General features: G+C 43.3%; 3 protein-coding genes across 4 annotated transcripts; all 3 read right to left on the bottom strand.

The window, feature by feature from the left end:
• Positions 1-35,101: 35,101 nt before the first annotated feature.
• On the bottom strand, positions 35,102-47,106 carry LOC131564788 (kazal-type serine protease inhibitor domain-containing protein 1-like). The gene is made up of 4 exons (XM_058815372.1): positions 46,186-47,106; positions 39,696-39,856; positions 38,911-39,055; positions 35,102-37,568 (listed from the first exon to the last, which is right to left on the bottom strand). The coding sequence occupies exons 1-4, from the start codon at positions 46,640-46,642 to the stop codon at positions 37,423-37,425; spliced, it is 909 nt and encodes a 302-aa protein (XP_058671355.1). The 5' UTR covers positions 46,643-47,106; the 3' UTR covers positions 35,102-37,422.
• An 8,506-nt stretch (positions 47,107-55,612) lies between these two features.
• GABRP (gamma-aminobutyric acid type A receptor subunit pi) lies at positions 55,613-67,386 on the bottom strand. Its single transcript, XM_058815394.1, is given in 9 exon segments — positions 55,613-55,927; positions 56,873-57,066; positions 57,594-57,746; positions 58,962-59,099; positions 61,413-61,495; positions 62,355-62,572; positions 64,180-64,247; positions 67,130-67,278; positions 67,280-67,386. Coding segments are annotated over 9 exon segments (1,425 nt in total).
• An 18,715-nt stretch (positions 67,387-86,101) lies between these two features.
• Positions 86,102-263,515, bottom strand: KCNIP1 (potassium voltage-gated channel interacting protein 1). Of its 2 annotated transcripts, XM_058815404.1 has the most exons (9): positions 263,234-263,515; positions 248,747-248,816; positions 103,223-103,347; positions 97,078-97,147; positions 95,574-95,644; positions 93,868-93,975; positions 92,826-92,930; positions 92,183-92,245; positions 86,102-89,984 (listed from the first exon to the last, which is right to left on the bottom strand). In XM_058815404.1, exons 3-9 carry the CDS (start codon positions 103,322-103,324, stop codon positions 89,937-89,939), a joined length of 567 nt encoding a protein of 188 aa, XP_058671387.1. In that variant the 5' UTR covers positions 103,325-103,347; positions 248,747-248,816; positions 263,234-263,515; the 3' UTR covers positions 86,102-89,936. The 2 variants fall into 2 exon arrangements, with proteins under 2 accessions (XP_058671387.1, XP_058671386.1); XM_058815403.1 differs by lacking the exon at positions 248,747-248,816.
• Positions 263,516-288,358: the final 24,843 nt, after the last annotated feature.

Here is a 288,358-nt window from a genome sequence, read left to right as displayed (position 1 = left end):
TTAACACTGCACCTTATACTCTTATTCAAGCAGTCCCTCTGAATCCTTTAGAAAATATACTACAAAGTCATTTATTAATCAGAAGGACAGAAGAAGACAGACAGGAATGGCAGAGAAAGAAATTCAACAGGTAATAAAATATTTTTGAATTGATTTCAAAGACTCAGAATTTAATTTGGGTGCCTTTTGTTGCCCATGTAAAGGGGGAAGGCAATCCTCTGTCAGTGCTTCCATACAGCCCTCCAGAATTCCAGCCAGACACATAAAATGCAAACCAACAAACACCGATTCCCTCAGAGCTCAGCACATCCCTTGGGTTGCACACAGAATCCTGTCCCACCTTTGCAAACCCTGCCCTCCTGAACAGCAGAGCCAGAGTCAGGACAAACCTCTCAGAGCAGGCAGGGAGCCCTGCCCACAGATGGAAACAGACAATATTAAACTCTGATTGAAAACACAATTAAATGATTTTCTGGTTCGGAGGAGTTTTGTGATGCAAAAATTAATGTTACCTGAATGTTATACTTCAGATGTTCTACATGGGAATCAGCAATTTCTTTAAAGAGAATTAAATGCAATTTGTTTTCCCAAATCTAACAAGTAAGGATACAGAAAGAAATGTAACATTTTGAATTCATGTACCATGGATGGACTACCCTTGCAAAAGGTTCATGCTGTTTGTTTTTTTTTTTTTTTTAAATAAGACTGTGTTTAAATTGTGGGCTGGTAAAACAAAAAACAACCCAATTTTATCAGGCTCCTTCCTTGTCAAGACAAATGGTCTCCTAAAGGCCCTTTCCTTGGGTTCTGATGGACAGAATAAAAATATGACTGAAATATCTTGCAAGCAGTTAACAAATCCATGCTTACAGAAAATGAAGTAAGGAAAAGGACTAAGGGAAGTTGGAGAAAAGGTTGCTCATGCATGGACTGCGAGCACTGTTAGCAGATAAAGACAGTAATATGTGAAAGACGAAAAGTATGCTGCAAGTCTTCCTAAGAAAGTAACATTTATTGCCTTTCAAAGATGACATATTCTAGTAATTCTGTGTTTATTTGTTTAAGTAGGCTTGAAAATAAAATTTTCAATACTAACAAGAGAAAAGAATGAATAAGAATTATTGAAGTGCATACTAAAGGCCTTCTATATATTATGGATATGTAATAGGATTTTTCCTCCATCATAAGATATTGCAGGGGTGGACAGATAAATTACTGTCTGTATTTAAAGAGTAATAATGACAAACTATTCTTAAAGGGGAATCCTTCCCTTTGTAAAACACTGGTGACAGTAGCAGTCAAACTAAGAAAATGCAGTCAGTCCTTGACTGATAACCTCATTCATTTTTATGACAAATGAAGTACATTATAGGAAAAACAAATGTAAGAAGTTTGTTTAAAAATATTCTGCATATTCATACAATAAAATGTAAGAATAAAAAAAATTTAAATCTAACTAGATTATCATTTGCTTTGCATATAACATTGAGTACCTAAAAACACTGCTATTAACATTGAGTAACACTGATGTTATAAAGCAGCATCATTGACTGGTATTGAAAAGATATAAATTCAGTTGAGAACAGTTGATACACTCAACAGATCATAATCTCAAATACTGCTTTTAATTCGTGATTATGCTTAAAAGTTACAACAAATATATGGACTCTGAAGTCCCTGAATTATGTAAAACTAGTTTTCCACAGACTGAAGGGCTAAGCATTTACAAGATAGATTAAAATGATAACATTAAAAACTCAAAACACTGATAAAATTCCCTTATTTTAAAGACTAATAATTTCTTTTTATAAAACATTTCCTAATTCAGTTTTATAACACAATTACTTGGGAGCTTTGCTAATGACAGACATGGTACTGGCCCCTGACCTGTGAGTAATGCACCAAAATAAGGTGATGTTAAATCTATGGACTAGCTATTATTTAGATTTATGATTTAATGAATGGCAACATATTTTGCTACTTTATGAAGAAATGAGAAAATCATAATGTCTTTTTCTTCCTAAGAAGCTCTCCTTGGCAACTATCAATGGAGTGTGACTGTAATTGATAACCTGAGCTGATTTTACATTCTGTTTGAAATCCGGGTTCACAAGGTTAATTATGGCCTGGCCACAGCTCATGGGAATACGAGGCTGCTGTGCCTGCCTGGCTGATGAAGATGTACAGCGTGATGCCAGCAGTTCCCTGACACAGGAGGGACCTCCAGCCCCACACGTGGCACTGACACCCACCCTGTCACCTACCTTGTCACCCTGGGTGGCACTGACACCCACCCTGACACCCACCCTGTCACTGCAGGCGGCACTGACACCCACCCTGTCACCTACCTTGTCACCCTGGGTGGCACTGACACCCACCCTGTCACCCTGGGTGGCACTGACACCCACCCTGACACCCACCCTGTCACTGCAGGTGGCAGTGTCAGAGCTATGGCCCTGCTTGCTCAGAGAACACTCTGCTCTGCGTGTTCTTTCTGCTGCCTTTTGCTTCATGTCTTCTATTCTATTAAATCCAGGGATCAATAATTGTGTGTCAATCCAAAATAAGTTACCAATTAATATCCAACAAAATTACCACTGAGGAAGGATCAACACTTGGTTCCATTTTCAGTCCCCTCTTCTGCAGCACTGAATTGAAACATGCAGCAAAGGAGTCTCGTTAATGAAACGCCAAGCACAAGAGATGGGAATTTTAAAGACATCTCAAAATTACTATAACAAACCACTTACAAGGCAAGGGAAGATAAGCATTACATCATAAATGAGCAGTTCAGTGATTCCATCTGGAAAATCAGCACCAATCAATCACCTTGTGAACCACCAGAACAAGCTTCCCACTCAGCCCTACAGCACCAAGCGCACCCTGGCAGCCTGACAGGCACTTTCAGCATCCCAGAGAAGCACGAGCAGGGCAGGGCTGCGAGCACAGAGAGCTCTGTCTGTCTGTCTGTCTGTCTGTCTGCAGCCGAGGCAGCGTGGGGGTGGCACAGGGAGCCTCAGCACCCAGGGTGCTGCAGAGCAGCAGAGCCTGGGCAAACTCAGCTTCACTCACAGTACAGAGCACAGATCAGTAAAATCCTCTTTTGAGCTCTGCCCTGCAGTCACTGCGGGCTCAGAAGTGGAACCGGGCAGTGGAAGGAGCAGCAGCAGCCACCAGCTGCTCTCCTCAGCTGCCTCAGCAAAGGCAGGGACACCACTGCCTCTGCACGAGTTTCCTTTGCTCTCCAGATAGACAATGTGTCATCTACAGGTTATTTTCTAACAGAAAAACGAGGCAGAAATCTCATTAGTTGTCCTCTATGTTCATAGATTCACAAGTATTAATACAAGATTTTAAACGGGAAATGCAAAATTAACTTCTACATGATTCAATCATGTTAAAGAACAGATAAAGTCTCTAAAGAGACCTAAAATACCTAAAAGGAGTCTTGTGGATGCTGAACACTGTTCATACCAGTACAGGCAACCATGTCCCTTAATCCTTTTATAAATCACTCAAATTTCATTTCAAAATCTGTTAATAATTTTCCCTCCATAATTCCCCCTCTGGGAGGCTCCTCTGGATGAGCCTGGATGTTTTGAATTTCTAACCAAAGGTGTTTGATAGCCATATCCATTTGATCTTGGGCCAGCAGCATCCTTAATTTAAAAAGCTCTTCTACCTGCCCAGAACTTTTAGCTGTCCCCTCCCTCCCCACACACGGTGATGGATCCTGTCCCATCCCAGCTCACATTCCCAGGGCTCCCCAGGCAGCCAGGAAAGGCTCCATTAGATGTCTACAGCCCTGATGCACATCCCTCCTGCTTGGAAGGAGTCTCTAGGAGCTGCCAAGGCAAAGCAGAGAAGGCTAACATCCACACAATTGTTACTTCACATTTGCAACGGGACAGGCCAAAGGAGGCGACATTTTTTAAGGCAACACAAGCTTCAAAAATGGGTTTAAAAAGGAAAGCAACAAATGGAAAAAAAAAATCAAGTGTACAGCTTGCTATTGTGGCAGTCACTGGCTAATCAATGCACAGAATGCTTACTCATCTTTAGTAAAGCTACATGAAATCATCAAAAAAAGGCTGTTAAAGAAAATCCATATTCAGCATTAGTATGTGGTAAATATTAAAATGCTAAAAATTATATGATTCTTAAAGGTTGAAAAATGAAGAAAAGTGCCTGCTATCCCAGGAAATCCTCCAAAGATGTCCAAGCTTCTGGACCTGAAAGAAATGTCTCTGACCCAGCATCGAGTGTCTGTGTCTGTCCTCTTAGAACAATGAAAGAGAAATAAAGGCAAAACTTCAGCCTGCCATCACAGAGAAGAATTCTATAAATATATAAAAATCGACTACTAAGTAAGACAAATTATCTGCTTAACAGCGGAAAATTTAGGCCCAGATCAACTAAAAAATAAGAACTAGTGAGAGGGCATTATGGGTTTCTTTGCCTTTTCTGTGCTTCTTTGCTGAGTCTTTTAACTTATTTAAAAGGAGTATTTGTACGTAAGGACATCAAAGTCATCCAAAAATAAGGTTCCACTCCTGAAATATCCCTGCCATCTCTGATAGTTTAGTTTTATGTTAGGTGAAAGCAAGATTACCTACTGCCCTTACAATCCACACAGTGGATGAAAGGTAGGAAAATATCTACAGGGCTGTGCTATTTGGAAGATTTTCCTTCTCTTCCAGGTGCTGCTCCCTAAGCTGGGCACCCTGCAATGCGTTAGCTGGCTAAGGAGAGAGCCAAACGCTGCCTGGATGTACAGAGCCCCTTTTCCTGCAGGTGAACAGCCCCAGAGATCCCAGGAGGGCTCCAGCCCCTGCCCCGGGCATCCCAGCCTGGGGCTCCCTGCCCCATTCTCTGCATCCAGCCCGGCTCTATCCCAGCTCCACCCCAATTCCATCCCAGCTCCATCCCCATTCCACCCTGGCTCCATCCCCATTCCACCCTGGCTCCATTCTCATTCCATCCCAGCTCCATCCCCGTTCCAATCCCCATTGCATCCTGGCTCCATCCCCATTCCACTCCCATTCCATCCCTGTTCCATCCCAATTCCATCCCAGCTCCATCCCCATTCCATCCCAGCTCCATCCCGGCTCCATCCCAGCTCTATCCCCATTCCATTCCATTCCATTCCATTCCATTCCATTCCATTCCATTCCATTCCATTCCATTCCATCCCCATTCCATCCGAGCTCCATCCCGGCTCCATCCCCATTCCATCCCCATTCCATCCCAGCTCCATCCCGGCTCCATCCCGGTTCCATCCCCATTCCATCCCAGCTCCATCCCGGCTCCATCCCAGCTCCATCCCCATTCCATCCCGGTTCCATCCCCATTCCATCCCAGCTCTATCCCCATTCCATTCCATTCCATTCCATTCCATTCCATTCCATTCCATTCCATTCCATTCCATTCCATTCCATCCCCATTCCATCCCAGCTCCATCCCGGCTCCATCCCCATTCCATCCCGGCTCCATCCCCATTCCATCCCGGCTCCATCCCAGCTCCATCCCGGCTCCATCCCCATTCCATCCCGGCTCCATCCCCATTCCATCCCAGCTCCATCCCGGCTCCATCCCCATTCCATCCCATCCCGGCTCTATCCCGGCTCCAGCCCTGCAGTCCCGGGGGAGCTCCAAGCCCAGCCCGGTGCAGGGCCTGGCTGCTGCACCAGGAACACAAGGAACGGCTTTAAATGTTTGCCACTCTGTACTCAATATGGGTAATCAATTGAGATAAACTACAGAAAAAATTCCATCAGCTGCTGTGTAGTAACTCCAGTTTAATAATCATTGAACACAGTTGTAGCCAAAGTACTGCAGCCTTAAATCAAAGATCACTTCATATTACAAGGTCTTAAGGGACAATTTTGCCTAAGAGTATATGTGGCATGCTTAGATATTAGCATAAAACTACAGTCACTACAGTTATTTTCAATACAAAAGGTTGTCTACAAATCAAAATTAAATCCCCTTCACTTTATTCTGAGTAAATGGCTGCATAAGGATGCAAACAAATTAACTGAAAGCTTGAAAGTCAAGTTCTCAATTACTATTTAACTGCAATTTTACTATATTTGAATATAATTTACTATATACTTAGCTGTTTTAAAATGGAATCCAATACTGTATAATAAAACCCCAAATAGCACAACAAATGATTTATGATGATGCAAATATACAAATACTTGGGTCTGAATAGTGCTCTTTCGGCATATATTGCTAACTACTGTATCAGCCTAACGTCTAATAAATCATTCATGAAAAGCCAAAGTACATAATCTGCTATGCTGCTGCTCAAAATCTGCCTGGCTCTGAGAGGCCTGCTGACACAAAGACTTCAGAGGAGCTCTTACTCCCAGTCAGTAAAAGCTGAGAACTCTCACTTAAAGGAAGATATTTCTATAGACCCAGGGAAGGAGATAAAACTGGAAAAGTTCTAAATAGCAGGCTTTAATTATGGAATCAAACCAGTTTAAATACTATCAAAAACACATCATTACTTCATTGACCATCCATTAATTAGCAATATTATGAAGTAGCACCACACCTCTATGTGTAAAAATATAAACATCTGCACTATCAGAGAGAGACAGATCTATAACATCATCTGTGTAACAATGATGAAGTGCTCTATGCAGAGTGTTCTATTTGCAGCAGTGATTCATGGTGCTGGGCAAAAAAACGCTGACACTCTGCGAAGATATTTTCCCGTAAAAGGTTGAAGTCCTTAAGCAGCAAAAAACACCAACGTCCATCATCTTTAAGCTCTATTGATTTCTGGTGAAGATTTAAAAGGCTGTTTACTTATTTCCCATCATTTCTGTCGGAGCTGTAACAATTCTCTTCCCACTGAATAAACCTCTCATGATCCTCTTGGTGATTAAGGTCAGACAAAATGTCAAACTCCTAATGCTAAGTGCTTTCACATTAAAAATTAATACCAAATCACCAAGTAAAATCCAAACAAGAAGTCAGACATGTAAATAGAACACAATAAGGGCAATACTGACCATTACAAAATAGAGCTGTAATGCATACATGAAAAAATACTTGGCAACAGGTAAGAGTGCACTCTTTCACTTTTGCATCTTTAACCCCCTTCCTTATCTCAAGAGTTATTGTACTATGTTTGAGACAATCCTTTTAAAAATCCTTTTTCCATTAAAGCTTGCAGTCACCTCCTCTATTTATCCCCAAATGCCATTTAGTATATGACTGAAGTATTACAAGGATTGTTTTTATTCCATTCTGAACTTCATCCAGGAAGAGAGGATTATTTTACAGCTGCTGCTGAATACAAAGCCAGTATACAGGTAACAAAAAGACATCATAATGACCCTCTAAATCAAACTCAAACTTATTGCTAATCATCTATGCAACATTTTAAACCATTGAATATATACAGACATGAAGAGATGAATGCAGAGCACAGCCCTGACAGAGGCTTCCCAGGGCTTTTATCCAGACTGCTGCTGCTCCAGGCAACCAGACCATGTTAATTCATTCATAAACTTATCAAGTACAATCCTAAAACTAACTACTTTCTTCGGCCTTTTAAACAGTTACTGACATCCTGAGCATGAAAGCATGAAACCATCAAGTGTAGAACCAAACCTGTAGGGTTTGGAAGCCTGCAAGTAACTATAGAATAAACCACAAGGATAGATTTCAAATAAAGTGCCAAGACAGCCAAGTATAAACACCGGTTTGGTGTAACCAAAGGAATTTATTCCAGCAGGTTACCTTTAAAGTTTTGGCCCACCTTGCCAACTGACCTCCAAAAGATTGGTCTCATACAGAATGCATGAACACAAATGAGAGATGCACAGGTGCTATAGTGAGGAAAGGATCCCTTTATAGTGCCTGGGCTCTGAATGGCCAGTTCAAGGCCAGCTTCGGTCAGAGCTGTGCCATGTGCACAGATTCTGTGATAGGCTTTATTATCAAGCCAGAAATATTAACAAAATGCAGACAGCTTCCACCACAGATTATAAAAAAAACACAAAATGCAGTAAAACCAAAGTTGTTACTCTTCTAATTAATAGCTATCTGGTAGGTTTCAAATCAAAATTACTACAAAGAAATTAGGAGCTGTTTGCTATATGCAAACGTCATTTCTTTGGGACTTTTTTGAGTTTTATCTTGCTCCCAGAAGACTTTGATGGGAGTCCTGAGAAGGGTCAAGGAAGGACCTTGACTAAAATACAAGAACAAGTTGTTTTGTTTGTCAAGCAGATCAAGGACATCAAGGACAAACTGTTAGCCAAGGCCACAACCCAGCAGTGCTGTAACAGAGAAAACAGAGGATGCAGAGAACCCTTCTGCATTTGTTCCACTGAAATATTGATTGAGAAATCTACTGTTCCCATAACATATTCCTTGGGAAGCACAATGAGCAACACACAGCTCCTCCTAGGTGTGTGTTGAAACTCTGTAGCTGAAACTATCAGAATTAAAATATTAAATAATCATCCCTACTTTTGCTATACATTGTAGTGGAATGGTAATGCAACACCAACATGAGATTTGGTACGTGGTTATCTAACAATGCTCAGTGTGCTTGGACACCAACAGAGATTACAAAGACTCATCAGGAATCACACCATAGGAACATGTCAGTCAGTGAAGTGAAACATGCCAGTTCAGAATAACACAACCTCAGTGAAGCACATTACACACATCTCTGCAGTGTTACAACTTCAAAACTTGATCTGAAAGTTGTGCTGTGCTTTAAGATTAAACATTATAAATGTTTAATATAATTTCAACATATATTATTTTTATGCTTTATCTTAAGAATTTCAAATATTTCAAGATCACTTCCTATGTTAATTTATATACTGTTTAATATTTCTTAAATACACCAATTCAGATACCAACATGTAAATGCTTTAGGATAAACCTTGCATTTCTGATCCAACTAAATTTTTTTTTTCTGTGCCTTATACTTGTTTTTTTCTATATTAAAAATCACTAGCTACCTTGAATCATACAGGTTTGCAAAAAGTCAAAGCATACTTATTTCCTGCCTGTAAGGTAAGAATTTGTAAACAAAGGTTTTGGTTTTTTTGTTTATTTCAGAATGAGTAAAACTGCCTAATGAAATGATGACTTGTAAAGGAATACATTATAGTTTACCAAAGAAAATAAATCATTGCTAAGAATCTTCAAAATAACACATTTAGTTGGAACTGCCACAAAATGTTGCCACAGCCTTCTCTGTGATGTGCTTGCCACAATTAGCCAGGAGGGTGACTATGACCCCTACCTCTGCATCACTGGATTTTACCTGTAAATCCATGAGTGTTTAAGAATGGCGTTCACCATGCCCTCCCTGCAGCCCAGGCAGGAACACCTGTCTGCACAGAGCTGCCCCCGTGCTCTCAGTGCTGTCAGCAGAATCTGACAGCTGGATTTGGTACGGTGGCCACACTGCCTCTGTGCTGCACTGCTGAGTCACAGTAGGAGCCACCTCACGGTAGCTGTGAGACTCTCAGGGCCTTTAATGAGATTTAACTGATAAAGTTTGATATGTAAATAGCGTCCAGGGACTTGCTCAACTTTACTGTTTAAGTTTATTTTCACCAACCTACTATATCGCAAAGATTACTGTATGTTCTTGCTGTCTTGCTCCCCAAATGCTGGTGAGACTCCCAGAGAGCCATTCCAGGGAGGAGAGCAGAACACCCGTGAGCCTCCCAGAGCCAGGGAGGAGAGCAGGACACCCGTGAGCCTGCCAGAGCCAGGGAGGAGAGCAGGACACCCGTGAGACCCCCAGAGCCAGGGAGGAGAGCAGGACACCCGTGAGACCCCCAGAGCCAGGGAGGAGAGCAGGACAGCCATGAGCCTGCCAGAGCAATCCAGGGAGCAGTGCAGGACACCCATGAGCCTGCCACAGCCAGGGAGGAGAGCAGGACAGCCATGAGCCTCCCAGAGCCATTCCAGGGAGGAGAGCAGGACACCTGTGAGCCTCCCAGAGCCAAGGAGGAGAGCAGGACAGCCGTGAGCCTGCCAGAGCAATCCAGGGAGCAGTGCAGGACAGCCATGAGCCTGCCAGAGCCATTCCAGGGAGGAGAGCAGGACACCCGTGAGACCCCCAGAGCCAGGGAGCAGTGCAGGACAGCCGTGAGACCCCCAGAGCCATTCCAGGGAGGAGAGCAGGACACCCGTGCAGCCCCGGGGCTCTGCCATCGGCCTCAAGGGCAGATAACGAAACCAAGGCCTCACAGAGAGCTCCTCTCAGAGAGAACTCCTGAGAATGCGTTACTGAGCGTACCAGAGGTTCTGCTCGCTGCTGTTCCTGCCCCAGAGGTGTTCCCAGCGTGCCAGGCTGCAGCAGGCTCCTGTCACTGTCACAGATGTGCCAGCTCAGGCTCATGGCACCAATTCGTGCTCAGAAGGCTCCATGTCCCCAAGTCTGAGCACACCCACATTCAGTGACTGTACAGACAAAACTAAAGGATGCTCCTTTTTTCCTCCCTGCATTTTCAGTTATCTGTAGTTTCCTACACTAAGGAAAACTAAAGTAACAAATTGTCAAAATGAAAACTTCATTTGCGAGAAGAAACAATAATCCAGATTAATTTCTGCATTTATAAACCCAAGATTAATCATGAATGAATATAATTAGGAAGAAACAAATTACTCTTCATTAATGTCTTGCTTTCCACACTTAGCTTCAAACAACAGCCCTCTCATGTACATTTTATATTAAAATCTTGTAAATCTTCTACAGATGTTTTGAAAATTTTTTATTTCAAAGAAAAGAAAAAATTATTTACCTTAAATTCACTGGAAGACTTTAAGAGCAACCCTTCATAGTCTGAACATGCAGTCTCACCAACTAACACGATTAAGTATGTGCTTGACCTTTGAAAGGGTGAAATGCAACTGTACTTGTGGTTTGTGTCATCCATGGACAACCAACCAGTCTGGAATCCCACAAAGTTACGTTACTCAATGATTTATGTTTAGTTTGACCCCATCTCTGAGGAAAAGAAAGATTTTTTCCTTCATATATTTTTTTCAAATATTCCAGTCTTGAACCATATGAATTTTTCTGAAACTGTAGTTTTGAGAAAAATATATTCTTCCTCACATATAAAAATCTTTCTATGGCAAAAATTTCTTTATCATTTGAATATTTCTATAATAGAAATGTATTTTTAAGAGAAGAGTGCATTACGAGCATTACAAAACTGTTAAAACTGTTTAAGTTGTATATTCTAATTAGTTTGGCAGAGCTAATACAAATTATGTTTACTGACTAACAATAATAAAATTGAAGTACTAGTTAAATATGTAAAATAATTAAAGGAATCATTTTTAGCCTGGCATAATTAGCTAATCCACTTTACATGCACTTATTAAAATGAATTTACATGTTATATTCCATAGGTAGTTACACAATAGTGTTTATACAGGAAAAATATAATGAACCAAACTCTTTGTATCCAGCTCTCCACAATTAAAACGAAGACTCCCCAAGTAATATCAATCTAGGAGAGACTAATTAAGTTTGGTTTGATAACCATTCATTTCTTCTATTGCCTCTGAGCAAATTGTTTATTAGAGAAAGTTATTTTACACAAATCAAATCAAACTGGGTAAACCATTATATTTGAGAGAAACCTTAGCCATCACTCAATTAATCCATCATTTTCTCCAGACACTTTTGTTTAACAAGCAGATCATATTATCAACAATTTAGATATCCTTTGATTCAATTATGACAGAAAATTTATTGACAGCTTCTCTAATACTTTTGTTATGAATAAATATTAAATGTTCTCCACTTTGATGAGCAAACCAAATGCATGTTAAATCTAACAGTCAAAACCTGAGTGATACTTCCAAATGAAATGTTTTAAAAAATATTTTAAACCAAAATAATTTATATTATTAAAAAGAGTGATCAAACATACCTCACAATTTCTGAGAAATTAGCAAATTATCTGATTTCTACTGATAAAATGAAAACACATCTATTTAAGTCTTACCAAATATGCATGAAGAGATTTAACACGAATAAAAGTGAGTGGGTTCATGCAGCACTCTAAAATATTTATGTAAAAATGGCAAATTATTATGTAAAATGGCATTATTATGTAAAAATGGTATCAACATATCATAGAGACACTTTCCGCAACTACATGCAAGATCTGCCTAAAAGCTAATATAAATATATTCTTTAAACTTAACAGCTGAACATATCTGCTGTGGTAATCGTGTCTATTAAAACCCCAATGGTGAGATGTTTGGAATTACAGCTGCCTGAAACTCAAGAAGAGAACATTGCCTAACAATGATTACTCCAGAGCACTCAGACTCCCTGACAGACACTCTTTGAAGGAATCAGAGCTGACTCATTGAGCGCTGACAAAACCAATTCCTGATGAAAGGACAGAGGGGAAGCTCTCTCCAAACCAACGTCCATTACGGAGATAATGGAACCACACCATCTTCTACCGACACATAACAGCATCACTGCCACTTCAAAGGGTTTTTCCTTGAGCCAGGGAGTTCCTGTGGAACGAGGGAGGTGCAGGAGGTTCCCAGCAGCAGCAGGAGCCCACGGGACAGGAGCTCACTGCAAACTCACACAGAAACTCAGCGAGTTTTCCAGCTCTGACCCATTCTGCTCGTGAGAAGCAGTATTTTGTGTCTAGATTGCATATCAGCAATATGTTTGGACCGTTTCTCAACTTGGGATGCTCTTATTGTATATATCTTAGTTAAAAACATTATAATAGATATGTATTGTCAAACATCTATAAAATACAACCCAACAATCATTTGGACTGGTGCATAATGATGTGTTGTGGTTTACAGACATTGCCTCTACTTTCAGAACTGAAATGAAATGTGAATTCATGCCAAATGGAAGCCAAAGAAAGGTCAAATGTACTTTATTAATAAGCATGCGTTTCCAAAACCCCTGGCAAAAGTGAATGCACATCAAGTTGCTTATTGCCTCTCAGTAGATGAGTACTCTACCCCGATGGTTTCTCTAGCCCCCATTAAGAACTCCAGAAGCTTTCATGCAAAAAAATATGGAATATCATTATTATTAAAACTGAAATTGTCAGGTAAATAGTAGTACATCAACTTACAGAATTTTTTAAACAACTTACAGAAGTCTTAATACGGTCTGTTACCTTTTTCAGCAATCTCTGCCAGTAGGTAGCCAAGCACTGAGGTGTCTGCTCTCCCAACACCTCAGCACCCACAGGTTTGCAACCCTTGCTCATGCAAAAATTCACCTAAACATAATTGGCAGAAACAACATATTCCTACCTTACTAAAATATGGAGCTTACCACATTTTGCTGTAATATTCTAAAAACTCTAGTAGAGAAGAATCAAGTATTGATGAAAAATGGCACATAGAGCACAAATTCAGAAGGGTGTGAAGGTTTGCATCCTTTTGAGGAGGCAAGTAAAAAGGATGAAGGATATTGAAACCTCTTTGTCACCATAACAGACCGTTATGTCTTTTTCTCTTTCAGAGCCCATCTCTGAAATCTCACAAGAGTATGAAGAGATGCTCCGCTCTTTACATGTCTCATGGTCAGAAGTCCTAAGTTCAATTTTCTAAAATACATTTTTTTCTGTAGCTGGAGAAAGTAACACCTTGAATATATCCTGTGCATACTGGTGTTGTACTGCAAAGTCCCTGGCCCTCTCACAAGAGACTGCAAAATTCCCCAAGTCGAAATCCAGTATGTCCTCTCATCTTTTATAACAAAGTTATCATAAATCCTTTCACTGTAGCTCCCAAAATTCCTAATAGACACTTTGCCTCTGTGTGTTTGGAGAACTTATATTACATTTAAGAGCTGATGTCTGTTGATGCAGTTCTCCTTCCCTGTCTCTGTCCCACACAAAACCAACGTGTGCAGAGCTCTGGCTCTGCTCTCCCCCATCCCAGCACCTCGACAACCACCCCACTCCCCCAGAGCTGTAGATCCACCTCTGGAGCTGAAAGGTGCAGTGCAGTTCCTGTGCTTTAAATGCTTAAATATAAAACAAGGCCTAGGTGGAATGCAAAAAGTGCATGATTCATGAAATAAGGAAACACTAACTCGATCATAACAAATATATTTGACCTTTAAAGCAGTAACAACAAACATTAAAAACACTCAAGCTTTCCTTTGCTGCCAAGTTTATTTTCCTCATAAGTTGTGCCCCATTATGCTACAATAATCCTTCATTACTCCAGCCCAATAATGCACAGTCTATCGTCTACCTATAGTTGTCTGGTGTCTATTTAGTTTTATAGCAAGCAAGCAATTTGAGAATATGGTAATAAAGCCTCAATCACAGTAATGATGTATGATGGGCTGTAATTTCTGTGTGCTAATGGTTTACAAACAGTATCCCAATGATGACGGGAATCTCATTGATTCATTATATGAGTGCAATAATACCAAAATAACTTACTATAGATCACTGTTTACTCATGCACATACTGATAACAACCTCTATATATTTCTATATACAGATATATAGAAATAAAATTAGTATTAGTCTTTCCACATAAAAGTTCACACAGCACAAAACATTTTGTGTTGAGTTCCCTAAATCAATGTTTAAAGTTGAAATTACTGCATTCAACGGGTTCTTTGAAAAGCAACCCATTGATTTTAATCTGCTTGAAGCAATCAATTACTCCCTGTCCTCTTTATTCCAAACTGTAATGAAAACTAAACTGCGTTGTCTTGAAAACTAAATGTGAAGATGATCATAAACAGAATTTAAACTCCATGGATTATTCATATCTACCCATTTAGATTTGCCATTTCCATTATGAGTACATTTGCCATGAGCATTTAATGGACATCTAAAAGGGAATTCATTAAAGCAGGAGCTGTTGGCAGCACTTATGGGCTTCAGACTGCTTTATGTTTGCCTTTAATAGCTCACTATTATAAAAGTGATATATTGTGTTCATCCCATTAGTAGTTTGCAGAGAGGTCTCTAAGACATAACAAATCCTTTTGAGTATTGTCAGAATCAAAACTAAATCACAGGGTATTTTTTTTCAAGCGGCATATTATGACCCCAACAAGGTACCATTTTAGGTCATCTAAATTTTGATGATCTTAGCCAAGTAAGAATTTAATGGCCCTATAGACAGTTTGTTCTTTCTCTTAATGAAACATACGTGAATTATTAATGCTGTCTCAAATGCACATATTTTAAAAATTTGTCATAACTATTAAGGTCAAGCATGCTAAAAAATAAAACATGTATTTCTGAAAAATATCTTCTCCCTTGTTTTGCGCCAAAGGAGTGTCAAGGCAAGCAGGAAGCTCAATGCCACCAACGCGTGTGTGGAAACTGCAGTGCAAGCAGCCTGCCCCCACCTGCTTCCCCTCTCCTGGCCCTCCAGGGTGAGCAGGAGGGATATATCTGCACAAGTATTCGCTCATTGGCACAGCAGGAAAGCAAAAGGCAAACTAAAACAAAGTTGAACTGCAAAAAGTAATCCAGGATTGGCGACAGAAACACCTCCCCACATCACAGCTCAGTCTCACTCGACAGGTTTATGCACCTCTAGAATTAACCTCATATCATTCACCACCTAAACATTCATGGTGGCAGCCTGGAAGTGTTCCTGTGATAAATCTTTACACAATAGCAACCAAAGAGGTATTTGATGATTCAGTGCATGCTCAGCAGAAGCACTCCCATGCTGTCCATGGCACACAGCTCAGTCCTGCTCGTTCCCTTGTGCTCCCTCTGCCGACCCTGTGCCTCTCACAGCCCATGCTTCCCACAGGTGCGACTGATGCATTTATTTCCAAAGGAAACAAACAAATTCACAGCACGTACAATTAAAATTAGTTTTTAAAAGATCACCACAATTACTAATAAATACTAATCATTAGATTTACTTTGCGAAGTATGAATTTCCTTAAAATCCCAGTAGTTCAGGAGATCACCTGAGCTTCCAAGGGTGCTGACAGCTTTACAAAGCAGCCTTGGTACTACACTAAATTCAGTGTCCTGACACACTGAAAAAACTTCTGCAGGGGGCTGTACAAACTGAAGGCAGCTGCAAAGCCTGTGCAGTTAGAACCAGTCTCTAACACCATGAAGACCTTCTAGCCTGTGCAGTTTGGTCTTGAAAAACTAAACTAATGTCAACAGCTTGAAAGCTTCTGAAGATTCAGGCTTCCTCAAAATATCTGTACCAGCCCTACTGTAGATTCCTAAAGGGAAGCTGCTCATCTCTCATGGCTCACCTCACCTGGATGGAAAGCTCCCAACAGCACTGACCTCTCACCTGGGCCTTTATGAGCGCTCCTAGAACTGCAGATGACAAGCCAAATATTCCCTGAGGAGAAGAATGACCCAAGGAAGGTTGGTTTGCCACATGATCTCACAGAAAGATGCTAATTTCTCATGCAACACAAAAAAAAGGGAGACAATAGAGAGGCAATGGGTTCATTTTCCTTTTCCTGGAGAAGAAACACCATCGGGTACCCTCTAACACCATACCTGTTTGTACTTTGGCTTTTCAACACCAGAGTCAATCACATAAGCAAAAGTAGCCTTTGTATTTTTTAAAAGTATTTTCCCAGTTAAACTTGGCATTTGAAAACACTTTACAGCTGTTCCTAATGGTACTATAAAAGGGGATGAAAAGTACAAATGGTTCAAATATTTAGTAGAAAAGGAAAAAAAAAAAAATTACCAGAGTGCAGATGTTCGGATGAGCCATGAACTGCCACCCAAAAAGAAACAGAAGTGCTTGCTGGAAGCTCTGTCCTTGACTGAGCAAATGCAGTTTCTGCAGAGATTTCTGTACAGACCTCTCCTGGTACAGTTATTGTCACACAGGTGGAAAAGGAAGGAAGTAGGTGTGACATCTCACCTGCCTTAGAGGAGTCTTTTGTCTTTATTCACCATGAAGCATTTTACAGTGATGTGGATGTTTTCTCCATCTGGCACTCCCAGAACATGTGTAAATAAGTCATGTGAAGCCAAGGGAAGTCCAAAAAAAAAAAAAATTAATTTGATTGAGAAATCTGATGACTTTGTGCATCTAGAAGGTTTCCAGATCAAATGAAACAGAGGAAATAGCTGAGGCCTCATTTCTATCTCAAACCTTAAAAGTTTTCTCATTCTATACATTGGACATGACTGCTGCTCTGAAGAAAAGGCTCCTGAGGAGCTCAGCTCCACCATAATGCATTGCTGGCCAGGTGACAACACCTTCACAAAGACACAAAGGCTTCTGCACATGCAGCTCCATGAACCCTTGATCAGGCCAGCACTGCTCTTTCCACACAGTTACTTGTAAATAACTCTAAAAAGCATGAAAAAAGCAATTAATAGACCATAATAGGAATACAAACTGTCCAATCATTTAATTAAAAAAAACAGGAGTAGTGATATGAGAGTAAAAGCTAAAAGGAAGAACAGCATGTCCTTTGCAATTCTGGATTAGCCCAGTACTTAGAACTATAACAAAAAGCCCCAAGGGATGGACAGTTCCCATGCTGTGTTTAACACTCACTTTTTTGTAAGGTCAAAACCAACTGACCTTGAGGTCACAAAGAGTGGAAGTCTGCACTTTATCTACTCAATTTCACCTTTGTTTCACATGTAGGAATAGAAATCATCAGTGCATGAAGCTACCTGGGAAGATTGCTACTTGAGTAGCAATTATTTTCTCAGGGGAAAAAAAAAAATAATAAATGAACCAAAGTTAGTACCATGGAACAATTCCTGTTTAGGAATGCTGCCAGACAAATACATATTCCCCTTTATAAATCTAAACTGACAACATTGTTCTAAAGGAAAATCCAGAAGATCATCCAGAGGACTGTTTTTGTACTACACTAATTGCTGGTAACTAAATTCAATTCATGAGTAATTCTGCAGGAGAGGTGAACAACTGATCAGGTAAAATCATACAACCCCCCTTTCAGCAGTGCTGGACAGCGCACACCACAAACCCAGAACCCAAACAGAATGGTGAATAACTCACCCAGTATCAACAAGAATTTTCTAACCTCCTGGGATCTTACTGGATTTTTCTTTGCATAATTTTTCTCTTTGAATTACACAAATATGCAATAAGCAATTTAATAATTAACTTGAATCATAAAAATTGCTGTAGTCTAATATTAAAAAATTATTCACTCTGCTCTGAACTCTGATGGTTAATTTACTTACTGCAAGGTCTGTTAAATTAATTCATTAAGCTACTTAAATAATGAAGATACAAGGCCAATGTACAGCAATGAAACCAATATATTTTAGATGAGTAAGTCAAGTTAGCCTGGGCTGCTGGGGTTGTTTTTTTCCCCAAGATGCCCTATTTGCTACTTATTCCTTCTTGCTAAGTTGGTTTTGGGAAATGCAGCCCAAGTGAAAAGGTCCAGCAGTTCGAGGTTACTCAGAGAAGAGAATCTGCTTGAGGTGAAATATGTGAATTTTGAAACAAAGAGCATAATCAACATAAAAATTACCAACAATCTAATAAATACAAAGTCATATTTAGTGATGTGGGCAGCAAACAGTGTCAGAACAACCAAGTCTGGCCATCAAAAACAAAGCAGAGGCTGGAAAGCCACAAAACAGACACACATGAAAGCTGAATCCAAAACAACGGTTAGAAAGCAGAAAGAGGAATTCTATTAGGGACCTATTAGCTATATCTGTATCAGAAAAAAAATCATTTAGCAATGCAAAAGTTCTTCTCTCCTAGAAAAATCTGAAACACACTTGCATTCAGAATAAGATGTAAAATGCTGAAAGACTGATTCTCTTAACATTTACTGCCAAACAGCATTCCCTAACTATCCATTACTGAGACAGGTAACCAAATTAACCAAAGGGGTGGCTATCACTCACATGCCAAGGAAATACAACAGAATATTAATTTACACAAGCACTTAAAAGTCAATTACTACTATGCATATTTTGCATACAAAAACAAAATGTATCAAAAGGTTGCTTCATTACAGATGCAAACATCTCCATGTGTGGAATTACTGACAGGCAACTTAGACCAGTTTTGCAAATGAACTATCCACCTAATTTCACAGGCAGTTTCATGTTCTGTCAGCAGAAACACTAGAATTTTTCCTAAAGCAAATCAATGCACAAACTCAACCTCATTCCTCTTCAAAACACATTTGGGATATTATTAGCAAAGTCTTTTCCTTCTTGTCCTTTAAGCATGCAGCAGGTTTTTATGTTGTTAAATTGCTGTACTAAATTGTCTGAAATGTAACTCTGAGAAAAATTCATCCTGTTTGCAGCATTTTGTGACACACTGTACCACTACTTTATCAGCATTTTGTTGTCACCACAGCTTCTCTCTCCTCCTGCCACCAGCTCACTCATTCTGGGCACTTGCTATTAGAAAAACAGTATTCTCTCTCACATCACAAATTATACTCACATCCGAATAACTCAATTATTTATTTGCCAAACACTTAAATCATCAATGATTTCGAGTGGAAGTAGGATTAGATTTTAAATTGGCAAGTGATGGAATCAATTCTGAGATGTTTAAATATTAGTTTACAAATATTGCTTATAGCTTAATAGCATCATAGATGTAACTTCACACATTGGCTCTAGACAGTAATTATACCCTCAGCCTAATGTTGCAGTTAATGGACATACACATTTCAGTGATAATTGCAATCCCTGAACATGAAAATGTGCCTTTATTAGCAGCTACAAAATAAAGCTCAGCAACAGTCAAGTGAAGAACTGAACTGTGCTTATTATTTATTGTTAGTATTGCCTGATTCGTGTTACAAAATTCTAAAATAAAACAGTGTGGCACTTAAACCAGTGCTTTAATTGCAAATATGAGAGTAAAGGATATCTCTATAATGATTCATGCAGGTTTGGTTGTCATGAGCAAGGAGTCCAAAGGTAATGAGTGAGAGAGACAAAGGTGTAAGTGACAGAACAGCAAATACACGGCAATTCAGGGGGAAAAAAGAAAAGGGGGTTTTAAGGACTTAAGGACTTACAATGACATCATAGCAGAAGGAGGAAGGCAGGACTGTATCATGTAAAATCGGAGAAAAGAGAAAGCAGAATAAAAATTCCCCAAGCAAAGGCAGAAAGGAATGTGCTGTACAGTGCATGAAGAAAAGCATCAACTCGCACATAAACAACCACGTAAAAATGATGGAATTGAGGACATGTAAAGAGAAGAACACTTTACCACTCAACCTAATGAGGAACTCGGTGTTTACGATTCCACAGAGTTTTGAGTTTTTGTCTCTATGCCCTGACAGTGTGTTTGCGGTACAGAATTTCCAGGTAATGGAGAAATTCAATAAAGAAATTTCCAAAAGCAGTTAAAGGGCAGACATTGTGATTTAAAGTTTGCCAAGGTTTTGTTACTGAGAACTACTTATTTTGATTTCTGTACTAACACTTACCTTCTATTTAATTCAGTAAGGGCTGTTAAGTGAATGTGGATTTTACACGGTGGGCACTACTCAGTGCTTCCCTGCCATCCTGTAGCTGGAAAAGCACAAACCTGCCGTGTCTGATGAACCACAGGGAGCTGTGCTGGGCTGTTCCTCCTGCTCACACCCACGGGGAAAGCTCTGGGTGCCTCACGGGGAGGGGAATTGTGCAACAGCTGCTGCAGCTTTCCACCAGCACCAGAGGATCCCAGACCCACCAAAGCCAATCCCGACTTTCTTTTCCTATGTAACCTGCAGAGAGATTGGATGAGAGCAGTGTGGGAGCTACGAAACAGAGCAAAAATGAGATTTGGCCCAGTGAAGGGAAAAATACCAGTGACAATATTTTTCTTCTGAAACAACCGTTTTTTATTCTTCCTAGAAAATGCCACGGAAATAAGTTGTATCCAATTCTCACTGTAATATTTCCTTAACAAACTCTAAATGTTAAACTTAAATGAGAGGCATTTCATGCAATCTGAAATATATTCAGTTCAATTAAAAATAATTGATGCATAGTGAAATAATTCTTCCCAAAGCTGCTGTAAGATCTTCAAAAAATAGAGCTACTTAATAATTTTCATCTCCTACAGGCTAGAGAGAAGCATTATTGCATATTAAAATTGGAGTGTGGTTTTCCCAGAGGTAAAAGAAAGTTATTAAAACAACCTATTTATTGTTGATATAACTATCCATTTGTGCTACACAAAAAGTAACAATTTCAGTACATTAAAAGAAAAGCTAATTAAGGCATAATTAGTATTTTCTATGTTTTGATAATTAAGGGTTAGTTGGCTATTTCTTATCAAATTTTTATTTGAGGTAACCCCAACCATGTCTTTAATGAGCAGCTAACACTATTGAATCCCTGATGGCTGAGGAGTTTAGTGACCACTACTACATTACTTTCATTTATCACTGCCTCTTTACGTATAAATTAAAGTAGCCCTGTAGCTATGTTGATCTACTTTATATCAATTTCTTCATCCATATCAGCTGAATATGTATGGCATTAACCTCATTTACTAGTTTGGAAAAGCTGAATTAAAATGAGATCTAATTTCTAGTGCACAGAACAATTTCAAAACTGCCTGCTAATTCCCAGCACCTGTCAGTGTTGGATCTTCACCTCATGGTAATGAAATAAAACAGTGTATGTATTTTACAGCCAGGAAAGGATAATCATTCATAAGGGTTAAGATATCATTAATCATGGAGATGCCAGGGCCCAGAGCTTTTGCTCAGCCATTCACAGCTCAGCTCCTCCACTCGCAAGGATCCCACTGAAGGCAGTGGGACTGCTGCAGATCTCTGCTCTCGCACTGCACAGGGGTCACACGCTGCACAATAAGTGTATTTCTCTTTTTTGCTACGTCATGCTTTGTGTCTGCAGGCACTGTAATCAAAGAGATATACACATACTGAAGAAATCTCAAAATAACAAGCCAAGAGAATGCCCCTTCCAGGTGAGAGGACAAGCCTGTGTTCAGTGCTCAGGTGACACCTGGCTATACGCGACTGGCTTTCAGCTGCTGCAAACACAATCCAGCAAGAAAGCTATTTTTTTTTTCCCTCCCCCCTAAACGCACTGTAGTCTAAATTCTAAACCCTTGAGATACGATAGTGCAGATCTGCCAAGTGTAAAAGCCCAGGTTCCCAGCCTGTGGGACCGACAGGCGGTGGCTTTATCTCTGCACGGGTACATGAGGCTGCTCCCCAGAATTTTCACTGCAAAGAATTTTCCCTCTGCTCTCCCACCTTGGGTCCCCATCACTGCTATTTAAAGATGGGGCAAAATAAAAACGCGGCTTGCTGGAACACCGCGTTGCCAGGGATCCTCACTTCCAGAAGGTTCCCTCAAGCTGCAGTACCCGGCACGGATTAACCCCGCCAGGACTTGTCTGAGCTCGTCCAGGGCTACCGAGCAGGGAACCGGCAATCGCTCACGGTAAAGAGCTCGCCCAAGTGCACGTTAATAACAAAATGAACGGGCCAAACAAGCACGGCCCGGCACAGCAGCTACCTGAGGAGACCACGGCGACATTTCCCGGCGGCGCCGCTCGTCCCGCTCAACTCCGGTGCAACAGCGCCGCGCGCTGGGCTGGGCCCGCGCCGGGCAAACAGCGGCGGCACCGAGCACCGGAACCGGCACCGGAACAGCGGCGGCACCGGGCACCGGAACCGGCACCGGGCACCGGAACAGCGGCGGCACCGGGCACCGGAACCGGCACCGGAACAGCGGCGGCACCGAGCACTGGCACCGGGCACCGGAACCGGAACCGGGCACCGCAACAGCGGCGGCACCGAGCCCGCCCCGCCTGCGCCGGGCACCGGCACCGAGCCCGCCCCGCCTGCGCTCGGCACACAGCCGCCTGCTATGTGCCCCTTCCTCCTGCACTGTCCCCTAAATGATTCTGGTTTCAATCACAAAATGTTAAACGAGCACAAGCATTCCCCCAGAAAAGTACAATGCAATTGAACTAACGATAAAAAGAACTTCCTGCCTCTATGCCTATAATGTCCAAGAACTAGAACTATTTTTCACTTCCAGAATCACTCCCAATGCAATCTCATGAGAAAAATCTTCAACCAAAACAATCTCTTTTTTACAATCACTGTGACAGTGTCTATGTGGAAACGGAACTGTTACAAAAGTCAGAACTCCCGAGTATGAACGCACCTTAAACTTGTCTCAAGTTCATGATTCTCAGTGAACTGAAGAAATTTCAGTAAGTACTACCTTCGCTCAGTGGCATTTCCTTTGATGCACTAATCGGCAAGACTGACCGGTTTTATTGACCCCTGGCAATATCTTATGGCCATTTAGGGGCAGTCACAGCCAACCCCTGCCCATCCTGCAGGCTGCTGATCCAGCCTGTCCCAGGAGAACCGGGAATAGCTGCACACTGAACTGCTCCAGGCAAGGCTACAAACCCCTCCTTTGGCTTTTTCCCCCTCTGAGGGCAAGTGTCTGCTTAGCAGCTCTGCTTTTCCAGACAACTTTCTTCCTCCTACCCTGCCAGCATCCAAACCAGCAATACACCACAAAACAGTGACACTATGAAAACTAAGTCATGCCAGCATTAAAACAAAATATGTACTGATAGACAATTGATAAACCAGTACCAACAGTCCTGCACAGTTACCAGAGAGTCCAGTCCAGTATTCAGCAGAAATTTATTATGTATATACTCATTCAAAAGTCTGTCTGTTCCACGGCCAGTCAATCTTGATGCATCATTTTTGTACTGGAATGGTTATGGCACTAAAAGTGTATTACAGCATCATGGAAGAAATCTCTGAGGTTTTGCTTTCCTTCCTCAGACAGTAAGCCCCAGTGGGCTGGTTAATAAGAATGCATTCGTTTACCTAGCCACTTCTCTTTTCCTATAATGAGTTTGCTTTTATTACATGCACATGCTTAAAAATATGAGTTAATTATTGAACAAAATTTATATATTTATATAGAAGACTTGTTCTACACTTACATCAGACTCTTCACCGTTGTCTAACCATTTTCTGTTTGTCAGTATGAAAGCATATGAGCAAAAAAAATCATTACAACATGACTAGAAGCATGCAAAATTTCCATTACCCATTCCGTAAATAGAACTATCCAAGCAATCCTGAACATTTATATAAATCTGTATTAACTTAGTCATTTGATGTATGTCTGACTTTTCTGCTTCCAAGTTTCTTGCAGTTTGCAGAGAGCTGCCAGCAGGACCCGTATGTGAGGATTTACAGCGTGGGGGCAGCGTGCCATCTGCTGCTCTCTGAGCTGTTACAGCAGCACCCAGTGCTGCCTTCTGCTGCCTCTGAGCTGCACACACACACAGAGCTCAGCCCACATCATTGAAAATGTGTACAAAAGCACCAAAACGGGGAGCTCAGATGCCTTCACACAGCGTTTGTGAGATGAGCTGGCAAATACTGTGCTCCAGACCATGGGAATCTGCCCATGCACATGAGGGGCTCCTGTACCTGCTCTAGGCCTGCTAGAACACAACAAAAAATGTGACTGCAAACTAAAGGATACTGGTAAATAATGTAATCAAACTATTGAAAAAAAATCACTTTGAAAGTGCATTTGCAATGAACTCTAGGGGTCAAGAGTGGAGCTGGAATTCGGGAACATCCTTTGAGTGGTTACATACCAGGAGAGCCTTGAAGAACTCCTCCTGTCCCAGCCTGGTTCCATAGGAGCACATGCCAGGGGCAAAAGCAGTGTATGAAATAGATTTACCACCAGTTTGACTCATGTCCACTGATGGGGTGGAGGAAAAACAGAGACAATGAATCAACACAAAACCGTTTTCCGAAATTCACCCTACAGTGTTTCACCACATCCTTGTAGTACAGGTTATTTCTTTCTGTTCTAAGTGCTCCCCAATAAATCAGCTGGAAACATAAGGCAGCATTTCCTCAGTAATTAACCATTTCACCCTCCCTATACAGTGCAGTGGCACAGCCAGGCTTGTGGTCACCCACAGCACACTGCTGAGCTGGCAAAGGGTCAGCCTGGACATTTTTCCTACTGATAACAGAGCTCCAGGTGCTTAAACACAAATAATGCACTGCCCATTTCTGTCTGCTGCTCCATACACACACAAATGCTCCCTCCAGCTCTCACTAAGGATGGATATGAAAAGCTTGGGGTACAATCTCCTACCCAACCCCTCAGACACACTTTACAGTGATGGGGCCTCTCCAGGCAGTTACACCCCCATCAGGCGGGATAACAAAAAGTGAAAAGAGTAATTATAATGGTATAATAAAATAATTTTGGAACAAATGAATAAAAATAAAAATAATATTATTATAATAAAGAGAAATTACAGATCAGAACGACAACTACTGTAGAGCCACACTGCCTTTGGAGTCTCATTAGTAGGAATTTTGCTCATGAAAATACCTGGAGCACCAGTACACTTTTACGGGGCACTTCCTGTCCCTTAGCATTAGAGAAGTCCACCAGATTTTAAAAGAACAAGTCAGCTTTGACAACTGAAAGGAACACATTGCTTTAATGGAAAAGTAATTCAGTACAGTGCATAACTTTCCTTTTAATAGTGAGAAAGTTGAAGTACATTTCAAACCTGAAGAGGTAAAAATATTCTGGAGATTGGTACTGTCCTCCAGAAAGCAAGGAAGGCATGCTACACAAGTGAAGCCAAACTTCAGTCACTGTCACAATTCTTGCTAAAGATTTGCTTGAGGCTCCAACAGAATTCTTTCTCAAGATCAATTAATCTCATCTTACTGACATTCTCTTTATAACATCTACATTATGACTGTCCCCTACAGTTAAGGTGAATTAACTGCTGCTTCTTCAAAAATGCATCTTACTTTTCCTTTTCCGTATTTAAAATGCAGAAAAGCCAAATAATGTGAGAAATACAGTGGAAACCACATAAATGAATAACCGTCAAAAGAACAGAACTATTAAAAGAATAAATCTTGTGTACCCAGCTGTGAAATATAACACAATATAGCAGAACCCAGCTAAATGTTTGAAATAAAAAATTGAAATGCAAAGTAACCTAAAATTGTTTAATGAACTTTGCTGTGAAAATATTAACTCCCTGCATGCCAAAACTCCAAAGCATACATGGTAGGAAGCCTGATTAGATGACCATCTCAATAAGTGGTTCCATCTCTCTCCATCCAGTCATTTTCCCTCAGCTGAGCTCTCAAGAGCTTTTATGGGTGAGATATATTGGCAGGTTCATTTCTGCGCAGACTGTTTGAGTTCAAATGTTGTGCTTTACAACAAGTATTTACCTTTGAGCTGTGCTGAAGCTGGGCTCTCACACTGATCCAAGAACCACAGAATTGCCAGTTCTACTTCTTCATTTTAATACTGGGGTAACTGAGCATCCGTCAAAGAAACCATCCGGAAAACTCTTAATGACACAAACAAACATTTTCAGGAATAATTCTGAAATGAAAGCATATTGCCACAGCCAATCTCTTTGGGAACCCATCAGCTGTTTTTGTTTGCCCAGCTTTAAGGTTGTTCTAGGATTTAGTGAGAGCAGCAGCTGGTCTGTGAGCAGCACAGACGGATTGGCCCCAATGGACCGCGAGCGGCCCAGCCCAGCTCAGCCCAGCTCGTGAGGGAACGGGTGAAGGTGCGCCTGGGTAAGGCAATGATTGGCTGGATTCAAACCCAAACAGCAGTTCCCAGCCAATCCGCTTGAACCATCATCAATGCACCCATCCCATTGGCCAGGGAGCTGGGTGGAGCTAAGGCCCCAACCAATCGCGTGCATATGCGCGGGAAATTCAAAGCCCCTCTAAAGGGGGCGCCAAACACCGAAAACGTGGCCGTGCGTGCGCTGTGCGCTCTTGTCGCGTGCCTGGCGCCAACACCCGCGACAAGATTTCTCCTGGTTTAGATGCTAATTATGCTAATTGGCCATGATTAAACATAAACATCAACATAATGTTTTTCTAATTACTTTGTAATTTGAAATTTCCTCAGATGTGTGTGTTATGCTGTGTTGAATTTGTAAAAGAGCTTTGTTTTTGTTTTTTTACTTGGAGCATCCCTTCCAGACTGAAACAAACAGAAGTCTGAGAAACTTCAGGGGTCTCAAACTGCAAGCGCAGAAGAGCAGTTTGGGTTCCCTGGGCACTGAAGCTCTTGTACATAGAAACAAATTTACATATGTACCATATAATGGAGGGTCAGTCCCTCCACTTCTGTCTGTCCTAAAACATCTGAACCAATGATTTTTCTGCCCTAAATCCTTCCCTGGTAAATATTTCCATATTAACAAGATTCATTTCAAAGAATCAATTTCAGTCTGTGTCAGCCAAGAAAATTTAATTAATTTTTAAAAGGAATATTCCTTTATTTAACCTCACTAATTCTTCTGCTATCTATTCTTTGAAATCTGAATTCCCTAGCAATTCTTAAAATTAATTTTCACTTTTTGTCAGGTCTGGTACAGCCACTGGATTAGAAGTCAGTAGCTACTTCATCTGTAAACCTGTATATTAAAACCTTTCACTTTTAATAAAAAAATAGCGGAAAATTGCTAACACCACAGAGCCCCAGGGTAGATTAGAAAGGCAAGAAGCAAAGGAGAAAATGTAAAGCTTTTTCTCCACTTCTAAGTTGCATGTCATTTTTCACGTGTTAGCTACTGGATGGAAAAGAACATGATCAAACATGCACAAGGATTAAGAAAGTTTTTGCTACAAGAAATTGGTCATTCACAATAATCCCCAGCTCACTGCAATAGGAAGACTCTAGTGTGCACAATTTTAAATCTAGAGCCTTCTTTTTTATTCCAAGCTCTAGTCTAAAAATAAGGCTAAATTTCCAGTTGTTGACCAGCAGCTCCTCTGCACTTCTTCACCCACAATAATTAAAGGAAGTACTGCAGAAAACAGCAAGCAGAACTCACAAGCAATAAAATTTACACTTGTGGAACACACAAATGAAAGCCCTTCACCCCCTCCTGCCAAGCCTCTGGAGAGATTACAGACTTAATTACCCCAAAATGTTACAGAGAGGATGAGGGAACTGCTCAAGGAGAAAAACAACTTGGCCTGATTTGACAGTGCTGCCTTACCACAAGAATTTGTCTTTCTTCTTGGTTTCTCCTAGTTCAATAAAATAATTATTTTAGCAAATACTGAGATGGTAGGGCCCAGCAAAACTGAGATACAATTAAATTAAGAAAAAACATAAAAAAAGAAGACAAGCTCAGAATTTATACAGTCCAAACTTTATGGCAAGACAGAGAGATGGCAGAGAGATGGAGAGACAGCAAGAGAGACATAGAAGAAAGAAGGCTGGAATTTTTGTCTTTGAACCTTTTTTGGACACTGGAGCTTAATTGGGTGCCCTGTAATCCATTTAAGCACAGAATTCATCAAGTCAGGAAAAAATAGGGGCAATTATGTGAGCAATTTATGTTCAATAATGAAAAGCCTCACCTCGTTCAAAAGAGCACACAAACACCGCCGTGTTCTTCAGAGAGGTGTCACAAAATGAGGCAGCTCTTTTACAAGGCTTTGCTGAAGGTCGTGAATAATCATCCCAAGAAAAGTAAGGGGTGAACAAACAATGTGTCTTCATTGCTAAAACTAGACGGATATTTGGCAGATTAATTATTGGACACCAGAAATGAAAAATATGGCCCAGCTCTAAATGCAGGCTTCAACAGGTTCCTGGCTTGCCTCATTTTTTCCCTTCAAGGTTGTTCCTCTTTCTGGCTAGATAGGCCTGAGAACTTCTTCAAGTTAAGATGTAGGCAAAAGAAACTCAAGAGCAGAAATACAACTGGTTGTTCATTTTGCTGTACGGGTTCTGGTGCCTGTGATGAGAGAACTGATGCATGCAGTACTGGATGAGTCCCTGCACTAAGAGTTTCCTGTGTCTACATGTATTTTTGTCAGAGAAGAAAGGTGTTTTAATCCCTTCATGTCTAAGAAATATTTCTCATGAAAGGCCTTACCAGCATCCCTTGCAGAAGGAAAAAAGACGCTCACCAGACCCATTTCCTGAGTCAGTTCTGAGAGAACCATTCCTGTTACACAATGGTCCACAATGCCCTATGGGGGAAAAAGACAAGATTGCTCAAACATCAGGCTTTGTAGTTACCATTTTCCAGAATTACTAGAAGCAAATTGCATTTAATATTTTCCAACATTTCTAGAATGAAGAGGAATTGTTAGGCTGAGACTTCCTAAGATGTTTAGAAGGCTTTCATGCCAAATTCTATCAACATTAATGGAACTAGACCTTTACATTTCCTAATTATCTCTGAAAAAACCCTCTCATCATAAATTTTAAGAATTGTCTGATAACAAAAATCCATCTGAAAACAGACTCCAAGGAATTGGAGTCTAGAAATTCACTCCTACACTTTTCTCAGAGATCTCAGAGGTTTAGCACTTGAAAGGCAAGCTGCATGAAATTCAAACCATTAGAAAAAATTAAGCTGTGCACAGAGGAAAAAGATCAGGGGGCATGCTCAAAAATACACACTAGCTATCAAAAAATCCATTCTCTTCCTTCCACAGTAGTTTAAAAAGCATTGGTTTGAACTGGATGATACATTCCATCATTGAGAACTTCTGTCTAAAAGGCAATGCAGGGGGTGTTCAATATTCCATGTGAGCATACAATTTCATCATTGGGGCTTAAGATCCTTGGAATGTTTTAAAATCAGATAGAATGCAGAATTGTGCAATTAATTAACAACATTTAACTGTCTTCATTCAGCTATGCCAAAGCTTTTATAGAACAATTAAATCTGCTCCTTGTTGAAACAACTAAAACCAGCTGCCTCAAAATCAATTAGGCCTTGCCATTTAATCTGGGGAAGATCTCTGTGTACTTTCACAGCTGCAGTTTGCAGCCTCAGCTCCCCTGGTGTCCAAAATACCAAGTCATACATGTCAATATTTTCCTGCTATTTGCTGCAATCACACTCCTTTTTACAACTCTGAAGATCACCCAGAGTTCAGCTAATGAAAAATCTGGCTATTTACCAAGGGGCCTGACTTATCCCTGTCCTCTATTTTGTACTGTCACTTGCACCAAAGCACGTAAGGAGAGATAATTTAGGGGAGCTCTCAGGCAAAAGTTACATTGCTGCCCTATCTGCCTTTACATTTCACATTCTAGGAACACTAGAATGTTCCTTAGATCACACAAACATGCAAAAAAAGAAAATGCACTCTTCCCTTCACTAGGTGTGAAACACTGTGTGCTGAATTATGAAGGGAGCTGGAAAAAGAAACTGCAGACCTGGCTGCTGATTCCTTTCCCAATATTAAATCACACTCAAATTCACACTGGATGAACCTCAATCCAGAATGTTAATGTATATGTATTTGAAACTACCATATGCTAATTATTACATATATTAGTATTGTTTAGGGATTATTTATTCAGTTTTTATATAAAATTTAATTCACTAGATCTATGGTTTAATTTTCTTTTCTGCAGAAATTCTTAATTTAACTAAAGATAAGTCTTATGAAACTATATTTTGTATTTAAATCACTGTTTTTAATGAGCTGCACACTGAAGAGTCACAGTGCAATCATTTTAATAATAAATGCAAACTCCAATTACAGTACATTCATAAAAATAACTGCAAAATCATGGAGAAGTGTATTTGAGTTCATTTTTAATAAACAGATTATTGCAACTTAGCTTTTATTGGACATTCCCAAAGTAATTCAAAAAGTACATTAACTTGAACAGTATTACAAACAAAGTAAGACAGAAAAGCAAATGAGAACCTCACTGGCAAGGAAAAAAAATCTGTTAACTTTGCACTTCCTTGCTGAGTTACCAGGATCACTAACACATGTGCACATCATGGATCATGCTGCAAGTAAATTGCCAAATAGCTTGAATTTTCCCATTTTTCTCTTATCAGAAGGGGAGAAAGGCTTAACCTTCACACAGACATGTATCAGAAATGGATCAGGAGCTGAAGAAAAAGGGAGGCATTGAACACAATGACTTGACAAAGGGGCTGCTATTTTACAGCCACACCATAAGGACCGCTCTGAAAAAGAAAACCAAGCAAAAGCCATGGCAGCACTCTGAACTCTGTGAGGCATCAAACCCCACAACCCCACACAGGCAGCAAAACCACCCTGGTCCTTCCCATGGCACAATCTGTTTCAAGAAATGCACTTCACACTTTTCCCACCCCAGTATGAAACCAAGGAACATAACATGCCAATAACTATAAATGAAGAGGTCCAAAAAAAAAAAAACCTAAAAAGAATAGAAGAAATTAACAATGTTTCGTACCACCAAACCTTTTTTTTTTTAAACGTCAGCAATAATGTCTTTGAAGATGAGCTGATTTTTCAGCACATCAAGCCATCCCAATTTTGTAATTTTAGAAATTATATTAATAGGAGCTTGATGACAAAAAGAACCAGTTTGGGTCGAGAAGCGACATAGTTCAGAATGTAACTTTTTGTAATGAAGTATTTCAAGATTAGCAACAAGTTTTCTATGAAGAATATGAGCTTAACAGTTCTAATGGAAACTTAAGCCATGGATTTTTTAAAAAAGAATTCATATGGTTAGCACAATAATTAACATTAAATCATTAAACAGAGGTAAGTATTTAACAACACAAAGTACATTACATACACAGTCATTATTCTAGGACACGTGACAGCAGTTTTTGAATTCACAGAACACCAGCAGGTGAAACAGCAATAATTCGTTCTGGTCCCATACAGTGGGCACTGATTATTTCACTCTGGAACAGCAGCTCTCACAGCCAGCTGTATTCAAGTTTTTACAACCAAGTCTCTATGAATTTTCTCAATTCAATCATCATCTTCCCACCAGGTAATGGACTTTGCAGTGGTAGAAATTCTGCTCTAACTACCTTCAGACATCTCCTTTGTTCAAACACTTATCAAGAACTGAAAGGTGATTCCTAAGAAAACAATTGTGTCAACAGAGATGGTCTAGCAGTCAAACAGGTGCTGGCTGCTTTAACTCATTTGGGAGTAGAAATAGACTCGAACAAGAAGTGGCATTTTTGATCACAAAGAACAGGAACTTTTTTTCCAAGGAACAGATTTACATCCTAATGGAAAACATTAGATAATATTTCCCTCACACACTTGTGATATTCTCATAACACTCAAGAATAAGCTGAACAAAATTCTGTGGGTATTCCAGTCCCACCTCTCTAGCTCCCTGAAGTCCCAGGCATCTCTCCTAGCAGCCTGTCAAAGTTCCAAGAACCAGAAAGGCTGGAGGCCCAGCTCTGCAGCAGCCCACCAGGCAGGCAGCCATGGAGCCAAGCACACTGGAAACCAGGGAGGTTCCTAACTTTGCTGACACAGAAAAATTCCCACAAACGTTTTGATTTTAAACTGAAAACACTCTATTAATGAAGTTCAACCAGCTGAAAACACTGAAAACACTCTATTAATAAAGTTCAACCAGCTCTGCCCAAGAGCAACTTGACAGGCATAACTCCTGAATTGTCACAGTTGAGGGGAAAAAAATTTAAATTTAGTGGTCCTTTTACTTGCCATGGTTGTACTCAAGTATTCAAATAAATGCCAAAAAATGACCTCTCTCACGCTGCCAGAGCCTTGCTGCCAGCAGTGGAGCAAAGCCACAAGGGACGCCACATGGCTGACACCTCAGCGGGTGTTTCCCGAAGCCCCTTCCCAGCCCCGCTTCCTTTCCCCGTCGTTCGAGGCCGTTTCAGTGGCTGATGCTCATCTCGGACACGTTCTGCAGTGTCTGGTTTTCGGGGAAGAAGAGGCGCAGGAGCCCAGCACGGCCTTCAGGGAGCAGCGGCTCGGACGAGCAGGTGCAGCTGCTTCCCCCGGCAGCCGCCGTGATCCCAGGCGGGAGCGGGGAGAGGGGAGCGGGGAGAGGGGAGAGGGGAGCGGGGAGAGGGGAGAGGGGAGCGGGGAGAGGGGAGAGGGGAGCGGGGAGAAGAGAGCGGGGAGAGGGGAGCGGGGCCAGGGGAGCGGGGAGAGGGGAGCGGGGAGAGGGGAGCGGGGCCAGGGGAGCGGGGAGAGGGGAGCGGGGAGAGGGGAGCGGGGCCAGGGGAGCGGGCCGAGGGGAGCGGGCCGAGGGGAGCGGGCCGAGGGGAGCACGGGAGCGCCGTCGGTCCCGGCCCCGCGCACATCCCGGCCCCAGGCGAGCCCCGCTCCCGCAGCACAGCCGGGGCTGCCGGCTCGGCTCCGCTGGCCCCGCCGCAGCCGCTCGGGCAGGGCGGCTCCCGGGCCCCTCCGGCCCCTCTGCCCGGCCGCCCTGCGCATCCCGCGGCCCCCGTCTGAGCGCAGCACCGCGGACCCAGCACCGCCCTCCCTCCTCCCCCCGAGCTCCGGCCCGGCCCCACGCACGCCCCGCACCGCCCCAGCCCCGGGCCCACCGGGCGCACCCACCTGGACGCGCAGCGCATCCTGCCGGGCCGCGCATCCTGCCGGGCCGCGCATCCTGCCCAGCCGCGCATCCTGCCGGACCGCGCATCCTGCCCAGCCGCGCATCCTGCCCAGCCGCGCATCCTGCCGGACCGCGCATCCTGCCGGGCCGCGCATCCTGCCGGGCCGCGCATCCTGCCGGGCCGCGCATCCTGCCGGGCCGCGCATCCTGCCCAGCCGCGCATCCTGCCGGACCACGCATCCTGCCGGGCCGCGCATCCTGCCGGACCGCGCATCCTGCCGGGCCGCGCATCCTGCCGGGCCGCGCATCCTGCCGGACCGCGCATCCTGCCGGGCCGCGCATCCTGCCGGGCCGCGCATGGTTCCGGGCGGGCCCTGCGGGGGCAGCGGCAGGGCCGGGACCGGCCGGGGGTGCGGGGGGTGCGGGGCGGACCGGAGCGGGGGCGGACACGGGCGGTGCCAGCTCCCCCCCGAGTGGCGCGGCTGGAGCCTCGCGATGATAAAGGGCCTGAGCAGGTGATGTTTCCCTGACGCTTTATTGACCACACTGCAAAGATTCCCATGTGAAGCCCGGTAGCCCCAAAGAAGGAGCTCACACGGGTAGAATGATAATGGAAATTGCTGTAGACCTGGAAGGAAAACATGAACTGGGTGTATTTGCTGGATTCATCTTTAGCAGTGAGGTCGAGAAACAATTATTATGACAATTTAATCAGGATAGGAGGAGTGGTTTCTTTGTACATGAACTATCACAGCTGAATCACTGAACCATTTGCTTTTATACAAAAAGCCTTCATTAACTGTCTGAAGCAAAATTAACGAAATGGGGTTAATAAATAAATAAATAAATAAATAGTTAAGAGCAGAGTCTGTGGATAGCATATGTACCTAAGTGTGAGTGAGAGCTGGGCTTCGTGTAGGATGAGCCAATTTCCAGCTCATCTGGAGGGTGTTTGCTCCTGGCCAAACACAGGTGTGGGTTTGTCCCCCTGGCTGGGTCTCCTGCCTGAGGTGAGGGCTGGGCAAGGACAGAAGGGAGAGCACAAAGCTGTCCCACAGGGCAGGCAGGGAGCCCACGCTGTGTTCAGCTGCACAGGGCAGCCCTGGCACACACTTTATCAATCATTTGAGTCTCTGGAACACAGACAATTGCCTTTCTATATCCGATTTCTGTCAGCTATATCCTGATTATTTTAAGGGGAAAAAAATTGCTCCAGCTAAAGAATTAATGGATTCCTAGACTAATAGTTGACACAACTTAAACACAGCAAGTACTAATATTAGATTGTGCAAGTATACCCCAGCCTGTGTCGGGGTCTTGCCCAAAGGACCTTCTGCATCAAGCAGCAGAATTTCTTTAGCAACTTGTGTACAATTCCTTCACCTTCACAAGGGAGGGGGAAATGACATAGTGAAGATGCTTGTGTGACAGGAGGAAGCTGTGCTATGAACTTCAGATGTGCACGTCACAAAATCTAAGAGTCTTCTGTGGAAGCTCAATTAAAGAAAGCTTCAGGTCTGCCTTGCAAAATACAGGACCAGGACTAATCCATCATTTTCAGCTCAAGCCTGGCTCATTTCCCACTGGGTGGAATAAACCTCCCTTCTTGAACTTGCTGTTCCTTTGGGTTAGTGAACAGATCTGTTGCTACAGGCAATGCATTCACAATGAGATTCCAGTCTACTGCTTAGAGAGCAGTGAACCTTCTCCGTGCTTTTTTCAATTTAATAATAAATTGCTCAATTAAAGCATATACACAAAACCAGCCATTTGTGTCCCCTCCTCTAAAAAAAGAAACTAGAAATTGTTCAAGGTACTGGTGTTCCTTTGGTTTTTTGCATCACACTGATATTTTTCCTAAAATGCAGTTTTCTGAAAGGAATGGCTGACAATTTACAAGGACTTATAAATTATATTTAAAAATACATAGAGAGAGAAATGCAATGTATTTAATTTAGAATTCTTTTTTCTGGGACTCTATTTTCTTAAATAGACATACTCCATCAGGACAAACACTTGCAGGTATTTGCTGGAGTTCTGCTGCACATTTTCTCATTCAAACATTCTTTTCTTTCTGTTTTTCATTTTCCATTAACAACAGCCAAAGGCCCTCAAGAATTCTAATTTCTTTCGATGGCTAATGATTTCAAGATTATTTTCTGTGCCATGTACTATATTATACCAATCTATATTGCCACCATTTAGTGATTACTTTAGTAATCTAATTCATTAATTTGCAATGCAGATCACAACTGATCTTGAGGATATGTTTGCTTATTAAATAGTTCCATAAAAAGTAATCAGTAATTTCTATCAGATAATTTTATGTTAATATATAGTGGATAAGCAAAAAAAGTTATTAACATATCACAAGACCAGGAAGAGTCCATAAAACCAAAATCAATAGTTAAATATTAAGCCAGCCATTTCTATTCCTAATTAAAACTAATTAATCTTTTTCAATAACACAATGACACACTTTCTTCTCATAAGCTGACAATACCCCATGAAGCCTGAAATGAGATAAATTATTCTTTGCTTGTTTGCTGGACAGAGGTCAATAATACCTCAGGGCAAACACTGTCTATAGCCAATTTCTTAAAGAATTTCAAATTGAAAAGAAAAATCTTTCTGATAGCAAAAAAAGGGCACAAATAGCACATTAAAAGAAGAATTTGCGAGGCATTGTATATGCATTAAAAATTCTGCACAGTGTGCGTGTCCAGTGCCCCTAAAGGCTCCCTGTCCTGGTGAGTGCAGAGAGGGCAGCTCTGTGTGCAGGGCACTGCTCGGGCTGCTCATGCCAGAGCTTCTGCTGCCTTAGTCCTGAATGTGGTCAGTCATTTATTGCCGTTCATCTGCCCTCAGCCAGTGGGAACCAGAGGCGTAAGAGCAGGGTTGGTGTTTTGCATTACCCATTAACTCAGAGCCAGCCTTCATTAATTAGTTAACACAAGCAATCGGAGAAATTTTTCAGGGTGCTCACTCAGCCCTTGGAAGTGCTGTGCTTTTGACTCCAACTCCTTTGCTGTCTGGCTCATGGGTCAGTGGGAACAATGTTCGTGTCCATGTGTTCTGCTGGTTTGCTGCTCTTTCCTGGCAATGCTGATGGCTCCGGGATGGGGGTGACTTGTTCACAGCCCCAGACAAAGCACAGATCCCGGCTCCAGAGTGCAATCCCTGTGTGTTTGGAGGGCCTGCATTGAGCTACAGAGCAGCTGCGCCTTTTTACTGCAGGAATTCCCACCAACCAGCATCCTGTTTGGGGGAAGATCATGATCCCAAACCCTGAACTGCCCCAAGGGTGCTGGGAGGGAACCATTGCTGCGGGCAGCAATGCAGGAGCTGCTACAAGAAGGAGCCCAAAAGTGTGCTCAGAAGTTTGAATGCACAAGGAATCTTTTCTGGCTGTGTTTGAGTATTGGCTGTAAGACAGCACCTACTGCCTTTAGACCATGATTGCTCCACGTATCTATTAACAGTAAACAAAAGCATCCCCCAAAAGACACATAATTCACCTTTGATGAGACACAGAAAGTTTCATATGAGAAGGAAATCCTGCTGAAACTTATGAGAAAACATGAACTAAGGAAATTAAAGACTGTTTTGCAACTTCCATATTTAGGCTTGTTGCCATGTGAACAACCTCTTGATATTTCTTAATACTTTACAGAAAAAAAGAAAATTGATAGAAAATAAAAATTTTGTTAAACTATTGGCATTTTTGCTGAACAAATAAAAATGTGTGAAAGAAATTAAAAGATAATTTAAAAATTAATATAAAAGTTTATCCCTTTGGCATATTTCGTAGGAAGGTGCATGCTGAAGCATTTTATTTAATAGTCTAAATATATGGTGTTACAACTGTTCTTACTTCTGGTGAGTAGCATGATACACTTCATCCAAAGCTGCATTTCAGGAAGGTGGATACACAACTAAGTGTGTGTGTTATCACAGGAGCCATTTACAGAACAGAGACTACTGGTAAATATAACAGTGTGAAAGGATTCGGACAAGAGATGTATAAAAATTATTATTCAGAATTGTTTTCATTATCGTAGTTCCCGGATTCATACTCTTCATCATCTTCCTCATCAGAGGTGTCATAATACTCCTCGTATTCAACGCTGTAGCTTGCACTTCTACTGCCAGCAGTGAATGCAAATGCAGGAGATGGGCCTGCAAGATGTAATTGAATCCAGATTAAATCAGCTGAAGATAGGAACACAGAGGAAGGATTTGTACAGCAAACCCAGGTTTTCTGAATCCTTGTTATCTATGAAAAGGACTGGGGTTTTAGCCGATACCTCATACCACTGAAGGTCATGAGCAAATTTCTATATAGAATCATGGAATCCCAGAATAGATTGGTTTGAAATGGATCTTAGGCCTCATCTTGTTCCACCCCCTGCCGTGGGCAGGGACACTTCCTCTGTCCCAGGTTGCTCCAAGTCCCGTCCAACCTGGCCTTGGACACTTCAGGGATGGGGCAGCCACAGCTCCTTTGAAAAACCTGTGTCAGCACTTCACCATGCTCTGAGTAAAGAATTTCTTCCTAACATCTAATCTAAATCTCTCCTATGTTTTAAACTAAAACTATTCTCCCTTGTCCAGCCACTATCTGCCTGTATAAAAAGTCCCTCTCCCTCCTTCTAGTGCTCCCCCTTTAGGGATTGGAAGGACTCTGGGACCTCCCCAGAGCCTTCTCTTCCCCAGGCTTGACACCAGAGGCTTGTCTCGAGAGCAGAGGTGCTCCAGCACTTGGAGCATCTCCGTGGCCTCCTCTGGGCCCACTCTAGCAGGTCCATGTCTTCGCTCTGCTGAGGATATGTTGAAAATGCATTTAATTCCTAATACTAGTAAACTATCGTATCAGTCTTCCGCAGTTCCTGTGCATCTGCAAATATTCCCAGAGAAAATAAAGCTTTGAAAGCCACTTATAGAAACTGGATGAGTGACACACTCCCCTAGCCCAGGAGGTAAATATGACAATACATATTTATCCTGAATTTGCCAGGAAAACCATTTCTCTATGGAGGAGGACTGGGCACAAAGCAAATCAATAGCAAAGCTATTTCTTACATCTTTTGAACCACTCTCATTAAGGAACAACAATTCTTTCTAAGGAACAACAATTGTTTCCTTCCTAATTTTATGAAAAATAAACAGCTAAGAAAACCTGCCATGATTCAAAGACTCCCTCAGTTACCCCAGCTGTTGTTCTGGGTCCTGCTAACATCAAAGGATTTTTCTGGGATAAGGACAGTGGAATAATGTGTCTCAGCTGTATGGCTCCAATCCACAGCTTTCTGTTTTCTGGAAGCCAGGATAATTTGCAGCAAAATATTATTATGTAAACCATTAAGGGATAAAGTAAAAGAAAAGCACACAGAAGAGTGAAAACATGGTCAGTTTTGGGTAATTTCTGCCATGCTTCATCCTCATTCCAACAATCCTGTCCTTTGCATCCTGCTTGTATGCATTTTTATAATTTTACATCCAAATTAAAAAAAAAAATTACCATCAATGACTTTCAATCTTGCAGAGGCATATGTTGCACCGTGCTTATTTTTGGTGTGGCAGATATAAATGCCTTCATCTGATTTTTTGAGGCCTTGAATCTGCAGCCAGCCTGTAACACCATACTTCTGAGGCCCACCTCTTGCCTTTGAGAAAAAAAGAAATGGTTGGAATTAAGTAGCTGGGAGACACCATGATGTTTCTCAAAATAATTGTGGATGGATTAAATATCATTACAACTTTTGGGGTTTTTTTAATGCCATCATGCTTTGATTCTGCTTATTCTTGCTGAATTGTGTTTTACCTTCTTGCTGCTGTGCTTTCCTCTCTCTGCTCTTGCACCTTCACTGCCCTGCACAGTGCTCACATTCCTGCTCCCCTCCAGGCCACTCTTCCCAGTGCTCCCCCTTCCCTTGTCCCAGCCCCACTTGCTGCTTCCCCAGAGCATCCCAAGCTCAGGATGAGATGGGGAATTGTCAGGGCCGAGGGGGCCTGACCAAGCTGGTTTTAAGGGTTGTCATGACATCCCATGGGCACTTTCACACTTCATGACAGTTTCAGCTGGCTTGGAGTAAAGCCTCCTAAAGAGGCGTAAGTGGTACCCTGGCTGTTCCCTCTGCTGGGACTGCCACAGCACTGACAGAAATCATCATTCTTTGCATAGTCACAGGGCCCCTACTGGGAATCTATTTATTGCAACAGTGTTGTGTTTTGTAGGAGGAATTCACAGATTAACTGCCCTGTTCCTGCTCCCAAACTGTATGCAAAGGTAAATTCAAGTTTTACCTGAACGGAGACGTGGGAATCATCTCCTGGCAGAAACATTTTATTCCCCTTTTTTTTCCATTCAAGCTGTGGCATAGGATAGGCTGACACCTCACAGCCAAAAATGACATCATTGCCAGTGTAATTCTGGGCATCCTGAGGTGGCATAGAAATAACAGGAGCTGCAAAGAGCCAACAAGGTGCTTTAGGAGACAGTACACAAAGAACACAAATAAAAGATTTACACTAATCCCTGCTTCACAGGCTACCATCAGATTGTCTTTACCTTTTGGGTCTCACACACTGCAAAGAGCCACATGATTCCAAGTACCTTTTAAAGCTCAGAAAACCTCGTGTCTGTGTTTCTAAAAATGCTTATTCGGGTCTGTTTTCCCCCTTGCAGATGACAGTGGAACCCGAGCTGACACTGAAGGTTTATTTGGCCCCATGAGCTGTCAGTGTGGCCCAGGCTCAGCCCCCTCAGCAGAGCCACCAGAGCCTGACCTGGGCCTCAGAGGGAACTACAGGAAATTCGCAGCACATGAGGCACAGAGTGATTTGATTGTGTGACAGCTCTGAATGTGTCACATTTTGGTTAGCTGAAAGGCAAAACACTGCTATTGCTGGCGTTTTCTGAGTACATCATTGCCTTGAAGCTGCTAAACATTGTCAAGCACTGTTATCCATGGAAGTCACAAGTTACAACAGCATTCATGAATTTTACATTTATCCTCAATTGCTATTGATGTCATCCAATATTGGCGTTACGAATCAAAAGGATTGAAATTCAATTATTTCTGTAAGATTTCATGTTATGCTTATTATACTTGTTACAGTTCCACTTGTTTCCTCATGTTCTCGCACCGTCACCCCCTCCAGTGTTTATTGATTTCCTCGGAATTCTCCTTTTTCCCGTTTCCAGAAGGCAAAGCTGCCGGCAGGCACGAGAGGGAGCCAGCCTGGGCTCGGAGGCACCAGGACCATCCCCGGCGCTTCCACCCCGATGGCTGCGCATCCATCCATCCACCCATCCATCCATCCATCCACCCATCCCTCCATCCATCCATCCCTCCATCCATCCATCCATCCATCCATCCATCCATCCATCATCCATCCCTCCATCCATCCATCCATCCATCCATCCATCCCTCCATCCATCCATCCATCCATCCATCCATCCATCCATCCATCCCTCCATCCATCCATCCATCCATCCCTCCATCCATCCATCCATCCATCCATCCATCCATCCATCCATCCATCCATCCATCCATCTATCCCTCCATCCATCCCTCCATCCATCCATCCCTCCCTCCCTCCGTCCATCTATCCATCCCTCCATCCATCCATCCCTCCATCCATCCATCCATCCATCCATCCATCCATCCATCCATCCATCCATCCATCCATCCCTCCATCCATCCATCCATCCATCCATCCATCCATCCGTCCGTCCGTCCGTCCGTCCCTGCGCAGGTGGAGCGGCTGCTCCTCTCCCGTCCCAGCACGGCACAGACCAAACTGTGGATGCGCTCTTAGCACAGAGTTCCTGAGCTGGAGATCTCTGCTTTTTCCCCCTGACCTATTTGTCCACAACAAGAAATATTTTGCCTTCTAAAACCTATTTTCTATTTCCAGACCAGTGCTCAAAAAGGAATGCATTTTCTGGGTGATTTGACTTGTGCTGGATGTTTTTTTCCACACATCCCAGATGCTTGGAAATAGAAACTTCAAGTAAATAATTAATATATTTTTACTTGCAGTGTTTGAATCAATACCTAGGTGCAGCATTTATTCTTCAGCATTTGAAACTTTAACAGCCTGTTCCATGTTTTCGACAATTTATAGCAACAATTTCAACAATTTATAACACATTTGTCAGTTTTTAAGGATTAGTGCGTGTGCAGAAAAATGTTAAATGCTTCCTGATTAAAATTAATGGCAAAAAAATATACAGAAAATGATCAATTTTCTCATTTATAAATGTCTCATTAAACAATCTTGCTACTCTTTAAAAGTAAGGTTTTTCAAACTGGGAAACTTTAATCCTTAAATGCTTGTTCTTTCATGAGAACTGCATATTCACAATCTATTATTTCAAAAATCTTTATTCAAATGAGTATTAACTGAATATCTTGGATGAGAATGCTTTTGCTTGGTTTTTTTGTTTTTTGTTTTTTGGGTTTTTTTTGCCTGTGAACTGATCACAGAGGGTCTGATATTAAAATATATTTTTAAATCTTAAAATTAATTGAAACCCCATTCCTTTTAAATATACACCCACTGTAGTTAAGCCTAAAATGTACAGAAGAAACCAAAAGTCTACGCTGACTCACAGGAGTTTTTTAAATTGTTCCCACACAGAGACAGTGTAAAAACCTTTCCAAACAGGCAGATGTTGCCCAGTGAATATTTTTGTTGTGCTGCCAACTCAGGTGTGCTGTGGATCCCGGCCAGCACTGAGGTGTGGCCCAGGGCTGGGTCCTGTCCCTGTCACCGTCCCCAGCCGTGGAACACTCCTGGAGTCTGGAGCACACAGAGGCCTGAGGGAGAAATCCTCATTGCAGCTGTCCAGCACTGCCTGCCGTGCACTAGGACAATTCCACACTAGGAATGCTCCTCTTTCCATGAACTGTCAGGAGAACACAGCAGAGGGTGGGAAATGTCCGGGCTGGGTCCCGGTCCTGCAGCTGAGCCCGGGGCTGACCAAGCTCACGGCGAGCAGCAGTTCTGATGGGACCAAACTGCCCTTTCTGAACGCCAGCACACCATCCCTATTTCACTGCCCACCCAAACTTCAGACATAAAATACTACAACCTCGCAATATCATTTTGCTGTGTTTTATGGAAGAAAATTAAAGTAACATTCTACAATTTAAACAGGAGTTTATAAATTTTTTTGAGTGTTTCAGGTTTTTTGTTCAGACAAATTCTCCCATGATATCTGTGTGTATTTTCCTTGCATAACTGACTAGAAACAGAGCTGTACTGTTATGATAACATGTCATTTTGATTCCTGGAGTAGATAATTTTTTTTTTGATAGCTAAGGTAAGTGTTCTGGTGTCCTGGTGTCCAGAGCTGAATGGGCAGGAGCTGCTTCTTTCCTTTTACAGTCCCAGTCAGTCATGAATTATCCCTCTGTGTTATAGGAGATGTAAACCAGGAGCCAGGAAAGGTCAAAATACTGTTTTACCTTTCACAATCAACCTGACATCACTCCAGACCAATTAATTACATATTTAATAGGATATTTTTTCTCATATTGTATATTATTAATTTTTGCTAATCTGTGTCTGATTAGATGGAAATGGCAGAAATTTTTGTGTCTTGTTTATTCGTTTTTACTCCAAAATTTACATTTAAAATAAATCATGTGACACAGCTAAATATAAAGAGAATCAGTGCTATATTGTTCTGTTATTTCATTAAATTATCAATGAGAAATGTTTCAATGTGAAATGGGGATGGCTTAAGTGTGGAGAATCTGTATATAATCTGTGTATATAATCAATGTACTTAGAAACCTTGGTAAATTATTGGATAAACTGATCAAAACTAGTTTTCAGGAAAAGAAATAATTTTTCCATGTTTCTTTAGCGAGCTAGGCCTTTTTCTTTCTCATTTTTTTCTGGCAAGAGAAGAAAGATGAAAGGCTGTACTCCTCTGATGAAAGGAGTTTATTGTTATTTATTTATTCATTGGTTGCTGCGTACAATTAGTCCATTTGGCATCAAGAGGAAACAGCAGATGCTTTGAAGGGGAGAAAAACAAAACAGAGTACTTTGAGCCGAGTGAAGGTTATATTTATAGCTTGGTACCAAAGCCCCACAGCGCTCAGTGTTTGTTCCGCATGCAAATCGCCCTCAGGACAGCCCGTGCTGCGGCGTTTGCCGCTCTCCGAGCCAGGCTCCGGCTGCCCCTTGTCACCAGCTGTCCCCGCAGCGGCGGGGCCGGGGCGCGGTGCCCTCGGGGCCGGGCTGGGCCGGGGCGGGCCGGGCTGGGCCGGGGCGGGCCGGGCTGGGCCCCTCCGAACCCCTCCGAGCTCCCTCCGAACCTCCCCGAGCCCCTCCGAGCCCTTCCGAGCCCCTCCGAGCTCCCTCCGAGCCTCTCCGAGCTCCTCCGAGCCCCTCCGAGCCCTTCCGAGCCCCTCCGAGCCCCCTCCGAGCCCTTCCGAGCCCCTCCGAGCCCCCTCTGAGCCCCCTCCGAGCCCCTCCGAGCCCTTCCGAGCCCCCTCTGAGCCCCTCCGAGCCCCCTCCGAGCCCTTCCGAGCCCCCTCTGAGCCCCCTCCGAGCCCTTCCGAGCCCCCTCTGAGCCCCCTCCGAGTCCTTCCGAGCCCCTCCGAGCCCTTCCGAGCCCCTCCGAGTCCCCTCTGAGCCTCTCCGAGCCCCTCCGAGCCCCTCCGAGTCCCCTCTGAGCCTCTCCGAGCCCCTCCGAGCCCCCTCTGAGCCCCCTCCGAGTCCTTCCGAGCCCCGCCGAGCCCCGGGCTCCGGCCGGCTCTGAAGCTCCCGAGCCAGTGTGGGGAGCGGCGGCTCGGGGACAGGAGAAGGACATTTGTGACCCCAGGCATTTGTGACCCTGAGCATTTGTGACTCCGAGCATTTGTGACCCTGGGCATTTGTGAGCCCGGGCATTTGTGAGCCCGGGCATTTGTGACGCCGGGCGCTGCCAGCCCAGCGCCCTGCCCAGCGCGGGCACGCTCCAGCCGGGCGCTTTCCTCCGCCACAGCCTCTTTTACTAAACCGCGGCTGTGAACTTTGCGCAGCCTTCTGTGCAATTTAAAAAGCTGAGCGGTGAGGATAATTCTCTGCATTGTGGAGAGAGGCTCCAGATTTTCCGGGGAGCCAGGGAGGCAGTGGGAAAGCGCTGGGGGCGATGGCTGCATGCAGAGCAGAGCAGCCAAGGTCCCTCTCCTGCTGGAGGAGCAGCAGCGCGATGCGCCTCGGGGGCGGCTGGGGGCTGCTGGGTGACACCAGCATTAAAAGTGGTAGTACTTCCAAATTAAAAAGTCTCTTGAACCGGGCCAGTTCTGTTAAATTAATTAGAGGGACCACTGCTTTAAGCCTGTGTGCTGAGCAGCTGCCGCTGCTGCAAAGTTACCGGCTCTTGCTAAGGGAGGGACGCTTCGGGCCGGAATCTTGCCGGAGGGGTTATGCCACAAGAACTTCTGCTACTGAGTCCCAAACAAAGACTCCATCCCAACCTAACAGACTTGCAGTTGTACGGCAGGCTGGCATGCATGTCCCTTTCCTGACAAGCCTCATTTCCCACCTTAATACCCTGATAGCAAATAAAGGATTTTCTAACGGACCCTTCCCTCTCAGCTAGAGAAAAAGGAAAGAAGCCTGATATTAATTGTTCAGCACTTTTTCTAAGTAGCCAATATCCCTTGTTCATTCAATATAAAACCACAGCATACAGTCTAAAACTGCTATAGAAGAGCAGGTGAAATACACCCAAGTTACTCCCAGTCCTTTGCCAGAGCTGCAATTTCAGATTCCCGGAGCTGTGACCCACAGACCTCTTCAATTTCATTTGAGAAAATATTTGATTATCTTAAAACCCCACAGTAGTTTCTCTTTTAGAAAAAAAAAAAAAAAAAAAAAACAAAAAAACAAAAACCTCTTCACATTTTCATTTTATAGTCATGTCTTGAGTGATAGATGCCCAGGAGTAATGACTTGTGGTAATGCAAAGAAAGGGAACAGCAAATGAGCAGGGAGCAGGAGTCCCCTGTATGCCCACCTAAGAATCCCTCCACTAACAAGGGACAGAGACAACTGTGCACTTTAAGAGTCCTTTAGGGAAATTGTTTCAGCTTGATTCTGTTCTGCTATTTGGATTTCTCTTTCATGGGTTAGCTAGATTTTATGATGATTCTGAATTGGACTATTTGGAGCTTTTTGGTAAAAAGAACAGAGCTGTTAATTAAACCCTATCTTCTTGTATTGCCCCTGCTTCACTGCTTACCATGTATCCTCACAGGTGGATACACACATGCACACATGTACCTGTGTGTGTATATGTATACACAGGAGATATAAGATATATTTATTTGTTTATTTATTTATTTATTTATTTGAGATCTGCTTTACTATCACCCCTCTTTAAGTCAGTCCTGTTACAATAATAATCATTTGCCAATTCCTCCCAGACTATCCTGTTTACTGATTCTCAACTCTATATGCAACTTCTGTAGAAAAAAAAAATCATACTCTGATTATAGTAATCATACTCTGATTATTCAGAACAGATCCATGTTGTAGATTGATGCCTTTTTAGCTACCATGAGATTTAATCCACTAGTCTAATATAGAGGCTTATAAAAGACAAGATTTAGTACCAGATGCTGAAACACATTTTTAACACAAAGTAGCACTATAACAGAATAATGATAATTGTAACAAAACCACAGTATTAGTTTAATGAAGTTAGGCTAGAGTAGTTAGTAACACGTCTGAAGATAAGAATCAGCTCTTTTTTTCAGTTTGGAAGTGCCTCTGCACACATTACCTGATTCACATGGCCCTTTATGTTTCACGCTGATGTTTCTTTTCGCAGCATAAGCCTTGTTGAACTGACAGATGTTTTCATAGGTTTTCCCATCAGATCCACAGATGCTTTCTTGAGATTTGCAAACACACTGGGGTTCAGGGACTTCCCCAAACCTTGCTTCATCAGCATCCAGCCTGCACTCGAGGTGATCCCCACACTGCCCATAGAAATGATTGCCCTGGTCCAAGTCGCAGATCTGACCTTCCACGTTCCCGCATTCCGGGCAGCAGCCGCAGCGATCCAGCACAGCCCCGGCTGGACAGTCCTTTTGCTCAGAGCAGAGTGCCAAATCACATTTTCCACAACTATCTCCTTCCCTCAGCAGCCTCCACCAGCCTCTGTGGTACAAGGCAGGGAAACTCTGTGAAACCTGTACCAGTGCCACCAGCACTGCTGTAACCATCCGGTGCTTCATCTCGAGAGTGTAGCAAAAAGCAGAAAAGGTCCTTGGAGTAAAGCCAGGGAGAGGAAAAAAAAAAATGCAAACCAAAAAAGAGCAAGCTAGTGAGAGAAAAACATCACAATCCTGGTTTTGTTTTAGAATATAAGCTGTACTCTGAACACTGGCTTTAAGAAAAAATTAGTATCAGATTCCTAATCTGGAACTGATAATAGAAAGGCATAAAAACCCAGCAGCTTTTCCCTAATGCAGTTTGGAATGTGAGTACTGCTTGCACAAAGACCAAACTGCCCCTTCTGACAGCTGAGCTGAAGCTCTCTGAAAAGCTGTTTGCTCCATGTCTCATTGAGCCAAATTTGCAAAGCCTCACTCTACTGAAACATTACATTGCAGCTATTGTGGAAAGGGGAACAGGGACAAGGAGTGTGAAATCAAAAAAGTCTCTGCTATGAGTGGCCCTCCCCTACATCAGGCAAAACAGATGTCCACAAAAAGATAAATATGTGTACAAAGTAGCACCCAAACCCCAGTGCCCTGGGGCTTGGCCAGTACTCTAGAGACTAGAGCTTGGTGCAACATCAAATGTGATGCATTCCTGATCACAGCTAAGGGCTCTGAATTAACACTTTATTTACAGGCTCTACACAATCAAGAGGCAATCCAAGTCAGCTGCAATTGACTTTGAGCTCTCAGGTTTAAGAGGAAAGATGCCTGTAATCATTGAAGGACCCATTGTTTGATTGTTTGTCTCTCCATGTATTTTCTGCTCGGTGTTTATAGGTGTCCGTGCTTTGCAACACAAAATAACGTGGTCCACGTTTGGCTCTAAGAACAATGAGCATAGGCAAACTGAGCAAACTACTGCAGCTTCAGAAGGAGATTCTGCTGAAGTATTAGATGCTGTGCTCATCTTTTCAAAGCACTTCTTTGCCTTAGTTTCTTAAGATGTGCTTACACTGCAGGTTATGAAGGAAGATGAAAGAGGTAGCTTGGATTTCTTTCCATGCTTTTCCTGTGTGTATATGGCTGCCAGTTCAGGAAGATGGCTTTGCAGGGTCATTTCTCACCATTTCTCTCCATCTCAGGATTTAGATGTCCTCCCTATCTCCTGGCAGAAACCTCCCTCCCTTTGCCCTGCTGCTGAGATTTTGTAGCCCACAGAGTGCTGTTACCACTGTTCAAACCACATGCAGCTCACCAGCAATTCATCTTCCTGGTTGTGGGGCTGGAAGTGAAGCATTGTGGACCTGCAGCCCTGCAAGCATGGCTCAATGCCATGGGTCAGAGATCACCACTAGCTACACAGCAAATGTCTCTGGGTGCTAGCTTCAAATAATCCTGTGCATCGCAGTTTGAAGATAAGCACATAAAACTAGGGCACTGTTAACAAGCTGAAATAAAAGAGAAGTCATACTTGTGGCCTACTTAAAATCTTTCACAAGCAGCTTTGCCTCCTCTTTTTTTTCTGTTCACGGTGTGTAAGTCCCTGCATAAGCTCAGTGAAGGATGCATTTTGTTGTACCAGCCTTGCATCCTCTGGCTGCATTCACAAAGGCAAATCTTTTGAGGTACATATTTACTTTTCATCCCATTTCCACAACTTTTCCTAAATTCAGCTCCCGTACCTTCTGCACCATTTGAGATTGCCTCTTCCTTTCAGTTAAGTAGCAAGCTGCTTCAAAATCACTTCCTTCTCCTGAGCAGCACAAAATGCAATTTCCCCCAGCCTACATTGATCACACTTTTCAAAGCCAGCCTGGAGACACCTCCAGGGCACTGAGTTTTTCCTCTGATCACTGGGATAATTCATATTCTGGATGTGCAAGTTTTTGCTTTGAACTCTGAATCAGACTGTAAACAAGTAAATTATGTGTGTAATTGATGCTTTTAACATTGAGAGTCAGAAAAAAAGTAACCTCAATTTAATGGGAAATTGATTATTTTGTCCAGTTTGATGTGCTTTATTTCACATTTCTTTATCAAGTCCTAATTGGATATTTAGTTTTGCATTATAGGGTCTAGTCATCACAGTCTATTTCATTATCTGTCTGTACAGCTTATGTTCCAGCTGTAGGGGAGGAGTACCTATAGGACAAGGATTTGCTAAGACTCATATGAAGTAAAGGAATGTCTATAGGGGTGAAGCCATTTGTGCTAAGTGGAGCTAAAGCAGGAAGGATCTGCAGGCCAGCAACACCCCTGGCAGGGTGAGGTTTGTCTGGCATCTCGCAGGAAACCTGGGATCTTAGTGCTGAAAAACAGTGAGTGTATTGCAAGGAAGCACCTTCTGGGAGCTGGCACAGAGAAAACCCATCACAGATATCCTAGAAAGCATTTTTGGCATTTACCTGACTCATGTAATCGGAATTCTTGGTGGGTTCAGCCTCTAAATGAAGAACTGGAAGTGCCTGCAGTATTGTTTAAACAGCTGCCACCTGGCAGATGATCTGCAGCTGAGGGTTAGTGGGTCACAGATTCCTGAGATCACCTGGAACAAATTGAGGTTAAAGCACTGTGGTATGACATGGAGAAGTGGCCTGGTAAATCTCTGAATGTCTTTCATTATCAAGGCAGCTGTGACAAGCTGAGGAGAGCTCCCCACACTGGATGGGTGTGTGGCAGTCAGAGCAGAGGGGAGCAGGGAGAGAGAGCAAGATGCACAGCTGGGTTTTCAGAGGCACATTAAAGGCATAGTTCCATCTGCTTCAGGAATAAAATATGCATTATTTCAGGACGTCTCTAATCCCTGAAGGTTGCTTTGGTAGGGAAAAGTGCTGCTTTTCAGCACAAACCTTGAATAAACCCTAAGTACATTCCAGAAGCAAACACAAGCAGCCGTGGACGAATGTCAGCACTGGAGCTGCAGGACAAGCAGCACTGTGCCCTGTGCTTCCAGGCAGGGCAAGGCCACTGGAGGCTCACAGCCCCAGCAGGGATGGCAGCTGGCTGCCATCAGCTGGGAAATGACACCTTGGAGCATCGTGTCCTGAGCAGGGACATGGAGCAGCATTCACGTGCCCTGGTCTCAGCAGGAAGGGCTGTGCTGGCTGTGCAGCAGTTTCCCTGGCTTTTCCCCGGTATTTCCATATGGCATGATCAGTGCAAGGAGTTCTGCCACCTTCCTGTGGAAACACAGGCTGGGTGATGGGCAGGGAGGGGACACGGCAAAGCAGCCCAGGGCTGTACTATGCTCAGCTTCTGATTTGTATCACATTGTTCTGCTTTGTATCATAATAAGTAAGGTATGTGGCTGATGCAATTTGAAATTCTGTTGCTGGTGATTTTTGAGATACTGCTCCTCCAGTCAAAATATGGTTTGGCTCTTTATTCTGTTTTTATTTCTGTCAACATGAATTTTAAGTAAGTGATGGTTTCTCAATTCAGCTCCTGCCAGACTTGCAGACCTGGTTCCTACATAGGCACAGGAATCCTGCATGAAATAACAGCAAAATACAGAAATCTTCCATATGTTCCTTCTACCTTCTCTGTCCTGCAATGGCTCCTCTCCTTAAACATTTGGAGTCAAGTTTAGAAGCTAGAGTGCTCTGTCCCTTAGGCTGTACTAATTACCTATAATTGAGCTTCCTTAGAAATAGGAAATCTTGGCTGATTCCATGTGTTTCTATCCAAGGAATTTTATACTTGTATTATGTCCCCAAAAGAAGCATTAAAGAATGTCCAGCCTGTTGTACTGGCTCAGAGCAGGCTTCAGGTGGCTGTGCCCAGTGGGTACATGCATTACCTGCTACTGTACCCATCTCCTGGGAAAACTTTTCCACCCACAGTATCCAGAACTGAGCTTCAGTCAAGGTGCTTAGCTCACCTGAGAGCAGTATTTAATTTTGTTGAGGTAAGTGGCAAATGGGCATGACTGATGCCATGTGCTGGCTCCTCCCAGAAATGCAGACTGGGGCAGCCCTGGGATCTCCAGACAGGGCCTTTTCTGGGGCCAGTCCAATGTGCTGACACTGCTTTCATCTCATCATTAGTACTGTAAGCACATGAACTATAAGTTAATCCTACTGTAACATGATTATTAAATGCATTAATCAAAGGCAGGAGATCCATAATTAACTTATTCTCCAGCATCAAGTAAATGATTCTGCTATGAGCTTTAAGAAAGCAATTGTTCCCTAATATGCAAAATACAGTGGAGCTATTAGACTATAAGAGCTATTAGACTATAATTGTATAATTATAATTTTTGCATATTTTAATAAGATGTTCATTCTTTTCTTTGTAGCTTAAAATGTAGGTTCATTTTTTTAGGGTTTAACATATAATTTTAAAAAAATCAAAATCAGTGTTTGTCCCCTACCTGTAAGCTGACCTTTCCATGAAAGGCTTTGACCAGACTTTTGATGACTCACCTTGCACCTGTCTCCAACAGTGGCTCACTGTAGATTTCTCCTGTTATGTATTTCAGCATATTCATTATTGGTCACTGCAGACAAATTTTAACTTAAAAAGATGAAAGAAGTGCCTGATAGCACTGTGCTGGTACCAGCTGATGGATTTGTTTCAATACAGGCTTACTGACTCCTCTTCCTACAAGTTATTTCTTTCCAAGGGGCCAGATATATCAAGGGTTCTTTTCAAGCCTGTTCAGTGTCTCTTCTGTCCTTCAAGTACACCAAATTTCTGAAAACTCTGCAGCCCTATCCAGAAACACCTGAGCCTCCCATCCCAGAATGAAAGGTGATGCTGGAAACACCAGCAGCTGTTAATCAAGCATTTCCCTGAAGTCATTCTCTTGAGAGATGAGAGTTGCAGCAAGGAGACTTTCACAGAAAATACCAGGAGGACATTTCACCCATATGCCCTGCCCACATTTCTAGCCGGGCAAATTTAGCCTGCTCCTCTTCACCCTTTTTCTGTACCCTTCCACCACATATTGCTGTATAGAAGCAAAAGCCATCACTGTTCCTCTTCCTGTTGAGAGGAAGCCATGAACTTTTGTCCACCTTCTGCCTTTGTTTTGGGAATGTTTTTCTGTTACATGGGGTGTTGGGCTGGAGACAGACACACGGCACAACACACTGATCAAGATCAGCAAACAGCAGTGAGTTTCTTATGGCTGCCCTTTTCATGGGGCTTTGAATCTTGCAGGCCCAGATGGCTGATTGGATGAGACCTCTCTCTGGCCATGGGGTATCTGCACTGAAGTGTGAGCAGGGTTGGGTGAGGTCTCTGTTACCTCTTTTCTGGAATGAGCTAGGTCAGCCAAATTGGATTTGTTATGGCCAGATTTATCTTGTTCAGTTACAGACCAGCTGTACTGAGACACTTTTCCATTAGCCCTCTATTTTGCACAGACCACAGTACTTTCAGGTGGCATGTTTTACTGCAGTTTCATGCAGAGTGAAGCAATTTGTGTGTCAAAGGCAGTTGCTGTGTACATCACCAGTGACATGAGAGTGCTACCAGATACAGCAGGGCTTGGGGAAAACACATGAGACCTTGGCCCACAAACCCAGAGAATCAAAAAGCAACACAAGAAAGAGCCTTGCACACACTGCCAGCTACAAGCAGCAGGAGAGAAATGGCATAGTGGACTGGGGGCCTGCACGCAGTGGGCAGCAAAGGGTGGCAAATACAGGTAGGGCTCTGGGTGGCACCCACTTACCTCTGCCACCAGGGTGTGGCTGGCATGAAAGTGTCCAGCAACACCCATGTGTGCCCCTCGCTATTCTCAGTCCCTTCTGGGTTCAACATGCAGTAGGATGTTGGAAAACTGGCCTGGCTCCTGCGGCAGACCTGCAACAAATGTGCTCTGAGCATTTGGAGAGGGGCTGGAAGAAAACAAAATAGAAAACCCTGACACGGTTCTGACTTCAACAGTGTTCCAAGGTGCTTTTGGCAGCAGTCTGAGCAGCAGCGTCATCTCTGGCTGCTGTGGGTGCCCATCCATCCCTCTCCTGCAGAGGCAGAGATAGGAGGAACACGAGGAGGCTGAAGCTCAAAGTTGACACTGGTGCTGCTACCAGCAAAGTTCATCAGGGTGGCAACCACAGTGTTTCCTGGGAAAGCCTAAATACAGAGTAATTTTTATTGCAAACCTTAATGCTGATGGATAGAACAGTTTGCCTTTTCCAGTTTATATAAGAGCAACTGATATAAAATTACTTCATAGCTGGATATTTGTGAGAAGTTTCATTTCAAATAATGTAGGTTTTGCCTCTAGTGGTGCTATAGTTTAGCCTATTATTACTGGGAACTAAGTATTTAGGATATTCCAGCTATAACTGTAGGGCCTGTCTGTCTATGGAGCAAAGTTAATATTTTCCAAAGCAAAGGAAACTTTATAATGCAAAGTCACATTAGCAAAAACTACCTGTCCCTAAAACCAGCCAGGAAATCAGGCACAGAGAGGAAGTTTTGGGGGATGTTCCTTCAGATGCTCCTGCTTTCTCTCGCAGCAGTACTGAGTCTTCTCCATGACAGTGAATGCAGAGATATTCTATCTTGGTCTTCCTCTGGGAAAGCAACCAGAGTCCAAGCTGTGATATAAGCAACTTTCTCTCACCTTGTCTCTGCTGCACATGGATCTTGCATAAACTACTCCTGTCTCTTGAGGGAAATTCACCCCTGGTGCCAGCAAAGTCATAACAAAAGCTGTGGCAAATGAAAGCAAGCCCTGAGAGCAGCCACCTGCTGAAATCAGGGATTGTGCAGGTTGGAGAAGGCCTTTCTGGGAAAGGGTCTGTGGCATAAGTCATGTGAGGAGCAGCCGAGGGAGCTGGGAAGGGGCTGGAGCCCCAGGAGAGGCTGAGGGAGCTGGGCAGGGGCTCAGCCTGGAGCAAAGGAGGCTCAGGGGGCCCTTGTGGCTCTGCACAGCTCCTGCCAGGAGGGGACAGCCGGGGGGGTCGGGCTGTGCTCCAGGGAACAGGGACAGGAGCAGAGGGAACGGCCTCAGGCTGGGCCAGGGCAGGCTCAGGGTTGATTTTGGGGAAATTTCTTCACGGAAAGGTGGCGGCATTGGAACAGATTGCCCAGGGCAGGGGTGGAGTACCCATCCCTGGAGGGATTTAAAAGCCATGTGGATGTGGCACTTAGGAACAGCAGCTAGTGGTGGCCTTGGCAGGGCTGGGGAAACAGCTGGACTCGATCATCTTGGAGGGCTTTGTACAATGAAATTCCTTTTATTAACATTAATATTTGGTGACTAGTGTAAAACACATAATGGCATTTTAGTTGGGTTTTAAAGAAAGAAACCAATAGAGAGAGAAGAGATGATTTTTTTCTTGGTAGAGAATCTCTCTGAGGGGTTGTGTTCATATCACAAACATTCACTTTATTACATTTTATGGAATGGACTTCAAATGCCAGTATATACAAGCCAACACTTCATTACTGGAGTTTGTGTTTATCCGCTTGCCATTGTCAGCCTGTTCCCCTCTGTCTTCTTGTGCTGCTCTTTGTTAAAGTGATGATTTATGAATATGTGGGTTAGACCTCTCAAAGTACAGTGTGGTGAAGTGGTTCAATAAAAAGTTATTAAGGTAAAAAAATCTATAGTCTCATGTGCTCTGTTCACCTTCTCTAGGAACCCCCAAGAAGAGATCCTTAAGCTAAGCAAACACGGCATGCTGAGACTCTAACACAAGCTACAAACTGAGAGGCCTCAGCCAGCCAGAGCTCTGCTGAATGCAGCCACTGCCGGCAGTCCCAGTTGTGCCCACAGACCTGCAGCATTGCCCCCTCTCAGGGATGAGAGCAGCACAGACCAAAAAAGGGTGCCAGGTGGGGAGTCTGCCATAAAACGTTCATTTTACAAACAGCAAATAAAGACTTTCAGTATTCTTAAGCTATACAGTACCAAATAGAATTTGGTTCTTTAATGTAACTGTGTGGCCACATTTCATTTATCTTTAAAAGAAAACTTTGGCTTCTGCTGATTGCAGGATAAATAAAGCTGACTTCAGGTAGTTTCCAGAGCCCACTTAGAATATGATTTTTCTCAAAAAAGTAACAGTGTTTCAGCCTAAAAGTGAAAGTGAGAGAGTGAAAGGGTGATTTAGACTAGCCTGCCCCAAACCCATGCACGTTTCACACCCAGCAGCACTGCTGGCTTGCCACAGCTGCACAGCCACGTAAAGGAGGGGATGACAAATGGCTGCTTGTGCCTGTGGCTGCCAAGGAGTGAGAGCTGCCTGTAGCAGTGAAGGCCAAAGGAAGCATTCTCCAGGACAGAAAATAATTTGTGAGGAAGACATGGAAAGTGGTAGAATCTGTTCACGTGCAGTGCAGCAGGAAGAGTATAAGAGATGGGTTACAAAATTATTTTGTTGCCTCTATGTCATGTTCCCAAATCTCTGAAAAAATGCAGCTCGACAAACAACAACCCTCCATCTGTCTCAGGGATGGAGAACTTCAGCAAGTGAGGGTTACCTCAGTGAGTTACAGGTTAAAGCAGTGAGGCACCACTGCAGTACTGAATCACCATCCTGGCACTGCACCATCCAGGACAAAGCAGCACCATGCACAGAAGCATCCCACTGTGCTGCACTGCACTGAGCTCCTGCTGCTGCCTCAGGGCTCTCACTGCAACAGAGCAGCTATTGAGGAGGCAATCACAGTCCCTCTGTTCTCTCTGGCAAACAAAGAAAAACAGTCATGATCCTATTCATCCTCTGGGACATCTCATCTTGAAGGTTCCAACCTGTTCCAATCTACCAAAATAATTCTGCCACCTGTAGTGCTCTGCAGCTGCCAGTGCAGTCCTGCACACCCATCTCCAGCCTGGTGAGGTGTGGTATGAAATGCAGCTGTGAGCAGAAGAGCCCAGCACAGCCACTCAGCTGAAGAGCTGCTGTCAGAGTCAGTGCTGCTGATGCATGCACACCTCACACACTTCTGCTGGGTACCTCAGGAAACACAAGGAAGCTTTTTGTCCACATTGAATTCACTGAGGTTAGGTACCTGGATGCCCTCCAGCACAATTCCTCTCCTGCTGAAGTAGGAGAATGAAGCAACTAATTTCTACTAAAAATATAGATAATAAGCCCAGTAAAACACATTGACCACCATGAAAAACAAAGGGAAAAGCAATTTGGAGTAGTGGTCCACATTGCCAGGGTTCTGAATTGTGAAATAACCAATGATCCTGTGCATTTTGTTCCTCAAGACACATTTGATTTTCTCATGATTTTTCATGGTCAAGTCACTGCAGTTAACATTATCACTGGAAATCTCAATGCTTGTGAAGCTGATTTTTTGTTTATAGCTCGTGATGGAATTTTTGAGGATGTTGGTGATGTTAACTTCTTCCATTTCTTCAGTCAGTTCATTTGTAGGCCCCTAGGAAACAAGAGTGGACAGTTTTAAGGTCTGTCTTCTCCTGCAGAGGAGGAAGACCATAAGGATAAAGACATAAGAGTACAGCTTCATATGTGGTCATCCCAATACTCAAACACACCTTTCAGCTGCTGCCTAATCCTAGGAGGGCCTGAGGTCCAAGAGATGCCTGTTTCCACCACTGTATTTCTAGAGATATTTTCAGATCCTTGAGCAAGTTTTACTCTGGGTAATCCAACATCCATCTCCTACAGGATATCCATCACTTCCTGTCTACACAGCAGCTTAATGGCTGGGAACTCAGTATTGCAGTGGGAAACCTCCTTTTTCCCAACAGGATTTGAGCCCTTGATGACAACTGGACTACAGTTTACCTGTACCAGTTTACTGATACCTGATTATTTAATTTCTCACACTAAAGCTGAGCCCTTGAACAACTCACTCTCACAGTCCCCACACAACACTGTGGGACAGATGTTTGGAAGCGTCTTCTGGGAAAGGAGGAAGAAGGGTTCAGTTTTCCTCTGGCAGAGGGAAGCACCTCCCTTATTGGAGTTATTTGATAGAAGAATGAAGAGTTGTGTTATACTGGCTCTTCTCTGAGTGCATTTGAAAGGAGCAGTGGTGCTTCCTGCTCACATGAGCTCAACTCAGGGCTGTGGACCCACTCCAGTGCCTGGCCCAAGGGCCTTTCTGGCTTTCTGGATGTGGTCCTGTGAACCCAACAGGACTGCCAGCTAAGGCTGCTGCTCACAAGTCTGCCAGAGACACAGCATTCCTGTGCTATTCATGTATTTGTTACACACAAAAGTTTAGATTTAGTGCCCATTAGGAGAAGCATTGTTGATGTATCCATAGCAAGAAGACCATGTGTCTTGTTCACTTAATGGAGAACTAATTGTTGCCAGTCCAAGACCACTGGCCTCATTAAGGTACCTTGGGCCTTACCTCTTTTGGTACTTTAGCTGCACATTTCTGTGAGGAGCTGTAGTGAGCCACTGCATATTCCACAAGGGCACCAAAGATGAAGCTGAAGCAGATGCCAAGATAAACATCAATGGCCTTAATGAAACAGTTGGTTTTTGAAAGTGAACTTCGTGAGCCGATCATCAGAGTTGTCATAGAAAGCACTGTTGTAACTCCTTGGAAACAGAGAGACACTTTTCTTGTGGACACTTTGGAGAAGTCTTGGCCTACCCTTCTGTTCATGTCATTGCTCTCCATTGCTGGCCAGTTAAAGCACATCACTTCTTACCAAATCCAAATCATCCATCATAGCAACTGAAATACTTTTGTAGCATCACTAGCTTCACACAGGCTCTCCCTGCCTTTGGGAGCTTGGCTCCAACAGGCAGTTGGCTCTCTTGTTTTTCATGCTTTCAGTAAAGAAATCCCTCCATCCTGCTTTCTCCAGAACACACCACCTGTGCCCTGTCCTCTACTCTGCAATGGATCTCCTGAGAGCTTCAGCCACACGTAGCCCTGCAGGTGGGCACGTGTCCCTGCCACAGCATCTCCTCCACACCAACCCAGCTCTGCCCCAAAGAACAGCAGAGGCCAGCAGACCCTTTATCCCTGAGCAGGTAGCTCAAGAATAGTACCATCTACCCAGCCTTCAAAGGCTCCTCTGTCTGCTTAAATCTTCTCCCTTCTTCAGGCAAGAGCTCACCAATGCAGGTTCTTGCAGGCACTGAGTCCAGTGTGATCCAAAAAGAAACCCAGGACAACATGACAAGCAGAGTGGAGGGCACATAGGTCTCCAATATGAAGTAAAGGACATTTCTCCTCAGTTCAAACTGTAATATCAGTCGTGGGTAACTGCCTGTTTATGAAAGAACAGACTGGTGAATGTGAGGTTCCCAAGGATCCCTGAAGTAAAACTGGGACAGCCCAGCACCAGCACCAGCTGATGGAGCTCAGCAGAGCTTATGCAGGTAACACACCTGACATGGGAGGACACACACAGCACTGACAAAGAGGCATCTGAACAACCCCATCTGAACAGCAGCTGCCTTGCAAAGGGTTCCTGCCCCTGAGCATGACAGGAATGTCACAGCAGGGCCTCAGCTCCGAGCAGAGCAGGGCTGATGATCTCACCCGCCCTTTCACACTCAGCACAGCACCTTTCCCAGCACCTGCTCTGAAGGGCAGTGCCAGGCTCAGCCTTACCTGATGGCTGAAAAACAGACAAAACATTGTCTCTTGATGTCAGCAGGCTCGGGCTCACATCCCAAAGCACCTCTGTGCCTTATCATCGCAGAGAATCAGACTCACATTTTCATTAATGATTTGTGATAATGGTATATTTTTGAGCTCTCCATCTTTTAAAAACCAATTTGTTGTAAATACTGACATAAGGGTTCTGAGGCTGGAACAGTACTGTTTTCAGGATGTATTTCTTTTCTATAAACAACAAGTCCCTTTGAAGTGTAGAAACAAAGTCCATGTTGTTCATGGCTGTGTATGCAACAAAGCAACAAAACACTGTTATTTTTAAAACCTTGTCATTCTAAGGAAGTCTTGCCCCCTTTCATACTATCTGTAATTGGAGAAAAGAGTATTTTACACTGATAATGAAAAAGACATCGAATTCTGATCTACAAAAATATGTTATTCCATTGTGATAGAATTGTAATTTACAAACAAATGTATATTTTAACAATTAATTTTACTCCTAGTTACTGTAAACATTGCTTTCCACAGTACCTATACACTGCATACCTGGATAGAAGGGATAGAGTTTCTTCAGGTATGTGTGGAGGAAAATAGGAAGAAGGAAAAAAAAATTAAAACACATCAAATGAATACAGTATATTTTAAACTTCCATCTTTCTGTGGATTTCCATCTTACAGAATATCCTGACTGCAACTAATAGGATGACACCACCTTTCAGTTCATCTCTTTTTGTGAGATTAAGATCTGCTAAAGGCTTTACTGGTTCAGGACTGAGTCAAACGATCCTGGCCCACAGAAGGAGAGGAGATGGGAGGGGGAATACCCAAGAGCTTTCAGTGCTTTTTGCTCTCCCAGCTTTACCTGTCTCCTGCTGTGACCTGGAGACCAGGGTGTGGTAGCGCTGCACCGTGTACTGGGAGAGCCGCAGCTTCTCCAGGCCGTGCACGGAGCTGTTCCCCCTCAGCCAGGTGAAGGTGACATCGTTCTCATCGTAGCCCCCTGAGGAGAACACAGACACTGTGTGACTGCTGTGGCCAGGGAGAGCCCAGCTGTGCCTGCTTTGCCTCCTGTGGGGAGCAGAGCCCTGATGCTGGCACTGCACACTGGACAGAGGCCCCTGAGCTGTGTCTGACCACGCGGGGACATGGCTGGGCTTCCTTCACTGCCCTTGGTCTGCTGCTCCACATGTGGACAGCAACACACCCCTCTGGGAACGACACACAACCTGCAAGGCTGCTGAGAGCCTGCTGCAGTTGTTTTCATGGGCTATTCATGTTTTCAAAGATAATCCATTGCTGTCATGCACAGCTTGATTACATACAATGGGATATTAGTACTGCCGTGGTTAACCCTCAAACACAGACTCTCTCTCTGGTGTCTGAGAGGAGAGCAGGAGAAACACAGTGGTTAAGAAAGAGAATTCAGACCTCACTAAGCCCCTTACCACAGAGCAGAAGCACATTTCACTGAGTCATCTCTTCAAGTGCTTCAAAACATCAGAAAATGCATTTTCAGTTAGTCAGGAGCTTACAGCTGAGACTTGATATGTGGTTATTAACCAGGCTCCTCTGACTGGGTACACATTGTCCAGGAAACCTGCTCATAAAAACAACCTTTTCTACACATCATTCCTCATATCCTCAAAGGCATTAAGTTACTGAGGACAAATAAATGCGCACAACATTTAGGTAACACCAAATTCCTGCCTCAAAGCAGTGGGACTCCATATGAGTGCCATCTGAGTGTGTACCTCCAGGGATGACATAACCTCACGTTAGACTGAGGGATACCTCAGTCTGAGGGGTAAATCTTGTACTGAGTTGCCAGCCTGCCATTCCCTTCAAAAATTTGACTTAATTTAGGAAACAAGTCCATCAGTTTCACTGATTTAATTCTTTTATTAAGAGCCCTTCTTTGAGACCATGAGTAGGGACGCTGTGATTCTGGTAATAAACCATTTGTCCTGGTAGAAGAAATCAGATGAAGTTGCAGCTCTATTTACATCTAATTGTGTTTTCTTATTAGACACAAATTACCAGAGCTTGGGCGTGATGAACTCCTAAATTAGGTGTCCAGAGCATGAATCCCTGAGTAGAATCCTAAGCATGTGACTTTTCAAAGTTCCTAAGTGGTTTTATAAATCGTGGTTAATCAGGAAAATTTTATAAGTGATAGATTGTTGTTAATTCATCTGGTGTATATTTAAATAGCATTATTTCTGGGCACTTATCCTAATGAAATCTCCAGTGGGCAATATGTATGTAATTTCATTGGAATTATACTGCAACTGAGCATGATGTAGGACCCAATCAGTTTTAAACCAGGACTAAACATGCTCCACTTTAGCAGAAGAGGCCAATCATTATTATTTCAGCAGCTATTCCTTGTAATAAAGTTAACCATGGTGAACTAATATGATTTTAATGTGAAAATAATATGTTCTTCCCTAGATGCTTTATGCTGCAACCCCAGAAGTTAAAAATCTGGTCTTTTCCATGCTGGGATGGTGGAAGTTTGGTTTTGTGTCGTGCAGCAGGAGCTGCATGCTCATCACAGGTCTGGAGCAGCAGCACTGCACTGGCTGAGCTTTGGGACAGCAACCCTGCAGTGGCCCACATTGCCTTGGAGTCTTTCTCAGCCAGCATTGCCTTAGGTGAGCTTTTAATCTAACTGAGAGCAGAACTCACTGATAATTCCTCTTCTTGAGACTTCTCAGTCTGACACTCTTCTGTTGACAAGGGTCCCATCCTCTGTATCCCCTCCCCTAGTGGGGGGGCAGGTATCACACACCGGGGTTTGGCCCTGATTTCAGCTCAGGAGCTTGAGAGCCACATTCAACTCTCATTCTAGTGAGAACGACCCTTCCCCAAGTCCTTTGACAGTGGGGATTTCGGGGCTGCAACAGGTATTAGCTAGCTAAAGATGTGAGAATTTTTCCTTCTTGTACTCTGTCACAGGTACTTACCTTGCAAGTTAGTTTTGAAGAAGCTGTGTGTTCAAAAGAATCTGAATTTTGAAAACCAGCCAACATTACTTCATCCTTTCTGTGCAAGATTTAATTATCTACACTTTAATAAATATTCTTTATTACCACTTTTTTGCATAAATTGCACAGTGACAGGAATTTTCTGGGCTGTGGATTACAACACAAACCTTTAAAGAATGATGACACAGAAGTTGTTTTCTTTTGGACATTATAATTTGCAGGAATAAAAATCTACTCCAGAAAGTTGCCATGCTTAATCCAAATATTCAAGATGTGTAGTTACTTATGAATAAATAATTTAGAGTTTTCTAGAACATTATACTTACAGCTTTCTAGCTGCAGCCGGCATGTTTGGGTGTCCATAGGGTATTTTGACAGGTCCATGTTACAGGCAACAGTAGTAGTGATTCTGTAGGGAGAGAAAGAACTCTGAAAATTGCAATAAAAGCAGATTTTACACAGCAAACTGGATCACAAAGCTCTGCTCTGTCAGTTAGATTATTTGGATTCATAATATGAAGAGAACCCTCAAGAACAATCGCTGAGAACCCTGAACAATTAACTGAGAACCCTCAAGAACAATCGCTCTCTGCAGCCACCCCAATGAAAATGTAGCCCAAGGGGGAATTTTGCTTTGATCTGGTGGGATATAGAGTGCAGAGTCACATATTTTTCCCCATTGCTACAATTTGCTCATAATAAGGAGTCAGTACTTGTGACTTGAGGTGCAGTGACTAACTGCACACGTACTCTGCCTTTCTCTGATGTGGAAGTAGGTGAGTTTTGCTCTGCAGCTGAGGTAACTGGGACTCAGTTAATGCAAGCTAAGGAGAGCACTGTAGGAATTGCTAACTCAAGTGCTGGGTGCCTTTCTGCAGTTCATGGACAAATACACTTCTTGGTAAAAAACCAGAAGTCGTCACTGGATAAGCAAATGGTTTCCCACTATCAGTTGAACTTATACTTTGTGATGTCCTCCTTCCATTCCTCCCGTGCCCCCATCTAGCTGGATTTTTCCTAGGTGACACCTAAACTCATGAGCTTTCTGAGCAGGCCTCAGGATACAGCATATACCATGATGGGAGACCCTGATCCTTGACTGGCATTTCTGGAAGCCAGAACAGGGGGAAATGGATCAGCAGAGAATGCTCACAGCTGACTTGTTGACCCCAAACCCATGCCCTGTGACAGCTGGTACCTGCTCCTGTCCAGGGTAGTTCTGGAAATCTATTCTGAGCCAGCAGCAGCAAAGCTGGAGGTCTCTGTACCTTAAGGCATACAAGACAGTGCCATTAGAGAACAGCCTGACGAGGCGGTTGCCCACAGTGACGTCGTGCAGGAAAGACCTCTTTGACTCCACAATGTAGGTGTCTGGCACCCAGAGCAGCTCCACCAGGCGAGCATCCAGCGTGAAGCTCCTGTTGCCGTGGAAGACCAGCCGCGGGTCTGTCCAGCGCTGCCGCAGGGAGATGGTGGCTGTGAAATCCTGCAGAACAGAGCGGAGCCTGGCAGGTGTGTCCAGGCACCTGCACGGCACAGCTGGGCACACCATGTGTGTGACAGGGCACAGAACACATCCTTATTCAACCTAGCACAGCCAGGCTTCAAGCTTCACTTTTGTCACAGTTTCATTCACTCTGTAATATTTCTAATGCATTTCCACTCTAAGGTGTGGAGTTTGAGGACTAAAGATTATAATTTACAGTACTTTATGTTTTTAATAGGCAGTTTTTATAACTGATGCCTTTGTGCCCATTTTGCAGAGAACAGATAGGAAGCGCATGCTTGAGGCCACCCCACAAGCCATTGACATTACAGATCAGTCATTGCCTAGAGCTAGGAAACTCCACTCATAGTATAAATCTGGTCATCAAGGAGGCATTGGCACTTTGGGGAAAAAAGGTAAGTGAATCCAACCTGTTATGTCAGGGACACCTTAAGAAAAACCCCAAACAAGTCAAAAAAGAAAACTTGTGCCTTCTATTTTAATAGGAATTTTGAATCTAAGAACACTGGGATTAACTTGAGTCTGGCCTGCCCCCGAGCAGCGCCACTTGGCTCTGAAGCTGATGCTTTGCTGAGCCTTCTGGACACCACAGGCACTGCTGGACTATTCAACTTCCTTCTCACAAGGGATGCCGCACAGGATTGATTTTTTTCTATTTCCATGGGGTCTGATTTCCAGAAGGTGCTGAGTTTTTGACCAGTAGGACTTTTGGAACCCCTTCTTTTTTCTTGTAAGCCCACATTACGATGGCATCTACACAGTTGTCTTAGGGTGATGTTAAGATGTTTGTATTCCTAATTGTCTGCTCTGTTTATGCTGGATATTAAGTTCTGCACCTTTAAAACTGCTTCTGAAAGTGAAGCAGGAGAAAAGAAGTGTGCAGTTTGTTTTCAGAAACTGCACTTGCTCCCCCACATTCCTTCTCACAGACTGGGTTGTCTGCAGCACAGACAGACAGTGGGACAGAGCTCTCCTTTGCTTTTAGTTAGTTTTTAGTTAGCAGAGGCAGAGAAGTTCCCTGAACTGTGTTTTTCATTCTTTTTCTTGGAACTGTTTGAACCCCTCTAGACTGAAAACCCAGAAAAACACCAGGAGCTCATGCCTGTGGCCCACCGGGTCCAGGACACGGCATTCCAGCACGGGAGGGACTGATAACAGACTGATGAGCCAAGCTACAGGGCATGAAAAGGACTTTCTGAATTTGCCATCTCTTCAGAACAGCAAGAGGTTTTATTGTTTAATATTATTAATTTTTCATGCTTGTGTATACTTTGCTTGCTAAATAACCAGGTTTTTCCATTTATCTCCAAGGAAATATTTTCAGGAACCAGTTGAGGGAGCGGCCACTTGAATCTGCTTTCTAGAGGAACCCTTTTGGGAGTTTCCTCCCAAATTAGCCCTAAACCAGGACAATAGTCTGCAGTCAAAAATGAGCTCTGTTTTCATCCCACTGCTGAAAGTGGTCAACAGCCCCCAACAGCAAAGCAGTTTCAAAATTACCATTTCTGTGCTGGATACACAGGAATACACGTGAAGTCTCTCAGTCATATCTCAATCTTGTAAAATAAAATTTTTTTTTCACTTACCATGTCACTCTCAGATATACTAGAAATACTTGCAATGTCCAGACTCATTGCAATTTGTACAGGTTCTCCTGCAGAGGGAATGAAATGCTTCAGCAGAGAGAAGGGAAGTGTGGAGGGCACAGTGAAGCCACTCAGGAGGCTGTGCAGGGTGGGCACTGTCCCCAGCCTCACTCACTGTCACTAAAACTGCAGAGGCCCAGAGGGTCACACACAGTTTCAGAGCATTAGGCTCACAAATTCTATGATCTGAAATGCAGTTGCCACTGTTAGGGAGGTGGAGTTCTGTGTTTGGTGGTGGTACCAGAGAGCAAATATCCATTAATACCCATTGACACTGGCTGCAGAGCTCAGAGTTTAGATTAGCAGCATTCCAGGGGCATTTGCCATCGGACAGGCAGCCAGGGCCACTTTGTCCCTTGATCCCGGCCCGCGCCAGGCACGGAGCGGCCAGGCCAGGAACCTCTGCACAGAGCGCTTCCCACAGCTCAGGGGGTGCTGGGCAGCCCTGGCTCCTGGCGAGGAGGCACCGAGAGGAGAGCAGGTCCCGGTTCCCGAGAACCGGCGCTCCTGAAACGCGGAGCAGCCGCGGCCTCAGCCCGGCCCAGCTCCCGCCAGAGACAGGGCCGCGAACCGAGAGCCGCCAGCGCCGCGAGCCACCGCCAGAGGGCAGCACCGGCCGGGACACGGGGACAGGGGACAGGGAGATACAGGGACAGAGGGACACGGGGACAGGGGGACAAGGGGACAGAGGGACACGGGGACAGGGAGATACAGGGACAGAGGGACACGGGGACAGAGTGACACGGGGACAGGGAGATACAGGGACAGAGTGACACGGGGACAGAGGGACACGGGGACAGAGGGACACGGGGACAGGGAGATACAGGGACAGAGGGACATGGGGACAGGGGGACAGGGGGACAAGGGGACAGGGAGATACAGGGACAGAGGGACACGGGGACAGGGGGACACGGGGACAGAGTGACACGGGGACAGAGGGACACGGGAACGGGGGGACACGGGGACAGGGAGATACAGGGACAGAGGGACACGGGGACAGGGGGACAGGGGGACAAAGGGACAGGGGGACACGAGGACACGGGGACACGGAGACAGGGGGACAGAGGGACACAGGGACAGGGGGACACAGGGACAGAGGGACAGGGGGACACAGGGATAGGGGGACACGGGGACAAAGGGACAGGGGGACACGGAGACAGGGGGACACAGGGACAGGGGGACACAGGGATAGGGGGACACGGGGACAGGGGGACAGGGAACAGAGTGACAGGGGGACATGGGGACAGGGGGACAGAGTGACACGGGGACCCGGCGACACGGGGACACAGGGACATGGGGACAGAGGGACACGGTGACGGGGGACACGGGGACAAAGGGGACAGGGGGACAGAGGGACAGGGGGACACAGGGGACACAGGGGGACACAGGGGGAAGGGGGACCTGGGGATACGGGGCACGGGGACAAAGGGACACGGGGACAAAGGGACACGGGGACATGGGCACAAAGGGACACTGGGACAAAGGGAGACACGAGGACGAGGGGACACAGGGACACAGAGACCCGGCGACCCCACGGCAGGCCGGGCTCCGCCGATGCCGGGGGAGCTCCGAGCGCAGCTCGACCCTTTCCAGCACAGCCCCTCTGCCTGCGTGACAACAGAGCGGGGCCTTTCCTGCTGGAACTGCTGAAATTGCTGCTCATCACAGGAGTCACAGCGAGGAACGACCAATGCACACCATTTCTGAAACTCTTTCCAGGTGGTTTTGGCTTTGATTGTTTGTTTTAACGGGTTCATAAATTAATTTCATTTGCAGAAGATGTGTATTTCTGAAAGCAGCTGTTGTTCATGTGTCTGTCTGTTCAGACTCAAACCCACTGCATTTACTGAGCACAGGACACAACTGTGAGGCCTCGGCCTCCAGGGGAGGTCACACCAGAATCCTGGCTGGATTTGTTTAAAATTTGCTGCAGATGCAGTGGATCTCTGCTCTGTTGTAGAGAAGCATCTGCTCACTGGTGTCACAGGATTTAGAGGAGCTTTTCTAATCCTGCATCAGGTCAGCCATTCTAGGCAGAGCACAATGGTAAATTCTGTATTGTCTCAGACTCTTATTACCATGGCCAGAAAAAGGAAGAAGCTCAGGGCTGCCAGTAGCAGCAGGTCAGTCTACAATGGGAAATATCCATGGCATTGTGAAAGCTGATGGGAATTTTTTTCTGCCAAGTGAGGTTTCATTAATGGTTCAGGCACAAAATAAAAATTAATAAAAAATTAAAATGGTCATTGTTGTTTCTAAAACTTTCAATGATACTTTTTAGGTTCTGAATGTCATTCTGAGAAACCTGTTCCTCTGTGTGATGACAGCACTAACCTGGAAGGTGGGAGACCTGATACCCAAATTGCTCAATAGCCTCAGATAAGTTCCTAAATTCCTGCCTGCTCCCAACTCCCCAGAGTCTCACAAGGGTTTGAAACAGATTTGTGTTGCAGTGTGAGGTGAAAGCATGTGTCAAAAGTCAATAATCAAGGCAAGAAGAATGGCTTTGTTCCTCTAGAGCTGCATAAATAGCTATAATAGCTGTACGTGACCAAAAGCAAAGCAGAAAATCACAAGGGTCAGGCTCTAAACAAAAGCTTTTATAGTTAGAGCAGAATTCAGTTATTTAGTCAAGTCTTTCATAGGGATGTTAAAGTTTATAAGTTCCCTGCTGTTCACCTCACAGCTGGACTTGAACCCAAGCCCCACACATACGTGCACCAGCTATTCAAGACAACAGTGGCTGCAGAGAAAGGAGGGCAGCCTGGGACACCAACTAATTTAAAAGAAACACAACCTTTGAAACTGCAGCAAGGTTAAAGCCTGCTCTCCCCTCCACATTAGCGTTACAGACCGATTTTAAATGCTCCCCTGTGTGGAGCCAACATACCACCAAAGTAGGGCCGGAGGTATTTGTTGTACCCCATGGTGAGGTTCTCAAATCCAGGGAGGGACGTGGTGGCCCTGCCATGCAAGCTGGATCCATGACCCCGAGAGCTCCTGGGGACACAAACACCAACTGTTACAGGCTGGGCTGGGTATCTGGTGTGCAGCTGCAGCTGCTTCCGGCTTGTGATCAAACAAACAAACAAACAAACAGTATAAAATAGTTATTAAAACCAAGTAGATAATTGAAATCACAAGCATTTGCTCACATTGCTGTCCTGGCTGAATAATTAGTACCTTCAAGAGGTGGGAAAATGGCAAATTGCCTCAGCTGATAGCTACAGGTTGCACACACAGTATCTTAAGAATGTTCTGTTCAAACAGAAAAATCAAACAAGATCTGTAGATCACAAGCCTGAGAAAAAAAAAAACCCATCTCCCCTTCCCACTCCTTCTTGTACAGTCTATTTAAGGAATATTATTTGCTTTTTTCCTCCCATTTATGACAACCTGAGACAAATCTTGCAGCCCAACAGCTCCTCCTCTCTAATCTCTAGTCCCCTAAATAAGCTTCATCCTCATAACATGTGAGTGTCAGCTTCTACAGCTGCTGTCAGGAAGAATACTGGAGGGGACAGGTGGAGGACTGTGCACTTCACAGACACCCCCTCAGCTCTGTGGGCAGTGCTGCTCCAGCTGCTGGCTATCCTGAGGGTCCAACTCTAGATTACAATGTCAACATTTACATGATGTAGCTGGTCATTGAAGGCAGAAGCTGTGTTATGAGGCTGACAGATCTGCACCCTCACACAGACAGTGAGAGAGATAGGGTTTGGACTGTAAAAGGTGAGTGTTAAGGTGCAGGGTGGCACTGCCTCACCTGAGAAAAGTGTAACTGAGTGAAAGGTTGGGAGTTTGTTCTTGCTTTGGGCAGCAGGAGGTGGGAGGCAGAGCCTTTGCTGCTCCCAGTGCCAGGACCCTGTTCTGGGCAGTAAGCAGCCATGGAGTTACTCACACCTCTCAGCAAGGGTTTTTCTTCTGTTTCCTTCACAGCTGGGTTAGTAGGGCCTTGGAGCTGCAGGATTTAGATTAAGCAGGACCTTACAGCAGAATAAGGTGTTACACAGTATGTATGTAAACACGTCAACGAATTTGGGACTTGTACTACCAAGGATGGTAATAACAGAGCTGGGAACCTTGTGGGAGGCATTTCTGGTAAAGAACTACAGCCTGTGCTGGTTCTGAACAGGAAATCAGGGGTTGCACTGTTAATGGACATGATGTGGTTTAGGGACCTATGAAGATTCCTCTCTCCTATACCACATCCCTGACTGCACCCTGCCACCTTTGGGTGGGCTGGATAACTAGAAGTATAGTTTCCTTTTGACCCACATTATTTATGTGAAACATCATTCAAATGTTCCCTTTAAAACAAAACGAACTCTACACTTACCTTTGAGTTGAAAGGAAAAGACACAGACCAAAGAAGGAAAAATATCTGCAGAACATGTTTGGAGATTGTTTCTGTATTTGCTCTGCTTGTCTGTAAAGAAGAAAAGAAAGACAAAGTCTTGTGGTTAAAGAAAAATTATTTTAATTTTTTTAAGGGAAGGAGACAGGGAGAAGAAATGCTGCACAGTCAGAACCATCACAGATTGATGTTTAACATACCTGATACGCAGTGGCTCCTGCCCTTTTTCCTGACTAGTCTCATTTTTCAGCATGTTCTATCACTTACCACATAAAAAGCCCTGGTGACAACTCAGGTCTTGAAGTCCTTGACAAATTCTAGCTCCTCTCCTCTCCTCTCAGTATGGGATGGCAATAGCTGATGTTGAGAATGGCACCACAGGAACGGATTGAGTAAACAGGAGAATGTGTGGGTAGCTCCCAGAGCAGTCAGACTCTGAAGCCAAGAGAGATCCTGCCCACAGACGGCAGTTTCAGCCTCTTTCAGTCGCAGGCTCCCCTGCCCAGCCTCACAGAAGTGCTGTAACTCTGTGCTCCATTGATTGTACGTGGGATAAGCCCCTGCTATTAACAGCAAAGCTGGCAAGCCACTCAGCATGCAGCAGAGCATGAGGTCATTGCACTTCAAAGGGGTTTCGTTGACTTTTCTGGGAGTGGAACCAATCTTGGCTGCTGGCCCGAGACTCCTGGGCTTGTGCTGGCCTCGGGGCAGGTGCCACAGCTCTGAGCTGTGCTCTGCTCCCCTCTATCTCCAGCTTCCTGCTGGAGGTGCTGCTCCAGTCACACTCCTTTTCTTCAGACCTAGCACCTCTCTCAGCACACATGGCATTTAGAGCCTCAGCTTCCAATGTGGCTGCACCATAATAACCCGAACATCGTGAGTTTTCTGCTTGGAGTTTTTCTGCTTTCTTGCTCTGTAGAGCCCAGAGGACGCTCTGCCTCCTCAGCCAGATGCACAGCTCTGGTGCTGTGCCACGGGACAAGCAGAGCACCAGGAAATGACAACTTTGCCCACACTGAGCCAGTAAAATACCTGAACATTCAAGTACTATGAATGCAAGGCATCCCACTGGAGAAAGGATGGAGTTTTGTCAAAACACAATATGCTCTAATACCAGTCCCACATCTGAATTTCCAACAAGGCTTTGCTCTTCTAGCCCATTCTCTGAGATTGTACTCAGATGTTTCTAGATTCTCTTAAGGGCTCCTCAGTATAATGTGAGGATGCAGGACCAGAGAGAGAATAATTTACCCACTCACAGCAATATTAGACCACAATTTTGATTGAAAAGAAGGAAGATTGGTCCAGGCTGTTGAAAAAACTTGTAGAAATAATTTAATTTACAAATCAGACTTTAGTTAAAGTATGAGACTTCATGAACTTCATCTGAGGAACCTCTCATGAACATCCCTAATGAATATCCCATGTTTTGCACAGTATGACCATAAAGACAATAAATATAAAAGATTGGGAGGCAGTGAAACGGAAATTTATAAGTACTCCTGGGCAAGAGAAGGGTGACACCAGTGCCCAGAACTGAATATAACCACAGTATTTCTTCACTGCTCAGTGTGTCAGTTAATACAGCAGCAATTCTGCTGTTATAGGGCAGGAGCTTTCATCAGAGATTACCAGTAGTGGGAAGAAATTGTAATAAGGTTGTGTATTTATGTTTCTCTGTCCAGCAAAGGGTTTCATTTTCACAGAAAAATGTAGCCTTAAACACTGTTTGGTGACCAAAGGCCTTGTCAATACACCAAGAGGCTGCAGCAAACACATGGCCACAAAATCCTCAGTGAACACGTGGGAATTTTTCTTCCAAGCTTCCAGGTAACAGGTAAATGTCAAATAAACTGTGCAGTTCCCCTGGTAATTTAGGATTACTCTCCTTGGCCCTCTGTGATGTCCATGGCAAAGGGAACCGTGCTGGCAGGCCCAGCTGGGGGAGCTCAGCGCTCCATCCCTGCCCGGGCTGAGCTCTGCCAGCGGGAAAGGAGCCATGGACAGGATGGACAGGATGGACAGGATGGACAGGATCACTGTGCCTGTGCTCTGGCTGAGCACCTGAGGGACAGGATCACTGTGTCTGTGCTCTGGCTGAGCACCTGAGGGACAGGATCACTGTGTCTGTGCTCTGGCTGAGCACCTGAGGGACAGGATCACTGTGCCTGTGCTCTGGCTGAGCACCTGAGGGACAGGATCACTGTGCCTGTGCTCTGGCTGAGCACCTATGGACAGGATCACTGTGCCTGTGCTCTGGCTGAGCACCTGAGGGACAGGATCACTGTGCCTGTGCTCTGGCTGAGCACCTGAGGGACAGGATCACTGTGCCTGTGCTCTGGCTGAGCACCTATGGACAGGATCACTGTGTCTGTGCTCTGGCTGAGCACCTATGGACAGGATCACTGTGCCTGTGCTCTGGCTGAGCACCTATGGACAGGATCACTGTGTCTGTGCTCTGGCTGAGCACCTGAGGGACAGGATCACTGTGTCTGTGCTCTGGCTGAGCACCTATGGACAGGATCACTGTGCCTGTGCTCTGGCTGAGCACCTATGGACAGGATCACTGTGTCTGTGCTCTGGCTGAGCACCTATGGACAGGATCACTGTGCCTGTGCTCTGGCTGAGCACTGCCCCAGCAGCTCCTGCCCAGGATGGGAAAGGAGCCGGCAGGGCTGAAGGGAGGGGGCGAGGTGAAAGGAGCTGCAAGTGACGCATTAACTGAAGGCTTGACAATCCACTGACAGAGAAGCATGCAAAGAAAAAATAGGAGATGGGGCCTCGAGGAGCACAGTTCAGACACAATCATTCATCTTACCTATCTATTTCTGCAGGGCAGTGAAACATTCCTCACTGCAGGAAGGTTTGGGGGAAAACCAGCCACATACCCTCCTGAGCACCTCCACAGCCCACATTTACCCAACACATTTATTTTGCTCTTGTAGGCAGCACAGTAAAAGCTGCACTGCAGCTGCACGTCCTTCCATGCCAACATTCAGTGTTCCTCAATAAATACTCAATATCTACAATAAGCACAAAGGTATTTCATCTGGATTGGTTTCCACATTACCTTGTTTTTAAAGGCCATTCAGCACCATGTTTCTTAGTGCAATATGGAATTTAATACAGTAGTAAAACAACCAAGAATTTTTTAAAATTCAGAACAGTTCCTATTTTAAATCACTCAAGAAATAGCATAAATGTTCCCCACTTCTAAGAACAGATAAATTAAGGTACACAGAGGTCAAGTTATTTGTCTTGAGTGTCATCAGCAAGACTATCTGACAAGATGAACGAGCCTCCTGCAGAACACGCACCAGCAGCTCCTCGCTCAGGTGACTCGAGGCTCACTCTCAGCTCTGCAGGAAATGCTGACAGCAGCAGCACTGCAGCCACACGAAGGCACTGCAGCGTTCCCCCTGCTGCTGTCTGAGCCCGCCCTCCAGATGTGCACTGCCCAATTTCCCTCCTCATTCTGCACATTCCAGTCGGACCCACTGCCCCTCCCTGCCGGGGCTGGGATGTGACCGGGGGCAGGCATTGTTCTGCCAAGTACCAGGGTTTTTTTAGCTAATCCTTCACACAAGTGACCATCAATAACTGCTAACCTACTTCCTAAAAGACACAGATCAATTGACATAATTATATATTATAACTCCTTTAAATATTAATGCCCTAACAGGGAGACAATTGCACTGGGCCTAGGGACTCCTCCACTATTAGAAATTATGCCCCAGCATTAAATAAATTAACTCAATAAGTGTCTTACCATGAATACAAATTCCTGCTTAGGGCTTGCAGATAAAATTATTTAGAGCTGTTCTTTGAGGAAAGATGAGGTGTTTAAACTTGCAAAAGAGCAAGGGCAGCTATATTCATTAGTCTTTTGTTTCAAATGAGCTGCTTTGTTTTTTACTCAAGGCATCCCTTTTGGAATGGAGGAGGAAGAATCTGGAACATTGTTACATTTCTTCCTCTGGGCTGCCCAGTTTCAGTCCTGCGAAGATGCAATGTCTGCTCCGAACCCCAAAGGCAGCTTAGGGCCAGACCAGCTCTGCTCCAGAGGCGCCTGTGGGATCTCAGCACCTCAGGATGGAGGTGCAGAGAGGCCGAGACCACCCTTGGGGGGCTCGGGAGTCCTGGAATGTTGCCAGAAGTGTCTGGTGGCAGGATTTTGATCCTACACAGGAGATGAGACCTGTATGAGGACTGGGAGGAATTCACTGGGTGAATGGTGAAGGGATAAGTTAGTTAAAGTGTAAAACACAGGGTTTAGGATTTTGGTACAGGGGGGTCTAAAGAAGTAAGATGGAGGAATTGGGGCGTGTCCTGTTCTTCTTCTTCTTCTTCTTGGCCTCCATCTTCTGTGGTGGTGGTGGCACTTTGGGATTGGTCATTACTAAAAGTGCACCGGTTAATAAGGGTAGAAGGTATTGGGGAGTGTGCCCATGGCTGACTTGCTGTGCAGACCTCTGTCGGGCTGAAAGAAAATCTTTTAGATAAACAATTAATAAACACCGAGACCGAGACAAGATCAGAAGTCTCTCCTCGTTCTTTGAAGCGTCGGCTCTCCAAGGACATCCTTGAGAATTCCAGCACACCTAAAACAGCAGAAAACCTAAACAGCCTAAACAGCCGAGAAACAGAGCAAAAATGGCATTCCCTGAGCTAACTATCTCCGGTAATAAATCAGCCCAGCAAAGAGAAAAGAAGAACGCCGAAAAATTTACAAGTGGCGTCCCTGGACATAAATCAGCAAGAAGAACGCCGGGAGAAAAATGGAAAACCCAACAAGTGGCGTTCGCTGCGTGGGCACCCCCCACCAACCCTTTCGGGGGGGGATCAGCCCTGAAGAGCTGAAGAGCTGAAGAGCCGAGAGAGCAGCTCCTGAGGAGAGAAGCCTGAGAAAAAAAAAAAAAGGAAAAGAAGAAAGAAGAAAAGAAAAGAAAAAAAAAAAAAAAAAAACAGTCAGAAGAGTCTGCAAAAAAACAGCAGTCACTGAGAATTCCATCTCTCAGCTTCTGCCGAAGGCAGTTCGCAGAGCAGCCCGGATCGGAACCAGAAGGCGCCTCTGGATCCTTCTCCTGTGACCTGCTGGACAGAGACAGGAGCCTTCGGACAGCTCTGACGACAGATTCGGTGAGAAGGTCAAAAAATAAGAACATAATTGCACACTCTCCCAAAAAACAACGGGAAATTTTGTCCGCCTTACAAGGCGTGGCTCAAGCATATACAGAAGGGATCCCAAGAAAAGAATTAAAACAGCTGTTGTTGTGGGCAAGGCTTAATTACCCACTGGCCGAAACATGCCTGCTATTCGAAGTGGGGTTTTGGCAGGAAATTAATAGGCACTTATATTTTTTAGCAACAAAGAAGGACGAGACAGCGTTAAAGCTGCTCTCGTCGGCAAGATTGATGCCAGAAAGGCATCATCTCGGCACAGTCGAAAAGACTGGGAGAGCAACGAAAAGTTGCCGGCACCCTCAGAAGGAGGGTGGGGAGCAAAGCTCCAGGAGAAAAAAAAAAAAAAAAGAAAAAATTTTAATTAGTTCTGGCCTCAAGAAGCCAGGGGAAAGGGCTCTCGAGAAAAGAGAGCAGGAAATAATATTAAAGCCCCGGTCCCAAAACCCAGAAACCCCAAGAAGCTCCTAAAGCGTCCTAAAACTCCGGAGAATACAAGGGAGTCAGGATCGGAGGGGGGGTGCAGGGGGAAGAGAAGGGATCGGGGGGGGAGGCGTTTCCCGCGGGGGGCACGGCGCGGCAGCGGCGGAGCTGGCGGGGAGCGCGGGTGAAGAGACAGAAAAGGGAGACATGAGTGCAGACGCGGCTTTTATCAGCGCGGCGCCGGGGGGTGGCGGCCGCTCCGGCCGGCCGGCAGAGTAGCGGAGACGCGCGCGGCGGGCAAAACTCGCAAAAACCCGGGAGCAAAGTCGGCTCGAATTGCGGGGCGGGCCCGGGTGCCGGCGGGGGGCGGGCTGTACACACCGGCGGGAGGAGCCAGGGACACAACGTCAGAGGGAGAGGAGACAGAGTCGGGACAGACCGAGGGGAGGAGATTCGGAGGTGGAACGAGGGGGTGAGAGTGACGTCTCGGGCGAGGAGGGGCCGTGCTCGGGATCCTATGTCCCAGCGGCTCCACACCCTCCTCAGACTTGATGCCTCTGGTATAACCCTCGGAGTCCCAGTCCCTTCCCTTCAAGGGAGACGTTCTGGTGTTCAAGCTCCATTTCCAGCTGAATTAAAAGCCAAGCAGACACGGTCTCAAATGAGATCACGAACACGGCAATCGACAGGACAGGGGCGGTAGAGCTCAGGCTGTCATCCGAGCTGGGGAGGCCGGTGACAGCGCCACCTAGTGGGGGGCAAGGCTTTCGCTTGTATCTCCACAGATCGAGACGTGGGTGACGGCACGACACGTGAAACCATTTCGAGTGCGAGAACATGAAAATGCGGATCCCAGAACAAAGATCCAAGAGAAAAAAAAAGAGACGAGTACTCAAACAGGGGTCGAGACTCAGATTGCCAAGACGACTCGGAAGAGAAATAAGAAGAAACTAAGGACTTTGGGGGGATTCTCTGTTAAGGTCCTGAATGAAAAGCAAAGCAATGATGTCACACAGAAGTGAAGCCATGAGTTTTATGATGCTTATACGCATCATTCTTTCATTCATTGAAATAAGCAATGGGGGTAATTTACCTATTAGTCAGCCAAAGCAAAATGTATGGTAGAATAGTTTGACATCTCTCCCATTTGGAGAGGAATTTTAAGGGTAGAATTCTTTGACATCTCTCCCATTTGGAGAGGAATTTTAAGAGTAGGATTCTATGTTTTAATAATTCTCCTATTCCTCATACTTGTCATCCCATGCATATTTGCATGTTTAAAACACGCTATGAATCGGATAGTAAAAGAGATCTTCCTGGTGCAAACAGAAGGGGGAGATGTGGGATCTCAGCACCTCAGGATGGAGGTGCAGAGAGGCCGAGACCACCCTTGGGGGGCTCGGGAGTCCTGGAATGTTGCCAGAAGTGTCTGGTGGCAGGATTTTGATCCTACACAGGAGATGAGACCTGTATGAGGACTGGGAGGAATTCACTGGGTGAATGGTGAAGGGATAAGTTAGTTAAAGTGTAAAACACAGGGTTTAGGATTTTGGTACAGGGGGGTCTAAAGAAGTAAGATGGAGGAATTGGGGCGTGTCCTGTTCTTCTTCTTCTTCTTCTTGGCCTCCATCTTCTGTGGTGGTGGTGGCACTTTGGGATTGGTCATTACTAAAAGTGCACCGGTTAATAAGGGTAGAAGGTATTGGGGAGTGTGCCCATGGCTGACTTGCTGTGCAGACCTCTGTCGGGCTGAAAGAAAATCTTTTAGATAAACAATTAATAAACACCGAGACCGAGACAAGATCAGAAGTCTCTCCTCGTTCTTTGAAGCGTCGGCTCTCCAAGGCCATCCCTGGGCCTTTCCAGGCCACCTAAACAGCAACAGCCTGAAAACCCGACAGCGCCCAGTGCCATCAGCATCACATCCCACAGCACAGAGCACTGCAGGACACAAGGAGGAGTCCTGGCTGTGGCACTGGCCAGCAATCTGTGCTGCTGCCTTGCTCCCATGGGGTCTGGCAGGAGGTGGGCACGGCCACCAGCTCTGAGAAATTTCATCCGGATCCCCGAGGCTGGAGGGAGCTATTTGCCGTGCCCCGAGGGAGGTTGAATTTTATCTCAAAAGTGGGTGCATTGTTTCTGGTTTTTACTTTTCAGTTTGTACATACAAACAGTTCAGAACTGCAAGGTACACGTGAAGGACACAATTCAGGATTAAAAAAAGAGCTACACTGATTCCACTTGACTGAAACAGAAAGGTTTGTAGAAGAGACCATAGATTCAGCTTATTTCTTTTGCTATAGATAGAGGAAAATTCCCATGAAAGCAGCACACAGAGACCCTTAAATACAGAGAATTTTACAAGTGGCTCAAGGAGCTTTCCTCAGCAGCAGCCTCCTCCTTTTCCATGCCTTCTCTTTGCTGCACTGGCTTTGCACAGGAACTTGTTGCATGCCCAAGGGATGTATCAGTGAGCTGCTGAGCTGTTGTGACACAAACCCTCCCAGCAGGAATGCTGCTTGTATGCTGCAGCTTTTACCTACAGCATCTGAATTCCCTTCTGAGCTCCCTGAGGGCTGGGAGAAATTTAATACAGGTCTCAAAAGTGAGAAATTGACACAAAAAGAGAGTGTGGACACGGAGAGGGGGTGCAGTCTGCTTGGGAAGGGGGAGAGACACAAGCAGTGGCAAGAGTAGTTCTCTCTCTCCCCCCCTTACTGGCCCCCACATCCCCAGGACTGAGAACCCACTGTGGTGCCTGAGGTACCATGGCAAGGTCAGGCACCCCCCAGCACCTGTGGGGCCATTTCCCAAATCCTGGGTCAGCACTCCCAGCTGCCTCAGTTTCCCCACAGGCCTCACATTTACAGATACCACCAGCCCCAAGCTGGCCCCACTGCCCAGTGGCCAGTGCTCACCCCTGGGCAGCCCACACAGACACCACCAGCCACCAGCACAGGGCCATCACATTCAGGGCCGCCCAGCTCTGCAGCTCGAGCTGTGGGAAGATGTATCTGTGCTAAGATGTGCTAAGAATGAGTGTCAAAGCAATCTGCACAATGGGAGGTGAGAGCAGCGACGTGCCAGTCCTGAGCAGCAGTCACAGCCCCATGGGAAGGCAGCAGCAGCGCTCACCCCTGTGCCAGCCCTGCTGCCACCCCTGTGCCAGCACCTTCGAGTGCTGCAGCTGGGGCTGGTCCTCGCTGGGACCTGGGGGGAGATGATTCCTTGATAGGCTGCTCTGTGTGCTAGCACAGGGCCACCGAGGGAGGAATACCTTATCAGCCCTGATCTGGCTTTACAGCCTGCTTGCTGCTCTGGTTCTGCCTCCCAAGAGCAGGATTAATTGCTGGGCTAGAAAATGCCGATAAGTCAATCACTTCATAGCACATTTATTTTCTGTAGCTCTGCATTGGGCTCCTGGCAGCTTCAAGCAGAAGCAAAACCCACTCAGGCTACAGGGAGAGGTGAGGGTGGGGCTCTTGCCAAAGACTACCTGCAGAAAGGAGCAGGGCAAGGCAGGGGCTCAGCACCAGCAGTGACCTGGAGCCAAATGCCACCCCAGCAGCAGTACTGCCCCACTGCAGCCTTTGCGGTGACTGCCAAGCCAGACCATTGCGCCACTTATCTTTCTAGATTTTCCAAAATAAATGCCTGAAAGACAGACTAGAGAGAGGAGGGAGAAAACTGACATTCTGTGAAAAGAAATGCTGTTTTATACTCTAGACTTATTTACATCAAACTCTGTAACTTGACAACGGTGTCTACAGCAACAGAGAAAATAAACCACTCAGTCATTACCAGTAGGCTTTTTTTTGGGTGAAATGACACAGCAAACACAGACCTCAAAGCAGACTCAGACAGCACAAGAACCGCTTTTAGTCAGTGCTTTCCCACCCGTGGCCCTGGTCCCAGGCTGCAGTACTGCTCAGCCATCCCCATTGGCAGAGGCCTTTGCCAAGGAACACATAAATCCAGGTAGCAACCCTTCCCTTCCCTTCCCTTCCCTTCCCTTCCCTTCCCTTCCCTTCCCTTCCCTTCCCTTCCCTTCCCTTCCCTTCCCTTCCCTTCCCTTCCCTTCCCTTCCCTTCCCGAACACACGGCGCTCAGTGCACGGTGCTCAGTGCCCGCAGCAAATGCTCTTTCACCAAACCTGCTGTGTTCTGAACACGGCCCATGGGCCAGTGATGCTCATACCAGAATTATATTTCAAGTAAGAGCAAAAGTTCTGGACTGATACCAGGCTTGTTTTTTCCCAATCTGTAACCCCATTTAATTATTTCCATAATGACGTTGCCTGTGACAACCTGAAAACATTTTATCTGTGTGCACATCAGCACCCAATGTTCATGATTTTAACTCCACTTTAAAGACAAAGAACAGTTTAAATGTAAAAGAAGGTTGGTGTAACCTCTTGTCAGGTACAGGAATGAGTTTGGGAACTGACAATTAATTGGATACACAGTTTCAAGTGCTCAATGTTCTGTTATTATGTCAGATTAATGCACAATTATGGTTTTATCTTTGGCCAAGCTCTTACCTGATATGACATAATTCCTTTTTGCTCCCTAACTTGTTAAATAAATATTTCATGCATACAAATGACTCTGGCTGTCAAAAGCTGGGCAGATATTATAACTACACAAGATTAGGATTTATTGGAAACAGTTGTGTACCTTTATATTAATAGGATGAAATACACTCAGAGACAACAAAACAGATCAAGATGTACTCATCAAATGAGCTGCAGTAAGTACTAGCTTCTAGTTTTCATGTTCAAGAGAGAGAAAGTTATCTCTACTGATAGTGCCTCATATTTGGAACTGTTCTATACACTATAAACATTTAAAAAATCTTAAGTAAAAGGCTTTCTTTTAGTTTAACTTTCCCCCCAAAGTACCTAGACCTATATTGTTCTGTCAAGAGAGGGGTGAGGAATATTTTTAAGGAAAAAAATCCCCAAACCCTTTAAATGAATCCATGACTGCTTTATGCTGCTATGCAAATGAGATGGCACTGAGCAGTGGGATGCATGCCAGGGGCACAGCAGCATCTCCACTGAGCAGCCACAGTGCCTCGGGAGGTGAGGGTGCAGCAGGGACCCCACAGCTCTCAGCATCTCTCCAAGCACTGCAGCAATACACCCAATTCAAAATCTTTTGGGTCCTCATTGCGTCCTGAACAGTCACAGAGAGCAGACACAGACACATCCCAGTGTTTTGCTGCTGGGGTAACTGGATGTTGATTATAGGACAACACTTCCTATTATTATTTTCACTATTTGAGAATAATAATTCTTGCTGAGGAGCTCTGGCCAGTGGAAGACTGTGGCTTCATGTTATTCATGTGGCATATGTAAGCTCCCAGCAGAGTAGTGAAAGAGCAGATAAATGTCTCACCTGAAGCTCTTGTCCTCTGCTGTTACAGGTGAGCAGGGGTCCCACGGCACTTCCCCAGGAGCTCCAGCATGGCAGGTGTGGGAGCAGCTCCTTTGGCACAGGTCTGTCAGCTGCCAGGTGTGGGTGCTGTCTCCACTGGTAAGGACCTCTTTGAAAAGCTTACCCAAAGAGCACTTCAGAATTTCCAAAATTAATGTCCAAGGAGCAAACCTTGCCTGCTTTTGGGTGAAACAAAATGAGGTGGAAAAATCACCGAGGTTCACATGGGTTTATCTTTCTAAACTTATCAAACAGTGCTGGTAGGGTTGCCAGAAGGAAGACAGCTCTCATTACTTAGAATGCGTTGAGGCTTGGTAGTCTTAAAAATGTCTCAGCAAAAGACAATGCATTACAGAAACATATTTTGTGTTTAAAAATAGTCTCAACGGTTGTTAAAAGGGATTTAGCAATGTTTTTTTCCTGTATCAGCAAACGGAGCTGTATCAGCTGACAAAGTAAAAGGGTAACTCTGGGAATGAGGAAATACTGTTTCATCTAATTTACTACAGCCTGAGGTGAAATATCAACTCAGCGCTGAGCTCTGATGGGGTGTAAATAGCCTAAACAAAAACACTGCTGCACTTGCTTTGGAGGGGATGAACTCAGAGGTCTTCAAAGCTGTGAATGGTGTCACAAAACACACCTTTCATTTTACTGATGCATTCACTGAAACGTTTACCTTTGGAGTAGATTGTTTTGAACACTGTGGAAATAAGGAAAAAGGGGAGAAATTTATGATGGAAGTTTCCCAAAAAACTGTGAAAATATTTTAAAGGGATAAAACCAAATTACTGCAGGCTTACCTTCAGGTTTGCGCCTCAAAGGACAGAAAAAGTCTGTACATCATTTCCCCACAGTTCAGCAGGTGCTACCTGCAGGGATCCCTGCCCCTGTGTGTGAGGGGCTGGAGTCAGCCCCCACAGGCTCTGGGCTGGAGACAGACTTGGGCATCTGGGATAGAGCAGCTTTCAGGCCTCTCCTTCTTGGGGTAACCCTTGATCTTGACCTGTCTGCCTGGGAATGCACACACCAAACCAAAAAGGAATCCATAAAAATGGAGGAAAAGATCTGACATTTTCCCTCATAATTATTTAGTTTATGTTTGTTACAGTATAAAGCACCACCAGACCTGGCACAAATAAAATAACCAAAAATCATGGGAACACCTGTGAGCTGATGGAGAATGTGCCCCTGGGTATGAGGCTGATAATTATCTGACAGGGACAAAATGTCTGGTGTCCTTAAAGGCCCTGTAGCCTAATTATTGCTACATCTGTGGTCAAGCCACATCATCACACACCCCTGTGGAAGCTTTGTGGCACCTGGAAAAGTACTGACCAGTATGTCCCCACCGTGGGGACCAGCAGTGCCCTGGCAGAGCCTTGCTATGATTAGCACAGGGAATTTTTGTATGCCAGGCCATATCTCTGCCTGCCAGTGAACTGGGAGATTGGTACAAGGAGATAAAAGCTGATGTGCAGTTCTGGCCTTGTTATCAGAGGGAAGGAATAGCTCCTGCAGTTATTTATAGTGTGCCTCTGTGCCACATGCAGGCAGTCAGCACTCACCTAACAATGGCTGAGGGAGAAGCTGCAGCCTCCAAAGCCACCCTGCAGGTTTGGTTCCAGCCCAGCACCCTGGTGATCTGTGCTCCGGGGCTGCTCGGCTGTGTCACACGGTGCAATGACAAGTGACAGAGTGTCCTCAGCTGTCCCCGTGGCTCAGATGCCACCCTGGCGGGGACAACAGGGTCTCTGCAAGGCTCATCCACTGAACATGCTCTGGGAAAATTGAGGGCCATTTTGGGAACACTGCGATGTCCTGAAAAGCACAGTCTTGAGACACACACCTGATGCCATGTCATGTTTGCAAGGGAAAATGTAAGTCTAATAAATACTAATGCAATGGGACTTACCACCACATTTTTTCTAGTTGTATTTTATTAAATTTTGAGGAGTTCTGAGCAAATCCACAGCCTTTTGTTTTCCATTTGCCAGGTAGAGACTGTCCAGAGCACGACAAGCATCTGCTCTACAGCAGCAAACTACTTTCACTGGAGACTCCTGTCCTAGTACTCCAAACCCTCTGATCCCCAAATGCCCTGTAACAGCTTGTATAGCCCGTGAGAGCAGACCCTGCAGAATGTGTGACATTATCCTTACACTACAAACATCCACACACATCCACACCCCCATAGACATCTGTGCACATGCACAGGTTCCACACAAGCTGACAACCCTGGCTGTTTTGCCCAGCTCCATGCAGGGAGTAGGGAGCACTGGGAGGTGTCTCGAGCCATGGGGTGGGTACAGCCTGTTCCCCATGGAAGCCTCAGACCATTTGCTTGTTCCCATGTCAGTATCCCAATACCTGAGTGCCAGCTGTGCCCTGGGTTTATTCCCAGCTCTGCCTGTGTGGTGAGTGGGAGCTGAGGGCTTGAGAGCTGCAGTGCTGCCCCTCATTGGGAACAAGGAAGAAACTTGCAGAGCCAGGGACCAGGTGCCCACAGAGCAGAACACAATACCTGGAAAGCACAACCACAGAGGACCAGCCAAACACTACTATTGCCCCTTCTTTGCCAAGTGAAAAAAAATCTCCAAAAGTCCCAGCATAGGGAGCAGGTTTGACCAGCTTTGTCACATTTTTGTGTTCTCTCTACTAACACAGACCCAGGCAGGGTTTTGTTCATCCCTTCCAGACTGTGTCAGTGCCATGAGAACCTCTGGCTCTTCCCCCAGGGCAGCTCCAGCCGCTGCTGTTGATTTCCTCCAAAGAAGGAGATGCCTAGAACAGGGCATCTCCTCACTCCATGGACTTGTCCCTGGAGGAAAGGCACAGCTCATGCACAGGGACTCATCCAGTCTGTGAAACACTGCCTTACTTCCCAGCTGTCAAAATTTCCTCCCCAGTTCCCTGGTTCCATTCAGCTCCACCAAGAACTGGCAGCGACTCCAGGCCTCGCTGGGGCTCTGGGGACACAGGGGTCGGCCAGGTGCTCCCACAGTGTCACACAGAGCTCGCCCAGGGACTGCAAATTCATACCAGACCCAGAGTGAAGCTGCAGTAAAGGAACGGGCTGCCTTTGAATGTGACTTTTATTGTATCTAAAGTTACTTGCAGGTCTTTGCAATGTCACACCCATTTCTGCACTGATGTCTCTGGGCCGTGCTGAGCAGGGCAGCTCAAGCCCTGAAATATCCTCTTCACAGGCTGGAATGTGATTTCTGGTCCAAATGGGGATTAATGTGCCCTCAGAAAATGAAACTTTTAGGTTCTGAAATTCTGCTTCTGGACACTTTGAAGCTGCTGAAATCTACAACATATATTCCCATTTTTTATTTATGACAAGCACTAAATATTCACTGCTAGAATAGGACAGAAACTAAAACCTTCAATATTCTGTTAATTTTATTTCATTGGTTAAATCACTGCAAAGTATTGTTGATAGAAATCTCTTAGATTTCTAGGAGATAGAAATCTCTTACCTTCCATGCCTTTCAAAGCATCTCATTTGTTTGTACATAGCTCCATCATTTGAATACCAAAGGAACCAAAAGCAATTCAGTAACTTGTTTGTAGCAGATGTTCTTCAAGATCTAAGGATTATGATATCACAGCTTAGTGCAAAATAAAATAAGGCAAATAAAGTGAGGTAAATTTTTAAAAGTCTGAAACAAAAATTGAGAAAAATTTAGAAGCGTTTTTGCAACTCAGTTTGTAATACACATAGATGGGTTTTTCCAAAAAGTTTTCCTCATTATCAGTTACAGAACAGACAGTGTGCCTCCCTCCTGCCAATGCTCACCCACCACAATGGGTATTATTCTTCTTACTTATAACTGGTTGGTGACAAATGCTCTTCTGTAACAGCTTAAGCTGTATGAAGAAAACAAGGCTTTGGTAATTCTTTGTGTTCTGAGTTCTCTAGAATTCAGAAGATTTGTTCAGACAGAAAACATTGTGCTGACATTTATCTTTGTGTATATTTACGCTGTTATATATTTTCAATTTATATTGCTTTATAAGTAAATCAATAAGATAATTAGAACACAAAGGTTGGATCAGTTTCTGTGAAAATTTCAACAAGTTCAATTTAACCCTGAGACTGCAAAATCAATCTTGGATTTTTTTTTTTTTTTATTCAACAGTTTTCAATAACTTATTATTCTTCTGGAAAATCCTGGATCAGCACTGAATAACATTTCACAGACATTTTAACAACAAGATGACTGGACATTACTAGCAGCGGGCCCTTCCCCTGCATCCCTCACGACATCAATGTACTCACTGCTTGGCTCTCTGCAATGTAAAGAGCAAACACAGACACTGAAACGCTGGGGCAGTGTATCCCTCGTGTGCTCCATCAGCCGAGGCAGAGGGAGCTGGGGCAGGGTTTGGGGATGTCCCCTTTGCTGCAGGGAAGGGAGCTCACAGCTGCCAGGAGCCTTCAGGCTCATTCCTGTGCTTTGTTACCTGGGTGAGGGCAGTGGCTGTGCAGGCCCATCTCCTGCAGCCAGAGCAGATTCCTGCCAGGGGAACTCTGCTCTGGTGCTGTTCCCCTTCTCCACTTCATGGCTGCTGCTGGCTGTGGGTCCAAATCCCAACAAGAAACTTTGGAAGTGTCCCAGGCTCTAAAGGAAACATCTCCCTCTCCCCAGCACCAGGAGCCCTGTCCACCCCTTGCAGAAGGCCTTGTCCTGAACAAGGAGTGTGGATCACCCCACACCCTGCAAGCTCCTCACAGGCTGCTGTGCTCATGGACAGGACAGCAGGTGAGTGCCCAGGAGAACGTCCCAGGCAATGTGACAACTCACCCTGTGCTCAGGAGGCACCTTCCTGCCATGGGGGCTTCCAGCCAGAGCCCTACAGCAATTCCAGTCTCTACAAGAACAGATGGAGAAAGAGAGACTTTTCCTTGGCAAAACAACAAGGGAAATTTTAACAGAACAATCTGGAAATAACCACATCCGCTGAAGCTCTGGAGACTGTCAGTTCATCATTTCCCACCTCCTGGAGGGTGATGGGGACAGGGGTCCTGTTCATAGAGAACCAGTCTCTCCTGGCCAAGCAGCAGGGGTGGGTCCATCACCAGCTCTCCATCACACAGAATTTCTGCTCCTGCAGCTCCCATGCCTGATCCCACACAGTGCAGGTCTGATGTGATGAAAGGACTTCATGTGCCAACGTTTTCCCAGCAAACTCCTCCCTTTCCAGTTTGCTGGACCTGCATGGTTAAGCAAAGGTTACAGATTTAATGTCTCAGTAAAAAAAAAAGGGCTATTATTGGATTCAAAAGTAATCTTGCACATGCTGAGTTGTGGGGCACACCTGAGGCTCCCCCAGTGTGCTCCAGAGTGCGGGACAGCCCCTGGGCCAGTGCACAGCTGCTCCCTCCCCACCACCCCTCCATCCATCAGGGGCAATGCCCTGGACCCCTGAAGCAGCAGGATGAGATGCTCAGACTGCAATAGAATGGGCTCAGCATAAAACCAGAGCTGCCCAGCATCTCACAGCAGTAAGTCAGGCTTCACCAGCCACTGGAACAAACCTCAGCCAAAAAGCGAACGAAAAGCCTACGCACGTGCTTGGAGCTCGAGCCTGCCTTGCCTGGCAGCAGCTGGGACACATCCCAGGGAGCGAGAGGTGCTGGACAGGCAGTTAGCACACCTTCTTCTTGCACAGGGAGCAAGAATTCCAGTCTGGCATTGTCCAGAGGGCCCTGCTGTCTCTGGGAGCAGGAGGTGCCTGTGGGAGCGAGTGCTGGGCAGGCACTGCAGTGACACCAAACCATGTTTCACACAGACACCTTTATTTCCATATTTCTGCATGGATGAATGTTCTTTTTCCTGGGATGTACTGGTAGACAGATAATACCCTACAAAATGGAGTTTAGCCAATATATATATATATATATATATATATGTACCCACATATATATGTAGTCTGGCAAAATCACTTCTGCATTCCTCAATGTGTCAGAATGGATTCTTACAGTAAGCCAAAACTGAAGGGACACTGACGTTTTGGGTTATTTTCTTATCTATAACATAAAATAGTGTTTGTATTTTCTTTTCCAACATGATTGTCTGTTTTCCTGCTGATACTGAAGCAGAACTGCAGAAGAGAAAAGCCAGGCCTGTAAGCTTGCAGTTTTCGCTACCCTAAGTTACTATCGGCGGAGCAGGTAGAAGAACATTTCTGAACTTTGCACAAGGGCCAAACTATCAGTTCAGCATATGCCACCACATCAGATGTAAGAGCACCCCTGTATCAGTGATGCAAATACATCATTGGCATGTAAGTGTTAGCTCATGGCACAGTTCAGTTTTACAACCCCCACCCACACAGATATGTGTTTGAGTCCCAGTTTTAAAAGCTTCATTGCAAAATTTTAACCTAACAGTGTCCCTTGAGAAAAAATACGTACTGGGTCTAGGAAAGGACACCCGCCTACAGGTATTTATTTTTATTATTAAAACCAACATTTTTAAAACCATTCAACAAAGTTGAATACAAATTGCCATTGGAGAATAGCATTTGTAACAGTGAAGCTATACATGGCTGATCCATTAACATGGCTTTAGATATCATGATTTACATTATTTGCACATTTCCTTAGGTCTTTCATGGCACTTCCATAAAGAAGAAGAAAAGTTTGACGCACTGCTGCTACTATCTCATCAGAGGTGACCCAGGGATACAAGGGTGTTTGTTCTCAACACATATTGCAGTCAGGAAATGGCTCTGCCCATGATGCCAGAACCTCAGGGTATTTGTGTCTCAAGCCTTTAGCTTGGCTCATGGTTACTCACAATATTGCATTGCATTCAGAGGAACAGAAAAACAAACAGCCACAGAACAGGCATGGTACTTTTTTTTCCTTTTTTTTTTTCTTTTTTTTTTGCATTATCATTTATCACATTCCTATTTGTCAACAGATTGTTACCTAAAATGCATGTTAGAAAGGCTTTCTTTATAAAATGCTGGCATGAAGATGCAGACTAATGTTTGTAACTAGTGACACAGTCAAGAGTCCTGATTCAGACATTATTTAAACGTTCATAACTTGCAGGAAACGTGCACAGTTAATAGCGCTGACAGAGAATCTGACTGCCTTCTGTCTACTGGCAGGAGGATTGATGAGGGTTGGAGACTGGAGTAGCATAGTGTGTTTTATTTAGAAATCTGTAGTAGTGTTTGTCATAAATATTGCAAGCCTCGTTTATGAGAGCAGAGGCTTGGCAAGTTTACAGTAGAGTAACATTCACAGAAAACATGAAAAACAAACCCAAAGCCATTTCCATGCAGAGAGCAGCTCTCTCACAGTCACTGATGTCTCACCTGCCAACTGGAGCACACCTGCCATGGACAGATGCTGCTGATGGAAAGCCCAGAGGCCTTCTCTGCACTGGTGCATCTCAGCCTCTGGCTGTAACAGTGGGATCAGGGACAAACACAGGGAAATAATTGGGTTTGCATTGGCAAGGGCCCTGCCACAGATAGATTCTGCAATCTGAGCTTTGGGAAAATGCAGCTGTGGGTGACACTTTGCAAGTCCTCCTGTCTCAGCTACTGTGGGCTTCAGGTGCAGCACAGAGCTCAACCCAGGGTGGAACATCAGGGCTGTGTGGGAGGGCACTGACTCCAGTGGGCTCCAAATCAAAGTTCCTTATCCTCCAAGGGCAGACTCAGTACAGCTGTCAGCATGCCTGATGCACCCTCTGCCTGATGCACCCTCATTGTTGCTGGCAGTGAAAAGCAGGCACAGTGGAGCAGCAAAGAGATGGCAGAAGTGCAGGGTCAGTACTGGCACCCTGATCAGCAATGCAGGCCAGCACACACGGACAGTGACAGCAGCTGTTTGCTGCTGAGCTGGAGCCACACTCCAGAGAAAACAGTGACAGCCCTGGTGACAAAGGCAGCCCCCACACAACTGCTGCCAGCAGGCCAGGACACACAGATGAGGCCAAATTCATCACAGTAACTCCAGAAATTAATTTAGCTTCAGTGACTATGGCATCATGCAACTAATAACATTTTCTTTTGAAAAGGGCACATTCCAAACACTTCTGTCTGTATGTGCCGTCTCATAAGCACCCTTGAAGCAAAACTATTAGAGGAAAAAGGCACGGTGCTAGCCAGATTAAAATCCTTAATTTCCACTGCTCTGACCACTTCTCCCTCTGCTGAAGTGAACTCCTTAGAATAATAGATTCAGCAGTTTTGGTGGGAGGGAAAACCTGTAATTATATTAAATTCTGTCATTTGCTGAAGTGATTGCAAGAAGAATCAAGAAGGAATGGTGTACACTGTGTATTATTTCAGCTACAATTGATGTCTTTACAAAGTGCCTGTTAAATAAAGCCTAAATGACCCAACAACTGGAGGAAAGGTACTCCCACATCAGGGCATCACTCCTGCAAATCCCAGCCCCTCACCAGAGCTGCTGCATCACTGCTGGGAGGAATTCATTACTGGTATTGGTATGAAAGGCAGTATTTGTACGAAACATGATGGACTAAGGTGTCATTCTTGCAGACATGTAACTTTACTTGAACACCACTTTTGGTGGCAAGGGAACAACTTAGAGAAATAAAGTTTAGACTACACAGAAGTGTATGGGGGGGGCACAGTAAAAGGGGAAGATGCCCCGTCTTGGGGAATTGGCATTATCATTATACTAGGATATTGCATTATCATTATACTAGGACTGATCAGATCTACTTCTGTAATCAGGAATGATTGAATAGATGAAATTTTTATAAAATTAGGGCTACAGAACTGAGGCATTCTGTATATTCTGTATTATAAAAACGTTCCACTTACATAATTTTTAAAATATATCTTCAGTGCTAACAGTTTGTCTGTAATACAGGGTGTGATACAATAAAAATAGATGCTTACTGGATGGGAATGATGCAGCACTACTGCAGGGACTGTCCCATCTGCGGGGTTTGAGCAGCTGGAAGAGTTGGCTGTTCCCCTCTTCCCTTTGCTTCTCAGCCACGGTCTGCCTGGAGATGACAATGGCACTCTGGTGGGTCAGCTTTCCTAAAAGGCTTCTTCACAGAAGACTCTGACATTCCCCAGCTGACCAATCATCCAATCTTGGTGTAAATTCGCTACATGAACTTTTCTGTTTTATTAATTAAAAAACCAAACTCCTACACCAATATTCTACTTGGCATTAGCAAAGAAATGGGGCTTATACAAGGCATACTACTGCCTTGTAGGAAAAAAATATGGGCCCTGGGAGCTGATTCTGAGAATAATAACAATTCAGGAATCAAATGTGCTGGGCACTTTGTGGGTACCAAGGTCTGTATGCTGGAACACAGCTGCATCTTAGTTCTTCACTAAGTCAAACAAGAAATCTTAAATAAATCCATAAGGGGGGGTAAGACCTGACTGTAACATCCAGTGATGAACCTAGGAAGTGTGTGCCAAACAGCAAAAGGACCAGAGCACATGGCCGTGCTGCTGCTGAGATGCTCTGTGGAGCATCACCCGGTGTCCCTGGGGCTCAGCAGGCAGCTGGGACCAGAGCACGTGTTCATCTTTCTGCACCAGCCCTTACACACCTGCCTGGTCTCTTGGAAACTTACCACTCCTGAACAGGATTTGTTCTGTACTTTTATATTAATATGTGCAACATGTTCTGCTCCTTTCTGACTCACCCTGGCATGAAGATCACCTGATTAATATGTTCAGGAAGAACTCCACTAACCTCAGCATAGTGGCACCAGTGCATGTGAGAGGATAGCAGGATCTCTGCAGGAATGGGGATACTGGCTACATGGGCTGTCTGTTTAATGTCCCAGGTACATGGACTGTTCATTTTTTCACAGACTGCCCTGGCAGATTGGGGTTTTGTCAAAGCAGATTAACAGCAAAGGCATCCACAGAACATTATGCCAAACAGAGGTATGGACTGAGCTGTCACTTGCAATTGATGGCTGAATAGCTATCAACATGTGCTATTATAGGGAATTAAGCTTGCTAGATTAAAAGCAGGATTTGTGCCTAGCAAACAATGCTCTGTATTACTCATTGAACTTCAAGCAGCAGTTCTCTCTTGTTGGGATTTATTAAAATATTCACATGCTTCCAGAATGAAAGAAAAGTCCACCAGCATCTTCCGGGGAGAAGTGGTGGCATCGGCTGCATTCAGTTGCCATTTGGTTGGACATATCGTACAAAGTCCTCACACACTGGACATGGCTCAATTGTAAAATCTTTCACCCAGAAAGAAGATCTTTGTTACACAGAAGTCTCAGACTCCTCCAGTGCTCTTCTGGTTACATGACATTCTCAAAGAGCTGTAAGGATCGCATGATATTGTCGTCCTGAAAGCAAGGAGAAGATACTGCCATGAAACCAGCATTGACAAGCACAATTCATAGCCCTGCCTGGCACAGGGAGCTCTGCAGCTGCTCCAGCAGGCAGCAGCCTTGCTCTGGGAATGCTTTCCCCTTCTGGGGCTCAGTGCCCAGGCCTGGTTCAGCACAGCACCTCTTGTGCTTTGGCCCCGGGTTGGTGTGAGGCACACCGAGCACAGGGGCTTCTCCTGAGCCCGATGTCGGGCAGGGCACTGCCAGGGTGCCTGTGCTCAACCCTCAGAACCCCTCCCTGACCCTGGGAGTGCAAATGTGCTCTTGGCTAATGTGCCCCACAAGTCCAAATGGAATGGCAGGTTTTGAACCAACAAGCAAACTGCCTTGAGGGAGCCCTTCCTGCCAGAAATTGCAGTTTAAACCCAAAACGCATGCAATCTGTGCAACCTCAGCCTCTCCAAAGTTCCTAGAGCCAAATGAGAAAGTTACAGACAGACACAAGGGAAATCCTGGATTATCTCTCCTGAAGGATTGGAATTTTACTTCGGGATAAGAACCAGATTAGTATTCAAAAACATAATCATGGTTTTTTTCCCCTCAGGAATTCAATTCAGAACAGCTGTTTGCCTGTAACATGAAAACAATTTTCCACATTGAGCAGCTTAAGAGATCTATTGCACTGCATTCCTCAGTTGTTTTGTGAGGCTGCATCATCCCTGTCACTGCTCACTCAGCAGCAGTTGGAAGCCAATCAGCCTCTCCTGGGTTGTGCCAGGACTTCACTGTCCTCAAGCCAGAGCTGCTGCACAGGCACAGGTGAGCACTGCTGTGCACTTTGTTTTTCATAAAGATAAAAAGAATAAATCTTGGTGTGGCAGGGCTTGCTCCTGCCTGCCAGGAAACAGCAGCTGACAGTGCATCAGCCTGCCCAGCTCCAGTGCCAGGATGGCAGAAGGAACCAAACCCAAACAGGGACAGAGAATTAAAACTCTAACAGTTATAGGTGAAGTAAAGCGGCTTCAATAGTGAGACCACCTGATCATACACACACCTACAAGCAAGTTACGAACATGCAGAATAATACACAACACAAATTATTAAGTAAAGATGATGCAAAAAAAAAAGCCAAACAATCATGAGGGACCAAGAATAAAGTAACTGAAAAACATTAGCTATCTGTTTTGCATCTGCTAAACAAGTATTTGGCTGCCTGAAGTCTGCAACTAAGACTTGGATGTGGCCAGAGCCAGGTTTGACACCAAAGCAGCAGAAGCCAGCCCAGCCCTCCACAGTGAGCATCCTCCCCTTGCTCAGGGACAGGAGAGCTGTCTGGCTGCAGAACCTGAAGGAATTTTCCAGGCAACATAAAATGTACAGAAGGGTCAATATGCAATTCAGTGCACCAAAATAAACATTGCAAAAGGCAGAGGTTACCTTTTACACTATTATTGTAGTGGTCAAATATTAGAGATATCTCAGAGGGAATATTCACACAGTCCAGGTCTAAGACAACAGACATTAGGCCAATTGCACATTAACAGAGATGCTTCTTTGTGCCAGTGCTAAAAGTACCAACGAATCTTAACACAGCCAACCTCATATATGGAATTTGTAAGAGGGGGCTTACTTTCAAAACAGAGGAAAAATGAAAATCATTGCTACAATGACAGCATTTGCTTTTAATGTTTGACCATGAAAACATCAACTTGTTTTATAACTCAATGCTGTAATTGCAAGAATTTGAGACACTGTTGACTCTGGGCAGTTCCAGCAATGTGGTACCTGATAATGACATCTGGGGCAGCACACATCAACAGCAGCAGACTCTCAAAAGTGAAGGAAAAAACCTCAAAAACAAACCAACAAAACCCCAAAACAACCTAAGACAGTTAAGATCTTTCTCTACAGTTGTCTGCTTGTCTGTAGAATTGGGGACTGCAGTCCACTCAGGAAAATAAAAGCACTGCACACGAAGACATTATCTCCCATATTCTGCCTCACCCTACCTTGCTATTGAGTCACAGGCTTCACAGGGCATCACAAACTCAGTCTTGAAGCTGTTTTGGTTTGGGTTGTTTTTTTTTTTTCCACAGAGCAAAGAAAACCCAGGATTCTGAGCAGCATCTTGTTTCAAATAGAGTTTATCCAAAGGAAAGCAAATGATGTGACATGAGATAGAGCTTTCCTTGCAGTTATAACTTAGTTCTTACCTCCTGACATGATTCAATAAACTCATCTAGAGTTACAACTCCATCTTTGTTTTTATCCATTTTCTGTAAAATAAGATAATGTAAAAATTAGTTTACATTGGTAACACTATCGTTACAGTACAGTATCTTAGTTGATGCAATCTGAATAAAGCTGGGCACTTAAGCTTAGCCCACAGACTAAGTGGCCAGTGGCCAGAGCTGGACTGGCCAACTGCTAAGGACTTGTTTACTCTGGGATTTGGAGCACTTTTGAGGTCATCTCTAACTGCTTTCTTGACACACACTAGAACCTCTGTCGTTATTCCATCGTTTATTTATTCACTGCCTGACCGACCCACACTCCCATTCCCTAAGGACTGATTCCACAGTCCTTAGGGCAACTCAGAGAAGCAGCACAGAAGGCCTGCAACACATACAGAGGCTTCAGACTTACTGGACGTGGCACATCCCAAGGCAAAGGGTCAGGCTGAGAGACATGGGAGATACCTTTGGAGCCAGGAAATCAGCAGGCATTGCAGTGCTAGGCTGAGTGGCCGCTAGGGTTTATTTTGAAATATATAACAAGGTATAAGACTCAGCTTTACAGGAAAGTCTATCAGCGCCTAGTCTGAGTGTTAAGAAAAACCAGTAAAAAGTCAGGTACCTGGAAAAACACTTCTACATGCTGCCTTGGTGCATCTTCCTTGAGCACTGGATACGTGTATTTTCCCATCATATCATAAATCGCCTTTACGATATCCATCATTTCCTGCCATGGCAGCATGCCAGCACAAACACAAAAAGGAAATTAAAGAGAAATGAGGGCCCATTTCTGTCTTGCACTGCCCCATTCTTCACCCTCCTTCTCCTATGACAAACCAGCACCTGGAATGCCTGTGCATGTGCATGGAGACAGATGGACCAGACACACAAACACCCTACAGAAAGAATTGCTTCCTTCTGCCCCCACAGTGCCACATGCTCCCAGTGCTCCCTCCCTTCCCCTCCCCTGGCCTGGCTCTGACACAGCAGGTGCTGGCAGCAAGGGCAGCCAACTGTGGCACCAACTGTGGCACCAACCCTGTCCCAAGGGCATCCTCCAGGGCCAGGGACCCTCACAGCTGGAAGTGGTAATCTGGTCCCTCCCCACACCTTGCACAAATTGCCCCTCAGCTCCATGACTGGTGGCAGTAACTGCAAACCCTCCAGGGATGGACAATGGGTTTGAGTGGACCAATTTGTATTTGACACATATTCAAGGTCACCATGCTCAAAACTAAGGCTTCCCATAACAGGAACAAGCAATACCAGCTAAGAAGAATAAACCAGATGATAATGCAGGATTTGGTAGTGGTGCTGCTTTGGATGACCCCCACAGTATCTCCTTGTGCAGAAAGCAAGCCCTTGAGCCTCAGTCACAAAGTTCTGCCACCATGACCCTCCCCTTCACAATGCTTATGTGGCTTATAGGTGTAACCAACATTTTGCTCCTGGATAACACAATTCATTAAAGGTACCATAATATAGGAAAATATGTCTAGAAAAATCATTCAATAAGACCACTATGCATTTTGCTTCCACACAGACAAATGCATGAGTCCACTCTGATTTGTGTTTAATTAGCTGCATGTATAACTAATTGTGTTTTGCAACAAAACCAAATCAACTCGCCCAAAATCAACCATATTTGTCAGGAACAGCCTTACCTCCTTGTTTATATAGCCATCCTTATTTATGTCATACAGATTAAATGTCCATCTCAGCTTTTCATGAACAGTTCCCCGTAGCAGAATGGACAGTGCCATCACAAAATCCTGGTTTGGAGTAGTGAGAGAAGTGAGAATTCTCATAACATCATTTTCTAAGTCACCCTCTTTATACAATGCCAGTCAAAAGATTTATCTTTTTAGGATGGAACACATGCTTATCAAACTCTTCTGGCTCCCTTTTCCAGAAATGTGTCCTCTCTGACTGAACTCAATGGTTGAAGCATTCACAGAGATGTCTGGTCTTTAGGAGCACTGCCAGATGCCTTTCTCCTCCCTGCTGCAGGGACCTGTCACTCAGATTGCCACCACCTGATTAAACACAGCTGGACTGTGCCTGTGGAAGTAGAAGCTGATGCTTTCTTACCTCCTGACTGAGGTGCTGGCAAAGAAGGGAGAAAATCCCACCTGAGAGAGAAAATCCTCTAACACAGGGAGCCCTAGATTTTGCTCTCCGGCAAAATCTGCCAGACTTGACCAGATGTGATTCCCACCACCAATTATTCAGTGTGGGACACATTATTTTAATTGGTTTTCTTTGCTTACAGTAAAGATACTGCTTCTGGTAACTGTGATTTATTCATTATACTGCACGGTGGTTCAGGCACTGAGAGTAGCATAGCCACAGGGGATTTTTAGCACAGGCAGAGCTTGAGGCTAACAGAGTTATACAGCTCCTGATAACTCATTTAATAGCTTTTGTCACCTCCATGAGCTCTGTATGGGGCAGTGCAATACTGCTTAGATACCTCTGCTCCTTTTTGCCAAGCCTCTGAGGAATTTGAATTTGTTGATAAAAAAGGGGACAAAATTCTCATGTTTGACAACCAGTTAAGAGACAGATCTGCCAGGAATGAAAGGTCAGCACTTTCTAGGTTTGGAGGTTTTTTGGTTTGTTTGTTATTTTAACAGCATTTTCCCGTTCTCAGATTGTTTAGGTTTCTGAACACCTTCAACTACTGAGGAGCTGCCCCATGCAAACCTCCCACTGCAGCCCTTGCCACAGAGACACAGATGCAGATGGAAACATCCCCATTGTGCATTCAGTGAACGGATACATTTCCCAGCCTTTCCTGGAAATGAATAGAGGTTTTGGACATTTGACAGCAAAGGTAAGACTGCCTATGATTTGTAGTTTTATAGGAGTTTTATAGTCTTCAAAACTATGAAGTTTATCCTCCAGAAGTCTATGATTTAATACATCCCTTTCCTGCACTCCCACAGCTATGGGCTGAGCATGAAGAAAGGTTGTTTGTAGCCACTGCAACAGGCCTTTTAGTTACAGTGTGCATTTAGTTTCCAAGTACCTGAGATGCTTGTTCAACACATCATGCACTGCAGAAGTACAAGATGCACATTTTCTGTGTCCCTCATCTCATTTCACATGGGACTCTCCTCAGCCACTCCTCTCCTTTGCACTTTCTCCCTCTGATCCCAACTAGCACAATCCAGATATTTCTTTATTGACATGGAACTGCATCTGCATAAACTAAAGTGAACCAGATTTGAAAACACTGACTGGCTTTAGACTGAAACCTCTAATCTTTAATCCAACATGTCCTACTACTTTGCAATGAAGACTGGACAGAAAAGGTTAAAAACACAAAATTGAGAAAGTGGCATCGATGGAAGATGCAAAGAATCACCTCAAACTTCACAGAGCCATTCTGTGCAGTGTCGAAGGCATTGAAGAGGTAATGTGCATACATGCTGGCATCTGAAAGGCACAAAGGACAGGCACTCATCACACACTGATGGTTCTAAACAAGTCAGGAATTTGTTTTCCTTCTGTATGCAACTCAACCCTGACACATTGCCAGGTATTCTATGAACTAGTAAATGTTACCATGGACTTGCAAAATCCTGGCACCCTCCCTGAAAACAGACTTGAAATGCAAAAGCTTTTATTACAGTAGAAACTATTTGGATTTTGGAGCATTACCTGAAAGAACAAGCAGGAAATTCCCATCAAACATGAGTGTGTCTGGTTCAAAAGGTGGGAAACACAGCAAAAACACTAAACAGTGACTGCAATCTGCAACATCCTTTCTCTTCCTTTTTGTTTTGTGGGCGACACAGCAGAGACCCCCCCAGGAAATGCCCAGCTTCGGAAGGGTCCTGCCCCAGTTACTTGAGTTTGACCCATGGCTGCTGGGGAGCAATCTCACTTAGAGCTATATTTTTGTCCTTTTGAATCTTAAACTGCTGGGTTTAGAAAATCATGACAGGAAATCATCAAGTTCATAACGAAATTTAATGCAAACCTTTTACAGATGTACCTCTTTGAGGTGCCACGGGTTGTAAAACATAAGCATAATGTGTTTTATTTTGACATTTAGTTGAAAAAACACTTGTTAATGACCTTCTTTAAGTAAATGTACATGCACACATACACCCTAGCAGAAAGGTTTTTGTTCCTCAAAGACTGTGTTCTGCAGTTGCTACAGAATGGGAAATTTTGGAAAGCCTCAAATACTTAATCTTGGCTAAAAGCCACTTAAATGACTAATTTCTTTCAATTTGTCAACAGCATCCCCACAAAACATATCCAATTAGAATATATACATTCTTGATGTTTTTAAAAGGCAAGAACATGTATTATTTGAGAGATTTCATACAATACCTTAATATGCCCATTCATGACATGGTCCTGTCTTAGTCGCATAAACACCAAAATTTATCATTTCAGGTATCCAGGAGTTTACTTATCAACTAAAAACTGCTTTAAGAATTTTAAGTTTTGATTAATTTTCAGGCCAAAAAAAAGTCTGAGACCCTCCTGTGCTAGACACTACATGCCCAGCAGTTCAACAGCAGGGAAGCAGAGCCACACGCAGGGGAAGCAATTCCACTTTCTGCCAACAGAAAGTCAGAACAGAACAAAACATCAACCCCCAGTTTCTATTTTGGACCTGGGGAATGCAGAGCTGACATTGAGAGGCAATATTTATGGGGGTTTTTCTATGTGAAATAACTTCAAAGGCCTAAAATTTTATTACCTCGATGTTTGTGCTTTTGTCTAAAACCCCTCAAAGCTTCAGCTTGATTCCCTTTTCTTGCACAGATGATCTGCAGCAGTTTTGCAGCCAGCTGGCAGCAGGCAATGTTAGAGCTTCAAGAATCCTGACAGGCACAAAGCACTCCACTTACCTCCATGAGGAAAAAACTGTGCATAGATCTGTTTAAATGTTTCTTCATTAACAACCCCACTGGGACATTCCTGTTGGAAAACAAGAGGAAAAAAAGAGAGAAAGAGAATCAAGAAAAACACAGGTCTGTAAAGGTTCATTTGCAAAACTCTACAAGCCCAAAGAGAGCAATGAAACAAATCACCTTCCTGTTCTCACAGTGTTTTGCATGCACAGGCTGTGCAGCTGGAGAAATTAAAGTAATTCAGATTGCAGTTTCATCCTAAGCATCTCACAAAGCTGGCTCGCCATTATTAACATTTCTAACTGTGTTTTCAGCAGTTTCATTGCTGTTTTTTAATCCTCAGCAGCAGGCTGTAGCCAGGTGACCAATCCATAGCACACTTAGTAAGTCCTTACAAACAAACCTCAATAATAAACACACCCCCACCAGCTCAGTGCTGCTCTAACATACATTACAGAGCCCTGGGCACTGCTACCTATCCATGTGATGTTTTCAGTTACAGAGAATACTTCCCAGTTGATGGCATTATTCCTCAAATTTGCCTATCAACCAATTTTGAAAATTAAACCAGAGCAAACCAATAAAATAACCACATCACCTTTTTCACAGAGCACAGAATTATGGACACAGAAAAGTCAGCTTCCTCCCACAGTGTGAGGCACGGATCAATAGAGACCCTGGGGTCTGTGTCCTGCAGCAGCACTGCTCCCACCCAGCCATTCAATTCCCCAGGCTCTCATCAGGGAGGGAGCAGGGAGCAGGAGCGCTGTCCCTGCTGCTACAGGGGCTGGAGATGGATTCTCTGAGCAGGCCATATCTCTCATAAAACTCACACAACTGGCACGTATGGCCAGGCTTGATGCTTATACTGAGCTGGAGGGCACACTTGGGATGAAGTTCCTCTGTTCCTGGCACTACACTCACCCCATGCATCCTTCTCTGGTCAGGCTGTGCCCCCTGCCTCACTTTAACACAGGTGCTTCAGCCAGGAACTTCACAAAATATAAATAACTGTTTGCACAAGGAACCACCAGCTTTCCATTCTTGGAACCTGACTCCTACTACTTTGCCTGACAGTCGTGAACTGCTGTTTAGACAGAGACAGCAAACAGTCAATCAGACAACTTTTCTATGTGCCACTTGTGATTTTGTAGGCTGCAAGATTTCTAGTTAGATGACTATTCTCAAACTGTTCCAAGGCTCCTCATAAAACATCTGTTGCCTGGTTTCCTTATCACAGGCAAAGTGGTTACTTTTTAATCTGTAAAGCAAAAATCATCAAAGGACGATAACTAAATGGAAGCTAACGGCTACCCAAATATTTCCTAAACATACATGTTGTCTGAAGCTTGTAAGCTAACATACATTAAATAAATAATCTGATATTTATTTATGATATCTTTTAATCATTGATCAGGCTCAGAACCATATCCACAGCCATTCTTGGGTAGCAGTGTTCTCCTGGGTCACTGAGCTGCTGTTACTACAAGATTGCACAGGGCCCTTGCAGAGTACTTCACTAAACTGTCATTCTTTTTAAAACCAAGCCTGGCACAATTGGCCCATCCTTCCAGCACAGTGCTACACCAAGATTTATTTCCTTCTCTCCTCGTGGTAAGACAACTGTTGCATTCTCTAAGAACCACAACTTCACCAGCTGAAAGCTGGTTTGTAGTTGAGGGACTGATCATTCTTTTCTCTGTGTTTCCCACAAGTGCAGAGTCCCTGAGGCCCCTTCCCTCTGTTTATTACCAGAGATGTGCACGTGGCTGCTGCTGCTGCCTGTGCTCTCCCACAGGGCCAAGGGCTACCCTGGCAGTTGGGCCATTGGCCTGCTTAATTTTCTGAATTTCTACATGATCCTTATTGCTTCTGATGCTCCATCTGGAAGCCAAATGAAAGTTTGCATCACAGCTCTAGAAGTGCTGGGGAGAGGCAGTGCTGACATTGATCAGCCCATTTAGCTCTCTATAACTGGATTGCTTTCAGACACATATGCTACTATCAATTTATTTGCAGTTAATTGATCACTATTTTTGTTTTATAAGAGCCAAATAATGCTCCAGAGGCTTCATTAGTGCTACAGTACTACTTAATTCTGCTGACTCAAAAGAAATCTCTCTTGTGACACAGAGCAGGTGAGCTTAGTGTCAATTAAAATTCCACTGAAGTTAATAAAGATTCACTCATTCAAGAAAAAATCCTTGTCAGTAAGGAGAACACAGTCCTTCATTGTAGTATTCATAAGGCTTTCCTTTGATAGCAGGGCTTTAGGTTAACCCTTCTCATTTCCTTAAACTAATAATTTTTTTAAATGCCAAACAGTGAACATTTTTTTTTGTATTGTCATCAAGCACAGAACAAATCCCTCATTTTCCCAGGGCTGACTATCAAGCTCTGGCAGCACAAGCTGTGCATCTGAACTTACCCTCTTCTTTTAAATCACTATACCACAAAGGAGCTGAATCCATGTATAAACCAAACACACCAACCCACAAAACCAAAAGGAAAATAAAACATAAATAAAGCAGTTGCATTTTTCCTCTGCTGGAATCAGAAATAAACTTCACTGATTGCTTTCAGAGCTGTGCAAAGCAGAGGTGCAGGGACCACAGGGGAGCAAAGCATGCCCTGCCTTTCAGACCCTCCTGAGTTCAGCTGGCCAGAACATGAGGATGAGCACCCAGGGCCACCTTTTGCTAAATTAATAAGTTAGCTGACCACAGACAAAGGCACAATCCAGATTTGCATCTCTAAGCACTCACACATTCCATGTAGTTTGTTGCTCTATGTTCTCCCACTTTGGAGATGTTTTGGGGATTATTAAAGTATGAGAACATTTCTCCCTTGCTTGTACTGCTCACTTTAACCTCCATAATCCTGCTTTTTTTACAATTACATCTCATACTACCCTACGTTACAGATTTGCTAAAATACACACACTAAAGCAAGGTAAGGATGACTCCAGCAGCCCCTCAGTCATTTGGGTTGTCTGTTTCCTGATTCAGTATTAGGAAATTATCCCTTGCAGCTAACAAGCATTTCCCCTAAGAGCACAAACCCCCCCACTGAGCAAAAAACCTCACAAAACCTCCAGTTCTTTTAAATCCATGTACTCAATTCCAAAGAATGCAAGCCATGAAACATGGCCTAAGTGGAAGATCCTGAATTACCAAACTCAAATCTCTGTATAGCTGGTCACTTCATTAGACATCAATTTATCAATTTTAGTAATAAAAATACTTCCTTGCTCTCCTCTCTGCAAGTCCATGACTGGCCACCAAACTTTACTCCTCTGGGGGGCAGAAGCTCTCTTCTAATTCCAGCCTATGCCTATTCACAGCCATTCTGTTCCTGTGCCAACATTGCTGTTTAGCTCAAACAATTCCGGTGCTTTTGTAGACAGAAGGTATCACATTTTCTTTTGTTAAGTTGTACCAAGGCAAGACCCACCAAAGGCTCTGATGGGTTTGCTTGTAACCTTGCTTTTTTAGAATCCCAACCAAAGAGATGGGACCAACCACCTCATGTTAGTCTGGCTTCAGTCTTACCACAGCTAACAGAGACGTGCAAAGGAGACCATTCACATAATGCAGAATCCTGTGGGCAGAGGCAGCTGCTAGATAAATGTGAACTGTTGGTCCTGCAACCAAGAGATGCTGGAGGGTGGCACCCTCTCACAACTGGAAAAGCAAGCTGAAGGCAAAGAGAGGGAACATTTGGCCAGGCAGCAATGATACAGGCCTGGTTAGCATGCTCGGCTTCTCTGGAGATGAATTTATTGGCATCCTCTGTCACTGTGGGGCAAAGCCACCAGACCAGACCAGTGACATCCTCGGTACAGGCTGAGATAATGTGGAGGGGGAGGTGGGAACAGAATTCAGAGACACAGAAAGAACAGGTCTAAAGGTACTGAGAATTAGGACTGGTCAGACAAGCACTAGTCAGAGGCCAGCCCAGGCCGTGCTAGCTGCCTTTGGTGGAACATCATCCCTGCTCCTGTGCACTAAATCCTCTGCAGCCAGGACCTGCATCCCTCTGTCCCCTACACAAGTTCCTGCAAATTGCTCTGTGATTATCCAGGTATTGCCTTGTGATTAAACAGGACCTGTGCAATAATCACTGAGAACAAGCAGTGAGTATAAGCCAGGGAGGAAAATTACTGTATTCCCACAGGGATTTTGAATCTCCAGATGGCACTGTAACATCATCCCAAGGAACAGACTGTTTGGTACAATAGCAAATAGGGTAACAGATGAGCCAGTTTGCCTCTTGAGCATAATTACCCACCTCATTGAAACCAGGATTTGCAGGCTACCAGTGTTAAAGCTGCACTTCCATGTCAATTTAAACCTTACATATGAAACTTTGTGTATATTGTATGCAGATCAGCTGGATAAAACCAGCCTGCTTTGTCCTAATATCCAGGTATAAACCAAGACCTTGCCACCACTGGCAATTAATACCAAGACCTTCAGTGATATCCTAGGTTTAGGTCACAAGTTAAATGCCCTTGTCTGCCACTACTGCCCTGGGAGGTAATGCCTCTGTCGTGCAAAGTGCTGGCAGAATTCGAAAAGGCTGGGGGTAAATGTCCTGTGTGCTGAGAGTGCTCCAGGTCTGCCTCACGGGTTTGCATCTGCAGTTGCAAATCCCCCCAGCACAGAGCAGAGCTCTCCCACGCAGGATTCCCACCCGACAGTGATACAGAAGGCACGGTAAGATCTTAGCAAAACTGGGTTTAACCTCACTCTGTGAGCAGTCACGTCATATCGAGGTGTTAACCTGCCAAGTTCTGTCTCAAAAGCCATGTGATTTCCTGCTGGCTGGCAAAAGCATAAAGAGGTATCAGTGTTCAGTTAGGCAACTTCACACATGCAATGACCTCCTGTGTGCAGCAAACCTGCAGAAATATGCCACACACACTAAAAAAAATACAGAAAGCTGAGCTGTGCTTTGGCCCACTTAGGTGAGCAGAGAAATAAAGGGTGAAACCAACAGACTCCTTGGAAAAGTCAAATAAACACTGGAAATGTGAATTGGTCAAATTTCAAAAATCTGTAAATAATAAAGGCCCTTGTCAAAGTCCCACAGGTTCCTCAGAACTGCCTGTATTTAAGGTAGCCCAGCTTTCTTTTGACAAGTTTTTACCCAATAGACTTGACTGAGAAACTACAGCTTTTTGCTGTAATGGTTTCTAAATGCTGGAGCTGTCCTGCAAGAGAATATAAAAACCATTCTGTGTTTATTTTGCCAGTTTGATTCTGACCTGTTAATCATCATTAAAACATCAGCTGGCACAAACCACCTGGGTGACTAAATCCTGACCCTCAGGCAAACATGTAATGAGTACTCATTCTTCAAGGTGCATAAAGCATCTGCTCCATGTAGCCTCCACACTCCCCATCCATCTCTCCTGACTGTGAGGAGCCCTGAGAGGCAGCAGCAGAGCCAGGCTGAGGTTGGGGGCTGCAGGCTCTGGGCTCCCAGGGAGCCTGGCTGGAACGGGGATCGCACCTGGGCACGGAGCAGCTCTGCACACCCAGGCACACAGCGGGCACCACTGCCCGCTTGCCCAGATATCTGCAGCCTCTCTCTGCTCTCCTCAGTCTTAACACACGCCCAGCTTCTGGTTTCTCTTTAGCTCCTGCCACTCCAGCCTTATTCCCTGCTTATGCAGGACCTTAAAGTCCTAAAGTGCTCTTCTACAAGAGCAAGATTTCTGCAGCTAAAGAAGGGATGAAATGTCCATCCTGGGCACATAATCACAAGTGAACGGTACCACTTATATTTGAACATGAAGAGATGAAAACAAGGTTTAAATAAGTAGCCATAAAAAACATTTTCAGGTTATCTTCAAGTACTGGCACAGCTGAGGAAATTGAAGTGTGCTTGCTGACATTTGGGGAACAAGTTTAATGAGACCATTATGTGCTGAATATTCATCCAAACCTAGTTTTAGGCAGATTGCAGTGTCATAAATATTAGATGGAGAGGCAGATTGTGCTCATTTTCTGTGGTAAGGGAGATCTTATACAAAACTACTAATGCTTAGCAGGGGAATAATACATAATCAAGCTGAGCAGTTGAGGCTGGTGAGGACATACATATTAGACTCTGTTCATTGCAGTACTGTTCTTACATTTTTAAATCCTCTGTAAAGAACCTGAAGTTCTCTTTTAGTGAAATTGGTTTGTGCTTCAAGCTGTTCCAGTCCCTCGGGTCTATGGCACACTGTCGTCATTTCTAATTCATCTTCAATTTTATCTGTAAGAGAAGACAGGAAAATATTTATTTTGGTTGTTACCCTTGCTCTTTTAACATGATGGATAGAACAGACTGGATTTCAAGAGCAACAGATCAAAAAGAAACCACCAACAGAACTGATCTGTGTAACTGTTTTTAACCTCTTGAAAGCAAAATAAAAGCCACAGGAGGAAGGCAATAGCTCATGTTTCTTCCTGGGCTGCCAATTAGCTGCCCATTCACAGAGCCAAAATGGTGCTGAGAGCAGCAGGACGGCAGCAGACACTGCTCCAAAAGCAGCCACAGGCACTTCATACTAAATATTGAGACAGCGTGGAGGAATGGCACTTCTGAAGTACTGGCTTCAGCTTTCTAGCTGTGCAAATATACCAGGGAGAGCAGACATGCTCAGGGATATCAGACAACAACCTTACACTGGGGTTAAACACCAAGGGAATCTCCTCTGTGTGCTAACCAAAAAGCTTGCTCTAGAGACATTGAAGATCACTTTAGTCCTAGGAGAAATTCAAATTTTGTCCACAGATGCAGAATCTGGAATTAATTCAGCCTGGATTTTGAAGGACTTTTTGGAGAAAGAGATAAAAATGAAAAACACTTCTATGCATTTTATTCAAGAGAGTGTTCTTCTACAAGGAAGAAAGATGCTATCACACCCTGATTTACCATAACCTCACTTCATTTTTGATGCAGGTTTTCCCCTGCCAAGCCCATCTCCCATGCATGCAATACCCAAATACATAGATATTTAGTGTCTATCAGTTTGAGATTCTCTAAACTTCAAAGACCAGATCCAGCCTTCAGCTGACCTGAAAATCCAATCCACACTCAGAAGTTGCTTGGCATAAAAGCAAACACTGCCCTTATTGTCAAAAACTGCACAATTCATATCTTGCAAAAACATTTTAGGTTATTTGGCTCAAGCATAATATAGTCATTTCTGTTGCAAGCCAACAATTTAAATGGAAATTTGCAAGGAAACAGAGTTACTCTGAATAGAGAAAAGGCATAAATTCAGAGCAGACTAGCTTAGTGAAAGAACAGAACAGACCAGCCCAAAGGTGTATTTCATAAGCTAATTAATTTTGCAGAGATACACACACACATACATATACACATATTAAATTGACCACGGTTAAGGGGGGCACATGTCAGTAAATGCTAATGTTTAATTAACACTGGTTCATTTTGTCAGTATTAAGAAACTGGTTCAAAATATTGGTGACTTCAGCCATCCTCTTAATCCACCATATCTGCAACATCACAGTCAGCATCTGTAGGCTTGAACAGATAAAATGTATTCCTAAATCCTGTTCTGAAGGTCCCTTGCACAGCAGGGCAGGAGGTGAGAGGCTGTAAGAGCAAGGAACAGGAGCAGAGTATCAGCTGTTCAGGATAAAGGAAAAGGGACTCAGGGCTGGAAAGGGGCCAAAAGAAGCCTGAAGTACACACCTTGCCCACACAGAGGGAAAATGAAGAGTCTAGAAATTACAACTCCTGTCAGAAGAAAGGAAATGTAAAAGGATGGGAAAAAGTAATCTGAAATAAGCGGGGAAAGCCATTTTCTTTGCAAGAGAATTAATGACACAAAACGAAGGAATGCAGAAGCTGTAAAGAGAGAAAATTGTGGGGAAGAAACTCTTTAACATGAGGGACGAGAAATGAGTGGTTGAAAAAAGGAGAGAAAAATCCATCTCAATAGTCCTCACCCTCTACAAAGATTTGGGATTTTTTGTTATTTGTTTCCTTTCAGTGCTCGCTCTCAAGTCAGTTCTTTTCAACCTGTTTCTTCCACCTATACATTTACCACAGGAACTTCAGTGGCAAACCAGGAGATTGGCACTTCCTCCTCTGCCCTCATTTTTATCACGGGCATTGTATTTCCTTTTATTTGCATTTTCATTATCATCCTGGCTCAGTCCCTCCAGCTCTTCAGAGGTGTCACTATGAAATATGAGCTCTTGCATTTATTACAACTACAGTTTTATTAAACTGAAGTTCACTGAGGATGGTGAGTGCAAGCAGAAATGTATATACATAAACATATGCAAATTTAAACTTCTTATAGGAATGGTGTTAAGATATTTTATCTAATACCACATTCTTCCTCAGTTTTGCCTTGTTTACAGTTTTCTCCTGAGAGATTCAAGCGTAGGAAACAACCTTGCTGCTGTTTTAAAGTTAATTTTCTTCAATTCATCGATGCATGAACAGACCTTGGGACCAACTGCACACACAGTGAGGGCGAGTGTGGTCACCTCCCCAGCTCAGTGACACCTGTACCTGCCTGGTTCTTACAGCATCCTTATCCCTTCCAAGGTGGCAGGACATCCCTGTGCTGCTGGTGGAGACACACACTCAGGGGCTGGGCACCATCCAGCTGCTCAGTGAGAGCTTGAACCTTAGCAAAGCTGCTTTTTTTGTTTTTTTTTTTTTTTTTCTTTTTTTTGGGTTTTCTGTGTTCAGTAATTAGGGGGAAGCAGTAACTAATGCAGAAGGCTTCTTCTGCTTACAGGTACTGATAAATGGTAATTTATTATTTTTCTGGTTTTATTTCCAACACTTGTTGAAATCATCCCAGGATGAATCCCTTCCACACCAGATGGCTGCAGTGAGTTTTGTCCTAGGCTGAGGATTGTTTAGCTGGTACAGAGCTAGGTGTTCACTTGGTGTTTTCCTTACAATGTGTTTTAAAATGGAAGAGTGGAATGTGGTATTTCTTGAGTTCGGATTTATTTCTACCCATACTTTTGTGGCTGCTTTTATAGCAGGGTATGAGGTCTGCATCAGGTAGAATCACCTGCAATAATCTTACTCCACTGTAGGCCCAGGTTAAAATAATCACTTAGGTTTGTATTTTTTGTGCAAAATAGCATCTGTATTTGCTTAGCCCATAGGATATGCACATTTCCTTTCATAACGGAAACCAGACAGTGACTTCACTTTACAAAGAAAAATAATCTTGACACACTTGCAGGTACATGCATATTTTAGATTGTTGCTAATGAGAAAGACTTTTTTCATTTCACTGTTCCCTGCTCAAGAGCACAGAGTGAATTTTCCTTAAGGAAAATCAGTGTTTAAACAGAATACACTTTAGAAGTTACTTAATGATGCTTGCTTTATTCATCCTTTCATATTTGTTCCAATTTTACCTTTTGTTATCTTTAATTTGGGAAGTTCCACACTCAAAGTGCCTGCAAATGGCCCTGCATTTCAGACAACGGTTTGCATTGGAAGGGACCTTGGAGATCACCTAGCTCCAACCCCCTGCCACAGGCCGGGACACCTTCCACCAACCCAAGGCCAATCTGTGCTCCATAAAACAACGGTGTGCTGTTCCCCAGCTGCTGCCTGGCTCTGGGAGCTGCCATCCTGAGCCTGCCCATCCCTGCTGGTGCCCGCAGCTGCCCCGGGACCCCCGGAGCGTGCCCAGGGCTGGGGCGCTGCGCCCGCGCTCGGGGCAAACGAGCCCCAAACTGCCCCTGGCATCCTCCTCAGCTGCAACCCCGCAGCATTTCCTGCCCACGCCCTGCCAAATGAGCAACAGCGACGTCTCATACGCTGCTGGGCTGGCCAAGGACAACCCAGAGCCTAAAACAGTTTAAACGATGACTTTATTAAAGATATAAATGATGCTGTCCCCTGCATCTGAAGGCTGCGAGGTGAAAATGCAGAACACCAGTCTCCATGGTTCATGGGAGGACTTTGAAAACAAGTTGCTTATAATAAATTCACTTTTTGTTAAGGAAAACAGTCAAGGCATAAAGTGCAGTTAATGTGCCCAGCGTTAATTGTAAAACTGACAGGCGTTAGATGAAATGGGTAATTTTACAAATACAGCTGAAGGGGATTAAATTATGTGCAAGAATTATTAGACAGCATCTTACTTTTATTAAAAAAAAAAAAAAAGCAGCTATATTTTAGGAGCAAGGACCTGAAGAAAAAATTAACTCTAGTTTACCCACGATATACTTGAAATTCATCTCCAGACAGAATGTGCTCTTGGGCAGGTCGTGCAGAAAACAGGTCTTCTCCGTGGGAGATCAATTGCAAATATTTGGAAATTTCATGAGGAAAAATAACTGCAGGCCTGAGTGTAGAGGTGCTCACTGGGGCAGGAGCTGGTGAGAGCTTTGGGGGGTCCCTGGGACCCCGAGCCTGGCACAGCCCGCACAGACAGGAGCTCACACCCAGCTGAGATCCCGAAAACTGGCAAGGAAAATCTGCTCATGGCAAACAGCAGTGAAAAATGGAACAGAGGTACCTGCTGATGTATCAAATGGTAAACGCAATTAAAGTTGAACACCCATTATTATTATTTGAAATAATTATTAACATTATACTGCCTGGCTGGAGAGATCAGTTTCCAAAAGGGACTCTCTCCAGGCAATAAACCAAAAAGAGAGTGTTGTCTCCATATCCAATCCCTTTTTTCTGATAAGACTTTTTGACTCCTTCAGGTCTATTTTGAGTTAGATTTGATGGCCCTTGATGGGCCAGAATATTCTGTGATTTTCACCACTAAACCAGCAACATAAAATAATTTCACAAACAGCCAAGCTTAGCAGGCTGGTTCTGCCTGTGTGAACCTGCAACATCATCACTTGCCGAGAGAAGATAACTGAAAACCCACCAGTGTATAAAATTCTAAGATAAAAATAGCTAATAATAACAAATATAATTAGTAAAAAATAGATTTTTCAAATTTCTTGCCTAATCCTTACAATGATCTGTTCACAACGTATAAATACTGTCCTCTGCCTCTCTTTTAATTAGTTTCGCAGCTGTACACAGGGATGCAAAATCAACATTATTCTCCAAAAAAGGGGGCACCAGAATTTTGAGGTACCTCCCAAATGTTTTTTTGGCACACAGCTAAGATCAGGTACCATGGCTTGAACATGAAATATACAATGTCAAATTTGGATTCAGACGTTTTGCAGACACTGTATGAAGTTCACCTGTCATTAGAACTGTTTTTGTTGTGACCATTCCCAGAGGAGGAGATGCAACATGTCCTTGCAGTGCACACAAAGGATATGCAGGCAGGAGCCACTGGCCTTAAACTGGTTTTCCCCAGGTGGGAAATGCAGGTTGAGCTGGAACCAAGGCAGGATTAAGATTCCAAAGCAGCAAGGGAAAAGAAAAACCATGATGCATCAAACATGATGCTTTTTTTGCAGAACTATCAGAAACTCTTCAGAGCACACTTCATTAAATAGTCGTCAGAGACTTCTGAATTATGAATTTGGCAAGTAAAACTAATTTTTTTTCCTTTTATGGAATAGGTAATTTATAAAAAAAAAAAACAACTCTGATGAGGCCAGAAAATGCATTACAAATGAACTTATTATCTCTGTGAATTATTGTTGTTGATTTTTTTTTGTCATTATAAAGCAAATCAGACACTTCAAGTCCTTGATTTATGACTGTACCAATTTCCATTTAGACTGGTTTGCTCTAGCTTTGAGCTAGGAAACAGGTTTTGGAAGAACAATAATCAATGAATATATATAATAGAGTGAAATCAAGCAATCAAAAATATTAATTAGTTCAGTGCCTAATTCAAGTACCTTTTATCCCTGAGCTATCATGGGGAAAACAGACCTTTGTATTTACATTCATGCAGGTTTTAACTACAATGTAAAACCTAAGGGTTTTGCCCCCCCTTAGAGGTACCTTTTTTGAGCAGGCAGGATTACACACACTTGGCATTGGCTGCAGACTTGACAAGAGAACATATAAAAACATTCAGAGAAAGGTGAACAGATACAGGGTTTGGCACAGAGAAGGTGAACAGGTACTCAGTTTGGCACAAACACAAATTAAACCACATAAATTCCTTGTAAGTGCACTCTCAATCATGTACAGTGTTTAAGGGCACAATTGCAGCGGATCACAAAGCTGTAGCCTCCCCTGAGATTTTAGTTTGTATTGGGACTTTTCACCTGGAGACAGAGAACTTGTGCCTCTAAGTGTGTGTGCATTCCCTTTCCACTGAAGGCCTGGCCTGTGCCCTCGCCAAGGGACCCTGAGCTTGCAGATCTGGGGAGGTGCAGGAGCATCCTGCAGGAGCAGCCTGTCCCACGTGGGGACAGCCAGAGCACTCTTTCAAATTTTATTCCTTGCAAATGTTCACGTGACTATGATAGATCCAGAAGCCATCTCCCCCCTGCACCATGTTTGTGGTCAGTTTGTCAAAGTCTACTGACAGCACAGCAGCTCTTTGCAGCTTTCTCTCTCTCGAGTTACCCAGTGACTTAAAATTTTACTTCTTCACTGGGGAATTATTCAGCAAATGAGCAGAGCTGTAATACATCCATACTCATAACCTACACTGGAATTCTGCACAACACCAATTTCACGCTAAGAATCTTTAAAAAACAATTAGCTATTTTTTCTACTTTGACCTTAAATGTCAATTTATGATCAGTTTGTTTGGAATTTGTGGTTGTTGTTTTTTAAATAAGATTCGGTTAGGGTTTTTAAAACAGAAATATTTATTTTCCCAAGCTGTAAACATGTGGGTTTGCTCACATTTATTAAGGAAATTTGTGTGTGTGTGTGTGTGTGTGTGTTAGCATACATTCCTGTCCCAGATTGCAGGGCAAGATGTATTCTATTTGCCATCTGTATGGCAGTTGTCTTCTGTTAAAGGGGCAGTTTCCTTTATCTCCTCCACACCCAATTCTTCCTCTGAGGGGAGCATCTGCTGATAATAGGCCATTGAATGTCACTGCATGGCTGATAAGAACTACAGGATTCTCTACTGGATTTCCCAGAGGAACAGCAGCTGCCTCCTCCACTGGATCTTCAGAGGAAGACTGCATCTCTCTACAGGATCCTTGCTACAACAGAACCACACCAGGACTGCAGCCACAATTCCAACTGGACCGCTACCAACACCCTGACCAACAGGGTGTCAGCCTGTGTTCTGATTCTGTCAGCGTTGTTTTGGTTTACTGCATTGTTTATTTTATCTTTTCATTTTCTTCCCTAATAAAGAACTGTTATTTCCTGTTCCCATATTTTTGCCTGAGAGACCCTTAATTTAAAATTTATAGAAATTCAGAGGGAGGGGGTTTACATTCTCCATTTCAGGGGAGGCTTCTGCCTTCCTTAGCAGACACCTGTCTTTCCAAACCAAGACAACTCCCTTTCAGAAACTGCAGTGTATGAAACAGAACTTGCCACAGAAATATAAAGCAACAGTGGCAGTGTGAATGTGGAAGAAATTTTCCTCTTATAACAGGTGGACCACTGCATTATGGCAGTTCACCTGTGTAAAGACTAGAAAAAGAACAAATTGGTTTGGTCCAGTCAGAATTGAGGACAGAAACACCACCATAAATGAGCACTCTGCATATCCCATCCAAATGAGCTAGTACTTCCCAGAAGATCACTTTCCCACTTCACAGAACTGTTCAAGTTGAACAGATTGCTCTAAAATGTGAAGCATAATTAAGCAGAACACAAGTACCAATTAAGCTCTACTTGCACAGAAGAAACTGCAAAAGAAGTATCATTCCAATACAGATCCAGATGTTTCAGTAAGAGAAAATGTCCTTAGATGTGTGTGGTGCTGTGAGCAAGCTCTCTGCTGACACATGGTGCACGCCCGGCGGGCTGGGGACAGCTCAGGGCCACCGCCGGGCACAGACTGCTCTGGAGATGTGCTTGTATGGGCAGCACCCTCACTTCGGGCATTTCAATGGATCCTGAGCTCGGGCAACCAATAGTGCCTGGATGTCTTCATAAAAACATTTATGTCCCAATTTTTGGCTGCCAAGAAGCAGAACCAGAAGGGAGGCTTCAGGACATTAAGACAAAAGGACAGTGCCTGAACCCCACTACAGCCGATGTTCCTTTAAGTACAGACTACATACTTCTTCCTGACTCAGATAAAGCTGCTTTTGGTACCTGTACTCAGATTCTCCTCCCACAGATTATTTTGAATGCAGAATAACTCAGGTACTGATACATACACAAACACACCACTGCCCAGGGTGAGAGCATTTTCTTGCTGAAACTTTTCATCCAAATAAATGTCAGTTCCCGATGGCAATTAAAAAAAATAGAAAACCTCATCCAATACACTATATTCTTAGGCATTAGTAAAATTCCAGTGTGAAAGCAGCAAGTTATTTCAAGATTTCCAACAGTTTCTTACAAGGAATTCCTTTTCTCTTTCCCGAGGGCCATACCTAGCTTGTTCAGTCAGCTGCTTCCCCATCCTTCACCCCTGGGGTTATTCCCTTAGGAAGGGAGTGAGTGGTCAGAAGGGAACGAATCGTTCACCTGTCCTGTACACTCTGCTATCAGCATTGCTGTTGTTACTGTTTGTTTTCTTATTTCATTGCTATTTCTAGGGAACTGTTCTTATCTCAACCCATTATCTTTACCTTTCTGTCTCCAATTCTCTTCTCCATCCCACTGGAGGGGGAGAAAGCGAATGAGGGGCACATGGTCTGAGGTGTTTCACTGGCAGCATCAGAGCAGGGGTGAAACTGAGACCTCCGTGAACTCCTGTGCAAGAGCCAAACCACCAGCTGGCTGCTCCAGCCAGGCAGCAAAGCAAACAGGCAGGGAGCTGAAAGCCCAGCAGACAAGACAGAAGACCTTCAGGAAACAGACGGTAGCTTAACAATTTCCTAAACTTGGCCCGGTTAGTGGTGCTGGGAACCTTGCAACTTTGTTCCTGTGGCAGAAGGTTATTTGGGACAAGCACAAAACTTCCTTCCACTTTTCTCTATCCTTATTCTGCTTCTCCTGGAAGGCCTATAGGGACAACCACTGTAAGACACTTAATAGGATGCAAATGCAACCAACTACACACTTGGTGAGTTGCTGTGAAGCCAAAGTATTTAGTGATTTAAAACTTTACCATTCTCTGGATTAGAAGATTTAGATTCTACTATTCTGTCTAAGGATCTTTCTGCTTCCAAAACTCAGTAATTTTCTAACTAGGAAAGGAAGGCCATGAGGTTTAGATCTTCCCAGGCTGGGGTCCGGCTTTGATCAGTCCCCTAAAAGCATTGGCAAATTCAGAGATCTGGTCTGTTTTCGAAATACCACCAACAGAGAGTAATTTGAGACTAATAAACACCAGTGCTTGTAAACACTGGAGGTGTTCTGGCTGACAATGTTTGAGGACTTCTGTGGGCAGAAAACAAATACACAATTAGGAACATGACCAGTGCCAGAATGCAGCTTATTAAATTTTCATGCTGACTCTGATTACTTTCATTTAGCAGCACAGATGTTAAACCAGAACGAGGAGACAGAGTGCCCATGAGTACTGGGAAATGGCTGGCAATACGAGCAAGATTTGGAAAAGAGTCATTAGAGCAGATGTTGCACACATGTGCGTTGATCGCTCTTACAAGTCAGTTGATTTTAAAGAAGCCACGAAAACATTTGACTATATTAGGTGTTATGAACAAAAACTCGGTTAATATTTTTTTATGAGAAAAAGTTTCAAAAAGGCAGCCAGACCACTGGCCCTGCCCAAGTTCTGTGTGTTTTGTTATTGTAATCACGGGTCGTTGTCGTTAATGGTTGTCTTTGTATTAGTAAAAAGCCCTGGCTGGGGCGAGGTAATGGCCCTTCTCCTGGGTGGGGACCTTGCCCAAGGCTAAGTTTTACCTTTCTCAGAATAGGGAAGATACCTGAGAAGGTGGGGGGGGGTTATGCAAAGTGACTCGCAAGACCAGAATGCTTTGTGGGACCCCCATCTCCAAACTCGTGGAGAAACCCCAAAAACAACGAGCCACCTAAGAGTTAAGAGACTGGAGTGATGTCTGGACGTGAGGAACCAAGTGCTGAGCCTGCAGAGATGCGGGAAACCTTCATCGTTCCTCACCCTGTCCTCGAAATCCCCCGAGCCAGGACTGGGGGGGTCTGGAGACCCGGACCGAGCACCATCTTATGGGATCAGGAGGCCCTAAAGGCTCCCAAGAGGATCTGATCCCCAGCTCTGCCCCTGGTGGACAGAGCTGTGCATATCCTCCTCCTCCGAGTCGCCCTGGGAGAGACGACGGGAGACTGCAGCCCCGCCGAGCTACCCAATCCTGAGCTGATCACTTTTAATAAAGGCATTAAACAGGAGAAGAAGTCTCCTGGCCCTTTTGTTTATTTCAGCTGGGGGCTCTCGTCCGGGATAGCCACGCCGCAAGAGGACTCAGGACTGGCCATCTTGGATCTTCAGAGGACAGCTGGCTACCAGGACCAAGAGGGACCGGCTCAGGACAGCGACGCAGAGGAGCACCGGAGCACCGGACTGGTGAGAAACTCGGTGGTGGGAGTGGGAGACGTGCGCATGTGTGTGTGAGTGAGACGAGGGCCGGCAGCCGGACCTTCGAAGCGAGAGGGACCTCTCAGTACCGCGTTTCCTGACTCCTGCGAAGGGGCAGGCCGGGAACAGGGGGACGCGAGTGGAATTAGTGCGAGTGAGTCGTCTCCCAAGGGGGAATAAAGGGACCCCCCACTCCGGGCGTGCGGAGTGAATTACTGTGTATGAGTGGCACGCACCCCAAAGTCCTGACAAAGGGAGGTCAGGCACTTTTGTAAGGCTCGAGAAGGATTCGAGTAAGATTTGTCAGTCCCGAGAAGGATTCGGGTGTTTCACAAGCCCTGCAGGCAAAGTAAGTCCTGACAGAGGGAGTCAGGCACAAACCCCAGCGAAGGAGGCTGCGGTTTGCTTTTAAGTCCTGATACGGTGAAGCCTAAAAATTGGCGGGTTAGGCGAACTAAAAATCAGGCAGTTGTTTTTCCTGACTGAGGGTGTCAGGCACGACCCGGATTCTTGGCCGGGGCTTCGTGTGCTTAAGTCCCGATAGATGTAAGACCTGACGCTGGGAAGTTGGGCAATCAAGAGATTGGGCAGTTGTTTCATTATAAAGTCCTGAGCGTCAGGCAGAAATTTGAAGTTCAGTGGAGGAGGCTGGGGCTCCTCAAAGAAGGGTTTCTTGGTCAGTAGAGGCACCTTTGGGATTTTTTTTTTATTGAGACCTGAAAAATGGGATGTTGTAGTAGTAAAAAGACTGGCAAGAGACTGAGGTATATACATCCCAATAGTCCCTTAGGAGAACTGTTAGTAAAATGGGATTCTATAGAGGCCACGGAGGGATTAGATAAAGTGAAAATGATCCATTATTGTATGGAAGTGTGGCCAGAATTAGAGGTGCAAGGAGGATGGCCTTGGTGTGGGACCAAGGATAAGTGGATGTGTCAACAATTAAATAATTATCTGACAGCTCGAGGTGATACTGATCCTGAGCAATTACTGTATGTGGCTTGCTGGTTAAAGAGTGCTGTTGAGGATGAAGGGGTGCGAATTTGTAAGGTACAGAGGAAGAAAGAGGGGAATGAAGGAGGGGATGATAGAACTAGTAAAAGATGGGACCCCCTGGATTATTTGCCTCCTTCTGCCTCTCCACCTTATAATCCTCTTCTTCAAGCACCTCAAATGGCAGGTCCGGTTCCTCCCCCGGCTGCTATCTCATTACCACCTGCTCAAATTCCTTCTTCTACCTCTTCAGCTTCAGCTATGACAAACTCAGTATCTCCTCCAGTTCCTTCTGCACCACCACGAGTGCATACTCCACCTGCTGCATTCCCCACCCCTTCTCCAGCTCCGCTTAATATCTACTCAGGCTCTTCTCCCCCTCCTATTGCTGTCCCTTTACCTCCTCCTAGTTGGGACACAAATGTCTCCTCACCCGATAAACAGCTATCAGCAAATACACCTGCTGATGGGCAGAACATTCAGGGTAACCCAGAGAACCCTCAAAGTAGCTTGGCATCTGAAGATGGGCCTTACTGTAGCACCAGATCCAAGACCTCCAAGGCAGAGAAACTCTTTCCCCTCAGAGAGGTTCCTATGGGAGGAATAGCGGGAGGTGCTGGCTTTGTGAATGCTCCCCTAACTGCTTCTGAGGTGAGAGGATTCAAGAAAGAGTTGGGGCATTTAGTTGAGGACCCAGTGGGCATAGCCAAGCAAGTGGATCAATTTCTAGGTCCGAATATCTACACTTGGGGGGAGATGAATTCCATCCTGAGTATATTATTTTCCCCAGAAGAGGTCCAGATGATTAGGGCGGCTGGCATAAAAATTTGGGAGAAAGATAACAGTCCAGGACCCCAGGTGCCAACAGGTGAACAGAAGTTGCCACTAACAGAGCCCAACTGGAACCCTAATCAGGAGGAGGGGAGGAAGGCCATGAGGGAATATAGGTCTTTGATAATACGGGGGATCAAAGAGTCAGTTCCCAAAGGAACCAATACCCAATTGGCATTTGAGGGTACACAGGAGAAAGATGAAGCTCCTGCTGCCTGGCTTAATCGCCTAAGGCGGAATTTCCAGTTGTACTCTAGAATAGACCCAGACACCCCAGAAGGTCAAATGCTACTAAAAGTCCAATTTGTTACCAAATCTTGGCCTGATATACGGAGAAAACTGGAAAAGATGGAAGATTGGCAAGAGAAGGACATTAATGAGTTATTAAAAGAGGCATTGAAGGTGTATTTAAGAAGGGAGGAAGATAAAGCAAAGGCCAAGGCTAAGATCATGGTTGCTGTAGCTAGAGAAAGTGCAGGGTGGGCAGGTCCACCACCAGGAGGAGGCAAGGATAGGCCAGTACTGACCGGTGCACGAAGGGTGGTGAGACCTCAGGAAGTCCCTTTGAGAGTACGACAGTGTTATTACTGTGGGGAGGCAGGACACATCAGGAGGTTTTGTAAAAAGCTCAGTCTCGATGAGGCAATAGCCAAGGAACAGGACAATTTAGGAAGAATTCTTAAGGGGGAGGACTAGGGGTGTCAAGGGCTTTTTACTATAGGGGACCCGATGAAACATCTAGAAGAGCCCTTGGTAAATTTTGAAGTGGGACCCCTAAATGAAGAATTTGAATTTTTGGTTGATACAGGGGCAGATAAGTCCTGTCTCAACAAAATACCACAAGGTATGGAAATTGGGAGACAATTTTGTGAAGTATTGGGTGCAGAAGGGAGACCATTTAGAGCATCTGTGATTGAAGAAGTGAAAATAATTGGAAACTCAAGGCAATGTAAAGCTAATTTTCTTTATCTGCCTAACTTAGAAAAAAGTTTGTTAGGAAGGGATCTGCAAGTCCATTTGGGGGTTGGGATTGTTCCAAGGGAAGGGAGAATGGTAGTACAAGTGATGAAGCTGTCTCAAGGAGATGTTGCAGAAATAAATCCTGAGGTATGGGCTGAGGGGGGAAAGAGAGGCTTATTAGACATTCCACCGATAACAATAAAAATGCAGGATGATACCTCACCCATACGGGTTAAACAGTATCCGATTTCCCTAGAAGGAAAGAAGGGGCTTGCTGTAGTCATCGAGCAACTGTTGCAGGAGGGAATTTTAGAACCCTGCATGTCACCACATAATACCCCTATACTGGCAGTTAAAAAGGCTGAAGGGAAATATAGGCTGGTACAAGATTTGAGGGAAGTCAACAAAAGAACCATTGCCAGACATCCAGTTGTGCCCAACCCATATAGTCTCCTAAGCAGAATTCCAAGAGAACATGCTTGGTTCACTGTCATAGATTTGAAGGATGCTTTCTGGGCGTGTCCTCTGGCAACAGAATGTAGGGATTGGTTTGCCTTTGAATGGGAGGACCCGAGTACGAAAAGGAGGCAACAGCTAAGGTGGACCCGATTACCACAGGGGTTCACTGAATCCCCCAATCTCTTTGGACAAGCTTTAGAGAGTTTGTTGGAACAATTTGTCCCTGAACAAGAAGTGCAGATCTTGCAGTATGTTGATGACCTGATGGTATCAGGAAAGGAAAAAGATCAGGTCAGACAAACTAGTATTAAACTTTTGAATTTTCTGGGGGAGAAAGGACTAAAAGTTTCCCAAGGGAAACTACAATTTGTGCAATCAGAAGTAACATACTTGGGGCACATAATAGGGGGAGGGTATAAGAAACTAAGCCCTGACAGGATTTCAGGTATTTTAGCTCTCCCGGCCCCAAAAACGAAAAGAGATGTGAGAAAACTCCTGGGCTTGTTTGGATATTGTAAGTTATGGTTGGATCAATACACACAGAGTGTGAAATTTCTGTATAATAAACTAGTAGATCCAGAACCCCTAATTTGGACAGTTGAAGATGATCGACAATTGGAAAACTTAAAAGACAAATTGTCTTCTGCCCCGGTCCTAAGCTTACCAGATCTCAGAAAGGGCTTTGACCTGTTTGTGAGTGCAGAAGGAGGTATAGCCTATGGAGTATTAACTCAGGAGTGGGGAGGGTGCAGGAAACCTGTGGCATACATCTCCAAATTGTTAGATCCAGTGGCTAGAGGCTGGCCAGTTTGTATACAGGCAGTAGCAGCAACTGCAATCCTGATAGAGGAGACTAAAGTGCATACTCCTCATGATCTTAAGGCAGTACTGAGACAGAGAGCTCCGCAGTGGTTAACCGATGCTAGAATATTAAGAGCTTCAGGTTATGCCATTATAGATGGAGAAACATTACAAATTGCAGAAAAAGGGAAACTATCCCCAAGCTGGTCAGCCCAAAGTTGTGAAATATATGCCCTGAAAAGGGGACTGGACTTACTGGAGGGGGACCGGGGAACCATTTATACGGACTCCCAATATGCATATGGGACAGTTCATACATTTGGGAAAATATGGGAGGAACGTGGGTATTTAAGTTCAAAGGGAAAGAGCTTAGCCCATGAGAACCTAGTGCGATCAGTACTAGAGGCCCTACAAAAACCTATAGAAATAGCAGTGGTCCATATAAAGGGGCACCAAAGAGGAGACAGTTTAGAAGTTAAAGGAAACCGACTGGCTGATCAGATAGCCAAAGAAGCAGCTCTAGAACCAGGAGATCCAGTAAAAATTTTGAAGACAAAAATGACACCTGAAAAAGGGGAGGAACCTATATTTAGTGAAGAAGAATTAGAAGCAATAAAAGATTTAAAGTTACATCAAGGACAACAGGGAGAGTGGTTAACCTCAGATGGACGGGTGTTTTTGAATAAAGCACTGGCTCGGACAGTGCTAACAGAACTACATAAATTAACTCACTGGGGAGTCCAAGGACTATGTGATCATTTCCTAAGAAATAACCTATGCATCGGGGTATATAGCCTGGCTAAAGCTGTTACCAGAGGGTGTATCATTTGTCAAAAAGTGAACCAAAAAGTTATGAGAAAAGTAGCACCTGGAGGAAGGGAATTAGCCTTGAGACCCTTCCAAAGCATACAGATAGATTTCACTGAAATGCCCCCAGTGCAAGGATACAGATATTTACTGGTTATAGTTGATCATCTCACGCACTGGGTAGAAGCCTTCCCGACCAGGAGGGAAACAGCTCAAGTCGTGGCAAAAGCAATCCTAGAGAATATTATCCCCAGATATGGTATTGTGAACACCATAGACTCAGACCGAGGTCCACATTTTGTGTCCCAAACATTACAAAATATAATTGAGGCTTTAGGAATGAAATGGAGGTTGCATACTCCGTGGCACCCCCAGAGTTCTGGGAGGGTGGAGCGAATGAACAAAACTCTCAAAAATGTATTAACTAAATTGATTGAAGAAACAAAGATGAATTGGCTGAAGTGTTTGCCCCTAGCGCTGTTGCGCATCAGAACAAGACCTCGGGCTGACATAAGAATTTCACCTTATGAAATGATGTTTGGGTTGCCATTCTTGTTAACACCTTATAGCACAGGAGACTATCTGGAAGGGGAAGAAGCTACCAGAAAGTATTTAGAAATAATTGGAAGAACTCTGGAGGGACTTAGAAAGAAAGGATACCTTCCTCAAACTTCCCCTCTCGACACAAAAGTTCACAACATTAGTCCAGGAGATTGGGTTTTGATAAAATCATGGACTACAGGAACATTAATGCCTAAATTTGAAGGCCCCTTCCAGGTGCTCCTGATCACAAATTCAGCTGTGCGGACCAAAGAAAAAGGTTGGACTCATATCACAAGAATAAAAGGGCCAGTCTCACCCCCAGGTACAGGACTGGATCCAACATCAGCTTCCCCCTCTGGCATTGGACCAGAGTCCACACCACTCTCACCCCCCGGCGCTGGACGAGATTCATCTGCTTCACAAGCTAAATCATCTGAGTACACTGTGGTAAAAGGACCAAAGGATTTAAAGTTGACTCTCAGAAGGAAGAGTCAAAAAGACTGAACTGTGTGGGAAAAAAAATTGTTAAGAGTTCTAATATTGCTTAAAATGTTTTAAGACTGTTCTGTGTAAACTATGTTGGTAAAAAGTTTAAGACTGTAAATAAGTAATTCTAGTTAAGTTCCCCAATTTATTTCTAAAGACTCCAGGTTAATCCTCTACAGAACACTCCCCTGGGAGGGGAAACCAAAATTGGTAGGGAACAGACCAAGAGAGGTTTAACCAGAGAAACGGGTAGAAGGGACTCTAAAGAGCTTGGAAGCTTTTCTTCAGTAAAGTTCCCCAAGAGGCAAGGCCGGGTGGGCAGGCTGTGCAAGATGACCCATACCGGACTCTTGGGAAGGGTAGTGCTGATGGCTCTGATTGCTGGTGGTGCTCAGGGGAGCCCAGCTGAGCCGTGCAATGAATGCTACCAACCCCTCTGTGAGGAGAAAGTGAGCTCCTTGTCGAGAGTCCACATCAGTTCTAACCCTCATTGTGTTAGCCTCTCCCAATTGGTCTTTTATCAAAAAAATAAGAGAGTGTATTGGATAGTATACAATACTGCCACTTTTAGGCAGCCACTCCTAGGAGAGTGCCCTATAGAGGAAGCCTGGTTGTGTTTTGAATGGGATACTGCTGAAACAAGCTCAGCAGATCTAGTAAAAAGCAAAGAAATGGTGAAAATGGTAAGAAAAATTGTTTGTTACAAGTATTTATATGAGTGTACTGGAAAAGAGATAAACCCCTTTAAGAACACATTTCAGGGGAGCCTTAAACCCCTAGATTTGATCTTGTCTGGCAGCTGCACCGCTGGAGTGATAAAACCAATTTTCTTATTACCCAAAGAAACTGGATCAAGTTTGGGAGTTCCTATATATAATGATTTGGGAGAAATTAAACAGAACAGGCACAGTGAAATAGAAATTGAGAAAATCCAAAATTGTAAAAGCCAAATTCGTATCCCAATATCTATGTTAAACAAAGTTATTCGGCTCCAGGCAGTATTAAAAATAAAGAATTCAATTATTAGGAACATTTCAAACGAAATAAAAAGGTTAGCATGTGTAAATAATGAAGATCAAACTCCTACACTTGATCCCAGTGGGTGGGAGAACCTGGAGATTTTCAAAAAGGATGTGTGGGAAAAGGTAGTTTTTCTCGCTGTGTGTGTACTTGGAGGATTGCTATTTTTACTATGCTTATTTATTTGTTTCAGTAAAATAGTGTTTGCCATGAAGACAAACCTGAAGAAACCAAGGGGAGTAACAAGGTTAAGTAACCATGATTACCAAAGTGCACAAGAGATTTATAGTAGATTCAAAACAAAAATCGGGAGTTGATGCGAGCTTAGAGTTTAAGCTCGATCAAAGAAAAAGAGGGGGGACTGTTATGAACAAAAACTCGGTTAATATTTTTTTATGAGAAAAAGTTTCAAAAAGGCAGCCAGACCACTGGCCCTGCCCAAGTTCTGTGTGTTTTGTTATTGTAATCACGGGTCGTTGTCGTTAATGGTTGTCTTTGTATTAGTAAAAAGCCCTGGCTGGGGCGAGGTAATGGCCCTTCTCCTGGGTGGGGACCTTGCCCAAGGCTAAGTTTTACCTTTCTCAGAATAGGGAAGATACCTGAGAAGGTGGGGGGGGGTTATGCAAAGTGACTCGCAAGACCAGAATGCTTTGTGGGACCCCCATCTCCAAACTCGTGGAGAAACCCCAAAAACAACGAGCCACCTAAGAGTTAAGAGACTGGAGTGATGTCTGGACGTGAGGAACCAAGTGCTGAGCCTGCAGAGATGCGGGAAACCTTCATCGTTCCTCACCCTGTCCTCGAAATCCCCCGAGCCAGGACTGGGGGGGTCTGGAGACCCGGACCGAGCACCATCTTATGGGATCAGGAGGCCCTAAAGGCTCCCAAGAGGATCTGATCCCCAGCTCTGCCCCTGGTGGACAGAGCTGTGCATATCCTCCTCCTCCGAGTCGCCCTGGGAGAGACGACGGGAGACTGCAGCCCCGCCGAGCTACCCAATCCTGAGCTGATCACTTTTAATAAAGGCATTAAACAGGAGAAGAAGTCTCCTGGCCCTTTTGTTTATTTCATTAGGTTTCATAATTCTAATTGTTTCATTCTGTTTTAAGGAAGTCAAGTAGCAGCTCTAATGCAATCCATAGGAGTGTCATGGTTTGGAATGGGAGGAAATTCAGGGAAGTGATGCAAAGCTTTTTGTGTAATTGACAGTCTGTTGAACCAATGAGAACCTGGACATGCCTCTGTGAAAGACGCATGTTAAAGACAAAAAAAGCCAGGAACTCTCTTTTCTGGTCGGCAAAGAGGTAACAGGCCCCAGCACTGGCCCCCCTCTCGCTGCGGGCTGTGCCCCTTCCCCCTCCCGAAGCCATCCGCCGCCCCCCATCAGCCCTGTTCTGGCCAGGCTGGGCCCCAGCAGCTGCTGGGCAGGAATGGGGGGAGGCTGCTGAGCCCTGGCCGGAGCAGAGCTGGCCGTGACTCTGAAGATCTTAGCGTCAGAGCCCTTCCCCCAGTGCAGCTGAGACAAAGGCAGCCCTGCATCCTGCAGCCCATGACGTGTGGCCCTGCGGCTGGAAGTGAACACAGAAAACCAAAGATCAACCATGAGATCGATCCTGACACAGCCCAGCCGCAGCTCCCACCACGAGATACCGGCGGCTGGTGTGCCCCAGGCGTGATGTTCAGTGCTTCAGTTCTCACTCGAATGAGAGAAAGGAACAAGATGCAAGCAGGTAAAGAAACAACATGAAAACATCAAGGTTAGTGAGGAAGAAGTTAAGTCTCAGATGGGAGGAAGGAGAAGATGCCTTGATCTTCAGGCTGAAATCCTCTTGTAAGCTATGGAGAAAAGATTTTATTCTCCCCTCTATAACGCATGAAACTATGGGGAGATGAAAGTGTTCGAACTGATATGGAGCAAAGACCTCCATGTTAAAGTAAGCTGAGGTTAAAGTAGCTGTGATCCCCTAAGCAGTTTGAACCGAGAAAGAGAGAAGGGTGCCTTCTCCCATGCCCCCAGGAGAAGAAGATTTCTGTTCCCAGGGATGAAGATTATTTTAGAGATAGATAAAGAGAACTTTTGTATTTGAACAGCTCATCTTTAAAACAATACCCCATAAGTCAACTTGGCCCATTGACAGGCTGTGGGAAGGTTTGTGGCTATGGGAAGTATTTCACGATGGCAAGGTTCCCCAGGCAGCTGCTAGTCCTGACGAAATTGAGAGCCATGAGAGAACTGTTTTTTTTCTCTTTGTGGAGAAGTCTCCATAGCCTTAACAAGAAGTACTTCTCTCCGTAAGTGAACTGAAGAAAGACTATTTTAGAGGTAGTAAACTGACTGGAAATTTTAGGTTGGTTTCTTAACAGTGGAAAAGGTTGTGGGGGGAGGACAAGTGTTCTGAAGAGTTTGTTTTGATTCTCACTACTTTTTTTCTTTTAGTCACTATTAATAAACTTTTCTTTTTACCCTCTTAAAGTTTTATGCCTGCTTTGCCTTTCTTCTAATCCTGTCTCACAGCAGAAAGTGAGTGCCTTGGTGATTGGCCAACACTGAAGCCCACCACACTCCTTAGTGCATTGACTGAGAAATTTTAAAATTGGGGAAATCTTAAATTGGCGAACCAAAACCATCACACGAAGGAAATCTGCCAAAGAGCAATAGGCACAAGGAACAGGTTGAGATGAATGTGCCATCACGGATAAGCTCATCTCAGAGCTGAACCTTGCACAGAAGAGCCCTTTGGCTCTTTCTCTTTTGCTCTGCGCTCTGATATCTGCATGGGGACCACCAAAGAGAAAACGCAACCAAGACCCACAACCCGTGATAGGAACTTCTGGTCTAGGATCAACCTAGGGAAGCCTGACCAGCTGCAGGTGCACAGTCCTAATTATTTTAGGGAGCAAGAAATACTTAGCTAGAAATATTTTAAATGGTGCATGTGAAGAATAAAGAAGAAAAATTTCCTTTTCAGAATGCTTCAGATTTCATCTTGCAATGTCAATATTCCTTTTATTCATCGACATAAAATTTAATTAAATTTTGGCCTAGTCCCAGAATAACAGGACAATGGAGAGCTAGAGCACTGTACATGCAGACACACAAAGGCAGTCTCTGTGAGTCTCTGTGCCAGGTCCTGCCCTGGCACCTGGGAGCCCTCAAGCCCTCACTCCAGTCCTGAGGTGTGGGCACAGGGCACTCCTGCCCCTCCGGCCCTAGGACAGGTCTGGCAGCTTCACCTTCACTACAGGACCTTTTGTGCCTAAACCTGTGAGAAATGATGCTCACTTTTAAAATTTCAAAGGTTTATTAAACTTTAACAAAATAAAACAAAGGACCAAATAAGGAAAAATTACAGCGCTGGGAGCATGGAACTAAACCACCATGTGCTCACCCACAAAATGCATGCTCTGCCTTTTATACCTATGGTGTTGTGCCAGGTAACCCTAACCCCTCCCAAAGTCTGCCAATTAACTCTTCTCTGCCATCCATTGGGGGAGACTGCTTCCTTGCAACTTCATTGGAGGGCAGGTGTTGCCATGCCTGCCCTCCCCCAAATGCCCCATGCAAGGGGCACAGGTACCCCAAATGCCCCATGCAAGGGGCTCAGGTACCCACCTGCCCTCCCCCAAATGCCCCAAGCAAGGGGCACAGGTACCCACCTGCTGTCCCCCAAATGCCCCATGCAAGGGGCACAGGTACCCACCTGCCCTCCCTCCACATGTCCTGACCACCATGGCCGTTCCTTGGCAACTGTACACGGGGAAAGGGGACTATGGAGAGAACAGAGGACATCCAAACAACAAAGCACAATAACATAACTATCCAGCAATAAAACTTCTTAGCATACGCATAATATTCATCCCTTAATTGCGAGAGCCAACCATCGCATTACTCGTCTATAACAAACCCCAGTGCTCTCAGGTGCACTCAGCTCCAGCAGCCCCTCACACCAGGCGTGGTGACAGACCCACCACTGCCACTGCCACTGCCACTGCCACTGCCACCCATGGGCACACGGCTGCAGCAGGGAGCCAGGGACTGCCAGCATTGCTGTCAGGAAGGGTGGTACACATAAAATAGACAAATTAAATGTTTTACTCTTTCAGCTGTGTGAAACTTCCTTCTAAGAGAGAAAGAATTAATTTAGGACTTAATTAAGATACACTAAGATTAATTAGGACTTAATTAAGATACATTTGGATATGCATCCTCAATTCAAGGTTCCCATGTGTGGGTTTAAGAATTGCAGAAGAGGGCTAAAAGTAATGTTAATTATATTCCATTTATATCAACTATTTATATAGCTATCCCTTTCCAATTATAAGCATGTCTAACTCAATTCCTTCAAGAAAAGCAGCCTTATCCTGAAATTCTTGAGGATCCTCTTCAGTCAAAAGAAATCTCTCCCCCTAGAACCATAAATTTATCAAGCCAAGTGAAATTATTCCAGATTTCAAAACGTGACACTTTCAAATAGCTTTCTTGTGGTTCTTGAATGTTTCTGAAAACGCGGAGACAACCATGAAAGCACAGGCAGGTCTGTATCTAGATGAGTGATGCTTCATGTCCGTGAGAATGTGTTCAGCATCAACAGGGGAAGCTGGAGCGCAACTCTCATTTTAAGACTTACTAGTAACAGTGTGTCCATGATGCTTTGGCAAATCAGTGTAAAAGATGAGCAATTTTTAAGATTTCACCAGAGTGAAGCCACCTCAGACACTGCCCTGGGCTTGGTGGAAGGATGTGTCTTCAAAACCCTGATGGCCTTTTCCAAAGTTCACACAGTCAGATTCAGGTCACACACCTCTCGTTCCTTCCCCTCAGTGCCCCCTCTTCTTCCCTCCCTCCTCCTGCAGGGAGAGGAGAATCTCCTGCCCTTGCTTCACCTGCTCTCAGGACACTGAGGCTGGCACTGCTCACAGGAGCTCACTGCAGCAGTGGGAGCAGAAACCTCAGCTGACTGCTCCTCACAGGACAAATGAAAAATTACAAAACACATCTGTCTGCAAGATTTCAAACACCTTTTGTGTAATGATGATCTAAGTTATCTTTAATGTTCTAAAAAAACTATTTTTTAACCTGGCCATATCTCTTTAAAGTGAATGCTGTTTTCACACTATTTACCTTCTATGATTTAAACATGTGTGTCAAGCGGGAAAAACTCCACACTTATTTTCCTTTCTGCTGCAATAAGAAACCACATCTATTTCATATAAAATTTACCACCATTATTTATTAGCAGGCAGAAAGCTTCTGGGTATAATAAAAATTTGGTACATAAAGCTGCAGCTTGCCTGAGGAGAGGGGGAATTAACTGTAATAAAACTCATTTAAAGAGCCTCATAGTATCACTTCAGAAATAAGAAAAAGAAGGGGGAAGAAGCAAGAAGAAAAAGAAAGATTTTTTTGGTAAGCCACAAAATATTTTCTGTTCTTTCTGCTAAATTCTCATATGAAGAGACAAGTTTTCCTCTCATGGCTACATTTAAGAGTATATACGGAAGGAATATTTTCTTTTCCACATTTGCTAACATTTTATCTCTTGACAGACAACAAAGATGTCTGATAATTTCCTCCTGAGTATGAGATTATTACATTCCTATTTTAGCAACTTTTGATAGCCACCATACACAAGGAAAGGGTCAGCTCTTTAACCACACCCAACCTTGTGGTTACATGTTGAGGCCAGCTTGCACAGCTTCACTCAGGAAAATAATTACAGAAACACCTAGAAATGCACTTGTAACACAATGGCAGGACTGAAGAGACAAAAGACAGAACTCAGGGAGACGTTCAGGACTTGTGTATTCCAGACTGCACACGGGGACAGCACACGGGGGACATCCATCTTGCCTGGCTGAGCGAAGCAGGCAGGGATGCCAATTTCTTTAGCAAGGTATTATCCTTACCGTGTGCATTTTCTATTAGATATTGGCTGTATTTCCCACTATTTGAAAGAAAAAGAAATAATCTTCCTGTGAAAATGAAATCCCTTCAGATTATACTTCAGAATTCTCTTTCAGTCTTCAGGAGGTTGGGTTGGTTTTTTATTACCTTTGTTACCTACTTTCTTCTAAACAAAGTAACCTTCATGGAACTGATGTACAATTCTGCCTGAATCCCTCATCATCCAACAGCTCCTCCTTTCCAAAGTACATCAGAGGAAAGTCTTGTAAGGGAAGAGACAATAAACAGTAAGAGAACAGAAAGGTACTCATCAGGTACAGAGAGTTTGGTCTGTAACAATCGATCACAGACACTCCAAAATCTATCAAGCATTGATTCAAGAGCATTGGGGGATCTCTACCCTCCACAGCAAACACTTCCATGGTTATAAATGAAGAATAACTTTGACAGCTACAAGCTCTACAAGGACAAACTCAGCTTCAATGATGCTGGCATTCAGTTCAGAAAATGTTGAGCGTGTATTTTTCTTGAATCATATTAGCTTTTCCTTAAAACCAAGCCCTGCCTTGCAGGTAGTAAAGCTTGCACCCTTCTCCCCTCTAGCTGCCTGATGCCTCTAGCCCTGCTGCAGCTGGATGGGATGCGCATCCCCATGGATGAGGGCAGCACATCCTGGCTCAGGGAGCTGCACTCCTGACATGCACGGCCACCCCCAGCCCGAGAGCGTGCAAGGTGGATTTTAGGCAGCAGTTACAGTCCACAGTCTCTCCTGCAGCTCTAGAAAATGGGTAAAGCATAAGCTCCTCCTCTTCAGAAATATGTTAGATCAGTTTATCATCAGTGCATTTTATCTTGGGAAAAAACTGAAGCCAAATAAAAATTATTGTAAAAAATAAAGCTGAGGATTTCCATCAAACTTTATACAGTTCAATTATTTTTATTTTAAAATAGTCTACAGAATATTAAGTGCTTCTTGCAACCTTCTCCCCAGCAGATAAAGCGATGCATATAGGGAGGAAGTCTGAAGGGATAGAGACAAGATGCAAGGGAAGAAGCATATCAAGGTACAAAACTCACTTACTGTTGCATTTTTATATACATGGAAAATTACCAGAAGCACAATAATCATGGAATATGGTGTGGGATATGTTAGAAATTTTGCTGTGGTATATTGGTATATTCTTTTTGCACATCTACCATGTTACTTTAAGAAAGGCCCATTTTAAGTTGTGCTTAATAAAATACCTAATCAAGATAGTTATCTAGCTGTTGCATCACTATTACAAAGGTTTGCACTTTTCAAACCATTAACAAACTTCTAAGTTAACTTAACTCCAGTCCTTCAAACACTGATGCATAAAGCACAATAACCAATTCTACTTCACACACTAGTGCACTTTTTATCTTCCCCTCAGCACTCTGCCCATCCCACTAAAAATACATCTCTTTCTTCTCGTGGCCATTTGCTCCAGAATTTCAAGGAAGGCACTTCTCTACTTCAAGTAATGATCACTCCCATACCAGCAATTAAAGAACATGACCTGGGGAAGTGCGGGGAAGGGCATTGCCAAAGAAGTCAGTCAGATGACACCCCCTACTTCCAAATTCCTTACAGAGCATTAGCATCTCACTGTAATCGACCCAAAGCAAGGGGGCTGAGGTAGCTGTTCCTGCCCTGGGCTGCCTGTGGGGAGCTGACACTGCACCAAGAGCAAGAAGGCAACAGTTCCTCAACCAGAACCTCCGTAAGACAATCCTAAATACAAGGCTGTGTGGAATGTGTCCCATGATATTCTCATCCCGTTTTTGTTCCTAGCTTTGCAGGACTGGTGATCACTGTGTTTTCCCTACCTTTAGGGAACTGGGAGACCAAAGACTGGCCCTTCTATTTTATCCTGTAGGGGAGAAACAGCTAAAAGAGAGGGAGGGATACAGGACTATGTAATTTTTTTCACCTTTTACTTCACTTCTTGGGAAGTACTGAAACAAACTGAAACAACCAATGATGCATGGTCACTGAATGGCCAGAACTGCTGGAGAACATTTGCCAGAATGCATCCTTGTGCAGAGGAGAGAAACAGAATGCATCTCCATTCCAGTAATCCTTTTTGGCCCTGTGTCACATATCATTCACTCCTGGCAGCTGGGGAAAAGAAGGGTCTATGAAAGGGCTGTGAGTCAGATGGAAACTGACTTGACAGCTGGGAAGAATTGAGAAAAAGCCTGAAGATTCCTACTGATGAATTTCAATAAAGACAGATGCAAAGGGCTGCAAGTCTGACAAGAGAGCAAAGCACACAGGTACAGCTGGAGATCTGCACATGATCCTGGGTCAGGAGCTGAACAAAAATGACTAGTCTCAAGAGGCTGCAAAGACAGCAAGGACTTGCCCAAAAGTACTCACAGGAACAGGCTTTTCCAGCCAGTTTTTTTCTCTGTATGGGGGGTTTTTCATTATTAATATTTTTTATTTAAACAGAACAAAGGAACATGGTTTAAGTAAGCCTGTTCCATCTTCAGAAGAGAACAGTTTTAAAAGAAATATACATAGCCAATTGCAGTGTCCTATTTTAGTATTATTACGCACAACTATGAGAACACAGCTGGAATTTCTAGGTGTTTAATAAGGTTTTTATTTTTAATAAGTAAAAGTAGTGATCATTTCTAGTGAGTATCAAGTTCTGATAAATACTTGCACTGCAATGTAATCATCTACTTTGCCTTTTCCATTGCTGCCACCAGCACATCAAAGAAAACAACTTAATGTCACCTTTAAAGATCTCTGACTTACTGAAATCTGTATTGCATGATATTAACAACCACCCACATTATATTAATGTTCTGATTTTGCATATAAATAATTCTTAGCACAGGAACAAAGTCAAAAGGGAAAAATGCAAACTTATCTAATAAGTACCAAGTAAATATATCCTGGTTTCCAAGTGAACTCTTTTGCAGCCAGAAACACAGATTTCCAATAAAAAACTATCCAAATCTGATCAGGTTTATAGAGTGTGTTCCTACACGTTGTCAGGCAGCCCATGCAATCAGAGCTCTGTGCACCAGTACCCGTGGTCCCTTACAGGGTAAATGTCACCCTCGCCTGCACCTGCGGGGATGGAGCAGCGCTGACTGCTGACCACCAACAGGCACAGGCAGAGCTGTTCCATGGACACAGCGGGAGCTATCTGCTCACTTGTACTCCTCTCACCTTCACACAGACACCTTTCTCACCTGGCATATACTTGACTTTGCTGGGGAAACACTAGGGAGACTCTTCTAGGAAAAAAGTAATTGCTTCAGGAACAGACACTGGAATTATAGTAATTAGGTCTGCAAAGGAGGTATAAAAACATTCTTGCAGTTAATGCAAAACAAATGCAATAGCAATGCAAATGCATCAACATTTTACTTGTCACCTATTTTTAAGGTGAGCATTTCTGTTGCCATTATTTGAAATTAGTTGTCATTGTTGGAGATCTTAATTTATTTGTAATTACGTAATTGCAATCCAGTGACATTCTAAGAGTAAACTAAAAGCTCCCACGATATTAATTTTGAAATAAGGAAATCAATCATGTAATAACAAATACATGCTGATTTACATCTCTTAATATAATTATTTCTTAATTAAGCAATTTTTAGTGTTTTTTCCTAATTCTGCAGGAGGATTTCTAGGATTATGTGACAGCATTGATTTTACTGCAGTAGGGTTAAAATTCCATCTGCTTTTCTGGATCCAGTAAAACAGATTCAATATATAAATTTTCTTTACTTTTTTGGAATCTTTTGCCAGCCTGTACTAACCCATATCTTGAAGAAGTCTGTATAAAGAAACATAGGTTTTATGCCAGTATTTTATCCTTATTTCCTTTGGTAGATAAACTTGACACAGTTAATGATCAAAGCAAGAATATAGTCAGTGACTTGGGGGTCCCTTTGTTTTAAAAAATACCTCACTTGCATAACTAGGAAGTTATTTTCTTTAAAAACTCAGTGATACACATCCCTTTATAAAAAGATGAACTCTAAAGCACACTCAGTTGTTAAAGCCTGTATGCTTTACATCTGGGAAAACCTTGAATACAAAAAAAGTTCACTACATTAATTTTAGTTCATTACATTGATTCACTCCAAGTCGAAGAGAGACCAAATCTTCCAGCTGATGAAAACAGAAATATTTATTCTTAGATTATGTGTCTGGAATGGCAAATACAGTGAAGTTTTGTTTTGTTCACATTCAATCCATCATGTCTTTAATCTGCAAATTACAGTCACAACAAAACTCTTGTAGCCCTATGAAATCATACACCTAATTATCAGTTCTGGTTCCATTATCACAAGAGGCCCTTTCCTTTTTCAAGTTTGGTTCTAATTAATTTTCAATAAAGAGCAAGAATTACAAGTAAGAAAAAATAATTAGGAAAACTTAAATAATACACAAAGCAAAAACCATCACAACTTCAGATTCTCTCTGGCTAAGGTAATATATCAAAAGCAAACAAAAGTCCTCAATAAAGCATAAATCAGAATTGCCTCTTTGCAGCCTGTATGATTGTTAATAAGGACGAAGCCCACACTGAGAATCCGTGCACTGGCAGACACCACATTCCTCGCACAGCCGTCTGCTGCCTACACTGGCTACACTCACATGCATTTCAACACAAGCAAACAGCAGCTGCAAAACTGGAGTTCTCTTACCATCTGACAAGTCAATTAGCCCGAGGTAGTGCAAGAGTTTCAGAGAGGAGCACACCACCACCACAATCCCTAAAGTCTGGAGTCCCTCTGACTCGCCTTTCGTGCACATCCTGCAGGGCACCACACGGACACCCCTGGTGTGCCTGCAAACAACTGCCAGGCATCAGAAGCTGAGAAATCCTGTTTCAAGCTTTCCTTCCTGCTGCTCAGCTCAGTGCACAGCACATTCCCCTCTTCCCCCTCTCTCACTCCCTCTCTTTCCCAGCCTCTCCCCCTCCCCTCTCACTTGCCTTTTCTTTTGTTGTTGTTTTTTTTTTTTTTTTTTTTTTTTTGTTAATGCAAGCAACTTCTGCATTAAACCATAATCTAAGGTCTTTTCTTTCACCTCAGGGTAATTCTCTCAGGAGTTTGCTCTGCTCCAGAAAAATTGAGCACCACGCTGCTAACCTCAGTGACATCTAACAGCTTTTTCTTTTTGTTTTTTTTAAATACCTGTGATACCAGTTGCATTCGAGATTTTTCTCAGTAATCCTGCCAATGCAGATGCTTTTTGTCAATGCCTCTTCTGTACTGCATAAGAGAATAAGGGAAACTGTAGGAGAGGAAAGGGCTTTCCTTTGCTGAATGCCTCCCCCCACCCACAACATGCTGGGATAAACAAAATCACACTTCTGACATCCCCGTGTGCACCCACACCCAGCCCAGGAGCTGCCGAGTAATTCTGTCTGTTAACAGCTCCCCTGGGTACACAGCTGGACAGCCAGAAGTGCCCTCACCCCACACTGGGGTGGGCCAGGCTGGCTGAACGAGCTCCCCTCGCAGGCAGCTGAGGCACAAGAGCAATTCCCACCACTTCATCCCAGTGTTTCACCAGGCTGCTGGCACTGGGCAGCACTGCGGGCTGCTCACAAGCTGATTATGTATTTCCCCATTATCACCAGAGATGAGAAAACACTTGGCTTTGCTGCAATATTGCTACACCAGTAAAGGCTGGGGTTTTCAAACATGCTATTAGATGCCGGTAGTCTCATGCTGGATGTTCAGGAGAACTGAGCTCACTGATGCCTTTCATTTTACTGGACTCAGAGGCTGCTGCATCCCCACAGTCCAGCCCAGCCCAGGCGATCAGCAGCTCCTCTTTCCTGCAGCTCCCAGGGAGCAGGGCAGGTTGCCTTTCACCCACAGCACTGGGCCACAGCCTCTCCTGGTGCTGACTCTGCCTGAAACTGCTGGTGAATACCAACTCCAGGTGCAGAATCTCAATAGGATTTTGTGTCTCATAGTAACTAAATAGTGCACTTGGATTGCTAAGAGATGCTCATAGTGAGGCCAACTGGAGGTGCAGACTACTCACACACACTTGAGTGATCAAGTCAACAAGCAATGAGCACTTTAATTGAATTTGAGCTTTATTTCTCTATGTAGGTGGCCAAGGAGAAGAACACACTATTATGTTATAAGGGTTCTCTGCCACAGGCATCCACCTTCCCAGAGCTCAGTGGCATTATATCAAAGCCTCTTCTCCTGATGAATACTTTAGACCAAAGCAATTTTTAGTGCTCTGTAGCATCTGCCATATTAGGTTTTCCCCTGGCTGTATGGCCAGCTATAATGCCACATCATGTTTCATATCTCCCAGATTAACACATCCAGCTTTAAAACTATCAAGGATCTGAAGTCACTGTACTGTCAAATGTCTTCCAGATAGAGAGGATAATTTGAAAGAGTAGCATGAGAAGTAGACCTCAAAACATTTAGATAATTCCTTGGTGTACCATGTCCTGTTCCAATTAAAAAACCAAACTACTACTACTACTCAAAACCCCCGAATAAACAAGAAATCATGCTCCCCCCCTTCTTGTATTGCATTAAATAGTTACTTCATCACATGAGGTTTGGACAGGAATAATGACCTCAAAAATAGCCAGATTCTTTCCTGTCTGTTGAAGGGATGCTTGTCAGATTTACTAGCTGTCTGGTGGGCTTTGCACTGTTTTCTTAGACTCCTTAAGTTTGCACATCCTAAAGAGCACACAGCATCACAGTCCACTTCACACACTTGTTCCCAGGTACTTTGTTTACGTACAGATACATTTAGTCACAAATCCCAGCTGCATCCGATTAACACTAATTAAAAAGAAAGGGAAACTCAAAAAAATTTTGCTATAATGAGTAATGAAACTCAAAGCATCTGGCTCCCCAAGGGTGAGCTTGCAATTCTCTGGTTCTCTCACCCTAATATCTTAACTCCACAGCTCCTAAAGCCCTGCAGGAGCACCTCAGCCAGAGAAGGGAGAAAGACACAGCCAAGCGTGAGTTCCATTGTTTGTGTTACTGCAATTTATGCCAAGTCCAAAGTGTTTGATGCTTTAGGCATTCCTGATACAAGCAGCTCCAAAAGAACATGCAGTTTTGTTCCCTTGAGTACTCACTGCTTGAACTCAGCCAGCATTCGTGCATGCCAGAAGTTCAGAATTCATTTAACAATATATCCAATGCTGTCAATGCCAAATCATGATTTTTCTGAGGTTGAATCAGTTTTCAAACAAGCTTGGAGGGAATGTTGAATGAGAATTTTCCCATCCAGGACCTTCAGGCTGCTTTAGGATTACCCTCCTGCTGGCAGTTCCTCCTGGATGCTGCCTTTTCTCTCCCACTTCCCAAAACTACTCAAAATTGTCACTTGGTTCATTGTTCATGTGCTTGTTTGTGCCCCAATGTGGAGACCCGGGGGGGCATTCCCTGGTTTAGGGAGACACAAGAAGCTTCCCTCAAAAAGCTGTTAGACCCCATTGGCCCCTTCCCCTGCTCCCACGTCCCTGAGCACTCCTCCCTATTCCCTGATTGCCCCTTGTCTTTGTACTGCCCAGAGACCATGTTCAGCCCCAGGGCCCCTGGCAGACTGAAACTCAGACCCTCTGTGTGTGGGTGCTGGGACCTGAGCATCTCCCTGCACGGCTGAATAAAACATCTGGGGGTATTCTGCAAAGGCCCTTTTTCCTTCCTTACCTTGGACTATACTAGCAGCAATTCTGACTGCTACAGCCCAAGAACAGGGATTCCTCATGTTGGGCACATATCAGGGTCATACTGTGCTAACTTTTAATGGAAAATGCTGTTGAGCTGCCTGACATGCAGAGCACCAAGTGCCCCCATACATACAACCATCCAGCTTGGAAGCCACATACTGACCGACTGTTATGGTTTATGATTAACCCAAATCAGCTTTCTAGTGTTCCTTAAGAATTCAAATAATCACAAGCGATTGACTGAAGAGCTGACTACAGATGAGTCATGGGAGGCAAATCCTATGGACCCAAATACTCATAATAAGAACTAATTTCAGTAAGGGATAGAGCTTTCCTCAACAGCTGGGCCCATTCCCTACAGTCACACTCATTCTTTACTGTAGTGTTGAGCTAATGAGTGAGATTGGTTCTGTGATTTAAACTCAAAGGAAGGCTATCCAGCTTTGTTTTCCAGTAGAAATCTGCAGAGAAATAGAGGATCATCAACTCTTAAAAAGAGGCAGAAATATTAATCAAGATATTATTAGATATTTTATTTGAGTTGCTTCTGAAGCAATGAGGATATGAGGAAAAACCCAAACCAATGCCAAATAAATATTGTGTGTGACTTTTTTTTTTTCTTTTTTTCTTTTTTTTTAAATTTCTACAGAACTCCACTGTGCAATCTGTAAACTATGCTGCAGATTCAGGTTTTGGATTGATGCTTCCCAAAGATTTCTAATATTCTGCAAAATACATGCTGTCATCCTTAGGGCAGGCAGCTCAAGAGAATATGATTTTACCTAGAATTGCATGGAATAAGCTGCACAAATTAAACTGCCTGGTTTTCTACTGTAGACACTGATCAACAGATTTTGCAGAAGAGCAGCTGGAAGGACATTTTTCTAGTTATATGCAGACAAGGTTAAGCTCACTAATGAAGCAGTAAGCTTTGTGTTTACCAAACTTTAAATAATGAGTATGTAATGTTAAAATACCAGACATTCTGATAATATAGATCTTCCTGCTAGTGCTTACTGTACACATCTCTCATATGCAGCAAAAGGAGTTGAATGCCTCAATTGGCTGCAGAAAAGGTATGCACAGCATGTGCACTGAGAATGTAAGAGGGAACTTCATAAAGATCAGTCAAAATAACATGCAATGAAAAGTCTTTTCTGGTAATAAAAGAATTGCTATGATGAGTCATATAAACTATTTGTGTAATCTATAATCAGCTCTTAAAAGTGGCTGGGGGGAAATAATGCATCAAACAGGTGAAAAATTCACAGCAACATGGAGAATAATACCCCTCTCAGCAGAAGCTTCTTCAATGACCAGGGTATTTGGAACAGATTTACACTTTTGAAGAGGAGGATTTGTCTCCTCATTTTGCATAATACAAATGCAGCATGACATGTTCTCAATACCCATACCTTTAAGAAAACTTGGTGGTATTCTATGATTTGCCTGGTTTAAAACTCTAAATATTAGATTTCTGTCATTTTGATGAACTACTCACTTGCTGCTGTGTTATGATAAAGAATAAATAGGAACATCTGAATTATTCTTCTTGTAGAGTACATTATTCCACACACCCCCAGAACAGCTCTGTGTACCTATCTTCTGACACTCAGCAGTCCTGAACAGTCTTCTCATATGGCTGCTGTCCATAAATCTGTTTCCACTGCAGATTTCTGAAGCCCATCCACTTGTGGCTTGTTTTAGAAGTGGCATAATGATTCACAGCACGGCAGCATCAAGAGTATGAATTTACTATTCCCACATAATTATCCAATGAGTTCTTTTGTGTGTACATAAAGTTAGCTGGTTTTGTTGCTGTTTTGATTTAATGTTATTCAAACCAAAAAGAAAACTAGGCCTTTCTTGTGACTGACTTTAACTTACCTAGTCCCAAGCAATGATATTTACTGCTTAAATGGAAGGATTTTTATCACCTTGCCTTGGTCACCAGTCATTTCTCTGTCCTGTTCATGCCCATCCATATTTCTCAGATTTCTCTGGATCTCACTAGCCCCAAAGAATTTGTGTCATCTGCAAATTGTGTGATGAGAAATCCACTTATCGATAACTACTGACTACAATTAAAAAAAAAAGTGTGAGTAAATTTAGAAGTTTGATGTTTAAGTAACTGATGATTTAGAGCAAGTCCAAAAAAAATCTCCACAGCCACACAGCCATTTGGTGCCAATGAGTTCAGGTCCCTGCCCATTTGCACCACTACAATTCCAGCCTGACCCCTCTGCCTGCAAATTAATTGGATTTCATAACACACTGGTATTTCCCAGCAGTTATCCACCAGCTAGAATAGTTTTTTTTTAAGTCCTGGCTAATTGCTATTTATTATTTTTTTCAGTAGAGGTACATTCAGTATAAGGACAGATGAAACACAAATCTTAGTTAGTTTGGATAACACAGAAATTAGGATGTTTTTCTATTAGTGCTACCCAGGGAGCTGGGAATAAAGAAACTCAGTTTTCAGCTGCCATTTCCTTGCTGTGTGAGCAAAGGGAAATAACCTGCAGATGAACACTTGTCCTGACATAGTATCAATTTTTCTGCTATAACAAAACCAGCTATAATTCCTTCAACATTCCCCCCTTGGTCCAGTTCTTCTGATGCATGCGAAGGTGGTGCTATCTTTGAGCTATCAGGATCTCCCTGCTTGCTGACAATGGTAGGTGGTTGTGGGGTCCATGGACCCATGAGGAGCAGCAGGAGGATCCCCCCTCTCAGAGGACTGTCTTGAGCCAGTGATTCCCAATGTTCTGTGAGCTGGTTGGCACAATTCACATCGTCAACTTCACAACACACAGGAACAGCTCTGACAGGTTCCAGGAATCTAATCCATCATTGCTGACTTTCTCCAGAGGAGTTGGCAGCACAGACAAGCACATCCCACCTTGAAGTGAGGGTTTGGCTTTACCCTGGAGCTCACAATGGCAAAACCCGAGTGAGTGTTAGCAATGCACACCCAGGCCATGAGAAGACCAGCACCCAACAAAGAAACCAGGGAACCTTGAAGGACTAACCTGAGCCACACTTTACATGCACAGTCTGAAACCACAATAGAGGCAATATATAATTAATGAAAAAGTAATAAGAGCCTCTCACAACTGTTAAATATTCTTGTGAAGCTCTATTTAACTTTTCCCTTCTAGTGTGCACCAATTTCTCTAGATTTTTATTTGTAAACCAACCCAGGTACACAAACCACAGCAGCAAACCCAGCAGCCTCCTCTGAGACCACACATCACTCTCAGACTTGCAGAAATGCAGTGTCTGTTCTCAGGATGGACCCAAGGAAGTTCTCCAACACCGAACTTGCTGTCCTGTCGTGCTCTTGCTGAGGCTGGATGGACTGCTAGCAATCATTTAATGACCTCAGCTGTGCTAGGGGACGAGACAGGGAAAGGCTGCAAGGACATTTCTCATTGTCCTACTTTTAAACAGCCAATGAAAGCTGAGAAGGACACATGCTGTAAGGAAAAGAGAAGTAAGGCAGAGAAGGTGAAAAGTTAAGAAGAAACAGGAAAAGAAGGTATTTCAAGGCTGAAACAAGGAACAATGCATGAGGGCATGCAATGGGAACAACAGATCTGTGAGGGAGCAGGATGGGACTATGTACAACATGAAACTGCTCAAAAATAGAAAACCTGATGTTTCAATTATTCTGGAGGCTCATTCCCCCAAAAGGGAAAATCCCACTGTATGAGTCCATGCAGCGAATCTGTGCTGAGCCCCACACCCAGCTGAGCATTTCCCCTGGAGCCTGTACTCAGAGGTTGAGCACACCTGGCCAGCAAATACACATCACTGATGAGTGCCAAGCAGCCAAAAGAAGCTGTTAAAGCCCACAAATAACCACGGGACAGATGTGTTTTGCAGTGGCAGTTTTTAGCTGACTGGATTTCTGCCACAAGCAAGAGGAGATGTGACCCCTCCTTTGGGGGTCTATCACTGCCAGGCTCTGGAAGCACTTAAAGGGCATAAAACTCAAAGCCTCTGCTGTCAACTCAGGCTGCAGTGGACCCATCACAGCTCTGGTGGTCTCCAATCAAGATATCCCCTTTATTTACTCATTTCTCTTTATTCTTAAGAGGCAAACTGAAGAATCACTTTGCTTAGTGCATTTTTAACTCACACTTTAGTGACATACTAAATTATGCCCCCATTTTTGCATAAGAATTATAAAAAATGAGATGGTTATCTCATAAAGTCATCTCATACATTTTTCTTAGTAACAACAGGCCTAAGCACTGAAAAACACTCCACTTCTTGAAGACCAGTATTTCTTTGTGTATTACATTAAACTATTTTCTCACCATTTTTCATGCTGTTCTGGATTTCTTATTTTTAAGTGACCTCAAGGGATGAATACTTGTATACAATATTCTGAATAAGCCTATATTTGTTTCACTTACTGAACTGCTGTATGAATTACCTTTAAATACTCTTGTTGACTCTGCTGGCATTTCATCTTCATTTTACCATGTATGTAATAGTTGCACTTAGGTTTTTATTTTATCATCTGTAATTTATCATCTAATATATCATAAAAAAATCATCTGTATTCCTCTTCTAGACCCAGCTCAAAAGGTTTAATTTACTTAGTTATTTGCAGAAGTATACTAGATAGTGCCACAACTACTAGGAGATGAGAGAAATAAATTAATGAAAGAATTATGAATCTGTATAAAACTAACCATATTTTCAATACATCACAGTGAATTATGAAGTAGTACCACACTATTTTAGATACATCATAGCCTTAAATTCCACCATCCCAAAAATTTTTGAAATCTGTACAAAGCATGAAAACTCTCAGCAAACAAAAATGTCAATTTATAAAGCTAATGTCTGAAATCAAACTTTCTAAAGTAGTTTGTAAAACATAGGCAGCAAAAACTGAAATGCCAGTTTACGATGTAGTTCTAAGCAAACAGAGAGTAGAACTTTTAGAGGGCTGACTGGAAAGGGGGCTGGCTTTGCTTTTGCCAGCAGTGCTCCCACTGTAAGGTTATGGCAGCAGCTGCACGTAACCTGCACTCAGTAGAGGGGTCAGCTCTCACAGCTAACCAGACTGTCCCTGATTTACAAATTACAGTTTAACTGCTCCTCTAGTGGCACCACTAGTGAAATTCTGCTGCTTGACGACTTTCATGGAAACAAAGCACATGAATAGCACATGACAGAAACCATACTTAGGATATTAAAGCTAAGCAGCAGCCTCAGATAATAAGCCTCCTTCGTGTGTCTTGTGTGTATCAAAATATTCCATGACCATGTTATCATGCACACTTGAGTGGGCAGAATACTCCCCCAGTATTCCCCAGTCCTCCTGATTCACAGTTCCATGGCTAAGATGGTATCACAAGTATAGCTCTGTGTGTGTGGGTGAGAATTTCTTCAAAGGCCTTCTATAGTGGATATTTTTGCCTGACGTCTGGGAGAAATGATGAGGAGGAATCCATCTTATCAGAAGGCTAATTAATTACTTTATTGTACTATATTATTCTATATTATATGACATTACATCTAAATTGAATCTGCCCAGTGCTCAACTGCACAACATCTTGTGACTGTCAGGTGACAGTCCCGACACACACACACCTGGGTCCAATTGGTCAGTGAATCAAAACACTCACATCAAAATCCAATTACAAATTCTCTTCAGGTAAACAATCTTCCACCATGCATTCCACTTGTGAACAAATACAGGCACAGTAAATGAGATAAGAATTGTTTTTCCTTTCGCTGAGGTTCAGAGAATATGAATCCCAGCATATCCTTGGGAAGTTGTGCCTTGCTTTTCTCTGTGAAGAGAAATGTGGCGAAGCCTTCACCATGCAAATCTCAAAGCCTAACATTTTTCCAAAAAAAGTAAGACATTTGAGAGCCAGCTCCTTGATAAGAGAAACATTCATCTGCATGAAAAATTTTGGATCTTATTGCAGAGTCACTTATCCTCTGAAGGAATTATACACCTCTTAGGCTAATCCCAGTTGAATGGGATAAAACCAGGTTCCAGAATTAGGGACAGAGTTCAGCACATGTTAGCAGCACAGGAGCACAGGACTGGAGTGCTTCTGCCAATGTCTGCAGAACAGCAACAGTTCCATAGACTCCCACCCCAGAGCTCTCCAGGAACAGCTGCCCTACAGCAGCACTCGCCTGACCCTGGCACTGGCAGCCAAGTAGTTTCCCCTGGGTGTCCACATGTAAATGGCCATGTGATGAGCATTATCAGTTGTACTATAACATTTCTTGATAAAAATCAAATACATAGCATGCAAAGTACAGAGATGAAAGGCCAAATCCCATGGTGAATTGTGATGGACCAGTTCCCTGCCAACCTAAATTTCCATCAGTTCAAGTACAGGAAGATCACTGTTCTCCAGGACACTGCATTGGACTCCTCAAAGAGCATTTTAAAGGAAAAACTTGGTCAAATATGTCTATCTCAATTAACTAGATATTTTCACAATGGTCGTTACTATTAATTGAAAATTTTAATAAACCTTTGCCTCTACTTAAATATTCCTGTCAATTTGCTGACTGGAACATATCCTAACTAATGGAAAAGAATATGACAGAGGACATTACTTTCCCTGCCCTCCCTGTGATTTAATTAAACTGCAGCTTATTAATTAATTGTGAGTTACATTCTCATGAAAAAAGTGCAAAGCTTAATTGTCATCATTAAACTACATATCAATGGATGCATCAGTGCATGCTTTGCTGCTGCTCAAATACATCCCTGCTCAGGCCTGGAGGGCAATACACTTAGATGAAATCAAAGGGTATTTCACTTGTCACTACTTTTTCTGTTCAGAGTGCTTTCAGGGAAAGAAAAAAACCAAAATCCAGTAATTATGCCAAATTATGTCTGGAGGTATTGGAGATAACAGTTTAGTTAATGTTGAACACGAAACACTCTTCAGTACATTGAAGAATCCTTGGCTTGAGATTTCTCTATCCTTAAGCATTTTACATTCACAGCAAGTAGCTAATTACAATTAACTCTTGCTAGTCATCAGGAAAACATGCACTACAATACACTTGGCTTTGTATTAGGATTACCTTCCAGGTATGTTTTGAACAAAAGTAGTGATATGAATTCTAGAGATACCTCTCTAGATATACCTCTGCTGTTTCTAGAGAGAAAAAAAGATGGCACACATCCAAACCACTATCTACTCAATAACAAACCACTGAGCAGGATTCCATTTTCATTGGGCCTTGAGAATTGAAGGATGCTTCGCTGCAGAAGAAAAGCATGCAGGCTAACATTTGGGAAATGAAGGCAGGCAAAAATTCTTTAAATTTTGTGGCAAATCATGAAATCATTCTGACATTTTAGGCTTCTTAGAGAGAATGATAGCACTTGGGTGATGTAAATGCAAGCATTCGAGCTGCTGTATAAATGTTCAGTTTGCTTAAGGGAAGATGGATGTTGGGAAAACACCATATTTGCTGCCCACCATTCCCACTGCTTGGTACAACCCTTGACTGTCAGGGGTGGCCTTACAGACTGGCTGTTGTCTACAACCACACAGCAGCAGAGGCTCAGCTGGCAGCATTAGTGTCTTTCTGCCTACTTCGACCTATTTCAGCTGTATGGGCTGCTTACAAGAGGGAGTGCTTTTAGATTAGAAGAAAAATGCATTTGAATCTTAAGGCACCATGAAAATCTCATACATCATGATTATGGGAGGTTTTTTTTGGAAAAGATACATAAAAATATTTGTGAATATGTGAAGCTTTGTGAGTCTGAAAGATATTTGCAAGCCTCTGAAATCATCCAGTTCCACTAAGTGCACTAATCCTGTTTCAGTTGCTAGCTCCAATATCATCAAAACAGGAAAGTGGAAAACCACTTGATTTCACACATGGGCAAAATGGCATGGATTCTGCTAAAATAACTGATCTAAACAGGAAGGAATTTTCCAGTTTCTTGCCCAGGTTGCAAAGCTGCAATCTATGCTAAGCCACAGAAAAATCCAATTCCTGTGTTTCTCCTGGATACCAAGTAGGCAGCCTGTTGTTGTTAGTTTATAACCATCAGTAAGCATTAACACTTAGGTTTCTTCAGACCTGGGTATAAACTATTTTCCAGTGGAAGATATATACATATATATCTTCCTGAACCACAGAAGAGTGCCATGAGAGTCAGTTAAGAATGAAATAGCATTTTCTCAATTAACATAATCTCAAACCTACTAAAATTTCCCTGTTACAGCTCTAGAAGGAGAAGATGAAGTTGGCATATTTATTCAATACATTCTGTTCAGTTTATACAGTAATTTTGGTCAGAGGGGGCATTAGACAGCACATAGACTTGGAAATGCCATACAACAGCTTTAAACTTTAAATGTCAGCTGAGGGTTCTGGTTATTACTTGTTTACACTGGTGTTAACTGCACAGACACTCAACTGACTTTGCTTTGGTCTCTACTATAACTCCAAAGTACTGCAACAGGGGAATTAACTGTGCCACAAAGCTGACAAGCTTTTGTTTTGTGCTAACAAAAACTAAGCTGGCAATTCTTAAACTGCAGCTGCACTTGAAAGTAAAACTGCCCTTTGGATCATGATGAATTGCAATGGCTGAGCTGGAGCCTTCATGAGACCAATTTCTCCAATCCAGCTCTTTCTTACTGTGCTGGAAGGAAAGGATGCAGAGTCCCACCTGCATATCCACACAGCAGTGAAGCAGGATCAACTCACCACACTCTGTGACACCCACAAATGAATCACCAGGGCATCACAGCACACTGTGACTTGCTGGGGGCTGGCTGGTTGCAGACACACAAAGCTGGCAATATATGATCTGTATGGGAGGTATGGCAAGTCCTTTTATGCACGCCTGTATTCTGCCTGACTATCCAAAAAACACCTAATAAGTTTGGCTTTGCTGGTCACCTTAATTACTTTATTTATTTCTATCAGCTTCTTTACTTTTCTCTTGGGCATATCTAAGTCAACACCACTTAGATAGTGGCATTGTCCTTTTTTGTCATTGCTTGTGCCTAGCTGAAGTGTTTCTGTGTCACCACTGTTACAGTGCTCCTCAATTACTGCCAGGTGACTCACACAAATGCTGTTACTTGTGCGAAGCAATAACTAATAGGTGGTTAGTGTCAGCCCTTTCTTGTTCCTAACATGCTACAGGGTGTCACAAAAAGGGAGGAAAATGTGTGTGAGCCCAAGCCTTCAGAAACCTAGTTGCTGTGCTGGGGAGAAGTTATGAAATCACAGCCGAGTCCCAGACACCAAAATGGCCTGGTGTGTTGAGGGGCCCACCTGCCCTGAGCTGTGGCTTTGCTCCCCTCTCCCAGGCAGGTGAGGGTGCTGCCTCAGAGAGCTCTCCCCACCAGTGAGCTCAGTGCTGGGCAACACTGGGAACTTACAGCATGGGGCGCTCACTGAGCAAAGCTCAGTGTGAAACACACAACACGGTAAAGCCATGAAACAAGAACTGGTATTGGTGTAAGCCTTAGCTCTAGGAAATAACTATATGTCACAAAATATTAACAACCTCTTCATATAAATATCAGCCTCTCAGAGCTCAGCAGCTCACTGCCAATTTTGTCACATGCTGACAAGGACACTTGCCTTCCAGGAAGTCATTTGGGATCAAGCTAGATCCCTTCCCCAGGTCTCATCAGCATAATTTCAAAACAAGTTCCTTGGAAAATTGTTCTGGTCTGCTCTACCAACAGATAGGAAATAATACATTTTCAGCAGACTGCATTCCAGAGAGGCCCCAGGCTGGGGTCCCCTTTATCTTAATGGTGTTCAGTAAGACATCAGCTGCTAGGCACATTATCTTGTGGGTGTGCAGTGACTTAGGAAAGGCACATACCAACATTTCCATTTTAGTAAAGAAATCAGTTATCAAAAATGCCATCAGGGGAAGTAGTTCCAGTAATGGGGAATTAACAAGTTTCTGTAATTAACCAATTATCTTAGATATAAGTCATTAGAAGTTGTTCTCGTTTCATTAACTTCTCCTCCTAGCCTCTGCTTTCCAGCTAACTGGAATTGCAGAAAAAGGTGGGAGAGGTAAGACCCAGTAAGACACATCTAATACAACTGCTGCAGTCTCAAGCACACTCCAGAGCTGACCCACACTGCACAGCCAAGGAAAGCTGGAGGGACTCAGCTGCTGGCAGGCTTGCTCAGAGCCAGCTGCCATTACACAGAAGATGGGTAGTTTTAAGTAGTAGTCGGAACATAATATTAAACTAGTGATGAACTGGCCTGGCAGCATAAATCTCTGTGCACAGTAAGCCTTGTGTATCAAAATATTCAGGATGCACTATTTGGAGGTATCTTAGAAAGTTCCTCCAAGACCCTGCTCTATCAACAGAACATGTGCTCAATACACAGCAAAAATCAGCAAAGGCAAAGGGCAGTCACAGGAACCTTTCGGTGGCACTTTTTTATTTGCCTGTTGCTGGGTCTTAGCTCAAATATTAAAGCCTGATGTGTTCAGGGAGTGTAAGAATAGCAACTCTTCAGTTCTGCCTGAAAGCCACTTACAGAGAAAGAGTGCTAAATTCCCTTTCACAGCAATTTTTTTCTAAGTTATCAGTTCAGCTCTCTGCCTCCTTTCCTTCTCAGGATTAATGAAGGGAACTCATAAGTTGGTTTTCCTTCAGTTTCTGCTTATAAATCAAGACATAAAACCTCTTTTAACACCTATGTGATCAGCAGGAAACATTGACTAGCTGGTTTAGGAACTGGCATTGCAACTGGGGCTTCTTACAGTATTGGACTATTTCTTGAAAAGCAAAGATCTCCATTTCACAGCTATAACAAAATGGAACTAAGTCCTGAGAACTGCACTTTTGTAGTATGTCTGCAGATATATTTTTTTCCAGTTCTGGATGATATGGTTTGTACAATACATTGCTTAAATGAGGTTTAAATTGCACATCACAATAAAATTTAGCAAATTATTAAGAAAGGGGAGAAAGTGTCACCACAACCTTTGTAATAAACAAATAGCAGCAAAAGAAAGCAAATGGGCAAATTGTTTTGGTAGAAATTCATGTTTGGTAAATCCCACACAGGAGATAATTGCTACTACTATTATGGAAACTTCACCTATGGTTTTGGAATATTTGACAAAGAAAATTCTAGTAAGAAAAAAATGAAAGAAAGCAAAATAATGTTTCCCAGACCTAAAGGAAAGCTAGGGACAGAGGTAAGGTTTCCTGAGTTTTTGAAGCAGCTTAGTTTGGTACTCTGCCTTATTTCTGAACCCCTAAGTTCAAATTATTCAGGCTCAGGTTCATAGACACCTTTGCCTTAATTTTTTTTCCCTAATTTCCATACCATTTAATACTGTTTTAGTCAGCCTCAGAACACAAGGCAGAAGAATACACAAAGGGAGAAAAAAGCAAGACAAAAGAAAGAAGGAAATAGTGAAAACTGACTGATAAATCAAGACTAACAACAAGAGAATCATCAGATTCCAGTTTATCCATGCCACATGTGCCAGCTAAATCTGTGTTGCTTATTGCCTAATTCTGCTTAGAGATTCCTGCCTTTGTTTCAAGAAATGTGTCAATTGACTGAACCAACCTTGAGGGAAAACGCCTTAATAAGCAGCTCAAGACTGGGGATGGATCTAAAGCATTTATCTAAATGCAGATACTTCCACGGATAGAGGAGTATAACCTAACACCAGTTACTTTTTGTCTAAATCTGCAGTACTCATCACAAGCAATTCTGTTTCCCCTGCAGGTGACACCAGGCACACACAAAAACAGAGCACAGGCCAGCAGCAGGTTCTCCCAGTAGGATTTCATTTCAAGGAGTAATTTTCATAAGCCCACTTGATATTCTGATGAACAATAATCACACTTGGACTCAACACTGAGAAGTCACAACAGACTGCAGCTCACTAAACCTTACAGGCAGCTCTTGAGACACTTGGCTTTTACCCAAGCAAACATCCACAAAGCCATTCTGACGTGCTTTCCAGAAATGAACTGAGAACATCACAGAGCTGATATAAACTGGGCCAGGAGATTGCTAAAAAACCTGGAAGACAACTTTATGGAACAGGTCCTAAGGGAGCCGACTGGCAAAGCCACCCTTCTGGTCAACAGAGCGGATCTTGGAGCACAGCAGAGACTGGGGCTGGCTTGGCCATGGCCAGCACAGAGCCATCAAGTTTTAAAATCCCTGGTGACAGGAGGAAAAGTGCCAGAAAAACCTCAGTCTGGACATGAGGAGAGCAAATCTCAGGCTGTTCAGGGATTTATTGGTAAGGTCCCCATGGAAAATGTTTGAAATGCATAATTTCTCACTGCTCAGGAGAAAGCAGAAATTTTAAAGTGACACAGGGCAAAGCAATCTGTAACAATAAGGAGGCATTTACATTTTGTGGTCTACCCAAAAAAACATTCAAGGGCAGACACTGTGTAAGAATTTTTCACAAATTATGTCCAGCATAAATACAAATGGACAATTAATTAACATGTACTAGGAAAGTACTGCTTCTTTTGCACAGAGAATTTTTTAAAGTTCTATGAGGACGGAGAATAAAACATCTGTAGCTGAAAAGCTCAATACAGCAGATTTAATAACCTTCACTCAGACACATTATAAAGCTATTAAATGTCTGCCATTCAGGTAATTATTGGAGGTTTGCTATATATTTTACTGTCTTCAGTCCAAGACACAAGGAAAAGGAAAAGATGGGGGGGGGGGGATGGGACCAAAAGAGGAGGGTAAGTAATGGATCCAGCCAAGGAGCTCTTCTCAGTAATTATGCCTGATTAGAAATGTGTCTGCTTCAAAGAACAGATACCTGAAGCTTTATTAGTAATGAGAGATCTCAAGTTTCTAATTAACTGAAAACAAAAGTACCATGCATTTCACATTGTACCTTCTTGTCACACACAGTCATTGTTTTCAAATTACTCTCTGAAGGACTAATTTGTGCATGACATAACAGAGAGAAGGACAGGGAATCTTAAAAATAAAATAATTCCAGCAATTCAGACAACACAGTTTTGCTTGTTCAGAAATCCTCTAGATCCTCTACCTACCCTAAACCTGCCCAGATTCCAGTGCAGATTGCAGACTTTTTATGCATACCTTCATGTGAGAAGGAATAAACCCGGGCTCACCAGACTCAGGAAAAATATCTGAATTTAGCCTTTTTTTCTCCAGTAGTAAGCTGGAGTGGAAGGCTGCATGGCTGAGAGCTGACTCCTGTGCAAGGTATTTTCAACAGCATGTTAACACCCTTTCCTCTCGTACCTCCGGGAGGCCATAGATGTCACCTCTTTAAGCAGAGAATTGCGTCTTACTACCTGTGCACACTGGGAATAAATGTTGGGAGTTTCCAACTGAAGCCAGAAGGCCCAGAAGTCAGAGACCTGCTGCAAACACCATCATATGAGAGCCTCTACCCACAGAATCCCAGCTCTGAGGGGATCATAACACACACCTACACTTCAGCTTATGTCTGACTTTAGAAGTTTTCCAGCAGTAAATGTAAATCTTCCATGTTGTTGAAGATGGCACTGGTAAGTTTTGCAAAGAACCTCACTACCCAGCAAAGTCTGAGCCAGGATATTTCTGTGCTTGATCTCCTTGCTGGTATTATCAACAAGAACGTGGACTACATCCAGCTGTGAAAGCAGACAGAGAAGAGCTCCCCTAGCCAGTGACAACTGGAGTAAGACTGTCTTATTTCACAGATGGTAAATCCAAGTTATTATCTGGTAATGAGAGAGCCAACATTTAATCTATCATGAACAAGGATAATTGAAACCAGGATGTCTATCTCTACTACATGTCCAAAGGAAACTAATCCCATGCAGAGAGGGCAAATCTCATTTCCCATTATAGGCAGCACACAGAATAACACAAGTTTGTCAACTTCCTTTGCCCCCTGCTAGAACAATCATGAAGTCATCCTTACACTTCTTATTTCATCAGACTATATCAGAAAAGCCTGATTTATTCCAAGAAAAAGATAACATTCACTTTAAGTGCTCTTTCTTCTGTTAAATACTTAGTTTTGCAATTTCGTATCCTCATTCTTTTAGTGTATGATTGAGACATTAACATATTTTTTTCTTAGAGAATATCAGAGACTAGCTGATGTTAGGAAGATGATGAAAAGCACTGTTCAGAGCTGGGTTAACTACCGCAGGGTAGTTTAGAGTCAGGCTTGGGCTATTTCCAATACAGACTCCATAACCCATCAAGTCAGCCTCTTCTGGTGCTGGATCTAAAACGTGCTCAAGTCAACAAGCAACCTTCTACTGACTTCAACACCTCGTGAGTTACCCTGCACAATGACACTCATTATTTAGGCTCATAAACACTCTAGAAACATCATGGAGGTTTTTTGAAATCAAGTGGTTCTGCCTTCTGCTTCATAAGACAGTTTGATGCAGTGGTATGGGAAGTGCAAAAAAATAATTCTAAACAAATTGGAGTCAAACAGCTTGATGTCTTCATATTTATCAGTTTTCCACGTCTCATTTGAAAACAAAAAACCATGTAAATCTCTCATAACTCACAACTTCAAAGAACTTCTTCACTGTTTTATACTGAATTTATCTATATATACTTCGATTTAAGAACTTGTAATAATACTAAATAAAAAGGCCTTGGCTTAGATGAGATTAAGTGTCACTGTAGTAATTCAGTAAGGGAATGAAACTTTAAAAAATAGCAGAAAAGCTACACAGTTTATATAATCATGTAATGACTACAGTTTTCTGCAAATTGGAGTGGTGCTCTTTCAGCTAACTAAAAAATACCCTCCCCCAACTTTTCATTATCTACAACAAAAGCCCAGAGCAGAATTATGGGGCTGGGAAGTGACCCCTTTACTGAAGAGGGCAGCAGAAACAATGAAAAAAAGAGAAAATTAGTTCACAGCAACAAATTTTGCCAAAGCACCAGGATTTTCTCACCTCCCCCAGCCCCAAATTTAGATCCCTAAGTCTTGTACACAAGTGGCTTTTCCTGCCCCACCTTCCCTGGCCCCCGTGAGTCACAGCTCACACTGGTCCATGCATTTGTAGCATAAAGAAAAATGCAGGCAGTTTGGATGGTGGAAGTGAACTGTAAGGGCAGAAGTGGCTTTGTGTACTTTTGCCTCTGTTGAGGAGACAAGCACAGGCTCCTGGCAGCCCCTGATTCTGCCTGATGAGCCCATCACTCTGAGGGAATCTGTTCCACGTTTCTGGGGATACAACATATTAATTCTATTCTCTACCCCTTAAAGGGGAATAACTTCTCCTGTCTTACCAAAAGGAACTATTGTGAGACAAAATATACACTTAATTTTTCAGAAGTGAAAATATCCATTCTGCAAGGCAGCTCCTCCCTCCCCAGGCTCAGGACACTCAGTCACAGAGACAGCAGAAGCAGCAGGGCCGGGAGAGCCCTTGCATTCCTCTGGCTCTGCTCTGCAAGGCAGGATGACTCTTAAAGAAAGTTCTTGAGAAAAGTTTCCAGACCTTTCCTCCATTCCCCTGCTTCTCCAATCCATTATATTCCTCCCAACTCCTATTTTGCAGGGACTTTATATGAAAATTTTGGTACTTTTATCATCCTGGCAGTGTTATAATAGACATTATAGCCATGACAACTACAGCAAAACCCAAGTGTAGAAATGAGGTCTGGGGAAGGGGTGAATGAAGGAACACTCACAAGGTTTGACATTCTGTTTGTACAATTCTTTATTCTTCACTTGGTATCCTCTGAATGCTCAGCAATACACAGCACAGGTTTTTTTCTAATTAAAAACCAAGTGAAAGTAGTACTTACCATACAAATTATGTTTTAATTAAAAGAAACTATTTCATAAGTAAGACACAGCCATAAGAAGCAATTACACAAACGTTCAGAGATCCCTGAAAGCTGTAGCCAGTCCTTTTACAGAGGAGGCTCAATTTTGGAGTCCTTCAGCTAATTTTATTAGTCAGCTTGCACTTTCTTACACTTTCTCACACACAAGACAATCTGTTCCACTCATGGAGGACTGCTACAAATAAGTCAACGTTAAGCTCACCTGTCTGGTCTGAATAGCTCACTTATCTTTTTTTCTTACCACATCTCATAAACAACTAGTAAATACACAATACTTTGAAGAGTTTTTTCTTTTTTAAGAAAAATTTTCTGCCTCAGCATGTTCAAGCTAATTATTCTGTTAACACTCAGGGCTCAGGAAAAACACTCTCACAGTAGCATGATTAAAAGTCAACACAATAATAGTGCCCTGCAAGCTGTAGCACTAATTAGATTTCTTAATAGGATCAGGTTGAAAAGGTTTAGTTTGGATTTTGCTGAAGGAAAAATAAATGAGGGAAAAAATGAGAAAAGAAAGACTGATCCAGATAGGTAGATATTAGCTACAGGTTTTGCTCCCAGTTTGCCTACTCACCTCACAAACAACATCAGACTTGTTACTATTGTCCTCAAGCAGCTCAAACATCAATCCTGACAATCACTTATTCACGCAAAAAAATTCATTACTCTTGAAGTGATCTTCACACTCTACAGAACTATTTCTAAAACCTTCATTAAATGAGAATGGACTTCAGTTTACTACAAGAAAGGCACAAAACCCCAAATGAGACAAGATGCCATAATTGCCAGCAGGTGTGATGACATGAGTATAATTTAAAGCTTTCATCTACTAAGTACTAGTTATATGGTCCCAGCAGCTATAATGAAACACTGGAGCCACAGTTTGAGCTATCTCTTTTCTGACCCTTTATGTCATCAAGCTGATCTACACATGAGTTTTTATGGGAAAAAAAAGAATGTGCAGTTTATCTCTGCAGATCTCAGCTGTCAATTGCACATCCTGGACTTAGTTGCTTCTTTATTTTTAGATGCTTCAGTTCTTTAATTACCTACATGATCCTTCTGCAGTTCTTTATCTGCGTCATAAAGGAAAAACCAAACAAGAAAATTGGTCTGAGGACACATACTGCACTTTTGCCATCAATGCTTTGCTGTGAGCAACCTTCCTAGGCAGGCTAACTGCATATTAAAGATTTGCTGAATCAGAATATAATAGAAATGAGCAGGCTTATTTGAACAGAAACCATGCTTTATTTCATGCATAATTGAGTTATTGATTTTCCTGAAGTCTATGATTAATTTGAATGCTGAATTATTTGGTGGCACTGAAATGAGAAATCAGATTGTTTGTTACTTCTGACAACAGATGAATTGGGATTTTGGAATGCTTCCATCCATTGCCACAGCAGATTGTTTGTTACTTCTGACATTATGAATTGGGATTTTGGAATGCTTCCATCCATTGCCACAGCAGATAAGCTTTGTTTTCCTTCTAATCAAGTTTGCATGAAATGTACATTAAATAAAGAAAGTTGCATTTTTTGAGGGAACTGCTAAGAAAAAAACATGAGTAAAAGCTCTAGAGATTAAAGTCTTTCATGTATCCTCAGAGCAGGCACAAGGAGCACATCTGTGTCACATCTCCAGCCAGAGCTGCTGCACTATCCCTGCACTTATGTTTCCCTTGTGAGACTTCTACACCTGCAGTCACTAAGCAATCTGGTACATCATATGTAGAAGAGGTTTTGATACTTTTATTTAGATGAAACCATTTCATAAAAAAACCCCCATGCTTACCAAATCATTAAAGCACATACAGGACAGATTTTAAGACAGCTGTCAGGTCACTGAAATCAATCCCCCCAACTCTGCCCTGAACACACTGATGGGATTTGGGCATTTTCCTTCCCCTCTTCCTTCACTGAAAACCATGTTTTCATTCACAGCTTTTCTGATACTACATTGCTGCATTACAGGTTCTTTCGGTTAATTGCTGTAGCAACAGAAACCAGCAGTTCCCATGGCATGACCATCAAGTGACATCCAGCAGCAGCAGGGCAGGCCCTGTGTGCACTCACCCACCACAGCCCTCAGGAGCGGCAGTGTAAGGACAGTGATCAAGAAGCTGGCGTTGCAGAGGGAAGTATTTCTGCCAGGTGAACACCACAAGCACGGGTGTTGTGCTCCCATCCTGGCCAATATGTAATTGATGCATGCAGTGCATTTCCCAGCTCAACTAAAAGCCACACTAGAAAATTAGAGGTGCTATTTCCCTCAGCCTAAGTGTCCTCTGAGAGACGCTCCACATTACAAAAGTAAAACTGCTAAATTTGGAATTGATGAAGCTGGCATGAACTTGCTGTTGTGACTTAAATGCAACAAGCAGCTCAGCCCCATGAAGCTGCTCCCCAGCGCACTCTCAATGGGACAGGGGAAAGAATTAGAAGCATGAAGTGAAAAAAAGTAATTATTGAGATAAAAAGTTTAATAACCCAGCTCAGGGGTGAATAATGCTTCTATTTGCATCACTTGTCTTGGGGTTAATTTCTTTTTGTTAATTTCTCTTTTGTTATAGTTTATATTTTTTAAGGATTCCTGACCACACATATGGACCACAGTATACTCAGAGGAGCTCTACTGTATGTTTGTGAAAACTGAATTATTTTCACTTTCTATTATACTTAAATGGTAGTAGGCTTGTGAAAGCTATTAGTCTTGATGTCCTAGGTTCACTATATGATGCTTTTATCCCCAATCATCTTGTTCTGTTTATGTTGAATAATAAGTTTTGCACCTTTAAGCCTTGTTCCAGAGAGTGAAGGGGGAGAGAAGAAGCTGCAGTTTGTTTTCAGACACTGCACTCACTCCTCCACATTCCTGCTCCTGACTGTGTTGTCTGTGGATGGACAGACAGCAGGACAGAGCTCTCCTTTGCTTTTAGTTAGTATTAGCTAGCTGAGGCAGAGAAGTTCCCTGGACTGTGGTTTTCTCCCTTTTCTTTGGCCCTGTTTAACCTGCTCTGGCCTGAACACCCAGGGGAGCACCGGCAGCTGCACCTGAGGCCACCGGGCCGGGCCTGGGACATTGCCAGCACTGAGGGACTGATCAGAGACTGAGTGAGCTCAGCTGCAACCCGGGCAGGGACTTTCTCAGTTTGTCATCTCTTTTGGAGCTGCAAGGGGTTTTATTGTTTGATATTGTTTAGGTTTTATTGTTTAATAAACTGGTTTTTCCACTTTTCTCCAAGGAGGTATTTTCTCCCAGACCGCTTGGGGAGGGGCCAAATGAATCTGTTTTCCTAGAGGCCCTCTGGGGGTTCTCTCCAAAATCTGCCCTGAACCAGGACACTTGACAACTTACATTTTGTGACTTTCACTCATGATAGTCAGTTGAACTTCATCAGTCTCTCTCAGTGCTTCAAGAGAACCATTTTTGGTTATGGTTGCATATAATTTACCATAATTTCAATTCATTTCCTCATAAAACTTATTTCACGCACTTCCTAGAACAAATGTTTTTCAGACTCATGCAAACGCACATATGCAGTAGGCAGCAGTTTCTGTGTCATATGCACCTTGGCTAGAAAAATGACATTCTATTCATCTCTGGACAGTAAGGAGCACTTGTCACCCTCCGAGGAACCAAGGAAGGAGTTTGCTCTGTGACGACTCTGCTGCAGAGTTTGCAATGCCATCTGCAGAAGAGCTTTCCTCAGCTCAGACCAGCCATCTAGGAGCCAAAACTAGTATCACTCTGGAAATGCATTTGGCCTAGCATATTCAAGGTTTATTACAGCTGCAGCAAGAAAAACTCAAGAATACAATATTTCCCCCATCACAGTTGGAGGAGAGGGTTCAGATGTCAACTGTCATTAAAATAACTTTAAAAGATCTGTTCTGCACAACCATCTGAAATTCAAAAAATAAGACTTCTCTGCAAGAATAAACATTGTAATATATTTTTAAATGGAAGTTTGGGTGGATTTTTTTATGTAGCTTCTCATCAAAACTTTCATTCTTTAATACATTTCACAGTTCATTTATACTGAGAAGTGCTTCTTATCTTCCAAATCAGCAGACTGTTGGGCTGAATGAAAAGAATACAATTTGCTTTTAACTGTTTCAGCAGATTGCTAGAGAGATTTCCCTGATTGCCAAGCAGTAGCCATTTAAGCTGGAAAATGAACTAAAAGTAGAAATCCAAGTCATTCCACCTTCACTGTTATTTTAATCTAAATAAATCAGTTCAATTTGAACATTGTTAATGAAAACCCTCTTTTCTGTCTTTCAACTGCATTATCATGGCAGCTGTGGTTCAACCTGATAGGAAATGTAACAAAGACAAGGTTTGGAGAACCTAGAGAAAAGGAACCATGAAGGATTTTGAGCAGAGACAAAAACAGCAAGAAGGACTTGTTCTATTCTCCTCCAAATCCTCAGTTTTATATAATAGGTAGCTAATTTTACAAATGCAAAGAATTCTAAGGATAAAGAAAATACTTTAAAAAATATTTTTCCCACACAATTTTTTCCTAAACAAATTATTGTTTACTTTCACAGAAGACAACCATGCAGCTAAGTTTATGCCACTGTTCATACTGCTTTGCTCTCCTGCCTTTATCTCCTACTGTATTCTTTGGGAACAGAACAAGCTGACCTCCCATAGTACACTCAGAGCAAGCTGCTAATATTTAGTCTGACGTAATGTCTACTGTCCACCAGAATTTAGCCTGAAGTCAAATCCAAGCAACGCATTTAGTTCAGCTCCTGCTCTCTGCAAGCCTGATCCACCTGTGCAGCTACACAAACTCCTTAGCAAGCAACTCAAAATTTTGCTAGACTAAAACAATTAGAAGGTCTAATTACTACTAAATAGGCAATAAAGAAAAAGCAATTTACAAAAAAACCTGTTTCAGAAGCACTCAATATACTTCAAAACCAAAAAGGTTTTGAAAGCCACACACAAAAATCTTGAGCCTGGAGATACCTGGAGAACTAGACTACTAAATAAATGGTCTTACTTGAGATGAAAAAATACAAACATGCCTGAAACAGCTCTGCTGAACTTGAGAACAGCTCTGCTGAACTTGAGTGCTCCTCTGTGCTATTCAAGGGTTCTGACCTGGTGTCCAGTCCCTCGTGCAACAGTGCTCACTCAGGCGCTCACCCAGCAGCAAGTGCCTTTCTTCCACAAGAGAGGCACTTGCTTCATACAAATGCATTTTTTTCAAGTAGAAGTGCTGCATAGTGAATGAATCCCAAAAGCAAGACTAACAGTACCCTAGCAAATATCTACTAGCATTCAACAAAGGGATACGTATACCCCCAGAACACACATCGAAACATGCTGCAACTCAGGTGTTTGTTAGCCTCGAGTGCATCTACCAGATTTAATGGAACCAGCTGCAAATAAACTCTGAACAGGTGGGCTGAGTTATGGGAATTATTTCTCATTGAGCTTTGCCCATTGGCAGACTAGCCTTCACCTCTGCATGGCTCTACTGGCGGCAAATGAAGCTGGAGGTGAGCGGGGCTGGGGCTGCTGAGGGAGCGCTGGGGGCAGGCGCAGCCCCGGCCCCGGGGACGCCGTCGGCCCTGCCCGGCTCCCTGCAGGCCCTGTCCGGCTGCCCAGCCCTGCCCCGATCCACCCGCTCCTTCCGTGGGCCCTGCCCGGCTCCCTGCAGGCCCTGTCCGGCTGCCCAGCCCTGCCCCGATCCACCCGATCCTTCTGTCGGCCCTGCCCGGCTCCCTGCAGGCCCTGTCCGGCTGCCCAGCCCTGCCCCGATCCACCCGCTCCTTCCGGCAGCGCTGCCGCCCCTCGGGCTGGGCTCGGCTGGGCTGGACTCGTGCCACAGTCCTGGGAAAGGCTCTGCCTCTGAATCCAAGGCTTCCCCCAGCACACACAGAATAGAAGATCCCAAACACAGTTTTCTCCTTAAATTCCTCTGCTATGCATGAACTGGGACAAAATGCTGACAGGCTGGGAAACCAAGGCCTAACCGAGCAGTTATCACATTAAGCAGATCTTCAGAAACCACCAAAAAGGAGCTGGCGCTGTCTGGTTTTGAAAGTTGGAGTTGATTTTTTCAGTTTTGTTTGTTGGCTTTAAGGGGATCTTTTTTCCCCCTAATTAGGTAGTAGGTTAAACCCAGTTGTTTTAATTAAATAACTTGTCTTTAAGAGGTACCAAAATCCATAAAATTTCTGAAAAGTCCAGGACTTCAGAAAATCAGGTTATTCCTTATCAGGTCTAGCTATTAAGATGGATAATTTCAAAAATAATTTTGTTTGAATTTTGTCAGCAGCTATTTTAGGAGCAACATTTCACAATCTGCCCTGACAGTTGCTCAGCCCAAATCGGTGTTAAACCTATCACTTTCACCAACAGTACATTCACACCAAACAGGAGAGTAAGCCTCTTTTGTATTTATTCACTGAGCATAGTTCTTTTAAGGTGATGTTTTGACTTGTGATACAGCACATGTGCTAGAGATTAACTGGAAACTCCTTTAAAACAATCAGTATTCTCTGTGATTGTATCAATGATCAAAGACACAGAGAAATTCTACTTATTTATTAATAAACCAGGCTTTAAACCACAAATATGGAGCAACCAGAAATAGGGAGCTGTCATTCATGAAACATAAATCAGCATTTTCCATTTCTTTTCCCACCCAGCTAATTGCAAACAGTAATGAACCATAAAAACTCAAAGGCTTTTTTGGGGGAAAAATTCAATGCCAAAAGGGCCTACTTAACCAATTGATAGTAATTGTGTAAAGAACATTATCTAAACTTCACTTTTCTGAACAATTATTGTTACAGGGAAAGCATGAAACTAGGGAAGAAGAGAGAAGGAATTCAAGATACTTCTTTTATGGCAAAACCTGCAAGGGAAATAAAAAATCCTAGTCTCACTTATATTTATGCAGATTTTTACAGCAGATTCTTGAAGCTGTGCCATTTTTTAAATACACATCACTCAGATACAAATATTTACTCTTGATGAACATTTTTCCTAGAAAGAATGATAAAATGTGTACCAAAGCAGAAGGCTCTAAGTTAAGTGCTATTGTCATTTCTCCTCAATTACTGCCTACGCAAGAACAGTCATGCAGTGAAGGCAAGAGAAACACCACCACTGATGGTGAATTTCCTGGCTTTTATCACTGTGTCAAAACACTATCATTCTGTAATCACAGGCTTTCATGTAAAACAGCTCAAATGGCAGCAAAATCCCAATGCAAAGCATTTTTGAATATCAGTTTAGTGATGGCAAGGAGCAGGATTAAGCACTGCTTAAATTTAGTGAGCAGGTACTTAGAGGAAGCCCCTCCCGGATCACAGGCCCACCTGGAGGCTTTGGAAGATCTCCCCTCTGTGCAGGCTGCAGGAGGGTGGGGGGAGGCCCTGTGGTAACAAGGGCCCTTCCCTCTAACAGGCATTCACTGCCATGAAGCCTTTCCTAGAGCTCCTCTTCAACCTTTGGGGACCAGGAATACTGTTGTTCATCAAGAACACACAAACCCAAGTTTAAACTGCTTTCCTGTACCTCAGGTTTCTAAACCTAAGTTATCCTTGGAGATCTCTTGCCAAAGATATCTTTTGCTCTTTGGCCTTGTGACTATTACAGTTGTCTCTCTTGTTGAACCCAACCAACAATGCTGAAAGAGACCTAGACCAGAGTACCTCTTGGGGTGAGACACATTCTCCTGGGAAAGGGGAACCCACATTCAAATGTCACTTCAAAAAGAAGGAATTTTTCCCCCAAACCAGACTAGCACTCCAGCCTCTTGGACTAGGAGTTTCTTCCTCAGGCTCCCCAAATATAGATCATGGTTTCCTCAGCACCTGCCAAGACTCAATTCTTACTATTCTGTGAACTACTTTAACTTTTAAAATGAGCTCAAATTACATGTATATGTCACTTCAATAATCTATTTTTTGGCTAAAACTAGTTATTTAAAGGTGTCAAATTTATAAATTAGTTTGACCATTCTCCTGCATAAACAGTTTAACTGAAAAGATCCAACACCAACTCCACACTTTAAACCCCAGCACAATGCTTCCCTCTGGATCACAACTCATCCCTGAAACACATGAGACATACAGAGAGTGCAGGGGAGAAGACATCCTATTATGACACATCAATGCATTATCACAGCACTAAGTTCACAGCTAACCAAAGATGTTCCCATTGCAGAGCAGCACCTCCCCAGCAGTGTGTGATCACACACTTCCACATACAGAGAGTCCTGTACAGTGCCTGCAAAGGCCTCAGGTAGGAAGCCAGATCAGTACTTTTAATAGCATTAGGGGAGTGCACACACTCACCGTACCTGTGTTGTGACAATGAGTGATTCAGGGACCACAGGCAGGTGCAAAGGAATGCTCTTTGTTGCCAAAACCCAGTCTTTTAAAGCAGTTAGCTGGTTAACAGTTTACATAGTTTTAAGGCACAACAAGCACAAGTCAACCAATCACCATACACCACAATGTGGACATGCAGCAGTCTCTGCAGCACATGTCTCTACCCCTGCTCCAGCTGAGTCACTCTCACATAGTTTCCTTCTAAGTAAGAGGCCAGAGCCATGTTACTAGGCCTCCCCTTTATAAAGCCTTGCCTATCAGTAACTCTACCTCTGCTCACGTGCAACCTTCACTCCTCACAGGAGGCTCTGTTACTACCTGCACAGCTCTGTGCATGTCCTGTTAAAGCTTGTTTCCTGCAGAAAACACTCCCAGCAGAACTGCCCTGAGACATAGGATCACATCTAAGCAGCAGAGTTGTAGAGTGGCAGAGGTATTGACATGCCTCAGTAGTTCTTTCCCCTCAAGTCACTCACACATGATGATTCTTTCCCTGGAAATGAAGCATGAAAGTGTGGGAAACTGTTCACAGCTTGATGACTGCATTTCCTGCCAGCCAAAATACTGTGACTATGTGAATTTTACAAATCAGGCTGTTAGAAAACTTGGATCCAAAAGGAGGCATCTGTGTGTTTTCTGTGCTACAAGTAGTCACAACGGGTTGCCTGAAATGGCTTGCTTCCTTAGCTAGTGGGCAAGAGTAGTTTATGAAAATGATTTATTAGATACTTGTACCTAAAAAAAGTTCATCAATTTAAAAATTATATTTTTTTCTGCTTCTGAAATGTTCAAGGAGTGTCTCTTGATCAAACTACAAAACTGTTACCCAACTCCCTGGGTGTGGAAAGCAGAACGGGAGAGTTGCAGTGCTGTACAGTTCCCAGGCTGGTTGCTGGATGTGAGATGCAAAGCTGTGTTTCGTGTCAGGTACAAACAGGTGATGTGCACTTGTGAATACGAAATGTATGGAGCCCGACAATGGGACAGTTGCAAATTCTAATAATAACTGAGGAAAATAAAGCATGGAAGAAGGCCTTTGAACCTATGTTTTGTTTGCAGTTAACCCTGGTTGATTTAGGAACATTGGAATTAAGGTGTTAAAGATGTTGCTTCTTGCTTGCAGTTAACCATAAAGAGCTCTGCAATAATAACCTTTTGAAGTACAATTTTAGAATATTACTTATATCCTTGAAACTATAGCTTTGGAGTATATATAAAGGAAATATGCTTATCTCATGCCTTATTGAAGCAGAGAAAAACAGCTTGAGAAAGGAAGATGAACATCACCTCAAGGATTTATGGTTTCGACCAAAGGGAAGCTGGACATCACTGTTATGAGATTTATAGTCTCTGCAATTAAAAGGTGGACACACATCTGGGGAGCTGGACCCCACCAGATGGGATTTGTCATTCTTCTTTCGGAAACTGGACCAGCACCATCTGGGGATACTCCTTTGAGATACATCCTGAGAAATTAAAATCACAATAGGGTATAGAATTGTGATGTAATAATTTGGAATAAAAATTGCTGATGAGTAAAATATTAGAAATAGAAACTGCTGAAAAAAACTGTTGGGTACCCGTATAAATACCTGTAACCATCAATTATCAGCGTGCAGTTGGAGGGAAAACTTCCCCCACTGTACCCAGCGCTGTATTGCTCATACTTTACCATATTAAATAATAAATTGATTGCTGCTTGAATATTGGCCTAGTCAAGCTTCTTATTCATAACATGGAGCATGGCCATTTCTCTTTCAAATGTCAGGATGAGCCTCCCCATCCCCGGCTAAAAGGCAGTGATAACAGAGGTGTGTGACTGATATGTTCCCCACTGGTCTTACAAGCAGCATTGCAATTTCCACAGTACCTGCTTGTCATAGTTTGACGCTGGCACAATGCCAGTGCACCCATGAAAATATATTTTTCTCAAATGAGTGCTGTGAGATGCAACCAGAAACAGAGCAAAGCATACTCAAGCTTAGAAATAAAAAAATCCCAACAACTTTATTAACCTGCAACTATAACAGAAGGAACACACAGAATTCAAAATGAAAACCTTCCAAAACATTCCTCCCTCCCCCCACCCAGTTTCCACCCAAGCACAGTGAGACAAAACCTTAGATTCTCAAATTACCAGCCCTAAGATAATCAATTCTCAGTTTGTCACCACCCCTCAGATAATCAATTCTCAGTTTATCAAGGGAGAGAGGAGCCTCTCTTGTACCATAGTCTTCCCCAGGAAACACAGTTATGTTACACATAGCACTGCCTGGAGAAAATCCACCATTGTGACACCTTTCTTCCATGTGCAGAGCTCTCACCACCATTCATGGACCAAAATTGCTTATAGGGTTCCCTTTTAAGGATGCTTTGCCAAGTACCATGGAATAACCATCTCGCATCTGGGAACAACAGTGTCCTGTCCCCCCCCCCCCCCCCCCCCCACACCATTTTCACTTGCCCTGGGGCTGAGGGTCTCAAGAGCAGAGATCTTCTTCCCCGAAGCCAGAGGGCACCACCACACCCTCCTCATCCTTCTCTGTTCTCTCCACCCCTGCACTTGACATCACTGCAGCAGGTCACTCTCTTGGCTCAAGCCATTGCATCCCCCTGAATGCAGTCTCTGTGTTACAGGAAAAATTGGTTCAATCTATGGCTACGCAAGAAAAGTCCAGCCAAAGGCCACTCGATCATCTCCTCCCACCTAGGATTCTTCCTCATCTTCTTCTGACATCCTTCACTTGCTCAGACTTCCACCACACTTGCCCATTTCCTTCTATTTCATGTCTGTCTCTCTTGTCATTCAAATCAACGAGGATTAATGCTCTGCAAAGTCTTCATTATCCAAGAAAAGGGTTAAAATCTCCGGCTCTGCCCACCCAGAACTCCCACAGTGACCGGGCACCTTCTCACCACACCCAGCACATGATATCAAATTTCAAGGTAGCACGGGCACAGACACCGTGTCTCTCTCTCTCTGTGGCCGCTGCCCGATGCCTCCCAGTGCTCCTCCACCCTTCCATCCTGCAGGGCCTTCACCTCCCCTCTCTGTCCAAGGCCCGGCCTACCTCACCCGGCCCCATGGCTTCCCCTCCAGCAACCAGCCTGCAGGGCAGCTCTGACCTCAACCAAGAGAGAGCTCCCTGCTCCCTGCGAGTTCTCTGCTTTTAACCCTCTGTGTTCTCAGAGGTGTATCCATGTCTCCAGTGGCCACACCAGGTGCCAATATTCAAATCTGACCACTGATTGGTTTGACTGCAACTTCCCAAAAAACTCACTCCCTTGTCAACCCAGGACACTGCTGTAGCAGCAAAGAAAACCAAACCATACAACCCTAAAAAAGATAATTCAGCCAAATGGCTAAGTTTTGCATTAAATACAACTAAGGAGCAACCTTCCAATTAATTTATGGTGCTTACAGCATGCACTACAAAATTCTTGAAGTACTCTATAGACAACACCATGAGTTCAGGTTTAGTTACCTTCTCATTAAAATGCATAGAACTGACATGGATGAATTCCCTTTACTGTTTCCATGATCCCAGCTTTTATGTTGATGCTGCACAAATTTTACATGACTAAACAAATGTCAAGGCTAAAATCCAAGTTTTTAGACTTTTCCCCCCTCACTTAGGACCAGATTTTGTCATAATACTGCATGTACTGCAGATCTTAGCCAGATGAGTAGCTGGAATCAATTTTGTAGTAAGAACCACCTCTTTGTTTGAATTAATTCTTGGACTAATAAGTAATTTACATACTATTAGAAGGGATGACAGACACTGGAGCTTGGGGCAATTTGTCACTAACACCAACAGATGCTTTAGTCCCATTATCTATGAACATTTAAGCCAAATGTACCTCAGCAAAGCTAGGCTTTCACTGGGAAAACAGTAAAATGTATGTTTTAGTTGAGTGCGTCCCTGTAAATACAGGTCTATGCTGGCAGTATATACTTCTCCAAATTTGGACTTGTGTCAGGGCTAAAGAATAATTGATTTACATTGTCTTCACCTTATTTTTTTGTTGTCATCTTATTGCAAAAGTTCCATATCTCCTTGGGGATTTCTCATAGGTAGCTCCTCACAGAACTGACTACTTCTTCACATCACAGGCAACAAACTCCAGCTCTCTCCTCACCCAGCTAACCCACTCTTTTATAGCACTCATCCTTATTGAACACAGCTGTGGCCTGTTAAGGGCAGGCCTGTTCCTAATCTTTGGTAATTAGTAGAGCTGCAACTCTTCAGGGGTGAGATTACCATCTGCACTATCTTTATTTTCTTACATTCTATCCCCCCACATTTTTAAAAAGCAAAACTCTTGAATGGCATGGGGGTTTTTTGTAAGTTAACATTACTAGAAGAGCAATCATTTTCATTTAGAACTTGATAATGACAAAAAGCCTGATAGCTTGCTATGGAATGCCAGCCTGATCTCGTGTATTTTGTTAATAAGTTAGTGTTAGGCTTTTCCCTACAAACCAGATCCTGTCACCTCAACAGCTCTCAATCCTCACATCCCTTCTCAAGCTAAAGGTTTGGGGATTCTGTTCACACAGAATCACAGACTGATCACTTGGAAATTATTCCCATCCAGTGAATATCCCCCACTTTTCAAGCACAACTCCTTTGGTTGTATGCTAAGGCATGTTTTGAAATGTACTTTGCTTTTGAAGAAATCAGTGGCAAACTATTGATTAGGAAATTTGGGGATTAATTTGAATAATTGACACTGAATTTTTCTTCCAGCATTGTATCATGAGTTTAACATTATTTCATGTGATGTTTATGATGAATACCAACATACAAAAGACTTTATATTATCTTTGAAGTAAGGAAAGCCTGTGTTTAAGACCAGCAAAGAAGAGGGACAACATTTTTGCTTTACTTGTGTGGACAACTTCTGGTCTCCCTTTTAAAGTGTCTTTATTTCAACCAGGAGTTTTCCAGATTTTACCCTTTTGATTCTCTCCCTGATTCTCCTGGTGGAGGAGTGAGAGAGAGGCAGTATGGGCTTGGCTGTTGGCTGGGGTTAAACTACAACACAGCTGAAATGCAAAGCTTCTGAGTTAGGGGTAAATCTAAACACTTGGGCTTGAGTAAAAAAAAACCTCACCCCTCTGCATAACTAAATAAACAAAGTGAAGATAACCATTATGTTTGCCAGAACACATTGCTGGAATCAAACCTGCTCTGTGTTATTAACAAACAGTAAATGGTGCAGGGTCTGAAAGAACCTCCCAGAGAGAATAATAATTCACAGCTGTTGGGGGGGGATTTTTTTTTTAACCTTGCTGTTTCTCTTCCACTGAGGTTTCCTGCTCCTGCCTCTGCAGCTGTAACTGTAAGAGTCATCAGGCACCAAGAAGAAAAGCCTGACTGCAGCTGTGTCCCCCCGGAACATAGCAGGCTTGCAGCCAGGGCACAGTGGCCTGCAGTTTGCATTTGCCAGCTGGGGTGTTGGCTCTGTGCTCGGCTATTCCTCCCAGCTCTCTTTTCTATTTCCACTGCCTTTGTCCTGGTTTATAGAGGAGGGTGCTGTCACATTGCTTCACTTTTACTGAGAGGTTGCTTTCTAATTTGCATGCATGCGTATTTGCACAAAGGCACAGTGTTCAGTTCAAAGCTATTTTGTCACTTTCAAAGTGGTCCTTATGAGTAAGTTGTCCCAAGTCTGATGTGCACCAGGCTTTTACTTTTGTTCTTGATTGAGTACTGCTGCACTATATTCTTTTTAAAACTCCAGCTATTTTGGGAGAGGTGCATAATTGAATATGTTCAATAGTTTTCTTGTCAGGCATTCGCGTAGAACTTCCTTCATCTTGCACTCAGATGTTTGATATTCCACAGTAATTGGATTTGCTACATCTGTGTTTACTTTTATGACCTACAGTAAATGTTGAGGTTTTAGCCAAGGACTGTTAAAGTTCTTGCTGAAGCCTACAGTAGCCTACCCTGCAGGTTTTCTGAGGCTTGCAATGTAAGTTTTCAAGCAATTCAGAACTCTTTCCGCAAGGGTAAATAATGTACAAATTAGTATAGCCTGAACACTGCATTAAGCAAAAGCTCTTCCCATACAACAGCAGCTATGGGTATGTAGTGTGACCCTGCTCTTTGGCCAGATGCACAGCAATTCACTTTAATATTATCACTGGGCCAAAAACTCAAGTAGAGACAAAGAAGAAAAGCTTTTCTCACTCATATTGCTTCGAAGCCCATTCATAGGCAGAACTGGTCTTCCTGTTGAAAACAAAATGAGAAACCTGAAGATACAGTGCAGGAGAGATCTTCAAAACTTTCTGCAGGGTCAGCACCAATGTCCCATGGAACTTGGACCCAGGAAACTGATCCAGGACTGCAGAAAACAAACTCTGTGAAGAGGAGAGCTGTAGGACATCCAAAGACTATTCCCATCATCTCTGCCTGTAAAACCAAAATCCAGACAAACAACTTGCTTTATAAGCACAGTTAGACATCTACAGTCAAGTGGAAGACTGTCCCTACTGGCATGGAGCATGCCATCCCACAGCTAGGAAACCAGGCTCTGTGCTTCTGCCAGCTCTGTTAGCTCATTACTCGGGTCTTTACTTTGGAACCAGTTTCCTTTCCCACTGAACAGATGTGGGGGAATCAAGGGATGAAGGCAGAAGAGGAGAGAGGCCAGGAGTAAGCATAATTTAAAAGAAAGACCTTCAGGACACCATTAACAGACCACACATTTTAGTTTGTCTCTGATGTTTGCACTGGTGCTACTTAAGTTTCTCCTACAAGTCCCATCACATTTGTTTTCTTTCTTCTCAACAATATGTGCATGTTGTGTTAGGAGCTGTCTTTTCTGCTCAGGATCAATGGTAGCTCCTTTCAACCTTTTCTTTCTGTATTTAAAAAGCCCAGTTGGGAGTTCTAAGCAGCTGAACTCAAAAAGTTGCTTTTAAAATCAAGAAGCAGAAGTGCAATCAGCTGCAGGGAGAGCTACTGAAATCTTCAAAAGGTGGAAGCAGAAATGCTCCAGTACAGCCAGCTGGTTCCCAGTGTGTCCATACAGGATGCATGTGGCAGGACCTGGGTGGCTTGTTCTGAGCAGGACTGACAACAGGTTTTTCCCAAACATCTTTGCAGGGACAAGCAAGCGTTAGAAACTTGAAGAACCTCACTGTTCTTCAAACCCTCTGGTCTGCAGGTCTCAACACAGGATTCTCAAGTTTAATAAATAACAGAAAACTTGAGGAAAGCAATTTTTGGACAGCTGGTAGAGGACAGTGAGCAGATGGCCAACCATGGCCAGTGCTCCTCCTGACATGGAGAAAAAAATCTAGCATATAGTCCTGCTAGGAAACAAATTTAGGTCAACTGGAAGCAATGACACATTGATATTTTTTGGAGAAAAACCCAGAGAAAACAATTACTGGAGCTATTTTTGCTTACAAAAGTGAACCCATCTTAGGCTGTGGTAAAGGAAGTAGCTAATTGTTCACATGGCTGGGAGATTTGGGTCTCCTCCATTCCAGTACTGTATAATGATTTGCTTTTATCATCCTAGCATGTTCTAAAGTAATATTAGACTGGTAGAGCAGCTCATGTGCTGTCTCAGACTGGATGCCCCTTGAGTAGCAATGCATCCTCCTCTGCCAAAGGAAAGCCTCAGCCTGCCTTGTGCATGGCCACTGGTCCCACACAGGGAGACCCTTGAGAGGCCATGGAGGAACAGGAATGCAGAAGGAGCCCTCTGGTCATACCTTCTCTTTGATCCACTGAACCTTGACCTGTCCATTTCACAAGGCTTTCTTTAACCTGTTGAGATGCTACAGAAGTGCTTTTTATTCAGACTGTTTCACTCTGCGGCCCTCTTTCTTCCTTTTTCTGATGCAGGAAGATACCAACTGAAGTGGGATCCTCGAGGCCCTCCTCCTGTGTTCTTTTCTGGGCTACCTCTTCATCCTGTGTTTTTTGGTTCATACAAAGCAATGATCTTCCACCCTCAAAAGAGAACTCAGATTCTCCTCTGGTGTATAACACTGACCTCTAACAGAACCACAGTATGTCACCACTGTTGTACATATAAGAACATTCTTTCCCTACTTTTTCAATGAAATACTTCAATTCAGAGTATATTAACCAAGGCATTGCAAATTAGTGACTGCATGTGAGCTGGTGTGTGCTCAAAGAATTGAAAAATGTGCTATAGAAAGCAGAATATTTTGAACTATATGATAAATGAAAATTGAGTCATCACATTTTTATGGAGTACCTCTTCTTTTTCCACTCTGAAAATATGCATATTTTACAGTAGAATTTTCACAAGAATGAACTAGGAGAAAAACCCACCTTTCAGAGCACATCAGAATTAGGTCATCTCAACATTGTTGGGATGTTTATTGAATTCATATTTTTGTACCATTTTTCAAATGACACAATAGAATAATTTTTGTAAGAATGCTAACAATTCAGAGGTTGGGACAAAAGCCAAAAAGAGGGACAGTTTTAACAACTGCTACAATCCTTTGAATCCAAGACAACTGAACTAGGAAGCAATTTTAAGCACAGAAGCATTCCAGTTAGAACAAAAGTGGGTCAGGTGTTCAATGGAAAACCACAGATTAAAGGGAAAAGTTTTTTTCCACTCCGCAGTACAGCAAACTTAGCTAAAATAACAAGCCCAAAGCTAGATGGTTTTGAGATACAGAAATAAAATTTACATTCTGTCAATATGGACTTAGGATTAGTTAGTAGAGTCCAGGGAGTGCCCCAGAGAGATTAAGTCCACGACAGTGGCCTCTGTGGGAATCATGGGTTCACAGAAGATCCCCTAACCCTTCAAAAATACCTGAGATGATGAAACTATAAATAGAATGACTTTCCTATTGGGTCAACATGTCTTGCATCCAATTCCCCTGGCAGGAATTTTCAGTAAGACCATTTGTGGCACCACCCTCCAGGGGCCACGCACCATGGCTGACACAGGAACAGCAGCTCCATCCACTAACACAGCAGCACTCGGGGCTCACTCTTGTTTGTGCTGATACAATATCCCTGGGGACACAAACACTTATCAGCTCCTGCCTGAGAAAAGAAGCCTCATAATGTTGTGGAGCCACCTCAAGCAACCTGATCTAGTGGATGGGCAGGGGGCTTGGAACTGGATGATATTTAAGGTCCCTTCCAATTCAAACCATTCTGCGATTCTATGATTCTACAATTAGGGCATACTCCTCCCCACCTGAAAGAACAGTTGCATTCTTCTGCCCTAACCCGCTTTCCTGCCTTTTTTAACTTGACACCTTATTAGGAATTATACACTAAGACAGAATCTTACTTTGTCACTTTCCACATTTGAAGTAAGTGTGTGTGCCTGAGGAGTGCACTGAATGCAAGAAAAGTGCAGCACTGTATTCACCTGGAAAGCATCAAGCTCTTTCAGATTTTTCTGAAATGTGGAAAGATTTTTCAAGTGTAGGTGATAAGCAGAGATGTAAAATATCCAGCTGATATTACAAACTAAGAGTCACGTAAGACCAGTGGAAAAAAATTAGGATCCTGATTCTGCATTACACCCACCAAGCCTCTTGTGATGATCTCTTATCCAGCTTCTAAGGTGTGAATTAGATGATCACTATGATGAGCCTGTTAGAAGTGGCAGAATGAAGACAGAAGTTTATTACATGCACAGCAGTACATAATAGCACACACTGCTAGCAGATTCTTACAGTTTACAGCCTGCTGATTTAGAACCTTTCCATGTAGAAGTTACAGGTATTTTATGGTCAAGGTTAAGCATGGAGGAAAATGGAACTAGTAATTATTTTTAACTCAATTTTACTTATGCATAAATTATTTAAAGAAAAAGACATTCAATCTGTCTGAGCACCATCTTGAAGAAGTGAGAGGAAAATCTCTTGAACAGTCCTGTAATTGTTAGAATGTAGAAAACCATGCCAGATGATAGCAAACAAGTTTATTTCTGTTCAGAAGGTCCCTGTCCTTCGGTTATTCTGTGCTCACAAAAGGGGTACAGTCCTAGTGGCTCACATGAGTGCACAGAAGTGATTTGTAGGCCAGAGTTCACCTGTAGGTATAAATGCTTCCTATTGAGTTCATCAGCAACTCAAAAAGCCAGTGAAAGTGCATGACCGTAAAAATTCCAAAGCTGGAACAGGAAGATGAGTGCTTGCTCATCCTGAGTCCACATTGAAGCAGACACCCCCAAAGTATGTCCATCAATGACAGCTGAAACTGCCCAGTGCCAGATTAATTGTGTAACTTCACACAGCCCAAAGCAGAAGTGCTGACCATGAGCTCAGGCTGTCCTGTGGGCACCTTGGGGGTGTGTTGTGGGCACACATGTCAGTGTGCACCAAGTACCAAAACCTATGAGCAGAGAAACAGCACATAGCCATGCCGTGACTGCTGTGGGAACACAGAGAAAATATTGCAGTTCTGATAATGACTTCCTTTCAGCCAGCAAGTGTGTGACAGCCAGTCAGCTCTGTCACCTTCTTGAGGACAGCAGGTGTCTCTCAGCTCGCAAGGGTCAATGCATACACAGAGCTGTCTTCATTGTTAGTCTGGTTTGTAAGCTGCTGGTTTGGCTCAGTCTACTCAGAGCCAGTCTTTTATCCTCAAGGATAGCACTCTGAGCTCATTCCAGGGCACTGGCATGATTAATTTTTTTAAAGATAAAAAGCAGTGACAAATGGTCCAGAAAGAGAAGTAGCAAAGGGAGAAACCCAAGTATGGGCACCAGAAAATACAAACTCAGGCCTTTCAGTCTGTTGTGTGACTATATATTTCTAGCAGTGCTCTTGTGTTTTTCTGTGTGAAGTGGCCCTGCAGTCTGAGAAGCCCTGCTGGTGCTGACATGCTCTGCCCCATTGGCCACAGGCAGTCAGTGCACCGTGGTGCTGCTCTGCCCCCAGCCCTGCTGAGGAACCCCTGTCCTACAGCCACACACTGCCAAACAGCCAAGCCACAGCACAGCAAGGCATGGGAAGTGAGCCAGGGCTGAGACTTAACAAGGTACACACTTCAAGAAAATAAAGGAGGAAAAGGAAAAGGAGATAAGAGATTTGAGGAACAGAGAGTTAAATTTCAAGATTACATGGCAGTAGATCTCAAAAAGATGGGAATTAATATGCAGGTGTTCTAACCAAACTAAGATTATGAGATGTATATGAACATTTGAATTGTTGTTGTCAAGAGAATCTTCATATCATTCTGCTTTTCTTCTGTGAGAAACTCTACTCTTTCCCTCTATCCTGCACCCTGTACACCACAGGCTGAAGCTGAAGGACAGCAGGTTTCCCTAGGAACATCTAGTGTTGAACATTGTTCTCCACTGCATTTTAGTAGATGTGGAGGAGATAGGAAATTGCATAGGAGTATTTGGGGTTTATTGTGAATATTGGTATGTTTTTCAAAACCAGTTTTTGACAGAAACAAAAGCACAGTTGGGAAAACTCTGATGTCCTCCACTCTGTTCCGTTACTGACAGATGGATTGAGCTAATGCTGTTGCAGATAAGTTTATAAGTTTGAGTGCTCTATGTGACATTTAGACAGAGGCCCTTTCTCAGCAGCACAAAGACTCAGCTGGCTCACCTGTCCAGGTGCCCAATGTTTGAGTAAGAGCAAGAGGCCAGCAAGAGTCAAGGACTCCAACTCCAGCACCAGCATTTCCTTTTAGTGACTGTGATCTTCCAGAGAGAACACGTATTACTGGATGGTCATGGCTAGCTGGAAGGGTGCAGAATTTCAAGAAGTTTTGCCTATTTCTGTTGATGGTAATTTGAGTTATCTTCCTCCACTTAAAAATGTATAGATTCTATATTCTATATTTGTATGTCAGTTTGAAAGTCTCTCTGTAGAAAGTATTGATGAGTTTGAATTATAATGACAATGGTTTCAACACAGAGTTTGCTAGCAGTGTACTTTTGTAAGCTGTTCAGTATAAACAAAGTCCACAACAGTCTGGGGAAACTGAAAGCACAGCTAGGAGTTATCTGGGCCCAAGGCAAGGTCCAGTTGTTCCAGCTATTCCTGGCTAGCACTCCATATGCAATGCTTAAGGTTCAGCACACCTTTCTACAGCTCCATGTTCAACTTGATACCTGTTTTCTCTTTGCTCAGTGAAGCCTGGCAACAGAAATTTGTTTCTTCTTAGGATAACACACTCTTGTGGAATTTACACTGTACTGACAGTGTAGATTCCTATGGAGCATCATGCTCTGTAAATCCTACAGCATTACGCAGTACTATTAAAAATAAGGGAAGTTCAAGCTCAAATTTTTTCTCACTAAAATAATAAACATAATTTTTTTGTATAACAACCAACATGTGAGCATTAAGAACCTATTGTAACAAATAGTCAATAGTCTCTGCTGGAAATTATTGACAGACAACCTCAGTCATCTCACCATTACAGCAAAGGAAGCAGCAGATCTCACAAGGACCAGAGCTTCACAAAGAATGTGTATGTTGTATGTTCTTACAAAGGGTGGACATGGCAGGAGAAGCTGTAAGGAAGCCATAATTGTGTACAGGTTCAAAGTACAGAGTCTGAATACCAGCTTACCTGAAGTTCTAACATATTAATGTGAAGTTAACCTCATCCCTTTTTCATCGTAATTCACAGTATTTTAATGTAAATTTAATCAGAAATACAACTAGACATTATGATGATTTCCTCTGAATTATTCAAATATTCCCAAACTTTCCATCTTCTTAGGAGTCAGCAATGTGCCATTCCCCCCTTACTCATGACATGAGTACAGCTTGCAGGTACACTGGAGACTGGGTGCTGGGAAGGAGCAGCTACCCACACCCATGAACCACTCTCTCCTAAACTTCCTTCTTCAATGCTCCGTTCTTTTTTAACCAAGTTGTTCAATAGAATCTGCCCTTAGATGCATTCAGGCAGACAATAAAAGGATTCCAAAAATCCAGGTGCCCAGATGGACCAATTCATAACAGACTTTGTTAGAGCTGGAGACATGAAATTTCCTGTACATCAGGTACTATCTAACATCTTTCTGTGACAGGAGCACATAGACATCTGAGGACTCACAAAAGCCAGAATAAGTGAATTTTTCTATTGTCATTTTGTCTTGCGTGCAGAATTTGATAATTTCAATAGCCCTGGCAAAGTCAGAGCTGGTAGGTAAAGCAGTTGCTATGCAAACTGCATTACTGCCCCAGCTTCAAAATGCTTTCCATCAGTCATCACCAGGTACCTCTTAATTCATGCAAACACAAAAGTTAGGAAAAATGCTCAAAGCAGTACGAAGTAGGAAAAGCAAACACATGCATGAGAACTAAAATAAAGCACACAGTCAAAGAACCAAAAGTTTTGTAACTTTTTCCCTCCATTTATAGTTCTTCAAGATTCTTCAAACCTTCTACCCAATGTAATCAGGTAAATTACTATGAGGCCAGCAAGCTCACCTCTTCTAGGCTGTCATAAGCTCTGAAGCAGAAAGGAATAATGGTTCTCTATCTGTGGTAGCTGAAGGTTACTTTAACAACTGTGTATTTCTTGCTCCCCATAAAAAATGACTCTCAAGTGTCTAAAAAAAGCAGCTGTTCAATATTCAGGAATATTCAGGCATACTGTAAATCTACTCTCCCTATTAAACAATGACACCCTCTGTACAGATATGTTTTGATTTATGGATCTCACTGTCTAAAATTCATCCCTTCTTAAATTTAATATTTGCATGTTTCTACATGAATTGTTTATAAATCAGAGAGGTAACAAGAATTAGGATATCTTTTGCAGTCCCATAGCTCCTTCAAACTATATTCTGCAAAGCATATTTACCTTTCAATCGGCAATGTTTCCCTAAACATATTTGAGAATAGAGAGCAAGACCAAGCAGTTCTGTTAAAGACAAATATTCTGAGAGAGGGCTAAATTGATTATGACAGAAACATTCAGCCAAGTAAGTTCAGTAAGGTTTTTGGATTTTCTGTTAATAGCAGTCAATAGCTAAACATAAGCCATGACATTTCTAGAAATTAGAACAAATTGAGAGGATATAATGATAAACTTACTAAAATGCAAACTTTTCATTTAGAGCTTTGGAAGTGAGCTGCAGTTTACTAAAGCACACAAATCTGTATTGAAGTTCTTGAAACAATCTTAAACAAAGAATGGTTTAAATTGTCAGATTTATTTTCAGCATTGCAATGAGAGCTACAATACTATATAGACATTTAAATACATATCATTTGCCTAAAGAGAGTGTATAACATTATTTCAGCTACCTTTCAGCTCCCCAGATACTCAAACGCTGCACATGCACATACAGATTAAAGTAAAAGCCTCTGCAGCAAGCCTCTTCTGGCTTTCAGAATAAAATATTTTCGATTTCTTAATATCCTACCTTCAAAGTTGTCTTCTAGGAGACCCATATGCTCAAGTGCCTTCACAAATCCAACTATTATCACCAGTACAACAATCATTTCAAGTCCCTCCAAGTTCATCTTGAAAAATTATTTATGTAAAAGCATCTTTTCTTAGGGAGAGTCCTGACTTCAGAGTTAGACTTTAATTAAAAACCCCTCCTAGTCCAAAGTCATGCTACACAACCAGATAAATACAATGCTAAAGAAGCCCAGAATATTCACACCATAAAACATTTCCATTGACAGCCAGAGGAACAGAGGAATGTAAGGAGTCAAATCTTACCATGTCTGCATCACTTGCCTGCATGGATACAGATGTTTCAGTCTCTAAGGCAACAGAATATACAGTAACCACTTTGTTTAGCATTTCCTCTCTGTCACAGCCGAAATCCACCAGATCTGATTGGTACCTAGTAAATTTTTCACACTGAATTACAGTTGTAGAGGGCTCTTATACTTTAACGACACAGAGGAAAAAGTCCAAAACACTTTCTTTGCCTGATAGTGAAGTTATAAAACTCAAAGCAAAATTGTTTCATTAAAAAGATGCCCTATTTGTGTATTTCACTATTGACTGGAATACACTTAGAAAAGGTAAGCTATTCGTTCAAGCAGCTTGTTTTCCCACACTGCAAATACATTAACAGGAACCTAGCAGAATCTGAAATATTATAAGAAGCAGCTTGTTAGAAGGAAATCAGATTAAGTCTGAGGGGTGTATGGGCAGCAAAAGCCTTTTCCTCATGCTGCACAGCACTGGGGGCTGGTGCAGGTGTTTAACAGCTGCCCGTGGTGCAGGTCAGCTGTCCCAGGTGAGGAGAGCCAACAAGCGTGCCCATGACCAGCACTGCAGGCAGCTGACTCCCCTGGCTCAGGAGACACTTCCACGAGCACCCAGAAACACTGAAACTGCTTCCAAGTCCTTGCAACAACAGTTAGGAACAGATTCTCTGAAGGACCTTATTCGGAGCCACCCAATAGCTGCCATTAGCAAGCACTTGTCTGTCCTTCCTACTTACCTTCCCTTAGCTCTCCAGGTTTGCAGCCAGGCGTGCGTATAATTACAAAAAAAATAAAATTCTGCACACAGCATCAAGTACCACACTCATCATTCTTTTAGCTCATTTTGGGACTATCTAACCTGGGAAGATAGATAGATAGATAGATAGATAGATAGATAGATAGATAGATAGATAGATAGATGATAGATAGATAGATAGATAGATAGATAGATAGATAGATAGATAGATAGATGATAGATGATAGATAGATAGATAGATAGATAGATAGATAGATAGATGTGTGCAAAAGTAAAACCTTACATTACTATTGTACTTATTAAGCTACTGCATTAATAATACTCCTCTGGAAGCCTGAAATCCAGCTTGCTGTTTCAGTTACTGGTTTTTAACCATTTGGGTACTTCCATCTTCAGCTGATGCTGTATGTTGCTGTTTCCCAGGCCACTCTTGTCCAGCCACATTAAGCACTGATATGCTGTGAGTCTGAGGCTGTCTGTGTGACCAGAGGGGACTCTCCTGAGCTGCACAGTGGACCCTGTGTTGCTGTTCACAGCAGGATCAGTCCCACAGATTCTTTTGAAAGCTGTAAATGCTTTTCTTAATGACTTCACTAAAGCTTTGCTGTGTAGCAAGGTGTCCCTAAAGGCCTGAATGAAGCTGTTTTCTGTATGAGTATTCCAATATACTAATATTTATTAATATTTTAGAAGTATCAATTCCTTAGCAATGTAATTAGCATCACTGACATCCACAGCTTTTCTCATCCAAAATAAATCTTATACTTCTAATTATTGAACCTCACTTGAGCATCTCACAGCCCTTACTGAAATTCTCAGTGAGCATAAACACTTCTGAGAGTAGGTTAAGAATTTACTGAAATATCAAATCCAATTACCATGGAAATCAAACCACCTTTGGAACAGTCCAGACATAAGTTATTATAATTTAGAGCAATAAGCAATGGTTGAGTACAGAAAACAAAAGAAAGAAACACTACCTGATGGAAATGGACTGGGACAGAGGGTAAAAAGAAGAAAGCAATTTAATCTTATTTTTGGTCAGGTTTAAAATCTTTGCTCCTACAAAAAAAAATGAAATTAGCTCGGTGATGCCAAAAAGCATCGAAATTTACTTTTATTTCTGTTTGGGAAAGGGGATTTCTCACAGTACACTTTTACCTCTTTTCTGGTTTGCTGCTGCTCTGAGCTGATCTACCAACATAACCAATTAGTAAATACATTATTTCTTTTTCTTATTAAAAGATCTATTTTGTAGAAAACAAAAATGTTCCAGAGAAATGGAATTTTTTTTCTTTTTTTTTTTTAAAAAGCTGCATTTCCAGAGCAGCCCAGCTCTTTGACATGCCCAGGCATCCTCCCTTCCTCAGAGGGATGAAGCACCTTTCCTATGAGGAAAGGCTGAGATAATTAGGATTGTCCATCCTACAAAAGAGAAGGCTTCAGACACCTAGTTGTGCCTGAAGGGAATTTACACAAAAGATGGGGTAAGACTATTTATGAGAGCCTGGAGTTCAAGGACAAAGGGGGAATAGGGTCAAATTGAGAGTAGGTTTAGATTCGATATTAGGAAAAAAAATCTTCCCTGTGAGGGTGGGCAGGCCCTGGCACAGGTGCCCAGAGCAGCTGTGGCTGCCCCTGCATCCCTGGCAGTGCCCAAGGCCAGGCTGGACAGGGCTTGGAGCAGCCTGGGACAGTGGAAGGTGTCCCTGCCAGGGCAAGGAGTCTGGAACTACATGCCCTTTAAAGTTCCCTTCCAACCCAAACCATTCTATAATTCTGTGACTCTCCCTGCTTGGATTCAAGAGGTAAAGTCCAAGTTTTGCTTTATCCCAAGTGGAGCAGAGAAATGCCCTTGCTCTGCACACTGCTCCAGTCAGGAGGCCTCTCCCACCCCTGGAAAGCAGAGAGGGACTTCCACCGATTTTGCCTTCCCCTTATGACACTTCTGTTACTGAGTTATTGGTGTCTCTGCACCCTAATTCCTGGAGGCTGCATGAGGTTTCCTCTTCTTTTTTCAGGCAAAAAAGAACAGTTTTTTAAACCTAGAGCACTTCCCAGCCGTTCCCTGAACAGCCTAATCCACCAGTAACAGTGTCTTTGGGGAGAGACAGAGGGAGAGAGAGAGAAAAGAGAACCTACTCCAATAAACTCCAATCAAAATTTATTTAGCTTGGCCAAGCCGACAGAACAAAGCTGCAGGCTGTGTGTTTCCTGCTCGTAACCTTCTCACAGCAATAGATCATATTTATAACAAACTCTCAATATAATTTTCAGTTGTTCTTTTTTTGAGCCTGAGCAATCCACTGTGCAGAAAACTACTCCTGTCAACAAAGAAATGCAGGAGTGTTCTAGGAGGAGAATATCCGCCTACCACTATCAAATTCAGCCATGCACATGCAGAGCAGTAGGGGTACTGCTGCCTGTGTTCCTCCTCTCTGCACAAGGAGGAAGGCTGGGAGCTCAGCATACTCTGGCTCTGGATAAAGTTTGAACTGCTGCAGAACTGGGCACCAAGATGCTTCTGGCAGGTAATGTGTTGGGCAGAACTCTGGGGACCACACAGATAAATGGCTCATGCCAAGGGCCATCACCTCACTTGTGAGCAACACCTCCCTTCTGCTCCCAGCAAACAAGGAGAGATCTCAAAGTGAATTCACACATGCATCAAAAAGTAGATGTCTTTGTTTGGAAAGACAGGCGTCTGCTAAGGAAGGCAGGAGCCTCCCCTGAAATGGAGAATGTAAACACACACCACCCCCTCCATTCTGAATTGCTATAAATTTTAAATTAAGGGACTCTCAGGCAAAAAAATATGGGAGCAGGAGTAAAAGTTCTTTATTAGGGAAGAAAAAAAAAGATAAAATTAACATTGCAGTAAACCAAAACAACACTGACAGAGTCAGAACATGACCTGACACTTTGTTGGTCAGGGTGCTGGTAGCAGTCTGTCACTATAGGACATGAAACAAAACTATGCAGACATTGGAATCTCCAAGGTAAAAAGAAAGCAGTTTAATTTCTGACTCCAACATTTACAGATTTTCAAAAGTAACAGTGGATTGGAGGGTGACAGTGCCACCTCTCCAATGACACTGGACAAACAGTCCATCAAATTTCTCCTCCCTTAGAAAAGACTGTAAACCAATAATTATTTAGAGAAAAGCACCTGAGAAAGTTTGTTACAAGAATGTAAACATCAGAAGGCTTAGAAGAACTTAGAAGAACAGGGTGACAGCAGTCCCATTGGCAATGTGGCTCAGCCCTCCTGCAGTGTCAGGGGTGGTTCTGCTGGAGCAGGGAGCCTGTAGAGAAGGATGTATTCTTCCTCTGAAGATCTAGTGGAAGAAGCAGCCGCTGTTCCTCTGGGAAACCCAGTGGAGAAGCTGTGCTGGTGTTCCAGAATCTCCAGATTATATCCAGGTAGCAATGCTTGGCTCCTCCCTCTGGGCTCACATCTCCAGTGAGATGCTGTAGCTCCTATCAGTTATGCAGTGACATTCAATAGCTGTTATCAGCAGATGTCCCTGCGGAGGGAGGAGTGGTTGTGGGAGAGATAAGAACACTGCCCACTTAACAGAAGACAGCTGCCATACAGATGGCAAATAGAATACAATTTGCTTGGCAATCCAGGACAAGGAATCATGATAGCAACAGGAAAAGCACCAAGCAGTATCTATTTGTTGGTTAAATTTTCCTGTACAGCTACCCTTAAGACTGCATCTAAGATTTGGCCCCGCAGTGTCCATTCATAGTGCAGATTAACTGTTCCTCTCATTTCTATCTGTCATTTTGCCCCTACACAAACCTCCTGGGTTTTAATCTTTTTCTTTAAACCTTGGAAACTGGACCAAGCCCAAAGAAGAGAAGATGACCATTGGGTACCACAGCAGCACTCTGACAAGGGCAGCAACTGACAGCAAAGCCCCTGAGATTGCTCTGCCCTGATCAAGCCAAACCATTCCTAAGGATAGAACTACCTTCAACAACAACTGGAAACAAGAAATCACTGCAGACACCCCCAGCACTCACAGGGATCAGGTGGATACCAGGGATGGAAGCAGCACAGCCGGACCTTCCCTCTGCTCCCTTCACTGCACATCTTTGGTGTGAAAGGACAGTGCCAGCTGCCATGGGAGACTTGGCAATCCCCTGAAAGTCAGGGTATTACACAACTGAACACCTAAATCAGGATAGGGATTCCCAAGCTAGTCCATGTGCTTCTGGTCTTCAGTTCTTAGATTTCTTTTGCCCCATCTATACAGTAACCAGGCTCTCAGCTGAGTTTTGTTGCAGCAGACACCAGCTGATACATCATTTTATTAATAGCATGATTACAGTATAAATATTTTATTCTATGTTTTGTGTAGGAGGCTTCATTATGCCTTGGATTCTTCATGTGCACATCCTTTTTAAATACAGCTCTGTTAAGCCAAATGTGTCAGTTCGAGTTTTCTTTGAATATTTTCTTTAATGTTCTCAGTATTTTCTCAATTGCTGATAAAGAATTAATTCTGGGCCAATTATTCCATGAATAAAATTCACAAAAAACAATATTATTCTTCTCTAATGGGGTCATACAAAATGATGCAGTAAGAATTTAATTAAAAATTAAATTCTAAACCCTGATGAAATCTTACATGGTGCAGAGTTCTGAGGCAGATACTGGGGCAGATGCTGACTATTTATGGACAGCATTTTCAAAAGCATTCCCTTTTAACTTCTCTTCTAAATCATCATCATCTTTTCTGCACCCAGTGGAAGAATCATATGAACTGAATACCAGTTTCAGCTTCAGTAGATCTACAGGAAGTTATTTTTTGTATGTTTTTTATATTGGAGCTTCTTTCCATAATGCTGCTTATAACTTTGGCTACTTTAGATGTGTATTTTAAAGGCTTTATTTTTATTTGGCAGTATTCATACTTACATTTAAAAACCTTTGAGAGAGCATTTCAAACAGAAATGCTGAAATACAAGTTTGCTTTTCATGGCAATGAGATGTGATGGACGGTATTTTCACATTCAACCCGTCACTAGTAGCTCCAGAGCTCCTTAAAATACACCACACAACCTTGTTACACTACAGCATATTTGTTACAATGCAGTATGCCTGGTTCAAAATGATGCTTACTGCCCTTGGAGGCAATGAATAAATTGTTCAAGGAGTGTGGAAATTGGTCCTTATGCAAAACTCTTCAAGCCAAGGCTGATGAGGGATCTAAGGAATGTGGAGGGGGAACACAGCCAGGTACCTAAGGCATGAGCTCAGTACATGACATTTAAAAAGGCACGGAAGTATCACATGTCATGGCAGAGTCAATGGTACACAGATGTGTTAGAGGCTGGTAACTGTTGCAGAGGAAAAGAATCTGCTCAACCATTATTTGGAAACCAAACTGATTTCAAAAGCCAAAAATGGAATCAAAAGGCTTCAAAGGAACAACCCTAAAGTGTAAAAGTTCTGTGGTGAATGTTGTGATCTGAAGCAAATGCTGGATGCAAGCTGAGTTATAAAACTGGTAGCCAAAAGGTGTTCAAAGGTGGATGTAAATGTATGTTGAGGTTATTATATCTAGGATGTCCAAACAGACAGGTGAGCATGACCAAAGCCATTGCTATCTTTCAGGAGGAAAAAGTGAGACAGACATGCAGCACATGTGAATCCAGTTGCACGTTTTGCTGACCTCAACTATCAGCTTCACTCACTTCAGAAGGGAGGCACTCACTAGCCTGGGAAAATGGTCCCTTGATATGCCATGCTCAAAAGGGTAGTGGTGATACAGCTGTAAAGAATACGTGAATTCTTAGTTGATGAAAACCATCCTAACATCAGTGAACAGAAGGGGAAATAGAAGAGGAAAGGGAAAGGGAAAAGGAGAAAATGGGAAGGAAAAAAGGAAATGGGAAAAGCCAAGCATAAGAAGTTTCTCAGCATTCATATAACATTTTGCTGGCAGATCTGAATACTAATTGAAACAAAACCAAATGCACAAAATCCAGAGTAGTGCAGAACTAATCAATATTATGAGGATGGGTAGTAGCTTTTGTTGTGTCCACCTGAAATATGAAAAAAATTGTATTTGGATAGTGAAGAGTTTTAAAATTCCCAAATGACTGCAATATAACATGCCTTGTTATGTTGCAGTATACAGTATACATTTTCTGTATACTGATCTTCAATATCTGCAATTTGCATTATAATAGCACTGGTCTGAAGAGATACCACAACATGGGTGTACAGAAATATTGCTCACAGAAAGATTTTTGTTACTGGTACATACAGAGGAATCATAGATGAGGACAAGAGAATCCTTCATAGTATGGATTTCTAAATAAGCCACAGTTTGATTTACAGAGATAGCACTAGCATTTGACAGGATGTGAATGTAATTGTTCCCGGAGATAATGGGAGAAGAAAAAAGAGAAAGAAAATTTCAAAGGAAATTATTTTCAACTCTGATACAATAAACGTGCCACTGTCTGAATGGAGCCCACTCATTCCAGTGCTTGGAGCTTGCAAGGGAAGCCCTCTTGCTGCTAGCAGCAGTGCCACAGAGCATGGGTTAGGTGGGAAGCACAGCATGCCAGTCCAGCATTTTAATGACTTCTAGCAAGGTCCTGCTGTCAGTTGATCAATAAAAGATAACCAGCTCTGAATGATCCACAAAGCAAAGTTTTCAGAGTATGACCTGTTAACTTGGCCCTATTCAAGTGAAGGTATTATAAGTTTTATATCTGAAAATTATAATAACTAGAGAACCTATTTAAATGATCAATGAAAAAATAGTATAAAAAGTCTTATTACCTCTAAAATGTCAGTAACATGAATATTTCATATTGTCCCCACACAGTTCTAGTTAAAGGATAGACCAGAGAAACAGCAGCCTGCATAATAGTTCCCAGTGCACACATTTGTTCTGTAACATTCACAGCTGACATGATCTCATTGTGTCTCACAACCATAGCAATCTACAATTACAGTATCCATTCCATTTTCATTTTGATTTACATAGAGTATTAGACCTCAAAAAAAATTCTCTGAGTTTGTCAACAGGCTGGGACAGCTTGAAGAAGGCTTACTTTTATTCACATACATTCCCAAACTGCACAGTTCAAACAGACCAATCCAGACTTACGTGCAAGAAAACAACACACAAATCTGGGGTTACAAATTCAAACTTAATAAAACTCTCTCACTGAGGCATATAAATAATAATGCAAATAAATAATGGTTCCCTGAAAAATGTTACAGTACTTAGAATTAAAATAACTATTTATAGCATGATGAATAATTTATTTAACTGTACTTTTCTCCTACTCCTTAAATAATTGAAAGATGTTTATTTTAACCTGATAATTTAATTTAAAAAGGTTACACTGGCAAAGGGAAAAAATATCTGTTGTCTTTCTTTTTACAAAGTACTGTTTTGTCTGTTCACTGAGTCTTGCCCTCCAAGCCCAGCATTCCTTCGCACAGCTACTTTACAATGCAACAGATTTCAGCATTGTTTAAAACAGCATGACTGAGAGCAAGGCTGAGCAGACTGGAAAAGATGGGGTTTGCACACTTTTCATTGACCTTTTAAATAGAAGAAAGGTCAAAATCCAACATCCACATGGTGAACTTCTGCTCCTACCATGGAAGCAAGTACCTGGATCCCAACTACCAGTTGGAGTCAGGTGAGCTTTTATAACCAAGTCCTACATCAGTCTCCCAGCAGTTTTTTTTACAGAATGACATTTGGGTGAAAATATTTGAATGATTTTTTTTTTTCCATTTGCCAAAAGACAGTAAATTTATTAATGGTGGTTTAATAATCATCACAAGAAGAGCCTCTCCATGCTGGGTGGCAGGCTGCAATTCCAACTGAAATATTCCTCCTCTGGGAAATACCCGGCTTTCCCAGATTTCTAACCCCGGTGGCTGAGGTGACTTAGATTCCACAGCACAGAATGATTCTGCGGCAATTCCCTGGGTGGGAATGTGGCAAATGGTCCCACACACAGCCTCCCCTCTCTCCAGGGGACAGTCCCACTCCAGGCTCTCCCCTCTCTACTCTACAGGCGGCTCGATAAAGGCACAACTTGATGCCGTTGTTCGTGCCAGCGTTATCTACCTTCAGCCTGAAAGGCTCCTACCCCCACCTAGTGGCACTGGTGCCTCGGCAGGCGGCAGGAGCCGAGCGCCGCAGCCCGGCTGTCCGTGCGCGGGGCCAGCAGCGGCCCGGCCGTGCCCAGGTCCGGCGGGAACAGCGCGCGTTCCCGGGCACACCGCACGTTCCCGGGCACATTCCCCGGGCACACCGCACGTTCCCGGGCACATTCCCCGGGCACACCGCACGTTCCCGGGCACGTTCCCCGGGCACACCGCACGTTCCCGGGCACATTCCCCGGGCACACCGCACGTTCCCGGGCACACCGCACGTTCCCGGGCACATTCCACAGGCACACCGCACGTTCCCGGGCACACCGCACGTTCCCGGGCACATTCCACAGGCACACCGCACGTTCCCGGGCACACCGCACGTTCCCGGGCACATCCCCCGGGCACACCGCACGTTCCCGGGCACACCGCACGTTCCCGGGCACACCGCACGTTCCCGGGCACATTCCCCGGGCACACCGCACGTTCCCGGGCACACCGCACGTTCCCGGGCACGTTCCCCGGGCACACCGCACGTTCCCGGGAACACCGCACGTTCCCGGGCACATTCCACAGGCACACCGCACGTTCCCGGGAACACCGCACGTTCCCGGGCACGTTCCCGGGCACACCGCACGTTCCCAGGCACATTCCCCGGGCACACCGCACGTTCCCGGGCACATCCAGCGGGAACAGCGCACGTTCCCGGGCACATCCAGCGGGAACACCGCACGTTCCCGGGCTGCCGGGCCAAGGACGAGCTCAGCGCGCTCTGCAGCTCCCACCGCTCCACCCGCACCGGCCCTGGGGATGGATCAATGCCGGGAGCCGGTGGGATCCTGCTGCCACCTGCTGTCACCGTGTCACACACACACGAGCGCCACACGCTGTGCTCTGGCAGCCCGCAACTGCAGGGAATGAGAATTGCGTGAATAAAGAAAAGAATGGCGATCACTGTACGAGTTTAGGTTAGATTATGAGGAATTCTCCTCCTTTCCTGCTGCATAAATGAACCCAATTTGTGCTTTACTGAGTTTTCACATTAACATGCAAAATTTCAAAGGGACTATTTGGGCAACCCTACATTAACATTATTTTGCTGCACAAATAAACTTGTGTCTTTGTAAGCGCGGTCTTTGAAAAACCTTGCCATTCTTCCTACAGAAACTTGTACTTGTGGCCCAACCCTCAACACTCATACAGCAGTGTGCCTCAGTGGCTGACAACAGAGAGAAGTGAGATGGGCTGAGCATTGTCACAACAGGCAGAAGCCAGAGAATGGGATAGGGAAGCCAGAGCCAAAGAATCAGGAGGAAGGGCATCCAAGGACTCTCTCTTTTAGCTGTTGTTTTATTCCTTTTCCTAGTACCTAGCCAATGTAAAGCCAGATAACAGCAGGAAAGAGCTAAAAGTTGGAGTTTGGCCCCACACAGCTCTGGGTGCCACCAAGCAGGAGCAGCCAAGGCTGGCTGGCCTGTGGCTCAGGGAGATGCCAGCCAAGAGCATCACTTAAGGCTTGTTTGACATCACAGCCTTGCCAGGCTTAAAGTCTAAGCATTTGAAACTTGCATTTAAATGAAGTTAATGCACGTCAAAACCTGCAAATATAGGCATAAGGATTCTACCTTATTCGCAATACTGAATTTCTGCCCTTAAAAGTAACAGCAGGCAATGGGCTGCTGAGAGATGATAAGAATCATCTCTCACAGTGCCTGCCACAGCCACAGGACTGCACCAGGAAGAAATGGCTTTATGGAAAAGCACATCTGAGACTCTGTCATGGGAAACCTGGTCTGACTGTGTGTGAGGGGTGTGTAGGAGCAAGGCACCCGTGGGCTCACTGGAGCCTCGGTTGTGAAGGGGCCTCAGTACCAGCAGTAAAAGTCTTGACATTGGAAGTGCGACAGCCAGAGTCTCATTATTTAGACTGAGAAATTTCCTTAACAGGCTTTTGTTCCCCCAGTGTACACAGTCCACTCATCCTCTCCTTGTCCAGCTCTAAAAGATCCTCACAAAGAGGAAAAATTGGAAAAATATTCCACTAAAATAAGTTTTATGGCTCCTATCCAAGCTGATGGGACTCTGCTGCTCTAGCAGAGCAGGTCAGGTCAACATCAGAGTGTTTTACACTCCAACCAAAGTGTCCCTACACCTGTCTTATTCCAGGTGGTGAAAAGAACAGAGACTGACTTCCCTCCTTCTCTAGGGCTAGAAAGACAGCGGGCAGTGGTGCCTTGTTTCTCTCTTTTTGTGTCCCACAGCATGCCCAGCCATGTCACAAGGCCTTGCAACCAGGAGACAGATTCCCTGACAGCTGTTCTTTGGGTGCTGATTTCCCTATACTTCTGCCATGAAGTACCTCAGGCCCCCTTGGGTTTCACCTGCAGTTCTATCCATTTATTTCCCCAGAGAAGGAGGGTGTTACAGTGATCAGTAATTTCCATGCAAATGCCCTTTCTTTTGCAGGGTCTCTGCAGATTCCTCCTGTTGTAATGATATTAGGAAGCATCCCAGACACCCCCTGCTTCCCAGCAATATTAGAAGCGCTCCTCCTCTGCCAGAGACACAAACCAGCCCTGCTGCAAGAAAGATCACTGCATGTGATCAAGAGTGGGTGAGCACTCTTCAGCTAAGCTGGGGTCTCCGTGGCTCATGCAGGAGCAAGAAGTGAAGTGGTTTTGTCTGAGTTCATGGACCCTAAGGACTGGCTGGGCTGGGCACAGGCTCTTGGAGCTATCATCTCTAAAGAGCCACTTCCCTTGGAGAAGGGGAGGACCCTGTGCAGAAAATCTCCTCCCTTTCAGAAAGAAAAATGGTTAGTAGTACTCTAAAGGCATATTTTTCTTTATGAAGCAAATACATTATCTGAATCTGCTGGACTGAATCATGGATTGCTAAGTGTTCTTGGCATTCCTATCTGTGGGTATAACTTCATGCTTGAATTGCAGTGTTGTGCATTGTCAAGGATGGCTGTGGGGGCTGGAGTGGGGCATTAGTCACAGTGGGAAAATAGCACTCTAAGATGTGATCGTATCTTGCCCAATTTGTGGAACATGCATTGAGCTACATTGCTGCTTTTCAGTGGAAGGCCTCCAAACCAAGCTGCCTTACACTACACAGAGCCTTTTGCATAACTCCAATCAAATTTGAAATGCAAATACCTGAAATAGGATTTATATCAAATAGTAGCATAGGTATTTGCAAATTGAACATCTCTGAAACAGGAAGAGCTAAATATAGAGATCTGGAAACAGTTTTTAAACTTAAATCCTCTTTCAGGTGCTAGGCATAGATTAATACCCCTCCATATCAGTAACGCATTTTATGCAAAGCATAAAAGATATTTGGCATTAAGAAAAACTGTCATTTCACATTAAGACTGAGGTAGTCAAAACAACCATTACATGCACTTCTCCTAAATTATTCTGCAAGATCTGTGGGAGCAGGGCTAGGCCTATGCTGATTCTAGATCGATATTTACATGGTGAGAAAAGAACCTGTGAGATCAGAGGGAAAAACAAGATGACCCATTTTTGAGGCATTAGAGACATGCTTGGCTAAAGCGAATGCAGGAGAATCATTCCCAGTGACAGTCAATGAAATTCAGGGCTAGTGCTCTCTACTTTGAGCAGGCTAGTGCACAGAAGCACATGTAGAAATCTTCTCAAACCCAGTTTAAACCTAGTTTAAAGCCCTTTCACTCATCTGGCAAGTCCCAGACCAAAGATACTTATTCCCTTCTTTGTCAGAGAGACTCCATCAGCCCTGAGCAGATCAGGCTTGGCAGAGTGAGTCCCATGGTCTGAGTACCAACCCTGACTGTGACACCATTGCTCTAACCATTTGTTGACCTACCAGATTTGTTTGGTCATTTCACATTAGCTGTAGTCATGCAGAAATGATACTCATTTATGACTGTATTTCGCACAGATATTGATCAGCTGAGATGGATAAAAACCTTCCATTGCAGCTGATGCAGAAGGGAAACACCTGTCAGCATGACATTCTGAAAGGCAGGTCCTGCTAGACCAAACTTATCTCCTCCTGTGACATGGGGACCCACTCAATGAATGAGGGAACGGCTGAGGATGTTGTCTGTCTGGACTCACTCAGTCTCCTGTCCCAAATAACAAGTGACTGTACAAGAGGAAATGGCTTCAAGTTGTACCAGAGAAGGCTTAGATTGGGAAAAATTTCTCCACTAAAGGATAGTCAGGCATTAGAACCAGCTGAGCAGGGCAGGGGTGGAGTCACAGTCCCTGGAGGGATTTAAAAGAGGTGTGAATGTGGCACTTGGGGACTGGGTTCACTAATGGCCTTGGCAGTGCTGGCAGAATGGCTGGACTTGATGATCTTAAAGTTCTTTTACAATCTAAATGACTTTATGATTCTATCTAACCACACAGGATGAATCCTACCTGGGGTTTTCCAAAGCACTCTATGTAATGACAGTGAGTCTGTGATCCTCCTTTGTGAACTGCCCTGTGGAGAGCCAGACTGGACTGAGGAGTGTTGCCAAAATAATTCTGTAATGCTGTGAATGATTCTCGAAGCTACACACATACCGAGTGTTATATATGGTAGAGATAATTCATGCTATAGAAATAGATATATGTATGTATAAAATATTAGTGAAATCCAAAACTATGCCTGTAGCCACTCTGGCCAGGAACAGAGTTCTATTCACATTATAACCAGTTCCCGGGCAGCGTTAAGATAATATCAGACCTGTTACTGTATGAATGAGACAGTCCTGGGCCATCAGAGAGGATTTCCTCTGGCACCTGCACCTGGAAGATAACATCTGGACCTTCCTGGACGATGATTAATGGAATGTCTCAAAGAAGCTCACAAGACTTCCTCCTAGACATGATTAAATCTGTGGTACTCAGGAGCTGGCATCACCCTACTAAGTGTGAATACATCTTCTGCCTGGGGACTCAGACTGGATGTCCTGTCTGAACTCGTCTTTGTCTGTATCAACACATGTATGGATCCAACTCTACATGTAAAGACACACAAAGAAATATGTGGTCATCCCTGCCCCAGGCAGAATAAACTGTATGTAAGCTGGCTGCTCGGAGCACTTGGTGTGAACTCCTGAGGACACGCTGGCACTCTGTCAGTGGACCTGAGTTCACCTAGCGCCTGTGTCTGGGGCACACGCTGTCTTGGCTGTGGTGGTTTTTCGAAATTCTAATTTTTGTTATCGATCTAATAAATATTTGTTAATTTTTTTTATAAATTTGGCTACCAATTTGATAATTTATAACACTAAGTTAATTTCTGCTGTGCCTGACCTATAGTTGAGGAATTATGATTACTGGATTGGGAATAGCTTTTATTAGATCTATAAAATGTTGTCACATTAACAGTGCAGTGAGTTCCTCTGACTTGAGTTTTCTTTCCTCTAAAAGGTTTTCTTTCTAACTGGAGTTATTGATCACTTTGACTTTAAACAGGAAATCATCACTGTGGTAACAATCGCCAAAACGGTCTGCAGTCCTAAGACATTATTCCCTGACATGTCACTGATTTCAATTTTTTGAACAGAGAATGTTGTTAAATTATTGTCTGCACTTCAAGATGCAATGTATTTTACATTTGTCATTTTGATTTTGTTATAGATGAGTAATGCAATGTCTGACGCTCACAATTAAAGGGCAAGTATTATGTATATGTTAAGAGAAGTTTTGTAGATGTATAGTCATGTTTCTCCTCCCCTTGCATTGTTATCGTGGGAGGGCCTGGGTGGTGGGGGTATTTGGGAGGGTCAGCTCATTACTATGGCAGCACCTGACCTCCAAGCAAGGTGTAAGACAGTGCTCACCACCACCGGACAGCGAAGGACCGACTGACAAGACTTTGGGAGGGGCTAAAGGGTTAAGGGGAAGAACATCCATTGTGTGGATGAGCACATGGTGATAGAATCCTTTGCTCCTGGCATGCAGTATTATTTTCTCTATTCAGTCTTCTGCTGTATTTTTTGATAAGGTTTTAATAAACCTAAATTTTTTGAAAGTGAGTATAATTTCTCACAGTCTGAAATTTCAAAGTGAGTATATTTTCAGAATGCTTCAAACACTTGCTACTATATTCTGCTGCAAAGCAGCTTTCCTTTTTAGAGGAGCTCTCCTTTATATGGAGGGAAAGACCATCAGGGCAAAGTAGCTATCTCCAGCACCAGCATGCTGGATTCACTCTCTTAAACTTGCTGCAGTAGAGGAGGTCATAGAAGTTCCTGGTTTGATGTTAAATTCCCATCGGTGTCTGCCCCTTTACATCTGACTTCAGCTGGCAGGTCTACCAAAAGATCAGAAGTAGCTAGTAAAACCTGGAATTTTCCCCATGCAACAGTGCAACGTTAATCTTCTGTTCACCGCATAAATAGTGAACAATCTCTCTTGAAATTGTATTATGGCGCTTCTACATTCACATCTTACTGCCCAGGGTTGCAGCCACAGCAGCCTGCTCTTGAAGGGAACATATTATTTACTCTTCTTCAACCCTGAGGTGGAACAATAGCTACATTTAGCGGTAGCTACATTTAACAGTAACAAGTCAGACACTACTAAACCTTGTGCTCTGTTTCCAAGCCTTGGAATGCTCCTCCCAAGCTTTATCTCTCAATACAGTGCCAGAGCCAAGAGAAATATGGATTTGTTTGGTAAAAGTACCTATAACTCACATCTTGCCAAATGCTGCAATGCCTTGGTAATAAAAGGGATGAAAGCTCTTGATGTCAGCACCATGTAGCAGTGTCCAGTACTGTCTGTGCATGCCCTGGTGTGGTGGTAGGTCGCAGGACACAGCTGCTGGGATTTGATTCTGATGCTGCATGCAAAACCAGAAACAAACACAAGAGCTGTGCAAATCTGCCTGCAGCATCAAACCAGCTCTGAGGGGTTTCGATGAGTGTCTCAAATCTAAATCAAGAAGATATTTGATGGTTTGATTTTTTTTGTAGGAAATATCTCAAAAAATTTAATATACCTTTACAAACTGTGATGTTATCTGTCCAGGATGAATTTAACAGGCAGCTGAAGCATAAGGGAGAATCAAATTGGTTGTTTTCCTGGCAATCAAAACCATACTGAGAACAGACTCCCTGATAAGTTATCAGGGGAGAGCAAGGGTTCTCAGATTGAGGAACAGTATAGTACCAGGGCTGCAGAACATGGCTAGGAGGGGATGAAGCTCATATGTGTCCAGCTTTATAGCTGTGTACACATACACACACAGAACACCCCTATGTGAAATTACTGTTTTAAAGGATTGACATGCTAGAACACTTCACACCTCTGAAAATGGAAACTGCTGGTGCTCACGGCTCAAGTTCTCTGTGGGAGCCACCAGCTTGGTTCTGGGTAGTGCCTGGGAACCTGAGAGAGTCCAGTTCCTCATTGTGCCAGGACTGAAAGGACAAAGGAGGGAAACACCTGTCATACATGGAAGGCACAGAGCCTTCCAGCAGCGCCTGCCTGTTTTTAAGACTCCATATTTTTAGCAATCTCACTGAAGAGTTTTATTCTAAGTTAACCAAACACAACTCTTTGAATCCATGACATTTGCACTGAAAACATCCCACTTGAAAAATGTGTGATTGAGACACTAATGAAGTGCCCTCTTGAGCTGCAGCCTAATTTATGGAGAACAAGAATCCATGAAGAATGGCTTAGCTTTCACAAAAACCTCCAAGACCTCAAAAGTAATTTTAAATTTCCAGAGCAATTTAAGAAAATGTTATTTGCAGGATTTGACTGCCTCAGCAAGACATCACAGTATCAACACTAAACTACACAAGGGCTCAGAGGCTCAAAATGAACCCAGGTTCACTATGTCTGGTTGGTGCTATATCTTCTTGCATTGATGACCAGTATTGGCCAGTTCTGTGGAGTTCAAAGAGCAGCAATAACAATGATTTTTTATAGATCTGTCCTTACAAGATTATTTACCAATTTACAGATTTTTTTAGAATCAGCAAATTTACAGTGATTTTCCAATCCTCCAGATCTTCAGGTGTTGATATATGAAAATTCTTTGCCATTTATCTTAAAGCTGAAGCTTTCTCTGTGTGTGGTGTAATGAAACAAGCTATACATTAACAGCAAGTGCCCTGGAGTTAAAATAACATCATGATACCACTAATGTGATGCTGATGTCTTAAGGCAATATAAACCCAGTAGAGAAATACATATAAAAGCAATTTCACTTACTTGTATAAAAAGGAAGGATTTTAATGGAACATTTTATAGGCAGAAAACATTTCATGAAGAAAAATCTTTGTTTCATCTAAATGCCACAAAACCTGTTCCCACTACCCAACTGCTTTGACCAAATCTGGTATAGTATTTTTTTTAATTATTATCCTCACTTCATTTTAATATCTCAGTAAACAAATGTAAATTCAACTCAGCAATTAAAAAACTGAAGTGTGTCATAATATGCCACCTCCTTTAACAGACAGCAAAGTGCTGTAAAATCCAGGCTAAACTTTAGCCTTCCTCCAAGAACAAAAAATGCCTAGCTTCAGCCATGGATAACACTGGACAGAACTCTTTATACTTAACTTTTTCTAGGTTTGCATTATTTCAAGTCTACCTATTAGCAAACAGTTCCTTTCCATAAGCTCTAGATTTATAACTCTCAGCAGAGGCTGCATAAGCCAAAGTCAAGACCCCATTAACCTCCCATTTAATGCTCCTCAGGTTTACACAGCAAACCTCAGTAGCCACAATTTGTTTTCATCTCTTAGTCAGCTGATGAAAATTCAAGAGCAATTTCCACTTGTGCTGCGCTATGGAATTGTAAACATTTATGGGGATGTGAGGAACTGGCCATCAAGAACACTGATGTGCAGATTTTTACATCTCACACCATTTCCCCCTATTGAGGCATCTCTGACAACTCTCTGGCAAAGCCAAGCTGGGGGAGTAGAGAATGTGAGTGGTTTGTTTGGAGCAGAATGTAAAACAAGTTTAAAACTAAACCACATTTTTTTCCAAAATATCAAATTGTCACAGTATGATAGGTTGTATTCAAAGCTATACAGGGGAGCCTCAGCCAACCCTGTTTGAACTTAGATGCAGGCACACCACTGGCCAGAGGTCTGGGCAGAGAGAGATCCCAACCAGTCAGCTGTTTTAAGCCAGGAGTTTCAATCCCCTGTACCAAGAGTCTTCCATAATAAACCACTGCTGTCTGTCTCATGATCTTCAGAGAGTTCATGTCATTGTCTGTCTCCAACCAATGATCTCACGTAACATCAAATGTAATTCCTTACACTGAAAAAGGCAGCAGGCTTCTGGGCAGGGAGGAAGGGACAAAAGCTAAGACCTAACCTTGGTTCCTCTCAGCTCAGCAGCTTCAACAAGACATTTGCAGCAACATTAATCAGCATGAAATAATGAGGCTATGAGAGGCATCGTGCGACTTCTTAATTTCATCTTAATTATAATTTAAAATTTTCATGTCAGGAATTTGACAAGGGTTTTGAGCAAGTGGAATTATTGCTTCAACAGCAATTAATGTCAGGCAGAGAAATGTGCTTAATCCCAAAGGAAAAAAACAAAGGTGCCCTGTAACAGCAAGACAATTCTAATTGTGCTGCCAGTGGCTGACAGCTAATGGGCTGGTTCAGAAGCCAAACACTCCTTCCCAAACATGTGTCCCCTGTTTCCAGACAGAAGGAGGCCCTACCACAGGGTGACTTTTAGCAAATGCCAGGCTTTTGGAAAGGAAGGCAAGATGCACCTATAACAGGAGCTGATATTATAGGAACAGGTGGTGATCCATGTTCCTGCAGCAGGACACAACAGCAGTGTTGCTGGGAAGGAGGAGGCAGGGAAGGTGCTCCTAGAGCTGGCACAAGGGGTTCCTCTCTGATTCCTGGTCTCATGCAGCTGAAGCACGAGGCCCAATAGAGGCCTTATTTAGACTGGAGATGTCTCACTCCAGTGGCAGGGAGAAAATGAGGCCCAGCCCGGGCAGTGAGAACAAAACTCGTTGGTTGGATTACTCACAGGACTTGGCTCTCATCCCTGTGACTGCATGGGACCATTAAATCTGTGTGAAGCTGTGCTCCTTAAAACATAGGATATCCTAACAGCACGGCCTGAGACCAGCACTGCTCCTTGGACACCTTGGTAGGCTGAGAGCCAGTCTCACACTGCCTCCTTTTCTCACTTGTAGCACATCATACTCCCTAGGCAATGTATATGTCTAACAAAACCTCTTATTTTGACCCTATAGATAACAGGCCACAGCTGTAGCAAGCCTACACCCTTTCACTTGAGAGCCTTCACAACAATAAAAAAATTCCTGAAATACAGGGGTCAGATTTCATAGAGCATCTCAGGCTTTTGGAAGGAAGGACCAGGCAGTATTGACTAGCATCACATGAAAAATACAGAAAGTATCTCCAAATGCTAAGAGGTTAAGATTCTCCCAATGCACTACAACTTAAAATGTATCAGAGTATTCCATGTGCTTTAAGCTCTTTGATCCTGTTATGGCTCTGCTGTTATTTTAAAGTCATTACACATTAAATAAAATGCTTATTTAAATGTGAAATTACAGCTCCCTTATAGCAGAAACTTATGGAAAATGAGGCTGGCAGGGCTGATTGAATTTGAGCTATTAAACAATTACAGATTTACTGATGATGTACTAGCATGTATTTCCATTAAAGAAACAGAAATTTCAATGAGTCTTACTTGTTCAGGATGTGAGATAATGACATTTTAATTTAATTATATTTTAAACATATTTTTATATAGTTGTTTGCTTAAGGTCCAGCACTGAGATGCCTAAAAGTGAAGCAGTAATTTTCTATGTGATAAATTACTTATATTGCCTGTATTTTGAGTTTTGAGTTAGAAGACTTTAAAAAATGCAAGAGATTAATCATTCATCATCCGTCTGTCTCTTCTCTCTTAGCTAACTGCAGTGAAAAATACACAAGGAGAGTACTGATAGGTGGATAACTTGATGGTAAACTTCAGTGCAGAATCACCTGCAGACACTGGTAACCCAAGAGTTTGAGAATAAAGCCAAGTGATCTCGCCCCTTCCACAGGGGGTAAGATTCTGCATCCTAAGACCCCATTTCTGCAGAATATTGGCTCTGTCCAAATCACCATTATTCTAATGTCAGAGATAGACAAAAACTGCAGCCAAGACAGAATGTTCCCAAAAAGATAAAAGAACATGTTCAACTAAAAACTGCGTGTCTTTCCATGGAGATTATTCTTTCACGGGATAGAAAATGTGTACTGTAGATTTTCTGACCCTGGGAGCTGTATGTATATGAACTTCAGTGCAATAAGTTAACCCAAACTGGGCATAGACTAGAAGAACCACATTTTGCTCATTTTCAAGGCCAGAAGTTGAGTTATGGTGAAAGGGAGGGCTCAGAGTGATTAATAAGTGACATTTGACACATAAAAAAAAAGATGCATGTGATTAGCACATAAACATCTTTCTCACACAGAAGTGAAACAGAAAATAGAAAGGTATAAAAATATTTTGGCACACATGCTATTTCATGAAGCTGTTCTGGTAATCTAGCCTTTTACTTTCTGTAAGTTGCTTTCGTGACTGTTGTTGAAACACAGTTCCTTCCCAGGAAGGGCAAAATTGATTGAGATAACTTCAGAAGAAACTATAAATCCTGAAATTCCATTTAAAATTTCTGTGTGGAAAAGCCTTACCCTTTTTAAAACACCACCTTTCCTGAAGAAGGCAGGGCACCCTCTCAGCACCGGGAGCTCACATTGCCAACAGCTCTGGGAATCTCAGTGTTAACTCCCACGGTGAAGTAAACCCAGTCTCCCTCCCGAAGCCAGACCTGCCCTCAGTGTCTGCTGTGTGCTGCCAGAGGAGGTCAGCAGCACCCTGAGCCGCTCAAGCTTCCAACTGCATCCATGAGGAGCGGCACAAAGGCATCCACACAAGGGAAACTCCCCTTTGCCAGTTCATCTGAAATGTTTCGGGACCACTGCTGTATTATCTGGACCCATCGACACTCGGGCTGCAGGAAGCACACCTCTGCAGCTCATGGCACAGACCACGTCCGAGGACAGTAATTCTCACACGCTTAAACTACCTTAAAATGCTTCATTTTCTTCCAATTCTCTGTGATTTTGATCCTGCCAGAGCATGGTGCTGCTGGTGAGGGGAAGACAGGAGTGTTTGAGGAGTAGAGCAGGTTATAGTGCTTTTTTGCAATGTGTATTTGCATTTCACCAGCTGAGTGCCTTAAAGAGCTGTTTGTTTGTGTAAAGAGCTTACAAACCTGATTATTTTACACCATAAGGTATAGTCTTAAAAGCCTTTTCCATTTAGCACCTACTGTTCCTCCTGTTAGCAAATGTAACAGAGACTGAGAATTATGAGCCACACAGGAAGACACGGTCTCAGATTTGATATGGCTCCAGCCCACCTGATGTCTGTCTCTTCCAAAAGCAGATTGAATTTCCCACTGGCAAGGCAAACCCACCCAAGCCAAATGCCTCTGAGTGCCTGTGTGCACCAGCACAGCCACTGCCTTGGGCTGCCCTTGCAGCTCAGACCACTGCTGCACATACTCCAAGATGTGTAGCTTTTACACGGAGCTGCAGACAGAAATGGCACAAGACTGACTGCAAAGACTAAGTAACATCTGCCATGAGAATTTAGGCTCCTGACACCTTCAAATGCTTTTCAAAATGTTTACTAAAATCCTGCCTGTAAAGCATCATCTCAGAGCTGAGATTTACTCCATGGAGAAACAATTCCCCCCACAAGGCAGAAACCTTCCCATCCTGCCTATCTGGCATAACAAAACACATCCTGCTCTGGTGTCACACAAATTCAAGAGGGACAATGGGAATCTCTCCACCTTCCCATACTATGTTCACCATGTTAACTCCCATCCTTTGGTGACTTCCATGATGCCACTGAACACAAATTTTTAGTTATTAGCCCAAAGTGCCTCTCTGTTCCCTGAAGCTCACTCTTGTTTGTGCCCCTGCCAATAATAAAAAATATTTTTGCTGTATATTATTTTTCCACAGCACAAAGTCATAGATGTAACCTTTTTAGAGGCAAGCAGCTGCTTTTGAAGGATACTGCTTTCTGCAGCTCTGACCAAGTGACATGTGATATATCAATAGTATTATCACCAAGTACAGCATGCCAAGCTGCTGCACAGTCTTGAGGATTTTCTTTTGAAGCATTAGTGAAAGAATTAAGCAAGAAAGTGCAGAGTGGGTTATTCAAATGTCAGTGGAAAACTAAAATATCTGGTGGGCAGGTTGCAGAATGGCACAGTAAAACAGAAAGGGTTTGACAGTTCCCTACTGACAATATGGCTGGCACTTTAGGAGGGAGAAGAGGGTGCTCTGCCTTCCTGCATTTACCAAATACAGAGTGCAAAAAAACCCATCGGAGAAGACACCCACACAGTAGGAGATCTGAGAGCTAGATGTAAATCACATTCCCCATAAAGACATGATGTATGCAGATTAGTATTTGTCAGCCTCACAACAAATGGGTTTTCAGAAGGGATTGAAGCTGAGGGAGCACAGCTCTCCTGGCAGAGGAAGGAGGATTATACACCCCAGTAACCCAGGAGCAGTCTCTGGGGCTGCTGCAGCTGCAGGCAGAGCCCAGGGACAGGAGGGGAGAGCTTGCCTTGCAAGCTGCCCTGCAGACCATCTCCCCAAACTAGAGATAATAAAGCACTGTTTAACTATCTGATTCATGAGACAGCATAATTTGTAAAGTGTAAGGGGGTTGTAAACAAGGAATGTGTTTGCACCATGTGGCAGTAGAGCATCATGGTCTCACAGCTCAGTTTAGTTTCTCCCATTTATCATTTTCTTTTTTTTTTTTTCTTTTAATATCCAACTTCCCCTGCATACAGCAAGGCTAATAGCATAACAGGCTTTTCTGCTAATTTTTCATCACAACAAATAATTTTGTCTAATTTTCTCCTCCTAGAATAGAGAACAGGTTCTGCTCATTTTCAGATGGGCTATGAGCTTTGTTAGTTTGTTTTCTTTTGGAAAGAGCATAGTTGAAGAGAATTTCAAGGCAGGTGGAGCCCAATTTAGCTTAACATAAGGGATCCAATTTCAGCCCTACATGTGGGTATTTTCCCCAATTAGAAGATGCTTGCCTGGAGCACTTTCTTTCCCTGCACACCAACAGAAATCCTCTCATGTGACACCTAATGGTTGCTTTTGCTGTACCAAAGCAGTAACAAATACCAAATCACAACAGGCTGTCACTGTGGCTGACTATTCTGCTGGATATTCCATGAAGCAGGGTTAACTCAGTGCCAGACTAGGTGGACTCCCAGTAGCAGGAGGTGGACTAGGAGGTGGAGTAGGCCAACACCACCTTCAGAGTGTGCAAGAGTTGGGAAAAAGCTGAGCTAAGATCTGCTGAGAAAATATGGCCAGGTTTCACCTGGGCAGGGGAACTTTGCAGCCTGCCCCAACTCAAGTTTTATCAGTGCGAGGCAGCACACGAGAGCTGTTCCACCAGGGACAGGAGCTTCCCTTGTCACCCACCTGCAGCCTCTGTGGTCAACTCTGTTGTGCCCAGAGGCAGCAGTGGGCAGGTTACCCGAGTTTTATGGCAGGTACCTTTTTCTATATCTCACAGTCATTAAAAGGTTGGCTGACTGTAAATCCTGTGTCTCAGAAAGTCTGGACATGGACACAACTCTCCCAGGAGCATGAGATGGAGAAAACACTTAGGATAACAAAATGTGCCGAGAAGGAAGTGCCACCCCATTTCCTCCACGTTTTGGGACAAGAAAACCATGCTCTGTAGCATGCATAAACTTCACATTCAAACACTAAAACTCTCTGACACTCAACTTCTCTTACTCCCATTGCATATTGCTTTTCTTCCTCCTACACCTGGGGATGGGAAAGCAAAAGGCCAAGTAGAGGAAGGAGCATCAGTTGCTGGAAGTAGTAAACAATGGAATTTTTATCAGCTAAAGGAGGACAATGGCAACTAGTCAGCAGTAAACAAGGGGTCATGGTGTTTTAACTGCAAACCATGCAGTGCACATGGCTCTTCTAGGAAGAAGTTTTTAAAAGCTCATCTGTGAAGTGTGAATAGTGGTTCAAGATGGCTCCCTCATGAAGCAGTACCTGGATTCTTCAAATAAAAGATCAGCATAAGATTTTCTCGTTCACCACATTAAGTCCTCTTCTATGTGTAACTCTTGCATAGATCAGTATATTTGCAGTCACAGCTGTGGAAAGAGTCACACTACATAAAAGATCAGGAAAAATCAAGAAACTGGGGCTCCAAAATAGACACTTCTCCAGATAAAACTCCTCTGGCAAAAAAGCTGTTAAGTTCAGGAATGATCCAAATGACAATTTTATATCTTAAACTGTACAGTTTATTATCTCTTAAAAAAAATAAATGCCACACTACTGCAATCTGGTCAGCTAATTCCTGCTGTCCAATGTACCAGCCTTGTGCTCCTCTGTGCTTGTGGAGGCCATAACCAGGAGGAGATGAATTTTCCACCTGCTGTTATTACTGCCTCTGCCAAGAAGAATGCCAAGCACGAGTGCAATATCCATTTTCTAACAGATATTGGATTTACATTGCCAACTTATTTTTCATAACTCACTAATGAATAATGAGACAGAAGAACCTTCCAGCAGCACAGGCAGAGAGCACATAGTATTAAACACTCATGTAGGTGACTTTAAGTATTGTCTTTTCTCAAGATAAAGTGAACACCATATGGGACTGTATACAGAGCATCAGCTTGCACCTAGACATAGAGCTGGTAGATCTTTGGCCAATATAAATGCAGCCCCAGACATGGGGAGGGTTCTGCAACTCTCACTCAAACTCATGTTGATGCCAAGAATGCCCAGAGACCTTCAGGCTTGTGAAAATCTGGGTTCAGCGTGTCTCAACTAAAATCAGTCAACTCCCCCCCACCAAAATCAAAGAGAGATTGCTTTAAACCTTCTTAGTAATAATTGCTACCCCTTAGCAATCAGCAACCAAAGGATGATACAATCAGCATGAAACCCAGTGTGAAAATGGATGGAAAATTCAGAAAGCTGAAAACCTGGTCATCTAAATTATTTACTGAAATCTGTTTCTATTTCACTGGTCTGCAGCACCCAGAGGAGAGTGGGAGGAAGTACCAGTGGAGCAAGGCTGTTCCGTGTCTGCAGCACATGGAGCACATGCTGAAGGATCACTCCAGGCCCACAGTGAGTGCACAGTAATTAGGGGGAGGCAGCATGTGCCTGTGCTAATTGTGGCAGCCAGCTGGGCCAGACTGTTTCCCTGCTGTTCCTGGAGCCACCGACGCTGGCAGCCCAGGGAAGCCTCGAGTCATGTACAAAATTAAACTCTTGCTGTTTTCAAAAAGAAACAGCTCTTGCTGTTTTAAAAGACATTTAAAAATGAAGTCCCCATCAGGGTAAATGTAATTTATTTCCTCCCTTAACATGGGCAAACCATTTTCTTTAAGACATGGGCATTAATGCCAGCTTGCAAGCATGGATAAGAATCCAAATAGGGCTCTTAAATGTTTCAGAAAGGCTGGAAGAGATGGAACTGTATTAAAAATGTTTATTAGATGTAGCAGCACAGAAGTCTCTTGCAGTCTAGCAGTAAGGGGATGCATCTTTGGTCCTATTGTAGAATTAAAAAAAAAAAAAAAAGAAAGAAAAACAAAAAAACAGAGGTCCTTAAAAAAAGGTCTGTATTTCTAGGTAAACAGCTGCAGAATTAAATCAAACTGTAACGGCAAATGTGAAAGAAATAACAAGGATAGACCATTCTCGATTTGCATTCTTTGTTTTTGCTTGACGATCCTAATTCACATTCTGTGTCTTTTTATTTTAACTAAGTAACTAAAAGCCAGCAAAAGAAGTCTTGCAGCGAGGTAACCCTGCCACGATTCCCTGCAGGCAGGAAGCTGTGGCAGCACCCCGGGCAGGCTGCGTGGCACCCGGCGGCACCAACAGCTGGGCTGTCCCTGTCCCTGTCCCTGTCCCTGTCCCTGTCCCCGTCCCTGTCCCTGCAGAGCTGGGCTGTCCCTGTCCCTGCCCCTGTCCCCGTCCCTGTCCCTGCAGAGCTGGGCTGTCCCTGCCCCTGCCCCTGTCCCCGTCCCTGTCCCTGCAGAGCTGGGCTGTCCCTGTCCCTGCCCCTGTCCCCGTCCCTGTCCCTGCAGAGCTGGGCTGTCCCTGTCCCTGCCCCTGTCCCTGTCCCTGTCCCCGTCCCCGTCCCTGTCCCTGTCCCCGTCCCCGTCCCGTCCCTGTCCCTGCAGAGCTGGGCTGTCCCTGTCCCTGTCCCCGTCCCCGTCCCTGTCCCTGTCCCCGTCCCCGTCCCGTCCCTGTCCCTGCAGAGCTGGGCTGTCCCTGTCCCTGTCCCCGTCCCCGTCCCTGTCCCTGTCCCTGTCCCTGTCCCCATCCCTGCAGAGCAGAGCCGGGCACAGCAGAGCTGGGCCTCTTCGCAGGCTCTGTGCAGGGCAGCTGCTGCAGAGGCACAGCTGAACATGGCACAGAGGGTTTCATTTCCACAATTTTCATTTCCATGGCTTTCTGCCAGCAGCACCCTCAGCCTGCCAGAGAGCTCCTTGCAGATCTCCCCAAGGCCTCACCACTCAACGCATTCAGGACCCTAACGAAGACCTAGCTTGTGAACTAGCTGATGAAGTTTCACTTGCAATTACAATTTGTGCAGAAGGGGTTGAGGACCTTGTGATTTCTATGCATGGCATGTCTTAGAAACAGCCAAATTAAAATCCTTATCATTAAGGAGCTGATAGCTCCTGTAATTGCAAGAATCTTTCTGTCTCAGCTGGAGGGAGTTGCGTGACACACAGGCAAAGAGAAGCAGATCTGTTCATAAAATAGGAAACTTCTAACCAAAGAGATTTTCCTGAGCCATTAATTCCTCTAAAGAAAGTAGTAATTTAAAACAAATTGCTTATATAATTTGTGCTGTCAATACAAGAACATTCTTCTGAGTTAAATCTTTTTGCCATGTACAGCTTTGCCTCACTTTCCTGCCTGACCTACAGTGCATCCATTCATGACTGAAAAGAAAAATTTTATCTCTGAAGGATGAGTCACACCTCTCTACCATCCTTCAGGCTAAACCAAATTTCACTTTACCTTCCACAGAGTATACTTTTTAAGAGCTGATGAGTTAAACAATTGATATGTAGATCCGTTTGACCAAAATAATTTAAAAACAAATATTAAAATATTCTCATCTCAGGCACCTGTCCCCTATGTCATGATAATCTCTGTGAAATGATGATCTGTCCCTTGAGGGAGAAAATCCAGGAGGTTACAGAGCTGGAGAAGGTTTAAACTGGATTGTTCACATCTTTTGAGGCCAGAAAAATAAAATGAAAAGATAGAGATAATTGCATCATGCACTAAGGGATTTCTAAGTTTTGCAGAGCTCATTTGTTGAGTGCAGTGCTAAAACGGGGTGGTTTAGCTCTAGGAAGAGGCTGCCAAGAGCACACAGCCAGCCAGGCACCCCATTTACCCTAAGCAGTGACAGCCTGGAGCCCAGTGACAGGGGAGCAGCCAAGCCTGGTGCAGCCCCACACAGAGCTCCATTACTCACAGACTTCGTCCAGTTGGGAGAATTCAGCTCAAGACTAAAATCAGTAAGTCGCGTGACTGGATGAGGTGACTCTTCTAGCCTTAGGACTTCTCAGACCAAGGTTTAATACCAATCTCAGATCTCATTCAAGAGGTTTATTCTAATATGGGGACAGTTATTGTGGCTGTGAGCTGAAACAGAGCAGCCACTGCCAGAATTTAAATACCTGCTCTTGCTTCCCTTAGGGATTCATAGTAAAGAAAGTATATATCCTTAATGCCCTGGAGTCTTTGTACTCTTCATGTGAGCTCACACAAGGGCCTGGGAAGTTACACAGCCCAAACAAGAGCAAGAATGAGAAATGCCAGAGGTCTGCAGGGGGGCAGGAGCAATACAGGGCCTCAGGAGTGGGATGGGGAGGGCATCTGGGAGGTCCCTCACCAACCAGCATCCTCAGCAACACCCAGCGGTAGAACTCATGGAGAAAAATGAATTATTGGAGCAGTTCAGGTGATGGAGTTCGATCTGGGAAAACACCTGAGGCAGAAGACAAATGCAAGCTCTGCCGAAATGGGAGCAGCCTGCACCCTGGAGCAGCAGCATGTGTGACAAGAAAGAGAGCAAGCACCTCTCACTGCAGCCCTCCTGCAATCAGCCTTCCATCAAGCACTGCTAGATTAAAACACTGAAGTCATTTGAAATATGGTCACATATTTTCTTTTACAAGGTGCTGCCATTCAATTCGAATTTAATATGAAATGGAGCAAAGACCCTCCTGAATTGCTGTACAAGACTGCTTTACTTAACAAAGGGAAAACTAAAAATGGATTAAGAAAACCGTTCTTAACAGCAAGATGTCTAATATCTGTTACAAACATGAAGAAGAAAAAGCAGTCTGCACGAAACATAAAGAATTGTACAAAAATGGAAAAGCCATGGAAGTACAGAACAAGTGAGAACACAGAAAAGAACAAGCAAGCAAAACTACAGACCTGTTTGTTACACACATACCTGAAGGACAGAGGACACATTTTTCTGAACAATTTCACCTGTTAGAGTATTGGTAACCAGAGCAATGAGCAAGATGGCATTTCAGCTGTGTCCAGCTGTGCCTCACCAGAACGGTATTTCCTATGTGCTGATTTCAGGTATTATTTTTAATTTAACATGAGTTTTTTCACCTTTTCCAGGAGGGACTTACGTCCTGGTCCAGAGCAGGAGCAGTAGCTCGGGTTTCTTGTTCCTGCAGCTGGTGCCATGCTGCCAGCAATGCTATCAGAAGTGCTATTTCATTGATTAGTTTTCCTTAAAGACAGAAAAGCTTTATAAAAGATGTACATCATGCAGGACATGAAAGGGGCAGTTGGCTTGTGTGGCTTAGGCTTGCTGAGCCATAGACTCAACATCAACCCTGAATGTCAGGCTTATCTCAGCACAGTCAGCATTACTGGAGGACAAATGCCTGGCTAATCTGAAGAACCACAGCTTGTAAAGAGCCTCCATGAAAAATTCACAGAAATCTGAATAAATGGAATAATTGAAAGATATAGTGATAAGAATAATTGAAAGATATGGTGAATTAGCCCAGCCTTTAACTGGGCTTCCCTGATGAGAGAGTCTGATTCCAGCAGCTACCACTGCAAACTCGCTTGTGTGAAATCTTTACAGAACAAATGCAAGAAAGGGAGTGACAAATGGGAGTAGAGATTTAGTAGAGAATGTCAGCATCCCAGTAAAAAAGATCTAGTTTGATATTTTAGGAGTGGAGAGAAATGAACACATACTATTTTCACACCATTACATACTTGAGCTCTGTGATTTCCATACAATATGCAGATAACACATCTTAAGGAAACTTCATTGATGTGAAATAATCTTGATTAAAATTTGCAATAATGGTAACAAAAGGCAGAAAAAACTAAAATTACTCATTTTAGATTACTATCATGCTGTTTTGTTGTGGATAGAACTGTTTGGTTAAGCCTGTACTTTAAAAACCAAGAGCTGTGTGGTCAGGTATGGTAAGACTCACAGCTTTATATAGTATATTCTGTTTCCAGAGGCTACATCTGAGCTAAAAAATCTCTCTGCTGCCACTTCACATCTGGCTGCCTTTTTAACATGTCCCTGCAGGAGGGACAGACTAAAGATTTGCAAAAGCAACCCAAAGCCTTCCTGCTGCCTGTAGTGCTGGGTAAGTGCCTGGCATGGAGGATTTTCTTGGGTTTCTGACTTTCTGTTTGGGCTTCCCAATCTCAGGGCTTTCAGTTTAGACCTCCCGCAGCTGGAGTGGAGCTGCACACTTTCTCTCAATGTGGCTCAGGCCTTTTTTGTTCTCATCTGCTTTTTTGGAGATGTTGTTCCTTGTGCTGGTATCATGGAGTGGGGACCAGCTGCCTGTGCTGTCACACAGTGAAATATTTTGCTAAGTTTCAAAACAGAATTCAAAACAGCACAGGATGGCCAGGGCTGTGTGTGCTCTCCCCAAAGCCACAGCAGCCGTGCCTGCCCTCAGGACAGCCCATCTGGAGCAGCCCCAGCCACATTCTCCCAACAGGCACGGGATCTGTAGGCTCTCCCGGACCCGGAATGAGGCAAGTGCCAGGAAACATCAGTATCTCTGAAAATCCCAGGGCTAGCTCCTTACTGCATCTCCTGCTTCACCTGGGCAAGGAATCACAGCCAGGCTGGAGCAGCAGTCTGTTCCAATGCAAACAAAGAGCTCGCTAAAACAGTACTGGGGCTTTTAACACGCACCAAAAATTATTTATTCCAATTCTGCTGACAAATCCTGCACAAGCAAACAGTAATTCTGAATTTGCTGGATTGTTGATGAATGATCTAACACAACAGCATTTCATCCCAGATGCAAAAATATAAAGGTTCTTTAAAATCATTTATGCTTCAAATTGTACAGCAAGAGCAACAGAAAGCAGAAGTGCTTAGAGTCTGCTACAGCTTTGCAAACATCACAATTACTGTCTAATTTTGAGATTGTTTCATCTTGAATATTCACTCTCCTACCTTGCTATCTCACTGAAATGCAGAGGTTGCAGCACAGCCAATGGTGACACTAATGCTACTGAAAGTTCAGCTTAACCTGTCTGCCCTGCACACACCAAGATGTTGCTGAAAGAGGTTCTCCAGAACCTGTTCTCTGCTTGAGTCTAGGACATTTATATGTGTGTTTTGCAGTAAGCCCTCACCAGCAAGAGGCTCTTCTCCTGAGAAGTATTTGGGGTTCCTGTGAATTCCCAGGCTGTCTTTTGGCTCCACCACAACAATGCCTCTTGCCCAGCAAGCACCGCTACAGAGCTGTTGCAGCTCATGCTGAGACATAGGAGGACAAGGAGTCTTTCATGCATTTTTTAATAGAATTTTGCTCCATGGCTTATCCAGGCAAATTCTTATCTATGTTAATTTGGTCTCTGCCAGGCAAATTAAGCTTAATATATAAGACAGTCTCATTAAGATCTTAGCTTAGGCTAGATATTTATATTCTCAGTATCCCCAGCAAAATTTGTAACTGGTATCAGCAACAGACCTGCCTGCAGATGTAAGGTTACATTCCGACCCCAAAGAAGCAGAGAAGTTATTACCAGAAGCTCTGCATTTAAAAAATTAATTTTTGGTGTCTCTTGCTTACAGGAGGCACTTTTCCATGCCCAGCTCCCTAGCATTAAGGCTACATAAGCATGTCATTCTCACTGAAAAAAGTCCTCCCTTCATTTTGGTGCATACAGAAAATCCAGCTACTAGGAAATACAAAACGGATTGTCTGAACACCAAGGAGTGAGAAATGTTGAGGTTTTGAGTAAGGAACTACAAATACCTGGAAGCTGACAGTTACAAGGGGCACAGAAGAGGGAGCTGGAGAAATCCCACTGCTTGATGGAGTTTGGAGGGGGACAAATTCACAGGAGGGTTTTGTGATGAAAAACAAAAGGCCAAACATTTTGATCAGGTTTTCAAGGTAGAAGTTCAAGATTTCAGATTTTGGGAAATTCTTTCGAATCACTGTTATGCTGGTGAAATAAAACAATCATGGGTTGCTAAACCACTACAGAAATACTTTTACTCACTGGAACATTAGTCCCGTTGGCCTCCCCTACCCATTTTACCTTTGTAAGTTCATGCTCCGGTGAGTTCTCCCTTCCCTGTCTTCCCATTGGTTTGTGTAACCCTGCCCATCCACCCTGGCACTCCCTATTGGGCCCTTCCCTGGGTACCAGCCCTGAGCCCTCAGGTCCTGATCCTCTCCTCTGACCCTTCTTTCCCTGGATTTATTCCCTGGACCCTTCTTTCTCTTTGGGCCCTGGACCCTTTCAGTGTTGTGTGAAATAAAGCATCTTGAAGCTGCATGCCTGGACCCTCTCCTGTCTTCACTGCTGAGCTGCTGTGTGTGTGTGTGTATCTGTATCTGTATCTGTATCTGTGTGTGTGTGTGTCTGTGTCTGTATCTGTGTCTGTGTGTGTGTCTGTGTGTGTGTGTCTGTATCTGTATCTGTGTGTCCGTGTGTGTCTCTGTCTGTGTGTGTGTGTGTGTCTGTATCTGTGTGTCTGTGTGTGTGTGTGTGTGTGTGTGTGTCTGTATCTGTATCTGTGTGTGTGTGTCTGTGTCTGTGTGTATGTGTGTGTGTCTGTCTGTATCTGTGTCAGTGTGTGTGTGTGTCTGTGTGTGTCTGTGCGTGTGTGTCTGTATGTGTGTCTGTCTGTATCTGTGTCAGTGTGTGTGTGTGTCTATCTGTATCTGTGTGTCTGTCTCTGTGTGTGTCTGTGTGTGTGTGTCTGTGTGTGTGTGTGTGTCTGTCTGTATCTGTGTCAGTGTGTGTGTGTGTGTGTCTATCTGTATCTGTGTGTCTGTGTGTGTGTGTCTGTGTGTGTGTGTCTGTGTGTGTGTGTCTGTATGTGTGTCTGTCTGTATCTGTGTCAGTGTGTGTGTGTGTCTGTCTATCTGTGTGTCTGTGTGTGTCTGTATGTGTGTGTGTGTGTCTGTCTGTCTGTATCTGTGTCTGTCTGTCTGTGTGTGTGTGTCTGTCTGTGTGTCTGTCTGTCTGTCCGTCCATCTGTGTGCTGGTGCTGTCATGGCTCCTACCCATTGGTGGAAGGCACTCTTGGGGAAGGTTGTATCCACCACCACCGTGGACCACAACACCCTCCCCCGCAATTTCACACTGAAAACTGCTCAACTGTTACCTGTCCACTGATGCAGCCTAAGATTCCAGAGCCCCATGCAACAGAACAAACATTTCCAGACAATTAAATGACCCATAATTGCAGCAAACACTCCAAAGCAAGCATTCACAGTCTAAAAATCTCTCCTGTGAATGCTTAGGAATAAACAATCGATTTCGCTGAAATCAGAACTGATTCACAAAATAACAAAACAGAAAAAAGGGGGTCTCAATCTGAAATTAATAATTGCAGCAGCTCCCTTTCACAACCATTTGGCAGGGAATATTTAAGGAAACAGCAACTGTAATGAAAAATATTCAAAGAAGCACAAGAAACAACAACAACTAAGTGCTATGAGATATTCTAGGTTCTGAAGGCATTTTTGTTTCCACAGAATGAAAAACATGGCAGCAATGTTTGTGCCTCCAAACAAATGGTGAGAAGCTGCTGGAAGACACAGCCTGCAGTGACTGGATGGGATGAGCCTGGGAGCTGAGCACACCTGCTGCACACACAGGGACTCCAGTGCTGCAGCCTCGGGCTCTGCCTTGTTTGCTGGTTACATTGGCTGGTCCAATAAAACATGAGACTTGTCTGCTCAAACCTTGCCCACTTGGATCATCTTAGGTAATGGCACTAGAAGCTGCTTTATTACTATTGGTGTTCTGATTGTCCAGGATGTTCTCTAGTTTTAACGTGGGTAATAACAGGGGTTTATTTAGTCTATAGATTGCTGTCTAGAACAGAAGTCCAATTTGTCATTAGATTTCAGTTGTCACAGTATACATACAGCAAAAGACAGTGTTTTACTGGCTGGAATTGCTTTCTCTCCCCTTCCACATGTACCAGGTTGGTAATAGTGGTGGGCAACTCTAACTGAGCCAGAAGGGCAGCCATTGGGTTCACTCAGGGCAGGAGAAAAAATCCCCTTAAGCCATATGCAAAGCACCGTAAAGTCTTGCCTGCATCCCTCAGGGAAGGTACTGATACATGAACAAAGGTCAGTGAGGCACAGCACATCAGGCAGTGCTGAGGTCGGCAGTGCCTTCCTGCAGAACACAGAAAACAGATGGATCCTTTTGAATTATCACATTAAACATCACCTGGAGAAAACAGACTTCAGTCACAGCCTTTAATGATCCTTGTGAGCCACCATCAATCTTTACTGCTCATTAACTGAATTTGCTGTTTAGGTGATGGTGTGCTGGGTGAGCCTGTGTGCAACACAACCCTGTTTCACACATTCTTTAAAGCCACAGGAACTTGACCATAAAAAACACTGTGGCTGCACGACTTGTGACACTGATATTAGGAGGCTGAACGGGAATGAAGAAAAGGAACAAAGGAATGGATGAAAGCAAAGAATGGTGATTCTGCCTGCAAACTGGCATCAAAGGAGCATTTTACACTGTTAGCTGTGATGGCTTTCCCTTCATGACAAAAGAACCACCCTGCCCTGAACCATTCATTAAACCTCAAAAAGCAAAGGAAGCCTCTGCTCTAACACAGACATTAAACAGGACAAAACTGAATGGCACTTGTCAGAAAGGAGAAGTTTCAGGCAGACTGGCTGGTAGGCAGCATTTCAGCCTTTCACGGTGGGTCTCCCCAACAGATTCACATCAATGAGAAGCGTCTGGAAGACCTGATCCCAGGACTGGGGGGGCCACACACACCACCAAATATGGAGCATTGTATTCCAATAACTATGAGGCAAAAGCTCAGTGATGCTGAAAGCATGAATAGGGTAGACCAAAGTTCTGTGGGTGATGATAAATATTTACATTTGAAACCTTTTCCAGATGCAGCACAGACACATTTGGGAGCTGAACCACCTACATGCACAATGCAAAAATAGGTGGTGAAAGTGTCCTTCAACTTGTCAGGAATACAGGTTTCTGTGAACGAAATAAGAACTTGTGGAATGTTCCATCTTCTATAGCTCCTCTTAGCTACAGGCTAAACACAAGATCACCAGTTTTCAGAACAGAAGATGGGGATTCTTCTTTGCTTTCTATGCAAGACAGAAATGTTCTTGGAAGAAAAAATATATTCAGAAACATTTCCCAAATATTTCTTGTTTAACTCTTGTCTAGGAAAAGAGTCAACTATTTCCAATCCTCTGTAGCAAACATCAGAGGTGAAGCCTTCTAAACAGCCCTGCCTACTGTCAGAAGTGTATGAGCCAAAGAAGAGAAAACACAATGTAAGTATTCTGTAGGTATTTGTCCTGCCCCAGCCTGGGAGTCTATGAAATGTGTCTCCATTTAAGCAGTCTATTTGTGTTTTTCTTTAATGAACACGGCATGCTGAAATGGACTTGGTGCTGCATAAAATTATACAGTTTAAAGTGAAATTAGAAGATTGTCTTAAAGGCCTATAAATGTTAATACTATATTTTTCATTGAACTCTGTTTAATACACTTCTCTATAAATATTCCAGGCATGATTTTTTTATTACAGCCACATTTCCCCACTCAATTGCTAGATTTCATTTCACCATGAATAAATAACTATCCAGGGATTTTTGGAAGCTTAGTGTTGTTCTAACCCACTGGTCTTGCAATTAGCTCCTGTTTTTGTGAAGACATATTTTTCTTCACGTGTCCTGAAGTCCCCAGCTATCTTCTATTATATTGAGGCTAGGGCACATTCATATCCAAATAGCATTAAACTGCAAAAAAATGCTGCCTAGATGTTTTCCAGTCACACCTTTGAAAAGGAAAAGTTTTGTTTAAAATATTTTACATCTGTTATGGAGGTGTTACCACCATTTGTCATTGGCCCAGCCTTGGCCAGCAGCATGTCCATCTCTGGCTCTGCCAGACAGGAGACAGCTTTCAGCAGTTTATCACAGAAGCCACCCCTGTAGCCCCCCTGCTACCAAAGCTTGGCCATGCAAGCCCAATACAGGCAGAAGTAAGGAAAAGCATTATATCAATTACATATGGTTTACAGCTTCATTTGGCGTTTTCCTTAAAAACAGACAGTAATAAACCTGCATGAACAGATTCACTTCATAGGATAAACAACTCCAGCATCCCTCGGGGTAGCTGATGGACAAGCCCACTGAGTCAGCAGCCAGACTGGCACAGTCACTGCTGTTTGCTATGCTGACACCCAACAGAGGCTGTCTAGCTGCTCTGCATGCCTTTGGGCCTTACCTAGAATCACTGGAAAGTTGTTAGACCACTTTAATTTGTAAACCTATTGACAAGCATTTAATGTGAATGAAATGTTAGTGATGAGTAATTGTCGCAGATGAAACACAGTTAGTTCATTGTGCATCTAATTTATTTAGTGCTAAATGCTTGCCCTGATTTCCTTTGCACATGGGAAAGTCAGATTTAGATAAAAACCTTGCATTTCAAAGAGAGCAATCCTTTGAAAAGTCAGTCAAATTTATATGTAAATGCTTGTATTTGAGTTTCCCAAAAACTCTGTTTGCAGGTATACATCCTGCCGTGGTGGAAGTGGAAGGTGTACACTGGTCCTGGTGCCCATTTATTCATAAAACCCTTGATGAAGGAGATCAGAACTATCTCCACCAAACCATCTTAACAAATGCAGTGCTGGTGAGCAACTGAAAGAGATCCTACACAACACCACAGGCCCTGGCTGTGCCAGTGCATCAGGAGTAGCCCAGTTTTATCCTCTCTGCATACTGAATTTAGAACATCTGTGATATTTGGCAGTGTAAGTGCCAGAACATCCTACCTGGCCAGCACATTATTACATTGCACACAGTGTATTAGTTTGGTAGCCACTGGAAAAAAACCAGACAACCTCTGTACCAGCAGGGAGACAGGGAATGTCCTGTGCAGCAGTGCTGTGCCTGTGCATGGGCCAGTGCTGCCAGAGCTGCCCCGCTCAGCCCCTGTTCCTCAGCATGACCCCACTGGGGTGGTGGCTCCTGACACACAACAAATTAGGGAAAAAAGTCTGATACAACATCTGCCAGCTGCCTTTCTCAAAGAAATTGGACAGCATTAATATTTAGCCTCTGCCCAAGAAAAAAACAGCCATAACACTATACCATATTCCTGCGTTGCCCAATACTGTCCCATCCTACTGGCAAGTGTAATCCTAAGCTCAAAAGACTTTGAAATTGCATTAGTTTCTGAACAACTGAGTAAATCCAGAGAAATAGATGATGAAGAACCTGCCCTACTGCAGGGCCCTAACTGGCTGAGAAGTGTTTTCTGATTAGTCATAGCTGTACCTGAGCGTTCCAAGCCTCGTGGGGTGGCCAGTGTGAGGAGGCTGCAGGTTGCAGCCAGCACCTGAGCTCCTCTGGTACCTCAGTGCTGCTCAAGGCCTTTTACAATGCTCATAGCCCATGGCTTCATGGTGAGGCTTGGGCACGTGTCCCTTCCAAGTTTCACCTGTTAAAGCAGAAAGCTGTGCTCTGGGGAACAGGAGGGCAGTCCAATTGCTGTAATTGCAAGTTGGCAGTTTATTCACCAACAGATCCCTAAAGGGCAATCCATTAATACATAATGTGCCAGCCAGGAGCTCGACTCATCCTGTATAACACAGGGCAATATAAAGCACTGAGACACCCATCAGAGAAGCTGGTTTGGAGGGCTCAGCACCTGTAACCAGTGAGCTCCTCACAGAACAAGCCAGTGAGTCCAGCTTCTGCCATAACACCGTGGAGCTCCTGACAGCCCCAGTCAGGCAAACAGTGTGGTACCTCGAACACCAGGGCTTGCACCAGTATCAGCACTACAGCTTCTCAGGGAACAAAGCATGGGGAAGACAACGTGGAAGATTTTTTTAGTACTGTGGGGATGGAATTTGGCTACCCCCACCCACAATCAGCAGTGGGTTTTTTCCCCTCCCTTTTTTCCTTCTACTTTTATGAGGGGAGTATTTAATGTACTCAGAATAGGTGGAAAACTTATGTAGGACTTATAGGACAGATGGACAGCAGGACAAAATATCTGTTCCCCATTAAGAGTGGGAAATAAAAATAACACAGAGTGAATCAATCTGTTTCTTTCTTTTTCCTCAGGATGGCCCTGTGGCAGGCAAGGGCTCAGGGGTACATGCTGTCCCAGCCACTGCAGGGATGGAGCAGGCACCCAGGCATGTGGCTGATTTCCAGAAGTGTTTTTGCATTGTTAGTGAAACTTTAGGCTTAAACAGCAGCTAAAATGGCATCACGGCAATAAACTTCAATAACTCTGCCAAAAGAGATGCCAATGTTAGGTGGGGTTGAGCAGAATTCCCTGTGCTGGGCATGTTTACAGGCTGGAGGGGAATCTTGCATTATTTCACCATTTCTCTTGTTGAACAGATGTACAGAAAACAGTGACAGCATGCATAAATCAGATTTGTTCATCTCTGAGTTTCCTTTCATATTCTTCTAAATACAAATACCTGAGTTATCGCCTGTTCTAAATGTCTTGTCTGTGAAATGAAAACAAGGTTTTCTGCAGGGTTTCACTGTTGATCTTTTGCTTTCCCTTTTGTTGGGAATGTTTTTGAATGGAAGGTAACAAGGTGCTGTAGAGAAAGCAGTTACAGCCATTCATTGTGTGCAGGCAAATGAACACAAAACGTCACCAAAGAGGGAGGGAGGGAGGATCTGCTATACTTGCATTCCCCTCATGTTTAATTCCCCAGCAAACTGCAGTGGACATCTGATACCACTGTGGTTGACTGATAAATTATTAGATTTCTCTGATGTGTAGCAACTATCAGTTAACACTTTGATATTAAATTTAATTCATAGTGCCTTAATTTCTCTGTTGTCTTCTTCCGGACAACATGTCTCCAGAGATCTGAGTTAGAACAAATAATCCCAGATAGAACAAATAATATTCTTTATCTCTTATCTTGCTGTATACCACATGTGTGTGGGGATGGACGTTTTGGCAACATGTTTGTCGCAGATTATGCCTGGGACAGCCTGTAGTACATGACTGATGGCCTTGTTCTTTAAAACATGATCAACTTTGTGGAATCCATCGATGGAAGCTACTGTGGCAGAGAAAACAAGGGAGGCTTTTCTTAAAGTGGGTAGTGCACTGCCAGTTCATTCTGGAATGTTTTACTGCTGGTGGAGCAGAGTGCCTGGGACAGCTCATCCCTGGGCCAAGGTAACTTCAGAGTCACACTCAGAAAATGAACATTGGAGCACTGAGGACAAACCCAGAAGAAACCAGATTACATGTGTCATGAAAATATAAATGACACAGACACTCAACTACATAATGGATTAAATCTTTGAAATGAACTTATTTAGGAAGCATGGGTAGGGGCAGGAATAGTCTGTTAGCACTGCTGGCTGACATTGCCTGCTGCAACATCCTCTCCTCACTATTCTAAGCTATAACTTTACAGAATGGGAAAAAATTTTCAGACTAATGAGTTTTTTTCCTTTTGGAAAATTTGGCCATAGCAACTCAGTTGGTTTAGTGGATGAAACTACTGAAAATCACCTGTTTCTTTGTTGCTATTGTTGTTTTATTACAATAACTGGATAATCTCTTTGGTTGCTGAACCTGGGCTTTCCTTTCCCTTGGCTGCTGATGTATTTCTCCCTGCTAGACCTGAATTCTCAGCATTTACAGCCAGGATGCAGGTTCAGTTTGTACAGAAACCTTCCACCCTAGCATCACTGTGTTTTGAGTGCTTAACTTGGCCGCATTTGTACTCTGCTGATGGGAAGGACCTGCCTGCCTAGGATGGAAGATCAAGAAAGCCACCTATCTCTGCTAGAACCAGTGACAGGTAAGGGAAAGTGTAAACCCCTTATTTAGATAATACAGCTGAAGCACAGTTCACAGTGATAAAGGAAGAGCACTTTCCCAATAAAACCAAGGATAAGGGAGGGCTGAAAGATTGTTGAGTCAGGCCCTTAGAGCACAAACACAGACTGCTCCTTACTTCAGATAAACTGCATCCAGTCTGTCAAGACCAAGCATCACATGCTGCAGACCAACACAGTGGAAATGCCACAGGAATCTATAGATACTGCTAGCCTTAAAGAAGGGCTGCTCAGGAAAACTGCTGTGAATGCTTCCTTTCAGCATTCAGGCTTTTACATTTGTAAGCCCAGCGGCTCTGCTTCCCCATCTGCTAGACCCTGTCATTTACAGAAGGAACCATCATAGCATGGGGAACATATAAATATGCATAACTTCATCCCTAGGAAGCTAAACCAACAGCTGTATGGTGTCAGAGAAAAGGTATAAATTTAATCTCCCTTGTTTCCATTTTCTTATTATGACAAATGCCATGGGATTTCCTTGAAGCCATTCCCATGAGTTCAAGCCCAAGGAGTGATCTGTGAGACACATTATGAGGACAGCCTTGAAGAAGTGTCTGGAATCAAAATCCACCTCTGCAAAGGCACCCCTAAAAAAGGCACTGAGTTTTGGACACTGGGAAATGCTCTTCTGAACCTGCATACAGCCATGGGATGTGGCCACTTCCCTTGCGCTGCCTGGGGCAAGGAGGAGGAACCAGCTGAACACCACACTGGGAGCCAGGGTAAAGCAAAGTCTACATAAACCAAGCTACAAGGTGAGCGACATAAATAAACTTTCTAAAGTGTTGCGGTGTGTGGTTTTGATTGTAATTCAGTGCTAATAGTCAGTTTTATAACCCTCCCCCTATTTAGTACCGTAATAGCATATTTTACTATCAATAGATTGCTCCTTTCCTCCCATGTTGTTGCTTTTTCCCCTAGTTGTCCATCTCCCCAAAGATCTGCCCTTTTGTACCCTGTTCCTCCTCTCACTGAATGTCAATCCCTCCCCAAGCCTGTCTCTTTCTCTAGAAACTTCCCTATCAATTTTGTATCCTTTGAAACCCCACTGGTTTGTTTAAGTTCTTCTCCTCCCCTGTAGTCCCCCATTGCTTTAAACATTGTATTCCCCACCCTGTGGTCCACCCCCAGTTTCTCCCAGTTGGTTAAAGATTGTATCCTCCCCTGGGACCTCTCCCCATTTCTAAGTTGATGTATGCTTTTGAGTCAGTGTCTTTCTGTCCCTGACCCTCCAGAGAATAAACTCCTTTGGAAAACATACAGAAGATGTTCCTTGTCCCTGCCCTCAGCGCAGTGCTATCCCCAATGCAATCCACCTGTGCCATAGAGCAGCTGTGCCCTACAGCTGCACCCCGGATTCCACAGCTCTCTGGGGGCAGTGCACTCTCGCTGACAGTGCTGGGAGCTAGTCGGGCTGAAGAAATCTGGCACCACAGCAGTATACCAGAGGGATGGTGATTGGGAGGGAAAGAGAGGAAAGTTTCCCTAAAGTAACAATCTTTTTCTTAAAATTAATGATTTTTATTTGGAGTTTCCAGCAGACACACCACCACCGACACTACCTCATACAGAGCCAAGCACAACAACACTGCCACAGGTGGCAGAGAACCAGTCCCTGCTGAAGGAACCTTCTCCTGACTCAGTTTCCTGATAAACCATACTAAGAAAACCTCACACCCGTCCTGCCAGCTCTAAGAAAATCTGTTTGGACATTGCGTACTCAGAATTGTTTGCATTTTGAAAACTCTCTTACAGGCGCTTTTGATTGTTTTTGTCATTTTGTGTTGATTCAGTTGATCCTTCAGAGAAGCTTTCTTAATAATATCAAAAGGGGGAGTTGTGGAGACCCTGGGGGCATTCCCTGGTTTAGGGAGACATAAGACATAAGAAGCTTCCCTCAAAAAGCTGTTAAGACTCCCTTAGTCCATTCCCCTGTTCCTACATCCCTGAGCCACTCTCTTTCTGTTCCCTGGCCCTCATCTTTGTACTGCCCCAAGACTGGGTTCACCCCAGGCCCCTCGGCGCAGAGGAACCTGGACCTGCCACCTGTGTGTACTTTGGGACTCTGAACATCTCACTGTGTGGCTGAATTAAGCATCTATGGCTACCATGCAAAGGCCCTTTTTTCTTCCTTACGCTGGATTTTACTAGCAACTATTCAAACTGTAATGCTAAAGATCTGTGTTCACTAATAGACACAACCTAGTTACTCCTTACATTTGGAAAAACAAACCACAGTAAAAATAATATTTTCAAACTACTCTTCTTTTCTACAACACCACCTAAATGCAATCCATCCAGCAGCACACAAGTTCCTAGCAAGCAGAAGTCATGCCTGAGGGAGAAAAGGGTCTGCTGGGGGTGAATATCTCCTCCAGCCCAGGGTACAGTGCAGTGAATAGCGCTTCACACCCAGGAGCCAGAGCTTGCCCTCTGGCCCTGCTGAGGCCAGTTACAGCTTGGCACTGGTCAAGGGCAGCACCAGGGCTCTCACTCTGGTCCTGGCTCAGAGAAAACTCTTCCCCAATATTGTCAAAGAAGTTTGCAAACACATAACTAACAAGAGGCAGTGAAAGCAGCATTGCTGAACTGCAGATCACAGAGCTGTGAATGAGATTCACAGCTGTGTTACTTACACTCATTTTACTGTCTTCAATATTTTATTTCTGTATCATAAACACAGTTTTATTAATTGTAAAAAACATTTGGGAGGAATGCTGAATTATTTATTGTTTGAAGCAGGCAAACAAACTAGTTGTCCAAACAGATTTTTAAACCTAACACAGAGTCTCATGTAATGAAGTGCGATTTAGAAGGTGCAGGGTATCCCTTTTACAGCTTGAACTCCTCTCCAAAAACCTGGTCAAAGGAGCTGCCAAAAAAAACAGGCAGTCTTTTTTCTCAGAGCAGGCATATGCCTGCACTCCACAGTGCTCCCAACTGCTCCTGTCCCGTCCCATCCCATCCCATCCCATCCCATCCCATCCCATCCCATCCCATCCCATCCCATCCCATCCCATCCCATCCCATCCCATCCCATCCCAAGCAGTGAAGGCCCTCCAGCATCCCTGATGCCCTCCCACAAGGCAAGTCTGAAGCCTGTGCTGAAACCAGGGGCAAGTTTCACTGCTTGACCTGTCCACAGTCCCTTTGCAGGAGCAATGGGGTATCCTAAACAGTGATTGACTAGATCTGTGGGATCTGGTTTTGCAGAAGAGCTGCCTCAGTCTTTTTCAGTGTGTTAGATTCAAACATCAGTTTGCTGGGCTGGGAAGTCCAGCACCTGGTGGACAGCAGCTGTCTCCAGAGAACTCCAGTGCTAGTCAAGCTCTCACCCACACACATCACAGCACTGGTATGCCAGTGACTCACTGAAAATTGCTTTAGTCATCTCCAGTTTTGTTACAGGTGCTAATGTAAACCTCAGCTAATTCTTCTTGCTCACTGAGGCCTTCCACCAAATGACTGTAACAAAGAGTAGTGCAAGATGAAGGCAAAAGCTTAAGGAGAGCTATCATGGAATTTTGCATAAACCATGCCAGAACATACTGCCAAACTTCTCAATTACACCAAATTCAATAACACACATGTATTACTTGAGTGCAACACAAGTTGTATATGCCTCAAAGGACCAACAGGTTCAGGCAAGCAGCAGGCATTTCACTGGTTCCTTCTCTGAGGAAATACCAGAGCAGAAATGTTTGTCACACCCAGTGCTTAGACAACCTCTGAGTGTCACTCCAGGTTGTCAGGCCCTGAGCAATCGTCCCATCCACATCACATCAAGATGAGGAGCCCAGCTGTGGGGGGATAGAATGTAAGAAAATAAAGACAGTGCAGATGGTAATCTCACCCCTGAAGAATTGCAGCTCTACTAATTACCAAAGATTAGGAACAGGCCTGCCCTTAATAGGCCACAGCTGTGTCCAATAAGGATGAGTGCTATAAAAGAGTGGGTTAGCTGGGTAGGGAGAGAGTTGGAATTTGTTGGCTGTGCTGTGAAGAAGTAGTCAGTTCTGTGAGGAGTTGTCTATGAGAAATCCCAAGAACCACCCAGCAACTGCATGCAGCACCTGACAGCAACCTGTCTCAGCCATGGGGTCCATAATTTTTTATATTTGTTTGGGATTTCAGCTGCTGTATGTTACCTTAAAGTACTGCTCTGCTTAATGCTCATATCTGTAATATTTGTGCCATATTATTCTTATACATAATGTCTCTGAATGCTGAGGTTTTGAAGATTTGAGAGAATGGATAAGAACCCCTGGCAGAGCATCTGCCCAGGAGTGGGACAGACGGTGGCAGCCCTTCCCACAGGATTCCCTCTGGGGGAAAGATGGAAATCTCCCCCTGGAGCATGAAATCAACAAAAAAAGCACACCAGCTGCTGCACTGATGGTGTTTGCAGAAAAACTGAAGACAGAAAGTCTGAAGCTCTGCCACATTCACTCCTTATGGCTTCTGGCCCTCCCATGAGCCCACAGCATCCCCAGTGCGAGGGGCCACAGCCTGCACCTGCTCCTGCACCACAGCTCTGCACGAGGCCTAGGGGTGCTCCCTGAGCAGCACTGAAATTCTGCTTTCTTGTTAAACATTCACAGGATGCTATTCTTTTCAAAGCACATTTCAATGTCTACAAGTACATCTAAAATAGCAGAAAACATAGATACAGGATGTCAGGCTTGCAAAACTGCCCCCAGAAAAAATCACAGGATCAGCATCAAATCCATTACATGCTTTTTTACCTACACAGCAATTATTCTCCAGGCTTTCACATCTGTCATTTTAAATTTTATTTAGTTAAGATTGCCAGAGCCATAAAAAATCTAGGAAAGTTTTAGCATGAAACGGATTCCTGTTTTGACGATAGGTCAGGTATCAGACTGTTGATTAAAAAACAGCTGTTATACGTTTTCCCATTTCTCTCTTGTTACCTTGTTTAAACACTTTAAAACATTGTTAAAAAAAGGTATGTCCCTGAATTTCATTATCAAAGAATTTATGAATTTAATTTTTTTGCAATGAAATTATAATGTTGACTTTTGCTTTGTACACAAGGGAATGAGAATATGGAAAAAAAGGTTTCAAAGGATTTAAGAACACAAAATAATGCAACAAAACTATGTGTGGAGATACAAAATTACAATTCTCTCCATCAGGAGGTTTGCATACCTAAAAAAAGATAAAGAGGCAGAGTTTTCTAAGAGGTACAAAAAATTGAAATAAATTAGGAAAAAAAAAATCATGATCTTGCAAAATCTGTGTTTAGCCCGATCTAATGTTTCCTCTACACTGCAAATAGACGTTTCACTCCTGGGGCGTTTTGGTCCATCTGGCATGAAAATAACAGCTGTGATTGAACATTACTTTTTGACATGAAGAAAACTTCTTTTCAGCGTGTCTCAACATCTCAACTGTGTGCCTGTATGGCCACTCATTATAAGCTATGGCAGCAACAAGGACACATTACACCTTGAAGTCATTTTGATCTCAAATGCATTTTCCTTCACTTTGTTTCAGGCTATTTTCTATTATATACCAAGTCTTGGAATACAGTTGTTTTCAATTTTTGTCCAAAAAAGAACTGGAGCTGGATGTGGCAAAAGCACGTGTTGGAGACTGTACAGTAACATGGAAATGCTTCGTTTGAACTCTAAAAAGGCATTTTTTTTCCTCAGTATGAATGTCAGAAATTGTGGGCTCTTCAGCAGTGGCAGGGAATGGTAACATGAAGAGCAGTCTCAGGTTGGTACATGGTCTAGGAACATTTTAGAAACTGTGAGGAAAAAAATAAGTACATTCTGCACCTGGATGAAAAATTGCTTATTGCCAGCCCAGTTTGGAGTGAGGAATTGGATGAAGCTCTCCCATATCTCCAACAGGAGTCTGGGCCAGTTGGATGTCTGGTCATGCAAGCTGGATGTGTCAAGAGGAGGAAATAAAAATCAGAGAGTCAGCAGCAAGGGATGCTGGCGTCGCAGAGATGAGGTGGAATCAGGCTCCCTCAACCTGCCAAGTGTTCTAATCACTTGCCTAATGGGCTTCTGCCACCATATGCTAATAAAGCACCTGTCTCTACACCACACTTATGAGGGCTAGAAAATTAAACACTGTTTACATGGCAAATTAACAGTTTCAGCATTTCCAGCAAACTAATTTATATAAACCATTCCCTTCCTTTGCCCATCCGCTGCCTCCCATCTTTCAAGTACTTTTCCTGCTTGTTCTCTGCACACATGGTCTTTGCTGTATCTAGAGCTACCATAAAGTACAATTTCTTGAGCTCACTGTAGTTACAACACATAACACCAACCAAATATTTAGTCCCCAGACTATGATTTTGCCCTACAACATCCAGTAAGGAAAAAAAATCAGTTTCTGGGAGGCTCCATAACCCTCCTCAGAATATTTCCTGATCTTTGTTGCTCATTACTCAACTCACTGGCTGTGTAGCTGATGAATTTCAAAGCAAATCCTTGCCCATTTTGCATGGAGAGTGTATGCTGGAATATCATCTGACACTGACACTGGGGGAAAAAAAAGGCATTAGCATTAAATTATCTGCTCCCAGATAATTTCCCAAATGAATCACCATAAAAGACACTGAAATGGTCTCTCACTCTTTTTCATTGCATAACATTTCACTGTACTCCAGACTTGAGGGGCTATAATTTATCAAGCTTCTGTCTGCAATCAGGGTATTGTTTTTGTCAGAGTCCCTGATCACGGGAGAAGTGGCATTGCCAAGTTGGCAAGGCTGGAGGATTAACCTGTAAGCAGCAGAGGGCAGGCCATGGATGCCCTGTGAGAGCAGGGGGCTCTAGTAGAAAGCAGAGAATTTAGACTGCATTGCTGGTACTGCTTGTTACTAACATGCTAGTAACACTCCAGTTACCTCATCTGGGCAGCACTCAAGGCTTTTTCCTTTGTGGGTGATTACTCACGAGAAAAGCCCATGGCAAGGAATAGCTTGACCAGCCCAGGCACTGGACAATGCCAGAACTGTTGACCAAGCTCAGAGAGACCACCTCTGGCCCTCTCTCATCAATAAACAAAAGCCACCAGTGATTGACATAATGGGATTTTTTCCTGAGTCAGACTTCAGCCTGCTGTGCCCTTGTCCCCTGCCCTGAAGCCTGTGCAAGCCCCCTCCCAACCCTGCTGCAGCCCCGACCTCTGCCCAGCCCCCAGCCCCCTCCCTCCTCCTCTGTGCTCTGTTTAAAGCTCAGGGACCGCAGGGAGAAGGATGTCAGCTGCACCCAGGCCACCTTCTCCTGCACAGAAATGTCTGAGACCCTGGAGGAAGGCACCCTGAGCTGCTGCCCTCCCAGTGCCTGCTCCTGCAGCAGGGGATATTCAGTGTCCTGGTACCCTCGGGTGCTCTGCAAGTCCATGGTGGCCACAGGCTGGGTGAGAGGGGACAGTGCCCACACATTGTTACTTTGCAAGCAGCAGGCCTGGAGCTGCTGGAGTCCAAATCAACCTCCTCAACGCCTTGCAGAATCTGTCCCAAGTCCCCAGGGCCACACTGGGCTGCCACTTCCTCTGGAGACACTTGTCCACTCACAGCTCTTGGAGACACCCCCAAAAACAACCCTGTTCCAAAATAGCCATACAGGAATTATGAACACAAAGTCTTATAGCCATAGACAGATGTGAGGATTTTGAAAGAGAATCACAGTTGTGAGAGCAGGCTGCACATCGTGCAGGAGGAATGTCCCTAATTACAATTTCCTAGGTGATGCTGAGCAGCTGCTGCTGAACACACCATGTGAAATTCCAGCTCACTCCCCAGCAAATAGAGATGAGCACAGCAAATGCTTGGCTCCCACTGCATGCCTCCGGTTGGTTTTTTTGTTCAGGGTAACAAGACGACTACAAGTTTACATTTTGCTGCCTACCAAAAGATTTGGTCAAATCAATAGCTTATGACAAAAGAAAGTAACAAAACCTGTAATAAACCCAAGTGGTAAATAGGTATGTGTTAATGAAGAAAAAAGATTTGTGCAATTCATTATCTCCGATGTTCTCCTTTGATGTGATTTTGGGTGGGGAGAAGTGACATGGTGATAATCATTAACAGAGGGCTTCTCAGATGTGTTTTTCAGTGTCCAAAATGCACATTTGGCTTCCATTACAGACAGACAGACCCACAGTACAGGGTGGCCCAGCCTCAGCCAGCACACCTTCAGGAACCAGGAGCAGGATACAGGTGTCTGCCAGTGGCTCCCAGCCCTACACCTGCAGCCAACCAGCACTGGCTGGTTCACTGCACAGCGTTGAATTTTGCCACTTCATGCCCACGCAGTGCCAGTGCCATCTGGCAGCAGGTCCTGAACTTCAGTTTCAGTGTTGTAGTAAATGGATGAGGAAACTGTGCAGGTTAGTGAAGGGATTTAACTACCTAAAGCCACAGTCAGATGACCCCATATCCCTTCCAAGGGTTTGTATCCGGGCCTGGGAGCACAGCTCTGCTCTCCCAAGTATCATTTTACGAGTGTATTTTCAGGCTTGACTCTCCCTGTTTCATGGTGAAACACAAGAATTAGAACCCTTTTAAACTCAGAAACCTTACCAATTGTTCCTTGCTATCCAGATGTGAAAGTGACTAGAAGAATAGTAACACCTGGGTCACATGGAAGCATTTGGAAGTGTCAGGAGCTTTTTCAAGCAATTCAGGGTATCTTTTCCCTTCTCCATCTCTGCTACCAGCTGAGCTGACTCCATGAAAGACTGAGTCCTGTAGAGCAGGGAGCAGTAAAAGGTAACCCCCACTTTACAACTCCTTGCACATGGGACACAGCTCCTCCAAGACAGCATCCCTTCAGGGTGGCTCTCACTCCCCTGGGACCCCAAAGTTGTGCCCATGAAGCCAGAGCAAGAGCTCGGCTCCCATGTCCTTCATCTGCTCCCATTCACAGACACTGTGCCGTGTGTGGGTCTGTGTTTCAATTACCAGGAATAATACTGAAGCACTTTAAGTGGAAACAGAGAGAATTATTGATGGTAACAGTAAAATTATTTTATCCACAGAAGTCAGAAACAGCATATACAGTCTATCAGGAACATTTAGTCTGCCACAGAGATAAAAATATTTTCATTAAAAATAGCATCTAGAGCATTATGCAGTTGGGTACAACTCGAATTGATCCGCCATGATAAGAAAAATGCTTTCTTCTTTATGTTTGCCTTCTTAAACTCTGATTCAGTGGAAACAGTTTCCCAGGGAGTTCTGGAGTCATTCTTAATGCTTTGCATGGTACCAGGCTCCCGAGGCAGGGAGAGGGAAGCACTGCTCCTTCCAGAGCTGTGTCAAAATGCAACATGCTCTTCATTCAGAAAGGCAGTGAGCACACTCTGCACTACAGTCACAGCCCTGAGTTAAATTCCAATAATGAAAAAGTCACAACAGCAGAAGAGAACTGCCTCCTTGGTCACAAGGGAGATAAGCTGGATAAGAGCAGAGGTATAAATCAATGCAATTGGTTTGACAGAGATTACAGACAGCAAATGCTAACTTGCAGTGCAGAGGCACACAGAGTGCAGTGATCAGGACAAAATAACCAAAACAGCTTGGGATTTCAATCTTTTAATTTTTTACAAGCTAAAATGAATTTACTTCATTTTCTTGAGGGAATGCAGATTGCTTTTGTGCATCTTTTGTTCCCCCCTCCAGAGAAGACATCCTTTCTCATGCCTGCTCTCTTTGTTGAAATGATGCCTCTAATTTGGTCCAACAGATTTTGTGCTGAATATCCTCCAAAGGTATTGTTCTCAGGAAAAAAAAAAAAGTATTAGTAATCTGACTCACTGGGAAAGTCTAATTAACTGACTAAACTACCTTTGAGCCTGATTTTGTTGATTTCCCACCCACCTGAGAGTGCAACCTGTTAGCCACTCCTTTTCAACACACAATAGTGTCGTTTGAGACAGTGTGAAAACCTCCAGAGCCCTGTTCCTGCCCTCCTTTGGGTCCCAGACCTGCTATGAGTCCCTCTCTAGAACAAGTGAGAGATGCTGGCCAGAAACCAACCTGGAACTGAAGGATATATAGATCAGCCCTCAAGGAGGTAAACACAGAGAGTTCTGAGCTGTGGTTCCATGGACTGATGAACAGCAGTAAGGGAATTCGAGCTAATACTAACACAATATGAAATGCCTCAGGCCATTTTAACAAACGTGTTAATATACAGATGAAAATTACTGCAAAATATGTAATTTTTTATTGTTAATAATAAAAATGAGCTTCTGGGAAAATACTTTATTTTCTGGGAACTGTGTCCTCACTTCAGAAAATTGCTTGGATGGGAAATTCTCAGCCAGCTCTCTCTCCCAAAGAGTTGTTACACAGCAACACCTCAGTGAGACTCCGTGCACAGCTGCCAGGGGACCATCACACAGTAAAATGTAAATAATTTCCTAAATGTATCTGTTATATTTTAAATTCACTTTCAACAACCCCCTTCTAGACACAGACTGCTGTGTTTCCATTAGAAACAGTTTGCCAACTTTTCCATCATCTGGGAGCCAATCAAGCAGAATGACAGCTATTCCAATGCCAAATGGTGGAAAAGTAATGATGACTGTGAAGTAGAAAAGGACAGACTGTGCAACCTTTTATGCCAAATATTGATCTGTGTATCAAGCTGCACAGCTGTTGGGAAATGTTCATCTGTGATGAAATTCTTAGAAGAAGCTGAGGAGCTTGGCTCTAAGACCACCTCAGTGCACAGAGCCTCCACAGGTCCTGCCCCAGGGGGGCTCCAGCATTGCTTGGCAGCAACACTCTTGGATAGTCCTGTTGCTTTGGATGTGGAAATGCTTGTTCAGAGCTCTTAACTAAAATTGTTTAGTTAAGCGTGGGTTGTAAAAGCAGTTGTCTTAACTGTATTTGTAAGAGGAAGGAATTTATTGTTATGAGATGTACTGCTGTAGAAATCATATGAAGAACAGGCAGTTTTAGCAGAATATACCCACACCTAAAAAGACACAAGCAATAGCAGCAGCTGCATCTGGGAGATTTGGGGAAATTCAGCAAGTTTAAGATACCCAGGATGAAAACACAATGATGAAAACAAAACTTGGGATTGGAGCCATCCTTTTGCAGCTTGCTGATCGTGCCGTCCCAGAGGCATGTGTAAGCCTTCCTTAGGACTAGAGAGGGTTTTTTTTCAGCTGCTCAGATTGTGCTTGACTGGAACAGTTCCAGATTCAGGCATGAGGCCACTGTAACCAGGACTCACAGCTTGTGCTATGGTGCACAACCATAATGTACTGCACAGCTGAGGGCCAGACCAGCGATGCCCTGACACTGCAGCCAGAAATCACCCTCCCTCCCACCCTGGTTCTCCTCTAAAACAAGGCAGTTGAGCCAGTCTCTGAAAGTACCAGTTCCTGAAAGAGTTCTCAGGGATGAGCTTAGCCAGGACATCTAACATTTATGTACTTTGCTAGAGTGTGTGAGTCATCCAGGTTCTTTCTGCACAAAGGAGTGAAAAAGCAGTGATTCATCCCCTACCAAAATAGGTGCTCAATGGAGGTGGGATGGAAACTTGCACGGAGCTACTTGTCTTCCAGGGAGCTCCAAGAGCTCCTGCCTCACTAGCCCAGGCACAGCTCAGAACTTCCACATTTCTAATTTATGTAAGACTATTTATGTAGAATTAATACAGTTAACCCTAGCCTTTGCAAATAGTTATTGAAGGGCAAGGGAAACCAGTAATGAAACTAACAAAGAACAAGGCAACTAAAAATCCACCTATGTTCTGGAATGGAACTGTAAAAAGTTTAGCAGACCCCCTCTCTGCACCTGGAAGGATGGGTAGAGCCAGAAGGCAGGGAGGCAAAAGTCTTGGTTTTGACAGCATCGACTTTGTAAGCACCTGGTATTTTGACTGCTTTTGAGCTAGATTTGGTGGAAGAGATCCTACCTCAAGCTTCAGTAGAGAAATGCGAAAAGAAAGCTATCGGAAGAGGAATAAAGGGCCCAGAACCAAGGGTAATTCAGTCATGGTCAAGGGGTGGGAATTGTGTGCACCACTCTGATGTCCACTAATATTGCAGAGTGCAGCAAAAAGCTTTCTTGCTCCTTGCTTTACTCCCATGAATTGGAATACAGCTGGATTAACTCCCAGATTGGCATTACTAAGCCTGCTCCTGAATTACATCTTTAAGATATTCCTTGCTAGATTGATGGCTGCCCTAGGCCCTTGGCCAGGGTCTAGGTGACAATGGGGCAAAAATCCTGGGGCAAGTCATGCAGAGCCAGATTCATACCCATCTTCCTCAGTGCAGCTGCTGGCCCTGCTCACAAGCCTGCTCTGCCTTAAATGCATAAATCCAACCATTGCACAATTGACAATGTCTCAATTTCATCCCAACTCAAAATTAATTTGAATATTAAAACAACTTTTCTCTCTTTTCATACAGGCATTCATGTTTTTCTAAATACTGCAACCTGACCATTTCCCTCACAACAGGAGATATTACCAAATTAAAATGATACACATTTGTTGCAAATAGCACTAATTATTGTTGTTAATTGTAACAAGAAGATGATTAAAAAGTATGCAGTACTCAGAGTTCCTTTGAATTGCTTTTGAATTGCATGAGACTAATTTACATTTCTGCTTAGCATACATGGCACCCAGAGTGAAGAGCTGTATTTTAATAGTGCTTATGCAAAATATGGGAAAAAACAGGTGCATAGGACTTATTCACTTGCACTATCAGTGAGAACATGCTTCAGCAACTGGGGAAGTGTTAAAAACAACTGCATGGGTGAATAACGACAAATAAATAAAACAAAAAGACAAATCCAAGCTCTTCCTTTCCAGATTTAAGCTTAAACATTGAAACAGCGGGATGGCTCCCCACTGTCCTTTCCTTTCCTCTTGCCAACAAAGTATCTCTTAGGGTAATTTTGTTAAGTAGATATTGGCTTAACATTGAGTTTGTACTGTTTTACACAAGGAAGGAATTGCAAATGGAAGGAGAGATCCCCTTCGCCTTCTTAGAACCCAACCATGATTTAGGATCCAATATAAAGCAGTGAATTCTATTTGGACGTGATACTGAAAAAACTTGAGGGAATGAAAAACAACAAACTCCTCCAAAACCCCAAAAATAAACCCTTGTGGATTCTTTCCTCGATAAACAGAGAAAAGTTAATAATTGACATAGTTTGAAAAGGACCCAGCTGTTTCATCCTTTGCTATCACATCCTTGTCATGCTAACTCGGTTGAAGAGGAAAAATCCAGCCAGAATAGCAGCAGTTGCAAGGCAAGGTATGTACTTTGAAATTTCAAATGGTTGTGGTCTGAAATAGATTGTTCTTAATTCCTAATTACTTTGATTTGTTTGGTACCTATCTGTAAGCAGGGAGTGAAGTGAGGTGTGCTTGTGCTATAAAAATGATGGGGACATCTCCTCAGACCAACACTTCTAATTTGACAGCATGTGACAATGATGTGGCACACATTTCCTTACAGAAGGTTTTAAACAAGAACAGATATTTGCCTCTGGAAGGTGCAAATAAATTTAAGCATTTTTTATGGGTATTTTAGAATCAGTGTGAGGAGGATTCTTAGTTATGTGCTAGCAGGTTATTTAGGGCTGGACAGACGGAAACTGTAAGGAACCACCTGCTCTGTTTTTTGAGGAAAATTCTTTAAGGAAGCAGAAAGACTCTCCCAATAGAAATGTACACTTAACATTAATTAACTCAGTGAACTCAGTTTAGCACAGTGCCCCAGTAAAAAGTGATCCCTGCCCAGCTAACAGTAAACCTTGCTGTACAATAATGGCACACCAGCACTGTTTTCCCAGCATACTGACAGGGGTGCAGCCTCTCTCTAAAGGTAAAGCTGGACTAGCTGACATTATCAAAGCAGTTCACTCAGTGAACTTCAATCAAAGTAGGATTGGGAAGGCCTGTGTTAATTTCCTGGGTTTGCCTGCTTTAGTTTGTGTTTTATATCAGGCTTTTTCTCAACACAACCCAAGTGCTCTCCTATGGAAAGGGAACCCAAGATCCTCTTGAGATAAAACAATTGTTAGAAACGAGTTCACACCTATGTTCAGTTTTTCCTTTCTAAATTTGATTCCAAACCTCAACCAGGGAAATTAACAATCACATTGTTACTTTATTTATTATCTCAGAAAATAACAGTTTTGATCTTGTTCACGCTATTCTTTTTAGACAAAGCAATTTAATTCATTTATAAAGGATTTTGAACTGCCAGTACCTCATCTCACATCATAATCACACACTTGAAGATAGATGACATCACTTGCCTTCCCCCCCACCCAAAAATGTACATACATTATTGATTTTTCCAAAGCCTCATGAATAGGGTATTTTGTAATCATTAAAAATTAAAGAGAATGCTGCTGGTTGGCAAAGAAGAATGGCAAATTTTGCTCTTGGCTCTATTGCTATTCCTCTGCAGCAGAGCTATGACCTTTTTATTGCACAAGAGATAGGAAAATAAGGAGCATTGCTTCTCTGTGTAGCAGAAAACTGTGCAGAGCCCTTCTGGATTAGGTACTGCTCCAAGGGAAGCCACAGGGGTAAAGGAAGTGCCCATCACAGTGCAGCCTCCTGTGCTCAAGCTCTAGGGCTTAGAACAGCTCTGCAAGCTGCTGCCTGTTACTATTCTCTACCATTTTCACTTTGCACTGTGTTTGCTTCAGGAATAACCTTTTACACCCACCAGCATACAAGATATTTACTAAGGAGGTTCATCCTATGGTCACAGCATAAACTGCAGTGGTCATTTATTATTTCCAAGCAGATTTTTGCTCAGAAGCAATTTAATTGTTTGGAAGATGTGTCATTTTCATAATTATTCCTGGCATAATTTCATAAGAGCATCGTGGTTCCCCAGCACAGTCAGTCAAATCTTCCTCGTGCCTGTCCCCACCTGCTTGCACACAGTGGCTGCCCCACCAGTCATTATGAACTCTGTAAATTATGTAGGTCCTGGGAATAATTAATTTTAGATTCTCTTTTTGTAGAACAAAACTCTGGCAAGGACCTGGAATCACAGTCACATTATCTAGCTATTTATGAGGCCATTCCAATAATGAAACGCACATACCTCTGGAAATTATGCCAGCTCAAGAAAAGGCTTTTAACTGACATTAAAAAGTCAAGCTACTGTTTTAAGTGTTATGGGCATTCCATTGCTCAGCCCAGTTGAAATATGAACACATCAAATGGTCCTTAGCAATCAATCTCATTAAAAGTTTATGGTCTTTGGTACCTGGAAAGACAACTACAGATGACAAGTTTAACTGGGCTGATGGTTATCTACCTGATTCTACTGCATGAATACAAACCCAAATACATCTTCAGTGGGCCACTGAGAGTCTATCAAAACAATTACTTTATGGATAATACCTTCATTCTTTCTGAAAAAGTTCTGTTCCCAGAGTCATACAGATTCTTTTCGCTTTACTTACTCTAACCCTGCCTTCATCCTATTGCTATCCTATCCTATCCTATCCTATCCTATCCTATCCTATCCTATCCTATCCTATCCTATCCTATCCAATCCATGTCCTTATCCTACTGGTATCCTACCCTACCAAGTGAAAACTTGCTCTACTCATCTTAAAAGACAGTAGTAAACCATTGTCCACAGCCCAGAAGACTGCCAGCAGTGCTACCCCACTTACAATCCACATTTATTTGAAATGATCCCTTAGACCTGTACATGTAATTCATAAAGGAGACTAAGCATTAATCTCTCTGAATTAAAGCAATATACTGCATTCCAATAAATTATTTTAAAAGACTTTACAGTTAATTGGTCACACTTGGCAAAATCAAGAACACATCTTTCAAAGCTGCAAAAATAGTTTAAATAAAGTTAAGAGTAGATAAAACACACAAACTACCAAAGGGACGTAGGGAGTAATGCAAGATTCAGATCAATATTTGGTGTTCCTAAGCCCATCTCCAGAGATCCTGCCTTGACTGTTAGAGAGTGGATCACAGTAAAAGTCATAGCCATGGTATTTGATAGCATTTGTTAGCAGTTATTAATATTGCAGTCATTTCTGGCAGCACATGCAGTGTGTCAAATTGTAATTTTCATTAGTCAGATTACTGTAACTATTGGCCAAAACCCCAAATTTCTTGAGCACACCTAGAACTCCATCTCTCCATGCTGGCTACAGCAGGCTTTCATTGTACAGACACTGCTGTGGGGATGGGGAATCAGCTCTGGATAGGACTGAGATGTACAGCATTGATCTCTGCAGTCTCCCCCTTTGGAGAGGGGCAGTCAGGGACAGCCACAGCAAGAGTGCACTTCTCTCATTACCCTCTGACACCATCTGTGGACAGGATTATCGTTCAAGAAACAATTGGGCTTCTTCACTGATGCCCCTTTGGCCTGACAGCTGGAGCAACTGATGATGTGGAAAGACAGCGAGCGCCCCATTCCTGGAGAGAAGTGACTGTGACACCAAGGAGCTTTGCTGCTTCCCCCAACACTGACACCTGCAGTTTTTCATTAAAAACATATAGGCTAATAATTAAGACATTTAATCTTCCTAATCTTCACTGCTATGTAAACATAACTCCTTCAAATAGGAATATATGCCTGCATTATTGGGTGAGGGCCTCTGTGAAGATTATTAAGTGTTTAAAGAAGCAAGTCAGACTTGTTTGAAAAAAGGCTGAGCTGATATTATGAATTATAAAAAGACGTAACAAATAACTTGGTATCAAGCAGCTGACAGTTCTCCCAGCAATGCTCTTCTTAGAAATGGCAGAGGTGCTGAATTCAAACACTTCTTCCAGTATAGTCACTGATAAATAACTATATCATGATGAACACTGAACCATGCTTCACTGGGGATGTGAACTCTACACATTTTCTACCCTTTCAAGAACTAAATGACTAATTTCTATGTATTGTATAAGATTGAAAAACTGTGGAGTAGTCTTTATGGTACACATCATTTGGCTCCTAGGATTCATTAAAATATCTTTGTATTACAACAGAGCTGAGCAGCAGCACAAGCCAAGGAATTTAGCAAATTTACCATGGAGTTCCTGTCAATAGCAGGACTCCGCAGTTGTCACATTGATGGAGTTAATGAAATTCATGGTTGGGGCAGAGACAATCACACAGCTGCCATCAGCCACCATCTCAGTTTTGACAAGCAAGACAGGATTATTATTTTGTACCTGTGCCAAAGCAGATAATTAAATTTTTAATGATTGCAGCTGATATTATGGAGTAGAAATGCCCAGAAAATTAATGTAGTCTATGCATACACATCACTAGTTTTCTATGTTCTGGCTTTCTTATGAACATACCCTATGTGGTCATTTGAGTTTCTGCTACGAACCTAACCTACAAAATCCCCACATTACACTCTTGCATACTTGCCTTAAGATTTGGCTGGTGTCCTGGCTTGTTTTAACCTGGGCAGTAGAAAAAATTCATCCTGCTTCCTTCCAGCCATGGGTGCCAGACCCAAGGATGCTCATGGTCTCCCCTCCATCCATAAAACATGAACGGACAGGGGGATGCACTGAGCCTTCAAGCCCTTGGGCAGCTCTGGACCAGCATCACTCCCAGGAGGAGCTGGCAGAGGACAGGCATTACCCCAGGCAGAAACAGAAAGGACGAGACGAGGATGTACAGGTGCATTCTGCATGTACCACAGAATATCCTGGAGCTGCATTTGCTGCTTTCTGTATTCAAAGTTCCCAGGACAAATAGCCTCTGCAGGATGACACTGCGCTCAGCCCCAAGAGCTACCGCAGCTGGACCAAGAGGAGCAGGATCTTTGTGTCCACCAAGCTACTACAGATTCATTTTTTTACAGATTAGGGCCAATGGGGCATGTAAGCCCTTGATACGGCAACTGCCACTTTCTTGCTTGTAGTTAGTTTTCTATTAAAAGACCAACATTGCATTTCAAATCTCTGCTCAATGTAGCACAGAAATAGCTAACACAGTGGGAGTAAAGAATTCCCTGCCTGCGGGATGCTTTTTTACAGTTTCTGCTAAAATTCATGCTCCTTCTTCTAAAATCTCAGTGGAGAAATGTATTTAAAAGGAGGCTACACAAATTTCTTGTCCTGATGCTGCCTGCAAGTCCCAAGATCTGTGCATGGGCCCTCTGAACAGAGTGTGAAGCTGTTTGGGGCAGAAATGTACTGCATCTCTTCTCCAAGCACCTTCCTGAACAGATAAACCAGGTGGCAAATGGGCATTTGCCAGAATGGATAAACAAATTCAGTAAAACTCAGAGATGTTCCTGTTAATAGTTTCTTTTTCCTTTGATCAGTTTGATTGTCATAACACTAACTTTCTTAATGCTTATAACACTTAATTCTTTTCACAGAAACTACTTCGCTCTTAAATGGCAGTTTGGGACTGCAGTTTCCCCAAAATGCCTCTAGCATGGCTATGCTGATGTCTCATACATGAAGCATTCCTTATTTTATTCCACAAAAACATGACACTACAGACATGCTTTGCTGTTGGCTACTGTATTTATGATGATTCTCTTGTTATACACAAATGTGGTGCTGAATCATTGCTGGCTATTGGAAACTTCTCATCCTTCAGCAAGGAATGCCTTTGAATGGCATCAATAAGTACTGTTCAAAACACGAAAAAGAAGACCAGCCTTTTCAAGAAAAGACAACCAATATTTTTCCTCTCTATCTATTCAGGCACACATTAGTACCAATTAGCTGAGGACTAGCATAACTTGATAGAGTGAAAAGGATCTAAAAATTACAAAGCTAAAAGAAAACTAGTTTGCTTGACATTAGCATATATATATTTTTAAAAATAAAGATTTAAACTAGGGTCAGTATTGACTGTGTATGTCCTTAGTTTTTAAAAACAATCTACCTTTAATTATTGAAATGCAGTGCCTGGCACTAATATTTCAGGCATGTAACTAGGTTACAGATAAATAGATTTAATAATAACCTTCTGTATCCAAGTAATAAGGCTGTGATGTAGAGACATAACAATAAGCTAGTAATAATTTTTTTTACTCTCACAAAGCCACAATTTCTGACTTAGATAAATCAGATAATTAATTATACCAACTGCAGAATATCTATTATGATTTCACCATCTTAACAGAACACTTTAATTAATAGTTAAAGAGCAACTCTAGCACTTTAGGCCCTCAAACTTCAATGCAGGGAGCACTTAGTTTCTGCTGAATTCAACAAGGACAGAGGACTATCATCAGAAATTACAGCCATTAAAATCTGTCCCTAAGTGGCTTAAATTTTATAGTCTCCTCAAATTTAATTTCTGATTTTTTGCCTTCTAAACTTACAAAATACAGCGATTGAAACAAATTGTACATATTCTGGCCAATGTATACAGTAAAGATAACAAGCATTGAGATGTACTTGTAATCAGAGCAGAAAACATATAAGGAGTCATGGTAAGTCCAGCACTAGTTTTGTAGCTGCAATATCTTGTCCTGTGTTGACATTTGCTTATTTCTGTCTCCAGAAATGGGAAGAATTGCTTGCACATTGTGCTGGCTCTGTTAATCTAGTTATGCATCCATTGCTCCATATTCTGCACAATCAGTAATTTTCTGGTAACATGAGCCCAAAGCACAGCAGGCACAAGGGGACAGAAAAACTCCTCGCTATGTGGGCACCCTGTCACTGGCTCAGACATCTTTAAATTTCCTGGGAAAGATCAGGCTGCCAGTGGTAGACATGACTGCACTCTGCCTGAGGTCCATCAGGTCTATGTATGACACCACTGAAAAAGGGGAAGAACTGATTTTTACACTCCATTGCCAGTGCCACCAGTGCCCATGTGGTGCTGCTCAGCTACAGTTTTCCTGCAGCAAAACAAGCAGGGTGGGCAACATCAGTCTACTGAGGCTTAGCCTGTTCTTTGGCTGTATGCCCTCCCTTGGAGAAATCCACCTTTTCATTCTTTGGATATTACAAAGGATGAGGGGAAAAAAAGGGAAATGGGCTGGATTTCCTCCCTATCACTCCTGCACCATAAGAACAGCTGCATGTTCCATGCTCAGAACAACCAATGTAATCTTCTGCTGAGGAAAACAAAAGAGCACTCCTTGAGGAAAGTTAAAACTCATATAGGTGCCATAAAAAATAGGTATGAGTAATAGCCAGAGGAGGAACTTGCTGTATATATACGTCTGTGGAGGAAGAGCTCCATTCTCAGAAACCATTAGAGACTTTGTGTAATACTCAGTACAATGTTGTGGCTGAAAGCAAAGCTCTGTTCACACGAGCCCCTGCAGGGACAGCCCATGCAGCTTTTTGACCTGCCACAGGCTGGTGTGGCCATCACAGAAACTGCAATCCCACCTCTCCTCAGTGCCAGCTCCTGCTGCCCTGAACTCCTCCTTGATGCTGGCCTCACCTGTGTCCAGGTGGATCCTGCTTTTCTTCAGGGCAATGCAGACACACAACTGATCTAAATTTTAACATAGAAGACTAGTATCCCTAGAAGGTGGAGAAAATTACTGCTGCTGCTTTAGCTCCAAAATAAGAATTATAGGGAGAACTGGAGGTAAATAACACTCATCTGTACTTAAGTTTTGGCTTTCAGTCAATTTTATTTAAATCTTTAAAGCACCCTGAGCTGCACTGCAGAGTTAATGGATTTGGCAGGTAACAATTCTGGCATGAAAAGCTAAACTCAAAGCACACAGCTCTGCTTCTTCCTGATCAATGTAATTGCATTCCGCAGGAGCCAGAGGCTTTGCACACACACACCTCCCACGGCACCCAGTGCCAGAATGGAGCAGGCCCAGCCTCCAGCTCGAGAGAGGAAAGCACAGTGAGCCAGCAGGGCTGGCTGGGCTGTTGGCATGGACAAAGGAGCTGAAACACTTCGTGTTTGAGGACCAAAGACAACCCGAGAGGTAAGAGCCACCACTGTGTTGCTCACTGGAGAGCAGAGCTCTCTCAGGGTCTGGGGACATCCTCATTTCTCTGGGTGCAACACAAAGGTGAGACTTGGCTGCCACATCCCCAAAGTCTCAGACACCCTCATGGAGTGGACACTGGTAAAGGGACTTTCTGCACATCTCCACATTACCATATCTGCATATTACCCCAATTGAAGCTCGCTAGAAAGTTACTATTTTCTAACATCAGTATTTTTAAGGTTTTCAGAAATAAAATTTAAATCCATTTTGAGTTCACTGTGCTAGTGGCTTAAAGAGTTCCTTTGAGTACCACTTAAATGGTGGAAATTGTCCCAGATCCGTGGGACTGTGCTCTTCCTAATGAATGTCTAATTGCCAACAGTCCAGTATTTCTGCCCTTGACTCCAAAATCCAAAATCACAGAAGGAATGAAACTCTCTGGAAATTCTGCCCAAAGAACAAGTGGGCAAAAGTTGCACAAATTCAAGGTTTCCAGGTTTCTCTTCACCCAAGGTTAAAAATGATGCAAGATTCCTACAGGCAGACCTGGTATCTGAGGCCTTAACTTACCTCATGGGAACTGCAGACCTAACAAAGGCTTGCTCACCATGGCAGTATATAGAAGATTATGTATTAAGTCTTGTCATAGAAAAGTCTTTTACATCTGAAATCCCGTAGAATTCCTAGCCCATATAATAGTGTATTCAAGGCACTTCTCCTCATCAAGCACCTCGTCCCTTCAATGCACACAGTCACTAAGGAAACTGCTTATATGCAATACACTGGGAATTGTGTTCACATCTACTGCCTGAGACTGGTGTAAATCAAATTCTCTGCAGGTGGATTTAGAGGACCAGGAATGAGAAGCAGAGCTTCACAGCATCTCCCACTCTGCTCCTGGGCCAGGCAAGCATAGCAAAGCTGTGGTCATCTTCCTGCTCCAGGAGAGACATGCTTCACATGGCATGGCCTCTCCCTACGAATCTCACAGCAGAGTCCTGGCAAAGCCAGCTTGCATTTTGGTGAGGAACTTGAGGTGGGCAGGCAAGATGGTAGTAATGGACTACTGTACACAGGTAATGAACCATTAACATAAAATCATAAACATTCATAGGTAATGAACCATTAATATAATATCATAAACATTCGTCATCATTAACAAACTGTGCAACACAGTCAGGAAAATAAGTTTTATTCTGAATTCTTAGAAAAATTCAGCCTTATATTTCTGAGGTGTAAAGGGTCTCAGAATAGTGCAAGAAAGATGTGACATATCTGGCTGTCATCAGAATGAAAGATTAAATTCTCTCCTGGAACAGAGATTACAGACAATCAAGCAAGTTTAATTGATAAATTCTGCATTACCATACTAAGCTGCCACGTATGTGTCCGAATCTGAAATCAAATCTTCCATACAGAGCCCTCAGATTTAAACAACTCTCATTGTAAATCATCCTCACATTTCCCTGTTAATTGCAGAGAAGAATTCAAAGAGAAGAGATGGCTATAGAGGAAGGATGCTGCATCAGGCTGTTGTACTCCACAACACAAAGAGAGAGAACTATTCCTGACAGAGCACATGCCTCTGCTCTTTCAGTGTTTGTGTAATTATAGCTGAATCTTTTGAACATTCAATGCATCTCACATAAAATGAGACAACCACACGTTGTGGCTTAATGAGAATAACTGAAGGAAATGTACCAAATTATTGGTTACCGGGCAGCTGCTTCATAAATGCTTTCTCCCATCTGTTTTCTCCTTCTCCTCATATCAACTCATTCAGCCTAATGCCTATAAAATGCTGAGCCAAGTGTTTCAGGGCATGTCTAAACTCCCCAGCCAGTGTTCATGAGTGACTTCAGCCACCTTGCCCTGGATTTGGTAGCTCTAGTAAAGACAGGCTCTTGTGTAAACATACCCCCCTACACAGGGCATGATGAGAGCAGAGACAGCTACCACTGCGGTCAGTACCAAATATTAACAATTTAAAAAATATGTATATATTGTTAATTCAGCCCCTAATTATGACAGTGAAACAGCTTGCATATGAAGCCTGAAAGAAGGAGGGGTTTGGCTACAGAGACCCAATCCCTGATGAAAATGTAACCAGGCAGCTATTGGTCAGTGAATTGGGAGGTAACCAATCAGAGCTAATCAGGTCTGAGTGTGGATTATTTTGAATCAGGTATATAAAAGCTGTGTAAGGCATTAAAAGCTCTCTCTGCTGCATGAACCTTGGAGTGTCAGGTTGTGTCTCCATCTCCCCTGAATATGACACCTAATAAAATACCTGTCAGAACAGCGTCAAGTTCTCCCACCTTAAGGTCTCCCATTTCCATGGACTCACTGAGTGATTAGATACATCCACATTCATGAATGTCTCTCACAAGTCTGCTCCCAGAGAGTCATCAGACTTAGTTCTTGGATTTGCAGACAGATAACATACAGAATATTTCCAGCTGAAGCAGGTCCCTCTGCTCTCACATGAGACATCAGGCATTAGCCACAGCAAAGGATTGCTGCAGGACTTAGAAGATTGAGGACCTTGTTATGGATGGGTAATGCAATGGTTAGCTCTCACAGTTTAGGGATGAATATTATGTGTATGTTCAGAGAAGGTTTACAGATGTGTAGTTATGTTCCTGTGATATGCTCTCCCCATAGCCCCATTTCCCTTCTCCTCGCACTGCTGTCGCTGGATGCCCTCGGTAGCCGGGGCACTTGGGGCGAGGGCGGGCTTGTTACCAGGAGGCGCCGCATGGCAACGCCTGCGCTCCAATGAAGCTGCAAGAAAGGGATCTCCACCAATGGGCGGCACAGAAGGAGTTGACTGACAGACTTTGGGAGGGGTTAGAGTTACCTGATGCACTACCTCCAGTATAAAAGGTGGAGCAGCCATTTGTGGGTGAGCTTTGGTGGTTTAGTTCTGTGCTCACAGTGCCGCTCTTTCTCCTTATTCAGCCATTTGTTGTATTTATTAAGGTTTAATAAATATATGAAATTTAAAAGTGAGAGATCGTTTCTCACAATCTGATCCAGTAAAACCTATTCATCTGCAGCTTTTGCAGCAACATGAGTAGCAGCAAATAGACGTGGCATGTGTGCCAATCTGTCCGAAAGACCTACCATGGAAGCAGATTTCATACAGGAGCAGCTTGGTGGGACCAGGTCTGGGCTGGGGCTGTCTGAAACAAGTGTGTTCCATGCCCATCCATCTCTCAAGGCGTTGTTTCTGCTCTCAAACCAGCCGCCACAAGTGGTATTAAGATCAACCAACATTGACAAGGTTGCTCAGACACAGGGATATCAAAGCAATCAGTGGTTGCTGGCTGTATTGGGTAAAATTGTTTCTTGAAAATCACACCTGGATAGGCAGCATGTTACCTAAGGAGAGGAAGACACTTTGCTTTGCCAGCCATGCTGTATGTCTCACAAGCAGGGCAACATCTCATCCTGCTGGTCTGGCTTAACCTAATGGACGACCAGATGATGGAAATCAAGTCCCCCAGCTCCCCAAGGAGCGCAGGAGAGCCAGTGTCTGTAGGAGTGCATGCAGCGAGAGCCGCCAGCCAACTCCACACTCCCTGACACAGAGCTCAGCCCAGTAATTTGGGTCACATGCACACAAATTCTGTCCTAATTTACCAAGCTAGGAAACTTGCAGAAGCAAACAGATGTACTTGTTTAATTTGTCTTCTCCCCTTAGCAAGAAGAGTGATTATATTTCTCTTCATTCCCACTAGAGCTATCATAAAATATTAGCCTCAAGCCATCCAGTTCCACATTATAATTACCTGCAAAAAATTGCTAATGGATATTCTTTTGCCATCAACATGGCAAAAGCTGGTTAATCCTCTGGGAACCTATTTTTAATTAAACACCTAATACAGTATGATAAATATTGGAAATATGCACCTCTCCCCTATTAAGAATGTGACTTGATTTCCAAAATGTGCCTAATCAATTCAAAAGTGACAGCAAATTTACAGTGGCAGGAAATATTTAGGGCTTAATATTTCAGATAAAGATTGTTTTAGTGATTCTATTAGAAGAAGGAACAAATGAGTGCAAATACAACACAAAATCCTAATTCAGCTTGATATTTAACTCCAGCCTTGGGTTTCCCTTCTCAGCTGCTGGCACTGACCAAGCACACAAGTTTGGTGTGCTCAGTTCTGGACTTCTCCTTTTCCCTCAAGATCTTCACTGGCAGTTTTAGGTAGCAACATCCTCCCAATCTATAAATGCATCTGCCACCCCTCAGACAACATTACAAGGTCTGTGACTAGCTCATGTAAAGCAAATAAACATTCACAAAACTCTGGCTTTATAGCATCCCCATCTCTTGCCTACATTATCAGTCACATAGGAAGTACAAGAAACTTGCAGAATCCTGTTTCTGCATTAGCCATGAAAGCAGTGACTGCAGTTCCATGGCAAGCCATGGGCACCAGAGTGACTCATGATTGGTCCTCTGACACTGTGGGAGTGTGTACTGAACCACCACAATTTGTAGTAATCATGTGTTAACTGAGGGCAATGATAAAATCCCTCCAAAACCCAATAATAATTCAAAGGTGTGTTTCTTACTAATATCTGTACTTTCAGTACTTTAGCAAACCTTTAACAGAAGCAGATTTTGGGGCAGAAAACACAAGGAAACTTAATACATGGTTTCACCTGGACCCTTCTCTGCAATTTATGTGTCTCAAGTAAGGAGAATGGCCAGTGCATGTGTGGCGATTAGGCCCACAGAAATAATGTGTAATTTATGTACAAGTTGCTGGCGTCAGTTTTGTTCCAGTAGTGTGTGATGCCTTTCTTGGGTAAAACAATGCTAACTTCTCCACATTCAAACAATAATCAACTGGGGCTCTAAGGACTTGCAGGGTCCTCGTTGCTACTGCTTTCTTTGTCAAAAGAAAGCATCAGCAAAACAAGCAAACAAACAAAAAAACAAAGCAAAACCCTCAAAACAACAACAACCAACCAAACAAAAACACAAACAAACAAACAAAAAACCACAGAAAACCCCCAAAAAACAAAGAAGGCAAAAAAAGTATAAAAGTTTTCACTTAGGTCAACATCTCAAAAAAACTAAGGACTCTGTGCCACTGCACTCATCTCTTCCTGCTGCAAGGACTCATAAGAGTCAAATAAGTGGTGCAAGCCCTGTGCCAACACCCGTTAATCATCCCTGGTCGTGTTGTGAGAACAAGTCTTGAAATCAAATTTTCATCAAATTAATGGGTACTCTAGGAAATGGTTGTTTCTCTGGGAATTAATGGTAACTGGCATGAGGGGATTCACCACTTTCAACCCATCAGCAGCAGTCAAGAAAAAACAGCTGAAACTTTTTAGGGAAGCAGCACTGATCTCACTCGTGGGCCCTGCAATTGACCCAACTCAGCTCACCTTCACACGAGCAGATCAGATCATAGGGAAACCTAAACAGGACACAACACACAGACCATGGGAGAAATGCAAGCATAACAAAATGAGCTCTGAATTCTGAAGCCAAATAGTCACACAAACATGGAAACTGCTGCCACAGCTGCTAACCATAAAGAAAGTTAATGTTCCGTTGCTCAAGCACAGTGTTCTGCCATCCCTGCCCTCTTACAACTGCTTTGGACACCTTCACACCGGTTCCATGAAACACTCTAGTTCCCAATAGATTTAGGAGGGACAGTTTAACTCAAGACAGTGACTGCAAGGGAATGTCTTCCCAGCCATACAGAGCAATTCTTCCATATACCAAAGCCCAAGGGATTGCATTCAGCCCGGTTCTGACATTGCATCATGGCATGGCACAAATATCACATGACAGCTGACCCAGTGCAGAAGAACATTCTTTAAGTTTTCTTTTTGCCTGTGGCTTCTCATTAAGCACTTTGAAGTCCTCATTATATGCCTTTCATCAGCCTAGCTTTAGAGGATGAGGACTTTCTTGCAACTTGGGCTTTTTGATCAACTAAAGCTTGCACTGAATCAACTTCAGAAAACAAAATGCTCTCCCTTGCTTCTCCCTGCCAAACCAAGCAAGGAAAAAAACCCTCAAGAAAACCTCAAGCTCTACCCCACTATCAAGTACGATATATGAAATTTTATGGAAAGAAATATTATTAAATCACCTTTTTGCTGATCTCCTGCAGTTGAGCACTGTTGGAATACACATTTACAAATAAGGCTTTGGTCTTTAAGTTGAAAGAAAAATTGTGATTTCTCCCTGCCTCTGATTTCCACACAATTAGCTGAGGTTGCAACTCCTAACCAGTGCAACTTCACCAGTTCTTCCCAAGGCAGTCATCACACAGACCTGAATGTCAATGTCCCACTTTCAGCCCAAGCTTGATTTTCTGTTTCTTGGAAGAGGTTGAAAATATGGGACACCATACAGGTTTTAATCGCTACTTTTCAATCAAGTGAAATATTACCACCAAAACTAATTCAGTAGCAGGGAGTAAGCATTGGGGGACCCTGTCCTATGTAATTTGCTGTCATCTGAAGTAATCACTGGTATTATTATTACATTGAAGAACATGTCAAAAGCTTAAATTCATCACTTCAGCATGTCATTCAGGGAACATGTGCCAGCAGGACTGATTGCTCTTTCCTTCTCAGCCTCTGGTCTTAATATTGAAACCCCAACTGCAGTGCAGCAACCAACATAAAAATAACATCCAAGTGGCTGTGCCGGGTGTATGGCCATTAGAGGTTAGTGATAAATGTTCAACAGAGCTCAAACTGGACATGGAGGTCTAGTCCTTCCAGAAACCACTGCCCATTGTTAAATGAGGGATAGGGAGCTTCTGTGGTTCCACAGTCCAGACCCGAAGTACAGAGATAGAGCAGTCAGTGCTCTTTGCCTGATGTATAAATTCCCCTTTTTGGTTTGTAATAACAGGAACAGTTAGAAGAGAAAGGGAGCAGAGGGTTGTTAAACTCACACAATGTAGGGATTGCTGCTTCTCTGAGGACACATTCTCCACTGGTGTCACTAGGTGTTTTTTTGCACTAAGTAGTTTATTTAGTTATTATTTTGCACCAGGTGATTGGAATTTTGCACTTAGTAGTTTTACATTGCACTAAGTGGTTTGTTTGTATCACATGGTTTGTTCCATTCTCCCCTCTCCTCCAAAGCCCTTGATGGTGGTGTTGCTCCGGGCTGGTTCCTCCCGTCACCTCTCCCATCAGTTGTATCCCACTGGCTGTAGTCCCTTCCCTCCGCCCCCCCTTCCCCCAGGTTTAAAATCTCCTGCCATGAGAAACTCTTTCTTCTCCTGGATGGCTCCATCCCAGCCTCTTTCTTTTCCTGAACAGCTCCTTCCCAGGCATCCTTGGAGTGGTTCCACAATAAACTATAGGACTTGTAGTCCCAAGAAGAAAGAGTGCCTCTAGTCTTTTGCAGCTGGGGTCCAGAGCTAGCCAAACCAGACCCCCATGAGGCTCTCAATCCAACAACTTAGTGTCGCAAAGATCACATGCCTGGGGAACAACAAAGAACAGAGAAGGCCCAGCCAGGTCAGAGAGACACAGTGGCACTGTGTTTTCACTGGCCACAACCTCGTAAGACCGAATCCAGGCCTCACAGCAGCGTGGCTGGCAGGGTCTCCTTGGCACACGTGCAGTAAACATTCTGGTTCAGGAGAAGAGTAGGAGGTGGATGGAGGGCACTGCAGGGATGGCAGCATAGCAGGAGAAAGTGTTCACTGTCAGAGGAGCCACTCGTGCCCTGGCTTTTGTTTAGCAGCACAGAGGAGGGTAACAGTAATGGTGTCATGACTGCAAAACCTTGCAAAACGCTCCCCTTCTGTCTGCTCCTGCTGGAGTCACGCTAACAAGTGTGCCTGCATCCACCTCAATAACCTCTGTGTGCTCTGCAGACATGCTGATAAAATCAGACACTTAGGCCTTATCTCACACCTAAGTGTTAAGCTGTTCTGTATGTTCTGACATCTCCTTGCAGTTAGAACTTCTCTCCTCCAAAGTACACTTTTCATTTGTTCTAATTTAATTTTTCTGTTCCTGATTGAATTCCCTGACCTAATAACATAGCAGTACCTTATAAACAGAGAACAGCAGCTAAATAACATTGCTGTTCTTTCAAGGAGAACAAATGTGAAGAAATTAAAGACCATGAAGAGAATATGTCTAAAGCTATCTTTGCAGAGTAGCAAATTATTATATATCAGACATCCTGGACACCATGCCCTGTGCTGGGGGGCAGAGGGAGGACATTCTCCTGGACCAGTTGTGATCAGAAGCATGTCCTGCCAACTTGGGCAACAGTGCTGACAGATGGAACATGGTGCTTGTCACTACTAACATAGTTGGCAAAGGGTTTCAGCAAGGGATAGGAAATCCACTTCAGTCATTATTCAGTGTTTTTGAATAGAATTCAAGAGATAGAAGCCATTGCTTTTCTCATGGTGAAACCACACTACTGTGCACTAACCTATGTTTATCAGAGAGAGAAAACAGCAAGAAAACTCACAAAAGGATCCCAGATAGGCCAGACCAGAGAGGCTCCCACCTCTGACCGGTGAGGATGGCTTGGCTCTCCCTGTGAGCAGTGTGGGTGATGCAGGGCAAAACGGGCATGGAAAAACCAATCCGGGAAAAGATAACTGAGATTAACTGAGGTCTTTGTTCTGAAGAATTTGAGAGACTGATACTGCACACTAAGAGTTTTAAGCACCGGAACATTCAGAAGGGAGAGAGCTGGGTGCCAGTGCAAAGCCTTTGGAGCACATAAATGTGGTATTCACATATCCTCTGAACAGAGAGAGTCATAGACTTTCTCAGGATTTTTCTGGGGAAGGCTGTGAGAAAGCTCAGAAAAAAGTATGATAAACAATTTTTATCTCCACTTGCCGCACCTGTTGTTGTACGCATGTGGAATGTGTTATGGAGATCGTTTACCAAAAGATAGTTTCTTAATTGGACACTGGTGATGGTGTTTTGATTGATTGACCAATTAGGTCAAAGCTGAAGCGGATTGTTTGGCAAGGGCAAAGGGATTTTTCAAATAGTAGTATAGGGTAATGTAGTATAGCACAATAAAGCACTTGATCAACCTTCTGCAATCCTGGAGTCAGTGTACATTATTCCCTGGTCAGGGATCCACTGCCATAAACCTTACGCATTCTTGTGCATTCTAGTAGGTATCACCCAGTACAGACTTTTTCCTTTCTGAAAAATTGCCATATATTTTAACTTTTAAATTATTTTATCCAATCCTTTTCTGTGACATACAATGCACCTATCTCGCTGTTGGTCTTGGTGGCTCAGGGCTGCCATTCTGTATTGCACTCTGTAGGACTCTCTCTCACCAGTCCAGGGTTTTGGCATGCAGAGAAGTATTGGCAAGTAGGCTGCAGACCAAAGCAAGCTGGACACATGCCTAGGGGAAGGGCAGTGTTTGACACTCTCATTATTATTTCATATTTTCTTCTGCAGAAAATATCAAACAGCAATTCACTGGGAGAAGGACAGTAATTTTTCATATACCACATGAAAGAAATATCAGTGTGGCCTGGACTATTATGTGGGACAATTTTTATTAAATATTACATTAAATTGCTGGCAAGTTAAGACATTGATTTACTCCTTGTATTGAATTTGTTCAATGTAATGAATGTATTGCTAAATCCCCAAAGGCCCCAACATTTTCTCTCACCTTTATTGATCAATTGTTTATAACTTTGAAACTATTTAAAATCAATTTTTAGTGATTAATGTAACTTATTTTCTAGTTTTAACGCAGCGTAGGCAATTAGCATCTGTAGAGCAAGGCCCTACCTAATCAGAAGTAACACTACTGGAACTGCTACCATTATCTTTTACATTGGTATATATTTCAGCACAGAAATCAGTAAAAGAGTGAATCAGCACTTACTGAAGCACATTCATCTCTCAGGAATTCTGTAAAACATGGAGGATGGTCTAAGAAGAATTAATAGCTTCTGGCAAATCTCTTTATAATCTTTAGAAGAAGTGTATGGAAAGAACTGGAAAAGTGTGATTCTTAATCAAAAGCAATGAGCATAATTCTTGGCTCCTGCAAGACAACCAGTGGTGTGGGAAAATCATTAAGGAAAAAATCCCTCACCAAAAAAGACAGAGTACAGAACTTGTGTAGCAAACACAAAACACATAGTCCCTTTGTGAGGTTTATGTGCTCCAAAGGCTTTGCACTGGGACCCAGCTCTCTCCCTTCTGAATGTTCCAGTGCTTAAAACTTAAGCAGTGCAGAAAATACTTTTCAGGAGGTCATCACAGTGGGGGCTTTCAGGAGGAATAAGCCTCAATACTGGCACACGGAGGTAACCTCAGAGGGTTACCCTAACCAGGGTCAGAAGGACTTTGCATCATTTTTGATTATTGCTGGGCTTTGAGGAAAGCTGAAATGCCAAAGCCAGAAGAGCAGTGGTAGCTGAGTGGGAGCCTAGGGATCACGTTCTCTCAGGTGTAGTCCACCCATTTTCCCTTCAAACCACCTACCTGTGAAAGAAATCCCTGCTCTATTGAGCAGCTGCAATGGAAAGAGTCACAAGTTACCTCCCCATAGAAAGAATAGAGATGTAGAAAGATGCAAAAAAGAAAGAGCAAAACACTCCGAGAAAGAAAAGAGGATCAGGAATACAAAAAGAGAAGAAAAGGAGAAGAATAATACAGCATGAAAAGCAGATATTTGAAAAAAAAAAGTTTAGAAAACAGCAGGAATTGAAATCAAGAAGCAATTAGAACAGTGCTAAAACACCTGGAGACCAGCCCAGAAGTTTTGGCAGCAGGACAGCACCCCATCAGAATCTGCATCAGGAATAACTTATTCACCAGGACCTCTTTATTGCTCATAATACAGCAGTTTTAAAGCTGGATGAGCAGAATGTGTTTGAGAGCTTTATTAATGGCCTCCAGAGATGTCCTATGCAGATAGAAGCTCACTAATACTAAGCAAAAATTTCAAAGCCTACTAATCCTACAGGAAAACTTCAAAGCCTCACGTGCAGGGTGACTGAGCATTTGCCACACCACAAGAAACATCCCACTACTCAAAATGCTGCTTTATCAGCCCACAGCCCATGTCTACATGGACAGTGGCATAGCACTGTCATCCTCCACAGCATCCAGACACATTTACTTTGGTTATTTATTGCTTTATGAGAAAATGTGTGAGCTTTGATGTTGCAGTACAAGCTGACTTGTACTTAACATTAATCTGGTTATATAAAAAGAAACCCAGCCCAGTTCCATAAACCAGCCTCTAGGTTGACTGACAGATGTTTCAACCAATAACAACTCTCCTAAAATACACGCATTTGACTGGTTCAGAGGGTGTGGAGATTAGACCAATGACTGTTTAGAGCGAGAGCTTTAAATTGCCTATAAAAGTATGCTCCGCGCAATAAAACAGGCTGTTTGGCTGATGTACGCCAGAGGCCTGGTGTGTGTTCTGTCTCAAACACGGCCCCCTGTGTCTCATGGTGCCCCCACTGCAAGGACGAACAGTCCAAGGTTTGCCCACAAGTAGAGCAGAGAGGGACACAGGGCAGAGCCTGCAAAGCCTGTCCCCACAGTGAAAAGCTGGAAAGAAAGAGGTGGGGAGAGCCCAATTTGCAGCAAAGGCTGCAAGAGTCACAGCCAAAGGGCTGTGTGAAAGAAGAAACGAGAGATGCTGAAAATAGAGGAAAAACCCCACTGAAGATAGGGGAAACTTTATTTCCGCGCAGAACCACCCAGTACTAAAGATATGGAAACTTCTTCTTGAGGAATGGGACCTAGACTATGATGAAAAAGCATTATTAGCATTAATAATGTGGGCTAAGAACCACAGATTAGACACAACTAAAGAAGCTGCTTTTGACCTTAATACCTGGGCACGAACTGGTCAAATTATAATCCAAGCAGCTTCCAGAGGCAACAAAAACACAATAAGCTTTATAAAGCCATGGAAACTTATTTTAGATTTAATAAGACTGTTAAATACTGAAGCATATGGCGAGGAATGGACACCGGACAGCTGAAGTATTTGTCTCAGTTTGAGCTGTCACCAAGGTTTCCTCAGTTCCCTGTACTTTGCTGGTTTTCCAGCTGGGTAAGGGGATGGTGCAGCACACACTGTACATCAAGCTAAGCAAGGCACAACTTTTGAGTTGTACATCTTTGAAGCTTCATTGTTGACAAACAACCGTGCTCATCCTGAGCATGGTGCACAGGAAGGGAATAAACTAGCAGCACAGTAGAGGAGGGAGCTCTGCCCCACTAGCCCAGCACATCCTCACGGACTCAAGTCACCTTTGAGATTTTGGACAAGAAAAAAGTAAGATTAAAAGAGATGTGTCTGGAGGATACATGGAGGTGGTTGAACTGAGGAGGAATAGTTAGTGTTCACACTTTGGTGCTGCCAGTCACACAGCATCTAAGAACTGTTCTCCTGCATATGCTAGCACATGGATGAGATGGGAAGCATCAGCCTCTAAAGCTCCCACCCAACCCGTTCTAACCTGGCTACAAGGGAAACTCTGGTGCCAGCTGCTTCTTGAGCCGTTTCAGCCAAACTGCACAAAGCCTTCAGTAACACTCTGATGGCAAAGCCTATCCCCCTTATCCTCTTCCTGCTTTCAGAGACCACCCCCTGCCATCCTCAGGTCCTAGTTTTGGTAGCAATTTGTTGATGCAATTTAACAACTGAAAATAAGATATAGCAGCCATGCTCCACAGTCTACTAGCAGTCCAAAGCTGAAGGAATTGGATGACAGTGAGTCTTTTTGGTAGCCTAACAATGGGCTGTATAGCATGAGTTTGTTTTTCTTTCCCTATGTATTATAGCCACACTTAACTATCAAGCAACGGAAAACAGATCAGCAGGGAGGAGGAGCACAGATCATTTCTGTGTCCAGACAGCTGATGCTATGGAGCTCCTGCTGTGATCAGTCACTGCCTCCACGTGACCTGTCTCACATGACTTGTGACAATAATAGACATCAAGGTTTCCAAGACCCAAAATCTCTCTTTATATAGGGGCAATACAAGAGTCCAGGCTTCATCAGGCATTGCCGCCCCAGAGTTCCTCACCTCTGGTTCGTGAGACAAAGCACTAAGAACAAGGCAGTGTGAATAATAAGAAAAGAGAAAGGCTTACCAAATGGGTCACTTTCTCCTCCAAGTGAAATCAAACCTCAGAGCACCTGTACAATACTTAGTTTATTAGTGTTGATCCAAAAGTTCACACTGCCTGCTCTGGCACCTGTCCCACCTGCTTGCATGCTTTTACAGCCTCCTTTGACAGAAGAAAATTTTTCTCCCAGCTTTTCTTGACCAAGCTGACAGACCTTTGGATTCCCTTTGCTATCCTGATAACATCATCTGCTTTCCTCTATTTTTTATTTTTCTTTCTGCATTTTCTTTTTGCATATTGATACCAAATAACTCTTCCCTTGACTAAGATTGGGGAACATGCAGAAACAAGCAGACACATGCTGATATTAGAAATTCATGCCATTTTTAATAGAAAAAAAATTTGCTTCTTCCATGAAGTAATTTTGAGTGTATCCACAGAAAAAATTCTGAGCTGGCTTGTGTGGCATTTGTTTCTTATACTATGTTTAAACTTACAAACACATATAAACCCTGGTGAGGTAATCTTGAGAGTCCTAGAAAGAGATTATTATCATACCTAAAAAAATAAACATGTGGGCTCCTGAAACGTTTATTCTAGCTTCTATATTCATATTCACAAACGCAGTTCCTTTGTAATGCATGTTCATGACCCCTTCCTCATTCTGTCCTAACCTCTTACTGTGCTCCCTAAGATTACACCAGTGCACTTTGAGGACACACAGGGCTGTAATTTAGGCTGGAACTTCCTGACCACCTTGTCAGTCATCTGAAGTCATCTCAGTCTCAGTCCCCACCAGTGGCTTCCTCAGACAGGTTTGTGCTGGGCAGGACAGTGAGGAAGTGAAAAAAAGCATTTTGCCAAGGGCAAAAATATCATTCGCTTTCTCTTCTTTTTTTAGCTTCTCCCTGAAGGTTAGAAAGTGGTGAAACAGTGGGGACAGACCATCATAAAAAGTAAGACTGGGCCTAGACCTTGGGCTTCTTCTCAAGAGAGCTCAATAAAGTAAACCTTCATCTTTTGAAGTCTTAATGTCTTTAGTTCAGGCAAAATCTAATCTGCTTATTTGAAAAGGTGAAAAGAGAAAGTGGAATACTCCAAGACAGGATGAATACTTCTGAGCCTGGGTAGCTGCAAACTTTTCTCAGTATTAATCACTCCTATTTCTGCCATGCTTGACTTAAGAAAAAAAAAGCTACAAACTGGGACAAATATTAAAACCATTTGTCACCACAAAGGCTATACTACAGATAGACAATATCCTTGGATGAAGGCAATAAAGGTTTTTGAAACAAACAAAAAACTTGCTGTTCACTTCACAAATTTATGACCTTAATTCAATAACACTTCTCTATAAAATAAGTGGTGCAGGTTCTAAGCAGCACGTGAATGATTTTCTGAACTGGATGCAATGATTTCACCAAATTCACAATGGTACCAGGGCACTCAGCTCACCTCAGGATCCCAAGGCCATTATGAGCAAGGATGGTAGTTACAGCCTCAGGCAATGCTGTTGCTCTGCTTAAGATGAAACTATGTGTGCATTGGTAGTTTGGCAAGGAACAAGAGAAGCTGTGTGCCCATACATCCTGTCCTTTGGGATGCTTTCTACATCATGCTGCTCACAGTGCTGCTACGGACTTGTATATAGGAGAGCTGAGTTATAATCTAGGACACAGTCTACAGTGTAAACCAAAACTATTCATTAATCATCAGCAATGACTGCATTTGGCACAAACCACACATGAGCACGAAAGAACAGCTGTAGGTACAATACCTCCACACAGGCAAAAGCAGTGCAAAAACCCAATGGCTTTCAGTGTACTTGCCCATAGAGCAAACTGCAGCCCAGCTATGCCCAAGCCTGCAACAATGGGATGAGGAGCACAGCTGGCAACACAAAAGCCCAGACCATGTAGAGGGCAAGGGAGAACAGAGCAGGACTGAGAGCTGCACAAGGACATGTGCATGAGTTCAAAGAAGCAGAGCAGGAGCCCTGCCAATGTCCTCTTGCAGAAGATGGTTAGATACTAGGCAAGTTCAAAAGAGATTTTGCTTAGTGATTTAATGGCTTCTTTTTAATGCAATTTACCCAGTCAATGGCTAAATTTCTACAGGCTCATGCAGGTAATCTACTAAACACTCACCCTCTAGAAGCACTTGCCAGACACTTTGGAAAAGCAGCTGCACACCAAACTCCTCCGGCTTCCACGGGACCTGGTAAATGCAAGAGGTGCAGTTGGAAGGTTTCTCTGAGGAACACCAAACTGCACTTCACACATGCATGCAGCACAGCTGCCTTCAGCAGCCACAATATCACTGCTGAACTTCACTCTGACTATCTACTGCTGTTGGACTTAATTACTCCAATCCAACACTTGACTTTGAATTATTTGCTTCTCACTTGCCAAAACAGTGGTTCCCTCCCGCTTTTCTATGACAAAACAATCCAATGTGTTGCTGCTGACAATAGAGCTAATATTTACAAATAATTATGAAAAATATTTTAAGTTTGTAAATACCTCAGTAAAAGATGACATTTACAGATAAATTTACAACATAAGATGTGAGTCACAACAGACAAAATTCCTTGGAGAGCTGAGATCTGCAGATATTTAAATCACTGTGCAAATCATATAGACACTGCACATGCAGTAGCTCTTTTAACACAGCTGATGATTTCTATTTCATGCGGGAGAAAATGGATTCACCACAGTGATGCTGTATTCCTCTTCAAATTTGCACAGGTGCCAAGACTGATGTTGGGTGATTTATTGTCCCACACACTTGCTAAAGCTCTTTCAGAAGACAGTAGCAGTTTGTGCTGGCTACACTTTATTTTTTTTGTTGGGCTTTAGGAATGAAATGTCTTTCTTAACACTACCATTCATGGAAAAAAGATATTTAGGGTTCAGAAGGTTTCAATTAAAAGTAAATATGGATTCTCCTTTTTGTTCTCTTTTTCACCAGGGAAAGGATATATCAAAACATGTTTTGTGTTTTACACCAAATACAATATTAGCTGTAATAAAAAATAAATTATCTCAAAAGTTTCAACGTATTTTTTAAAGTTTCTGTATCTTCTGGCACTTCATTTTTTTGTGAACTGTATTAATGCTTCAAAAGGACAAAACCCTGTCCTACTTCTGCCTGCCACCCTTGCAGAGAAAAACATGTCCTATTTGGCTTTAAAGGAACCTGTGGAGGCTGCTTGAGAGGAAGCTTTTAAGCAAAGTGCGCTTCTACTCAGAGCCCAAGGCACACACCACCCGTTGTTACACAAGCCTCTCCCTTGCTTCCAATGCCTGTTGTTTCAACAGCTCGGAAAAATCAGGTGCGTGGGGCCCCCTGACCGTCCTTGGGCACCAGAGGTTTTTCTGTGGCTCACAATGTCAATCCCTCACACCAGAGGTTTTTTTGTGGCTCACAGCGTCAATCCCTACCCGAGCTGGCTGCCAGAGAGGAGCCACAGCCACACTGCTGGGCGAGACAATCCAATCCTCCCAGCGCGCTGAGCCTGCGCTGCCGCTCCTCTAAGTAGGTTACTGGCACCAGGGGAGGCGAGAGCCTGAGAATTAACCTACGTTAACCTGCCCTCCTGCCTTACCGAAGTGTGCAACTCCAGAATAAATGGGGAGGGACTCTCTGGAGAGAGCAGCGTTGGTAGCAAAGCCAGCCCCAAACTTTCCTGGCTGAATTCATCTCGACAAGATTTGTTAAATTCCTGCACAATTAGTTCATGGCTTCAAACTTTCCTCCTGGACTCAGAGGATGCTGTAGGATGCAGGGTAACGTTTTTCTAATAGCTGCTGAAGTTTAAAAGCTGAGGCTTAGCTAAAATAAGACATGTGGCAGATTGAGATGTTTGAATTGAGAATCCTAGATATGTTCCAGCTGGTGAGCAAGGAGATTTTGGGAACTGGATTTGAAAATTCACATGTCTATTTTATGAAGGTGCCTAATTAGAGTGCTGCAAAAATAAAGCTATCCAACTTATGTACAGTGTTTTCTTGCACTGCCATGTGTCTGCAAGTTTAGCACTCAAGACTGTTAACTAATAAATCCCTTCTGAATTGTGATCATTAGAGTGAACATCAACAGGAGCCAGTAACTCAAGTGATTTTCCTTATAATTGTGAGCAGTTTCATTCTGTAAATATCTCCATTCAGCATCCAATAAACATCTCTAAGATGGTAGCAGAAGGAAGGTGAAAACTTATCCCTGGTTTTGAGACTGGATTTTATTTACAGGAATTTAAATCTCTACTCCTGTTCCTCTAAATTCTCTTTAATTCTGCAAATATCTTACTTATGCTTTAGATTCTTTGCTTCAAAGCTATACAAGTCTGCAGAGACTCCAGGCCTGTGCACTCAGCTGCATGCTCCAGAACTGTGTGTCCCAGAAATGCATATGCATGAAACAAATAATCAAACAGTAGGAAAAACATTTCACTCCATTTTCTGGAATATCTGTAATTATAGGAAGGAAAGAGAATATTAGAAAATAGAAGTAGGAAAGAGATCATTTTGGCAGTGTCTCCACATTTATGTGGACCATGAAATGTAAATCAGGTCAAGGCTCTCTTACTAGAGAAACAAGAAACATTCAGTTAACAAATGTGTAGTTCTCTGGGAACCAGGCTTAGAAACCACCCTAATATTATCTTTGTTCAAATTTAAGTCACATTCTGCTGTCTTTTCCAGCATAGAAACTAACACCTCTGTCTCTCCGAGTTGCTCTCTCCCCACTGCAGGTACCTTCAACACCACCCTTCACAGGAGAGAACGGATTAAAGTACAAACTGTTATTTACTGAAAGATCAGACTCAAAATCAGGGAAACAGGAGCAAAATAGATAATTTACCTTACTTTGCCCTTAACAATCGTCACTTTGTTTGATGTAACCTCAACACGATCAAGGAAGGGCACCTTGCCCTCAACCAGAATAAAGGACACTTTTCAAAGCACACACAGGATTTAAAACATAAAGATTTGAGCAGTTGCTGCTGACATCTGTTCACTCTGTACAAACTCTTATTGTAAACGCTGCACAGACTCCTCAGGAAGGTGATGCTTATTTCCATGCACACACAGCCCAGCCTAGCTCTGCAGGGTTCCAGCTTTCTCTGCCCACTCTGGCACCAGAGTGGACACACTCAAACATTTCCATTTGTGGATGATTACAAATGTTCTCATTGGAGCCCTACAACCACTGTCTACAACCAATCCTGATCTCAAAACACCCCTATATTGTGGTCTCTGTGCTGTCTGACACTGCAAAGCAGCACTCACAATATGAACAGTGGTGCCTTAGCTATGCCTTCCCACTCTCCTAAATCTCACACGATTGGGAACCAACTCATAGTGCTTACAAAATACAACAAAACTGAATCACAACAAGCAGGCCAGTGACAAGCAACTAACTTAGACAAAACTGTACATCTCTTAACAGCTGTCACACAGAAAAGGACAGCAAGCTGTTGAGGATGTCCAAAGGCACTAAAGCAGCTTGGCAGCATCATGTCCTCGACCTGCAGACTGGCAAATACACAGCAGCAGGTGCTGTGAAGATGCAGACCCGGCACTTGCACCAGGTCACAGGAAAAGCACAGATGAATCCGATCTCCTGCAGCATCATTCCCACCTCATCTTGCCTCAGCAGTTCAATTTAAAAGGAAATTAAGCTCCTAAAACAGATTGCTCTATATTCATGGCTGACAGGACAGAAATATTAAGTAAACGAATGTGATTTGTGTGGGCATCTGCAAGGAAGCCTCTCTTCAAGGGAACAGGGAGAGGATCAAAGGTGCACTCAATTGTTTCTGTTTATTTAGGAATTCAGTAGGGTTTGAAACTTTCTTGCAGGTGGAAAACACTACCAGACATACATGTCCCTTGCATTTATTTATATTTTTAAAACTATTTTAAACTATTGTTTCCACACAGAATTCAGGCATGTTAACTGAAAATACAGGGTCTGATCCTAAACTATACTGATATTTAGGGCACTGATCTCCAAACGGGAGCATGTTCCTCCAAAAGGGGACAGATGCTGACAAAGGGGAGCAGCAAAGCTGTGCCTGTGCTTTGCAGCCCGGCAGCCCATGAGCTTGGCCTTGGCTCTGCCACACCCCAGCAGCTTCCAACAACTGGCAGCTTGGTTTTGATCCAGCTGGAGGTTAAGAACTCTTAGCAGGTCATTCCCCCATCAATAATTTCTAGGCAACAACTCATAAGGGGACAGTTTTGCCAAACACAATGGAAAAAGCCATAACAAAATTCATTCCAAGTCTAAGCATTTCCAGAGTTTCCAAAATATCTCACAAATTCCATGGGGCAAAGAAAAGTTTCAGGTTTGAACCAGACTTTTAGTCTAACAACTGATAGGCTTTATAGGTTTTACAAACCAGTAGTATGCACAATATGAGAATGCAGTTTCTTGAACAGATGCAGCCCCATATTTACCCTGCACAGCATCCACCTGGATGTGATTGGGCTGTGAGTGACACTCAGGATGACACAGTGGTCTCTCCTTGCATTGCTGAGCAGCCACAGCAACCGGCACTTGAGGAAAGTGCACACAGCATGCTCCTCTCCATCAATAATAAGGACAGAGGAAACAGAAAAGACAGTATCATCTACAAGAAATGCAAATGTAGTCATATAAAGTGCTATAGCTGATGGCATTGCCCAGAAAATACCTGATTAGAAAATTCCCTGCTTTTTACTTCATACTTTTCTAGAGGGCTGCAGTGAGCCAGGGCAGCCCAGTGCTCAATCAAAGAGGTGATTAGAAATTATGCAGTTCAGCTGTAATGTTCTTAACTCCTGCCAAGCAGAGGATGCCAAATTGCTAATGTAAATAGCCCCTTCTGATGACTCAAAGCCTGGAAATGAAAGGCATTTTCCTGAAAGCCCAGTCTCTGGTTGACTTTCTGTCCCAGTACCAAACCTGGATGCAGGTCCAGCTGCTACCTACACAATCAGGACAGGATCTTTTGGGATCAGATTTCCTTTGCAGAACTGCCCATGCTTGCCTTTACCCATATACAAATGACCACCCTGGCAGAATTTTCCTCATGCCCTACTGTAGCTGTCTCCCCAGCTGTCTGCAGCCTGGCTAATTCTGTGTGCACAATACTGCAAATGAGACCTTCTGTCAGCTCCCATGTTAAAATATTGGTTAAAAACAAAAGCCATGTTACAGGGATTCAGCTCCACACAAGGACATGCCTTCAGTTCCTGGGGTGCCAGCATCACAGTTCAGGGTCGTGTTTGACACTCCCAGCGAAGCATGTAAACCAGTGTGCCAATTCAATTACACTGGCTTATTAGGATTAGCAGGCAACAATCCTCTCTGCACTGACACAAAAGTTTCCTGCTTCCCAGTTCTAATTTCCATTTACTGCTCCCAGTTCAAATGGCAACATGGTCAACAAGGTCTTTGAATTGTGTGGATTAGGAATGCAAAAGGGTGCTGATGCTCCCCACTGCACCACAATGTTCATCTGCATGGGATGAAACAGTTTCCCTGAGGGAAATTGTGCTTTCCCATGGATGTTTGCTGGCTCCCAACATTTTGCAGCTGGAGAGCTAACAGCATCATCCTTTACATGGCTGTGGGTACCCCACAGGGAGCAACCCTCAGTTCATGCAGTTTGATGTGCTAAACAGAGGCCTTGCCTGAGGTTTCAGCTGATTATCAAAAAATCTATGGGGTTGATGTGCAGAATCACTCACTAGAATAGAGCAACAGCAGCCTGGGAAAACATACCTGGAGCTTGGCCCTGAGCTGCAGGCAGCAAAGTTACAACAGTTGTCAAAACATTTGAGCTGTGCTTCTGAAACCATGCTGTAGCTAGGTAAATTTTGTGAATGTGGCTTGTTTCATCCATATTTTTCTGCATATAAATTTGACAGGCTGAAGCATGTATTGTGTCAGAGCACTAAAAGCCCTTGATGTTCAGCACTGATCTCTGGCAGGCTGTAATTTGGTTCCCCCCTCCCAGTAACACTCTCCTGTTCCACTAAGGAGCCCTCAGTAAAACAATGCCATAGTCTCATGGGTTTCCTAGAAACCTGCCTCTAGCAGCACAACATGTATCCTCACAGCCTTGTTCTCCCTTAGCTGTTCTCAGCCACAGTATAAAATGTCCTATGCCTACAGACTGTAGCTGTGGCCATCTACAGAAATTTTGGGCACTTCCCAACCGCCCACCCACAGAACAAGTTTGGGAGAGAAGGGTTTTTGTGGAGCAAAAGAAAAGCAAACACTGGTGTGTGTGAAGAGCTGTGGTTGTTAAATATGTCAAGAAAGTAATGTTTGGATTGAGGAAAGCCAAACAGATGTAGTAGAGCTGTGCCAGGAAAGGATGACTCTGTTACCCTTTTTGTGTCTTCCTTAAAATATCCTGGTACCAGAGCCAGGCCAGTTCCCCTCCTGCCTGCTCTCCCTCGGCCCACCCGCAAGTACCAGCTCAGCCCCCCAGGCAACTCTGCTGCCCCACGCCTGCCTGCTAGCACACAGTCCTCCCTTGCCTCCTCCAGACCCACATCCTGCCCATGAACAGTAATCAGTTGTGCTGTGCTTTGTTCAAACTCTTCAGAGCCTCTCTGCGCTGAGCAGTGCTGGCAGAAGTAAGGTAGAGACGAACTGACCGCTATCTGTATCCTTTTCAGTCTGGACGGACATCACCACAGCCACAACCACAGACTGGCGACATCTGGACACAGCTGCCTTCAGTTTTGACTTGCCTATTTTGAAAACATGGATGCAGTTTACACTTTAAATTTTTTTTTGTTAAGTACAATCCATTTTATAATAACAGTTACTCCACCTCCCTCTGGCATCTCAAACAAATAAAAGGAGAAAAATTAAATACCTTGCCTGGAATCCCAAATATATTTTGGTTAAAAATTCTGCTGTGCTACCATACAGCTGTTACCTGCATTTCCTAGTTGGTATGCAAGGCCACTGGGCCCCTTCCTGCAGGAATGGTAGGAGGTGCCTAGAGCACTCTAGACCTGCTGGAAAATGCCTCTCAGAGAAATGCAAAAGCTTCTTACCTTATAAATAGCCACGGTATGAGCAGCGACAGGACACAGAGACCCTGAGCAGATACTCAAACTTTCTGCGTCTCTGTGCCATGACATTCTCTGGGTAATACTTTTGAATAAGAAACAAAACACTTAACATAATCACACAGGTCTGTCACCCACTGCAAGGAAGTCACAGTCACACTTACACATTCACATCTAAAACTACAACAAATCACAAGCCAATTTATTTAGTTTGGAAAGTTTCAGGGAATAATTATAACTAATACCAGTTTTGATTAATGAAACATTTTAGCTAAAAAAAAGTTCATTTTTTAAAAATTTGTAAATCTTCAGTCTTTTTAACAAAGCTTAAATAAATATGAAAATAAAGTATTTGAACAGGGGTTTGTAAGTGGAGAAATAAAAGATTTTTATTTTCCTCTCACATTTGACTAAAATCAGAATGACTTGATAACTTGCCTTTGTTCACCTTACCCTGTTTTTTACTTCAATTTTTTCTTCAAAAAATTTGTACAACCCGTACTGACTCTCTTTTATATATGTGGTGGCATTAACAACTGTAAAGCTAGAAATTACTCAAAACTTCTGCAATGTATTAAGTTTTAAACTTTTGACATCTACAGCATTAAATATTTTCAGTTGCAAAAAACCCAACTGCTTCCTAGCACCCATTCCAAACATCAAATATCCAGTAATGCACACTAGAAGAGGTAGTATTGACAAAGGCTGGAATATTGCCAAGGCTGAAAGTTAAAAGTTTTCCTGACTTACTCTTTTGTATTACTGTGGAAAAAAATGAAACTTCAAAGCACTGGCCTGCAGAGCTGAAGTCTCTGATCCCCTCTTTTCCTTGTGGTGGGATTTCATGGCTCCGCATGAACATGCTGCATGCACAGAGGCACACAGTACCCATACCCATGGGCAGGAAATCAGCACACATATTTGCTAATGTAACATAGAACACTCTGTAGTGAACTTTCCTCCATCCATTTTATTTTATTCCAAACCTCCAAGCTGTGTCTGACTGCAGCATTTCAGGCAGGAGCTTTATGCCTGTGGGAAGCAATCAGGGGCACACATAGCTTATTTTAATTTTATCATTGCTATCCACTTCTAAGACCAGCTATTTGAGATCACTCTGCCACATTGCCAGGAATCACTTGAAGGCAAAGGAAGAAATTTAGAGCTAGCCACTGCATGGAAGCTAAAGAAATTTTGGCTGAGAGATGGAGAAGTGGAGAATGGAAGCAGTCACAAGTCCATGAGACCTCTAACCCCACACTCAGGTGAACTGTGGTTGGTAGGACACAGTGAAGCTGGCTGCAAACAGCTCCCTCACCTCTGAGACACCCTTCAGAGGTGCATCAGCCACAAGGGGGACGTTTGGCTGCTGTGACACTGAGCAGCCTCCCACACACCTCTCTGCGCTTCAGAGAAACCAAACTGCTTTATGCAAAGAGGCATGTTCTGACAACACTTACTGGTTGCCACAATTTTTCCAAATTGTTTCTGATTTGAATGCTTACATCAAACCAAACAGTTTTGTTGCCGGGTGCTGTTCTGTACACTCTCAACAAAGGTAATTTTCTCAAAAAATCCGCCTGTCAAATCCTCAGTTTTCAGTGCAGGCAGACAACCCTGGACTTGACCTGCCAGGCTGTAACAGATAACAATCAGACAAGACTAGGGAGAGAAAGTGAAGTGTCAGTGCCAAATACTGGCTCTTAGGCAGAGCCAGGAGAAACCAAGTCAGCCATTTCTTCCATTCTCTCAAGCACCTGCTCAGATCTCCAATCAGGGGGAACAATTGTGTCCTTGTTCTAGAAAGAAAACAGGTGAGCGCTAATCTGCTCTCTGTTCGGAAAATACCAAGAGCACAGTCTGAATCTTTAAAACACATGTATTTGTTCACAATTGTGGCAAGCTGTCAAATTTCTCTGAGGAACAGAAAGAAAGTAGAGAAGGGGAGCTTTCAAAGCTTTTCTTTTGCAACAGGGTGTACTGGGCAAAGAAAATAACAAGGCAGCTTCCCTCCTCAAATCTATCATCTCCATTCCATGGCTGTACTAAGGCTGAAAAGGGCTTGCTCCTTGAAACACTACTGAATCACTTTTTCACCTTTTGAGCAGAGAAGCAGGTTGTCTAGCACAGGGAACTGAAAGAGCACTGTCACGACCCAAAAACTTTAGGAGCTCAGGGCAATCTGATGTTCTTGTGATGATTGCAAAGGGAAGCAGAGTTGGTTACCTGGTAAGTAAACCACTTGAAAATACAGCTGGTCAGGCACAAAATCTGATAATTTTGGACAATAAGCCATTTCAAAATAAAGCTTAAAAATTACTTACTATAAAAATCACACATCTGACATTTTAAGCAAAGTGAATTTCTGATGTTTGCTCTAGGAAAATTAAACAACTGTGCCAGACTCCTCTTGCTAGTTTAGGTTTGGGTGGTCTTTGATCAAAACATGGTTGCTCACATTTAAGAGAGCCAGATTACTAGCTGAAAATGGTGCTGCTTGCTGCTGCTGTTAGGATCAAAGCCTGTAGGTCTAATCCAAACAAGATTCAGGTATTGAGAAATATTCAAGTTATATTTCACTTTCACTGGGGGAGGTAGGGGTGAGTGCATATTTACAGAACAAACAAAAGAACTCAGAGGTGCAGAAAGCAGTCAAAACTAGAAATTCCCCCTGCTTTAGCAATCTGCTAATTCAAACGTTTCCATGGCAAATACGGAAATGTCTGAATGTAGCCACAAATTTGGTCATGATTGGATGCAGGCTGGAAAAACATAAAAAATCTCTATTTCTGCATCTAATTGAAATCATAAATGCATTTGTGTGTGCATTATCTATTCTGCTGGCCCTCTGCTTTTTAGTGCTGTGGTTTTGATGGGTTTTTTTTCTGCTCATTTATTGATTTATTGCTTATGTTTGCAGGAGAACATACAAGCAGCTAGATAGTCTGAAGTCCATCTCACCCATTTGTCTAAGCACTAACTACCAATGTACTAAAGAGAGGACCAAATAGTCAGCTTTGTTGGCATTTGGGTCACAATGAGCTTTGAATTTATTTCCTGATCCCAACACCTCAAGTTCTTGTATCTTTAGGGTTTTAAAGAGACAGTAATCCCAGAACCAGAGGGTAGATAAGGTTGGATAGGGCCTCCAGTTCCTTCTTTAAGGCAGGGTTAACTACAGCTCAGGACTGTGTTCACTTGGACTTTGAGTACCTTCAAGCTTGGGGACTCCACAGTCTCCCTGTAGGGTCTCTTCCAGTGTTCAGTCAACCTCATAGTAATTTTTTTTTCCCCCCTGTAATGCTTAAGTGGAATTTATTTCAGTTTGTGCCCCTTGGCCCTTGGCCAGCCTCTGGGCACCAGGGAGAAGAATCTGGCTCCATCACCTCTACTCCCCGCTCTCTCAGGTATTCATACACCCTGATTAAGACTTCCCTGAGTCTCCTCTGCTGCAGGCTGGACAATCCCAGCTCTCTCAATCTCTCCCCTGTACGTCAAATGCTCCAATTACTTCATATTTGTCATGGTCCCTCAGTAGACTCAGCTTAGTAGGTTCTCATCTCTTCCATCATGGGGAGTCCAGCACCAGACACAGCACTGCAAATGTCTCACCAGTGGAAGAGCACACCTCCCTCAGTCTACTGGAGAAGCTCTGCCAAGCACAGCCCAGCAGACCACCAACCACCCTTGCTGCTGGCTGTTCCAGACTGCAAGGCAAGACGTATTCTATTGCCATCTGTATGGCAGTTGTCTTTTGCCAAGTGGGCACTTTGCCTTATCTCTCTCTTTGAGTGACCACATTCACACCTCCCTCGGGAGGGGACATTGCTGATAACAGCTATTGAATGTCACTGCATGACTGATAAGAACTACAGCATCGTACTGGGAGATGTGAGCCCAGAGGGAGGAACCGAGCATTGCTACCCAGATATAATCCAGAGGTTTTGATGCACCAGCACGGCTTCTGCACTGGATTCCCCAGAGGAACAGCAGCTGCCTCTCCTTCCACTGGATCTTCAGAGGAAGAGACTGCACCTTTCTACAGGATCCCTGCTCCAGCAGAGCCACCCCTGACACTGCAGGAGGGCTGAGCCACATTTCCAATGGGACTGCCACCAACACCCTGACCCACAGGGTGTCAGGTTGGGTTCTGACTCTGTCAGTGTTGTTCTAGTGTACTGCATTGTTTATTTTATCCTTTTTATTTTCATCCCTATTAAAGAACTGTTATTTCCTGCTCCCATATTTTTTGCCTGAGAGCCTCCTAATTTAAAATTTATAGCAATTTGGAACAGGGTGCGAGGGAGGGTTTACATTCTCCATTTCAGGGGAGGCTCCTGCCTTCTTTAGCAGATTCCTGTCTTTCCAAACCAAGACACTGGCTCACTGTCAGTTTGTCCCTAGGACCTCAGCCAGGCTCCATCAGCATCCCAGGAATGCTGATCTGACATACAAGTGAAGTGAACATGTTAGAAAGAGGTATTATCTTTTAGTAGGTCAACTCAATGCTGGAAAAGGCAGACAAGAATCCCAACAGGAAAGAATTCTTAATGAAATGTACACATAATCAGTGGAACTGTCCTGAGCCACTCCCAAAGTGAACAGCACAATCTCACAGACTGTCTGGGGACACTTCAGTGAACAGGGAAAGTTTCTGCAGCTTTACTGATAGGATTTCAAGTCGAAGAAGCAAAAATCTTTATCTTGCAGGATAGGGCATGTGAGTCCCAACCTACAAACACAAAATGCCCAATTATATTGGATTAAGTTTTTACATTTGAGCCAAGCAAATTATACCCTCCTGTACCACTGCACAATGCTGTCCTCTCCCAGAGACAAGGTCTCATGCTTGATGGACCACTGCTCTCCACTTGACAATTTCTGTGTCACTCCTGCCTTTATTGATTCAGGCTCCCCATTTTCATCAGAACAAGAAATTTAATCTTGTATTCTTGAACAATGCTAGTATGTCCTTTCCAGCCTTTCTGCTCACACTTGGAATAACCAAACCAGCCCCCAGTCCCACTGCCAACACCCCAGACCTAGACACAAGCAGGACATGAGGGCGAGCAGCACAGGCAGAGCTGTGTCATGTGCTGAAGCTGGAAGGGCATGGACCACTTGCACCCACTCTGCCCTGACCCACCATGGGCTTCCTGGTATATATTCAGAACTGCCTCACTTTAGACATGACCTGTTTATTTTCTTGAAACAATGCCTGTTTTCTGCTTTTACTTCCTTACACCAGAGAATCAGAGCTTCAGACACTGGTGTGAACTGCTCTACTTGGAGGAGCACATACTTGCCAGCACAAGAGAGCATTTGTAGAGCTGTGGATCTAGCCCTGTTACAACTATTTCTCCAGGCCCTTATCTACTACAAGAAGTCCTGAAATATTTAGATAAACACATAGATAAATATAATAATTAATAAATAATAATGTGATAATCTAATAATAAAATTTGACTTTATTAACACTTAGATTAGATTTTATAAACACTTTACTTGATCAAAGATAAACTTAGCAATAGCCAATGGAACAGTAGCACCCAGGCACCACTAGCCAGCTGCCCTCTGGCAGAGAAGCCCCCACATCAAGCTGCATCAACAGCTGCACAGCAAACACTGGGACAGATGATCCTTTCTCTCTGCTCAACACTTCAGCAAGCCCAGCCAGAGTGCTGGGGCCAGTTTTGGACTCCCCAGACCAAAACAGACTTGAATATGATATAGCACGGTCTGGCAGAGGCCACCAGGATGGTTGAGGGTTGGAGGAGATGCCAAGGGAACACATGGGCAGCACCAAGGAGTCAAGTCCATCATGTAGGGCTGATTTACTATTTAACGGACAGCCAAAGAACAATTTCAGATTGTATTCAAACCCAGCATTAGTGTTTCACTGCTCACAAGGTGAAGTGCTAACAGTCATTGTAAAACACAACAGCAAACCACCCAGATAACACATCAGAGCCAAGAGGATATAACTCTGGGAACACAGGTTTTGATAAATATAGCTGAACAACCACTGTCAGCAGGCATCAGCAAGAGTGAATTCCATTGTAAAGGTTAAAATGTGTAACCATATCCTGGATTTTTACTGCAGGTGACCTCCAACAAAAAGCAGTGGTTCCATCCACTAGAGCACAGAGCCAATCACAAGACAACAAAGTCACAGAGAATGGATATGTTCAGCCACAAATTATCTACATTTAGTGGAAATCAGCTCCCAGGTTCCTGGCAAGTGGACAAGACACCCCTTGGTGTCACAGCAACCACCATGCCCAGCACATCCTGTTCAGTTCTTGTGTACTGCAGTGCCTAAGCACAAGTTTCCCAGCTTCAGGTGCAACTCATTAGACAGTTAGATAGCTCGTCTTACATTTTAAGTAATATCATACATGTCCCAAACAATCACACAATTATGAGGGCATTACAGTAACACAGAAAGCTGAACTGTAAAGTATGTACACACACTCCAACGTAAAACGTTGCTCTACAGGTATCAGGAACACAGACTTTTGCTCACAAACTTGCCACAAACAAATCTCACAGCCCTTGCCCACTTCCCTTTTGCATCATTAATTGGTGTTTGATATTTCCTAAGACAGTTTCCAACTTAAATTGCAAGAAAATCCATACCAACCTGCAGTTCAAAAGCATATATATGAACTGAGCAACAGATTCAGGGGAAATAGAGACCTCCCTAGAAAAAGACTCTAAAATGCAGAGGTTTGGGCAGGGAATATTTCTAAATAGCACAAATATTGATAAAGGTATAGAGTTTTTCCTTTTGTTTTCTAAAAATACTCATTCTGTAAGGTACAGTTGTGCCACTGACAGTGCTTTCAACTTTCTGCTCAGCAACACCCTGGAATCTTCAAATTAACCCTGAAGAAAATAGAGCAAAGCTCAAGCAAATACTATACAAACTAGACCTCCTGAAAAATCAGCATTTATAGGCAATATTTATGGATTTAAGGATTAAAATCCCTGGAACTGCTGTTTAATTTCTCATTTTTATGAGCTCCTGCTTCTCTCTTTTACAAAAACATGCTAATTTTTTCCCCTCTTGCTAATCTTTATAAAACACACATCATTAGTATTGCATGCTTGGTGCTGGATTACTGAATATGCAACACTAACAATACTTCCTGAGACAGAAACCTGAAGGTATTGGGAAGAATTTGCTGTGTATCTACATTTTATTCCTTCTTCAAAGGGTTTATACAACATGGGATTTGGAAATAAACAGGTCTCTTCTGCAAGTGCTCTGCATATGATGCCACTGAGTTTCCCCTCCTCATATATGCCTGCATTAAGGATTACAGTATTTCAGATTCTTTTCAACCCCCAAGCCCCTCCACAGCAATTTCCTTATGCCCACGTTTTCTCCACCACCTAGCATCCCACTCTCCTCTGCAAATTATCTCTCACAAAAACATTGCCAGGTTACTTGCAAGTGGCACATGTTCATTTTCTCCTCCCTTCCCCATGCAAATATCTCCCACAGCAAATAAACCAAAGGGATAGGAAAAGCATAGCAGGAGGTCTTACCTTTTGATGGTCTTCTTTGTTTCGTTTGTAGAGAAGAGAATGTACCCATGACAGCACCCATTGCAAAAGCTACTCGTGAGTTTTTGAGAATTTATTTTGGCTAGGATTTTTTTTTATTCCTATTACCCCACCCCTCCACTGACAGTGAACAAAATCTATGTGAAATGCCCCCAAGAACAAAACAAAACAGAGAAAGACCAGACAAGAAAGAAAAGAAGGAAGGAGGAGGGAAAAAGCAAAGCACTGCAGCTCGGCATTCAGCAAGCGTTAAGCTTTGAGGGTTTTTTTTAAGTCAACACACATGCACTGACTCACAGCCAGCTGCACTGTTATTATTCAAAACAGCTCCCCATCAAAATTTAAATGCTAGGTAGATTCCCTCAGACCAGAGCTGGCAGCAGATGCATCAAAATATTTACTGGAGCACAGCCACATAAACACACAGGCTAATTCTTCCTCCCGTTCCCTTATGGCTTCAACCAGCAGCCTGTAGGTCTAGCATAGGAGTGCAGCTCTTCCAGTGAATACTAAACTGGAGTCCTGTAGACACGCTGAGGGTCTCAGGGGAAGCTGGGGCTTTGGGCTGGATACCAACTCGGAATGAATAGAAATCTTCTGAGTGGGAAGCAATAGTGAGGAAGGCATCAAAACCCCAGCTGCACAGGCTGTGTGCTCCTGCTAATTAAAAGTCTGACAGAAAGGTAGAAAGCAGAAATCTCCAACAGCCTTCTCTAGCAGAAAAGTCAGAGAAAAATGACTAAGTGCAAAGGGGGGAAACAGAAAATTTCACCACAATCCTTATTTTTCATATCTTTTCTCAAACACCAGAAAGCCATGCAAGAAAATTGACCTTTTTTTCTGCCAAGTATATATGTGCACATCCTTTTCAAGGATATTTAAACAAAAAGCTGTTGAAACAAAACTCTACAAACAATGAGTTACAAGGAGGAGGCAGAGCAATTCCCAGCATTTTTTTCAGTTCTGTCATATTTCAAAAAATCAGCTAGACATCTGGTTGTTTTCTCAGAAAGTGAAATAGCAAGTGCTTAGGTACAGAAAGTGTTAAATACACTGAGGCAGGTCTCAAAACCCAAATTATTTTGCTACTTGCACGTGGTGACTGAGATTAGGACAGCATCTGTGCAAATACAGTATTTTTCTGAGGAAATTCAGCACAGAACAAACCACCTCATCTCAACAAGTTTTCTTAGCTTTCCTCTAACTTTGCAGTAGATTCCCTCAGATGCAGATCCCAGCTCCCCAAATGCTGATGTCCCTGGAGGTACAACCCTGCCTCACCTGCTGTTCACCTGCTGCCAGCATCTGTTTTTGAATGCACAGGTATATTTGCATCCTTAGTGTATACAAGCAAAGAGCTTCCCCTTAGTTTCTAGTTGCAGAAGGCATTGCACAAAATAATTTAATTTTTATTGTTTCATAACTCAAAACACAAAATTGAACTTTTTGTGAGAAATTCCTGGGGGAAGGTACTGTTTAAATACCCAAGTTCTGAAAGGAAACACATCAGTTTGCAGGGAATTGCCCAAGAATGGAGGCACACAGGGGTCTTTGTCATAGTGGGAGGACCCTGTCCTAGTTTGTGCAACTTTTCCTGCCTTCCATCCAGCCCCTACTCCTTCCCCCCAGCTGGCCACAGCTGAGGCCCTACTGCCCTTGCTTCTCCACTCATCCAGTTCCCAGTGGGGGTCCCTCAGACTATGTTGATCTGCACCAGGCACTGAACAGCTGTGTGAGATCCTTAAGCTTTTTTAAAATTCAAATATTTATATTTATTTAAATAATATTTTATTTGCATTTACAGAACAAAATATTACATAGACTACAGTGTATATGTGGAAAATCACTGTTCTTGGGACTTGTGCATTCAGCAAAGGCTGGAGGGAGACCAGAGGCTACAGCCAATGTCTCCAAGATGTCAAAACTGGAATATTCAATCTAGGCAAACTGTCACTAGTAGAAGTCAAGTGTTGCCAAGGTGTAAGGCCTCAAACAACTCCACTGATGAGGTTTTTAAAAGGGTTTATGGTTGTTTATATATGCTGACTTAGACACACAGCAGAAGTGCTGACAAGATATTCTCAAGAGATCAAAACAACAAAAAGAACTTTACTGGCAACTTGAGAAAATTGAGGAACTTTGGTAAAAGGCTTAGTGCAACATTCAATCAATACAAAACACTTCTCAAAGAATTAACTGGGCCAATTCAACTTAGCAAACTTTGAGCCCATTTGATTCTAAATTCTAAATTAAGAATTAAATTAAAAATTCAAAGAACAAGAAATTAGGAGAAAGAAAGACAGAAGAGGTACAGAAAAAGACATATATAGCCACCAGCTCCTGGGTTCCAGTGATGTTCCAACAGAAATTCCAAGAGGAGGTAGGATCAAGACATATGAGTGCTTCATGCCCTGTGACCTTAAAATTCCCCCTGGCGCTTCCTCCAGGTGGGGCTTCGAGTCATTTGGCCCCTCAGGAGCTGTGCTAGGGGCTCCAGGGGTTGGGTGTGGGGCATTGCATCCAGTGTGCCAGGATTGGCAGCCACTGCCAGGGTGGGGTTTATAGGGCAGGGTACTGCCTCACTCAGTACATCAGGGATGTACTGAGGCTCTGTCTGTAAACCTGCCTGCAGTAAATTCAGAGTTTGGTTCTGACACAAAGGTGCACCTGTCTTGGTTTGAAAAGACAGGTGTCTGCTAAGGAAGGCAGGAGCATCTCTTGAAATGGAAAATGTAAGCCCCCTGCCTCCAAATTATTTTAATGTTGAAATTAAGGGGCTCTCAGGCAAAAATATGGGAGTATGAATAACAGTTCTTTAGTAGGAAAAAATAAAAATAATAATAATTAAAAAACAGCAGTAATACAAAACAACACTGACAGAGTCAGAATAGAACCTCACACTTTGTGTGTCAGGGAGGTGTCCCAGCCCCATCCCATGGGGGCTCAGCCCTCCTGCAGTGCCAGCTGTGGCTCTGCTGCAGCAGGGATCCTGCACAAGGGGGGAGTTTTCCTCTGCAGCTCCAGGGCTGCTGCAGATGGGCCTGGGCTCCCTCTGGCCATGCAGGGCAGCAGAAAGCTGCTTCTGTGGCAATGCAGGGGGCAAAGGCTGCTGTGCTGTGCCAGGCTCAGATTGGATCCAGGCAGGAATGCTTGGCTCCTCCCCTGGGCGGAGCATCTCCCCATGGGATGCTGGGATTGGATCAGCCCTGCAGGGACACTCAGTGGCCATGGACAGCAGAGATCTCCTGAAGGGAGGGTTGGCTGTGGAGGAGATACAGAAAACTGCCCCACCTGGTTTAACCACTGGCCCATTAACAGCAGACAACTGCTGCCCACTTGTAACAGATGGCAATATAATACACACCCTGGCCACATCTTGCATTTGCAACTTATGACAGCATCTCAGCACACTACCATCAGTCTAGCAAATTGCCTGGGAGTATTTTGCTTTGTTGTTACTGTGCATTGAACTACACTACATCTGTGCAGGATGGAGCAGACTTTGCTGCAGAGTGGACATAAATAGGCTTTGAAGTTCAGATGTGGCACCTGCCCTAAATAGCCAACCAAAACCAGATTGTACCTGTACCTCACTATAGCCACAGCAATTCCACACAAAAGCAAGCTTAGGAAGGGCAGTTGTTTATTAGTATCTATGCAAACAATCATGGGAAATTCCATCATCCCCGTGGAAACCACAAGGTCTGTGACACTTCTGCCAGCAGTCAGTACACTAAAGTCATTCACCAAATTAAAACAAAGACTAAATTGTAGCATAAAGCTCACCACTATAGCATACATACACAAGTAATGTAAATTAAGTGGGATTGGGAACAACTGAGAAAGTAGTATAATAGTGTGATCTATAAAACTGAAACTTCCTTCCCATGAGACCCAGGGGACAAAATAAGATTTGTTCTACACTGAGTTTCACAAAAAGAAATAATTTTAGGTATTTCCCAAACTGTTAAAATCACATTTCCACTAAATGTTTTCAGGACTTCTGAAATCCTGAAATCTTAATGGGAGCCAGATTCAACCTTACTCTGACTAAAGGAATTTTTTTTTTTGGGGTGGGGGAAGAATTTGTTTCTTAAGCCAGTTTTTATCTAGATTCATTCCTACATGGCAGAACTATGTAGAGCTTCAAAGATATGATGTGAAAAATATACTGTTAAGACACTCAAAAATCTTGACAAATCTAGAGATTTCTGCATATTGCAGAGAATCACCTCTTTTGGAGAATAACTGCAGTGTCTCTGTAACACGAGTCTCTCAGCAGTATAAGTGAGTATTTCCATCTGTAGCTCCATCTTAACTTCATTTTTATGAGAGAATTCACATTAAGATTACAGCAGATGAAGAATGCTTCCAATAAAAGGAATATATGCTATTCCTGTCCTGCTAGCTGGTGGACTGAATTACTACTGTTACAATTATATAGCAACTCTTATCTTGCTGCTGAAGTGCTCCCCAAATCACATTATTGGTGGCAGATATTTTCAAATTCTGTTCAATACACCAATCCTCTGGAGTTAATAGCTAATTAAAAATACTCCATTTCAAGTACACTCCATGTAGCAATGGAAGGGTGGAGAAAGCTCTGAGACACACTGTCGCACTACTTCCACTTCTGGCAATGCACTAATGTGTGAAATAACCCCAACTAAAGCAAACTCAACTGCATATATTCAGATCAGAATGTCTGCACTACTTTTCATTTACTCATTTGAGGGTAAGTGCTTCAAGACTGAGCTTCAACAATTTGTAATACATCACCTTTAAAGTGCGAGTTCCAGACCAGGTTGGACGGGGCGTGGAGCAACCTGTCTAGTGAAAGGTGTCCCAGCCCCTGACAGGAGGTAGGAGCAAGATGGTCTCTAAGGTCCCTTCCAATCCAAACCTTCCACAGAATATGATTCTGTGAGTTGAACAAGCCATGCTTATCTCTCAGGCACGGAAGTACTGACAGGGAAGCTGCCTCCCTGCTGTGCTACCAGGGCCAAACCCTCAGCTGCAGGCAGCAGCAGCTCACCACAAGCTTCAGGGAGCCCTGCCAATTTCACATACACACAGAGGTCAGCCAAATGTTCCCACAATTTGTGCACAGTCCCCAGACAGATATATACGGATAAAAGGAACAAAATTTGTCTCTTGTTTATTGAGCACTTTTCACATATGCAGAAAATTTATTGGTTTTTTGCTGTGCCCCTCTCCTCTATTGGCATCCAGAATGTATTTTCAGGAGTCCAAGAAGTTGAGGCATACTTAGATTAGTGTAAGTAGTATACAAGTTCTGTTACTTGTTACAGGAGACTCATTTTGACCCACAGACTGCATGGACACCAAGACAGGGCATTTATCTTCTTTGGGCAAACCAGATATCTGCTACATCAATCCCAGGGTTCCCAGCTGCTGTCTGACCTGTTTGGATTTCTTGCAGGGGAGTCAGTGTTTTACTTGTGTACTGGAAAATGGGTGCTTGATTAACATTCCATGGATCCCTCCTCGGTAAAACCCTGCTGCTAACCTGCACTGAGTGGGAATTTTTTCATCTTTGAAGAGAGGCAGAGTGTCACTGGAGTGCCTCTCAGTGAAAGAAAAGCTACACAAACCACTGCCATACTATGGAGCCCACATTAACCACCTAGGAAATTACAGACTGGAAGTTTCTGCATGAAGCTAATAACTTCTGAGAAGTTACATGCAGATCAGTAAATTCCAGTCGGCTCTTGGTTTTTATCAGATTCCCTCCAGTTGGCTTCTTCAGCAGACTTATTCCTTGGTTTAGATTTCATTCTTGCCAAAGCAACAACAGCAAAAAAATTAATAGCAAATTTATATGAAACAAATCTTCTGCAATCCTCTCTCATGAAGATTGTTAACAAGATTTCATTAATCCACTGGGAAAAACCCTGGAATACAGCAGCCCTGAGGAACTTAGAGGATTCAGGTTGGCTCAGAAGTGGGCAGAGGGCTCTGCAGGGCTCCAGGGTAGAGAAGCACCTACCAGTGCTTTTACCCTCTCCAATTCACAGAAGCCCCTGGATGCAGCAACCCACAACACAGCCACAAATTGCAAGCAAGTCTGTGTATGAACGGAGGCATTGAGAGACAGGCAGATGTCAGGTTTCAGCTAAAGCTGCAAACCCTAACTTGACAAACACTGAATGGCATTATCAATGAAGCCATTTTCCCCTATGACATTCAGACTATGGTACCATTTCAAAACCTAAAATACATACTATTTTCTCTGTAACGAGTCTAAATTAGAAAGAATAATGCCCTGACCTTTCACATGAAAAAATAAAAACCCTCCAAATGCACTGAAAACACCAGAGAGAAAAAATATGAATGAAGATTCACTGCTTCTGATCTTTGTGGAGTTACTGGCTTCACTTCTGCAAGATACAGAAGTGAAAACACACAAATAAAGTTATTTCTCTCTGCTGTAGATATTTTAAATCTAAGACTTACCTGACCTCTTACAATAAGTCATCTACAGGAGTGCACTGACCTTCCTCAGCCTTCTAATATGGGCCTGGCAATCTAAACAAAGTGTCCTCCAATAACTAGGAATTGTTGCCAATGACTTGGGAAGAGATGAAAAAAAAATAGGAGTAAAAAGAAAAGAAATCCCTATTGCACCAGGATCAGCCCTACTCTACCAGGCTAAATTCTGAGGGAAGTCACAATGACAATTTCATAAATTTGGAAAAGTGTTACACAAAAATTGAACATATTCTCTATTTTTAGGCCAAAATATTTGAAATTCACTCTAAATATATGTTACAGCATATTTACTGGGGAACAAAGTTATTTCCTGAGCCTCCTGATTGTTTTTCTCCTTGCTGCCATTTACCTGAAGACTCAGATTCCAAATTGAAATTTAGATTCTGCTTTGTCACATACTTAAGATGCACTGAAACACATGTAGAACCATTGTTCTAGAAACTGGATATCGAGAAACACAGGTATACATCCAGCTGCATGGTCACCCTCGTAAGCAGAGCTCTGGCACAACTGCTCACAGCTGCAGACAGCGAGCACAGCTCAGCTCACGTGGCTGCGTGTTCCCAGTGCTGACCAACATCCACGCAGCAAGTCAGCTCCCAGCCCAAAATGCCAGAAGGAGCTGTCTTCAAGCTCAAGTTGAGGTTTAATCTGGCTAGCCAGGGTCTGAACAATGAACAGATCCCAGAGTCACTTTTTCCAGCACTGAGCTGATACCAAGGAAGAGCTTGTGCCAGGGCTAAGCCTGACTTATGCTGGAATTCTCCATTTGAAGTAAGAGCCAAGTTGAGAGGGGCTTTGCCACTCATCTCACAAGTCAGCTTCATGGGATAGATATTATCAAGGTACGACTTGATTAATTTTTGCAGCAGCAGGAAAAAATTAATAAAATGAAAAGTATTCCAAATAATTTCATTTCTTTTTACCTTGGCAAATACACAAACCTTTCTGCTAGTAGTAAATCCATGCTTCTTAGAGAACTGATGCCCTCTAAATCTACAACACCAGGACTCATGTTCTGGTTGTTGTAGAGCCATTCAAAAGCAATTTGTATGTTGTTTCTTTATTATAAATATTTATTACAATTATTTTTAATACCTTCCTGTCACAGAAAAAAAAAGCTGTGCCTAGCATTTAAATTGGAGCATTCAACAACTTTGTTTATTAAATTGATACTTAATATATGAACAAGGAACGGATTAGCATAAGCATAAGCATAAGCATAAGCATTCACACATAAAAATGACTGGTCCAGACAGCAGCAAATGAGATCAGTGGCAGCATATACATTAGAAATTGTTCCACCAGTATACCAAATCCAACAGTAGTAACATTTTTAAAGGAATGTCATATATAAAATATACTGTGCCATGTCATAGATAAACCTGAGAAGGCACTCACTGCTCTGGTGGTGAGCAACATATCCCTCCACTGGATAACTAAATGAAGTTACAGAGATTCATGGCCTACAAGAATAGAGGACTAACTACTGCTGAGAAAAGCTGTTTTCCACAAAGAGCTTATATGCCCTGACCCTGCAAGGTGCTCAACACAGCTCAGAAGCTGGAAATGGAAGGGGTCCAGCTCTAGAAAACAAACTCTATAAGCAAGCAAACCATTACAAGCAGCAAACTTGAAACAATTTTAGATAAATTCTACTTATGGATAAATACTCTGTATTTCACATGCACCCATACCAAATCTTTCCTTCTTCTCTAATAAGCATCCAAATACCTGACACTAGCTTTATCTTGGCTTTAATCTAGAGGATGAAGTCTATTGCCAGTGCTTCCTGTGACTCAGTTGCACCATGTCCAGGCTCAGACAGCAATGGAACTGGAATTCAACAGGTTCCAAAGGAGCTGGAGGAAGGAACACCGAGCTGAGCTGTAGGGCATCACATGGGATGATGTGCGATATAAATAAAATAACTGAGAGGTTTGTTACAGCCAGGCTTTGCCTTCAGTCTCACAATCAGCTTTGCCCACAAATGTAAAAACATGCAAAATACTGAATTAGGGTGCAGAGGGTAAGCATACACACAGTCAAAGACAAATCTTACTTTTTTCCTAAATTAATTGATTCTTGGCCCGCTTAAAGTAATAAAGCTTCACTTCACCACAGCTGTCTTCCTGGAACATTGGGAGGCATCACAGGCTCATTACATTTTGGTTGACCTCAAGTGAGCAAAATTTCATCCAGCATTTCCTCTCCTCCTTGTGGCAGGTTTCCATCAAGGTGGTGTCTGACCTCCACCTTGCTAGGTGAGCGTGAGCACTGAGGCTGAGAACTCATCAAATCTGAGAAATGTCTGTCGGTTTTGTCAATAAATCATTTCTTGAAGTCTTGCTGAATTTTTCAGTGATCTCTTGTTCTTCAGTGCCTGAAAAAATTTCAAGCTTTTAAACTTTTTCTGCAGTATTTTCTCCCTTTCTCACAGTTTTGCTTTGCAGCTTTCTCCTATACTGCTCTCAGTCTTGCTTTTTGATCTTTTTATTCTTTTTGTAATTGCATCTGATATGCCTTCACTCATCCAAACCTTCCCAAAGGTCTTTTGGAAGGCTGAATTTGAAAGATTGCCAGGCAGAAACACATCACTTTCCAGTGAATACAGTCTTGACCAGCAGTAAAGCTGTAACAGCCCATATTTTCCAGCCTGATTGCATATGTAATTAAATATTTACTCTCACTTTCTGTTTAATGATGGTGACTCCAAAGAATTCAAAGAGTTATTTTCGTTCTAATATTTTCTAATTGATTCTCTTGGGAGGTAGAAAAAGACTTGAACTAGATGTTCTACCACAGCTTCACTATTTTGAGATAGATAATATGCAGCCTCAGATGTACCACAGTTGTTCACTGTAATTAATACTTCCTTTTCATTTTTTCTGCTATTAATATAACTTTCCCACAGCCTATTTAAGTGCTGTAGCCTGTATTTATTCTATCACTGATGATGAGTTATTTAAAAAAACACTACAGCAGAAATAACATGTCTTTTTTACAGCATTAGAACTTACTGCTGAATTCCAAAGTATTTGTATTTGTTTATTATGAGTTAATAAACAAATGGCTTTTCCAGGTCCAGGAATGCTGGGATTAACACATCCCACAGAGCGACATTGCTACTGCACAATTAACTTTGCTTACATGTTTTAAAGTTGTTACTTGCTTTCTCTTCAACTTGCCTTTCAGTAAAGCAGCCCTCTTTTGGGTTACTACTCATCTCACTTATCCAGCCCAAGCTGAAAGTCTGAACAAGCAAATCACAGACATGACCTTGCTTTCTTCACTGCACAAATGACAACAACAAAGCCTGCCATGTTTACAGAAACCAAGCTTGCATTTATCTCTGTGATAATCGTAAAGTAACAAACACTTCGTCTAACCTCATGATACTATTCTGCTAGACTAGACAGGTCGTCTCTTCTATGCTTTTGTCTTTATGGCATCAGCTTTCAGCCAGGTAACATTCCCTTTAGCTGATTAAATTTTAACAGATGTAAAAAACCAGATCAGCTTCTTGGGGACCCAGCTGTACCAGAAGTAGAGGTGAGGGTGGTGGAGCAGCCATCATCAGAAGCACACAGCCAACAGGCCCTTGACTTTCTGAGACCCATGGATCATGCTCTATTTTAGGTTCAGTTCTGTGGGAGCATTTTGTACAAAACTCCTATTAAGGTGGGATGCTTAGGACTCTGGACATCAGTTTGCTTTTAACCATTTTATCTTAATATCCTAACCTTTTAATCTATTTTCAGAGGATAAAGACAGGCCCAAGATCCGTCACTTTCATAGTAAAAGACCTACAAAAAGGAAGAGAGAAGCAGCCACTGCATATGGCAAATGCTGACAGAAACCCTTGTGCAGGTGGCATAAGGATACAACACAAGCATGCACGCTGAAACTGTACCAGCCAGCCTTCCTGGGGTTGCTGGATCCCACTTGCATATTCTCAGGCATGATTAGGCAGCAAGGAGCCTAGACCTACATTTTCAACTGATGCATCATGAACCCAACATTCATCAAGAGTCTTGGTTACAGAATCCAGTTGAAAGCTCCTGGAAAGCAAATCTGAAGGTGTTTACTCACATAAAACAGTAACAAATATTTCAAACTAGTAGGAGTTGAAGAATAACAAAGCCTAACACTGGTACAGTGCAGCTTTGGCACATTATCAACCTCCAAAACAAGGAAGGCTGCATATCCATCCATCCATCCATCCATCCATCCATCCATCCATCCATCCATCCATCCATCCATCCATCCAGTAATCACTGAATTATCTCTTAAAAAAAATAAAATCAGACCTACAGAAAATTTTGTCTCCCTGAGTAACTGCTAACAGATCATCTTCAGGGCTTGCAAAACAAGGTAGAAACAAACTGCAAAGCAAACAGGCTATGACTAACAACTAACTAATCACATCTCAGAGCAAAGCCTAAACAAAGAAATCTGGAAACTCATCAGTTCTGAGAATGCTGGTAGCTAAAAAAAAAGTGGGCAATGCAAATTTTATCCCTTATTTACATTAGAGACTTTCGACAGTACAATTGGCTTGAGTGTAGGGCAGACTTTGTGGGTGAAATATCAACAGAAACCACCTTGCAGTCTTAGAAAAGGACACTGAAATGTGCTGTGTCTTCGTGCTGAAATTACTGCGTCTCATTTTTCTCAGGAGAGCAGAATTCATTGGTAAAACATACAACTTTGTCCCAGCTAATGCTGGGACATTTCTCAAGGTCAGTCATATTTGCAAACAGTTTGTGGATTTAGCTAGCATTACAAAAAATTTCACCCAAGATACTGCAATATGTCACTAATGTCCCATTAATAAATATCCTGACATAGTTACTTTCTTTCATTTCTTAAATTTAGTCCATGCTTGTACAAGGTAAGTGGCGTGCACATACAGAAACAGCACAGGATAGTGCTGAGTCTGATATATTTATCTCAGAATAACTCTTGAAATCAACACACTTTAGAACCAGAATGACAATGAAAAAAGCTACAGCATTTGTATTTGATGTAGTAGCTTAGCATAAAATTCTGGAGAATTCACACTACTTAGCCCATAGCCCAGCTGCAAATCGTAGCCACAGTTTTGCTAAAGACATTTCTGTCCTTCGTCCCTTCACCCCAAATTCCCCTCTCCTTTCTGGCCATGGGTATTGCTGCAGCAAGGCTCTGCAAGGCACTGCGCAGTTGCAGTGGTCTGAGTGCCCTGCGCGAGGATGGCCTTGGGCCCTGGTACAGCTGGAATATTATTTTTATGCACCTTCTTCTCCGTAATTACCAATGTGTCAGCTCAAAATTGCATGGCAGAATTTCAATTCATTTTTAGTTCTGCAGAAGATTTGTGGCTTTTTAAAAGTTCATTTGATATCAAAACAGCCTAGAAAGATCAAACATAATTAAAATCTTCTTGTGGTTATTAGAAGTTTAATCACCAGCAGCAAGTGAAGGAAGCTGCAAATAACACCTTCACTGCCATCAGAGAAACAACTCAGCTGCTCCTGGCACATAGAGCTGGCCCCAGGTTTGATAATGTCTGCAATTGTACAAGTTACTTATTATGGCTATAAGCACGTGGAGATATCACCAGCTGCCCAAAAGCACAAGAAACAAACTATGTCTAACTTTTAACACTTATTTATGTATTTCTAGAGAATTCCTCATCAGGTGTTTCTGCTCAAAACAAAGTTTTCAACTTGTATAGAAATTACCATAACTGATGCTGCTCCAGACAGGTTTGCAACCAGCCAGCAACAGACTTACATGTTACACAGGCATGCCGTATCTCTCTAGCTCCTCTTTAGTAATAAAGATTGAAAAGTGACTGTACGGGCCTCATTGTTTTCAAGTTATGTAGAAACATTTCTAATAAAGTAGTAGCTCAATAAAAACAGAAATAAAACATTTTATATGTTTTTCCATTTGTAAAAAAAAGAAAGGAAAATAGGAGCAGTCATTGCACCATGTAGGCTTCAGTAGACAAAAAACAAGCTCCATGTGCAGTACATGAACGAAGCATGTCAGACTGTACAACCCAACCATTATAAAAGACAGGTTTCATTCCCCCCCCCTCCTGATTTTATGTGAGCTTGTAGAGCATTAGTACTGCCTTGCAGTTTTACTTAATGACTTGTTCAGAAAAGAGTATTTTCAGGAACAGCTCCCAGAATTACAGTAGCTTTCTCATGGTTGTAAGACACAGAAATAGAGTACTTAAACTCCAGTGAGACACCCAGTGACAGCATTTCTATCTCCAAGCTTTATCCTCTCTCTTCAGTGTTACATGTGATAACCTTCCTTCAGAAATGGTTTCTTTTTTCCTAGAATGAAACAGTTTTTAGTAGATATTCCTCTTGTTTTTCTTGTGGTCACTGAAAACTCAAATTTCTCTCTCTTCAGCGGGGTTCCAATTTAATACCACCTGAAAATTTCATTAATGTCTTGTGTAACACATCTTCCCAATCAGGAACAAACTTGAATTAAGCCCTGCAATTGATTCTGGCAGCTCTCCACCATGCCACCTCATCTTCCCATGTCATTGGGCTCCCATTTTGTCACATCTTTCAGCCACCCAGCCACACCGCCACAGTCCTACTTTAGACTAAGTATGACTTTTCATGGAAATCTGAATGAGGAAATATCAACTGAATTATTACAATAAAAATGTATCACATCAGATGCATTCTCTTAATCCACTGAAGCATTTACAATAATAATTGAGTAAAAGTCAATTGGTCAAGACCATTTTTAGATAAAACCTTGAGACAGAGCACTGGAGAGAATGTTAAAGAGGTGTCTGAAGAAAGGAAGTATTTTTTAAAACTGCAGTGCAACCCAGCTAAACTACTTCAACAGCAATCACATAATCAGCTATGCTAGACTAATTATTATTTAAAATAAAGAAATAAGAGGGAAACAAATGTTGTTAGTCAGTCACTATGTGAAGATTCAGGGTGGATCTGGGGAAACTATTCCTGTAGTTCAAGCAGTGGGCATGGCAGCCATTGCAGAGGCTACTGAACAGGCTTTGGTGATGGAAAGTCCAGAGCAAGTAACCTCCCAATTGATTACTTGTACACAAACCCAGTATCTGGAACTTCTTGTCATTGTCTAGAAAAATCACTGGTTGACCCCAAACACCCCATTTAATATCTTTGGGGCTCATTTGTATCCCAGCTGTTTTGCATGTCACAGGCTGTGATACTTAATCATGCCTCATTGTGTGCAACACACAGACTCTGAGTACATCAGGCAAACGAGGGATACACGCAGTGAGTAAAGCCAGCTCAGGCCTGGCCCAGCACAAACGCACCAAACTGAGGTCTGACAATTCAGCTGCATTTGCACACCATGCACCAAGCACCATTTCTGCTAGAAATTTGGAGCCTTGAGATCTCTTACCTGAGCTGCACTGATGGCAGAGCACAGCCCAGAAGTGATGGCCAGCAGCAGTATGGCCCCAGGAAGCCCAAGCTCCCATCACTCTTTGAGAGAGCAGCTTTGAGAAGAAGAGCTCTTCTTTGAGAGTGGGCTTCACCTATTCTCATGATGCTGCACTAGATTTCCAACAAATGCACCATTACCACAAGTGTTAAGAGACTCACAGCAGTTCGTTATGATGATCCACATTTCACAAACAATCTAAATTGTTTAACAGAAAATTTCCAAAACGTGGGAATTCCCGTAATATGATCTCAAATCACCAAAACAGCAGTACTGTGAGGATCCAAGCTCAAAGACACTGCAATGGGAAACTTCCTTTTGCCCCATACAGAAACCTTTACTAACTCTGAACTCCTTCAAGTTCTGCATTTCCCTATTGTGCAACAAGTGTTTAATAAATTTTATTTTACAATTATCCCTGCTTATTTTGAAGACTTAAGAAAGCACATTTTGCTCTAATGTGTTCTGTTTTCACTTAGAGCTAGCAAAGTGCTAGCAGTACTGAATATTAAACATCAAACAATATCTAAAGATAAGTAGTATCCAGGCTGTTGATGTAGTAGCTCAGCATAAAATTCTGGAGATAAATAGCAAATATTTTGCATCAATTTCCACAGAAGCTTGACTTTGGTTTTGAAATACATCAGGATGCATCCTACACTGGTACAAGCAAAGTCTTAAAGCCATCAGAATTCAGGGAAGACATATAGCCAGCTGCTCATATTAATGACTTGCTCATATTGAGCACTGACTTGGATGTAATCCAGGCTTCCATTATTAGCTACTAATATATGCTTGTAAGAATCCATGGCTGGACGGGCAGTTTGGGTCCAATCCGGCTAGCTATGGACTCCAACCCACACGATCTTACATGGACAAAGGCAGAAGATGAGAAGTGTTCTCCTCTACGTGGGGACAATTGTTCTCAGTTTATTTCCAGGAGAACCACCAGATGGAAATAACCCACATGGAAAAAAGAGCCAGGCCAGATGCCTCTAGGAGGTTTTAAGAGCTGGGAAAAGGGGCTGGAGGAGAGGGACTACAGCCAATGGGATACAAGTGAGGAGGGGCAAGGGGACGGGTAAACCAGGGAGAGACCACCAACACTGACACTTGGGGTGGGGGAAAGGGAAGACCATGTGACAGTAGTATACAAATCATGTGAACAGCGCAAATTACCAAACACCCAGTGCAGACAACTAAATAACTATTTAGTGCAATACAACACCTCCTCCTTTAATGTTAAAAAAATAAAGGAAAAAGCATTGGCTTATTTCTGATACAAATTATGAATTTGTCCACCACTCCTGATTTGTGGGCCTGTCAGTTTGCTTTAGCTCCACAAGCTCTGAGGTAGTGGAGACTAAACTGTTGATAGCTTTTAAAAGTATGCAAAGCAGAATTCCGAACACTAACATCCTAACACTAACTAGAAAAAGAACAACAAAAAACAACAGAATTGTCCTAATTATGGAAGTCCACCACCCCAACTGTTCCCTGTCCTTGAACAGTCCGCTGAACCAGTCCTCGGATTCCTGCTTGAATTGTCTGATCAGGCTTTTCACTTCTCGGAAAGCCACATGGACGTTGGGTGCTTTCAATGTTAAGTTCAAGCAACAAAGTCCTTCAAATTCCTGGCACTCATGTCCATGCAGCAGCAGGAGGAAGTTTATGGCAGCACGATTTTGGCCTGTGGCCTGCCTGGTAATCTTCTCATCCTCTAGGAGGGAGCTGATGGCCATGCATGTCAAGTTTGCTTGTTTGATTACCCAGCACTCTAGGTGACCCAATTCACCTAAAGCTTTGGTGGCTGCGACCCATGGATATAACAGGGATACAGCGATTTGCTTAGACTTTGCCCAATGAAAAATTTCTGATTCACAATTTGGATCCAAATCGTCAACGCTTCTCTTTTGAATTTTGCTGACTGAATTGTTCTTTCTAGTCTATTCACCAATCGTGGTTTGGTTGGGTGTCAACAGGGATATGCTTAATCAATTTTTCCTAACATTTCTGCCTGATTTGTAAGGACTCTAAAAAGAATTATAAACACAAACCACTACATTTATCTTTACTTTATTTCATTGTCTTATTTAAGAATTCTATTTGGATTAACACAAGGAAATCTAATGTGTTACAGCTTTGAAAAGTTTATGGCAAATGACTGGATGTAAGAAGACTTCATTTGCATAGAGACAGCTCTAGGAATGCCTGTTCACATTTCACTACCATAAGGTACTGGAGGAGATTATTAACAGCCCCTCAAAGATCCTTGGGGGGGAGGGAGGGAGGGAGGGAGGGAAGGAAGGAAGTGTCGGAAGGAAGGAAGTGGCGGAAGGAAGGAAGTGGCGGAAGGAAGTGGCGGAAGGAAGGAAGTGGCAGAAGGAAGTGGTGGAAGGAAGGAAGTGGTGGAAAGAAGGAAGTGGCGGAAGGAAGGAAGGAAGTGGCGGAAGGAAGTGGCGGAAGGAAGTGGCGGAAGGAAGGAAGTGGCGGAAGGAAGGAAGGAAGGAAGTGGCGGAAGGAGGTGGCGGAAGGCAGTGGCAGAAGGAAGTGGCGGAAGGAAGTGGCGGAAGGAAGGAAGGAAGGAAGTGGCGGAAGGAAGTGGTGGAAGGAAGTGGCGGAAGGAAGTGGCGGAAGGAAGGAAGTGGCGGAAGGAAGGAAGTGGCGGAAGGAAGTGGCGGAAGGAAGGAAGTGGCGGAAGGAAGTGGCGGAAGGAAGTGGCGGAAGGAAGTGGCGGAAGGAAGTGGCGGAAGGAAGGAAGTGGCGGAAGGAAGGAAGTGGCGGAAGGAAGTGGCGGAAGGAAGTGGCGGAAGGAAGGAAGGAAGTGGCGGAAGGAAGGAAGGAAGTGGCGGAAGGAAGTGGCGGAAGGAAGGAAGGAAGGAAGTGGCGGAAGGAAGTGGCGGAAGGAAGTGGCAGAAGGAAGGAAGTGGCGGAAGGAAGGAAGTGGCGGAAGGAAGTGGCGGAAGGAAGTGGCGGAAGTGGCGGAAGGAAGGAAGTGGCGGAAGGAAGGAAGTGGCGGAAGGAAGGAAGTGGCGGAAGGAAGGAAGTGGCGGAAGTGGCGGAAGTGGCGGAAGTGGCGGAAGTGGCGGAAGTGGCGGAAGGAAGGAAGGAAGGAAGGAAGGAAGGAAGGAAGGAAGGAAGGAAGGAAGGAAGTGGCGGAAGGAAGTGGCGGAAGGAAGTGGCGGAAGGAAGGAAGTGGCGGAAGGAAGGAAGTGGCGGAAGGAAGTGGCGGAAGGAAGTGGCGGAAGGAAGGAAGTGGCGGAAGGAAGGAAGTGGCGGAAGGAAGTGGCGGAAGGAAGTGGCGGAAGGAAGTGGCGGAAGGAAGGAAGGAAGTGGCGGAAGGAAGGAAGGAAGTGGCGGAAGGAAGGAAGGAAGGAAGGAAGGAAGGAAGGAAGGAAGGAAGGAAGGAAGGAAGGAAGGAAGGAAGGAAGGAAGTGGCGGAAGGAAGGAAGGAAGGAAGTGGCGGAAGGAAGGAAGGAAGGAAGTGGCGGAAGGAAGTGGCGGAAGGAAGGAAGTGGCGGAAGGAAGGAAGTGGCGGAAGGAAGTGGCGGAAGGAAGTGGCGGAAGGAAGGAAGGAAGTGGCGGAAGGAAGGAAGTGGCGGAAGGAAGGAAGTGGCGAAAGGAAGGAAGTGGCGGAAGGAAGGAAGTGGCGGAAGGAAGGAAGTGGCGGAAGGAAGGAAGTGGCGGAAGGAAGGAAGTGGCGGAAGGAAGGAAGTGGCGGAAGGAAGGAAGTGGCGGAAGGAAGGAAGGAAGGAAGGAAGGAAGGAAGGAAGGAAGGAAGGAAGGAAGGAAGTGGCGGAAGGAAGTGGCGGAAGGAAGGAAGGAAGTGGCGGAAGGAAGTGGCGGAAGGAAGTGGCGGAAGGAAGTGGCGGAAGGAAGTGGCGGAAGGAAGTGGCGGAAGGAAGTGGCGGAAGGAAGTGGCGGAAGGAAGGAAGGAAGGAAGGAAGGAAGTGGCGGAAGGAAGTGGCGGAAGGAAGGAAGTGGCGGAAGGAAGTGGCGGAAGGAAGGAAGTGGCGGAAGGAAGTGGCGGAAGGAAGGAAGTGGCGGAAGGAAGTGGCGGAAGGAAGTGGCGGAAGGAAGTGGCGGAAGGAAGTGGCGGAAGGAAGGAAGGAAGGAAGGAAGGAAGGAAGGAAGGAAGGAAGGAAGGAAGGAAGGAAGGAAGGAAGGAAGGAAGTGGCGGAAGGAAGTGGCGGAAGGAAGTGGCGGAAGTGGCGGAAGTGGCGGAAGTGGCGGAAGTGGCGGAAGTGGCGGAAGTGGCGGAAGGAAGGAAGGAAGGAAGGAAGGAAGGAAGGAAGGAAGGAAGGAGATTGGATTTGCTTTTGCTTTGCACCTGTCACTGCTACTACAGGAATAAATAACTGATGTAAAAATTAACTTTTGGAAATGTGTAGCACAATTTATTCTGTCACTCTAAGAAAGAGATATCTGTCCTGAAGCTCACATTGTTCACTCACTCTATGAGTGTTACAAGCAGCAACTGTTCAAGAGTATGTTATCTCATTATCTCATTCACCTCAATTTCACCTCAACAGCTGCCCAGCTCCTTCATTCAGAAGGTAATTTTCAAGATCAGAATTTTCTGAGATCAAGATTTCCTTACAGGCAAAACAGGCACATTATGTGCTTACCAAGGATAAAATAAGTTAGCAGGAATTGAAGTTGGAACATGAAGAACATTACATAAGCTGAAAGTCCAGCATCCTATTATTGAGAAAACTTCAGAAAATCTATAAAGAAGACCAAGAGAAAAACAGGCAGTGAACAGCAGGCTAACAGGATACAAAGCATGCTTGAACACAAAGCTGTACAATACTCAACTATACCTTTTTCATCAGACTGATGCCTTATCAGCCCTAAAATGACAAGCCAAACAAGACCAAAATGATAAAAAATTGATAAAATTATAAGATGATAAAATGCAGTTACCACTTACTGAAGGTCCACCAGGTGCACTTAGGGCAGAATGCATATATGATACATAGCTTTGACACTTTTATAAGTTTAGCAAATAAGCATAAATGTCAAGAATACCCGATTAAAAGTATGGTTTAGGAAGCAATTCCCCTTCTTAGTTCAGCCCCTGCTGAAGCCTCCGCCTTGCTTATTGCCCAGCATTGTTTCTATCTCAATATATGGGAAACTAAAATGGCCTTGATTCACTGAAGAAGCAAGATTAGAACAGGATTCATGTGTTTGTCTGATAGGGTAGGAGAAGTACTGCAGTTAACTAAGACATTTTACAATAATATTCTACAGAGCTACACCTATATGAAAAATACATAAAAAGCAAAAATCTTTTGGCATCAAGAGTAGTTAAAGAAGCTCATGATTACTGCCAAATGAAAAATTTCTAGCATTGCAGTACCAGTGTACATGTATTGCAGTGCAACACATTTTCTCTTGTTTCTCCCCTTGCAATTCCAACAGCAACAAGGAAGCAGAAAAAATTTATAAATTTTGTCTGACTTCACATGCACACATATATGCCCACACCTCCATTTCAGTCAGGACAGGCAAGCAATATATTACCAAGTCTTTATATGAAGAATGGTATGACAGATAAATCTAAGTCTGATGTTTGGCACAAGAGACAGACAAACTAAAAGGAAAAAAAATCATCTTTAGTTACAGGAAGGCTTCAAATGGACTGTGTTGAGAGCACACATGTAGATAACCACAAAGGCAGGCATGTGCCTTTGTATGTCTCCATTGGCCAGCTGCATGCAAAAGAATGCATGAATCTTGACTTACCTACAAACCATCAACCTGTTTCCCTTATACAAGAACAATATGATGATAAAGAATAGGGTAGTTTATCCGCTCTCAGCTGCACCAGCTCGCAGGAAGACAGAAGTAATTCTCCAATGTGCGTTCACCAAGTTTTAAATCCAAACTTCTCCCCGCCCCCAAACTAGCTATAGCTACCAAAGAGCAGGGGGAAAAAAAGCTTCAGGAAACATAAAAGGAGCTCTTCAAAACCTTTCTAGAAGGAAACACTGCTGAAGTCCACTCAGAAGGCAGAAGCCTCTTGTCAAAAACAGTGACCATCAGAGGCAAGTGCACAGTTAATTATTCAGTGATAAAACCTCATCTCCAGATGGATGCTGACCACTTAATTCAGCTCCTAGCATGCTGTTCATCAAACATATGGCTCCTCTGACCTCAATTACAATGGCTCTCATATAAGTTACTTCTGAGAAACTATTCCAAAGTTCTGTTGGAGCTGTGAACAAAGGGTTGGAATAATGAAAGTTCAGATTTATATAATCCTTTTAATATCCAAAGTGACTTTACAAGGTCAGGAAAATAATTCCAGAACATACCAAAATGTTCATGCAAAGGTTTGAGCATCTCTGCAACTCTTGAGTCAACAATAGCAGTTCTGCTACTTGTTTCAGGCAATAAATTGTGGAATAACTAGACAAAAACACTTTATACAATTTGTGATGCAAGTAAATTAATTAGAATTTTTCTTCAGAAAAATCTGATCCACTATGGCCAGATCTTTTGTCTGGAGTATGAGCTTTTAAATAAATGAATACTAAAATACATAAATGGATAATCTGTGGCTGAAACACAGCCATCTCTTAAAAAAATATTTTTTTTCTTCACTTGATTTACAAAACCAAAATGGAACTAACGAATATTTATAAGCAAATGCTCACACAACATTAACAGTTTTACTAAACTTTACATAAGTTGCACAAATAGACTGAAAAACAGTTTGGCTGCATGACACGATACCAGTAACACTGCCTTACCTGCAATTCAATTTCATTTTCTCAGGTTGCCTCCCGGCACTTACTGACCAGTGCAGATTTTTTGCCAAGTCCCTAGCACAGTGCAGCAAGACATGCAGGATCCACCTTTAAAGCAAACTAGAAAGTGTACCTTTTTTTTTTTTTTTCTTTCATTAATCTCTGCTGCGTTGATTTCTGGCATATGAAACAGAATCTACTATCATGCCCTAAAGCAGGAGTTCCAGCCCCTTCTACTGCCATTGTTTATGCACTCCCAGGCATGCTCATTTAAAGGTCTTTCAGACCTTCTGGCACTTTTGCCTAGAAGTCTTGACATTCAGTGCACAAAGTGGCTCAAACAGGACAAAACCTGCTTTTAATTCCCTACACCTTGCCCTCAAGCGTCATTCCCCGCATTTTATTGCAGCACGTTAATATCACCACCTCTCTCACACCAACTTTTGCACATCCACCCCCACTTACTTGCTGGTGTGAGGAGCAATGAAGAACAATGAAGAAACACGTGGCTATTGCAGCCTTTCCTTAATGCCACACCCAGTAAACTCGCAGGGAAATTGCTGACAGCTTCCACATGCTCAGGAGATGCAGTGGACAGCCGTGCCAGCCCAACAGCCCTGCTGGTTCGCACTGTGGGCTGCCTTGTACACCAGACAGGAGCCAGTTTTCACTATTCATCCAGCCCTAACCAGGCAAGCCTGGCACTCTCTGCTATTTGCACATCTCCCTTTCTTTTCTTCTTCTTTTTTTTTTTTTTTCAGGAATACACAGTGGGATAGATCTCTGAGAGTCAGAAAAAGAATAACTTAAACCAGCAATGGCACTGATGTGAAATGGTACAACTTCACTTTTGTGGGGTCCATGAATTTAAATCAAAGCTTCAAAAATTACTCACCACAGCTACAGAAGAGAACAGAATGCAATCCCTTAAAATACATCCATCAACAAGCAGAGAGACGAGAGAATGTTACTGCTTACATATCCACAGAGAGACATCAGCCCTCCAAGTCTGAAAGAGCTGTGACAAATGCCACAGCCAGAAAGAACATTTGGAGAGAAAAATGAAAATGCAAAAAAAATAAGACGACTAAGACCTCTTAGGTTGCTGGGATACTCTAAATGAAAAACAGGACATAAAGATTGCTTCTGTGTATTCTAGTTAAATAGACACACTTTTATCCCTGCAACTACTGTTTCCATATTTCCTTGTATTTTAATTTTTAATAGGAAAAAATATTTAGAACACTAGAACTTCAAAGAAAACAGAACCAATCCAGGATTGCATCCCTCACTATTTCCATGGGCATAGAGTATGACCATGTTGGTTATTGTATAAAACACCAGTAATGTTACTGCAAAAAAAAAATTAAATGCCCAGGCAACTTTCATTTTTTCAGAGCTGGTATTTAAATAGTTTTACTCTATCTTTTTGAAACATCATTAAAGACAATTTGGGTTTTTTTCTTGTTATTTTGGAACTTCAAAAAGAGTAGAACAACAGCAATGAGATAAAGGCCTTGATACCAATAGGAGTTTTGTCTTCATGGATGTATAATTTAAATTGTCAGATTTTGGGAACATTTATTGACTATAAAACACAGTCAATACTAATTGCATCCCTCTAGACATCTAAAAATTTGTTTTATTGCTTTTTTTTATTTTTGTCACGTGTCATTTTCTGCAATATAATCATAGTTACGTGACTTCATCTGCAAGGAACAACAACAAAGCTTTTGCTGTAATGATATACAACAAATGAGTCTCAGTTCCTTAACCACCCTGTTACTTACTAGTGCCTCATTTGAATACATGGATGCCCAAAAATTTAAATCATATTTACAATTTCTTCACAAAAAATTACATAAAGAACTGAAAGAATCATAGTCATTGCACTTCCTGATAAAGAGAGCAAAAATAATAAATCATTATAAGTTACCATATAAAAAGAGAGGTGGTTTGCAGACAAAGCTCTCTTGTCCTCAGAGGAAAGAAGAAATAGCACTGAAGATCTACATGTTTTTTTCTGTCACATGATGCTACACTATGCACAAAAGCAAGCTTCCCAACTGGGGTAAGACCAAAGGGGTCGTTATGAAAGACTCACAAGATTGGATGAGATTGGGATTGCAGAAGGGTGTTATTATTCCCATTTAAGGCTTGATCGTGGCTAGCAATATACTCCACAGTGAGGGGAATCCAATCCCTGGACACAGACCTGCTGCATGAACCAGCAAGTCCATCAGCCAGATACATGTGGCTGCAGAGCCTTGGTATTGGCTGAAGAATCAGTTTGAAAGTAATTTCTTAGTATCTGTACAGAAGGAAACACTTGTATAGGCTTTTTTTCCCCTATGATGAGAACAGTAATGAAATTGGACTGAACCTAGAAACTTTGTCTTGAAGGACACATTCCTGCTTGATATTTGATCCTCCCTATGAACCTGTGCTGTTCAAAGCATGTCCCACAACTTGTGTCCCAAGATAGAAGTTCACCTTCTACCGCACACTCCAAAAGACTCTCTGCAAGCCTCAATTTCTAAGCATTTCTAGTATCCCAGGGACTTTCAGGAGTGAGAGTGATCCAGCCCCCTGGCCCATCCGAAAGCAAATCTCTCAAAAGATGGGCTGCACAGACTCAGAACCTCTAAAGCCTGTCAAAGGTTTGAGGGGGAAGAGCCTGGCTCTAGAGCACAAGCAAATGCCATAGAGCAAACTTCCTCAATTGTATCAAAAGATTAAATAAGACAAACTGGTTCTTCAAGACCTGTTCTTCCTTTGAGATAATTTTCAATTTCAATCAGTCCATATTCATAATTTGAGTATCCAGTCTACATCCCCAAAAGTAACTTGCCTATAAAAACTGGGCAAACATATGTTATTCCATGTGAACAGGGCACACAAATGCAGTTTGTGCATATTAGTTACAATTTTCTAGCTTCAGAAAATTGACACACTAAAGGGAAAATTATATATCTCTAGGCAAGTAAAGAGTCATCAGGAATAAATATTTTATAATGCAACTAGCTTTAAATACAAAGGGATCTTACAAAGATTATCACATTAAAAAGAATCCCTATATGAACTACAACCACTGTAATAAATTGAATGCTAATACTCAGTTCTTACATTGGCACTATTGTAAATCAGAGGCAACTCTGACGAAGGGGAGACAGAATGATGCATCTGACTCCATCATCAGAAGGCTAATGAATTACTTTATTATACTATACTATATACATTTCATCTAAATTGAATCTGCCATGCACTCACTCTTGCTCACAACTGCACAGAACTGCACTCGTCTCTGATTCTCGGGTGACTGTCCTGTGGCAGTCCAACACACACACACTTCTTGGCCCTGATAGGCCAAGGGAACAAAACATCCTCACTTTGGGTAAACAATCTCCATATTGAATTCTACTTTAGCACAACACAGCCACAGCAAGTGAGATAAGAATTGTGTTTTCCCTCTTCTCTGCTTGTCTCACAGCTTGTCTCTGTTCAGAGGGCACATGAATACCACAGGCACTACTTGAAAATTTGGCCATTTGAGCTTGATCTTACCATTGCTCTCATAAATCCACTCACACCAAAGGAGTTAGCCTGGATTTTCACCCAAGGAATAGTAATTTTGACCCATACTTATGTCAGTTTTGTTGGAAGACATGCCTTGTAAATGTCATCCCTCTCTCTCTCACTTAATTATTTCTTTTTTAGGGAAACAGTGTAAAATCCCACCAGTCTAAATTTCAGAGAATTCTCCTCCTGTTAGAAGGGGAAAAGACCTTACACACGTTGGTATAATTATATAAAAGGTTCTATAGCAATCCAAGAATTTCATTTATGAAAGGTGAGGCAATGTTCCTCTTGCAAAGCCATCACCCCAAATTTAATTTTGTAGAAGCAATTAAAGTCAAGAACAAGTGAATTTAGTTCTTCTCCTAAGAGACAGTGGCAGTCTTTTAAATATATGCACAGGTACTTGGGTATTATATGTGCACTGGGATAACAGTCATTAATGAATACTAATTTGCTTTCATTTTTCCTGTGGCTTTGGCATTGAGCTCTGTAGGGTCTGACTGCACCACTAATGCCAGGAGGAAAGCACTAGACACTGCTCTGTGCTGAATCTATGAATGCTGTCCAGTTTCTCATGCTACAAACTCATCTACACCCTTAATTTGTGCAGCTTTACACAGAACAAATATTCAAAGCTATAAACTAAATATTGTGAGACTTTTGCACAAAACTCTTAGATTTATAAGTAAGCCTTTTAAACATTCCAGTTCCTACTGAGAAAATGGATGATGATACATGAATTTCCAAGCAGAAGTCAAGCTGGCAAAATTTAAAAAGGAGAAGGAAAGATCTGGGAAAG

Source organism: Ammospiza caudacuta, chromosome 16, assembly GCF_027887145.1.
Source record: "Ammospiza caudacuta isolate bAmmCau1 chromosome 16, bAmmCau1.pri, whole genome shotgun sequence".
Taxonomy (NCBI): Eukaryota; Metazoa; Chordata; class Aves; order Passeriformes; family Passerellidae; genus Ammospiza; species Ammospiza caudacuta.
The sequence above is the reverse complement of the archived record's forward strand: the minus strand, read 5'-3'. Positions and strand labels throughout refer to the sequence as shown.

What these genes read in the sequence shown, in the direction of transcription:
- LOC131564788 (XM_058815372.1), bottom strand. Translation starts at nt 46,642, where the DNA reads ATGAAGCACCGGATGGTTACAGCAGTGCTGGTGGCACTGGTACAGGTT. An exon ending in TAAAGGGCCATGTGAATCAG is followed by an intron (nt 39,857 to 46,185) that starts GTAATGTGTGCA and finishes GGCTCTTTGCAG; the next exon opens with CTCCTGTTATTTCTATGCCA. An exon ending in AAGATTGAAAGTCATTGATG is followed by an intron (nt 37,569 to 38,910) that starts GTAATTTTTTTT and finishes TACATCTTGCAG; the next exon opens with GCCCATCTCCTGCATTTGCA.
- KCNIP1 (XM_058815403.1), bottom strand. Translation starts at nt 263,294, where the DNA reads ATGGGTGCTGTCATGGGTACATTCTCTTCTCTACAAACGAAACAAAGA. An exon ending in TTTACAGAGGATTTAAAAAT is followed by an intron (nt 97,148 to 103,222) that starts GTAAGAACAGTA and finishes GTTTTCCAACAG; the next exon opens with GAATGTCCCAGTGGGGTTGT. An exon ending in ACAGTTTTTTCCTCATGGAG is followed by an intron (nt 95,645 to 97,077) that starts GTAAGTGGAGTG and finishes TGTGCCTTTCAG; the next exon opens with ATGCCAGCATGTATGCACAT.